Below are 288,358 nucleotides of genomic sequence, written 5' to 3' on the forward strand. Positions count from 1 at the left end.
GGAGGTGAATATTAATGAGATCATTTTCAGAGGAGTTCCAGATGACAGCCTTTCATGGCGACATACATTTTTAATCATTGTGAAAAAAACAGAACGAAAAAGGCAGCAATTTGGTATGATGTAGCACTTGTGTACCTAACTCTGGTCTCAGCTCTGTGAGAGAGAAAGACATGGAAATAAATAGGATTGATTTTCAATTTATTAATTACAAGATTACATTTAAATATCAACCTGTGATTGCTTCCAGACTAACATTTACAACTCTCACTGTATTGGGACGGAGATATTGATCATTTCCAATGCTATATAGTGAATTTTTTTGAAAACAATCTTGCATTACAAATCTAGTTTCAACATACCAAAGACATTAACATTAGGTTAACTGTAAACTGTCAATCAGCCTGGGGAGTGTAAGTGTGCTCACTAATTAAATGACATCCCATTCAGGGCTCTCTCTACTACAAATAAATATAAGGATGGCATGGTGGCACAGTCGCTGGATTCATGAAAAAAATTATACGTTCAAGACTAATGTGAATAAGTGCATATTATTTCCTATAAATAGACTTACAAATCATCTAAAATCAACAGTTTTCTGTAGCTGTCTCAGTACAGTTCTCATACCATTCATCCATCCATTTTCCAACCCGTTGAATCCGAACACAGGGTCACGGGGGTTTGCTGGAGCCAATCCCAGCCAACACAGGGCGCAAGGCAGGAACCAATTCCAGGCAGGGCGCCAACCCACCACAGGACAAACACACAAGAGCAAACCCAGGTCAGTTCTCATACCCAAAAATCTAAATTATCACGATGATTTAAAGATTTATACAAGGTTAACTTTTACAAATTGACCTTATATCACATTACCTTGTGAAAACTAATATTAATTAAATGAATATCCAGCCAAAACCCTTTTATATTTCAGGCATTCCAAAGTACATGTATAACAAAAATCTTTTAAATTCAACACAATTACAACTTAATTAATTTGGAATACAAAAAAAAAAAAAAAAAATTCTTCACAAATCTAAAGGATATCTATCTATCTATCTATCTATCTATCTATCTATCTATCTATCTATCTATCTATCTATCTATCTATCTATCTATCTATCTATCTCTGCATTTCTTACTATTAACTACAAATTACTACCAAACAAGTAGAAATCTGGTATTCAGCTCTCACCTAGAATATATCAAAGCAGAAGTGACATTAAGGCTGAGATGCTACTATAAGTTAAAACCTTATGAAAGACAATCACGTATTACCACCAGCTCCAAAAGTACTCATTGTTGAGTAAGTGAAACATTCTTTATATATTTGTACATTGACAAATTTTTGAATCTTCTGAACAACTACTGTATATCTCAAATATATACTGTAATCTTTTGCCACAGTATTACTTTTACTGCAGTACATGCACTGTGGAAACTTTACTAAAACAAACCTGAACAACTCACTTTCTATTATAGAAGCAATCATTTTTAGCAATACTAAAGATACAGGTGGCACTTCTAGACTACAGTATATCAGTACTTTTGGAAAAGTACTGTTTAGATAATCTGAGACACCACTAAGAACAAGACTTTTGAATTAAATTTTGAGTTAAGTTAATGTAGGCTAGCAACTGATATACAGTCATAATCTAAGTAAACAATGGTCTAGCTCAACTAAGAATTACTCATTACACACACCTCTTTTGACTCAGTCTGTTCAAAATCTATCCTGGTCAAGGTTCTACATGTGAGAGAAGTCATCAAAAACTTGCTTCCCTGAGTTAAATGTTTTTGTAACGTTCCTTGTTTTCACATATTGGAACAAAATCTTTGTAAAATCAGATAGTTATAGGTTCACAATATGACCATCTCCTCTAACATCTCTATTTGGTGGTAATATTACTACTTAATGAACAATCTATTCAGTGACTTGGAAATTGTTGAGAGAGAGGTTTTGCTTGGAATTAAATGACTGAAATCAATTAAATTAACAGGACTATACAAGATTTGTTCTGGAGTCCTTAAAGAAGCTAGTAAGTATATCTATAAATCCTTGATGCATATTATTCAAAATTATTTCATGCTAGGCAACCTGCTTTAGGTTGGTAAGTGGCACATGTTGACCCATTACATAAAAATGGTGATCAGGCTGATCCAAGTAATTATAGGACAAGTAAGCTTAAAATGTATCAAGTGTAAACTAATGGGGAAATTATTAAAGAAAAGATCAAGCAAGACTTGGAAACAGTCAAAATGGGTTTATATTATATTAGAACATATTGTGATTATTGTGAGGATTATTGTCAGGATCAAAACAATCAAGAGGTGATTGAGAAACGAGAACTCTTGGTGAAAAGACACAAGGGTCAGAACACTAGGGAAGCCAAAACAAGAACAAGAATTAAAACTTAGTACCAAAAATGGACTGTAACCAGAGCACACTACTTGAAAATAAAGTTAACTTTCACAATGAAGACCAAGAGTGAGATTGCTGTGCTATTTATATTGTAACTTCCATCACATTACAGGCGCAATGATTGATGCCATGTGATTTTCAAGACAGCTTTGCACAAATAAAGAATTAGAATACTGACGTGTTACAAAAAGTCAACTTTTAAATTACAAGGCAAAATGTGAAAATAATATCAGAAATGTAATCCAATACCCCCAGGCTGCCAGATGGAGCCCTCCCTGCAGTATGGAGGTGCCCCGAAGACCAGCAGGGAGTCATGGACTTTGTAGTTTTTATCCTCAGCCCTGCTGGGTACCACAGGGGTTGCAAGAGGGAGCTGCAGGGAGGACCGAAGACTTCTTTGTGCCCTATAACCCGGAAGTGCGTCAGAAGAAGAGCGAAGTGCTTCCGGGGTGAAGAAAAAGAACTTGTGCCTGACCTGGAAGTGATAGTGAATCACGTGGACTGGGGATTGGGAACAATTCCGGGTCAGGGAGAATAAAAGGACTGTGAGAGCGCCCATACGACGAGCTGAGCTGGGTGGAAGGGTGGCAACGCGTCTGGGAGTTGGAGGATTATATTGATTAGTAATTGTGTTTATTTATGAGTATAGTGGAGGAGAGGGTGCTTTGTGCACTGTGGCATAAAAATAAAGTCATTATTGGACTTTTACCTGGTGTCTGTAGTCTTGGACAGGTGTTCAATCTGTCACAGTGGCGTAGTCGGTAGGATCTTCTAGCGTCGATTGCAGAGGACCTGTTTTCAAATTTTCTGTGGACAGAGTACCCCGAGAAGACAACAGCGTCAGGACTCACCACAACATCGCCAAAACCTGAATTTTCCAAGTCCGGAATGGGGAAGAAGAAGGGCAAACAGAGCAACAACACCAGCGGGAGAGCCATGTTTGCTCAGGAGGAGTCACGGAGCGGCCTTACAAGTCCGGAGAAACCTCCAGGGACCAACGATCACTCTGAGGTACGTGCCGGTAACGTTATCAAAAACCCGTTTATAATAACACACTTTGTACCGTGCATGTACCTCGGAGATGATCACCTGGAGGCTCCGCGGGAGAAAGAATTCTGTCCCAAAGTCAATGGCACGCTCCTGTTCAAGCCAAGGCACATGGAAGACGACTTCCGCATGATGGCAGCCGACGAGGGACACGGCAGCAAACCCAGTGCTTTCTGGGAAGGAGGAGGTCCACGTCCCGCTGTTTGTGCCTTCGAATCCGAAGAAACGGAGTTGGACTTTCTGAAGGGGAAGGGGGAGGCGAGTGGAGCACCGCTCACCCCGCGAAAAGGTGAGGGTCGGGAAATGGCAAGTCGGGATGTCGATAAATTAAATAAGACAGACCACAGTCCGCCGAAGGAGGCGACCCGGCCCTCAAAGAACTCCAAATCCCAGCAGCCTCCGCGAGACACGTCAGAGCACATGCCAGAAGCGGGCGTAAGACAAACGAGGAAGTGAGTCTTCTGCCGGCTGAAGTAAATAAAATTATTGATTTGCGGGAACACGAAAGACTTATCGAGCCCGTAGTAAGTTTTTAACAGATCCTGACGACCACAGAAAAGATCGTCGGAAAATTGGGAGCCGCAGCCAAAGCACTGTTGGAGAAGGTGAGGAGTTACATGCGGCGATTTGGGGAACAGCCTCCCGTATTTCATGATGCGACGGTACAGGTAAGTGAAACCCACACTGTATATAAAGTAATAGGGACGCAGTGTAATCCGGGCCCGCTTTTAATAAATAGCGAGTGCCAGTACACGGTGTGCCCTACAAGAGAGGCCGAATCGCTAACTGAGTGGTCGGGGGAAGGGCCGATTGATCCGGGGCAGCGGGACAGTGCTGACTCCTGGAGCGAGGCGGTCCTAAAGATGCCACCACCGGTAGTTTATAAAACAAAAGGGGTGCAGACAGTAAAAGGGCTCTCTTTATTCAGTAGAGAGACCCAGACTTTGGACAAGCCCCAGATGAAACAGTAGACCTCTGAAATAAAACAGGGGTCTCCTGACAAGTCAGAAAAGGGCCATAAGAACATAAAGGCGGCCGGAGAATTCTCCTCAGCGGAGAAAGCGGCAGAGCCAGAAGTACCCAGGTGTCAAGAGAGACTACCAAGGGGACTGCGGCTATGCTATGAATGCCGTAGGCCGGGCCACGAGTGGAGAGGTTGTCCTAGGAGGGCAGGAGATCAAACTAATTATGCTTACACTATTCCTCCTAGGTTCGCATGGGAGTGTCAACTGCATTGCAGGGGTCCGGCCTTTGGATCACCTTGGGGGAAGATGTCCCTCGGGGGACAAAACGCACAAAGCCATGGTTTTCCACTGGGGGAGGAGTACTGTGGTATTTGGCCGGCTTGTCATCCTGGCCAATACCCCAGGTCGCCAGATGGAGCCCTCCCTGCAGTATGGAAGTGCCCCGAAGACCAGCAGGGAGTCATGGATTTTGTAGTTTTTATCCTCAGCCCTGCTGGGTACCACAGGGGCTGCAAGAGGGAGCTGCCGAAGACTTCTTTGTGCCCTATAACCCAGAAGTGCATCAGAGGAAGAGTGACATGCTTCTGGGGTGAAGAAAAAGGACTTGTGCCTGACCTGGAAGTGATAGTGAATCACGTGGACTGGGGATTGGGAACACTTCCGGGTCAGGGAGAATAAAAGGACTGTGAGAGCTCCCAGACGACGAGCTGAGCTGGGTGGAAGGGTGACAACGCGTCTGGGAGTTGGAGGATTGTATTGATTAGTAATTGTGTTTATTTATGAGTATAGTGGAGGAGAGGGTGCTTTGTGCACTGTGGCATAAAAATAAAGTCGATTATTCGACTTTTAAATGGTGCCTGGAGTCTACAGCCCTAATCTGTCACACCTCATACTTAAAAACCCCAGACAAAAATATGCATAATAATACAAACATTATTATTATCATGTGCTGCCAGTTTAGACCAGAGAGATTGTCAGTCAGTCATTCTCCAACCCACTATATCCTAACACAGGGTCACGGGGGTATGCTGAAGCCAATCCCAGCCAACACAGGGTGCAAGGCAGGAACAAACACCAGGCCGGTCACCAGCCCACTGAAGGGCACACACACACCAAGCACACACTATGGACAATTTAGGATCGCCAATGCACCTAACCTGCATGTCTTTGGACTGTGGGAGGAAACCGGAGCACCCAGAGGAAACCCACGCCGACACAGGGAGAAGATGCAAACTCCACGAAGGGAGGACCCGGAAACCGAGCCCAGGTCTCCTTACTGCGAGGCATCATCGCTACCACTGCACCACCGTACCGCCCCAGAGAGATTGTGTTTCATTAATATACTGCAATTCTTTGAGGAAATGCCAAATGCAATGGCCTAAATGGAGGAAATAAAGGATGTGGTGCAAGGAACCTTTTCAGAATTACATGATGTTGAAAGTGGTATCCCTCAGGGATCAGTGTTGGGGTAATTGATTAATTCTGCAGATGATAGCAAAATAGGTGGATTGACAGATAATGCAAAATCAGCAGAATCATTACAGAATATGGATCTGGAAAGAATATAGGCTTGGGCAGATGAAATTCAATGTATATAAATATTAAGCATAACACATAGGAAGTGAAAGTTTTACGTCTTGTGGTAGATAGGGGGCGCTCTCGCTCCCTTGAACCCCTGTCCACGACTCCAGACACCAGATAAAAGTCCAAATGTTGACTTTATTAAATCTCCACAGTGCACAAAACACCCTCTCCTCCACTATACTCATTAAATACAAACACTAATCACAATAAACCAATCCTCCACTCCCAGATGACGCGTTGCCACCCTTCCACCCAGCTCAGCTTGCTGTCTGGGAGCTCCCATTGTCCTTTTATATCTCCTGACCCGGAAGTGTTCTCCATCCCCAGTCCATGTGACTCTCAATCACTTCCGGGTCAGGTACAAGTTCTTTTCTTCACACCGTCAGCACGTCATTCCTCCTGTCCATGTGTGCTTCCGGGGTGTAGGGAAAATACTCATTATTCCTCCCTGCAGCATCTCCTAGTGGCCCCCACGGCATCCAGTAGGGCTGCGTATAAAAACAACATTGTCCATGATGCCCTGCTGGTCTTCTGGGGACCTCCATACTGCAAGGAGGGCTCCACCTGGTGGCTTGGGGGTATTGGCCGGGATAAATGGCCGGCCATCCACCACAGTATTCCCCTCCCAGCGACGAATTATCATTCAGAGCAGCCTGCCCCGAGAGGGAAGTCTTTCTCCAAGAGGACATTCCAGTTGAGCCTTGACTAATCTTTGTATCTTGATTCCTGGAGAATCTAGGAGGAATATTAGTCCAATTCGACATCTTGTCCCCCTCTCTCCAAGGACAGTTTCGCCAAATGTGGCCCAACCTTCAGCACCCGTAGCACTGCCTCTGTCCTCCTGGTATTCTCCCCCTGTGGAATTGAAAGCAAGGGGGAAACGTTAAGGCCGCCCCTTCTCTTGCTGGGAAAGAAACCCCTGCCGCCTCTAACGGTGTTCTCTCTCCTTTTCCTTTCTTGTCAGGAGACCCCCGTTTTATTTTCGGGATCTCCTGTATGATCTGGGGCTTGTCCACATGTGGTGTTATGGGTCCACAGCTCGTTGAGCAAAGGCCATTCATTTTAAATAATCACCGCACCCGAGGCGGCTTCGTGAGGGGAGCGTTGTTGTAGCGAGCCGCGGGGAAGTCGTCGATGTGGGCGTTTCTCACCGTGTGCACAGGTGAGGAACTGCCCACATTCGTGATTGCTCCCGTGGCTAATGCTACAGCTGTGATGGCCCCTCACGTTTTAAAAAGAAGCGCGAGTCGGTTGTGTGGAAGAAGGAAAAAAATGGAGAGAGAAAGGAAAGGAGAGGACGGAGGTTACCGGGAGCAGGAGAGGAAGCAGGTCGGTGATAGAGAGAGCGAGCCGCGAAGAGCGAGCGGACGGGCGAGCGAATGAGCGCTCATGGACAGCTGCGTGGAAGCTGGGTGTTAGGCTGACACCCAGGTGTTGGTGTTGATGTCACTCCCGCTGAGCGATCAGGTAGCGGGAGTGACCAAGGGAAGGCGACTGGCGCAGAGAGGCCATGGAAAGGCAGCGGAAGTCGGGAGACTTGGTGCTGGAATCCCCAACGTGGGCGACCTGGCCGTTGTGGGAAACCAAGTTCTCGGGGACTGGGATGAGTGCCATACCAGAGCCAGGGTTCGGGAGGTCTCCAGTCTCGTGTGTGTGTGTAGAGGAGGGCAGCTGCAGAGAGCGTCTTGCCTGCTGCTTGGCCCAAACGGGATAAGCAGGTGAGACGCTACCAGAAAAGCACCGGATTTGTTATTGTTTTAAAGACTGCTTCCTAAAGAAGATTTTAACCTCTCGTTTTAAAGGATTGTTTTTTTCTATTTATTGTTATATTAACCTCCACGTTCTTATATTGGATTATTTAATGAAGAATTTTGGAGCACTGCACTTTACATGAACACTGTTTATTTTGTTGACTGTTTTTAATAAAAGCACTGTTTTGCACTTTTAACCATCCCCTTGTTCAGATGCTCAATTATTGCCTTCACTGACTAGCTCACTCGGTTTCATTATCGACGGTGTTGGGTTCAAGGGTTCCCAAAATCAGATGGGAGCGTGGAGCCAGAACCCACATCGTCACACCACAGTCTGAGTCTCTCTCTTTTAGATAAACAGAGACCCTTTACTGTCTGCACCCCTTTAGTTTTACAAAAGACCGGTGGCGGCGTCTTTAGGACCGCCTCGCTCCGGGAGCCAGCACTATCCAGCTGCCCCAGCTCGATCGTTCCTTCCTCCGACCGGTCAGTCATCGTTGCAATCTCCTTTGTAGGGTACGCAGTGTATTGGCACCCGCTACTCATTACAAAGCGGGCCCAGATTACACTGCGTCCCTATTACTTGTTTTACGGTACCGGCTTGGCTCACCTGTACCACTGCATTCGTCATTTTGGGAGGCTCCCCACCAAATCGCCGCACGTATGCCCTCACCTTCTCTAACGGCTCTCTGGCTGCTGCTCCCAATTCCTCGATTATCTTTTCGATTGTCTTCAGGACCTGTAAGAAACTATTTACGGGTTCGACTAACCGTTCGAGTTCCTGCAAGTCCAAATTAATGTTTACTTCGGCTGGCAGAAGACTTACTTCCTTGTTCGTCTTACCTGCCGACCAGGAGCCAATGAGCACATCCGCTTCTGGCACGTGCTCTGGAGTGTCTCGCGGAGGCTTCTGGGACTTGGAGTTTTCTGAGGATCGGGTTGCCTCCTTCGGCGAACTGCGGTCTGTCTTTATTAATACTTTTTTGACATCCCGATCAGCCATTTCCCGACCCTCCTTACCTTCTCGCAGGGTGAGCGGTGTCTCGCTCGCCTCCCCCTTCCCCTTCAGAATGTCCAAGTCCGTTACTTTGAGCTCGAAGGCGCAAATAGTGGGACGTTGACCTCCTCCTTCCCAGAAAACACCGGGATCGTTGCCGTGTCCCTCGTCGGTTACCGTCATGCGGAAGTCATCTCCTAGGTGCTCTGGCTTCGACAGGAGCAGGCCGTCGTCTTCGGGGCAGTCTCCTTTTTCATGCACGGAACAAAGTGAGTAATAATAAACGGGTTATCATTAACGTTCCCGGCACGTACCTTAGAGTGATCGTTGATTCCTGGAGGTTTCTCCTGTCTTGTAAGGCCGCTCCTTGACTCCTCCCGAGTGTCGGCCATTGCACCTAAGGCTCTCCCGCTGGCGTTGTCGCTCTGCTTGCCCTTCTTCTTTCCCATACGGACTTGGATTTATTTTTGGGTTCTGGCGATGCTGTGATGATTCCTGATGCAGGTCCTCTACAATAGACGCTGGAGTATCCTGCCGACTACGCCACTGTGGTAGTAAGGGGGCGCTCTCGCTCCCTTGAACCCCTGTCGACAACTCCAGACACCAGATAAAAATCCAAATGTTGACTTTATTAAATCTCCACAGTGCACAAAACACCCTCTCCTCCACTATACTCATTAAATACAAACACTAATCACAATAAACCAATCCTCCACTCCCAGATGCTTTCCCACCCTTCCACCCAGCTCAGCTCGCCGTCTGGGAGCTCCCATAGTCCTTTTTTATATCTCCTGACCTGGAAGTGTTCTCCATCCCCAGTCCATGTGACTCTCAATCACTTTTGGGTTAGGTACAAGTTCTTTTCTTCACCCCGGAAGCACGTCATTCCTCCTGTCCACGTGTGATTCCGGGGCGTAGGGAAAATACTAATTTTTCCTCCCTGCAGAATCCCCTAGTGGCCCCCACGGTATCCAGCAGGGCTGCGTATAAAAACAACATTGTCCATGATGCCCTGCTGGTCTTCTGGGGACCTCCATACTGCAAGGAGGGCTCCACCTGGCGGCATGGGGGTATTGGCCGGGATAAACGGCCAGCCATCCACCACAGTCTGAATACAGAAATACTTGAAAATACACTTTATGAGAAGAATATAGGAGTCATAGTGGTCTCACTACCTACATCCTGAAAGTGTAAAGAAGTAATCAAGAAAGCTAATAGGATGTTAGGATCTATAGCATGATGTATGGAGTATAAATCAAAGCAGATTATGCCTAAAAAATATAAAGCACTAGTAAGGTCTAACCTACAGTACAGTGTACAGTCAGTCTCCATATAACAAAAAAGGTATGGCATTGCTAAGGAGAGTCCATAAAAGAATAACTGGGCTGATTCTGGGACTGTGAAATATAGAGGATACCATCTGTTACTTTAAAATGAGTTCTTTAACAAGAGCACAGAGACACAAATGGAAACTGGTTTAGAGTAACGTTTGTGCAAACATTAGAGCAGTTTACTTCAGATGGAGAAATACAGACAGTGAGTTATCAAGGAGTGTGGTGGAGAGTAATACTTTGGGGACATTCAAAACTCAACCTAATGTAATTTTTGGAGAAAGTAGATGTAAAGGACTAATGAAGTTGGGCTGAATGGCCTGTTCTCGCCAAGATTATTTTAATGTTCTAATCTATTGTGATAACACACAGTACACTTCATGTGCTTTGTCTTACACATCACACAATGGGAAAGGATGTTATGTTTTACTTACAGTCATTCAAGTTCAATTCACTTTATGAGGAGCAAATCTAATGTTTTTTACAATCAGGCAGGCATTTACTAATGGTGCCCTCAGTTTAACTGAACATACTTAACCATTACAGACTTTTTGGATATTTCTGTATGTTTAAGTGATTATTTCATAATAAATAATTTTTTATCTTGATGGTGGGAGACTTAATATTAAATTTGGATTGAATAATAATAAAATATAAAATATTTTTAAATCTGTTGTTAAAATTAAATCCTATATATATATATATATATATAATTTGATACTATCCGTATGTATGGTGTTCGCGTCAATACCCCTTATGTATGGTGTTCGCGTCAATACCTCGACTCAATACAAGTTAGAACGATGCAATGGGACTCTGCCTCTGTAGTTAGAACATAACGTGGCAAACGTGGATGCAGTATTGCATGATTGGCTAAGAATGTTCGAATGCTTCAGTGATGCCACTGGACGGCCGAGTATAGTAAGTCGGTGTTGGTTCGAGCAAATAACAGTAAGTTCAGTTGGTTTTTGGAACATTGGTTTGGTAGGGCATACTTATCAGGACTAACATCGTCGACTGACTTAAACTCTTTGACAGCTCCGGAACCGTAAGTAATTTAGATCGTATCGCCATTTGCTTGGTACATCGAAATCTATCTTTGGGCCGTTCGGTTTTGGCAACTGTCCTTCTGACATCTACAGTATTGGCAAACTGAGTAATAACGGCAGGGTATTAACAACGGTCATTGTTTAAATTTTAGCTGATCTCAGATTTAAAATGACCACGCCAACATAATTTATGTCCTCAGACTCTGATTAGAGTCGTAAAATATGGTTTGTTTGGAAAACTTTTTTGCTGGAAAAAATCAAATGAGGTGTGCCGAAGAGCTGAGTTCATGTCTCGCAGCCCTGTTTAAACATTCATTCATTACATTGGCCGAAAAGGTCTATTTTAAGCACAAATCAGTGCCACGATAACAAAATCATTTCAAAACAAATAACTCTTTGCAGAGAAAGTATGGATTTCACAAACGTAGAATTTGTAGCCTGATTCGATCGGGCTCCCAGTCACTAGTCCATAATAAGTCTGTATTGAGATTATACATTCTTTACATATCTGTGCTGATTTGTCCCAGGTACTCTGTTTACTCCTACTATGACAATGACGCTATACCAGCGCTCAGCCTGACACAGACAGACGCAGGAGGCACACTGATAAAAAAAAATAAATGTTTTTATTTCTTTTTTTCGCCTGTGGGCAATGCCTTCCCTGTTCCCCACAGGCACAACACAACCCTACAAGCACAGTACAACACTTTTCTTTCTCGTTATTCTTTCTCCTCCACTCCTCCTCGGCAAGCTTTGTCTCCCTCCTCCTGACTCTAGTTTCAGGAGTGGTGACTGCTGGCTCCTTTTATAACACCCCTGGAAGTGCTTCAAGTGCTTGTTGACCTACTTCTGGGTGTGGTGGAAAACCCGCCCAAGAGGGCTCAGCAGCTGTTGAAGCTCTCCCTGACCACACCCCCTGGATCCCAACAGGGCTGTAGATAACTCCAACTCCCATGAAGCCCTGCAGGAATCTGAGGCATCACTGCAACACATGGGTTTTTTTTTGTTTTTTTTTAACCAAAGTCTAATATTATTGGCAGGCATTGTGATGTAGTGGGTAGTGCTTTGGACATAGTAATTCAAACCCTTAGGTTGTGGGTTCATATCCTGCTACTGATGCTATGTAACCATGAGCATGTCACTTCATCTGCTTATGCTCCAAATGGAAACACAAAAGAAATGTAACCAATTGTGTCTCAAATGTAAATTGCTTTAGATAAATTTAACAGCCAAACAAGTAATAATATTAAAGCAGTCACTGGAGCTTCTTATTCTTGAATGTGGTATATAGAATTACACATGAGTAAAGCATTCCTGTATTAGATCAATTTCCACTTTTCTAGTGATTTAGTGGATAATAAAGTGCTAGCACTTAGTTGTGTTTTATTTTAACTGATTACAAACAGCAATGATGTGTAAAGACTGCACATTTAGGCTGCCCATTGAATGAATTTAATGTTTTACTTTTGGGGTTGTTTTCTCAAGTGCTTGAAGTGGAAGAAAATAACTGACAGTATTATGTTTTGAAATTTTTTTAAATGATTGAGGGGCTCTCGTTAAAGTCTGCAGATTAGAATGTATGTTGTTGTGTTTGGGCTCCTGAGTTGCTCAAAAAGAAAGCCAGGAGAGAACTAGACAAAGAGACATTTATTCTGTCACTTCAAAAAATAGTATTGTAGCTTTATTCATTGAGTTGAGGTGAGGTTAGGAGCATGCGCTGATACAGCGCATTGCCGCATTGGAGATTTATTCAAACATACAGCAAACAACATCTTTTTAGGTGTTTTGCTCCATCGGTGGTACCTTCAGATTAAAAGAACATGAAGGTGTCTTCCTCTGGAGCGTTTATGTGAAGGGAGGCAGAAGCAGAGCTGCAGTTGGTGAGCACTGAACAGAGAACAAAAGTTTTAAGTTAGTAGGATATTAATAAATATTGACTAATAAAATACGTATAGACAAATAAAAAAACGTGTCTGCTAATTTTCTTTTTTCTATAACATCACCAAATTTCAATTAAATCTGCCAATGCTTTTTTGAGGTTTGGGGTATTCAGTTTATCCATTGTGGGAGCAGGGACGGGGGTCTCATCATAACATTGATATACCGAAAAGTCCTTTTTTAGCAGATGCCTACTGGCCTTGATGTACAATTCTGCCAAATTTCAGCTTTTTAAATAAAATGGGAAAACATGTTTTTTGTTGATAAGTGTGTAAGTGAGTGAGTCAGTCAAATTTTATATATATAAATTTGTGCTCTCATTAAATGTCAACTCAACAAAATTTTGTGTTGAAAATCTTTCATAGCCATTGCTTTTTAATTTTTTTTCCTGTGGTCATGAACATATTGTTTACCGATGCCATGCCAGCTACCTGTTGCATGATATGGAGATCATAGGATAAATTGAGCCATGTTGTCATGCATGACCTGACATCCTCATTTTGGGTCAAAATAGATCATGCTAGTGATAGTTCTGGAGCATCAGAATTCTTTGGTTCTCAAGTTTTATAGTGAGCAACTTTTGTGTTTTTGTGTCATTTAGTTTGGTGAAGTCATTGTCATATGGTTCTCTAACCTTTTCCTGATATCTATCCATTCACATTTTTTGCATCTCTGTTTTTTCATTTTCCACTCTTTTTTTCTCTTTTCCCTTCCCTTTTGATACTTACCATCCAACAGTATCATTAACAGCCAGAGATACTGTACTATAACACTTCAGTACAGGTTACTACTACAGATTGCTCAGGCCTCCTTTGTAACAATTGCCCAATAAGGGGTGCGATCACTACACTTCACCACCCGAGAGGGAAGTGGACAATGTTTGAAGGATATATTAGCTTTACAAAATAGTCGGTCCTTGACCCCTCTTCCTCCCTCTATAAGCCCGCCAATACTTGAAGGAAACCCAGATGGTAGTTAGATTGGTTAAATAAGAAAGTGCATTGTAATTGAGGAAAAAAAGTTTATGCATTTACATGAAAGGTGACTGGGTTCTCGTTAGTGATCCCTTTTTCACTGGATGCCCTCAACAGCAGTCAAATCTTAATCCACTGTACGAAACACAAAAGGAAAAGGATTAAACATAGTCTGTGTGAAACAATGATGAACCTGGTCGTATAGTTCTCATTGCAGGATGTAGGAAAACAACGGACCTCAGGCAAATATGGCTGCCTTCTTGCTGTTCTGAAGAATTTAAAAACATGAATCCAACTCATCAACGGGAGCACCTTGAGAACTACAGGTCCATATACCGAAACCCTTGCCTCTTCTCAGGGACTCACCTCATCACAAATAGCAGACGTCCCTGGGTGAAGTCTGATTGCGCTGTATTCTTAGGCATATATAGCTGAGCTCATTGCCTCCTGCCTCTTTTTTTTCCCCCCTTTTCCTCGGTCAGCCAGTAACCTTAAAAAGAAAAGTTTCCTGTGGAAACGTCCATTTCCTGCTTTGGTCATCATAGAAACATAACGCCTGCTCTAGGCAGCTGGAATCCTTACCTGGCAGGGTTCTTCCAATCTTAGTCATCAACAATAACGCCTGAAGGGATATTTCTTTATCAACCTCCAGACCCTATAATATAGTGAAGACCAGTCAAGAAAGCAAACTCGGTTGTAGTACTATGTAGGCTTGCTATACTTTAGTGGAGATGCCCATTAGCTGCCAATGCTGAGGGAAATTCTGTCATAATTTATCAATCTTAATCAAAGCCCATAGCTCCAGAGATTGAAATCTAAACCAAGCAATTTCAATTTTAATGGGCATTTTTTTAAATTCTTGCTATCCAATAAGAAGTACAGTAAAAGCCTATAGAATGTTAAGCTGTGATAAATGTTTTTATTTCTAAATTTGATTTATAAGTTCTCAAGCAAGTGGTCTGCAGACAGCACAGGTGACAAATCCCTACCATGAGAAATGGGATGGTGGAAGGCTCTGACTGCCAGGTGCTCACTAGTTTTAACTGGCTTTTAGTAAAATTCCAAATTACTTTCAATATTACAATGTAGCTGAAAATTGTAATTATAAGTGATATTAAATAATTTGTCAGATAAAAGGGTTGATTGATTCTTTCAATCTTGCTTTCTCTCTTTCTCTTTGTCTTAGGTTTTACATTTGCCATCTAAAGCACTGTAGAATATTTGGCTAAGACACTGCCCTTTAAACCTCTAAGGTGCCAGTTCAATTCCCATTTCTTTACTCACTCTGTGACCCTGAGCAAATTTTTAAACCTGCCTGTGCTCTAACTGTAAAAATATATATGTAAAGTAATTGTGCTATAGATCTGGATTCGTAAAGTCCCATGGGACTATGTGTGCTTTTAGATAGATAGATAGATAGATAGATAGATAGATAGATAGATAGATAGATAGATAGATAGATAGATAGATAGACAGACAGATAGACAGATACTTTATTAATCCCAAGGGGATACACTTTTAAGTGGTGTGTATGAAATATGGGTTGCTTGTTGGTACAGGGCCTCTTGATCCCCATTTAAATATACTCCCACTATACACCCACCATCTTTACACCTTTCAACAGTTCAATATACCGCATTTCTTAGGGGGCACTCTTCCAAATGCTTTCATTTAAACAGAATCAAATGGAACAATGGACCAAAGAATATAAATAATTTTTTTGCAATTGGAATAAGTATTTCTTACTGTTAGGAGCAGGTAAATAAAATTCTACAAATAAATAAATTATGATTTACTGTATTATGAATACAATCAAAAGGAATAGTGCAAAACTATGGTACCAACCAGTATATTATAAACAAATTACTCTTTAATACAATACGACATACGGTATAAACAAAAACCTACAAGAGTATACATCATGGTGCAGGATGCACTTCAAAAATACAGTACTTGCGCGTCATGGTGATTAAGGAAAGAAATCACTCAATAGATACACTTACAGCTGTTTTCTAGTTACAGTAGAATAAGCTCAGCTGACATACTAATCCAGAAATCAAAGTGTTGCATACTAAAAACAGATGAAAGTGTTCAGAAATTATGTTTTCACATTGAATTTGACAGCAGAGTCAAAAAGAGCATGGGCAGATGAATGGGAAGTATCGACATGATTAATAACTCTACATTGATCCTGCAAGACTGAGCCTGAGCTTGTTTGGGAGTGTGTCCTGCAATGGAGTAGTGTTTTATCCAGCAAATATTCTGGCTTAACTCCCTGTGCCGTTTCTTGCTAAGCAGGTTAAAAAAATGAAGAAATTGATAAAGAAAGAGCTTCACAATAGATATGGACTTGATTGCTCAAGGTGCTCTAATCTAGACATAAATGTAAGTATCAACAAGTAGTCTTCAGTCTTCACTTACGTTGCATTTATATTATCATATAGTCGACTTTGTTTGTTTTCTCAATCATGTTGTAATTGCATTATTTGTGTAAAGTGGTATCGAAAAAAATAATATACATAGACTGGTACACAACACAAAGGTGCATTGTATAGTACTGGTGGCTAACTACTTTAGTGACCCAGGGTTAACTCTTAGCCAAGTCATTGAGTAAACTTAGAACTTTCCTTTCATCCCAAAAATAGACATGCTAAGTGTGTTGGTAACACTACTATATTACCCATTCAGGACTCATTTTGCCTTCAATTCAGAGTTGGTGAAATACAGTATGCTTCTATTTCCTATGACCATTCAATCAAAAATGTAGGTTCAGTAAACAGATAGATGATTGAGTCAATCTCAATGTCAAATCTCCAGTATCACTGCCTACAATATTCAAATGCTTTCTTGATGCAAAGGGCAAAAATGTAAGCTCCTTTCAAAACAATTTCCTCTGTGCTACCAAAGCAAATGACCCACAAAACAACCTTACCTTAAACAGAGCTTATAATTTTGTCTTGAATTGGGATGTCCATACTATTTGTGGTGTTCTCACTATGTCTGCACAAGATTTTCATCAGAAAATTCAGTATCCTAAAAATACACAGGCTAAGCTAACTGGCTTCTCTAGATTGATCCAGTGTGGGACAGCATGGGTGTGTGTGTACATGTGTACTAGAAAGATACTTAGCTGGCTTTTAATTTGTACCTAGGATACTGGCCCTTGTGAACTTGTAGTGGAATGAACAGCTTTGGAATATTAATGATTTAATTAAAATAATGTGTGTGAGGTTAGTATTTGATGTGCTAAAATGGAGAAGTTAGCATTTGTGTAGTAGTTCACTTTTTGATCTGTATTTTATACTGTTTTAGCTAGCCTCTTACATATGGAGTGATTCAACACATTCAAAAATGTATTATTTTGTAACTAAGTGTCACATGAACATGTAGTGTACATTAATTTGCTAAAGGTTTCTCACAGTTTCTTCTTAATCTTGCAAATGTTCAATATGTGCTCCCTTTTTCACAAGTCAACCTTGTAGTCTAATTTATCACAGACCCTTTGTAACATATTGCTGTTAATAGTTGACAAGGGAGCCATGATGTGTTACTGCGTAACAGATTTTTAGGTGTTCAATTCTTTTTGTATACTTATTAGTTCTTAGTCTATTTCCTATTATTAATCTACTCATTACATTAGTCAGTGGTGACTACTTTCAAGATTTACTTTGGTTTTGAATCCTGACCTTGTTATTCAGTCTGCGTGGAATTAACGTTTGTTTTTCCTCACACATTGCAAAGCCATGTGTTTTATTTCAATTGGCAACTCAAAATTCATACAGTATGAGTAATTGTTGGTAATGTGCACGAGTGCGTCCTGGAATGCCGTCCAGGGTTGGCTCCTACTTTGCACCAAAAGCAGCCAGGATATACACCAACATTCTGTGGATTAAATTAGGAAATGGATCAACTGAGATATTGTTTACTTTGTAATCTTATGGTGGCCACATTTGGAAAGATTTCCTTTCTCATTTCCAGCTGATTACACAATCTTCCTTGTCAAAGAATCTTCATGTTATTATTATTATTATTTATTTAGCCGACTCCTTTATTCATGGTGATTTACAAGAACAAACCCTTTAGAATATAATATCAGCGAATCATAAGTCAATTTTACATATCATCTTTTATGATGATCGCTGTAACTAATTTTTCTTACATGAATTTGGTAACACAATTTACATATCCTTGCAAATTGCAAAGGGTCACACAACAATCCAATGGCAGGATTTGAATCTGTAGCTTTGTTCATTGCCTGCCCTGTTAGCTTCTTTGGTAACCTAAACTTCTTGGGTAGCATAATAAAGACCACAGAGTGGCTAGTCTTGGCTCACCTTAGACCACTGGCCAGATCACTGATCACTGCTGGACCCTATGCAGTTTACCTACCAGTGTCACACTGGAGTAGGAAACACTACCTACCGGCTAAATAAAGCCTTCTCCTACATTTGGATACAACAGAAATGGTATAAAGATCTTGTTTTTTGATTCTTCCAGGGTGGTCAACACCATACTGCCTGGACTGTTGTGGCAAAAACTATTGTCGATGCCGCTAGATGAATCCATAGGATCTTGGATTTTAAGCTAAGTGACTGGCAGACCACAGTTTATATGGTTACTGGTCTTATTAATTTACTGCTTTTGTCAATTGTTACTGGTAATCTTTGAGTGTGTACACAGAGAGAGAGAGACTTTCAACTTCAAGTAAAGTTCCAAAAAAATAACAAAAGCCCTGAAAAAACAAAAAGTCCCCTCTAGCTCAGAGGTGCTCAAGTAGCCCTTCTAAGAATTTTATCCAAGCCTTAGGATTAGGAATCAGCCTGGCAAAATGAAACAAGCAATTACTTAGTCCTTGTGACCAGAAGAGCCTTTTGGACTTTGTCCTGGAAATTTGGCATGACAGTTGTCCTGCTCTCTCCTTCTCTGGTTTCATCCTGTACTATATATGCTTCTGTCGTGCACACCAGGGAATTTAACACCTTGCTACCGTTTCCATTCCCAACACATGACAGTAAAGTCTGGAGGCTGTAGTTTTGAATTTTTTTCTAAAGCCAGGATCCAAGTCCAAGTTCCTAGGGGACATGCAGTGCTGGTAAAAGCAAACTGTTTTATTTATCTATGATATTATGCAGCTGCCGCCCCCACTCTTCTTTTTGTGTGACTACTTGTTCATTTCCATTCTCTGCCTGTTCAAAAGTCATTCAATGTAAGATAAAGGTGTTTTTTGGAGATCGCCTCAGGGGTGTCTTCGTGCTGATTGCATTAAATTCACAGTAATTCTCTCCTCATTAGTGATTGCCATGTTTAAACTCATTGCTGGAGAGGTTTGATCTGAGACGTAAGAGCTTCCTCCCTCTCCATCTGCCCCTCCGAGACTATATCTCAGAATGAAATATTCGGTGGTTGTCTTAGTGGAGTGTGGTGAGTGAAAGAAAGGGGGGCTAGTGGTGCCTATTAACTAAAGAATGACTCTACCAATCTTGCCTGGCCTGTCCTTTGGCTCCATTGTGAGATGCTTAGATCACCCTGCACTTGTTTCTCCACCACTCAAATTGCTGTGTCAGGCAGTTGCATGTTCTAGCTATTAATTTAACAGACATGCTGTGCTTATTGTAAGATATTTGTCAGAATGCTAAATGCTGAAAAATAAAGTCAAGCAGCACCCAGTCAGTAAGTGGCATCTGACAGCATGCTGAAGCTTAAGCTGTCATTATTAAACTTAAGCAACAAAGGAAGACTGAAAAAGTTGCTGTTGTAGCATAGCCAAACCTGGGCCACAGAATGGATACAATAAGCATGAGAAAATAAATATACTTTATATAAGCAATTCAGTTGGAGTGGCTAGTATTTTTGATTAGACCTGAATTCTCATTGATTATATCTGGTAAGGGTAGGATCAGAGGATGCATTGTGGTCACAAGCTCAAGACCTGTCTGATAGTATATTAGTATTATCTTGTATATAAACTTCTACGTGTGGAAGTGTGTGTGTCTGTCCGGCCCAAAAGTGAGAGGTGGTGTCAGGGAAAGTGCTCCACCTCCGAGGATACGCAAGCAAGGCCAGCATGTCAGCAAAGTGAAACCTCTGAAGAAAGTCACTCGCTTAGCTGCCAATTCAGAAACAAAGGTGAGCACATCGGCAAACCAGTATCCCTTTTACTTTTTCTCCCGCCATTAATACAGACGTGAGGGGAGCACGTCAACAAAACAAAACCTCCTAGGAGAGAGTTGCCCAGAGTAGTTCCTTTCAATTACCTGACATCTCTACATTTCAATTTTTTTTCTGACAATTTCAATAGTTTCTAGGACCCTGGGCTTTTTACAGCACGGGATTACACAACTAGTATTATTATAATTCCATAATCATATAAATAGTTCTTTACCTTACTACAGATGCATTTAAAAGGAAGTAGGAAACGCTGTAAGATGTCAATGGATCTGATTATAAGTCAAAATGTTGCCAACAAGCCGGAATTATGAGTAAGGGATTTGAAGCTGTGCTTCCAAAGAGCCACAAATTCAGTTCCAGCCCAAATTCTTCTTGTGTATCTCTAGCAATTGTGACTGGTAGCATTAAGCTGTGTTGTTCACATTACCATAACTTAATTGCAGGATACTTGTAAGTATTTTATAGTTTTCATTTTTTAACGACAGTACAAAATATGCAGCATTATTTTTTTTTTATATATTTTTAGATATATGTTAGTGTTTGTTTATTGTTCAATTGCTGCAGTGTGTTTTTGCTGAAACTGGGAATTGTTTGTGCAGTGTTTGTCATATACTGTGTTCAGTTCTTTGTTGTTAAATGTATTATTTTTGAGCTGTTGTAATGAGTTTGGGGTGTAAAAGAGTTTAGTGTTAGACTTTCCTTTGGACTTTTTAACTGCATCTTGGATCTATGCCATTCAAAGGAGCATTTGCAGAAATCAGAAGTGAACCCTAAAATATCTTTAAAAAGTTGATTGCTACAGATTTATGAGTGATAAAAGTAGCAAACACAGGAACACAGCAACACAGGACCACTAAAAGAGGCTCTTGTGGCATAGCTATACTTGGGCCACTGAATGGACACAATAACCACTAGAAAATAAACATACAACAGAATACACACCCAACAATTGCTGTGGCTCATTTGTCAGCTTTCACACTCAGAAGAGGACAGGAAAAGTGGAGATTTTGATAATTTGATTAGTGCAGACCTGGTTTCATGCCTTGTGTCAGACTACATTCCGTTGAAACATGAAAAACTATAGTGGACCTGTGGATATCTTCAAAACAGTTAGGAAACTGACATCTCTAGCAAAGAAAACAAGTGTTTTATAAACATGGGTGGAAGGGCAGGTCTTAATTTTATCACATCATAAGTAGAAGCCTAGAAATGGTAGTGTCAGCATCTTCCAAAACCTATGCTTTACTTGTTTTGTGGATTTTGATTTTGGATTCTTTGAATTGTATTTTTATTTGTTTTTCATTTTTATTAAATCATTTTTGCACTGCGGTGGGCTGGCGCCCTGCCCGGGTTTTGTTCCTTGCCTTGCGCCCTGTGTTGGCTGGGATTGGCTCCAGCAGACCCACGTGACCCTGTAGTTAGGATATAGCGGGATGGATAATGAATGGATGGATAAATAATTTTTCTCATTATTTATATGTTTTCTCATTATTACAATACGTTTTTCAGTGCCTTCTAGAATTGCTATTTATTGTGAGCACTGTCATTTTGCACTTGTCTTGCATGGCCTTTGCCATACTGTTTATAACAATGAAACTTTGCTGCCAGTCACATGATTGCTGGCATCATAATATATGCTTTTTAAAACAGTGGCACTATAACACAGACATCACATCTTTGGATTAACTATATTTAAATTACATTTATAAAGGGGTGACTAGGGGCAAAAAAATTATGAATATCTTGACTTTTATTTTCTGACTACAGTATTGGTTTGTGTTCCTAGCTTTGATGCTTGTGTTCTTTCTGCTCTCCTGATTTTCTGACATTTAGTTTTCTTCTAGTTCCCATGACATTTCTCTTTACCTGGTGATTAAAACAACTTGTCTGACATGACATGACTCAGATTTCTAATGAACAGAGCAGTACTCTTGTTTGTGAATTTCTAATATTTCTAATTTTCTATATATAAGCCTGGATCTCTAATAACTAAAAAACAGGATATCACCTGACCCAAGATATGCAGTACAAACAGCTTGGCTGGTGGTACAGATCTCTTTGCAGAACAGTTCAATACTTACTGTGAGGAAAAGGTACAGTAGGTATAGATGAAGCTTGCAACTTAATTATGATCACAAACTTGATTCTTATCTGTATTCATTCAATGTGGCATCAACCACTATCTATTGCAGTTGCCTATCAAGCCAACATTGGATATGCTTGCTACCTTTTCTTATTGATAACATTTGCAACAAATTACACATTATCTATAGTTTAGGATTTTAATAACAAGACTAGCACCTCTTGATTATATGAAGTTACAGAAAACAGTATAACTGATATGGTTTGTGTCCAACCAGATACTTAGCCACATCTCCCATGTTTCCTAGGTGTCCTTGCCTAAACATTTTAAGTGTCATCAGGTAAAATTATAGGGTCTACCAGTGACATGGAGGTGGCCCCTTCTACTGCACTGGCAAGGTGATATGGATTGTCACTTCCAACACATACTTTTCTTTCTCTTTTCTAGGGTTCCTAGATGCCTAAAACTGTTCTGTGCCTCCCTTTCCTGTTTGTCATCACCTTGTCCACCAGGCCACCTATCAAAATGCTTATCATTGGACTTCATTTCAAAGGTGGATAGTACAAGTGGTTGCTAACAAAGAATAGTTTATTGACAATCTGTAAAAATCAAAAAATCAATCTGTCTGTCTCTCTGTCTAAAAGAAATATAAATAACTGTTTCTAACTCAAGACATTAAACAGTCCTGTATATAAAGGTCACCCGGTAACCCAAAAGGGAGAAATAAGAAATGGGAGAGTCTTCTCTTGTGATATGTGGCAAGCTTGGCCAAAAACACAGACAAAACAGATCAATACAAAAAAGATTTCCTGGAGCTTTTTTTTTTAAATTATACATATAAATATATATATTTTTTTGTTACGAGGTCACCAGAGGGGTCAACTAGGTAGCGATAGGGGTGGGATTCTACTCCTTTATCAATCAGGATTTTAATTACACGCGTCTAGGGCGACAGCTAGATTAGAAACCAATTGACGCTATCGGCACCAAAATCTAATTACTGTTTATTGACAGATAAGGACAGGGCCTCACTACTTTCCAACAACAAGATAAACTCTCTTCTTCCCCATTTTTTTAAACAGGTAAGGAAAAGCACAAGTCCTATACAACAGAAATTACTTTATGTGTGTTAGAGTAAGTAAGCCAATGTGCTTTCTAGTATTTCTTAGTAAATTTGTCTTACAGTGCTTGGCATCTTTTATAGTTTAATATTAAACATTTAGCAGAATATAATAACTCATTCTGTTAATCAAACAGAATGGCCAATGTCAAAGCAGATCAATTTACTTTGACAGCTCCTTGAACTTGTATCCATCCATTCATCCAAAGTTATGAAAAACTTTGGATCTGTTAATTTGCTACACAATGTATTACTCAGAATAGCTCTACAGTTCATGCTAATTAACTACTGAACTGCTACATCAGCAGCAGTGACAGAACAAGCAACTCCAATCTAACTCTTTGAATATGAGAGGGGGACCTCATGCAAAATTCTAAATGACATGAGCACAGTAGCTGAATAGACCCACCCAATGTTATTGTGATCTATAAATTGTACTGCCTTCTCACAAGAATCAAGCAAAAAAAAAAAAAAAAAAACAGTGAATCTTCTGAGAGACCAAGATTAATAGATCATTTGTCCCTTGGGTTTGGCATGAACCACAAGCCTAGTCTATTCATAAATAATGTGTCCCAGCAGGCTATTCTAGACATTAACAGCCATCTGTGTGAACAGCTTTGGCTTGTTCTCTGTCCTTACTTTCATTCCATTACTCCTTGAGAAGTCCCCATTTTCCTGAAAAAAAAAACTTCATTTCACATTCCAATTTTACAAATGTATTTTTTCATCAGACCAAATGTTTTAGACCTTTTGTTGTAATGTCGCAGGATCATACAATGATCAGTGACTCTAGAATGACATTTAAAACATTTTTAGATAGCCGTTTCATTGTGTGCTGTACCAGTTGTGATAGATGGCCAGGAACTTTGCCCAGCTGGGACACCCGTTTGAGGAGAGGACCGCAGGAGTGGACATATCACTAGCAGAACCTCCCCCGGGACACGAGAGGGCAGTCCTCCTAGTTAACATCAGGGCCACACGACTGGAGCTTGGAAGCTCCACCCTGCACAGGCCCTTTGCCACAACCAGGGGGTGCCTGGACAGTTCTGGAGCTGTGGTCTACAGCACTTCCGCCACACCAGGAAGTGCTACCAGTAGAGGGGACAGATTCTCTTGCAGCACTTCCATCACACCCGGAGGTGCTGCCGGAACGTGATCAAGAAGCAGTATAAAAGAGGCTGCCTCACTCCAGCAAGGAAGCCAGAGTGGGGTGGAGGAGGACAAGGTTGCGAGTGAGGAGTTAAGGTGGCAGAAGAAAGGATTAAGTTAGGTATATTGGAGCATGGTGTTGTGTGCAGGACTTTTACATAAATAAAACATGTGTGTTCTGGACATTCTGGGTCTGTGTGTCTGTCTTTAGCCGGGCGGATCTTCTACACAGTGCATGTTCTCCAACCCGACCTGACCTAGGTATCTACCTATCAGTAGTGTTCCTGCATTAAAGGTCAGTGGGGTTCAGAGCCACCAGATGTACAAAACAAGTAATAAGCTTTCCACAATAATTTAACTTATTATTAAAACTCTCAACTCTCTCTTCTTAAACTTTTTTTCAGTTTTCTATGATATGCTCAATGTAATTTCCTCTTCAGAAAATTACTGCTGTTTGTATTATGTGAGTTTGTCTCTGTGCTAGGTGGGATAGGTCCATTTCTGGCTGAGTGGTTAGCTCTATTAGCTCTGCATTGCTGTAGATTTGCCTTTGGATGTGCATGTGCATGAGTCTGAAGGCTACAGCCTTTTGGTCTTGTCATTAAAATGAGGAGTGCGCTTTATTTGTTTTAATTGCATGTTTGCACTTCCAGCTGGAGCGTTTCCCAGTCAAGGTTATGCAGCACAAGCCAGCAAATACTGTAGGTATGAAATATGTAGTACCATTTTCTCTTTTGAAAGCAGCAACATTAATTTGAAGTAAATGAAGGCAGATCAGAATGGGGCTATGCAGTATCTTGAACTTCATCTGCCACTGAGGAGGGCCATCTGATAGCACTAAATTAGAAAAGATCATAAAGGATGCCTATGCACTTCTTCCACTTTGTGGAAAAGAAGCAAACAGTATGATGGCTCTGGCTGTTTCAAAGAAACGTAGAGTCTAGAATAAAAAAAAAAAGATATTGTATTTAAATTTTTTTTTCAGTTCTTAGCTGGCATTGTGTTATCCACATAGTGGTTAGCGCTGCTACCAGACAGTCCACAAGTCTTGTGTGCGAGTTGTCCAGTGTGTGTTGTCTGTGTGTTCTGTTCATTTTATTGTGATTTGTCAGTTTCCACCTCAAAGTCATTCACTTCTAAATGTGAGGTGTCCCGTGTTCAATTTAGACAGTTCATACCCAATAGATAGTCCAGGGAGGTGGGTGATTGTTAAGCTCTGTGACAGATAGAGGGCGCTGTTGTCCCCTTGAACCCTCAGATCATACGCCAGACACCAGATAAAAGTCCAAATGTTGACTTTATTATAATTATAATGTGCACAAAACACCCTCCACTCCACTATACTTATAAATATAACAATAATCAACCACAATCCTCCACTCCCAGACGTGTTATTCCCTTCCTCCCAACTCAGCTCGCCCGTCTGGGATCTCGCACAGTCCTTTATAGTCCTTGACCCGGAAGTGCTTCTGATCCCTCAGTCCATGTGATTATCCAGCACTTCCAGGTCAGGTGAAAACTCCTTTTATTCAACCCGGAAGTACATTGTTTCTTCTGTCCCCGTGACTGTGACGTACTTCTGGGCTGTATTGAAAATATAAGTCTCTGGGCCTCCCTGCAGCGTTCCCAGACGTTATCCATCAGGGCTGTGTATTAAAACTCCACATACCATGATGCCCTGCTGGAATTCGGGGCATCTCCACATTGCAGGGAGGGCTCCATCTGGCGGCTTGGGGTATTGGCATGGATGGACTGCCGGCCATATATCACAGCTCTCAGTTTACTTACATTTAAATACTCATGCTGATGGCATCAGAAGATACTATAATACTTGGATGCCAATCAAGACAGAACAGACAGAAGCATTGCATTGGTTGATTGATTTTATGTAACATGACTGGTGCATGAACCTGCAGGTCTCATTAGTCATTAGCAAAGGAGGACATATATTGTTAACTAGGCAGTTAATGTTAATGAAAAAGTCTGCACACATAAAAGAAAAATCTGTTATGGCCTCTCCAGAATTATCATGGTAAAAACACCATTGTTGTCTATACTCAAGGCATGTCATTGTTATCTGCATCAATTAATATAAAATACTTACATGCTAAAAGCCTCTAACATGCCATCCATCAATCCATCCATCCATCCTCTTCCGCTTATCCGAGAACAGGTCGCGGGGGCAGCAGCTTGAGCAGAAATGCCCAGACTTCCCTCTCCCCAGCCACTTCTACTAGTTCTTCCAGGGGAATCCCGAGGCATTCCCAGGCCAGCTGAGAGACATAGTCTGAGCCACCTCATCTGACTCCTCTTGATGCGGAGGAGCAGCGGCTCTACTTTGAGCTCCTCCCGGATGACTGAGCTTCTCACCGCATCTTTAAGGGAAAGACCTAACAACCTGCGGAGGAAACTCATTTTCCTTGTATTCGCGATCTCAGTTTTTCGGTCACTACCCATACCTCATGACCATAGGTGAGGGTAAGAACATAGATCGACCGGTAAATTAAGAGCTTTGCCTTATGGCTCAGCTCCTTTTTTGCCATGACAGACCGATGCAGAGCCCACATCATTGCGGACACTGCACTGATCCGCCTATCAATCTCTCGCTCCATTCTTCCCTCACTCGTAAACAAGACTCAGCGATACTTGAACTCCTCCACTTGGGGCAGGTTCTCGCTCCCAACCCTGAGAGGACACTCCACCCTTTTCCTCTAACATACCACAAGGATTAAAGGGTGTATCAATGCCTCATTTGTTTCATTTGATATTGGCAAATGAATTAAGTTTTTTGTTTGCTTTCATCACTTATTATTCTTAATTTAGTGGATGGGTCTATTCAAGGCAATTTACTAATTCTGATGGAATATTATACGATAGGTTGGTTAAAATGTAATCTAGTGATTTCATCCATTAGAACTTCTTCAGCCTTTACCACCACTTAGTACACACATTATCATGGATTTTATTACTGATTTTCCAACCCTCTCAGAGTTATATAAAAATTGTAATGGTGGCTTACTAGTTCTTTTAGGCAGTTTACTTTCTTCCAAAGAAAACACTCCCTAGTGCTGAAAAGTTATTATTGAAATATTCCATTAACTTGGTTTTCTAACATCAGTCGTGCCATATTAGGATCTCCAATTTGTTGCATGCTTTTAAGTGTAATTTAGTTGGGTATCTATATATATAATTCACTAAGGCAAGACAACCATGGAAAGCACGCCGGAAGGGGTGTGGATTCACTAAGCCGCCGACAACTAAGACACCTATGGCGCACGCAGGAAGGAGCCACACCGGAGGTGGATCGCCATATGCAGGGTGTAAAACGGTTTGCAAGGGGTATCCCATGGGATCCTTAAAACAATCCTTTACAACTGAGGTTAAAACACAATGAAGTACGCAGTCTTTAAAAAACAAGTTTTTGGTTACAATGCACGACCGCGTGCACCATAGCAAACTGTTTTACACGCTACATACAGCAATTTCTATCCGCGACAAACATGCGTCTTCTTAGATGCTCCTGCAGGAACACGGAAAGTCTACGTCAGTCACAGGTGCATCTGGACTGTGCAAAGACGACAATGACTCAAGTGACGAGTTGGAGGTGGGCACATGAGCAATGGCGGTCCGCCAGTTTTCAGTCACAGACGATTGTGTGTTGGTTCATTCCGTGCATTGTTACAATGTTGCATTTCTTGCTGATTTATTACATTACCGATTTTTCAAATGTTAATTTTCTCCCTGTGCTTAAAAATCATTAAAAAACCGGCCTGATTATGCGGTGTATGGTACACCGTGGGTTGGCTAGTAAAAGATAATTTACCATCAGAGTCTGAATATGAGTCTAATGGGGTACCCTCCACTCTCAAGTTCACAAAAATTTTACAAAATAAAGAAAAGATGAAAATAAATTAATAATAGGTCTGAAACAAGCAAATGTCTTACATAAAAAGTTGTTTGACTCAAAAAAATACTTAAACCAAAATTCTTAGTCTAAAAGATTCAGACTTCTGATTCCCTAAATGTTTTCTTTAGAATATCTAAACCCACAAAAAGTTTTCCAAAAACAATCCAAAATCTTGGACATTTGAACTACTACTGTAACACCATCTTATACAGGTGTAGCACAATGATGTTATATGTCACATAACATCCTGGTGAACTGACCAGCAATAGTGCCATGCCACCAACAAAGAGACAAAAATTATAGAAAATGGCAGCATGAAAATAACAGAGTGTGACAATAAAAATGAATATCATGTTCAGAATTTACAGACACAAATGCAAAATAAAAATTAATTTTGAGCAGTTTAAAACTCTTAAATCACACCACTACCAAAAGGGTAGAGATCAGGAATTGAAAAAAAATATTGGGTCTCAGGTTTAAGAGATTACTTTTTTTTTTATTTTGTAAATTACAGCAGAGTCCCAAATACTGAGTTGGGACAGAAGTGAGACTATCAACAAAAGACCTCTGGTTGAAAAGTTCTGTCATTGGTCAAGATGGTCACTATGACACTGTGTGTTGCCCTGGCACACATTTTACGTATTGTGTGACATTATGACCGTGATCTTACATAAAACTGATTCAATGTTTGGAAAGTGTCTGAAATTAAAAAAATAAAGGAAAGACTCTACAAAAGATGCAATAAATCTTTGAGAAAAACATAGACAAGTTATTAGAGTCACCCCCAAAAATACCTCTTATTTGGAAGCTCCTTTACCTAAGACTGTATACACACTTGAAAAAGTCTTGTTGGAGCTGGATTTTCTTTTTGTTGCAAATGCTGATTGTTAATTAAGATCTTGCATAGATTATCAGGAATTACATAAGACAATCACCAAGAAATCTATCAACTGCTTTTGATAAAATTTATCCTAAATCAAATCAGTAATTTAAAAATACCACAAAACTTGATCTATAAAATGCCTATAACTTAATCTGCATAAGAAATAGTGAAGAATGGACAACTGAATTTAACAATTTCATCAGACATTACAAGTTTTTAGTGATGGCATATGTGTTAACTAATGTTCTACCAGTTTTCAAGATTTTTTAATGTAACTTTTGTGACCTACTCTATTTGGAATTGCTGTGTTGGTTTACATGGACGAAATACTCATTTATCAGATATCAAAACACATATAATTCATGTATATGAGATATTGGTCAAACTAAGGAGAGATTATTTGTATGTTAATGTGGAAAAGTTTGAGTTTTATCAACCTTCTGTTCAAAGTAAATGAAATCTAAAATTATAGTGAAACAGAAATTTTACTGATGAAGACCTCAGTATGTGGCACTAGGAAGACAATATATTCATAGCATTGTATGCTCTGTTGGGGTAAGGTGTGACATACAGTAAATTACTTTTAGCTTCCAGCAAGGTTTGTGCCATTCACACAAGAAGAAAGGTACAGTATTTACTGTAGTTCTGGACTGGAAGCATTTTCAGGCATACATTTTACATGCGTCTGCCTGCCATTTAGTATTAGAAAACAGAAGTGTATATATCCTCAACTAGGTTTCTAGGTAATGGCATTAATGGTAATGGGGGAAGTGGGGTTTGACAGCATACAGCTACAGAAAAGGACACAGGTAAACAGGGAACTGTGTGGATGAGGCTTTGATAAGCAGTTCCTTGGTTTCCCCCAAGAAAAGAACCTTTAAAACCCTAAAAACACATCAGTGAGTTTTGCATTTTACAACTGTGAAATCTCCTTGGAAACAAATTTTAGTGTCAGTGTCGCAAAACTGTACTCAAATTGAAACTTGGCTCTTTCACTCATCACAAATAACTGATTTTTAGGAAGTAACTAAAAAATTTAAATGCTCCAACTTTCAATTCATTTACCTAACATGCTCTATGCCCCTGAATGTTACACCATACATATATTTTCTAAATTCTTTTCAGTCTTCTCATGGTGCAACAAAGTCCTACTGTACCTGTAGTGTGAATAACACATGGCAACCTTATTAAGCTCTTGTGAGGAGACATAACTCTTATGCTTCAGAGTAATGTATACAGCAATATGACCTGTCAGAAATATGTCTTTGTTTACTGTTTATTAAATTATTATTTTGTATTAATTCATTTTATAAACATATATGTATAATGTAATGTTGCCTCACTCACTCATCAAAAAACGCTATTCCCTGTATATTTAAAAAGTTGAAATTTGACAGGTTGGTACTTTTAGTGCTGTAGGTATTCACAATATATTAATATTTAGGGTTAACCCCTACCCCACACATACACACGCACAATAGAAAATTTAATTCCCAAAAATCTCTAATGTTTTGACTCCAAAGAAAACAGAATATTAGTTGACCACCGTCTTTTAATTTGTCAATATATGTTGGTAATAGAGCTTTAAGATTGGGGTATTCTGAGTGAGTCCTTTTTTCAGCTCAAAGCCAATAAGTGATCATGCAGAAAAATTGGGCTTACAATTCACACAAATGAATATTTAGGGAGTAAAAAAAAACCTACAGTAGGAAAACTAAATACTCTAAAATTTTAATCTCAAAAATGCTTTGACTGATTTCATTGAAATTTGGTTACATTATAGAAAAACTAAATAAGCTAAATATTTTTTTATTTGTTGGTACATTTTTTATTTGTTAATATCTATATATATAATTCACTAAGGCAAGACACCCATCCGGCGTGGATTCACTATGCCGCCGACAAGTAAGACACCTATGGCGCACGCAGGAAGGAGCCATGCCCACCAACTCCAAGACCATTGGATACGACAACAACTTGACTGTGTGTTCATAGAGGCATGTTTCTCGCAGAGGTGAATCGCCATATGCAGCATGTAAAACGGTTTGCGAGGGGTATCCCATGGGATCCTTAAAACAATCCTTTACAACTGAGGTTAAAACACAATGAAGTAAGCAGTCTTTAAAAACCGAGTTATCGGTTACGACGCACGACCGCGTGCACCATAGCAAACTGTTTTACACCATGAACCGCCTTTTTAAGGTCATGCCATAGCATCTCAATTGGATTCAGATCAGGACTTTGACTAGGCCACTCCAAAGTCTTCATTTTGTTTTTCTTCAGCCATTCAGAGGTGGATTTGCTGGTATGTTTTGGGTCAGCTTGAGCTTGAGCAACTCAGCTTGAGTTGACGAACAGATGGCCAGACATTCTCCTTCAGGATTTTTTGGTAGACAGTAGAATTCATGGTTCCATCTATCACAGCAAGCCTTCCAGGTCCTGAAGCAGCAAAACAACCCCAGACCATCACACTACCACCACCATATTTTACTGTTGGTATGATGTTCTTTTTCTGAAATGCTGTGTTCCTTTTACGCCAGATGTAATGGGACATTTGCCTTCCAAAAAGTTCAACTTTTGTCTCAGCAGTCCACAAGGTATTTTCCCAAAAGTCTTGGCAATCATTGAGATGTTTCTTAGCAAAATTGAGACGAGCCCTAATGTTCTTTTTGCTGAAACAGTGGTTTGCGTCTTGGAAATCTGCCATGCAGGCCGTTTTTGCCCAGTCTCTTCCAGTTCTTTAGACGTTGTCCTGGGGTCTTTTGTGACCTCTCGGATGAGTCGTCTCTGCGCTCTTGGGGTAATTTTGGTCGGCCGGCCTCTCCTGGGAAGGTTCACCACTGTTCCATGTTTTTGCCATTTGTGGATAATGGCTCTCACTGTGGTTCGCTGGAGTCCCAAAGCTTTAGAAATGGCTTTATAACCTTTACCAGACTGATAGATCTCAATTACTTCTGTTCTCATTTGTTCCTGAATTTCTTTGGATCTTGGCATGATGTATAGCTTTTGAGCTGCTTTTGGTCTACTTCTCTGTGTCAGGCAGCTCCTATTTAAGTGATTTCTTGATTGAAACAGGTGTGGCAGTAATCAGGCCTGGGGGTGGCAACGGAAATTGAACTCAGTTGTGATACACCACAGTTAGGTTATTTTTTAACATGGGGGCAATTACTTTTTCACATAGGGCCATGTAGGTTTGGATTTTTTTTCTCCCTAAATAATAAAAACCATCATTTAAAAACTGTATTTTGTGTTTACTTGTGTTATATTTGACTAATGGTTAAATGTGTTTGATGATCAGAAACATTTTGTGTGACAAACATGCAAAAGAATAAGAAATCAGGAAGGGGGCAAATAGTTTTTCACACCACTGTACCTAGTTATCAGCATATTGAGAAAACACAAGATTGCAAGAAGGTTCCAGAGAAAAAGGGGGAAACAACACAAGAAGCCAGACCAAACTCTTTCGGGATAAGAGCCCATATTGGTGTTAGGAAAGTTACTTTACATAAAATGTGAATAAACAGCTGTTGGGCTACAGCATACCCTGCATTCTGAATGTAAGTATGCAAAGTTTTCCATGATGCTAAAAAGTGGAACTTCTAGCAGTTGTCAGGAATATCTGTCCCTCAAATCAAAATGAGGTCACTGCAATAGGTAGAGGAATATGTCAATTCAACCAAGTGATTAGGTGGCAGTGCACGGTGTTCACAAGACACAGGAAAACCTCTGTGATTTGTCATGAAGAACAAGGGATTGTCAGAATGCCATGGCCATTCATCTTCCAAACCCACTTATTTAGAGCAGGGTTGTGGGGAAGCTGAAGCCTATCCCAATTAGCAAGGGACAAAGGCAGGAATACACATCAGGAACCAAATACCATTACCAATCCACCTAAACTACATGTCTTTGGACTATGAGAGGAAACCAGATGACTCATGGGGACAAAGTGGCAGCATTATACAGGAAGTACCCAGCACTTGGTGTGAGGCTACCACTGCACCACCAAGCTACCCAATTTCCTGGAACTTTATGTGTACAGGGTGGGCCATTTATATGAATACACCTTAATAAAATGGGAATGGTTGGTGATATTAACTTCCTGTTTGTGGCACATTAGTATATGTGAGGGGGAAAACTTTTCAAGATGGGTGGTGACCATGGTGGCCATTTTGAAGTCGGCCATTTTGGATCCAACTTTTGTTTTTTCAATAGGAAGAGGGTCATGTGACACAGACTTATTGGGAATTTCACAAGAAAAACAATGGTGTGCTTGGTTTTAACGTAACTTTATTACGCCCTCTGGGCATTCTAACTCACATAAACGAAACAGCCCTCTTTGTATTTAGGGTTCTCACGGAAGGATTTGATGATGATGGTCACGTAGACTTCTGGCTTTTGATCCATCCATCATTGTTGGAACATCATGATGCTTTGAGTAGGTGGTGGTGGCGCAAAGAAACAGAAGAGAGAGTAGGGGTCAGTACGGATTTTAGAGCCACCATGAATAGTTATTATGATGAATTGAACATACAGAGTATCAGGATTAAGTTAAAGTGAAGTTATAAAAAGGCCAAAGAAGAAGAAAGGCTTGGAGTGGATAAAGAGTTTCATATTTTTGGTCTAAATATCTGTTACTTTTGTGTTATGCATTGCTCAACCCTCCCTTCATTATATTATTAACAAATCCACCATTTTTTCTGTCCAAGCTGGGCCTTATTCTTGGATATTCTACCTTATCATAGTGAATTCTATACCATGATACCATAGTTCCTGAAATTACTGATCATCATGTTTTTAATTAGTTCAAAATTTTCTGCTCTGTTGGTAAACATTTTTAAAAATGTTTTCTGTAAAAAAATACTGTGCTGTAAATTTATCTGTGTACACTATTACATTTGAATACAAGATGGGAGGTCTGAGAATTGAAAGTACAAATTATGAGAAGGATTTAGGAGTCATAGTCGATTTATCACTATCAGCTTCCAGACGGTATTCAGAAGCCACAAAGAAGGCTAACAGAATGTTAGGTTATATAGCACAATGTGTAAAGTACAAGTCAAAGGAGGTTATTCTCAAGCTTTATGATGCACTGCTGAGACCTTTCGTGAAGTACTGTGTACAGTTTCCATCTGTGGACTACAAAAAATAACCCTGCTAGGGTGCTGCAAGACTAAACTTTATTTGTCTCATAAAACATAAACTGAGTCTATGTCTAGGGATGCCTAAAATTCTATGACCAGTCATTTGTTTAAAATAAAAGAGAAGCCTTTTAAAAACTTGGCATTTACAGTTCACAGTTACTAAAGTAAAATATGTAAATTCCATGCACTTCAGGTATTGTTTTGAAACTCACTGACATTGTTAAGTTGCTGCAGGCTAATGTAGAAGAGGAAATGCACACTTACACTATTCATATTATTATTGTGATTATTACCACAAAATAAAATGGAAGGATACTAAGGTGAAATAAATCTTACAGCTGTATATAAAAGCCTATGATATTTGGGTGAGCAGGGCTTTATGGATGCATCTCAGAAAAAGGCCGCTTCACATGATGAGCCTTTTGTCTTTTACTCATATTGTAATCATTTGAAGCTTTTATGATCTTCTGTTACTTTGCATTTGCTCTTTGAATCATTTTGTTATGGTGATAAAGCTAAAGCTGCTAAATAAAAATAAACTTGCCAAGTTTTTAAACTTATAGCCACTCTGTTGTCTTATGAGCAGAACCTCTTTTCAATTATAATTAACATTTACTTTCTGGGCATGAACATCTGTATATGTGTCTTTCTTGCCGTTTGAAATGATCAAGTTTTCTTTGCACCTCACAGATGTTTTTGTAAAGTTTGCAGATTCCTCCAGACACTCAAGTTTTCCTCCCTCATTTTCTTAGATAGGCTGGTTAGGTTGCTGGTGATTCCTAATTGGCCCTATGTGGGTGTAAAGTGTGGATGTGTACATGAATGTGTCCTGCAATAGTCTGGTGCTCTTTCCTATCTGACTTCCATTACTCCAGGGATGAGGTTACAACTTCCAGTGAGTTTGAAACTATTGGATTAAGTGAGTTTGAAACTATTATGTTACTGTAAATTTATTGTGATGGTGACAATAAATTGAATGGTTACATTGAGTCATTTATTTATTTGTATGTACAGTATGTGTACTTTATGTATGTTTTTGCATTTCTTTTTCACCAGAGTGTTATTGGTTAGTGTTGTTTATTCTTAGTTATTGTTGTACATATATTCTTGTTTATTGCTAGAGGACTTGCAGTATAAGATTTTCATTGTACTAAGTACAAATGACAATAAAGTTGAAGTTAAGTTAAAAACAAACTCTTTTATCAAAATATGCATTGTGCAAATCTTATTACATAGAGAATAAAATAACAAAAAAAATAAACAGAAATGCCACATGCCTGTGTCTGTGATTTTAAAGGTATACTGCCCCAGTTTATAAGGTGGGTGGCTTGTCCACTAGCCTACCATTTTAACAGTGTCCCACAAGTATTTAAATAGTTCTTCCACTTACCTTCAAAAGTTTCTGCCAATTTCTTCTGGATATCAACTTTACAATTACAGTAACTCTCAAACTTGTAGAAATAAGCATAAAGATTACATTGGGTAAACTTGATTTGTGTTTTTTATTAAATTGAATGAAATTATGTTGTTTAAAACATTCCTCTCTATGGTGCCAGGGAGTGGAATGCCCACAGAAAGTTCCATGCCTTTTCGTTGAATTCTAATATACAGTAGTTTCTGCACATTTTTTGTTTTCTGTTTGGCTCTTTATCTCACTTTTCTTTATCTTGTGTTTGTCTACTTTGGACAATCTTTAATATTCTCAGTCTATAGTAATGCTTTCGCCTGGTTTCTCTCTCTTTTTCTCAGCCTTTGAATTTTTAAGATGGTCTGCATCTGTGCCAGTACATAAAGTATTTGCCTTAACAATGTCTTTTGACTCCATGCTCAATGAATTTTGGCAGGCCTGCTTATTTCTGGAGTCATTTCTAAGGACATGGTTGGGCTTACAGAAGTCTTAGAGGCACCAGGCTTCGGTGCTTTCTGATTAAACGGTACTTTACAGTATTCATAGTGAAGTAAACTATGAAATGAAAGAATATATTCTGTGCTTAAGGCAGGAAAAGTTATCTGGAATACAAGTTAAAAACAGGATTATTGTAGAGGGAGTCTCATAAAGAAATGTCATAGTAGAGTTTCAAACTAAAGGAGTCCCAAAAAGGAGAGCTTTTTAATTATTAACTAAGAAGAAGAAACTAATTCCTTTTGATCTTTAGTGCACCTGAGACTTGAGAATATGTGTAAATATTCTTGTGTATGAAATATGTGCAAATAGCTAAGCATTTGAGAACAATGGTGAAGAACTCCGAAGATGCATTCTCCTTTCTAAAAGAACCACCAATTACCTCAACCATCAGGAGTTAAGACAATTGAGACAACCTATAAAATATGGTTGGACATTTCAGTTTAAATGTATTTTTGTTAGCACTTTTTCAGAGTGATGTAACAAGTTTACACATATACCATTGTAATAAGCATGCACATACAGGCTTTACCCTATGCCAGATCTAGTGTAGTCACAATCTGTCAACTATTCTTTAATTGTACCAAGAAAAATATGTTACTTGAGGTTGATTTGCCATTCTTAATCCTTTTCCATCTACAGTTTACAAATAATCAGGATTCTCACCATTATATTGTAAATAATTTAAACAGAACTATAAAAAACAAAAAGCACCTTCATTATCCAAGCTCATACACACACCAACCAGTCTATAAACATATAATAACCACATTGATCCAATCTATCCTAATGTCTTGAACTATTCATAGAAGACAGAAGGAAAACAGTCTTGAGTTAAATCTGGTGAATTTACTGAATTTATACAGAAGGTTACTCTCAGATGAGCCACTGGAATATTCCTGGAATGTGCTGTTTTCACTTTTAACTGGATCACTTTACTAAGGAACGTTGGAGGCATTCCTCTTCTCAGTAACATGAATTAGAGAATTTTTGTCAAACATAGGATTTTTCTTGGGTTTGTCGTAACATGAACTTCCTCTATATAAGTCAATTACAATACTATACATTAAGAAAAATATCACCTAAATAAGACATCTGAATGTAACCAGTGCTACAATGCAAATTACAAATTCTACAAAGTATACAGACACATAAATGTATGGATTAGGTTAAATGCACAAAAAAAAAAAAAAAATGGATATTAACAATACATGTCCATTATTGCTGTTGCTGAGATGCTGTATGGACAGTGAGCAATGGAGCAGAGGAGAGCAAAAAACAAGAACTGAGAATTGGAAGCAGATACCAGCAGAAAAACAGCATAGTCATAAAGGCAGAGCTCAGCCATCAAGATGAGCCATGAATACTAAGGCAAAGACGACGGCAACATTAGTGGCAAGAAAGCAACCACAAAGGTCAGAAAAGCAAGGGACATGAGAAATGCCGAGAATGCTTTACAGGTGTGGAATAGGATTTGTAAAAACACAAAGATGGAGTAACAGGATTAAATGCTCTTTTTTATTAGCAAGTGGCTTCATGCACTTTGCTCACATCACAAGAAATGTGGACCAACAGGTTCCAAAACAAGTTCATTGCTTTTCCATTATTAAATATAATACCCAATTTGGCTTTGGACACTTTTGTTTGCTGTCTAGCATTGTCCCTGCTGTTTTTGTGTTTACAGTACTCAGACATTCATGTAAGAATTTCACTGTACTGCACACATAATAATGTGAATACTCTTACTACTACTACATGGTTGTGACCGCACTGTGGTATCAGTGTGTTAGTATGCAATGTGGAGCACAGGCTTGCATGACTCTAGCTGGGTGCAATGTGTATAAGGTGGCATTTGACTTCAGGACTGCTATTTTCAAATAAAGGAGTCACAACATGTAAGATAAGGTGTCAGCTTGACTGATCTTATTAGGAGAGGTAGACACCATCTTTAAGGTGTTATCCTGCTGTTTGCTCCATTTGTTTGAACTGTAAACACATTATTTTTTTGCTCACACTCCTTTTCAGTGATCTGTTTAATGTGCTGTGTGTGTTTTTATCCATTCCTTGGATTCATTATTGTGCACCTTGGGCTAGTTAGTGTGCAGAGTCTTAATGTGACTTTCTGGTGTTTAAATGCGGATACATCTTACACTGTTGCTCAGATTTATTTTATTTCAGCTTAGTTTAGTTGCATTTCCTGCTGCTTTTAAGTCTCCCTTTTTCTGTAGCATATGCTGACTCAGTGGCACATCTAGAGTGATAACAAGAATTTATTTTTTGTGCCTGCTGAATCATGACATATGGCAGTTTGTGTACTATTTTGTGTCATAGTTATCTTTTTTTTTTTGTTTTTGTTTGCTAATGATCTACCATTGTTTTCAGGGATCCATGGTAGCAATAATGTCATTAGTCTATAGTAAAAATCTCTAGCCTCCCTTGAGCCAATGATTGGATAAAGCAGTTTTGAAAATGTATGTCTTATATAATCTGTCCGTCCATGTGCTGACTTAACTATTTCACCCTTTCCCAAGTTCACCACAACAGCACACTCCTTGTTATATTCACACTGCTAGCCTATGCCCAAAACTTATCCCTCAAATGTAGGCTCGCAGGTTTCTAGACATATTTCAGCCTTTCATATTACTCTGGACAATCTTGTCATGCTTATGTGCATGCTGACCTACTATGAAATTTATTACATGAAGTACAACAAAGGGACTTAACTCTAACAGCAGAATGTTATTTCTGTTTCCTTGTGAACTTACAGTAACCACAAATTGGTTCTAGTTGATTTTTGGGTGTTATACATTTTTGTGAGCTTTATAATCTTAATTCTGAGATCACATATTTTTTCCTGTAGTTTAGAATTACACAGAATAACTTGCATTTTTGGTTTTAATTTGTAGTTTTGTTTAAGACTTTAACTCAATTTTTCATTATATTTTGATTTATAATGTCATGCCTTTTTTTTTTTGATGAGTGCCATTATTTGAAGAACTGCTTCCGTGATGCAACATCCTGTTGCTAGTGGGCATGTTCTAGAAGTTGAATCACATGACTTTATTAGTACAACTCTAAATAAGTCACATGTGACTCATTGTCCAAGACTGTGATACTCTCTTGAGTCTTGTACAAAGTATAATGTTAGGTTTTCTGGCAAATCGTTTTAGTTTTGTTTTTTCATATAGCACAATTTAAAAAAAAAAAAGGGGTAGACCAAAGTGCTTTACAATCTTAACAATAAATAAATGAATAAAAATAAATGAATTAAACGTACAACAACATATGGAGGAGGAGGGGGCGGTTGGGAAAATGCGCTGATACTGCATTGCTGCACCCACCACACGATAAACCACCTTGATTGGAAATTAAAAAATTGAGGCCTTAACAAAAGCATTTATTTGCCTGTTAAATTTAAAATCAGGATCAATAAAATGCCGGAGAGTGGCCCTAGATCGCAGGTTACATTATTAACAAGTTTTGGAGGCTCAAAAATAAAAATTTCCACCTTGCTCTAATTTATTTTAAAAAATTACTAGCCATCTGTTGCTTAATGTTGTTTAAGCAGTCAAACAGGCATTTCAGTGCATATGAGCTGCCAGGTCTCAAAGGTAGGTACAACTGTGTATCATCAGCATAACAGTGATAGGACACTCCATGCTTTTTTTATAATGTGACCGAGGGGTAATATGTACAATAAAAATAAAAAACAGCTAAGCACTGATCCTTGTGGTACATCATAGAGAACGGGGGGCAAGTCAGACGATAATCCATTAAAAGAAACTGAAAACATTCTCTTTTCCAAAAAAGAAGCAAAAAGAAGTTTTCCAAAATCTTAGATAGGAACTGAAGTTTCAAAATTGGCTTATAGTTACTCGGATCACTGGGGTCCAGATCAGCTTTTTTGCAGAGAGTCTGCACCACTGCTGCTTAAAAAAAACTGCTGCTGGTACTTGTCTGGAAGTTAGGAAACTATTTATAATTGACAGAACAGAAGGACCTACGCAGTCAAATAACTCTTTCAGGACCCAAGGAGGAATAGGATCTAATGGGTATATGGAAGATTTGAAATCTGAGATAACTTTACACAAGTGAGCATGCTGGAGTAGCTACTACTAGTACACCCCTGGAACATACATGATATTAGATATCTTATTAACAAAGAAATTCAAGAAAATATCACAACTCAATGAGGATATACTACCATTGCCACTGACAGGGGGTTTTATTAACATGCTAAATGTACTGAACAGGACTTTTGGTTGGTACTTGTGTTTTGCTACAAAGTCTGAAAAATATCTTCTCTAGCTAACTTAAAGGCCTCTTGGAAAATAGTTAAGTAATATTTTAGGATTTCATAAGAGATCTGTAGCCTATCTTTTTTTCCATTTTCTTTCTGCCCTTCTACAGGCTTGTTTGAGCACTCTGGTGTTTTTATTGAGCCATGGCTGAGGCTTTGCTCTTGATCACCTAAGCTTAAAAGGGGCCACAGAGTCCAGGATGGTTTCACAGGACAAATGACAAATTCTAACCAAGTGGCCTGGAGTAAAATTTTTAAATAGATTTACTACAGTGCGCTAGCAAAGCAGGTTAGTCAAATTATTGATAGCACATAAGTAGCAGGATGGAAAAAAACACTTCATAACAAAACCCGTGCAAATGAACTAGAGTTTGTATTTCTGATTACGACTTTGGTTTATGTTACAGTTTAGTACAAGAATAAGTTTGACTTATTGGAACAAATGTGCCACATTTCCAGCTTAAGGTTCATCTTGCAACCCTTTTTATCTCTGCCTTTGCGGTGTGCCACTTTTCCATCTCTTGCATCACAAAACAAAATATGTGAGCTCAGAAATAAGTTTATAAAGTTTAACAATAAATCTATAAAACTCTAGAATCATAACAGGTAGATACTATTGGCTTTCTTTAAATACCTATTATGGATTCTTTGGATTTTAAGAATGCACAGAAGGGTTGTACCCCACCCCACTAGGAATGAGATTGTTAAGGAACAAACCCTAGATACCCGTGCCCCGGCACATTTAAAAAGTATTCCTCACATTAATAAGGGTGGCTGATGACCAGTGGAAAAGAAGAAATAATTTGCATGGCAGCACAGGACAGTGAAAAATTGTTATTGATTTTTTGGAAATCAGCAACTATTAGTCCTTAATAAATGAAGAGGTGAACAGGGCCCCAGTACCTTTTTTTTATTTATTGGCTTCCTTTTATTTTTCACCCTTCACAGCACAATATGAAACTAAGATGGAATAGTTCACCTCTTTTGTACTCTTCCTGTTTTTCCAATTGATTGTGATGAGAAACTGACAGTTATGGGGCACCACACAAAAGTCAAATAGTTTCTGTAGAAAACCAAATGTCAGACTTTTTTTTTCTAAAAAAATATTAGTGTTTCTTCCCTGTCTGTTAAGTGCAAAGGTGTGTTTTGCACCTCCCTGTTTTTAACTGGCAGTCAGCTTTCCAGAAGTACTAGGTGGTTGGTTTGGACTTTCTATTGTGACTCCTTTGGGTGTTGGCCTTTTCTCTCCTGTGTCCTTCAACTGTGGACTCATTAGCGTAATGCTTTGATGGCTCCCACTAAGGCCACATGCAGTACAGTCAAAACATGTGCCACAACTTATTCAGTTCATACAGTGATGTAGTGCGCTATGAGACTAGGGGTGAAAGAGGGCAGGAAAAAACTCTTAAATGATTGATTTCAGCAAAAAAAATGTATTTTTCAGGTGAATGTATTGATGTATGGATTTCTTTTAGTTTAAAAACACAAAAATACAAGGCTCAAAATAAACATGATGGCAACAACACTGGAAAGCCTTTAAAAACCCAAGGGATTTCCACTGATGACAGCTGTGAAATACATTTTATACCTCCAACATTTCACTATTATTTGCTTTCAACACAGAAATAACTTACAGATAAATAATAAGTAAATATGAAAGACAAGTTTAAAATTGGGTGGAAATTTTGCAAAGGACAAATTAAAAATTAAGATTTATGTGTTTGAGTCAACTCCCATTTTCCAAACTGAAGTACAATTCAGGATAAATGAAGGTCTCAAATTTGATTCTGGGACCTACTATTGCTACAAATTTTGATTTCATGCCAATTATTTCTTTTAAATGGACTCCTATCCTAACTAATCATGCTATTATTTCCAGTTTCTACCTTAATGTTGTCAGTTCAGAGACTACCACCCATTTTTATTTACCTTGTATTATAATGAATAAGCATTTTGTCTTTTATGCAATTGGGTCATAACAATCCCATGTAATACCAAGATAGATGGTCATCTCCGGAGGGTGGGACTGGACCGCGTGTTTGCCTGGGGGTTTGTCAACTGGGATCCAGAGATTTTTTATCATGTGGTGGTGCAGCAATGTGTATGTACCAGTACATGCTTCCCAACATGACCTGACCTGACCTGACCTGACCTGACCTGTGGGTAATATGTTTTACCTGCTAAGAGTGAATTTGTTCTGGGTTTAAATGCTGCTCTTATTAACATGGGGAGTTAGTAAATTCACCCTGACTCATTGTCAGCTTTTCCTCCTTCCACATCTCAAAGACACATCCCTTATGTTCACTGGTTATTCTAATTATACAGAATGTCTATGAGTCTGTTTGGCATTGGACTAGCCCAGCAGCCAAGCCATGATTGTTTTGTTTCGTGTTTTGTGGGGATGAGCCCTGACAATTACCTTCTCCCATAATCCCAGCCTTGGACTGAGTAGGTTTGTGAAACGGATTGATGGATGAATGACTGGATTTATTTTGGACTAATTTGTTTATTTAATCAGTTGCTCTCTAAAGAACAAGTAGTGTCATTTTCATTTTTGTAAATTGCATATAGTTAAAAGAAAAAACCTAAAAAACAATAAATTGAAAAAGAAATGTCTTCAAATAATTCTATACGTTTGCAAAAGTAAATCACACACTGTATAGTCTTTTGACACAGAATAAGAACAGAAAAAGGATGGCTTATTACACAAACAATTCATTTAAGCATAAGTATGAGTCATTTATTTTGAAATTAAATCAAAATTAAATTAAATGGGCTGCATCAGGAGTGGGCAGGAGGAGGAGTACAGGAAGCTAATCAAAGATTTTGTTAAATGGTGCGACTCAAACCACTTACATCTTAACCCCAGCAAACCAAGGAGCTGGTGGTGGATTTTAGGAAGCCCAGGCCCCTCATGGACCCTGTGATCAACAGAGGTGACTGTGTGCTGAGGGTGCAGACCTATAAATATCTGGGAGTGCAGCTGGATGACAAATTGGACTGGACTGCCAATACTGATGCTCTATGTAAGAAACGTCAGAGCAGACTATACTTCTGAGAAGGTTGGCATCCTTCAACATCTGAAGTAAGATGCTGCAGATGTTCTACCAGACGGTTGTGGCAAGTGCCCTCTTCTACGCGGTGGTGTGCTGGGGTGGCAGCATAAAGATGAAAGACGCCTCACGCCTGGACAAACTTGCTAAGAAGGCAGGCTGTATTGTAGGAGTAAAGTTGGACAGTTTAACATCTGTGGCAGAGCAACGGGCATTAAGCAAACTCCTGTCAATCATGAATAATCCACTGCATCCACTGAACAGTGTCATCTCCAGGCAGAGGAGTAGCTTCAGTGACAGACTTTTGTCACTGTCCTGCTCCACTGACAGACTGAGGAGATCGTTCCTCCCCACACTATGCGACTCTTCAATTCCACCCGGGGGAGTAAATGCTAACATTACTCAAAGTTATTGTCTGCTTTTTTTATTTTGATTTTTTTCATTTTGTTTTTTCATTTTTATTACTATTTAATTTAATATTTTTTAATATTGTTTCTTTGTATCAGTATACTGCTGCTGGATTATGTGAATTTCCCCTTGGGATTAATAAAGTATCTATTTATCTATCTATCTGTAGACTCTGTGGTCCCTAAGACTAAAATTGAGATGCTCTGCAATGTAACAATTAAACTCATTTACAGCCACAATGATGGAGCCAAATATTGCACAATGATTATCTTATGACATTTATCTTTTTAGATGGGCAAAGTGATGAGTGTATTGTTTGCATGTTTTTGAACAACAGTGACAGGTTAAGTCTCTCTCTCTCAGGGTCATACAGTTAAGCCATGGAGGAAGTTCAACTGGTAAACTTCACATCTATTGAACATCACCTAACTGATATGTGTTTATTTAATTCATACATCCATCTTTTGTTTGCGGCGGCACGGTGGCAGCACTGCTGCCTTGCAGTTAGGAGACTCAGGTTCACTTCCCAGGTCCTCCCTGCGTGGAGGTTGCATGTTCTCCCCGTGTCTGCGTGGGTTTCCTCCGGGCACTCTGGTTTCCTCCCACAACACAAAAGCATGCAAGTTATGTGGGTTGGCAATTCTAAATTGGCCCATGTGGGTGTGTTTGTGTGTGTCCTTTGGTGGGTTGGCACCCTGCCCGGGATTGGTTCCTGCCCTGTGTTGGCAGGGATTGGCTCCAGCAGACCCCCGTGACCCTGTGTTTGGATTCAGCAGGTTGGAAAATGGATGGATGGATCTTTTGTTTGCAGTTACAGATGGCATCCCACAGGTTCAGGGCTTGAACCAATTCTCTTTTCTGTATTTAGCTCAAATCCCATTATAGAGAATACCAAAGTAACGAAATTACAAGAATAACAAATGCTGGACACACATTCATACAACATCATGTTTAACGGTCTTTGTTTTAACGAAGTGTAAATTTCAGTATAACAAACATTTTATCAACCAAAAATGACCATAATAATAATGAGATACAAAAATGACTTACTGCCGTGCCTACACTTTTGTCAAGTCTCTGGAAACCTGCAACTGGTTAGAGCAAAGAAAGTGGCAGTCTGTTGCGAAATTTCCAGTCTTCAGCAGTCTCGGCAAGAGTGTAGACATGACATCGCATAGCTGAATTCTGAGTTAGTGCTCTATCAAGCGTCCATGTGGGTAGTTGTGTTGTGTAAAGATACTGTACTGTTCGAGTTTTATAGCATTTCTCAAAGTTTCATGACCAATGAACAAAAAAGGGAGAAACGATGTTGGTTTCTGCTGAAAGAAAGATTAACACTCCTTGAAAAAGCTGATTCTGGAATGATGAAAAATGACATGGTAAAAGCAATCAGAATTGCACCTTCATCACTGTCAACAATTTTGAAAGATCGAAAAAGAAATAGAAGACAAAGTTAAAGATAAGGTTTTGGGACACGAACAAAGAGTATGTTCTATGAAAAAAGTTACATCTAACGTCTCATTCTCAAATGAGACTTTTCTTGTAGTTTAAGAGGCATTGTTTTTGTATACACTTATTGTCAAACATGGGCCACAGAGTTGCACGAGAGACAGGAAGATGAATCCAGGTTTCCAAGGAAAACACAGGTACTTTATTACTGTATAGAGAAGATAGGTGCAGTCTCAAGACTTCATTCAAAATAGGAGCTGTTATTTCAGCGCTCAAGCACACGAGACAGAAGCCGCGACACGTGTTTTAGCTCCCATCTTCAGATTAGTAGAACACCAGCAGCTTAGGATCACCACTGTGGCAGGCCAGCTGCCTCATGCATAACGCCGTGCTAAGAATTCACACTACAATATGATGTAAGCACTAAAGCCGAAATGTGCAGAAAATTCCAGATGCAGGAATCTGTGCGTACTCCAACTTCTGCATTCTTCCGCTACATAAATCCTGGTCAGCGTGGAAACTAACGCACATGCACATGCCTTCTGTCCTGCCCCGTCTCCTCCCAGAATTACGCCTCTTTGAATATGGAAATCAATATAAATAGATCTTAAGCTCCGTTTTCTATGAAAAGGCAATGGGAAAAGCATGGGGGAAAATAGAAGAATTTCAGCGAATACCAAGTGCTATAAAACTGTACAATTTGTTGGTTTATACAGTGAAATAAACAAGAAAAGGACGTTGATCGAGTGACATAGCATGTCAGGAGAAACAAGCTCAAGTTCACAATGTCGCACAGTGCTCGACATAAAAAAGAAGTTGTCAGATATCAAAGTCGCCGTGAAAAGGTGAGACGTGGCCCACCGTCTGAGTGTCATATGGAAGCTTATTATGGTACAGTGTGAAAAAAAGGCACAGAGTAGGAAAAAAGCACAAAATATTAACTTTAGTCTCGAAATATCCACTTTAATCACGTAGTTTATTTTGTCATTAAAGTAGAACATCATAAACTTCATCTTAAAATCATTTAATTTACTAGTTTCTCAAATCCCATCGTAACTAAAGTAACACGTTAAATGCTTTGTTTTGTATTTGATCTTCTATGTGCTCTGTGTGTGAATCACCACGTGCTTCTTAAACGGGCTTTCTCTTTCTCCAACAAACACAGAATCCATTACATTCGTGATATTAAAGCTCTCTGAATAATTAAAATACTGAGATGTATACGTGATATCATTTTCATGATGATTGGAATGAAAGCATATTATTAGGAACACGGTGGCGCAGTGATTGTTCATGTCTCACACAAGATGTTGCTGCGCCATGCGCAACCTTCGATGAAATACTTTATTGTAGCAGTCCTGTCTCTTTCAAATGCACTAACCTCCAATTCCTGTTCTTACTTTTCTTTCCCCAAATACCCAATCGCCACACAGTCAGCTCTGTAATAGACATTAAGCCATCTGTAAGCTTTCAACGACGATTCTTAAAAAATTTTAAGGAACACTGAAATATCTTCATAGTACGTGTTTAATTATTCTATCCGTCTATCCTTGCAGTGTTGCGCCAGTCTCAGCAAATATACAGCGCAAGGCAGGAACAATATATGAACTTGCTAGCGCTGTGGCACCATGTCCTCACATGTTTAATTATTAACAATACAGATTATTTAAATGAAGTTAAAGTTTTATCTGTATAACATAATAAACATTTTGCTGCATTTCATCTTACAAATGATATCATCATCATATGTAAATACGTGCTTTATAAAGTGGCGCAGGTTGTGCAATATTATAGCTGTAGTGTAAGTTTACAGTGAGATAATTGTACTTATAAGTACAAACAGTTCTACAAGGAGCAATTGATTGAGTGTGTTTATAGTTCTTGGGATGAAACTGTTTCTGAACTGCGAGGTCCGTACAGGAAAGGCTTTGAAACGTTTTGCTGTGGCTTTGGCAGCGTGGGCTTGATGCTGTAATACCGATAATTCTCTTTCCGATCAGCTGCTGCTGTGATTCCCTACTCAGATACAGTGATATAAATACTCTGAGTGGTGCAGTGAGAGTAATATGGAAAAAAATGATCCGCTGTGGCAATCCTTAAAGGGAGCAGCTAAACGAAGAAAAAGAAGAAGGTGCAGTGAAAGTAACAATGCTAAAGCAGTTATGGTATTTGGAATACTATGGCTATTCCCTGGATCATTATATTGTTACAAGTTAATTACAATCAGATGCATTACACTAATAAACAATATGCGGTTAGTTTCAGTGTATTTATAAAGCTGCATTAGGAAAATAAAGAGTAACCACACAGGAACAGTAGCACTGCTTTGACACTGGGTGCCGCCAGTCTGCAAAACTGAGCGGAGAACTTGCGTATGACAAGGTATGAGGTACCGTGGAAAAGTGCGTGGCTTTACGCCAAGTTTAGGTTTTATACATCACGATTTGAACGTGGAAAAGTTCTTACGCAACATTTCTGTCCGTACGCACCGTTTATACATGACGCCCCAGGAGAGTGCGAGGAAGAGCAGGTCAAAGCCTGGTGTTAATTGTTCTAAACATTGTGTGACAAGCATGTTATGCGGTAAGACTGATCCTGTAGGGGACAACCAATTACTTTGTCCTTGGCTTACTATTGTGACAGATAGGGGGCGCTGTCGTCCCCTTGAACCCTCAGATCAGACGCAAGACACCAGATAAAAGTTCAGATAATTAATTTATTTGTACAATACAGTGCACAAAGCACCCTCCACTCCACTATACTCATAAACAATAAATCAATAATCAGTACAATAATCCTCCACTCCCAGATGTGTTGTCACCCTTCCTCCCAACTCAGCTCCACGCTCTGGGGTTTCCTACAATCCTTTATAGTCCTTGACCTGGAAGTGCTTCTGATCCCTCAGTCCATGTGATTACCCAGCACTTCCGGGTCAGGTGAAAACTCCTCTTTTTTTCTTCAGCCCGGAAGTACTTTATTTCTTCCGTCCTTGTGACAGGGAAGTACTTCCGGGCTATAGGGAGAATATAAGTTCTAGAGCCTTCCTGCAGCGTCCTCTGGTGCCCCCCATGGTATCCAGCAGGGCTCTGAAGGGAAACTCCAAGGTCTATGACGCCCTGCTGGAATACGGGGCATCTCCACATTGCAGGGAGGGCTCCACCTGGCGGCTTGGGGGTATTGGCCGGGATAAGCTACCGGCCATAGTCCACACTATTTACTAGATGCAGCAGAGCAGCTACAGAGCTGTTCTTACGCCACAGCTGTTTGAAATGGCAAATCGCTGGTGACCTCAGTCACAATAGTATACGTGTTTTCCCCATATTCGTTATAACAAAATTTCTGTTATAATGATATATTTTTATGGTCCCATGAATTTCATTACAATGGGATTCCACCTCTATATGTCACTACTGGGATACAAAATATTTTCTTTCATTCACATGTTAAGCTGAACTGTACTTATCATTTAACTCTAATAATATGCCTTCAGAAAAAAAGATTTCTTTTATGGCAACTCTGTGAATTGTAAGACAATACTAAACGCATACAATAGCATTCTCAAACCCACTCTAATGCAGGGATATCTAGTACCTATCCCAGTAGCACTGGGCACAAGGCAGTAACCAACAGTGAACAGGGTACCAGTCAATTACAGGCCTTACTCAAACAAAGTCAGTTTGGAATTACCAATTAGTCCAATACATACATGCCTTTGGAGATGCGGGAAGAAAACCCACACATACATGGGGAGAATGTACAAGCTGCGCTGCAATAATGATCATGCATGGATTCAAATTCAGAACCCTAGAACTGGGAGGTAGAAGGACTAACTGCTATTCCACCCTGCAGCCCTGTACTAAGTAATCTCAACCTGAAAGGCTTGATTTTTACTTTGTCTGAATCAATTTGAAATCTAGGTATTACCTTTAACAAGAACTTAAAATTTTATTATCATATTTCAGTGCTTTCTAAAACCAGCTTCCCCCAATTTAAAAGTATTGTGAAACTGAAGTGGTTTGTGAAGCTAGGGGATCTTGAGAAGCTAGTTCATTTATCTCAAGAAATGTTGACTACTGCATTGCTTTATGTTCAGGCAGTTTGAATGTTCCACTTACTACTCTACAGATACAGTATCATAAAACGGATGCAAGGATCATACCTAGAACAAAGAAATGATTATATAGCTCCAATTCTTAAGTCATTTCACTAGCTCATGATTAGATTTACAGATGATTAAAACAAAAAAAACTTCTTTCATATATAAAGACTTAAGATGTTTAGCTCCTCTCTTCCTTCCTGAAGTATATTTTAAGATGTCTTTAATCTAATTAAACTTTTTTGTAATTTGCTGATGGAATGAACCTTTTCAGAATGTGGCTCACCCATGCAATTACAATCTGAAGTCAAACCCACCAATAGATATGTATTTTTATGTATATTACATTTCTCTGTTTATGTTTAAACATTAGTTTTTGCATTTACTCTGTAGATCATTTCTCATGTTATATTTATAATTATTGCATATTTCCTTGGCTAATAAGAGAAAATCCACCTAAGCATTGTTAAGAATAAGAATAAACCTGATTGAATTTTTTGATACCGTTTATTCAAATATAGATGACAAAGGGTAGGGATCTATCTTTGTAGCACTGGGTGCAACATAGGAAGCAGCACTAGACAGAACACAGTTGTTTTGTAAGGGACACAAATTTACTCATACAAAGCCAGCTACATTTGATTAAATTTGTTCTTATATATGGGTAGCAATGTGACTTTTGTATTATGTATATGTGTATGAGTAAGAAGAATGCCATCATTCTCTCTAACAGTACAGTCACCTACCCTACTTTCATTATTGGTGACTTATGCCTCTGCTTCCTGACACAGTGGATTGGATTTACCCAAGGAAAAGTGATTTATATAAATTTATAAGTGAGCATTATTACATATCAGGGTGAGTAAAGTATTGAGTAATTAACACGTTAATTGCAAGGCAAAATACTTATTCCTTACTCACAATTCTTCAGTGCAGCACAAAATAATGGAAAGAAATCACTTCACTCCTAATGACACCATCAAAATGCCTGCTAACATTTACACTTACAACAGGAAGAGTAACATCTTTAGTATAAAAAAATAGAATTTAAATATATTAAAAAGAATTTCTGAAAAAAGGTAGCAAAGTGACACATCACTGGTAAGTGATATAAATGAAGTGACTGAGGTAACTGAAGAAAACTGAACACTTAATCCAAACATCAGATAGATAATAATGATGGCTCTAGAAAGCCACTGACTGTATAGGGGGTTGTGTCATGAAGAACAATGTGACAACAAAGGATGGAAGGGCTGGGTGTGTGAGTGATGTTCTGCTTCAGCATTCATTTCTGGCATGACATTCTGCTAATTTTAATCTGAATATTTCTGATATATAATTAATTATGTTATATCATAAAGAGGCAAATGGCCCTCTTGAATGTTTTGATGGAAAACATGTTGTTAGGAGCATGCGCTGATACAACGCATTGCTGCACCCCATGTTAGTGATAAAATTATATTTGTATGTTTGTCAATGATCTTTTTTGCACTTACAGAGATGATCTATTTGTTAACAGTGCTTAAGTAATAGGTGATAACAGCCTGGTGCACATTAATAGACAACACTGTGACATTCATTGTTACCCAAAGAATGAGATACACAGTGGAACAATACACCATCCAAAGTCTAACCCAACTAAACGTAATAGTATTAATAAATATTTAGAAAGAGTATTTAAACATGGAAAGCCATAAACTGTGCTTTATAGGTCTGAAATTTAAACCTGTACCTACAGCACTGGACTTTAAATTACAAGGACAGCTATTAGACTGTGCCAGCACCACACCACATGCAATTGTCCAAACCTACCAGTCTTCATGTTATCAAGCAAATAAAAGCAATTGTACTGTGGAAAGGCTCAGTGCAAAATAAAAATTATTTGATTTCACAAAAGTATAAAACACTGCATTGCATTTTTCAGCACTGTACTTAGAGAATAAACTATGATGAAAATTTAAAACTCTAACAAGAACCTAGTTTTAACCACTATAGAAAAAGTTTAACCATACCAGATTTAAGAAAAGCATATTTCTCATAAACAAAAAGCTGTGCATTTTAGCAGTTTGATTTTTGTAAACATACCATTCTTTTGAGTACTGAATTAATTATCACTTTATTGTGCACACATTGCAGACGTTGAAGCTCTTGAAGTTAAAGTGCATTAGCACCATTATCAGTCATTAAATCTCTGATTGTAAACTGCTAAAACCTTCTAGTTGGCTCAATAGGATCCTATTTTCCCAAACATATGGAACTAATGAACTGTTGAATACTGGTTATGGCTCATTCAGTGGACGGATTATAAAGCAATTGACTGCATTTTTAAAAATAGTTTTTGGCTGGTTTGAATGTAAAGAAAGAGAAAGGTTTCAGGTAATAAAAATCAAAGAATCGGGATACACAGCAAACTGTAGAAAACAATTTATTCACAAAATAATTAACAAAATCTCACAATGTTTTGAAGATAACATAGAAATGTTTTTATCCTTTGACAACAGGACCTCTGAAATAGCTTGTTCAAGGTCACACTGGATTAGTTGTGTAGACTAGCACAACATCTAACAACAAACTTTATGATATATAATTAATTTCCATAGTGAACACCATACAAGGTACCATAGTATATACTTATAGTATGCAGTTAAACCTCAATTATCCATCACTCATTTAACTGTCAGTCTCCATTAATCGTCAAGTAAAAAAAAAACATCACACATGGCAGTGCCTATTGAAATCACAGTGTCAGTTATGTAGCTTCAGATTTAATAGCATTTTGTAGCTTTTCTCTTTTGTTAACATTAAACTACTATACATTCTTATGGCTGATAAAACATATGCGTGTGGTGCTGGAATTGTCACAAAAAATTGAAATTATTAAATGTTTATGAAACTGCATTAGCACTTCAAGAATTGTTTGGAGTAGGAAGAATAACAGTGAACAATATAAAGCGTGATACCAACAACATTAAAAAACGTGTTGAAAATGGAAAAAAATGATGGTAAACGGTAATGTTATTCTTTATTCATGTTAATGTTCTTCAGCATTGTAATTTTCTTTTTAAATTCTATTTTATTAAGTTTTGTTAATATATTGTGACGTGTAGCCAGCTTGTGATGCGCTGTGCAGGAGCAGAAAGGGCAGAATGCTGTGTAAGTGATAGTACTGGGGGAAGGGCTTCTGTTCTGTGTGGGGCAGACATGCCTTTTAGGAGATGATTGACAGGAGAAGTTAGGAGAAAAAGGAAGGTGTGGCAGAAGGAAGTTTTGAGTAGAGAGTCAGGAGATAGCAAGCAAGAGTGTTTGCAGTTTAGAAATAGACAGAACATGAGTGGCAGGAGATAATTATTGGTAGGGAAAGTTTTCTTTTATTGTTTTAGAGATGTGCTCCGTAACCCAGATAACGGTGTATAAGACAGGGCGCCGTTTGTTATGGAATGAAAAATCCAAGTAAAATGTAGAAACTCCAGTACCGCTGTGTTGCATTTGCTTATTATGCTGGTCATTACAATATTATATAAATTAATTAATTTTGTTAATATAGTCCTGTTATCCCTCTTTTCTCTTATCCGTCACAACCTTGGTCCAGACTCCTGATGGATAATCAAGATTTTACTGTAATTGTTTTTCATATCACCTATCCTCAACTTAAACTCCCATGAGACCTTCTTAAACATGCTAACTGTAACCTACATGCAATGCAGTGAAGCTTAATTTAGTCAGAGCTGCATCACAAATTATTTCTCTGTGGGTGTGAATCATTGCATCCTTAAGGCAGCAATCTCTAAAATAAAGGTGCCACTGCTCCGTTGGTATTGTGGGTTAGCTTCACTGGCCCAGTAGTGTCCCATGCTCAACAATCTTTCAAACTCTGAACTGCTAACCATGAAAAAGCATCACAAAATTAAGACAGGATTGACTAATCTACAGTAGTATATCTTCATTTTTTCTTTCCTTTTTTTTAATTATGCAAATATACTACAGCACAACAATTTAGACTGCTGATTCACTGATATAAAACAATGTGCTTTCACCTGGCTTTAAACCATATAAATCCATGGTACCAGAACCCTGTGTCTTCAAACAGCTGCAACCCCATGTAGTCCATTGCACTTCGGCCCATTAAGTGTTCACGTTTGAGTCATTTAGTCCACTGCGTTAGCTTGGCACATTAGCTTTACAGCCACAATAGATGTACTTCACCTTTAAAGCTGAAAATGTGCCTCAGGTAAATATGGAGTAAATTATTGGATTGTTGTTCTTTCATTTGGCTGTGTAGTAATGGCTGGATTATAAACATTGCAGTGTATAGATTTCCTGTCAGTTCCTATGAATCAGACATCCTTATCTTATTTACTGCTTGCATTCCCACCAATGCTACGAGCTCTAAGGTAAAATGAAAAAGAGAGCACAGGCACTCCAAAGTCCATTCAAAGATTTCAAAAAGCACTTAGTTCTCCTGTCCACATTTGTTAAGTAAGTAAATATCCAAAGTGAGATGTGCTGACTTCAGAGCCGGGCAGAAATGTATTCTGGATGAAAATTGGGTTAAATAAAAACACGCAATCTGTACGGCAGGCTGCAGCCGGTTGAACTTTAAATGCGGTTTTTACAATCAATTTACTCAAGAAAAGAAAAAATTATTTCTTTGTCTTGGTTTAAAACTCTTTGTCATTCATTTTTAGTTTTCAAGAAAAAACCTGGGATTTTAGAAGTCATTTTCCAGTTTTTTTAACAAAGGAAAAATGAAGGTCTTGGTTTTAAAAAACATTTTTTTAAGATTAAAATAAGCTGAGTACCTTAACATCATACAAACCTTTTTTTGTAAAATGTATATTCTGTGTAATATCTAGACTTTACATATGAACCCTAGAAACAGTGTACATCATTTTAAAAATGCATATATGGTATGTACAGTATGTTTCTCGCGGAGGTGAATCACCATATGCAGCGTGTGAAACGGTTTGCGAGGGGTATCCCATGGGATCCTTAAAACAATCCTTTACAACTGAGTTGAAAGCACAATGAAGTAAGCAGTCTTTAAAAAACGACTTTTCAGTTACGACGCATGACCGCGTGCACCATAGCAAACTGTTTTACATGCTACATACAGCTATTCGCATCCGTGACAAACATGTCTCTTCTTAGATGCTCCTGCTGGAACACGGAAGTTTTCCTGCCCACCAACACTCCTTTTTCACCGGCCGGTTTCTACCCTCGCTCTCTAGGCATTCACACTGCTTGCCCATTTGCCCGGACGCAAAAACTCACCGACCACCCAGTTAGTCCCTTTCGTCTGCAGTAAGAGTCCACATGCACGTCTGAGCCACGCAGCGTTTGTTATGCCGCGGGTTCACTATTGTGTTGTATTTTGCTCTCTCCAGAGTTCCATCTTTTCATTCACTTACCGTTGTATTCTCACACCAACCCGTTTTAGACATCCGTGTCTTTCCACAAGTGTTTAGCATTCAATAAATAATTATGCATGAGATTGACCATGTGTCTACCCAGCGCAGAGAGGTGTGGGTAAGCCAATGAACCCCATTTGGGCTGCAAGCGGTGGAATTCCCACTAAGTGTGACTCATACGCTCCCACTCATTACGTCCCTACCCTTTGCGCACACCCTGCTCCTACCGTGGTCGGGTATCTTGGTGGATTATATATAGAAAAGCAGCCAAAACCGAGGGGTATCCCATGGGGTCCTTAAAACATTCCTTTACAACTGAGGTTAAAACACAATGAAGTAAGCAGTCTTTAAAAAACGAGTTTTCGGTTACGACGCACGACCGCGTGCACCATAGCAAACTGTTTTACACGCTACATAAAGCAGTTCACATCCGCGACAAACATGCGTCTTCTTAGATGCTCTTGCACTTTGTACACACCCCCCTCCCACCTCGCTGCTACCGTGGTCGGTATCTTGATGGATTATATATAGAAAGGCAGCCAAAACCGCACAGAGCAATGAAAAGTCTAGAGTTCCATCTTTTCATTCACTTTCTGTTGTATCCTCAAACCCTCCCTTTTTAGACAACTGTGTCTTTCCAGAAGTGTTCAACCATCAATCAATAATTATGCGGCATTTGTTATGCCGCGGGTTCACTATTGTGTTGTATTTTGCTCTCTCCAGAGTTTCATCTTTTCATTCACTTACTGTTGTATTCTCACACCAAACCGTTTTAGACAACCGTGTCTTTCCAGAAGTGTTTAGCATTCAATAAATAATTATGCATGACATTGAGCGTGTGTCTACCCGGCGTGGGTAAGCCATTGAACCCCATTCGGGCTGCAAACTGTGGAATTCCCACTAAGTGCGACTCATACGCTCCCACTGGTTGCGTCCCAATCCTTTGTACACACCCCTTTCCCACCTCGCTACTACCGTGGTCGGGTGTCTTGGTGGATTATATATAGAAAAGCAGCCAAAACCGCACAGAGCAATGAAAAGTCTACGTCAGTCACAGGTACATCTGGACTGTGTAAAGACGACGACTAAAGTGATGAGTTGGAGATGGGCACATGAGCGGGCAGTGCATACTGAATAAGAAATCAGCAGACTAGCATGACGGACGGAGCTGAATGGACGTCCTTCTCCTCTCCTCCCGTTCCACACTCCGCACCGTGCACCCCCATCCCTCCGTCTGGCAGGAGAAGGCGCGAGGACGGTCCGCCAGTTTTCAGTCACAGACGATTGTGTGTTGGTTCGTTCCGTGCATTGTTACAATGTTGCTTTTCTTGCTGATTTATTACATTACCGATTTTTCAAATGTTAATTTCCTCCCTGTGCTTAAAAATCATTAAAAAACCGGCCTGATTATGCGGTGTATGGTACGCCGTGGGTTGGCTAGTTTTCAATAATTAGATTGATATTCCGTTTACCCATGAAACTTTGCCCACCAAGATTAAGGGATCCTAATCCAGGTTTTTCAAATTGATTTTAAAATATGACATGCTGATAACATTTAAGTGGTGATTCACTTTAAAGTATATTAAACCAGGCAATTAACCTTGGTGTCTTAAATTATGTGAAAACTGATTTGTTAAAGAAAACAACAATGTGGTGAACTCAAGGTGTTTATATATGATCCATTAATTGCCATCATATGGCCTTGTGTCAGCATGCAGTAACATACAAGCAACAGTCATCCCAATCACAAATAGCAGAGCCTTATATTGTCTTTCTTAGTTCATAATATTTTAATCCACATTTGTCTGCTTTTAGCATATACAGACATTTATTGTTATGTTCTCCACCTGTTAGATGCTACAGTATTCTTCTGTTCTTTCTTAACAATCATAGACTTCATAGCTATGAAGTACCGCTTTAATAAAAAATAATGACTGTTGTCTAAAGCAAAACATTTCTCAGTAGACAGCATTTGGGTACATCTCTGGCTCCCTGACTGTGTTAACTTTGACCATTTTCTAAAAAGAAGCTCTGTTTTTAATCTCTTTAATTATGGGACTTCACTTCTATATGACAAAAAAAATAGTGTAATAAGAAAATAGTCTTCCTCACAAAGTGTAATTTGTGCTATTTCTGCACCTACAGATATTTTTTAATTTTCAATTGGGTAGAATCTGGCTGGTATTTAGTATACAAAGGTTGTAGTTTTTTGCCTGGATGAATGAGTGTTGCTACTGATAATGGAGTATTGTCTAAACTTCTTCTAACTTGTTTTATATTCAAACAATCAGTCATTGCACTAAGTCAACTATTGTTCAATCAATGCATTTATCAATAAATCACTTAATGTTCATAGAGAATTGTTGCAGTATGTTACATTTTTAATTTATCCACTGCATTCATTATAACTGCATTTCATTTTGTATTGCACTTATTTCTTCATACTGCTACTACTTGGGCACTTTGAAGAATTCTATAAGTATCTTCTCAGTATACTAGATCCACTGTATCCAGTCAAATGTTGACTTCCTTATGTTCCACATATGACAACTCAACCACCAGATTTCAAAACTAGTCTATAAGTCCTCCTCATCTGTACTATTTTATAAATTTGCATTTCTATTATCTATGCCTGTACATTGGGGTGCATTGTACTTTTTACCATGTAGACTCAATCAGAGTGATACATCTTGAATTATGGGCCAGCAATGTATTGTAGAAGTCTTTGTTCTTGGTCTGGAGTTTATATTGGTTTCCCAAGGTCTGCACAGATTTCCCCACCTAATTCTCCAGTTTTTTTCCCTATATCTCAAACCCAGCCCATGAGTGTGCATCTCTGTCCATGCGAAGATCCTTGCCCTGTACCCAATGATGATGCTGGACTTGGTCTCTATGACCAGGAAACAGGTTAAGCACGATCTTGAACAGTGCTTTAATATATGGCATGCTCAGAAAATTGCTAAATAAATCAGTAACACTAGATAGATAGATAGATAGATAGATAGATAGATAGATAGATAGATAGATAGATAGATAGATAGATAGATAGATAGATAGATAGATAGATAGATAGATAGATAGATAGATAGATAGAAAATTTACTACACAATACTAAAATTGCCATAGATAGATATGAAAGACACAAAGTAAAATAAAACTTTGGCTTCATATACTGGACATAAAGTAACATTTCTTAATCAGCAGAAAGTATATTTAAAATTCATACACACTTTCTTGCAATCACAACTTGTGTTTTTCAAACTCAAATTATATTATTCATTAAAATACAGCATAGTCTCCAACAGTACACTAATGTTGAGTGTAGTACAAATACTGTATACATATAAGGAAAATGTTGGATTCTCTTTTTTTTATGAACTAAGGGAGTCACTTTGCTTTAGCATGTAGTGTTTCCGCACTTGAGTCCAGTTTTACTCTTGGGTAGGGAAGTTTCTGTGTGCAGCTTGCTTATTTATTTCATCCCACAGTACAAAGTCATACATTCATGGTCTTATAAATAGTGTGCCCCATGTTGGACTGACCTCCTCTTATGTTGCTTCCAGCATTATACTATTTACTGCAGAAGAGTGCCTTTGCTTTCACACATCACCACTCTGACCAGGAGAAAGTGGGTATAGAAATGGGATAAATGAATGGACAACATATAAATTTAAAAAATGTCTTTTACTTGATCACAAAAACTTTACAACTTCACTAATTTTTATATAAAGCATAAAAAAGGTCTCAGTCATAGACTGCAAAATAAATAGGGAATGTCCCAAAAATCCATTTCCATTTTTACCAAAAAATGTATATATGTATGTGTGTATGTGTATATATATAGGTAAACATTTAGCAGCTGCTTAGACTGTAGAAAGTTGCCTTCAATGACGTGTCTTCCTTTTATCTCTAATGTATTTTCTACCTATTGCGCCTGCATTTTCAACATCTAATGGCTTCATGATCCCAGCTGAGGCTGCCACATAATCTCATTTTGAAAGGAGGTCTTTTCATTTAAAGCCTTACACATTGACTGCAGTTAAGAAAGCCGAGGCAGAGAGGTTTTGCACCTTTAACAAATTACGTTTATGGATTTTTCCTTTGTGCAGATAATCTGATCTCTTAATTTATATTCTCTCCCCCCTTCCCTCCTGCAAGATTCCAACAAGTAAATCTGAGTGCCTCTTGCCTCACTGCCCTTCTTTTTTATTGTAAACTTGTAAAATAACCCAAAATAAATAAATTACACAGAATGTGTAAACTGGTGCTTCTTCTGTATCAAGCTTTCACCATACTCAAACAGTCTACAGTTAAATCTATGTTTCAAACAAATATCATTGTTATACTGTTTCTACATCAATAAATGTCAGGTAAAAGAATCAAGTCTTGTTTCTGAGACTAAATAATGATTAAACTTGCCTACATCAAACAGGAAGCAATTTTTGACAACTGCATACAAGTATGGTAGGGTGGCAACATGAAGAATTACCATGGAGAATAGACACATAAATGTGTGTGTTAAGGACCAATCAATCAATTAATTTACTGGACATATCACTCTAAAATTTGATTAAACCAGTTCATTGTCACTGGGAAGGTAAGGCCTATCTCAGTTGCACTAAGTGTACGGGAGGGTCCAACCCTGGAAGGGGCACTAGCCACTGCAGAGCCCAAACATGCAAACCTAAACGCACACTGTGCTAATTTAGTTTATCCAATTCACCTAGTTGGCATGTCTTTGGGAAAACTGCATTCCTAGAAAAACTCAAGAGAGTCCGGCAAAATATGAACTACCACTGCAATTTCACAATTGTTTATGCATTAACTTTGTTCTGTTAAGATATGGGGTATTATTTCAGATTAAATAAAATTCATACAAGTTTGCATTGGTATTATCAGAAGGCAGGTCCAGGGATGAAACCTGAATGACACAGCTGATAAAGTGCATACTGGTACATTTTATGGATTACTTCATACTGTAGTATGTGTACCACTCATTTAGCCATCTCTTATCAAACCAGCTTAACAGTTTAGGGTTGTACGGCTCAAAACCTATCCTGTCACCATCAATTGCAAGGCAGGACCCAGACCTAGAGCAGTCACCCAGTTGAATTGTGCTAATTATAATACTTTTATCAATTTTTATTGGTTAACTATGTTGCATTACAAAAATCTACACAGAATCTACACAGAATTTTATTTGCTTAGGATCTGGATTCAATCACCATTTAAAATTTTTAAAAGCAGCAACTGTGATTTGTTTGCTTCTTTTATGAAATTCACTGGATGAATTTATCTTTGTTGTGAAATTTGTGTAATTTAGCGACATACAGTAAGCTAACAGAATTTTAAAATAAATTTACCTTTATGCACCTATCAGGTAAGATTAATAGGCAATAACATGAAGAAGAATAAGAAGACAAAGAAAAAATTCAAGATACAAAAATAAAGATTCAGAAAACACATTAATGCATGAAATGAGTAACCCCCTTCTGCATTTAAAAATCTTTGTTGAAACATGTCAGTAGAAAGTTTTAACACCAGACACACGTGGACACCTGGCTTTCTTCCATTGGCATCTAAAAAAGAAAACGTTTTTGCATATTTGTGGTGCTTCTGTTGTAATTATGCTATTAATTTGCTCAATCAGGACAATGTTAATCGAAGATGAATGGGATGAATCGTAATCTCTTGTCTTCTTCTTAATTTTGTATTAATTTGTAAACATGCTCTGCATTCATTAGTGGCAGTGTAGCTCGGATTAGTTAATTATTTTTAAATATTCCCACATAAGGCTTGCTTGATGACAACACTACATCATAATCAGAGGCAGTAGATATAGCGCCTTCACCGCGTACACGAGCGAATTATGCGTCTCGAGTTGAATTAAGCGTATAAGAAAGACAGCACAATGAATTTCCCTGCTGTTAACACGCGGAAGTCGAACAAAAAAGAAGTCTCAGTTGTCTTTAATATCAACTAATGCTTAAAACAAATCCCGCGCTCACCTGGACAGACTGATAGAACAGTAATCGCCAAGCGCAGGCGGGCGCCCTCTAGTGAACACTGCCTAACAATAAAGTCAACCCGATCGTAGTCTAGTGTTAAAATTAACGTCTGTTGACAGTCCCAGCTGGGCCCGTTACAAATATATTTATAACATAAAGTGGAAACACTGTGCGGAGTAAGATGTCTTAACAAAAACATAAAGGAAAACACATGTATCCTGGTGTAAACGTTGATTTTAACGTCACGGTACAAAATGTGTATGATAAGTGTCATCGTGGTACTGTCAAGCATACGCAGGGCATCACAGCCCTTTTTTTCTAACATGTTCAGCAACTAAGAACATACAGATGCCTTTACTAAATATTTGAACACTAAAATGCCGAGAGTCGTCTTTTTCTGAATAAGAAAGCGCCGTCATTCTTAGGGTTATCTTAATTGTAAAACTCCGATCATTTCTTTTCTCAATCAACATGCCTCCCACTGGAACAGAGGTGTCGAGTGACTTTATAGATTTGCCAGTTGATGCAGTAAACATATCTGACCGCTTCTTTCTTTTTTCCAGCCTGCATAAACAGTTAAATGCCAGCACACCTGGTGTCGTCTTTTATACCCTTGTTGTCACTGACCCATTCCGAACGCAGGAATCTCGAGTATTGGGCCTGAACTGCCGTTTCTTCTACTTTCAATTCATTCAAGAGCTTCCTCTGAAGGTTGCGACAACAACGCACAAGAATTACTGCACCTGTAGCAAACTCATCACCTACACCAAGACCCTTGTGTAGGACTGCTCATTACTAAATTCAGCAATATTTATTTCAATGGCTCGGCGACGCATTCTTGTTACTTTGTCTTAAATATTTAACCTGCGATGGGTTTGCGCCAAGAACAGAGGTGCCTTCCTGCCTTGCGCTTGATACTGCCTCTAGCCTCGCGCAACACCACGCTGCATGGATTACATTTTTATTCACTGTCCTATGCTTCTTAACGTTTCCATAATTATGCGCATACCACTTTATGGCCATCATAAATTAATATTGCAGATATTCTGTGATGTGATTCTTGTGCTATTTTGCGCGCGCTATTAAAAATACTAACTGACATAAAAGTCCGGGGGCTCATATGAGTCGTTTAGCTACTGTTTTGTCTGTCAGTTGTTTGCAGTAGGTGTAAAACTATTTCTCGCTATTGGGCATGAATTTGCACTATAATGCAGTGTTTAGTCATTACTTATTTCTTTTGTAAAAAAAAAATCTTCAAATGACAATGAAAAGGTGTGACGCTTACAGTTTCTAGCGCCTAAGTTTTATTTTTCTTTCCGCTAAAAATGCGTCCCTCAGCGTACCGCATTTTAAAAGTTAACATAAGGAATTTCCCTTTTTGACAATAAAATGTTAAAAGGACTGAAATCACTGGCTTTGTCGGCAAGCACTTTGGCATATTGCTTCTAATGTAAGTATCGCAGGGAGGCCTTTAAATTGACTACGTTTATAAGTAACCGTTAATCTTGCGCCTTTCCCATTATGGGACTGCTAAAGTTTTCACATATCACTTCCTGTGTTCGCGCAACCTCTCTGCGGTGTCTTCTCCTGGGTGACAGGATGCCAGCTCTTATGTTACCTGTCCGAAATGGGCAGGTGCTCTGGCACTTTTTTCAGATCTTTTAATCCCTTCCTGTGACGGGGGAGGTAGGGCTGGAGTAGGTGGGGTGTAGAAAGTAAAGTGCAAGTCTGCCAAGTCAGAGGTTGGACCGTGTACGGCCCGGGGGAGGGGTCCGATCGTAGCACTTTTTATTACAGAACAATGCGCGAGCGAGGCGCACAGTTTAGCGGGAGCGCCGCTCTAAAGTGCACTCTGCGACGATGAGCTGCGGGCGCGGTAAGGCACCGCCGCGGAGACGCGCGCTCTCGGTCCGGCTCGGGCTCATACATCACACTCCATTAAAAGGCGTTTTCAAAGATATAGTTACTTAGAAGTCAGCCGATTAAAAGGAACCTCAGTTTGAAACGCCCCGGTCCGTTACATGTTGTATTCTAGAATATTTTGTTGACGTCTGTCTTATGCATCCAGTGCCGTTATTGATCATTTTTCTTTTAAGATAAATTAACTTTAATGAGGGTCGGAGAAAAATTGTCAATAACATCCTGAATGACATTTCTTCATACGTAATGGATTTGCAATGTAAAAATCACACTCAAACTTCGAAGATACCGGCTCAAGATAGTATATTCGAATGCATGTTAAGGGAGTGTTGTTATAAATGTTGCTAATACGCGTTTAAAAAAATAAACGACAAAAGTGGATGTTACAGGGTACACGTAGTCAAATATTTACGTATCTCATGTCGCTTAAACATCATATTACGTTGATGTACGCGTGAATGCCGAAAAGATTAAAGCTAGAGAAATATTTTCACTCAGTTTTGTAAGACTGAAATACACCATCATGAAAGTTTGCGCGTGGATTATTCTACTGCTCGTATTATCATGGGACAAACATTCTACATACAGGAATTGTAACGGTTAAACCTGTCAGGATTGGAATGAGAATTCTTTAAGACACCTGTTATCAAAACCTTCGGTTACTTCAGTAAAGCCTAAAATATTTCAATAGCAGACACCGGAAAAGTGAGCTGTGTATTTGATATGCAATGAAATAACCAACCAAAGATTTATCTAACCCGTTTTAAAGGGTTACGGCAATACAGCAACGTGCGTTTAAGACAGGAACCAACGCTGGACAGGATGCCACTCCATCGTAGGTCACAATCACGCGCATGCTCACCCGCTTAGCTTTGTGGGTATTATGGAAACACAAGTACACTAATGATTATCAAAACTTAATATATAAAATTTAGATATAATAATTTTTAAAAGTAATTTAGAAGAGTATAGGTGAAATCGTACGACGGATATGTATATGAAGGTACAACTGAAATTTAAGTAGCAGATCAGATAGTTAAATACATCAACCAGTGTTCCCCAAAATATTGAAAAAGTTCATATTAATTGTACAATTTGCAAAGAGAATTGTAAAATATCATTAGAAAAGTATTTACTGGAATCTTTTAAAGTGATCATTAATTCTTTAGTAATTTGAAAGTTTAGAACTCTATAAATTACTTAAAACTAAAATAATGAAAATTAATTTATCCTCAAATGTGTATGCAAGTAACTCACAACAAAAATTATTATATAATTCAAAATTATTATTTTTTGCAATCTAAAAATTCAGCAGTAAAACATATATATTGAAATTAATTTTAAGAAAACAAATAAATCATTACAAATTTTGTAGAAAACTTTATTTACTTGCCACAGTTTCTCCTTTTAGTAATATGTAAAAGGTTTCAAGAAATATCAGCTACATTTTTAGTACATTTAGATTGGAACTGTTCACATATATTTTAAAATAAAAGAAAGATTGATTATGTATTATTCTGTTTATACTGCTATTTATTCCACTTTGGGTTATTCTTTTCATTTTTCTAAATTATAAGTTTTAGTCTACTTTGATTTCAAATTAGTACACTAGGATGACAGCATCATTTTGCTTAGCAAAGTGAGAACAAAAGATATTTTCTTTCAGGGCCTGCACCAGGTCAGAACATAACCCTTTACACAATCTCTCTTCTTTTCCAGCACCTTGGTATTTTTAAACAGAACAGGCAACAGAGTGCCAGTAGCACAGCTAGACACATGTTCTTGAAGGTGCTACAACTGACATGACTTGACCATCAGCGGAGCACTTGCTTATCATGTGTTTTTGTGGTGCAACAGTAATTTTTCCCCTTAATAAGCATTTCTGTAACTACACAAGTACAGTATATTGCGTTTGTTCTTGAAGCCCAGTTGAAAATACTATATATATAATATATATAAATACTATAATATATTTCTGAAATATTCTGCATAAATTCAAAATCCTCTAGTAATGCTCTCCAATGTGTCAATATAATTTAATGAGAAAAAATAAATTCCACCAAAATTCTTTTATTTGACAAAACTGTTTTTCTGAAGAATTTTTGACACTTTTTAATGATTTATACAAATTTGACAATGCTCTTTAAAATTTGTATCTAAATGTCAAGAACATAGTAGTTGCTTAATTTATAAACATCTATAGACATGCAAGTGAATACATTTTAAAAGCTGAGATGAGATGTTGCTATTCAAAATTACTATTTTTTCAGTGCTTTAAGGTATTGTATCAAATGATGAGTAATAGTATTTTGATATATTGTGATTTCTTTTTTGATTTAAAGAAATTAATTATTGTGCTACTAATAAACATAAACAACAAATCCCTCAAAAGAAAAAATATTGCATCCCTTTTTAAAATACTATTTTTAGAGTAAGATCACCACAATCTGTTGTAAATGAAGTTAGGCTGGAATGAGTCTACTCGCCGTAAACACTTTGCCTTTATGACTTTAGGGTTCTTGTAGCAGGTGCAACTTTCAGTGCTATTTTTAAATTGTACGGTGTAGCATTTGCCTGCATTGTATGCTATAATCTATCAAATCATTGATTTTTTTTCTTTTGTGAAAAGCACATTTAAAATTACATGGTGTGACACAGTTGACAAAATAATCAATGCAAATTCGCTGACTTTAGTCTCTTAAAAGTACATTTAATTTGTATTTACATGCATTCCATTTACTGAAATACACTGTATACATTGGAGAAGAGCAGTTTATGAAGGAAAAAGATTTTGATTCACTCCAGCTAATAGTTTGTTAACTGGTTTGCTTAGGTGTTTTGCATTTTATGAATTGAGAAATTCTGAGATATTTAGTATTTGGTCTTAAATATCCAGTTTACTTTAGGGAATAATATCTAAACAATCATATTCATAAATGTAACTCTAGCTACATACTATGTTTCTTTTTTCAGGTGCAGCGTAAAATCATACATATGCAAACTCATTATGAAATGAGAAATCAGCTTTATTTTTTGTTTTTAATAAATTGTTAGACATACCACTGAAATAAAATGAAAAGTTATTGTAATGTGTTTGAGTTCTGAAAGTTGTGAGGTAGTACTATCTCCTGTTAGCATGAGGAAGAGTGTCATTTCTCCTTGATTATCCTAGAGAGAGGTCAGTTTGTATCTCACTAATAAAATTTCAATATAGTTTTACTTTCCAGTGAGTGGTATGGATTTTTAAATGGATTCAGCTTTTGATAACTGTCAAAAAGATGTGTACATTCTTTGTAGAAAAAACAATAAAAATACACACTCTCTAAAATGTATTTGACGTTAAAGTTTGATAGTGGTTTATAATAAATTAGTTGAACTTTTCAAATAATGTTTTCAGTTGAGTTTAAGAGTAAGAATATATTCAGTGTTCAAACGTAAAAATAAGTTAAACATCTGATGTAGAGTTTTTTTAAAATAAATGTCAAATCTTCATAGTCTTTCAGCATCCTCAAACAGATGTTGAGTCTGTTATCATTGTTGAATTTGTAGAGAACATCACATGTGGCTTAAGTTCAGACACTTCTTACCACAATTATGTGATTATAGCCATTTCATTACATCACTGTTTGGAAATAAAATTCAAACCATGTCTTAACTGATCTAAGGGTGTTTGTCCTATCTCACCTGCAACAAATATAAACTTTGTTTTCATCTAAATAATCAAAAACATGTCACTTTGTTTGCATTATTTTGGCAATGTCTGCTAATACTGAGGGAGAAGGACAGAGAGAGAAACTGTAGTTGTTTTTAATGTGCTTAGTTTTCTTCCATTGTATATTTGTAATTAATAACTGTTTATGATGGTGTTACATGCTTTGTACATTCAAAATATTTTACAAACTTTTTTTAAGCCTTAACTTTGATGAATCAACATCTCATCAAAGACATTATCACAATTTGTCACCACTAGTATTGTGATATATAGATGTAATTTCTCTGCACATTTCACTTAGTGTATTGCAGATGGATAGATTGATTTTTTCATATGTAAAATTAGCATTTTATCTTAAGCATTTGAAAGAGAATCAGTGCTAGGGGCAAAAAAATTCATAACAGCCTGCATTAGACAGAAAGATAGGTGTGAAACACATTATGTAAGATACAAATTTAACTAAATATGAAATGTACAATTTAAAATAAAGATTTTAATAGATGGCTGTAAAGTATACTACATATTTAATATATATGAAAGACACTATATAAATAAATAACATTTCCTTTTTCTCATTTATGTATATCTTCCTTTGTGCTTCCCTTAAAAGAAGTCAATCAATGGAGCATATATTATGATTTCATGGCATCTTCTTCTACAATCTGGCAATAAACCTTTTTCTTTCACATTACAGGCACTCAAATCAGTTCTCTGTAATGTCCTATCTTTTCAGCCACACTCTTGTTGAAAAGTGATGAAATACCAAAGTTCCCTATAAACACATGGCACAAGTGTAGTTTCACTGTTTGTGTTTTCTGCTTATAACCTCCTTAAATATCAAAATACAAATAACCAAAGTAAAATGGCCATATTATGACATCTAACATATGTGGTTTCAGTTCTTTAACAAGCAGTGTTACTGGTCTCTATTTTACCTTTTTATCTGGCATTATCTAAAACTCACACTGTATCTGTTTGCACTTTAAATAACCTAATGGAAAAAGGAGCATTGTGGTGCTTGTTATACTGTGCTTAGACTAATAGAAAAGAAAGATACTTCAGGGAAATTGTAAACTGAAGTGAGATCTGTTCTGTTCTGTTTTATTATTAAAAAAAACTGATCTGGTCCTCAATGCATTAAAGTGCATCTTTAAAGTTTACCCTTTTTTCTGGTGTAGTGAAAAATGTGCACGTCTTATAGTCTAAGATACAGGAAATATCACAATGAACAATAGATAATATCATAACCTTATTATAGCATAAATGTTTAGGTTTTAGTCTTCAATTTTGTAGTTGAGGATTTAGTAGTTTAAGATGTAATTTGTCACTTTTATCAACTGTCATTTAAGTGTTTGCATTTAATAAAAAGGTTCGGAATAAAAGCAGGTCAAATATTAGGATGTCTGAAAGAACATGGAATGCTGCAACATTTGTGTTTATTTTGGACTGTTTTTACTTTCTTTTTGCATTAATATATTTTAATTTTCAATACAAAGATTAATCAATTTTACAAAGCAACAAAAAGCAGATATTTTAATAATTCATTTTCATAATCTAAATTAATTAATTATAGATCCATATTGACAAAAGCTAAAAAGTGTATCAGAACTTTATAGTTTTAAATATACAGTCGCAAAAGTCAAATCACGTGAAAGCATGAATCTGGGTATTATTTTATTGTTATGATAAAAATATTTTTCCGATAAATGTACAAAAATACAACTATTTGATATGAATTAAACATTATCCTTTATAGTAATATGTATACAAAAACTATACCATTTATACAAATGATTTCATTCAGATATTTTGACACATTCACTTGTAGAAATAACCTGTTCATGATACATTTTTAGCAAAGAAGCTTCAAAATAGTTTATATAGATTTCTTCATTAAATAACATTCATATAGCTACTTCCTCTTGTATTTGGGGGGTATATTAGCATATAGGCAGTATGTGAAAAGGAATGTGGCAACTTTGTTGCTTATCAGCTGCATAAAGGAAGCTGCAACCTTTTTAGTGCTGATAATAATCCACAGCTTCTTCAAAATTAAATATTTCCTTGTTAAAAAGGTTGATGATTACACATGATAACAGAGTACCAAGTGTAATTCTGATTGATTGCCTTTTCTTACATTTGACTGAAAACAGTTAATGATCCAATTCATATTTACAAAAATGTCCTAAATGGCCTTTTGCTGCTTCCCATCTTCATCATTTTTTTACCCGCTAGAGGTGTGAGCTAACAGGCCTCTGCGTGTACTGTGTAACTAGAAAGGCTATGCATGTACTATCTTGGATCTTTTTGTTTCTGTAGCCTACTGGCTGCTTTTACTCTTCCTGACACCCTTCCCCTGCCCAGCCCAGCCCAGCCCAGCTCGGCCAGCCTGCACTGTCGCTTTAAGTCCAGCCCCTTAGAGCCAGCGAGCAGCAGCTGTTCCATATTCATCAGACTCCTCTGTCTTAAAGAGCCTTGTGCTGTCCATGGCCAGCCTCATTCCTCTCACTCTGTCTCTCACTGTCTCTCGTGTTTAGCTCTCCTGCTTTCTCCCTCCCTCTCCCTCTCTCTCTCTCTCTCTTTTTTCTCACACACACACACACACACACATACACACACACCCCTCCCATTTCATACATATACACACACACAAACACACACTGAAACACAAACACGCACATGCACACACCCACCCACACACACACACCTATAGACACAATACACACGTGCGCTGGAGTCTGGGCTTTGCTCAAGGAGCGCTATCTGCTGCTGTCCTCTCGCTTTGGGTGAATTGGTGTCAGTTCTCACTTTTGCTCTTGCTCTGATTCCTGGAATGCTAAATCTGGACTGATGGACATTTCAGAACTTTGTATTTCAGACTCAATCAGCTATCACAACCAGTAGGTGTACTTTTTTGTTGTGTGTCTATTCTCTTTTGTCTGTCTTTGATCTATTTCATTACAACTGCTATTTGTTTCATCCTGTTCAACTCTGCGGAGAGGCTAGGACCACTACCTTAGGTTTCACAACAGTAGCTCTTCTAGAGACTGCTAAATCTAAAAGACACTTTTAAGTCAAGTTATATAATTTGTCTAGCATTTCACAACTATCAGCATACTTTTTTGTATTTTAGTGGTTTTGCTATAAAAAAGGTCAGTAGATACTTTTTCAAATATTAGGCTATAGTGATGTTATGGAATTTTGGAGTGAAGTTTTGCAGTTCGTGCTAATGCTAAGATATTTGTTTGACACAGCATCAAATGAAGCAGGTTAGGCAAAGTGATCAGACTGAATAATTAGAAGAGGATTATATTTTACAGTATTTCCCATAGTCAGGCAAATAAATGCGTACCTCTTCCTTGTTCTTTGTGAGTGCCAGCAAATTTTGGAGAGGCGGAGGTGTTTCTGTGCTATTGGCTTAATGGGAAGTCAGGCAATGTGTCTTCGCTGCCCTTTGATCCACTACTGTAAGAGCGAGTTTTGTAACAGCCCTTATTTTTTTTTTTTACTAATTTTAAAATATCTAATTTTTGGTCATTTTTATTTGTGTTATGCATTCTGTAGTGTATAGATTATTAATTGGTTTTCAATTTTAAAATGCAAACTCCGCTTGCTACAGATAGTTTATATGGATTTTGTAGATGGTATGGTTTAAACATAGATGTGTTATCAGAATGACCAACTGTTTAATATAAGTGGCAGTTAATGAAAGGAGATACTAAGAAGTGAGCAGCAGAGTAAGGATACATTGGTTTTAAAATATACCGAAAAAAAAGTGCTTTAGAGAGTGAGTAAGAAGACTACCATCTGTCTCTGGACACCAGCTACTGCAATTTAAATGGTGATAGATTTTCTCTCCCTTTATTAACCCTAATAAAGACACATTGGCAGGGATCTCATTTAACCCACAAACTTGCTGCCACTTAAAATTAATCCAGTTTTAATCTGCTTTGCATTTAATGCTGATCTGGATTAGAAAGCTCTTTAGGCAGCATTGCACTTTGCATGCAGGTTTCAGTTAAAATCACTTGCCTTAAACCTTTTCAAAGTCTAGATGTTACATAGTTCTTTTTATTTACATGGTTCAGATATTTTACCCAACATTTGGTTACAAACACAAATAAAATCGTAACTTTCTATATCAAAATAAACATTTAATTTTGTCTAATGTAAATTTAACACAATATATACACATAGTCCCATAAAAGTTAGAATTTATTGCTTTAATATCTATTTTATTTTACTCAGTATACTGTTCATGTATCATGTGAAAGAGTTTTACAAAGTATTTGCATACTAAAACATACAGTATTTTAAAATTCACGTATAATGGTTATTCATGATGAATATATACACTTTACATTACAAAGCACATAAATACAAAAATAACAGTATGTGTGGCTTTACTTTACATTTTGGCTGCTTTTCTTTTTCTGTTAGCGCTGATTTATGCTAAATGAGACAGAGTGAGTAAAAATTTTTAAATGTATCATTTCTGGATGACATTTCAGTTTGTTTCAAGCACTGCCATATAAAGTGCATTTTGCATTTTGATTTGTTATGTAAAAGATATGAAAAATTTGCAGTTCCCCCAGTCAAATCAATTTTATGTGCACAATTTGTTTCACGTATTATTAAATTCATTTTGTTGACTTGATACGTAACTCAATTTTCCATTATATATTTTGTTACGAAGTATAGTAGCTTAAACTAAATTCATCAGATTTAGTTTCTTTAAATCTAACCTTTACCGTTTTAAGAGGCACATTCCACATGGTATTAAATTTAAACATATATTTTGTTTTTTATATGTTTCTTTAATTTCATGAACTAGTGTCGATAATTAAACAAGAAAGGGCATTAGAGATGTATGAATATACCAGACACCAATGTAACCTTTATATTATGCTGGTACTTAAAATTAAATTATCTATCTATCACAAAGTTTGTTTTAAACCTCATTGATTTAACTGCTTTATTTAATAATAAAAGTTTCTCAATGTGCATTATCATTCTTACAGTATCTTTCCAAGCACTGTACAGAATTTTAAATAAACCACATACAGTGTAATATAAAAGCAGTCATATACTTACAGCCAGGCTGATTTCAATATGATTAATTATATAAAAAAAATAACATGTACAATGCACTTTAGAGTATTTTCAGACAATATTAAAAAGTGTGAACTAAAATATTATACATTTTTCAATTAATAAGGAGAGCTGTGAAGTGAGTCAAAAATGAGTTTAATTTACTATATATTTTTGGCTGAGACTAAAAAGAAAGGTGTACTTTTTAATAGCACAAATGCTTTAAATGTTTATGCTTAATACTACCATTTGAAAATTTGTAATGTTTAATTTTGCTTACGGAATATATATTTAAACTTTTGTTTGTTGAGTATCATTTAGTATACTACATTGTTATTAATATTAAAGTGGTAATTTTTATACAATCATCCTCATAATATATTTCCAAATGTTAATAAATATTACAAGTTAGTATATTTTTATTTAAATGTTTGAATTTTCCCTGAACATGCTAGGCAGAGAAAGGTGATGTCTTATTCAAAATAACAAACAGCTGTTTATTGAAATAATTGGTATTTGAATAAAGTTGCACCATATGCCAATATGAAATTTGAGTTTGATCCAAAAATACATATTATACTAATGACATGTTAGAGAAATAGCATTAAAGAATAAGAAATATACTCAGTGTTATCAAAAACAAAATAGTATATAGCAGGTTTTAAAAGTACATTAGTTTATGTATAATTATGCATTTCATGTGAATAAAATTTTCCACATTTGTTTATTGATCCTCACAAAAGTGTAAAATGCAGCAATGAAGATTTCTTATTTTCCTTACAAGGTATTCATCAAATAACTAAAATGTGAATGATTTCTAGAATGTGTATATCATACAAGTACAACTGTAGCATAATAAAAATAAATGTGAAAATGTAAGTAGTAAATAAACAAACACTCTAACCTCTGAATAAGATATCTTACCAATAATCCTCAGTTTATTGGTAAACGTTTTGGTATAGATTTAAGAGTCAAAGATTTTTAAGGAAGCTAGAAGACTTTATATTACAAATTATATACAGTAAAATGTAAATTACATAATAGTTATAACTATTACTTAGTTTACACACCTCATTACTATAATGTATATAAGCATTTGTGAAGCACAAAGCGATACATTTAAAGTTGCACCCTGTTGAAATAAGAAACCAAACTGTGAATATACATTTTCAGTCAACTGATAAGTCAGTATCGCCGTTAATTTTAAATTTATTCTCCCAAATATGTGCATTAATATAGGCTATTAAACTATTCTGCCTAAATTATTATAAACAGTTACATCTTGAAAAACAATTTCTTCGACTTTTAATATCTGACAGTGTAAATCTACCTTGGATTAGGCATGCAATATATTTGATGACTGGTAGAGATTGACAGGTATATCATTTTCTAAAAACAAAAACTAAGAAGAAAAATATTATTTCCTTTTGAGATTTAAACTTTGTGTGTTATTCATTATCCATCCATTCATTTTTAAATCTTTTAAATTCACCTTAGTATCAGTTTCTTTATATTCAGTATTTTACACTCAACATAACATACATTATTTCTGTATTAAATTATGGGGATTTTAAACCACCAAGTTTATCAGTTATTGTAGAGTAAAAGCTCTTTTAGGCTTCTTTCGTCTGGATTTGGTGTTTCTTGTATATCCAGTTTGGTTAGTTCTTAATGTCTTAATTTATGTAAAAAGTAGCATTACGGTGGAGTATTTAACTACACTGCCCCAGGGAACTGAATTCAATTTGTGCTCTGGTCACTGTCTGTTTAGAATTTGCAAATTCTCCTCATTCCTGTGTGAATTTAGTCTGTGCACTTCCACGTCACAAAGCATCTAGTAGTTTGAGCAACTGAGGGTGTGTACATGAGTGCTCCTTGTAGTTGACTACCATTTCATGCGAGACAGATCCTGCCTTGTGCCCAATGAGATCAGGAAAGGCTCCTGCACTTCCAAATCTTGTAATATCCTTTTTCGAGCATGAATAATTTTCTCTAATGGAAAATGGACCCTGTGCCAAAATAATAACCGACAGAAAACATAACTGAGGTAAATGTTTTATGCCATTATTCTAAATTGTAGTCAAGATGATTATGACAGTGTACAGTTTTAAAAAATTATTAAAATTGTTAGAGCCTGTTGCTTTAATAAGAATAATCTAAAGATAATGCTGCTATGGAAAAAATTGCTTTAGTAGTCTGAGAATTTTGGAGAAAACATGCGTTATCAAATTCAAAATTATTGATATTAAAGTCTATTGTTTTACAGTATATAATTCATAGTCTTCAAGGAGAAACTAATCAAGATCAAAAAATTGTAAAAGCCATTCACTAGAGTATGGAACTGAGAAATGTTTTTTAGTTTTGATTAATTAATTTTTTTGCAAAATTTTCAGGTAACATAAAATCGGATAATAGTAAATGTGATGGGATAAACATACGTGTACAACATAGTTTATGGCAAGTTTATAATGTATTGATTAAGAAACACGTTGTTTTTCAGTTTGCCAAAGTTGAATTGCCATATTTTAAAAGAACCTACATTTACCATTATCCATCACTGTACTGTTCAGACTGCTTTATCATGAGAATGTATCCTGTACTTCCATACAAGCATGAGGGATAATATGTCAAAAGAGTGTTTTAGGAAGAACCTACACTATGAATATAGCTATGACTGAGGGGGGACAAATATGTTTTATGAGTATTAGAGTCTCACTTTGAATTGAATCTTAAAGAGGAATCTCTCATATAGCCCAGTTTGAGAGACAGCATCTGCTGGAATGGCAACTTAAAATTAGATGTTTGTGGTGCAAGGAGATGGAAATTATGAGAAAGGAAAGAATGTCCATTATGTTGAAATGAAAGAGGGTAATAAGGGTCCCAGTTCAATTTAAGCCAATGGCTAGACTGGATCGTAAAAGATTAATTTAAAACTGAGCTAAAATGTGTGCAATTCATTGTCAATGTGTGGCCAAAGTAGGCATACTATTTAAAAGTTTCAACTGATTTTGTTGCATGTTTATGCAAAATAATAGAGAACAGTCATTCATTTGGTAACTAATTTAAAAAACACTGAAAAAAAAGATTTTTTTTAACCTAAAAAGGTTTTCTGAAATTCCTAGTTCTGAAAAAGCATAGTGACTGACTTTAATTCTATGCTACATGAACAATCCCCATAAATGATGATTTAGGACAACCAACTACAGGAAATGCTGAAGGTGATTTAATGCATGATCACACATTTTGTATGCATCACAATGGTTTCCACCAGCTTAGAGTAACATATCCAAAATGGGACATTGCTCTAAATAAGACTAGATCAATATGTCAATTATCTAGAATAAGGTTTCGCTTAATTTCTCTCATTGAATCCAGAAAGCATAAAGTTACTTTAAGTGAATTCCTAGGATTCAGGAAGACTTAAAAATAAATGAAAACTGTTTCAGATAAAATATACTTTTTCAACACAATACTAGTCCCAGTGAATACAGAATACACTTTTTCATTACAATATACAGTGGATTACCTCTATACACTGATGCCTCATTAATTAATAAATAGCCATAATGTAGTTTCACTCCTTTGCTCAAACAATATTATTAATGTGGTTGATTTTACATTTTCTTACATCAAAATCAAAATTTTTACATCATAATAATGAAAAATACACCAGTATGAATCGACTTCAGTCTGTTTTACCGAGACAAATAAAAGATGTAGTCATTTCATTCTCTTTGAGCCCAGAATTAATACAGCGACAACAAATTTTATTTTTTTACTTTTAAAATTACTATAAAACTTCATTGCAAATTAATTGTATATTTTATTTCTTTTTTGTTTTGACCATTTACATATTTTACTTTAATGAAATATAGTTTTTATTTGAATATTGTTATTTTATATACATATTAGGAATTCCAACATGTATTTCTATAATAATCAAAAATGTTATACGGCATTTTCACAATTTTGTTTATTATGTACTACTATGTACTTGTGCAATAAGCTCTATAAAATAAAATACTGTAGCTCTAACAATCTATGATTTGTATAAAATATGAAATAATAAAAAATGAAACCTAGATATGATTGATGATAATGAATTATTGAATGGTGTCCCGTATGCTGTGATATAACCACGTGAAGGGCTTATAAATTAAGCATTAAATACCAACTATGTTAAAATTTAAGATGAACTGCATAATTTTCTCTGTAATTTTTAAAAGTTTATATATTTTTTTAATTTTATTAAGACTTACGAAACATCACAGTCATTTTAGTGTAACATGTATATTCACTTTTGTCATGTGATTTTGTTATTGTGCACAAAAAGGAAAACATATCCACCTAACTAAAAGCAGATCTATTGAAGCAAATTATGGGACGACTAATTGGGCATGACTGTTTCACTCTTTGGTTGAAGGGTGCTTAAAATAACGATTAACTGGAAATCTCTTAATTAAAAATGTAAATATTTTTGCTGTAAATGTTTATAATTGCTGATTTGTACTTTATATATGATTGTTACATTGATGTTTCTAAATAAATCAAATGTATTTCTAGTTAAGTAGTCAAGAAATGCATGAACCTCAAGGTTCGGTTCCTTTACAAGGGAGCTGAAAACAGAGAAAGAGCCAATTCCATTAGTGTATCTCAAGTTAAAAGCTCTTTGTGAAATTAGAAAGTGTTCTTGTTTACAGAGGTAATCAGATTTTTGTAGTCTTCCTCAAGATGGTATCAAGAGTTCAGGCAGGGGAGAGTAGCTGATGCTGTCTTAAAAGATGCAATCCAGATGGGATCAGCTGACAGTAATTTAGTTTAGGAATACATTAGTGAAACAAGCATTTGTGCATGATCAGAGATCCCAGAATTAGCAAGTCTTTACAACGCAAGCTTTACTCTTAAGTGGCATTTCTAAATTTGTTACCATCTTAAATTTTATGAATCTAAGCACAGAAAGCAAATATTGCAAAGTGCAAATGAACCCGAAAGAAAGCAAAGCAGGTATCTAAAAAATGGTGCACCAAAAACCCAAGAGATGAAGCTGCTATATTTTATAACAAATAAATATTCTATTAGCTAAAGACAATTTTATTTTAACAGCTGTGCACTCTGTGTCACATATCCTGAATATTTAACAAGGCAATTCTCTTTTCTTCTTGCTAGTCTGCTCTAAGCGTCCTGGGGAGGTTGTTCTCATGAATTCTAGGTGCTTGAGTAAGTTGGGTAGAGCTCTCTTCTGTCAGATGTCTTTTTTATTTATGACAGGCAAACATGTGGGAAAGGCATTTTCTGTGATGGACACAATAATGTTTTGTGCAGTCTCTTCTGCACAGTTACATTGTCAAAGGTATATTCTGATTGGTAGGTGTTCAGTTTTCGTTGTCAATGAAAGTGCTTATATTCTGTTAACCATAGCTACAAATAACATCAGATATTTACTCAGCTAACAAGTTTTTACATTTTCTTTGTGCAAGTGAAAAATCCATTTAAAAATTAACAGCTGTTTTGGAAAACCAAGGCTGCAATATCCCACACTATCTCTATGAAAGCTGCTTAACCCCACAACACTAGCAAAAGGGCTTCCACAGATTGCTGTCATCTAGACTCTACAAAATTATAATAAAATTTCTAGTGTTTAGAACATAATGAAAAGTTTAATTACACCACATAAAGAACAGAGATGATAACAATAGCAGACACCTCGCTTGGCTTTATAGTTTTTTTTTTAATTACTTGCTGTTTTTCTTGAAAAATGTTTTTCTGACAATAAAAAATTATGTTTTGGATGATTATATGATTGTTTCTAGGTCATATGGTCTCCTAATCACCTCCACCTACCCTTAACTTGCAGTTTCTATTCATACAAGTGCGAAACTGTATACTGCTATTTTATTTGCTTTTGTTTAGTCAGTAACTGAACACTGTTTATTAGAAGCACTTGAATAAAGGTAAATTATAAATTTGGTTGTTATGTTACAGAATTAACTAGAATAAAGCATTGTTTTAGGAATCAGATTGCTATTTTCAAATAAATGATGATACAGAGAAATGTGGGACAGCAGAAAGGACACAGCAGCAAAAAAAGTCTTACACAACTAATCTTATAAAGAAGGCAATATATATTTAATATGCACTTACATTGTACCTTTACCAAAATTAAACATTACTTTACATTTTTTGAGGTCACCTATTGTAGACAAAATTCAAAATGGTAGATTGCTTTTTCTAAAAAGCATTAAGTGTTCGAACAACACTGAAACAGAGAAGCAGTCATATTAAGTGCTTTATTACAGAGCATCTGACAAGACACAGGGAATAAGCATAACAACTTTTGTCTGGGTTTTTCTTTTTGCACCCTTGATTTAGAGTGGATAGGTAGAAATGGTATATTTTGTAGTATTTGCGAGGGCCATAATGGACAGGAATGATGGGGCACCAATGGAAATGCTTAAAAATGTTCATAATTAAATTGTGCATGTTCAAAAATTCAATGTATTTTAATTTTATTAAGCACTATTAACAGGCTGGCAAGGTAACTGACTCAGAGACTGAGCATCCTTAGTTTGAATCCAATGCCTGTTCATTCACAAAAACATGCAGTTTAAGTTAACTGGCAGTTTCAAACTGGCCCGGTGTGAGCGTGAGTATGTGCACACGAGGTGGCCTGTCTTGTGATCATTGCTGGTGGTATAGGCTGTGGCCCCATGATACTAAATTGGATGAAGTGGGCCTGATAATGTTATGTTCGTTTCACTTTTAAAAGAGATGTTGCACGCTGCTGCCTTATAGCTCCATGAGATTGTGCTTGAATGCTGGCTCAGTCACTGATGGTGTATAGTTTGCAAGTAATCCTCCTGTCTATGTGGGTTTTTATCTTATCCCTAGATAATTTACTTTTTCCCACTCAGAAACATGCATGTTAGGTCAGTTGGTCCTATGTGAGTGGGTTGGTTTGTGCGTTAATACCCTCTCTGAGGTGCTGCCTTGTACCTGGTGATTAAGGTTTAGAAATTGGCGGGAGAGTAGTAGAAACTTCAGCATTTTAAAGCAGACAGAAATACAGTGCATTCTAAACATCTATGCCAGAGTACTAACAGGAATGTCTGTAAGACTTGTTAAAGGTGGTGTCAGAAGTAACTGGAAGAATATGAAATTCAAGGCGAAATAAGCAGGCTTTGACATTTACTGTATACTTTAAGCAAGATGAAACTAGTTATCCATGCTAAGTTGGGCAGTTATGTTGGCAAAATCTGAACACCCAGCATAATCACAGTGATTCTGAAGCCATACAGGCTGAGGGCAAAAAATATGATTAAATCAGTTACAGTTGCACAATACAGAAGTACCATACAATCACTTCTAGAAAATGCAGACTGTGTAAAGACACAGAATCATGAACATGTCAGGCAGTAACATTATTAAGTTAAATCGGCAAAATGTGTACTTTTAGTGAAGAATTTAAAATTTAAATTGGACTGAATTATCATCCAGTTTTTAGGCTATTGTGACAATTATAAACATAAAGCCAAATGGTGTTTTAAAGAAAACATAGCAGTTAAACAAAAATAGGACATCTTCTCTTATCTTGTCTTGTCTTTTGTTAGTGTCACAGTGGTTAATACTTTTCACAGATCCAGCATCCCAATTCAAATCCCAAGTCTGCTCACTGAGTCTCTGGGTTTTTCTCTGGGTAATCCAGGTCTCTTCCCATGTGCCAAAGATGTGCATGTTAGGTTGATGACTGACTTTAACCTGACAGGGTGTCAATGAGCATGAATGAGCATGGTCTATGAATGTGTGTGCCGTACAAAGAATGACTTTCGTTGTTGGATAGGTTCGTGTATTGTGTTGAAACAGTTTTTCTTTAGAGTAATCCTTTGATACTCTTAATGCTATCCTTCTAGTACAGCAATTCTGTCTATTTTTGAGATTCTTCCATATTTTGCGTCATATTTAAACAAATGATGTACTTGTTCTCTAGTGTTTCTTAACATTTTGTTCTTCAGTTCATCTGTTGGATTAGATTTTTTAACTTTAATTGTACTGTTCTTTTTACCTATTTCAATATGTTGACAACCTCTGTGGTAGTATGCCACACAAACAATATGTACTGTTTTGTATTCGAAAGTCGGTAGTCCTGAGTCCTGAGTGGTTTCATTTTTCACACATTTTTCTTATATTTTTGTTATATTCCTTAATGCATACGTATGTGTAGAAATGCACATACCATACTGTAAACAACAATGCAACTTTGCAAATAATGTTGGAGATTTCAGGTGATTAACTGATTCTTTGGGACTAGAATACTCTTTGTGCCCCAGAGTTCTACTAGTACTGGAACAAGCTAACCTCACTTAACAAAGAAAATTTATTTTAATGTTTTGTATTATTTTCTGAAAGCTTTTGGTTAGTTGTATCTATGGCAGGCTTAAAGAGTGACAGATATTTATGTTAATAATCTAATAACACTAATCTGAAATTACAGTACAGCAAAAGATTAAATAAAGGAAAAGGGGGTGCATTGAATCAGTGGTTCTAATACTGATTAGAACAGGTTTTATAAAGCAGATGTGAGGTAACATAATCAAACATAACAACATAATCATAACATAACAATCAAATGCATACTTTTTTGCCTGTACCATCATGCCATTTATAGAACAGTTTGAGTTTGTTCAAACAGTGTGAGTTCAATGTAATAGTGTCTTAAATTATTTTGCAGCTGATACACTCTTTACATTTCAGTATTACAGTATTACTTCAGATGTCAAGTTAAACATTTTATTAGATTGCTCTATTCATTATCCATTATCAAAGAATACGGTAAATGCATGAAGAACAGCAAAATCAGCATTACCATCATAATTAACATTGTTATAAACTATTAACAATTATGAGCATCTTTTCAAATCATAGAAATGCATGGAAAGAGAGCAGTGGAAAGTTTTGAAGCTGCGATAAAAAGAAATTAAGTCAATTTTGCATTTATAATATCTGTCACTTTGGCTAGTACAAAGATTGTAAATCATGGACGCATATAGATCAACGAGTAACTACTAAGGTAATATGTAATAATAACAATAAATATAAGAGTTCATTTTAATACTTGTCTGTTTTAGATTAACCTGGTTTTCAACATTCAGTACATTTCATAATTACACAGTGCATACAGTACGGTATGAGAGTAGAACTGCTCTTTTTATTAGTGTGTCCAGGTCTCGAAATAAAGGTGTCAATGGACCTCAGCTCTTGACACCAAGGATTGCTATTTTGATTTAGTAACACGGTTATTTGTAACCATTTTCAGGGACTTGGTTGGAAGGCTTGAGTGTTCAGCACAATAATGATAGCATATGTCCTCATAAATTAAGAGTTGAAGGATGCAACATCCTTCTTTTTCATAACAGAAGAATGTCAATGAGCCTGTTTTTATTTATACCGTAAACATAAATGGGAAACTTCAATGTGAGTTGCTTTTCGGATGTGTACGCCTAATTCTCAGTTTTACCCACTGCACTTTTCCCCCTGTTATTCTAAATGTTACACAACAATGAACAAAAATTTAATGTAGCATACTGTGATGAGAGTGCTAGAGACCCTGCTTGGATACCCCACAAAAGCATTAATACACAGTAGGATGTGCTGGTCAGGTGAAAGTGAAAGTAACATATGAAGGGCACAATCTAGGGATTACTGTCTATAACCTATAATAGAGTTGCACCTTGAATTAAAAAGCAAAGGATAAGAAAAGGGCAAAATGCGTATTCTTCATTTTTTAGCAGTAGACATCTAAATCATGTAATAAAAAGCAAGAAACCATATCATGGAATAACCGACTGCATTCTTGTGAATTATCAGGTAAAGCATGAAGGACAAAAATTCTTGTATACATGCCTGCACCCTGATGACAACAGACCTTGTGTTCTTAGATACCACGGGTTGTGAGACATGAAGGGCAATATCCATGAGCGCACATGTTTATTTGTGAATTTCCCCTTGGGATTAATAAAGTATCTATCTATCTATCTATCTATCTATCTTGTTACCAGCAGATTGTAGCATAAGGCAGAAAGAGTTCCACCACTGAAAATGGAATATACCTATAAAATAGGAAAGACAAAATTTATATTCTCACATGTTCATCCAAACCTTGGAACCCTACATAATTTTATCAAAAGTGAAGATAAAATATTTCATGACAAAATATATACATACTTTTTTTCAAATTTGTTAAGTCTAACCATAGTAGTTCTTAGAATCTTCTGAAAACAGGACTGTAAAGACTTGTATTAAGTGTAAAATTTTAACTATTTCCAATTATGACAACAGCATTCAAGGTTTGGGCATTAACTTGGTAAATGTGGACTACTTGTTTGCATTGCAAAACAAGAATAAGGGCTTAAATTCACAGATCGTCCGCACTGAAAAACAAGAATGAGTAAAACTCACGGTCTGTGACATAATATATGCAAGTATTACTTTTACAATAAAACACAACTAACTGCATAGTTAGAGCACAATTAAAATTAATACTTTCCTTCCTATATCTTATTTTCAAATCTTTCTACCTTTTCTTGATTGTGATTAGACATGATGTATTTTTCTTTCTCTAAATAACTGTTTAATTTCCACTATCGTGAGCAACTGATGTCTGCAGTTGGCAAAGGAATGTGTTTGTATGTGTGTTACTTTGCGGCACTGGAGCATTTTACTCTGCTCTCTTTTTGTAGCACTAGATAGAATACTGTCCTGAACCCCCACCCCACACCCACTCACAACCACATTGGTTTGTTAGTTGGTTTGTTCATTTTAGTGAAAAGTAGCTGATTGGGAACAAGAAATTTACACCTTAAAGGAGGGCAGCTTGCTCCAGCAGGACTTGCTGTGTTTATCAGGGAATGTTATTGGTATTGAGCGTGCAGTCGTTTGAAGGTTATGTTTCTGAACAGTAATTGAAATGCAAAATAACATTAGGATCAATGGTTAGTTCTGTTTATTTATTAAATCAATATCGAAACTGTCCATCATGAGACTCCCTCTGATTCTAACTGACAGCTTATCCAAGTACACAATGTATGGAGCCATACAGAATGACCTCTGATAGGTATTCTTTGTTTCATATGAGGACTTTTCTTGATCCCTCTTAGTCAGAAATGTGAAAGTTGACATTGCAGTAGACGCCAAAGCAGACTCTGCACCGAGGGAGGAACAAGTGAAGGGCAGAGTTAATAGGGAAACAATATTGCCTATTGTGTGATGTCACAATCCTTACCTTATGATGTCAGTCCAACACTACAGTTACACTGGAAAGTGTGACAGAAGTACTTTGGTTCCAAAAATATAATATTAAAGTTTCCTTTAATATGAAGTATAAAGTACTCTTTTATGTTAAATTAATTAAAACTGGGAATGTGCTGAAGTAAGGATTATTTAATTATTGTTATTATTCTTTATTATCTCTATATGTATGCAGGTCCAACAGGTAATAGAGTCCATCATAGAATAAAGAGAAATCAAGACCCACAAGTGTGTGTATGAACAATATAAATGTCAGTTAAATTAACATTTTTGAATCAAATACATTTCAAACTGTTTTGTACATCTTGTCATTTAAAATATTTAATTTTTTTTATTAAGTAAAATTGAAACTGTTTTTGCACACTTTGCAATATAAACACTTAAAACAATGATAAAATACATATTTATTTTCATCAAACATGTACTGTATTAAGTAGGTTTAAGAATATTATGTTATATTGTGTTTTTCACCTGGACACATAGTTAAAGGTATTATTTGTGATTACATCATTTCCAAAAAACTGGCAGTCTTGAGTAATCTGCAAGTGTCTCTGATAAAGTGAATTACATTTGCTTCAGTTCAGTTTTTTTAGTAAAACTCTTTTTTGTGATTACCAATGGTGGTATGAATTGTTTCATTTTTTAGAACCTAAGGTTAAGCTTGTCAAACGATGTGAGACAGGAGAGTCGGCTGAAGATCAAGTGGATATTTTAAACAAGGAAGACAACATGACTGAATTAATGAAAGCTTTATGAGTTAAAAAAACCCTACTGATGAACTTCAGCTGTATTCACACATTTGCATGTGATAACTTGCTCTCCAAAACGCTAAATAAATAAATGCACATATTACTATATGTGTGCATTTTGAAATGTATTATAATTCTGGATTGGGTTGCTTTGACCTTGAACTGAAATTAGCAGGTCGTAAAATGGATAGATGGATGTAATGATGGAATGTTTTATTTTTATTTAAGGGCAGTACATGAAAACTGCTACTGTAAGTAGTACTATACCTACTACCTTATAAATGGGAATTAATAGTTTCTTATTATAAACAGAAAAAGAGAGAAAGGCTAAGCAAAAACAGTGATTTTCCTGTAAATGGGTAAATTAAACACTAGATTATAATCTAAATTAGCAGGATTGAAAACTGATTGATATATAGATGGTAGGGTCTTTGTAATGCTGATTACACTGTACTAGGAACTAAATTCAGTTCTTAGCCTGGTCACTCTCTACAGTTTACATGTATATCAATGAGTTTTCAAAGGGTTGTCCAGTTTTTTGTAATTTCCCAACAATGTTAAGGTGTTGTCTATAAATGGAGCTCTTCTACATGAGTAATAGGGTGGCAACAAGTGTGCCTTGCAATCGACTAGGGTCCTTTCGATTCTGCTCCTTGTTTGGCTCCTTTCTATTCTGTTAGTGAAAGCAGGTTCTAATCATTGATGGATTAAAGGAGGATGTTTCATAATACTAAAACACACAATTTAAATAAATCTAAGGGAATAAAGTTTTAAAGTTCAAATGCATATACCTAGTTTTTTAAATAACAATTTGTCTAGTACAAATGGACCAAGCAGTATTGAATTTCATGTGGCAAGCATGACTATTTTTTCTTTATTTAGCAGAATCCTTTACTCAAACAGAATAACAAATGAACATAATATTCTGCATTTCATTACTTGTAAAGGCAGTCAAAAATTAAAAGGCAACTGAAAATAAAATCTTATGTAGAACTCAAAATGATTAGTACAGCAGTTAATGTCAGAACATTTTTACTTGCATGTCTGAACAACGGTAGATATAAAAACTGCACATTAAATTGAAGTCTGAGAGAGAAAACAAACTTAGATTTCAAGAGATAAGATGAATGATAAAAAGTTGAAGCAGCCCAGAGTAGTTTTGTGAAAATGTAGGCATTTAATAAGCACACATATCAACAACAGTAGACTGGGAGGAATCAGGATGGTTATAGGTAGTTGGGAGCAACAACTGAAAAACAGCATGACATTTTAGGGAAGATACAAGAAATAAATTGGACATTTAAAAGGCAGTTAAAAGTAGAATTGACACTTTTCAGAGAAACATACAAAGAAACCAGAGAATGGGAGGACTGAAGATAAGGGCTGGGAAGTAAACTATAATGTCTAAGACATACTGTATAACATCACAGCTTTTTATCCCTTTAAAAATTTATAAAGGACATCAATCTTCAGTAAGCTCAGTCTCATCAACTAGATTTATTCAAAAATATAACTCTTACAACACATAATTTTAAAACAGGAAAAAAATAATAAAATTATTTAAGAACACTTAAGTATTTATAAAACTGAGTTTATGTTAATATACAGTCCTTTTTGTACACATTTCTGCTAAAATGACAAAAAGAATCTGTTCACTGCTACATTCAGTTATCGTTTATTGTGGTGTTGACCTGCATGCATGTTTAGTTCTCCAAAGGTGCGAAAGCAGAGATTGCTTACACAACAGACCAAATGCAAGGAAACATGTGAACATTCAAATGTAAAATTACACAGCACCCCACTCATCTTCATTTTGCACTTCTTCAGTAGGGGAACAAGCACTTACATACAAACATTTGCAATCAGGTCAACATGTCTGAATTTGCAATTTGCACAGAATATTTCACAATACAGTAATATAAATAAGCAATTCCATGTGGCAAAAACACATGTATTGCTTGAGATATTATATAGAAAGTAGAGTACAATACTAATGACATTAATAAATTGTGTACAGTTTGTTGAGTTTCCTGTTTTTACGGCAAGTATTACAGTCTTACTTTTAGAGAAAACTTCGAGTTTAAGCCTAAAGGTTCTGTCAAAATCTACAAACCTTCACTGTAACTTCCAAAAAGATGCCATTCTGAAGGTGTGTCCTATGCATGTTTTCCTATGTAAACTTGTCATCATATTACTAATAACCCCATCATCATATCTATTATAAAGTAAGAGAATTTTTTTGATGATACAGTAGTAATAATAATAGGGAATAAAATTTTGTGGCATATGGAATTTGAAACAGAATTTATAAAATTTCACATTCATCTTGAAGAAACAGTGTTTATTTTGCACAGAAGCCTAAAGTTTGAAATATTGAACTGTTAGTAAAATCTTGCACAAAGTATTTATGTTTCTTTATAATTTAAAAACTACTACATAGGATTTTGCTATTACAGTTCAGATTTTATAGAAATAAACTGTGGTGCAGATCAACAGTTATTAAACTGTTATCAGTTCGCTGCAAAGCTTTCACACATAATTCAAAGGCCATTAGACAATGTCTTACTGATGCTTCAACATTGCCACTGTGCGTCAGCTGTTATACTTTTCCTGCAAGGCTGAAAAAAACATGTATTTGGTATCTTTCAAGCTTTGTTTGAAAGCCCAGTGGAACTTATCATGAGTGTCAGAGAAGCACAGCTACATGGAGAGTAATTTGTGTTTACAGTGGTTGGATTATCACATCTTGAAAGTAAAAAGAAAAAACTTGTAACAGAAACACTTTGTTATGACTGCAGTATCCCTGAAAATAAAACAATAAAGGGGAAATAGCTAAACATATAGTATAGTACAAGGCCTTTTCAAGATATAGAAAACCATGCTTATTCTGAAGCAATCAACTTTGTCAGCTTTGGAGGTACTGTACAACTCACTGCTTGGCTAGGAAGACAAGCAGGTTTTTCTGTGCCCCTTGTACTGTGACCAAACTACTGTAAATGTTTCTCTTCTCTTGACTGGAGCTCTGTCTAACAGGTCACCACCATGTGGCCTCTAGAGACACTAGTACTGAAATTCTGCTGAAATTAACTCAGGGCCATCAAGCTATGTGTTAACTTCATTTAACTCAGTATTTGCTAAAGTGGTTTCCTACCTCCCTGAGAAAACTATGACACATTAATAACAGAACAAGGTTCCTAAAAGTGCAGGTAAAGCTGGTTCATAATACAAATTTATTACATTACATCTATCCAACTGATTTCTAATATATATATATATATATTTCCAGTATTTATGTCAGTAATTACCTTCATGGTTGATGTGATCCAATATTCTTGATACAAATCAAAATTATTATAGTTATATGAAATACAACTAAAATGTTTTTTTATATTGAAAATACATAGAAAAATGCTAAACATGTAGAATCTTCTGCACCTTGAGAAATACACTAAAATAGTGTTCACTATTGTAAGAAAGGCACTATAAAAGGACAATGACATTCTTTGTTCATTTCACTCAAAGGTTGATGTTATTGCCTTCACAATTACAAGTTTACTAAATTATGGTTTGCAGCATATATTTCATTTGATTAGTCCATCCAATTTATAAACATCGTGTTTTAGTACAAGGGCATTAATAGTTAGAGTATATCAGCATGGCAGGAATCAGCCCTAGGATAGAAGGCTAGCCCTGGACAAAACACAACACACTCAAACAAATCATCTAAACTTCCTTACACACATATTAGTTCAACAATTATTATTTTTTTTTTAACTTCTGTTCACCTAACTTTAGCAAGAAAGAGTCTACAAGACTCTACTTACTTTATCTCTATATTGTAAAAGTTTACTTGACTTCTTGTAGTAATTCTTGTGATGCTTAAGAATTTTTATAATTGATTAACATTTTTGTTTCATTACAAATAACACAAATAATAATAAAACAAATTATTTAAAAAATTATTATTGTCTTCCAATGATATTTAACTATTTTTATTATAGATACAGTGGGCTTTTATCATTTTAGAAAATGTATTTACTTTAGACATGTAAAGTCTCTCAAAAGTTTATAAAATGAAAATACTTCTCTTACTACAGTGATGGGAAAACTCTGTAGCACTGAGACATTATAAATCAATTGTCCTTTTTTGTATAAAATCTTTTAATTAGAAAAGTAACTCTTTAGCTGGCCATACACAATTCCAGACCTTTAATAAATAAATATATAAAAAAGGCAAATCTCACAAGTCAAACAGATGCCAGAAGTGAGATGTATGGGTGTATTGCCCCTGAAGGAAATCCATTAATTCCAGCAATTCCCCCATAGCTGAATTATTCCTGAATCGAGTAGTGCTGGGCGCTGTGAAATAAATCACTCAGGGCCACTGGAGTTTTTATTACGATCGCTATTTATGGGAGGGTACAGGAGACGAAGGAGGATTTGAAAAAAAATCAGTAGTAGCCCACCACTGTTGAAGGGGAGGAGAAGGGAGCGGTGTATCCTTGAGGCTGACAGCCAGAAATGTCCTCAGCAGCCAAAGGGGGTGGCGTGTGGGGGACATATGGGCTCAGCTCCCCGACCCATAAGCTGAGCGCTGAGTCGAGGGCTTTTTAGTCTTGCGCAATGATAAATGCAACTTCACTCTTCTTGCCTTTATTATTAATCATCAGATAATGTCTTTTGTGTCCTTGATGTCACTTTGTATTGTAGATTTTCAAGCATTTCTGCACCTGATTTATTTATTTATGTTCATATTATATATTTTTTTGTATTTGTACTATAGACATATGCAAGAAATTGAATGCTGACAGGCATAGCATTTGGGTCGAAAATTATGGATTCCAGCATACTCTTGAAGTCTTTTTTGGATATGAGTAGTGTCAGATCATTTTAGATCATTTTTTATGTTTAAAAAAACAATAAAACATATTATTAAATTAAATATAATATGTAAAACATTTTTACAGACTTCCTTTCTGAATTAGTAAAAAACATAAGCTAAGAATATGTGTTGATTCTACATTTCTGTTTTCAAGAGATGAACAGTTTCAAACAGTAAAATTAGTACCTTTATTCTTATTAGTAAACAATCTTCAATGTTTGTCAAGTGAGAGTTTCCAACTCATTCTGTACGTGATAGCTAATGTACTTTTTTTAGTTTAAAATAGAAAATACATTGTTGTGTCACATTGATTTTGTATTCTGTTGCTGTTAACAAATATATTTTAAACAGTAAGCTTTCATAAAATACTTTAAAAAGAGATCATACACTTTTATTCCTTTACTTTTAAAAAAAATTTAAAACAAGAACAAATAATTCAGATTTACGTATATAAAAATGCAACAACTTCACAAATTGTAAAACATTTTGCAAAATGAAACACAAATAAAATGAATGGTTTTAGTGAATTCAAGATTTGTTTTTATTGCTTTTCTTACAATAATCTTATTAGTTAAAAATGGAGCAGTGAACAGACAAGGACTTAATTTCTACTTTAGAAACTTTAGTTTAGTTAGGCTGAGAGCTACCTTCCCACTATAAAGGTAGTCAGTATATAAATTTGATTTTCTTTGGGCAAAATAATTTAGACATTTTAGGACCAATGTGTCTGGTCTTAGCAGTATTGTATCTTTTGGCTTTAATGGTATTGGGCCTGGTACTCCTCAGTAGAGATTAAGGGATGAAAACATCTTTAGAGCCTTTGGATGTTTACAGACATCAGAAATAAATTCTCCTTATATATAATTACTTTATAACTAGGAGAAAGGCATTACTTCCCTAATGCATGCAGATTGAAGCACTGCTTTTATTCCATTCAAAAACAGATGTGTGTATTTAGGAGAATATAAGCGTTGGTGCAGTGGTGCCAATCCTGTACAGAGAATTCTAAAATTAATGTCATATTATTGTGATTTTATCATTTGATCAGGTGTGTGCTAGTTAAATACTTGATATTATGTAAATACAACTTATTTGGATTGCTTCATAACAATATAATGATATGAGTAACAGGTTTCTTTTGAAAATATGAAATAACTATAGTTAGATGATCCAGTTTTTTCTTATGGGGGAAAAAGGTTTAATAAGTTTGAAAAGATTACCAAAGATTATTTCATATTGATATTTTAGGAAACATAGCTTTGAGTTCATATGCAACATTACTTTTTATTATTTTGGATAGAAATGATTGAAAATAAACATTAAAAATGTTATATTAATGTTAATGTAAATATATTAACATTATACTAACTTGACATGCATGTCTTTATTTTGTATTTATTTTTTACTTTATTTGAGTAATATAAAACTGCATATAATCAAGTTGAACATATACATAAACATAAATGCCTTCATAGTCAAACTAGGAAAAAAACAAAGAAGAAAAAGGAAAAAAGCATCAGAAAGTTTAAAAAAGAAAGCAGGAACAAAGAGACAAAAACTAACAAAACAGAATTCAACCCCACCAGAAGTATACATTTTTTAAGGACGTTGGAGGAAAATTTCTGTCTATAGAAAAAAAAACTAAACAAACATGGGTTAAATGTACAATCTCTACACAAACTGCAACCAGATAAATAAATCATATTATGGACCACCAAATGTTCACATCATGTTGGTTGAATTCCATTATATTACATTTTTTGACGTACGTGTTTGCTTAATGGACATGTATTTAAAAAGCAGAATGATAGCAACTATTGGTTTATGTTTACAATTTAAGATTTTGTCTTTTACTGTATATGAGATTTTTTTTACAAAGCTACACCACCAATTTGTTAATTTTGACAATGTGCTGATAAACACTGCTAATGAAATGTAACAGTGCTATATAATAAATATTAACTGAATAACTTGAGGTTTCAAATATCTCAAACTATAAAATATCTCTAGTGAAATTTTGATTAGTGTCTGTCTTTTGATAGTATGTTTTAGTATTTGTATACTTGATAATAGTTCATATTCCCATAACTTCCTTAACCATTGCTAATTTTGCATACTATTAAAATAGTTTATTTTTTAATTTATTTAGCAATCTTCTTAGTTAAGATGAATTGCAACAATCAGAATAAGTTTTACAAGTGATGTTTTACTGACTTTTTTTACTTATCCAATATTTTAGTGTGTATGGTGCAATATGTTAAATAAAATTGTTTCAATGACTGACTAACTGGTGCAATTATGTTTAAACAGCGATAATGCAATAGCTCAATTCCTAAAATTAAATTTCAAAGTATTCAAAGATATGCGTCATATAGCCTTCTAATTTTAAAATTTATTAGAGGACTCAAGTATCTTCACAATTTGGATAAGATGAGGAGAAACATTTTTTTTCTAATATTGGTTAGATTAAATGTGATCTCTTTCACACAAGAAGCATACCAACACACTCAGTCTCAGCACAATTTAATTAACTTTTTATAAGCTGTTTATCATTTCTTAGCACTGCTATGTGATTACATTAATAACCAAATTTAACCTCTAATGCCACATTCATTACATATGGGACACATAACCAAACCCTTTAATGCTGTAACGAGGTACTGTATGCTTATCAACTATAAACAGAGCTTTACAAAATAGAATTATGCGTTTATTTGCTTATCCATTGAGATGCATCAAAAATATGTTGTTTTAAATTTTACCTAAAAATGTAGTGTGAAAGAGAAATCATAAACATGCAACATCAAAATGGAACCAGGCGTGTATAATACTTACTACAAACAAATAATGTTTCTTCAGTAATTTGTGCAGACATGAACAAACTTAAGCAATGCAATAAGGTTGTTTTGCTAAAATAAGCAGCAGGACATTAATCTTTTTCACTGCTGTTTTTAAGAAGTCCAAATTAAACTTAAAACTTTGATTTCAATGTGTTTTTTTACTCTTTTGAGAATTTCAGTTTTCAATGTGTTTTTTTTTTACTCTTTTGAGAATTTCAGTTTAATCAAAAAATTTCATATTTCACCTTTAGGGTAAACATGACACGCTCTCTATATTTCATTTTTAGTTACTTTCAACTTACTTGCTGAAATTTGGAATACTGGCTGTTAAATTATTGTTTTTCATCCTTACAAACATAAGTCATAGATCCTTTTTTTAAAGCTAAACTTCGGTGCCTTTGCCAAACTGTAAATAGTTTTAATCTATTTTATTTATTTGCATTCTTTGATTTAAGCCTAGTGCAAGAGTGTAACTTTTCATTAATTTCATACATTCACTTAACAAAATTTATTAATAAATATTTATTTTAGCATATGCAACACAGTACTGTATATGCATATTTTACTCAATATTTATGTTTACATATTTTAAGTTTTTTATTCATTTTACTGTAATTAATGATAAAAAATATATATTATTATTGCTCCTGCACAGTTGTAGGTCATGTATTTGATCTGCATTATTCTTATTTGTTGAATGTTTAGGTTATTACACTATTAGTGTATCAAATATGTGTCAAAATATTAATTTATTTTTGTTCTTTGCCTTTAATTACTGCTCTCTAATTTAGTTAATACTGTTTATAAAATTTGTATTTGCTTAGAGTATTTGGGTTTCCCTGTCAAGTAATTCTTATGCAGACATCTTTATTTTAACTTTTTAACTGCATTTTTTTTTTTATTGTTTCTGCTGCACATTTCAAAACTGTCCCTTTCAGCTTACTGTAGTTAACTTATAATTATCCGTCTGACTTTTATTTTATATTACAATTAATTTTACTATTTACCTATTGTGTTTTTTTGTTTTTCCTAACATAATTAATGTACTTTTTGCTTAACAATTACATTGCAGTCTTTATGAATGAAAATGTCAAATGTTAATTACTCATATTTGAAACATTCCTGTTACTTTTGATTTTGCTATTATGTGAGCATTTACTGCATATACATCTGAGGCGCTGCAATCAGTAAAGATAGTACAAAACCTACTAGGCTATGAAGTTGGCTTTTTACGTCAAAATATTTGTCATTGCATGGCTGAAAGATGAGTGTATTCACTGTCATGGGTTCATGTACTGGTCAAGGCCAACAGTCAATGAATGTCCACTCACGTTGTGGTTGCACATTTGCATTTTGCTTACAATCACATCATTTATACCTTTTGCTTTTCTTTAAAACACAGTTGTTGTTAATGTACTTATTAATTTTTTAATTTATTTATATTATTTTCTGGTGTACATGTCAAATTGTATTAATCAGCACAACCCTGCAAGAGTTTTTGGTTGACCTTGCATGTTACACTGTGACAGCGTAATTTGCAATAAAACCAACCTAATCATAATTCTGAGATACGTGTGTACAGTTGGGATTGCAAATGATGTACCTATATACATTCGGACAAACATCTCTTTGTGTGCCAAGCTATTCCAGGCAGCCAATCCACACTCTTTTTCAGTGTTCAACTGTATTGTTTTCAGTATATGTTGACACAGGTCATTTATACCTGCAAAAGGCATGACTTGAGATAAGAGATTATGATTAGCTATTAATGTAATCCGGGAAGCTGTCTACTGAAGGCAGAAACCAACATTTTATTACCCAACCTAAACACTACACAAAACAACCAATTCTTATGCAAATAGTTTTTGATAGCCACCGTTTATCTCCTTAAAGTATTAAGCATGTCCATTCAAAGTGGATGTTTTAATGGAGTTCTACAATAAGTAGTGTTAGCAACAGTAGCCCAGAAATGTCTTCCTGCCATCTGGTTCCATGACAGAGTACCATTGGGACTCTGCATATGAAACAAAGTCAGTGCCAAGTTTTGCAGCCTTTCCTTGGACTGAAAATGTTTCAGATATAACTCGGCCAAAACTCCTTGTGGTCCCCTTTGAATGACTGAAATCCTTCAGTAACCGAATACTTTATGACAACATATTGATGTCATATACTTAATTTTTAGCTGTTGTGTTTTTTAACTTACTAATAATATTGCTTTGTTATAGTTCTAACTTATTTCGTATTTTACACTTGGTAATTAAATAGTGTGTGCCATATGCATTGTCATTATACTGTAGTGAGCATTTATTTAAAACTTTTTGCTAACAATTTTAAATTATATATATATATATATATATACAGTATATATATATATATATATATATATATATATATATATATATATATATATATATATATATATATAGCGAGAGAGAGTATGTTTCAGCTGTTTATTTATAGATTATGAAGTAATCTGCCACAATTAATGGTTATTATTCACAGCTTTATTATTTTACACTTATCATTTACTGTCATAAAGATATGTACTATATCCATTCTCTTTTTCTATTGTTTACATCCATGTCTTCCTAAAACATTTCTACTTTCTGTGCTTTGTATTAAGTGCAACTGGCAGTTCATATCTATTGCATTTCTTTTTAACTAAATTTGCTTTTCACTTTTTTATTAATTTACAGCTATTTTACAGTTATGTATCTACAGTTTACACTTTAAGGGATTTATGAATGCTTGGTACTTTTCATCTAAAATCCCCCAATCTACTTTTTTTTGTTTGATGAACAGTATAATTTATGAGTGGTGCAGAATGGACCGTTTCTTTAAAGGAGATAGAGTCTCCCTAAACAAGGACAGCCTCTCAGAGGAAGATTAATGAAGTAATTTCATGCCTGGCTCCATGCTTGTCTCTGTCCCCTTGTACAGCAAGTCAACGTGTGTCTAAACCTGCAGTTTATGGCACACCTCATATAATGGACTTAACCCCTAAAAATAACAGTTCTTACACAACAGAGAACATCTTGTAACTGCTTTATAGCACACCTCTTTCACAGATCGCTTTCTTTAAGGCACTGCATAATTATTTTAGTGTCAAACTGAAAGAAAAATATCAACATATAAAATGTCAAAAATCATAATTACTAATAGATATACATTTTGCAAACAAATCTGACTTCACCAGTTTGAAAATTAAAGTGTGCCATGGTTGTTCTATAATATAACAGTACTGCCATCTCTTTGCTTTGAAGTTCCATAACAGTTTCAAACGTGAAATGAATGCCCTAGAACAAAATGAAACAATTTCTCCAGGTGGACATATGCAATTTTGCATATAAAGCAACCACAATAAATGATAAAAAAACACTTGTGTTACACAAAAAACTATGTCCCACAGTACAGGTTTATTGATTTCAAAATGAAGTATCTTCTTAAGTAGTAATCTTTTTTGTACCATGAAATATCACGTGCTTGTAGTCCATCTCAGTTTTTTTGAGCAGGAATGGGTGACATACTAACATTACCTGATTACCTATGTCACGGAACTCAAAGCCCTGGCCTCTGTGCCAATAAATATCTATTTCTTAAGAAATAGTTGATGGTAGGTTGCAGTGCCATGATAGTAGCTGGCATTCTGGACAGGTGCATATTAACTATGTTTGCTGATCAAGTGGAGTTGAGCCTACTTTTGAGTATGCTGAGCTCTGTGGAGATATGAGTGGCAATTTGAATGGTGAAATTTAATTTCTTGTTTGAATAATCTATAGACAGCAAGTTGGTCTCGGAATCATCTTCAGGAAAATAAGCACAAGTCTTTTTCTGGAGTGGAAAAACTTTTTTGAGAGTTTAGAAATAAATCTTGGGCATACTTATCTTGCCCCTTAATGTCTGCAACACTTCATCACATCATATGTTTGGGAATGAAAAAAAACAAATCTCTGAATACCAATGCTTAAAAGTCAGAATAAAAAATACTAATGCATGGCTTAAATGTAGGTTTGCAGTATGTTACATGGTGTATCATGGTTTCACTTGATAAGTAATACATCATCTTTTTATCTAGTTAAAAGTATAGATGTGTCACTGGCATGGAAAATGTATGTATGCCTTGACCTCCAAAAAAGCTTAGAAGAGTTTGTCAAATGCACTAGAAATTATAGCATATACCGCATACCATAAACCAATGATGACATATGAAAAGAATCAGAGGTGTAACTTTTAGAATGATTTGCATCTTTTGCAACCATTCATCTCAATGAGAATGCTTTAGAAACAAGGAAAAAGAAGTTCCAGTTTTTAATTTTTTTTAATTTATTTACATAGATATTACTGTTGCTTACACAGTCTCATTCTGTTACTTATAAAAGCTATGTTAAACTAAACTAAAAAGTTATTTTTTCCAAATGCTGATTTTATTGTTTTTGAGACCTAAGACTTTTCGATAACAGCTCAGCAGTTTCCAATATTATGATGAGATCTAGAATATTTTAAGACAGTATGCACTGAACTCTGATGTCTCTTTGAAAGAAAAAATCAATCGATCAGATTTCTGGCAACAACAGCACTATCTTGCAGGCAGTTTGAAGCTGGGTCTCAAGTTGTATTGCTGAATGATATCATCCCTTTATAAAGACTAAGTGACGTAGCGGCAAGAGCTAAATTTACTTTGGTTGGAGACAGAATAGCTTAATTGTCAGTGATTTTCAGAGCCTGGTTCCCTTGTGGTAATCCAGCACCACCTCGGCAAACCAATGCATCGATCCAGTCACATACTGGATCAGCTTGCGCAAACATCATGCGGCCTCTCTCTTAGGCTGCAACTTATTTCTTTTTGCATCCTAAACCTAAACTATATATATATATATATTTACTACATTTACACGAGAGTGCTTTATAGTAGAAAATGTCATTCTGTTTTTACCAAGTCTAATTAGCATGGTTTGTACTGCAACTCAGTGCATTGGTTATTCTGAAGTTATGAAGGCTGCCTTTCTGCGGCCACATTCAAAGTTGTAGTATTAAAAGGTGCCAGTTATTACTTCATTCAAATTATTTTATTACTTTCTGTGATTCACAGTAAACTCATAAATCATCTGATAATGATGTACTGAGCATTTCACTATCTGTTACTTTGATATTTTATTCACAGTTTAGGGGGTTAGTGTGCATTTCAAAAGTTTAATATATCATTAAGATGACAACTTGGCATATTCCCAAAATAATTTTTTCAATAAAATGTGAATTTTATTGCAGAGTGGCCCAGTTTTAATGCTGCTGTCTCACAGCTACAAGAACCAGTCCTCAACCCTCAAACTGCTAATGGTCAGCGCCTATGTTTTCTCTAAGTATTTTGTGTTTCTGCCACATCCCAAAGAAGTGTATTTTGAATTTATATGGGACATTAAGTTGGCCCAGGATGAGTGATTCTGTGAGTGGACGTGTGAGTGCGTCCTGTGCTGAATGTGTGTCCCAGCTAGGTTAGTCTCTGGCCCTCAAAACCCAATATTTACAAGGACAAGTTTGCAAAATGTGTAAAATGAATTTTATTTTCAATTTCTTTCTTTCTATCCCACAAAAGCATGTGGATGATGCTATTTTATTATAACAAAAACAAGCATATGCTTCTTGTTTTCTTTTCTGCGTCGGCCATGGTATACCCAAAATCACATATCAAGAAAGTTAGATCTTATTTGCTGCTCAATTTTATGTTACAATATCTTATAATTGAAAATACAATTGATATCCGTGCAGATGACTGGGGTTCATGCAGTATGCAGCACCATTAAGGAACCCGGTCACACATTCAGATGCTTTTAAATGTGGCAGCATTATGCAGCATTTCATAAAAGGAAAGTCATGCAGCTTCAGGTTGCCATTAAAAAATTCTGCTTAATCCTCAGCTGTCCATTTCCGTTACACAGGTGCACTACAGTGTCTAAGTGTGTGATCCACTGAGTCGCTTCAGCTGGTGGGTCACGAGTTTGTGCAAATGACTAACCCTTACCAGTGGATTAGAAATATCATATTATTAGACACGTGCAATTGCTCTATAACTAAGTTAACACAATTGTTTCCAATCACATGCTTTACTTTGCAATGAAACAAAAATGACATTTCTTTCAGAAGAACTCACTTTAATGCCCCACTGCAATGTTCAGGTTTTCAAGCAGGCTTGTCTAATAAAAACAAAAATGTAAAAATTGTTTACAAAATTAATTACACCAACCCAACATGTTTTATTTTTACTTTTATCTTTCATTTAAACTGCTGGATTACAACTGTTGGATATTCACATTTTTACAGGCTGCTGTCTACCCAAAAATAAAAAATCTTGCTAAGCGTCAGACTAATGCTGCATGATCTGCAGCATTCTGAACATTAGTTAAAAGAAAACAAGAAATGCATCTAACGAGAAACTGTCATCTTTGTTTCACAAACAAGAAACTGATAAACACTATAATAGAATTTAACAGCTCTTGAAAAAAGGCTCAACCAATGGAATGGTGACAATTGAAAACTGCTCGTGATTAAATGCTTGCCGGAAAGAATCAGGAAAACATACTGTACAAGTAGGTCAGAGTGTTTCATTCTCAGCCTTTTAGAATTCATTGTATGGAACAGAGAAAACCTATTATAATAATACTGGAGGTTGACGGCAAACATGGCAGGAGAGAGAAAAGAAGACAGCTTACTTTGATTTATAGCGAATATAGACATCATCAAAAATTGATTTTGGGTAGCCTGTGCAAATTCAAAGATATATGAGTGAATACAAAGTTGTAAAGATTGTCTAGACTGCTTTAACACCTTGAACAAAAATACTTGTAAGATGTCATAATGTAGATGTTACTTATCTATAATATACAGTATATATTGTAATAAAATCTTGGAGTGAATGAAAATACAAGTAACATTTAACTTTAAATAGACATGGAAAAATGAAGCATATGGCCATTATCAAGAAACTACCAAAATGTCAAAAAGAAAAAAAAAAACACCATGAAGAATGTGGAAAATTACTCTGCATAGGTCTAATTTCAGTTTAAGCTAATTATCACAACCATCTTTACATAAACTACATCTCACAAGCACAATTTAATTAAAAGTTACCAACATCATCTTGGAATGAATAAATTGGCAAAAATTCATCAAATTTTTTAAATTAGTGGCTAAATTTATGAATGCCACAAAATCTCTATGGTAGAATATTAAAAGATATACAAAATTGTGAGGGAGTATGAATGGACAATAAAAACAGTTACAATGAATACTTTTTTTCTGAAAAATTGTAATTATATTATTATTAGAAGAATAGAATGACAAAATGTTGTGTAACGTGTAGTGTACCAATAAAGTTACAATACTCAATAAAGAATGTTAAATTGTTAAATCTCAGTTAAAAAAATCACAAAGGATATCTAAAGCCTGTGGATACAGTTTTCTGTAAAGCTAAAATCTGTACAAATATTAACTTGAAATTCAGAAATATGCAAACTATTCCCCTGAGCTTTAATTATGTATTCAGTTATTTGCAGTGTTCGTTTAATTCTTTAAAGTGCATCTTTCTTGTGCAAATGCAGATACAGTACAATAGATCCAGTATTATATGCAAACATTTTAAGTGCTAACCATTGTCCTTAAACCAAGGCAGTCTTAAGAGATCTACAGTATGTTATTTTTTCAAATAGCAGCTTTGATTATGTGCACATGCTATATTTTTGCAGCTTCCTTTTATTTTGAGGCAAGAATTCTTGTACGAAAATAGTGTCTGAAGATAGCACACTGCACATTGGCACTGTTATAGAACAGTTATCATCTTTGCACACTCAGTTGGCTGTGTAACTATTTGATAAACTTACTAAGGTATAAATACTAATAAGTAAGATTATTGACCTATGCATCATTATGGTTATCATTATTCCCATTCATAAATTCATTATAAAGTGGCAATTGTTGATCCTTATTCCATGGAAGACATACAAATTCAAATATAATTTTGAACAATTCCCCTGTGTAACTTAATATGACTTTGCATTTCTGACCTCTAAGGATTTCACCATCTCTGATGTATATGAAGCCACTTCGTATTTACCTCTTTGACAGCAAACAGGATTGTGTGAACAAGAGTAACTGTGCTGCAGGTTCTCTAGACAATTTCCCTCCCTTTTAGTACATTCTCTAGTTCTCCTGAAGACATACTTGTTTTACTATTTCCTCCTAATCTGAAGTCATAATGAACATAGAGCGAGTTATCATTACACAAGGGTCTATTCTTTGAAAATCTGGTAATGTGTGAAAATAACATTTGCCTGTTGACCCTACAGTATGTGGTTGTGTTTTTCACAAACATACTGTATAACTAAATCTGAAACACCAGTCAACAAGAGATAACCAGCTCAGTAACACGAATGGAGATTCAGTCTTTATTTTACCCTGTGTTTTACATTAAAATATGTCAAGATACTGTTCCACTAGTCTGCAAACCCCAGAGCTGTCAGAGACCACAGACTGGTTGTCATAACATATTATAAATGATCATTTCTATTCAGTTTGATATGAAACTTTGCAATATGTCTGCATGGTACACCTGTTTTATCTCCCATTTGAGCAATGATGGTAAAAGTAATATTGAAATGGAAATGCTTATATACAGTATATACATACACATATATATTAAAGTATGTTCTTGCTGTGCAAATGAAATATTATATTTCTTGTTGTCAGTCTGTTAAATAAAATTTGATATACATCTTAAAAAAATGAATAGAAAAAAATACTTCAAACTAACAACTAATTCATTATGTGTGCATCAAAGACCTGTTAGTGTATTTATATAGTCAAAAAAGCAGTCATAATTTTCTTTCACTAAATTCTATGCTGAACTACTAAACCATTAATTAAATCCCAGTGTTTTTATTAAATGTTAATATGGGTTCATTCAATTTTCAGAAAGAGTAACTGAACATTTATTGTCACTGAAAGCTGTCACTCAAAATAAAGTGTTACAACAATAATCATATTGTTTTGAATTGTCATGTCATATCATACTGTATAGATGTCCACATAATAATAAATTTCTTATTAATAAATAGCCAGTGAAGTTTTGATTTAAACATTTTGTTTCTGTGTAAGTTAACCAATAATATTCTTTATACAAGAAACAAATTATCCTGATCCATATCAACAAGTGAAAATGAGTGTAATTCTAAACAGTTAACAGCAATCATCAAACCTGCTGAATGTTTATTAAATGAAATTAGATTCTGGAAGAACCAAAACAAAAGACTTAATCCATTAGTTTATAAGATTAGTTTAAATGTTGTACTGGTTAATTTTTAATTAAACAACACTATCTGATATAATATGTAATGTGACTTGATAAAATGTTCACTAAATATCTATTTTATGCATGCATAACAGATACCTAATAAGAAGCCTGTCACCCAAATTTACACAGTTTAATTATAATAAGGAACAAATGAAGTAAGATATTCTGTTTAGCACAAATGTCAAAATAATGAGAGTAGTGTAAAGTCTTATCTTATACAGTGACCATTTTTTTACACTGCCCCATACTTTGAGAGACATAGCATCTACAAAGTGTGATAACACTGTGCAGATACAGAAAAAAGAAGTTTCAACACTAGTCTTGTCTTTCATTGGATTGATCAGTAAATTGTATGCACTGAAGAGCTAGAAAGTTGAGGAATTCAAGTGAATATCCTCTGCTTAACTGCATGTTGACAGATGCAGATCTATCTTAGGGAATTTTTCCAAAGGACACTGCAAATTACAGCCTGTGTTTTTTGGCCAAATTCAAACACTGGTTATACTGATTGCTCCACTTTCGAAATGTAATTCATAGTTAAAATAAGCAGATTTTTTTAATAGATGAGAAAGATGTTTCTCTGCTCTCCCTTACTATAGCTTGTAAAACTGAATTTTTCAATATAGTGCTGCACCTTCAAAGGGACAGCAATGATGGATGGGTGATGTGACTACCCATCACCTGCCACCCGACATGCACAGACACTAGACACTTGTCCTGATATCCAACAAAATCTTGCCGTTGATAGCAGTTTAGGTTTTTTACCACTACTGCTCTGCAGCATTATCATATCTAGTTAAACTGTAGAGAGATTTAACAGCATGATTACCAGTATTGTAGAAAAGAGTATTATCCATTTGCAAAAGTTCATTTATAAGTGTTCTTTTATTAAAGAAAAACAACAACTAGTAATTAATGAACTAATTAAATGAATAAAATACAAGTTAATTTCTTCCTTAATATATTGGTACATTTAAATGGGGAAAAATTTGATAAAATATAACAAAATATGCAGCATTACATCCATCATTACAGAGCTTCGTCTGGTGACAGTTGTAGTGAGTGCTACTGTCCATTATTTCATTTACTCACTTGATTATTCAAAGCAGTGTCATAAGGAGCTGGGAACTATCTCAGCAGCAGTGATAGCAAGGCTGGAGTCATCCCAGGACGGGAGGGTGTAGTCCACTACAGGGTACATTCAGATGCAATATCACTTTCACTTGGACATAATGTCTGTCAACTGTGGAAAGAAAGAAGAGTCTTTATAGGAAATCAGATTGAACAAAATCAGACTATTCAAATGCCACAAGAAAGGGCTGGGTACAAAATAAATTCTGTGTTGTAATGATGATTCAAATAATAAATGTAAACATATTTTGAAATAACCATTAATAAGGAACGTTAATGCAAATATACTGCTGTTCAGAATGCCTTGAAAACAATTATAAAGAAAAAGAATCTTTGTAGTTATGAACAGCACTGAAATGAACAGATCTTTACAGGCAAACATCACTTTGAATACCTTCATTTTAAGTATATGACCAAAGTGAGAAAAAGTGTATTTTAGTACAAAATTAAGATACTTGTTGTATAGGAGCAAGTCTGCCATAAATATCAAAGAGAAAAGATGCATTGTAAAGTAAGGGTAATTTGTAATTAAATGGTTGCAGCAGCAGATGACAAAATAGTGGTTAGCTGAAAGGTTTATAGTGTCTTCTTTGCAGGGCTGGACTAACCATTAAGCAAAATAAGCATGTGCTTAGGGTATCAAGGAAAGGGGGGCAACACTGAAATTTTCCACTGCTGGATTTACAATTGACCATATGGTGTAAAACTGCAAATGGTGCAGCTGAACCAGGTTCCACAAAGAGGGACTCCCATATTAAATGAAAAAATTACATACATTTATATATATAATAATAAAAATAATAATAGTAATAATAAAAGCAGGCTGGAGGACTGATCTGTACCAAGTATAGAAGCAGATGTGTTATGTAAGATTAGTTTTGAGGATCTGATCAAAGACTTTGCAATTAGAAAAACCAAGAGAAAACTTTTCAAATGTAAATAGAATGGAAGTATACAAAAGTAAATATTATTTTCAATCTTACTGTAATTTTGTTTCATTTCGAAAAATAAAATTGTATTTTACGGTTCATTATTGCTTATATTTTGAATTAGAAATATAAATGAGAGCAGCAGTCTTTTAAGTGTTTAGGGCCTCCAAAGGCCTTAATCGGACGGTGCTATTTTGTCACGTGTACAGAACAGGCCTACAGTGAAATCCGTACTTGCAGGCGCAACTCGACGTGCAACGTGTCGCCGCTCTCCAGTTATGTAAATAATGAGTATAAAAACTGCACCTCTTTCTTTCCTAAAAGTGGTTACAGCTGACGCCTGGCAGCTGCTCGAGGCTCCAGTCCCGCCTCATCTGCTATCTACGTAGATTCTGCATGACTTTTTCTCAGTTCTCTCACATCTTCAGTGATGTAGCAGCATTAAGGTCCTCATTGATGACATATGTGCACTTAACGGCTCCCATCCCACTTCTCATTCACGCACAGCCCCACTATCGACTGCAACCAATAGTTTGTTTTTATATTGGTCCGATGTTTTTGCGTTTCCAAAAGCACGAGATGCCACATGACAGCTTTTCCTGTTGCCGAACGCATATTGTGTGAATGTCAGGAACTAGCACTATATAAATGCAAAGAATTATTATTATTATTATCAAGCCATACACACATGTACGGTCATACATTGCCAAGTTTGGGCAAAATTGTTGTTCGCCAAATCAAACAATAAACGTCTCAACACGCCTTCCATCCCCTTTTTAATAACATTTACCCAGGACACTGTCACGTCTTAATTAGCAGATTTAATGCTGCACGAACCGAAAACGCGCCTACTTTCCTTGGCGCCTTTTTTGGCCCGAAACAGACTCCTTTTCCCTCCAGTTGATACATCAAAAAACGATTGGACAAAGGTTATGCCGATCAAGTATGCATAACCAATCAAAGTCCATCTTATTCGGTAAGTGAGATGACTATCTGTTCAGTACATCCGCTTGTTCCGGATGGCGTTTCATTAATCTGGTGAATGGCGCTACTGCATCGAAGAAGAAATAACCATTTGTTTACTTCAAAGAGTTTTATGCAAAATAGTGCGTTAAAGGATTGGGCTTTGTACCGTTAAATAACCAATGCAGATTGAAGTATTTTGTTTTACATGGTTTTACATTTTAAAGTATTGATAATATATTTAAAACGTTTTTAAGTCATTAGTTTAATATTAATGTCAGCAATATAATGCAGCATATATTTTTCATAAACATTTCATTTTATGTGTATGCTTATGTGTAATGTGTGAAAGATGATCAACAAATACCACAGTCATGTATCGCCATCTTTCTGTGACATTTTTTTACATTTGATGTTTCTTTTTAGCATAGAGTGCAAAGCAGGGTCCAGTCGCATTATAGGGCGTACTCACAAGCATAACCACAGACTCGTGCAGAGTAAATCTTGAGACCCCTCTTTGAAATTTAAGAAGGAATCGGAGTACCAAGAGAAAACCAAAGTAAACACAGGGAAAACACGAATGTTTTGATACTGGTAGTGTTTGGTCAGTCAATCAAATGGATGTCAAAGAAGTTTTGAAGCAGTAGAATTAACTCTTTAACTTTGTGACAATCATCAAGGCATATTTGCTAATAAAAGTGGCATATCAGTACAAAAAGATATGTTTATTTTTCATGTATATAGTTCACTGTACACTGAACAGATCAGAAAACTGAACACATATACAAATAAAACGATTAATTATTTAATCTATTTTCTAATGCAATTATCCACTTTAGGGATAACTTTGTGTAAAGGTAAATTCGAAATAAACCAATATAAAACGTCAAGCACCCATGCAGTAGGTTCAGTAAATTGTAAACATAGTAAAAATGCTTTCCTTAAATAAGGCTTGTACAGCTGCTTACAGTAATTATATGCAGCAATTAGAAAGTTTTGTGATTTGACCCAAGGTAAGGTTGTTTTAGGTGATTATACAATTAAATGAAAATCCTTAACTGATTCTTAAACAGTGCACAGCACGTACATAATTTTAAAATGTATCTGTAGTAGATGGTATATTTCTGGACTTAAACTAACAGATGCCGATTCACTATCCATTTTCACAACCATGCTTTCATTTAACCTTCCGTATTCCAACTGGAAAAATAATATATTGTATCATGATGCTGTCAGTTGCTTAGGGTAAAGGCATCAACCATATACAGTGCATCCGGAAAGTATTCACAGCGCATCACTTTTTCCACATTTTGTTATGTTACAGCCTTATTCCAAAATGGATTAAATTCATTTCTTTCCTCAGAATTCTACACACAACACCCCATAATGACAACGTGAAAAAAGTTTACTTGAGGTTTTTGCAAATTTATTAAAAATAAAAAAACTGAGAAATCACATGTACATAAGTATTCAAAGCCTTTGCCATGAAGCTCAAAATTGAGCTCAGGTGCATCCTGTTTCCCCTGATCATCCTTGAGATGTTTCTGCAGCTTAATTGGAGTCCACCTGTGGTAAATTCAGTTGATTGGACATGATTTGGAAAGGCACACTTCTGTCTATATAAGGTTCCACAGTTGACAGTTCATGTCAGAGCACAAACCAAGCGTGAAGTCAAAGGAATTGTCTGTAGACCTCCGAGACAGGATTGTCTCGAGGCACAAATCTGGGGAAGGTTACAGAAAAATTGCTGCTGCTTTGAAGGTCCCAATGAGCACAGTGGCCTCCATCATCCGTAAGTGGAAGAAGTTCGAAACCACCAGGACTCTTCCTAGAGCTGGCCGGCCATCTAAACTGAACGATCGGGGGAGAAGGGCCTTAATCAGGAAGGTGACCAAGAACCCGATGGTCACAATGTCAGAGCTCCAGAGGTCTTCTGTGAAGAGAGGAGAACCTTCCAGAAGGACAACCATCTCTGCAGCAATCCACCAATCAGGCCTGTATGGTAGAGTGGCCAGACAGAAGCCACTCCTTAGTAAAAGGCACATGGCAGCCCGCCTGGAGTTTGCCAAAAGGCACCTGAAGGACTCTCAGACCATGAGAAACAAAATTCTCTGGTCTGATGAGACAAAGATTGAGCTCTTTGGTGTGAATGCCAGGCGTCACGTTTGGAGGAAACCAGGCACCACTCATCACCAGGCCAATACCATCCCTACAGTGAAGCATGGTGGTGGCAGCAGCATGCTGTGGGGATGTTTTTCAGCGGCAGGAACTGGGAGACTAGTCAGAATAAAGGGAAAGATGACTGCAGCAATGTACAGAGACATCCTGGATGAAAACCTGCTCCAGAGCGCTCTTGACCTCAGACTGGGGCGACGGTTCATCTTTCAACAACCCTAAGCACACAGCCAAGATATCAAAGGAGTGGCTTCAGGACGACTCTGTAAATGTCCTTGAGTGGCCCCTCCAGAGCCCAGACTTGAATCCGATTGAACATCTCTGAAGAGATCTTAAAATGGCTGTGCACTGATTCTTCCCATCCAACCTGATGGGGCTTGAGAGGTGATGCAAAGAGGAATGGGCGAAACTGGCCAAGGATAGGTGTGCCAAGCTTGTGGCATCATATTCAAAAAGACTTGAGGCTGTAATTGCTGCCAATGGTGCATCGACAAAGTATTGAGCAAAGGCTGTGAATACTCATGTACATGTGATTTCTCAGTTTTTTTATTTGTAATAAATTTGCAAAAACCTCAAGTAAACTTTTTTCATGTTGTCATTATGGTTTGTTGTGTGTAGAATTCTGAGGAAAAAAATGAATTTAATCCATTTTGGAATAAGGCTGTAACATAACAAAATGTGGAAAAAGTGATGCGCTTTGAATACTTTCCGGATGCGCTGTATAAAGTCAAAATTTAGAGAGATGATTATTACAAAAGAAACAATTATGTATATTTTAAAAGCAGTACTTGTATATGGTCCAGCTTCCTTGCAACCCTGCTCCAGATAAGAAAGTTCAGAAGATGGAGGAATGGATATTTTACTCATTAACACAAATTTAAATGGCATTATTGTAAACAATATTTTCCTTTACTGTATGTTAAATACTGACAAATGGATTTGCTAGTAAAACCTTCTTATTTATATTGTTCTTTTTTATAAAATTGCAGTTAAAGATACACATTCCATTTACCTTTAGATAACACGTAATTCAGAGATGCAGTAGTCTTTATTTGTGAAGGTTGTTCATGGCCTTTCAGTAACTGTACAACATTGTTTTTAATGTTATCAAATACTATGCCATATTAATTTGGTAAAACAAGTACATTACACTGTATCAAGTTAAACATTAAAATTTACAATACATAATTGACCCTCATGATTCCTGAGCGGAGTAATTTATTCATCAGTATTTTTTCATACCAATACCAATTCTCCATTGAAAAACTTTTCTTTTTTTGTCTTTTGTTCTGTGAGAAAAAAATAGGAATTTTATTAAACTACTTACACAATGATTTGGGGACTGTTGGTGATGTTTTTATACATTAACATTGGCAGTCCTTCTAAGCTTATATATAGCAATAAACCTCTGCCATTATCTGCAACTACTCGTCCATCTGCAGTAACTGTATTTCTTTTTTATTGGTGCACATCTTTCCAGAATTTTCCTTGACATATGAAATATATCAATTGAACAAGATGACTATTCAAAAATCCAAACAATTGCTTAAAGCTATGTGGAATAATGAAATGATGCTTCAGATACTGCTATTTGTTTTGGAACTATTTCTCTTAACATGTTTTTTTTTATACTGTACAATGAAGGCATGGGAATTAGAAATAATGAAAGTAGTTGTAATTTACCATACATTGTTATTTGTTTCTGCTGTTTCTTTTTGAATTATCCTTTTGGTATTAAAATTGCTACCATAAATTCTTCCAGGAGACACACATACTTTGAATACTCAAAAAATCAGAAACCGAAGCATTAACTCTACACCTTCTAAAATTATTTATGGCTGAGTTTAGTGAGAGCCTGGTATTAGACCAGAGTTCTGGAATCCGAAGAGCTTTTGAGGAATCAAACAAAAGGCATACATGACTGATCACAAGAATAGAACAGCTACACACAGCAATTAGAATGAGAGCAAGAGTGAGACCTAAAAGTGCTTTTCAAGTGCTATGAGACTTGATTACTTCAGTTTGCAAGTGAGAGACAAGTACTACAGGTTCCTCTTGTCCAGCTGCCCTTTTATGAATGGCAGATGGCATTCTACCATAGACCAATTGTAACCAATTTTTTGATTAATAGGAAATGCATTGCAAGTATTAGACCCAATTTTGATAAAATTGTTTTCCTTCCTTTGCTACTTCCATTTTGATTGATGACTTATAGGTCTATTGATCTGTCGTACTCAAACTTAGCAGCTATATTATGTGATTCACATTTGTTTTTTTGATGTATGGATTGTGTTAATTTATCATATGGCATAGTTGAAATTTGTGTATTTATGTACTGGTGTTGAAATCATTATCTGGATTGTGAGATTATCCCTAAAACAAAGTTATGCCTTACCTTCTGTATACTTCACAGTTAGTCAGACCAGTCTATTTACTATGCGTGCTACTAGGAGTGTGTGATACGTATCATCTGCAGTAATTATCTTAATTGCTGTTTTAACAATGTGTGAGCTGAAATTGTCAAGTATGCCACTCCCTTTGCAAAAAATAATCAAAAACACGCATTGAAAGTCCTCAATTCACTGTCTCGTGTAACGTAACAGAGTAGACCGTTGTTCATGCGTGGTCAACGCATCACAAGTTAAGCTAGCATATGAAATGAATAAACAAACAGTGCCAGGGGATAAAACAGCCTTGTAAGCTACATTGTTGGATTTAATTGCAAGAGTTGGATTATCGTCACTCGCGTGGAGGTGGTTTGGAAATTTGACTTTGAAAAGAGTGATGTTGCCTAAAAGACGACAAAAAAAAATCCATTTGAACGAATTATTAACCCTTCAATCTGATTATTTTTATTTCTGTAAGATGCATATGCCTATCAGCTGCATTTGATTTCACAAGCCATCGTGGTTGGCAGTCTGCAATCCCAAGCCAAATTTTTTTCTTTCATTATTTAACATACACAGATCCCTGCCTCACTCCTTCCTGCCACTATGGCTGAAGAAGGTGGAGCAGGTGATGACATGAGGGAAGGAGCAAAACTCTTTTAGCAGCTATTTCAAAAATAGGAAACACAGGAATTCAGAGAAGGTGAGTCTCTGCACTCTGCCATTGAAAAAGAGTTCAAGAGCTACTTAAGTTATGCAAATCCTACTTAAGTGGTGGAAAATACAGGAAGTACATTTCCCCAAATTGGGGAAACTTGCAAAAACTACCTGTGCATCCCTGCTTTCAGCAGCCCTTCTGAGAGGGCTTTCAGCCGCAGAGGAATTTGTTGTAACGTGTAACTTTGCTGCTCTGAAGCCAGCCAGATTCTGTGGACAGACTGGTGTTTCTGTCACACAACTTGAAGTTTCCACAATAAAATTTTAAAATTATTTTAATTAGGGTTAGGGTTAGGGTTATTGGACAGAACGTGAAGTTAGTAACTCCTTTAAAAATGTATAGTTATTTGTTTGTATCTTTGTTCAATATATGACATAACCTATTTACGAATGCTAGGGTTTTTTCTTGTGCGATATTTTTACACTATAGTACTGTATGTTACATTTTTGTTCTTACCTGTATGCTGTACAACTCATCTTACAGCAGACCAGTTTATGTTTATCCACAATTTAATTATGATTAGTTTTTTATATCGTTTGGATACATATCTTGTTTCCATTAAGGGTAAGTGTCTGTTTAAAATACTCTCATTATAACAGTTTTGTTGCTCTTAGTGCAGTATTTTATGTAAATCCATTAGGCCACTTTGAAATGGTTTACTCATAATTGCATGGTTTGATCTCAGTAATACTTTGACTGGTGATTGTAATGGTTTTGTGGTATTTTACTTCAATTTTAAGTAAATAAATAAGACCTGTTTTCCTTAACTGTTGTTTCCATTAATCTCATTAGTAAGCTTCAATTAATATCATAATAACAAGACCATGCTAGATCAATAAGACTTTTACAAACACGTTTTTAAAGCATGCAAAATATTGTCTAATTATCTTTACTGTCAAAGTTCCAGAAATATCAAGATATAATTTATTGCCAATATTGCACACCCCTACATGTTATACCCCAAAAGTAAGTCACCCAGACCATGTAGTTGGTCTTTCTGCAACTTTAATTAAGTAGATCTTTGATTTGTACTGAACAAATCTATCAAAATAAACATGATGATTACCATAATGCACCCTCTGTGGTAATTATAGGTTTCACTTCCGCAGCTTGTTGTACATTTAACTTAATAATTTTGGGGGCCTATCAAATTATGTCAGTTAAACCTAACAAACTCAACCACTCATATGTCATATTAAACTTTTAATATGCATTATTTCCAGTGCCTAACAAGGAACATATACTCATTGTGCTATGTTAACATTTCTTAGACCATCAAAGGCTGAAGCATTTAATGCCAGGATCATGGTAAGACACATTCTATAAAATATACAGTACTTGTTTACTGATTGTGCTTACAGCTGTAGGCATCACAAGTGGGTATACGAGCCAAATGCAGTATAGATGTTTTTCTGCAAGCATACCTTATTCTAAGTCGGGTGGGCAGTGTCTATCCTGGAGGGCCACAGTAGCTGCAGGTTTTTTGTTCCAACCCAGTTTCTTAATGAGAAGTCAGTTACTGCTGATGAAGCGCCTTGAGCATGGGAAAGACTCTTTATAAATAAAATGTATTATTATTTATTATCACACACTTAATGCTCAATTGACATTTTCATGCTTCGTTTTAGTGGTCTTGCATGTTAAGGTTTCCTACTCTTAATTGTTTATTTCAGTCTTAAACAGCTGCATTCACTGTTTCCAATGGCTGCTTATTACCAATAAAATGCAAATGACAAAGGAGCCAGCAGTTCTCCATCTCACTTGTTTTCATTGACACCTGTATGGATTCATCATGTGCTATTTGGTTTAATAAAACACTTAAGACAAAAATGTGACAGACTGAAAATTATTCATTTTAGGCTTTAAATCATTTGGATGATATCCTTGTAAAGGAAAAAAATCCACAATATAAGAACCTAACATTGCAGACTAACAAGTCATAAAATTAAATAAGGTCTGAGATTGACAAGGATTGGTTTCTAATTAAGCAATTGGGTTGGAATGAAAACCTGTTACCACTGTGGCCCTCCAGGACCAACGTTGCCCACTCATGTAAGTACTATCATGCTGCCACACAGGCTTATTTAATTAAACTTTCTTCATGCAATCAAGCACAAAATACTAGTTATTTTTTTTTTTATTTTAAAGTAATGATATTGAACATGTTACTGTTATGAAATTATTGTTCCAAGCCAGTCTACTTCTGTGTTATCAACTAGTCAATCATCAAGTCTTTTCTATAATTAAAAACTACCACCTGTATTTTAAAATCTAACAGTAATTAAATGTACAAAAGAGGTATATGTACTGTAGTCTTTATTTTCGGCTTTTATTCTGCATCCAGTAAGCTGTTCTGAATATTTTAAGAAATAATGCTTTCTTAAGGCTCATGGCCCTGTCTAAGATAATTTCTTACTTTTAATTTTTTTTCAACTCTTCTGCATCATGTTGTTTTACATTAATATTTATTTCTGAAATATTTCCAAGGCTTAAAACAACATTATGTGATAGGGGTGCCTATCATGATAAAGTGCATGGCAAAAATGTGTATAATTAAATTTTGATTCCAGTAGTAGTATTTAGTATAGGGCTAAATTTTTCCTATATTCATTTATCTTTTTTTTTCCAGGCTGCTTAATAGAATGGCTGCTGATGACAGACACCTGACATCGAGCTGCGGATCCTACATCAAGACAGAACCTTCCAGTCCATCATCAGTTATTGACACTGTGAGTCATCACAGCCCCAGCGCCAGCTCTGATGCCAGTGGCGGGTATGGCATTACCATGAATGGGCACTCCAATGGCCTAGACTCACCGCCTATGTTCACTGCTGCCAGCCTGGGCGGTGGAGCATGCCGTAAACGTTATGATGACTGCTCAAGCTCCATTATGGAGGACTCTCCCACCAAGTGCGAGTACATGTTGAATTCCATTCCCAAAAGACTCTGCCTCGTCTGTGGAGATATTGCTTCTGGCTATCATTATGGTGTGGCCTCTTGTGAGGCTTGCAAAGCCTTTTTTAAAAGGACAATACAAGGTATTTCAACTTTTGTTCTAGAATATAGTCACTGTGCAGTAGAAAGCTAGATTGCATTTTAATCTCCAGTTTTACAGATGAAATACAGATTATTGCTTTCTTATGTCAATAAGAGGTGTTTAACTCTTTAAAAATCAAACAGCAGGGGTTCTGTTTCAGTGTTTTACAGTATTGACTCTGTTAAATGATTGTTAGGAAAGCCTTTCACAACTTCTGAATGTCAAATACTGCAATATTTGTTGAAAAAGTTATTTTACGTTCATATTTTTTAGTTGGTGGTCTAACTTCTAGACTGTAAACATTTCTAATATGATGTATCTTTTAAGTTAAGGGTACATGGTCATTGATTTTTGATATTTCCTGTGCTCAGTGACTGTCTTTCACAGAATGTCATCCCATATAAACTATAGCTATACTAGCATACAGTATTTGTTACTTTTGAAATTAATACAAGTATTTATTGTGTCTTATGATGTGATAAATATCTGTAAGAGTCTCCTTAAAAAAATCACCAAAATCTATAATCTGTATCTGTTTTTTTAGTAAGAGCAAAGCCCACTATAATCTTTTCAGATGTCATCACTGTGCACAGTATAACGTCCCATTTTATGCAATTCAGATTAAGTACACTGTAAAACAAAATTGTATAAGTATATTTAGGTGGAGGTAACAAGTTATGAACCCAAGTGCTTTAATCATTTTAAATAAACATTTACTTTTATTCATTCTGGACCTACTCTACAGTCTAGTCTACATTATGTTTAAGAAACTAATTGTGGGTACTGGGGTCCAGTTATTACATGTTGTTCAAGAACAATCATAAGTCTAAACAGCTAAATCAATCATTATGTTTAGGACAATTCCCTGATTTATATGGCATATAGAGATGCACAATACTGTTGAAATAATTAAAATGTTAACTTTATTTATGGGTTATAGCAAAATGCTGCCAGGATACAGATTAATGTAACTGATACTACAGGAAAACATTCTATTTACAGTATTTTGTCATCTTTAGGCATTTACAAAATCTCCAGAGTTCTATGTATGCAGTATAAATAACATACAAACACAATACATAACTGTAGGGATATATATATATATATATATTCCAGAAATTCCTAGTTTCTACACTTTTGGTAGTTTTAGAATTGTTTACCGCCCTTAACAATTTAAAGCTATCTACATTTTTATTTATTTGTCAAAGAAATTTTTTTTGCTTGCAAAATTGAGTCCATTTAATGTAGTAAAGTTACACATGCAGTAAATTCTTCTTTGTGTCTTAGGCCTCTGAAGACTATCCTTGTCATGCTTCTTCATATTGGTGCTTTTTATCATAAGGAGGAATATATAATATCTGGACTTAACAGGCAGATTGTTGTGATATATACAGGAAGATTTCCTGGACATTCATCCTGACAATGTGATACTCATTAAGGGGTTCCCCAGACATCTTGACATCTTGAGTAATAATTGTGGCACCTGTTGAGTAGTTTTTTAAGAACATATTCTTGTGATGTTCCTAAAAATTGACATGGCATAGTCGCATAGCACATGTACTGATTTTGGATTGCATCGAAGAACACCTTCACTGCAAGTTCTCGTGATTTGTTAGCGAGCTGAAGTTTTTTTCCTCATTCCATACATACGGTATTTGTATTAGAGTTATCGTTGCCTCCAGCGTTTTTCTTGTATATATGTTCTGGGATGGTACTCCAACTTATCAAGATTGTTGTTTGAAAAAACTTTGACTATCTTCTGCCTTTGATTAGATAAGCAGCTGATGCTGAGCTAATGGGCTTTTGCATCAATATTTGTTAGAATCATCCAATGAATACTAGTACCACAATTACAGCATGGTCTGAATATTAAAGTTATACATGTTTTATGGGATTATTGTATATATTCTACATTTTAGTTAATACAGGTCAATACAGAAAACCAGTAATTTAACAACATTTAACAGTCAGTAAATGCTGTCAAATCTTCAACAAAACCACAATGTTAGATCAAAGGACACTTAATGTATAAATACCATGAAAGATCAGCACATCTAAATTAAATGATGTTTTGTAACACATAATGTACAACAATTTGCCTTTTGGACTGTATATATGGCCTTGCATTCCCTTTAAAAATCCTCTGATCCAGACCATAATTCTTCTTTTCTCCACTAATGACAGGGACTAATCTTAAAGGACTCAGAACAGTAAGTCATCACCAAACCATGACATTACAAGTATCGCGATTGACTAATAGCATGTGATTGTTTCTGTTTGGATGCAGTGTTAGCTTTTATGGAGACATAACAGGGTCCCGTATTAGCTAGAAAATTTCACATTTGACTCATCTAAACTATTAAACACTATTTCTGTATTTCTGTATTTCACATACATCGTCCAGGTACTTCAAACTCAATGTGAGTTCTCAGGTTCTAATTATTAAACAGTGTTTTTTTAGATTCTGATTATTTTCAGTTCACTGCGATATTATATTATATTATTTTCAGTTCCCTCCGATATTATATTATATTATATTATATTATATTATATTATATTATATTATATTATATTATATTATATATGGTTCTGCCTGGCACAATAGGTAGCCCTGCCATATCACTAATCCATCATCATGTAGCTGAATCTTGCACCCAGTGGTGAAATGTGTGGAGTTTGCACATTCCCTGAGTGGGCTTTGTTCTGTGTATTCTGTTTTTTCTTTCACACTCTCAATAATGTATATGTGCTAGATTAAATGATAGTTCCAAACTGGCCCTGCATGACTGTGGGTATGTGTATATGAGTGGGCTTCATGATGAACAAGCAACCTGACCAGGGATGTTTCCTACCTTGCGCCCAGTGCTGCTAAGAGAGTCTCCCTATCCCACATCCCCATTCATACCTCGTTTGAATTAAGTACAATTTTTGAACATTATGTTTCAGCTTTGTATTTGTACAAATTTCCTTGAACCCACAGATTTCTAGGTTATTGTTTTTTTTATTCTTTGATAGTGACTGAGAAGTGTGTGCCACGTCTTTAGAGAGATTATGGCAGGAAGGTCACTTCAGAAAGTAATTACTTCTGTACCAATCATCCTCTATTTAGACAGACTCTGTTTAGGGCGGTGTGGTGGCTCTGAGGCTAAGGATCTGTGCTGGTATCCCGAAGGTTGCTGGTTCAAATCCCGTCACTGCCAAAAAGAGATTCTACTCTGCTCCCTTGAGCAAGGCCCTTAACCTTCAATTGCTTCAGGGGTGCTTTATAATGGCTGACCCTGTGCTCTGAGCCCAAGGGATATGCGAAAATTAACAAATTACTAACACGAGAAATTGTATAAGGCAAAATAAAGAACAAAAAAAAAGCCTAAAATTGTGCTCTATGGTGATACAGGGACTTTGAAACCTTTCCTTGACTAGAGGTTTTTTGGTTATTGTAAACCTTTCTGGCATGGACGACTGTGGGTTTATACAAAGCTGTGGTCTTGTATGGACTAAATATATGCCGAGGTTTAATTGTTGTGTTTTTTTTTGTTTTTTTTTAGTTAAGCTCTGCATTAAATGCCACTGTGGATAGGCTTTTTTACAAACTTGTATGTTCAAAGAGGATTTGAAAAAATATATGAACTGTTGGGTTTCATATTTAAATAAAAAAAAATGAAATTACATTATAAAGTTATACCACCTGAAACCTAAATTTGTAATCGATACAAGCTAAAGTGGAATTCACTTTAGAATACATAAGTAAGATGCACAATTAATGCAGCAAAGCAGTTTACATTTAAGCAACTGGCACTCAAATGAACACACTGACCTTCAATATTAATTGTATCACAGATATTCTGGTACTTTTTCAAAATCAGCTTGTTAACTGATCATGAGAAAAGCAATTTTACTTTAAATGGAAACAGAATTTCAACCTTATGCTACTTCACTAAATTGTAATGCAATTTCAAAGAGAGTTTTGTACAAGGGAAAACTAAGCAAAGGACTTTTTCTTTCTTTTCACTTTTCACTGTCGATTTCCATATCCTTCTTCTCCTTTTTTTCCTTCTTTCTGAAAGAGCTGCCTGTAATGAGACTAATCTTCCATCGTTTGTCCGAGCCACTAGAGTTTTGTCAATAACAATCAGTGTTTTGAAAGTGTAATTAAGGACGAGGCTTTTCATTAGAGGGGGGTAGAGTGATGTCTCAAGGGAGGGGATGAGGCTTGCCAATTAGAAACTGAGGCACGTGCCCTGGGATAATTTCAGAAAGAGGAGTCACATATAAATTGGAGAAATGGCAAGGCTGAGCTTTGCGGATGAATATTAATCAACCTTTAGGGCTCAACCCAGAACAATATGTTTTATGCATCTTCACAATGCAAAATATATGGGAAGTAAAGATAAATAAACATTGTTTAAGCCTGTGATTCTGCAAATTTATCAAAGATGTTCAGTTGTCTAAATTGTATATACCGTTGCAGAGGAACAGAGAAAAACTACAGTACAGTAGGCTTCCTGTAAATTTTAACTGTTGCAGTATTTTCCAAGGTGTGATCTTTATTCCTGAATGTGAAATTTACATAACTGTTTTTCTTCACACTGATTACCTACGTAAATAGTTTGGGCTGTAGCATTTACTTGCCAGTGCAGTGTGATGTTTTTTCATTGCCACTTCACAGTGCGAGGAACAGAATTTGAATCTCAGTACTGTCCCTGCCATTGAGGGATTTGCTTGTTCTCCTTATGTGTGTATGGGTTTGTTTCCTCCAGGTACTCCACTTTTCCTATCTCATCCTCAAAATGTGCGTGTTTGTCTAGTTTAACAGAGTGTGAGAGTTTCCACCTGTTTCCTGTGACAGCTCCATGTCTGTTGTCGCTAGAAAAAGCTCTACAAGAAATCCAGAAATTGGATACACAGGTATTCTTAAATAATTAAATGAAAGCAATTACCTTTCTTTTGATAAATACAGGTATTTATCTAAATATTTTGGTATGGAACATGATTTAAATATTATTAAAAAATACATTACTGTAATAAATATTGTGGTAAATAAATAATTATATTGTACTTCATTCTAAAGCAGCATTTGTAATTTCAGTAAGGTCTGATAAACCTTGGAAGAAAACTAGCAAGCCTATGTATGTATTCAAGTTTTAATTTTTATAGTCCATCTTCCTCTTCCCAAACCTGCTTAATAAAATGCAGTGTTGTGGGAGATGAAGGCCTGTTTTGACACCATCAGGAACAAGTCAAGAACCAGACACCCATCGACTTATAAGAGACCAGTTTACTGTCAATGAATATAACGCATCATTAGGGTTTTGGAGAGGAGAACCCACACTGGCACAGGGTGAGAGTACAAATTGGAACATGAGTCACTAAATGTTGATTTAGTTAATGTTTACTCAGCATTCCATGGAAACTTCCTCCAGCTTATTTAATTCATTGAAATATTGAGTAGTACACAGGAAGCTTTGTATAGATATGTATAGGCACAAAGGAGAACTTTCTCAGATTTTTTTTCATATCTGTGTAGCAAAATCTTAATATTCTGCTGAAATTTGCAAATACTCATAGAAATTGTAGAAGTGCTGAGACCAGCTGTCTGTCGGAAGCTTGGAATCTATGACTAAAAATATGCACTAGTGCTTTTGGCTGAAATACATTCTCTAAAATTATTTGGACTATACAGTATGAGGTGTTCAGTAACCATAGTTTAAATCTGTGAAGGTCATAGTTGTCAGTCATTTTTTTTCATGGGATTGTTTAATATTTCAGTTTTTTGTTAGTCCACGTAAAATATTTCAGTTTCAGGATAGTTTTATGTTTTTTTTTAAACTAACTAATATTTGCACACTGTAAAAGTGTCTGAATTATTAATTTAGTGTATATCATAATATATAAGAGATACAGGTGCCGGTCATAAAATTAGAATATCATGACAAAGTTGATTTATTTCAGTAATTCCATTCAAAAAGTGAAACTTGTATATTAGATTCATTCATTAGACACAGACTGATGTATTTCAAATGTTTATTTCTTTTAATTTTGATGATTATAACTGACAACTAATGAAAGTCCCAAATTCAGTATCTTGGAAAATTAGAATATTGTGAAAAGGTTCAATATTGAAGATACCTGGTGCCACACTTTTATCAGCTAATTAACTCAAAACACCTGCAAAATCCTTTAAATGGTCTCTCAGTCTAGTTCTGTAGGCTACACAATCATGGGGAAGACTGCTGACTTGACAGCTGTCCAAAAGACGACCATTGACACCTTGCACAAGGAGGGCAAGACACAAAAGGTCATTGCTAAAGAGGCTGGCTGTTCACAGAGCTCTGTGTCCAAGGACATTAATAGAGAGGCGAAGGGAAGGACAAGATGTGGTAGAAAAAAGTGTACAAGCAATAAGGATAACCGCACCCTGGAGAGGATTATGAAACAAAACTCATTCAAAACTGTGGGGGAGATTCACAAAGAGTGGAGTGCAGCTGGAGTCAGTGCTTCAAGAACCACCACACACAGACGTATGCAAGACTTGGGTTTCAGCTGTCGCGTTCCTTGTGTCAAGCCACTCTTGAACAAGAGACAGCTTCTGAAGCGTCTCGCCTGGGCTAAAGACAAAACGGATTGGACTGCTGCTGAGTGGTCCAAAGTTATGTTCTCTGATGAAAGTAAATTTTGCATTTCCTTTGGAAATCAAGGTCCCAGAGTCTGGAGGAAGAGAGGAGAGGCACAGAATCCACGTTGCTTGAGGTCCAGTGTAAAGTTTCCACAGTCAGTGATGGTTTGGGGTGCCATGTCATCTGCTGGTGTTGGTCCATTGTGTTTTCTGAGGTCCGAGGTCAACGCAGCCATCTGCCAGGAAGTTTTAGAGCACTTCATGCTTCCTGCTGCTGACGAACTTTATGGAGATGCAGATTTCATTTTCCAACAGGACCTGGCACCTGCACACAGTGCCAAAACTACCAGTACCTGGTTTAAGGACCATGGTATCCCTGTTCTTGATTGGCCAGCAAACTCGCCTGACCTTAACCCCATAGAAAATCTATGGGGTATTGTGAAGAGGAAGATTCAATACGCCAGACCCAATAATTCAGAAGAGCTGAAGGCCACTATCAGAGCAACATGGGCTCTCATAACACCTGAGCAGTGCCACAGACTGATCGACTCCATGCCAACGCCGCATTGCTGCAGTAATCCAGGCCAAAGGAGCCCCAACTAAATATTGAGTGCTGTACATGCTCATACTTTTCATGTTCATACCTTTCAGTTGGCCAACATTTCTAAAAATCCTTTTTTTGCATTGGTCTTAATTGTAATTTTCCGAGATACTGAATTTGGGACTTTCATTAGTTGTCAGTTATAATCATCAAAATTAAAATAAATAAACATTTGAAATACATCAGTCTGTGTGCAATGAATGAATCTAATATACAAGTTTCACTTTTTGAATGGAATTACTGAAATAAATCAACTTTGTCATGATATTCTAATTTTATGACCGGCACCTGTATTTTGGAGGAGAGTTTTAATCATCATTAAATGAAATAATATTATACTGTATCTTGAAAGCCTTAAGTATTTGTTTGCCAAATACTTACAAATTATACTTTGAAGATTTATTGTAATAAAGTGTGCATTGTGTGACTTAACATTATAAGACCATTATAATCAAAGTACCACATAATCATATACTGTTTACAGTAAATTTAAACATTTTAACAGTGTTATAGAAATTAGAGCCAAGTAAAGTATCATAAAGTAAGGTTAACTTTATTTACTTCTTCATTATTTGTAAATGTATGAAAAAGAATGTTTAAAATATGATTGTTTGAAATTCTCATAATGATATCTATAGTATTTTTTGAAGAATGCAAATCACAATTTATATTGTCTTACTGAACATTCTTCAGATTTATTTAGATGGACTTAAAACCATGTTTCAAACATTCATTTTTAATGTTGACAGTAAGTTAAAAAACACAAAAGTACTATATAGTATTTTAATATTTCTGCAACAGAAGCTGGCTATTTAAATGACTTACTCAGAGTGTCACACAGGAAGTCAATAGTCAGGATGGAGCAATGTTTTGGTTTACAGTGTTTAACTATCATGCCCATTGCAGTCCTTTCTTTAAAGTTAAGGTAAGCACATGTAAAGATTTAATGTGATATCCTCAGAATGTAATTCTCTGTATAAATAAGATATTAATGATAGACCTTGTATATTGAATATTACAATGTACATTTTAGTTTTTAAACTGAGCAAAAACATTTATCTATTGCTTAAAATTATACCCTTAGGAATCAGTTTTATTTACAACAGTATGTTAAAGGAAGCCGAGAGTACCTGTGCTGGTTGAAGGGTTTTTTTCTCTTTGTTAATTTTCTAACAGTATTATCAAGATATTTTAAAACACTCAAAAATAATAAACAATGCTTTGATATACTTCTGCACACAACCCTCTAATTATCTCTGATCTACATTTTTGTTGATGCAAAACCCAATTGGTATATTGAGTATCTTTAATAATATAATAAATAGCATTGGAAATAAAGCAAGTACTTGTGTTTGCCAAAAATTTAATTTTGAACAGTGTCATTAAATTATATGTGCAAATTACTGTAAATATGGTCATAAAATGTCCCTGCTTAATCCAGTTGAGGGACATGGCACCCTGAGTTTTTATCAGCAGCATCAGATACAATGCAGAAACCAAACCTGGAAAGGCTTCTAATATACCACAGGACATGTTCACATTTTACTGTGTTGATATATCTGTTTGTTTGCATTTATCTGTATTACTGTATTTATGTTACATTTTGTAGTACTATTAGAGTTGATGTTATGCATTAAGATAGATAGACAGATACTTTATTAATCCCAAGGAGAAATTCACAAATTGATAATATTATAAAAGTGTGTCTCAAGTAATTCATGCACCCATTTTCTTAAAGCACTTTTGCATTTCAGCATGACAGACAGCCAAAACCAATCTTGGAAGCATATTGCAAAAGTTAGTGATTTCTCTGGTTTTAGCAACTAGTTTAAAATAAGTATCTTCTGCTGCTAACTGTTTTAAGTTTTAGCATTTTAAGTTTTTTGTTTGACTTCTCTACACATCTGTAAATGTAACTTATAATTAATACTGTCCTCTACCACATATTGATGATACTATAATTTTAATATAGAATTAAAATCAAATATTATGTTTTATGTTTTGTGTCTTCTTATACTATTTTACACATCACTATCATTAAATACATTTTTATATTTGTTATACCTTTTTCATTACATCTATGAGTCTACTGGTTTTGATATGATTAGAGTAAAGATTAGCATTTATTTTACACTTCGGAAAACATAAAAAAATCTGCTTGAAGCCACACTTCTTGGTTCCCATTTGTAAAGACATCAGAATAATATCCACATCCATTTATTTGGCCCACTTAATCCAATTGTAGAGTGAAGGGATGTGCCGTTTCTACATGGCCACACTAATTCATACAGAGCCACTTTAGAATAATCACTTAACCTGATCTGTGCATCTTTGAAATGTGGAAGGAAAACCAGAGAGGAGAAAGAGAGGTTGGGAGCATGCAGTGATACAGCGCATTGCTGCACCCACCACATAATGAAGCACCTCAAAATCAAGTGCAGCCATGCAACAAGTAACACCTTAGCACCACACACTAGCTGAAATGGAATGGAGAAGTATGAAGTTTTTTTACAGTGGCTGGAGTGCCAATCCTGTCACCAACACCCCAGTTTTCCCTGCAAGTTGGAGGACCTAATTACAGGGCTGTATGCAAGTTAACATCATACCCAGGAAGGAGCAATTGCAGGGTAAGGGCCTTGCTCATGGGTCCAACTGAGTTTAAGCAGAATTTACAGGACTTGAACTGGCAACTTTCCGATTGCCAGTGCAGATCCCTAGCCTCAGAGCCACCACTCCAGAAGGAAAACCAGGATACCCAGAAAAAAAAAAAACATATACATTCATTGGCCTAACATATAAACTCCGGACAGTGACCAGGCATGAGTTGGAATTCAGCCTCCTGGAACTGTCACACAACTGCACCAACCACTATGTAGCACGCTTATGTCTATTTAAAATGCATTGCAGTGACTTATGGTTTACTCATCAAAGTTCATTTAATGCTAATGAGCAACTGATTTAAACTACTAAAACCTGGAGCACTGAAGTCTAGCAATTGGTTCTGGACAACTGTGAGAATCCAGCTTCCATGTAGCTATCCCTGAGTGATACAGACTAAATATGGTATATGGTTAATTGTACATGCAGTTTTAAAATATTAATATGCTTATTTTTACTCAGTAATTATATTTCTAAAATGTTTAAAAGTTAATTTAATGCTAATGAGCAACTGATTTAAACTACTAAAACCTGGAGCACTGAAGTCTAGCAATTGGTTCTGGACAACTGTGAGAATCCAGCTTCCATGTAGCTATCCCTGAGTGATACAGACTAAATATGGTATATGGTTAATTGTACATGCAGTTTTAAAATATTAATATGCTTATTTTTACTCAGTAATTATATTTCTAAAATGTTTAAATTAAGTGTGTTTTGAAGGAGGCCCTTAAGAAAATTTGCCAGTCTAAAAGTAATTCGAGTGTAATGTGTATGAATGGAAAACACCACTTTCATATAGCTTTAGGGATTTCTCAACCAGTTTTTCCATTACTTTAATATACTGGACATTTGTTATTCTATCATTTTAAACATAATTTCAAATCTGTCATCTATATTAATTGAAATAGTCATGAAAGAAAGACAGAGCTGATGCCAAAGTACATTCACCCATGATAAAAGCTGTAGTTGAATGTTATATACTACGGTGGGCTGGCTCCCTGCCCGGGGTTTGTTTCCTGCCTTGCGCCCTGTGTTGGCTGGGACTGGCTCCAGCAGACCCCCGTGACCCTGTAGTTAGGATATAGCAGGTTGGATAATGGATGGATGGATGAATGTTAGATAGCCTTTACTCGGTAAAGCAGCTGGTTTAAAAGCTTACATAAACTTTCACTTTTAACTTTAGTTAATAAAATTTATTTTTGCTCTGACAATAAAAGGACACACAAATCAGGGTTATTTTTACATGATCTTAATTGGATCTACTCTGATACTCTGTTACTTTTGTACCGTATATTTTAAAATGTCTCCTTTTAATATGATAAGCTTTGTTTAATTTAGGAAGCTTAAACTAGTAATATAAATTAAAGTAAAGTATGTACAGAATACAAAATATGTACGTACGTACATACATATATACGTAGATAGTCAAACCAACTTAGGATCACAGTGGCAAATGCACATTGTGAAATTGGTAAATTTTAAGGGAAAAGTATTTTCTAAAAATTTGCTAATTTTACAATGAGCATTTTCATTCTTTATTCTTGTAACTGATGGAATTAAAATATTCTGTTTATTGTAAAACAAACTAACTTTAGGAATAAAAGGAAAACTCTGGTATATACAAGCATATTTAGTCAAAATGGTAATTCTCAAACATTATTTGGGAGGTATGCTTGTTATTTAAAGTATTTGTCAATGTTAAGAACTTTAATATCACTGTCACATTATGAATTAGCTATTGATTTTTGTTAATAAGTTAAAAATCACATATTAAAACAAATTTTTACATTAACAAAAATAAATCAGTTAATATACTGTATTACAATGCTTATGAAAACAAACAATATTTCAAAGCACTTTACTAATCTGAATATAAAATCTCGCAGTACATGGAGAATACTCATAAAATGTAAGTAGTAAACAAAAAAAAATGAATTTGAAATATATTATAGTACTAGGGTGTTGTACCGTGTTGGCAATTATGAATGTAGAGAAAAATCAAGCAAAATGACACTTTATTTATTTATTTAGCCAATATAAGTTGTCATTTTGCTTGATTTTTCTCTACAAATATATAAATTGTATCAGAGATTTTTTATTACCAATTAACATCAATTATAGTTAGCTTTCTAAAAATACCGGAATATTCAGTCTTTTATTAATACAGTGTGTGTCATGCAAACAGCTGCAATAAAACAGTAAAAAGATGATAATGCTATTCAAAACATTTATATGATAAAATTTGCATTTAGTTGTACATGTTTTAACGGCTGGAAATATGTCAGAATGTGTTTAAATAAATCATAGTGAAAAAAATCAGCTGCTTCCTAATTTTCAAAAGAAATATGGCATTGGGTAACAACACATGCCTAAACCTGTAACAGGAAAAACATACAAAACTATTCATTACTTCTATAACTTAATGAATGTTTATATGCCTTGCAAATTCTGGAATTAAGATTGTTAAATTAATGCTAAATAAATATAGTTTATTCTTTTCTTATTTAAAATGCAGCATTATATGTATTCATAAACTGAACATACTGGCTGAAATGATGACATGCCCTTAAAATATACTTTTATACATGTATTTATACTTGTTCTTTGATATTTAAATTAAATGCATAAATTAGAATATAAACATATTATTCAGCATATTTTTATTTACAAAGTCACAATAAAGTAAGTTCCGGTACTCTATTTGGAAGTTTCAGTATTAATTATGACTACTACAAATGTTTCTACCATTACTTGACCTCCAGAAATATTATATAAATACAGTTATACTTTACAATGTATAATCAAAGGCAGATTTAAATGTATGGAATGTATTGACAGGAAATTTGCACTCTTGATAAAAGCAGTAGAATAACTAGCTTTAATGAAGTTTTACAATTTATAATTGATTAGGACTGGGTGCATTGTCATTTAGGACAAAGTAATTGATTTTCTAAAAGAGGTGTGACACTGTATTGCAGTAGTTAGAGCTGCTTCACCTTTGATTCAGTATCCTGGATTTGAATCACACTTGGATCATTGTCCATATGGAGCATGCTCTCCTCATGTTTAAATGGGTTTTCTTCTGGGACTCCAGTTTATATCCTATGTTCCCAAAGATGTGCAGGTTAGGTGAAATGGTAATTCTGGGCAGGCCCCATGTGAATGTGGGAATGTGTGTGAATATGCCTCGAAATGGAATGGCATCATATTCAGAGTCTTTTACTGCGTTGTGCCAGATTCTGCTAGAACAGACTCCAGCCTGCTGCAAAGTATTAAGCAGTTATTGAGACCATTATTTTAGAGTTAGAATTTTTAAATTCAAATTATGAAGAATTTATTGGTCCAGTTTAATGTAGTATACTTAGCTGATTTTAAAATACTGCAGGATTATCCTTTTGTGTGAATATCAACTAACGACTTTAAGCAAACTAAGAAAATATTCAAAAAGTACAAAATGAAGTGTGTCAAGGAATAAAAGATAACAAGCTATGTCTAATAGGAATACAATTATTATATTACATATATGCAGTATATGGTGTGTGTGTGTATATATACAGTATATATTATTTATATATACAGTATTTTATTTGGAATTTAGTACACTAGAATATATATATTAATTATTAAACGGTGCTTATCTGTCTCTGTATGTGTATTTTTGTAATACGTTATTACTATCTTCACTTTTAAAAGCGCTTCGGAAGCTATTGTATATCTTATTTTTATCCTCAGTATTAGATTAAAAAAGTAACCTTCACATTATGCATTCCATTAAAGAATGAATTTACATTTCCAGTCTGTCAACTAGATTTGAACTTTCTGGCGTGGATCTCAATAGTTATATTAGTCAAGTCAAGTCACAAATTAATATCATACTTTGCCATCAGCCTTCCTTAAAATAACTCTGTTTCATTTCCATGAACCTGATACCTTCATTCTTCACCTGATCTGCAGTAACAGCCATAAACATAAATCTGTTATTGAGCCTCCTTTTTGCCCTTTCTGTATATGCTGTTTCCTTTAAGTTTTAATGCAGGTGTACAACTGTATATATTGAGTTCTTTTCCATGTAAAGTAATAGACCTTGACGGTAAGCCTGTAAAAGTGGGTTTACATTTTAAAGAGAGATATCTTTTATTTTATAATAATTTACTTACAAGTACTGACTCCCTATGACTGTCCTCAGGGCTGCTTGGCACAGGTCCTGAAAACCCATATCATAAATTGAGAAGGATAGAAATCAGCAAGAAAATCATTTTTTCCTTTAATTCTTTTATTGGTTTAAAATGTACATTTGCTATCTTTTGAACAAAAAGTATGGAATTTTGTTTTCAAGAGACATTTTGCTTTATACAGTTTGTTTGATAAAAACTAAACCCATACACTTAAGATGTATTAAGGCCAAATGCAAATATCTCTAGACAATTCACCAGGATTTTAACAATAATGTATAACGTTAAATTCCAAGATGGCACTGCGGATTACATCCGGAGCCTCTGCCAACCCAGTAAAATCAAGAGAAGGACAAACAACCTCTATTTTATATAACACATTTCTAAACTGAATATCTTGTGCAATTGGTTATGTGTGTTTTGTTCCACAGTAACACAAGTAGGTTAAATGATTTGCTCAGGGTCACACAGTGAGTCAGAGGATTGAACCTGTAATCTTGTGGTTTAAAGCACAGTGCCTTAGACATTAGGCCTTATTACCTGCAAAAGCTCAACTAAGAGCCACTTTGTTGATTTATAAGATTTGCTAAAGGTTTGAAATTTGTTTCTGCTGCAGAAAGCAAACTTTAACTGGTGATTATCATTTTTTAGATACAGAAGGCATATTCCAGAAGTATTTCTACATAATATACATGTATTTTTCTGCAAGGCTTATTTCATAGTCAGACTTTTCTAACAGATAATTTAGGTTTGAGGTATTAAAGGAGCAGTTCATATTTGCAGCTTAATAAACAAATTATTTGATCTACATACCTATTAAAGCCTGAATTTAGAGACTGTTAATTGTGACTGTAACAAAATGTACTTGTACTTATCTGTTCTTTTTATTTGTTCACATTATGTTTGATGAATATGCATATCATTGAGGTATGATCAGTTTTCATTTAAAAATTACTTGCCAAAGCCCCAATTATTGCATCATAAGCAGTGTTGTTTCATTAAAAAGTCAAATATTATTTTTAACATTTGGAAAAGGTTGCATATATCTATAAGCATAATACAATTACTTTTAATAAGTATAATAATAATTCCTTTTGACTTGCACATTCATCCTTTCATTTGGACCCATTCTGTGCTTGCCATTATTAAGTCACAATGAGCAAGAACTGGACCTGACAGAATTAAGTGAAACACAGGAATCACACTTCAGTTGCATGTGAATCCACTGAAGGCCACATTAGTTCCAGATTAGAAATAATCAATCAACTTGAGATTCAATGTTTTGGATACAGGGAAAAGCTGGTAGGCCTTCCAAAAATACACACTTTTAGAACATACAAACGCCACAAAGACAGAATATCAAATCTAAGTCCATAGATCAATTAAGCCATATACAGTTATGTAACTAATGGACACATTTCCATTTATAGTTGGCTTATGTTTGCATAAAAATATTCCTAACAGGTAATATTTAAGTTATAATTTTGAGAACTGAAAAGGATCAACAAGCATTTGCTTATTACGGTTACATTCAAAATATCATGTTTTTAAAAAAAGTTTGACAGTGATTTCTGATCAAAACCATTGATTATACAGTTTTTGTTTTTGCAATTTTATGGTTTTCATTTTTTTGTAAGTAAGAAAAAATATTTCTGTAATTTACAGTGGGGCTTTTTTTGCAGCTTTCACTTAGAAAATCACATGAAGTGTCACCACTAATTATATCATGACAATTTCAGGTGTTTCTGCTGTGTCTTTCTCAACACTGAAATTAAAACAGTTTTTTGAGTATTTTTATTTTTATTAGCCAGAATAAGTCTAGTTATTCCATCTGCACTGCTGAAGTAATTTATTTAATTATGCTGTATATCCAGTTATGTTTTATAAGCTCTTTTCAAATCTGTGTATAACATTTTACATAGAATTAGGTCCATAAATATTTGGACAGAGACAACTTTTTTCTAATTTTGGTTCTGTACATTACCACAATGAATTTTAAATAAAACAACTCAGATGCAGTTGAAGTGGAGACTTTCAGCTTTAATTCTGTGGGTTGAACAAAAAGATTGCATAAAAATGTGAGGCAACTAAAGCATTTTTTTAATTCAGTCCCTTCATTTCAGGGGCTCAAAAGTAATTGGACAATTGACTCAAAGGCTACTTCATGGGCAGGTGTGGGCGAGTCCGTCGTTATGTCATTATCAATTAAGCAGATAAAAGGCCTGGAGTTGATTTGAGGTGTGGTGCTGGCATGTGGAAGATTTTTCTATGAACAGACAACATGCGGTCAAAGGAGCTCTCCATGCAGGTGAAAGAAGCCGTCCTTAAGCTGCGAAAACAGAAAAAACCCATCCAAGAAATTGCTACAATATTATGAGTGGCAAAATCTACAGTTTAGTACATCCTGAGAAAAAAAGCAAGCACTGGTGAACTCAGCAATGCAAAAAGACCTGGACATCCACGGAAGACAACAGTGGTGGATGATCGCAGAATCATTTCCATGGTGAAGAGAAACCCCTTCACAACAGCCAACCAAGTGAACAACACTCTCCAGGGGTAGGCGTATCGATATCCAAGTCTACCATAAAGAGAAGACTGCATGAAAGTAAATACAGAGGGTGCACTGCAAGGTGCAAGCCACTCATAAGCCTCAAGAATAGAAAGGCTAGATTGGACTTTGCTAAAGAACATCTAAAAAAGCCAGCACAGTTCTGGAAAAACATTCTTTGGACAGATGAAACCAAGATCAACCTCTACCAGAATGATGGCAAGAAAAAAGTGTGGAGAAGGCGTGGAACAGCTCATTATCCAAAGCATACCACATCATCTGTAAAACACGGTGGAGGCAGTGTGATGGCTTGGGCGTGCATGGCTGCCAGTGGCACTGGGACACTAGTGTTTATTGATGATGTGACACAGGACAGAAGCAGCCGAATGAATTCTGAGGTGTTCAGAGACATACTGTCTGCTCAAATCCAGCTAAATGCAGTCAAATTGATTGGGCAGCGTTTCATGATACAGATGGACAATGACCCAAAACATACAGCCAAAGCAACCCAGGAGTTTATTAAAGCAAAGAAGTGGAAAATTCTTGAATGGTCAAGTCAGTCACCTGATCTTACCCCAATTGAGCATGCATTTCACTTGTTGAAGACTTAACTTCGAACAGAAAGGCCCACAAACAAACAGCAACTGAAAGCCGCTGCTGCTAAGGACTGGCAGAGCATTATAAAGGAAGAAACCCAGCTTCTGGTGATGTCCATTAGTTCAAGACTTCAGGCTGTCATTGCCAGCAAAGGGTTTTCAACCAAGTATTAGAAATGAACATTTTATTTCCAGTTATTTAATATTGTCCAGTTACTTTTGAGCCCTGAAATAAAGGGATTGTGTTAAAAAAATGCTTTAGTTGCCTCACATTTTTATGCAATCTTTTTGTTCAACCCACTGAATTAAAGCTGAAAGTCTGCACTTCAACTGCATCTGAGTTGTTTCATTTAAAATTCATTGTGGTAATATACAGTACCAAAATTAGAAAAAAGTTGTCTCTGTCCAAATATTTATGGACCTAACTGTATGTATACTTTAGTTAAACAAATAACATTTTTCAGGAGTTTTCAGTTTTGCTCAAGGGCGCCGATAATTGAAGAACTCCTTTTTATGTCATTTTTTTATCAGGTGCTCATTAGTGTTCAATATTTAAGCCCAGATTTAACTCAACTACTCTTTTTTTTTTTGCATTTCTGTGTTGAATTAATACATCCCTATAGCGTATGTTTTAGTTTCTCACAAATACAGTATATTTGCGAATTGCACAAATAGTGTAGATAACAAACTACTTCTGTATAGCTAAAGATAAAGCTGTAATAGTGTACATGCAGTATTTGTAAATTAAAAAAAAATTATCCCTCTACACACTTAAGTTCAAATTCTGGGTTATACAGGGTGAGGCAGAAAGGACGGACATCTTTGAAATGGCTAGAACTCACCACTAGGTGGAGTGACAGATGTGAGGTAGGTGGCGTTAGGTTCACGAAGTCTTGGCATTTGTTTACTGTATTTTCTTTTTAGTTGAGGCCAATGGAGCTGTGGATGATAGAACACCGCGTTTTTGCGTATGACTGTTTTGTCAAGAACAACCAATCTATTACTGCAGTTCAGCGTGAGCTTCGTTGCCATTTCAATATCCACAGAAATAAAGCTGTTCCCGCTCGTAACACTATCCTACGTTGGGTTAAAACACTTTGTACACGAGGTACACTAATGAACAAAAGACCGCCGGGGTCTACACGAACGGCACGTACCCCTGAAAATGTGGAAAGCTTACGACTAGCCCTACTGCGCAGTCCAAGTCGATCTGCTCGGTAGCATTCTTCTGAACTTGGCCTCAGTAATCGTTCGGTAAGGCGTATTTTGCATTTAGACGTGCATTTCCATCCCTACAACTTGTCAAATGCTATTTCAATATGAACTCAAATCATTCAATATATTTATTTGTAAGAAAAAAATTAACAATTTTGTGATTTTGTAAAAAACGTCCGTCCTTTCTGCCTCACCATGTATTCCTATGAATACAGTGAAATGTCTTGCTTGCATGTCTCGCACAGATATACTGTACAGTATAAGAATACATGAAAGGTAATCTAATGTAGTAGTAGGTGGCTGTTGACTAGTTTTATGACCTGAGAATAAAAACTGTCCTTGAATCCAGAGTCTTAAGTGAAAATGGTCATGTATCTGCGGTCATAATGGAGGAGAAAAGAAAGTAACTGGACAGGATGGCTGAAGCCTATAATAATATTGTTTACCTTTCTAAGACAGTATGAAGGCTAGTCTGATAGGATAGTTTCACTTATACATTTGTTACATTTTAAACTGTTTCACCTTTTATGTTTATTTTTGATTTAATTGTTTTCTGCATATACCAAGTGGAACTGATTAAGATCCATGGGACCGTGCAATTAACCCATCAATAAAACACCAGGTCATATATCTCAGCTTCTATCATCATTAAGGTGCTTAGGATCCTAAAATAATAAAAACAGCCCAAAAGTGTCAGATTAAAAGTGTTTTGCAATATAAACAAAATATTTGTCTCTCTTTCTCTTCCAATATTTACAAGATGTGAGGCACATGTCCATTGTCCCCGAACTAAGAGCAATTTTCTGAAAACTTGTAGTATATTTGCAAAACTAAGACTCATATCAGAATATCAAGATTATATGTTTCTTTGCATTGTTTGATTAATTATTTAGGAACATTGATAATGTAAATCTAGCAACATTCTTTCGTTTTAAGGCTAAATGACATACTCAAGGACATCAGTGGAAATTAAGGAGAAGTGCATTTAAAACAGAGGTCAGGAAGAACTTCTTTATGCATGTAGTTATGGGACTCTGAAACAAACTACTAAGACATGTAAAGCAGAAGCCTTGACAACCTTTAAAAAAAAAATCTGGATGAGATATTGGATAGCTTAGCTATTACCTAAACAAACAGAATTGATGGATTGAATAATTTCCTCTCGTTTGTCAAATTTCTTATATTATTTATTTTGCATACATAAACACTTTTTAGTATTTTCAACTTATCAGAAAGAAGTGTACACCCTGTATGTTTCATCTACTAGAAGAATATCACCTAACTACATCCCAAAAGCCAGTACAGAATATCTAGGTCTCTCTCGTCTCACCTGATACCTAATTGACATTGCACCCAAGCCTAATCCTTCACCTGGAAAAGTCTATACACAGGTAGTGAGGCTCATTCTGATCCTGATTCTGTCCATACCAGGAACAGTAGACCCACAAAGAATCACGGGAATTGTTAAAGTACATCAGAGGAATGGGGAGTATTCGGTCTGAGAAAAGAAGGATTGTAACTGTCCTGTTTGCAAAAAGTGTTATTCTCTGGGCCTCAACAAACCATGATCTGCCACAGATATTGAATGGTTCTGAGTTTGATGCAGTTGAGAACAGAATCGACATCTCCAATTTAGAGATCATTGTGCTCTCCCTGTAAGTAATGGCTTCTGTAGGTAAGGGGTGATCAGGTGTTCCAAGTAACTCTTTATCTGAATTAATAGTTTGATAATGATGATGGAGACAATGTCCTATCCAATCATTTTCCTAGCCTTGGTTGGCTGAAACGGCAAAGAGACAAAAGGATAAATAAGTAGAACATACTGTATGTAGGAAGTGGTTTAAGGAAACAGGTGCCAGTATGATTAAATACTTGCCCTTTAAGTCACTTTAAACGTACATAGAGTACATATGAACTCTGCTCTGGGAGTGACCACACCAGAATTGTAAACCAGTCTCCTGAGAGACACTCCATCACCTCAGTACTCCCACTGCTGTTTTAACTCTATTTATGATAACCTGTAGTAGAAATTATTTAAGAAAAAATGTTAACAAAACTTATAAATTAGCTCACCAGAATCTTTTAGCTATAAAACCAACACAAGCAAATGTAATATTGAACATATTTGTGTTAAATACTGCCTAGAAAATATAGCTAAAGCTAACTAATTTTATGCTAAACTAGATATCAAATGAGGGTCTGAAGAATATATTAAACCATGAAGTCTGACAGAAGAACATCACTGAATAGCTTTCGTTCCCAGTGATTGAAGCTTGAATGCAGTTCCAACTGTCATGCAAAATGCATATACATATATGCACACCTTCTTATCAATGTGTTCCCACAGCCACCATGATCTGTGTCATTTGATATTTCCATTTGTTAAGTTTACTATATGCAGTGAAACATGTTATTAAGCTGAATCCAGTCTTTGACCATTGATAGCCAAAGACTGGATTCAGTCAATAATAACTGAAAAGGATCAATTAGGCACTTGTTGGTGCAGAATATACTGTATAATAAACTTATAATATAAAAATATAAACATTAAATCTGCACTTAAATGTTATATACTACACTAATGCTTATAAGGCTGTAAGCATTTTTTTCACATACAAGTACATCTACTTGAAATTAATAAGCACTTCTTTCTATACATGGGGCCACAGAGCGAATTCTCCATGGTAGAAATCCACACTGGAATGATCTCAGTTAGTTTTTATTTAAGTGAGTTTCAGTTGAATTTGTATAAACCTATTCTTGCAGTAAACATTTTGTGTTCCATTAACACAAATCAAAATGAAAACCTGTTCTGTGTTCAAAATAAATTAAACAATAGTAATATAATAATATACATCTGAAAGAATGCTGATTTTTGTTCAGTCAAATTAAACATCATACCATAATACCACAAGCTCAACAAAAGAAAAGAATGTAAACTGTAAAAGCACGTAGACTGAAAAAGTCCAATCACATGCTAAAACATTTCAGCTGTGTGGTGACCACTGTCATTGTCACGGTAGCTTGATCTTTACATGAGAGAAACACAAAAAATTCAAAATGTTGGCTGTCATTATTCTCCTTGCCATTGGCATCAGAAAGAGCTATCTATAATGTAAAACCTGGTCATCTCAACTACTAAATTGCAATTGCAGCAGTTTTAAGAACCTAATGAAGAAAACGAAAATACAGTAGAGGGCATTTTTTAGAATGACTTTTCCTCAGGCAACCTCAACAGTGTTTTGTTTCTGCTAATGTCATCCCTTTTTCACATTTTAAAAATGTCCTTGGGCCCTTAACCTCATGAAAATACGGTTTATACTTATTGTAACCAGCACTGCTCTCTTGAGATAATATTTCTTCCTACAGAATTACTCCTTGTTTTGTTGTTTATTTCTTACAATTGTATCTTTTTTCAGATTATGTCTTTGCAATGCAGATATTCTGTTTCCCCTTCGAAAGTGATAATGAAGGATATTGCTGTGATGTGTGTAACAAAAAACAACATAAAATTATTTTATGCATTCCTTTTAATATTTTTTTATTATTTTTTAAATATTTTTTATTTTGTTCCATGTATGGACAAGGTCATATATATTTACTGTATATGCAAACAACTGTAGCATGCTGATTTTTTTCCAAATGCAACTTAAAATTTTCAAAAGAGCTAAACAATTATATTTAAAATAATGTTCGTAAAGCCTTACAATTGACATTATAAATTAAATTCTGCTCTCCTTTTGATAATTCTAAATCTTTCCAAGATCTTAGGTACCAACATTTTTGTTTCTAATTTCACTTCCAATTTCAAACTTTATTATGTAAGAAAAACACAGATCAATGTGTAATACAATTGACTTTTCATTTTTATAAATTTTATTTGTTGAGGACAAATAACTTGCTTTAACCATATGTCCATTGATTTCTTGTTCACTCTCAGTATTCTCTTCCACTCTAGTGTTTGTTCCTCCCTCTAGTGAACCGTTGTCAGTTCATCCAGCTAACAACTTGTTTATATTTTTAAATGCATACATGCATTTGCATTTTGAGTCTAGATGCTTGTAAACTTGTAAAGATGAGTAGTGACAAAAACACTTGCTTCCTGATGTTCCCTTTCCATATAATGTACATGTAGCACACTGATTCTGGATATGTTTCAATACACTTCAAAGTCAGGCATTTGTTGGAACTGTTAGATGCATCCCGTTTATAACAGAATTTTAGAAAACCCATTGAAGCTTCCCTGGGTTTATATTATAAGGTTAGATAGGTATAATTCATCAATGGATTCAAATAGACATCTGACTAGTAGCTCAATCTCAGATGTGTTTCAGTAATGAAGAACTCTTAACCAGCTCAATCCCTCTAAATCATTCTTCTCTTCTGATTCATTGTGAATTTTCCAGAGGTTCTGTCTCCATCTCATTATTCTGTGACTTTCTAAGTATATCACCACCAGTTAAGCCATGCATGTACTCTTTTACCTAGCTTAAAATATACCAAAGTGTCTTGCTGATGCTCCCTACAGATGCAATTCTAACACGAATTCATATATTGTGTAGTCCCTGTCCTTTTGCATTGTCATTAATGCACCTACTTGCTTTAACCAGTGAAATTAATATAGGGTGAACATAAGGACTTCCAGTAGACAGAAAAATCTACATGAAAGAAAGAGGCAATTTCTTGGCTTGCTAGTCAGCTCAGCATAATGGATTATATGAGAAGTGATATGAACCCCCTCAGTTACATCAAGGTCAGAATTTCAAATATCACTCAGAAATACTTAAGAAAAAGTTGGCTGATACAGGGAGTAATTTCTAGCCACTAAGGCTCAAAAACTAAGAAAACTTAGAGATTAGAAGTAAACATCTCCTGACTTCAGTTACTTTCTAATCAACTTGTAAATGGCAAGGTGTACAGTAATTTGCCTTTGCAATAGTGATCAGCATTCTGTAACTGTTTATTGTGTGTTATATTTTACAGAATTGTACTTTGTTATGTTACACATTTTACGAATATTGTTTTCTTTTTTTAGGAAATATTGAATATAGCTGTCCAGCCACAAATGAGTGTGAGATAACAAAACGTAGACGCAAATCCTGCCAGGCCTGCCGTTTCATGAAGTGTCTCAAGGTTGGAATGCTTAAAGAAGGTAAGCGACATTCCTCCATTTTTCAAGTTAGGAAGGAGTCTTTGTTTGTAGAAACAACTAGATGTCAGAAAATGAATGCTTAAATTTTAAAGGCTTAAGCAAGCTTCCTTCTATTTGAACATTTCTGGAAATTCATCTGTCATAGAAATCCCTTTTTATCTGCCATGGTAGGCTTGCTTTTTGTTTGAGTGAAGTCATTAAAATGTTACAATATATTTTTCTGAATGTCCTTTCCTTATTGGTCCAGCACTAAAAGTATTTTAATAGAAACTAATAGCAGTATAAATGATGACTGATGAATTCCACAGGTACAAGAATGATAAGGCAATGTAGTAACGGTAATAGATAGGAAGATCTATTTTACTTTTTTGCCTTTGTTCTAATTAGATATTTTTTCTAATGTATTCTGTCAATGACATTGGATTAAGAAGATTTAATCTGCAAGAAGTTCAGTATTTTATATACAATTAATAATGGATAGCACAGTCAGCATTGTATTGAGCCCTACATACTCACACTGGTTTAGAGTTGGTCCATTTCAGGACAAAAATGTTCTTACATAGTCTGACAATGTAAGAAAGCATTTTGAAGAAAACAGGCCATTCAGCTTTATATTACTGTAGTCTCTCAGTTCACTTCACGATATATTATTTAAAACCTCATTAAGCTGAGATCAGAAGTAAAGTGTATTGTCAGATATATGCATTGATAAAATATCCTAAGAGTGATTTGTTTAAAGAAACATTTTATAAGATCTGTACGAAATGTACTCTTAACCAGTTTCCATCTGTGCTACAATGTTCTTTTTGAAGAACACATTCGTAAGTAACCTCATGTATCTGCCTCACTTTTCCCCTTCTTCATTAAATATGTTTGCCACTTAATCTCCGCTTTTTGGGCTAAAAAGATGCACTACAGATAAAAGAGTAATTTTGAAATGTTATCAGTATTTAAAAAATTACTGCCCCTTACACATTGATTTTATGATCACCTTTTGTTGTAATAAATAGAATAACAATTACAAACCATACTGTGCATTAAATAGTAAAGAAACAGTAAAACTCTTACAGCAGCACTCTAGAATACTCTCTTCCTTGAAGGACTACTCCACCCAAAAATGTTTTTAGATGTTAATTACCCCATGTGTTTTGTAGTGATGACTGAGAAAAAATTTTAATCTCATGCTTTTATAGAGAACAGAGATAAAAAAAATTAAAATACAGGCGAATGGTGCCCAGTGTTGTATAGCAACGAATGATATTTGCCCGTAAAATGCAAAACACATGTGGTAAAATACTGTTAAATAGATACTTTCAGCACACATCATAAATAGGAACTCATTCGTATAAGACTGAACTTTTAAACTGAAGACAAGTCTCTTAACAAGTGAATGAATGGAAGAGGCAGATCTTCAGTTCAAAAGCTAAATTTTGTAATTGTGAATGCAAGGAGTGTGGTGTAGTGGTTAAGACTTTGGACTTCAGAGTCTGTGGGTGTGGGTTAAAAACCCTGCTACTAACAGTGAATGAGTATTAGGAAGTTGCTTCACCTGCCTGTGCTCCAATTGGAAAAACAAAAGAAATGGTAACCAATTGTAACTCATATTAAAATAATGGCATCAGTCAAATAGGTAAATGTAAGTTCAGCCTTATCTACTGATTGTGTTTGTCGTTTATGCTATACACTGATTTTTCAAGAAGTATCTATTTAACAATATGTTAACAAAAATGCATTTGTTTCACATGTTATGAGCAGACAACAGGATAATTGACATATGCAATATGAATATTCTTGTTTTTTTTCCATGGATGTTTTTCTTTTCATTTGCCATTGTACAGCATTGGTCACCATTTGCTTGTATTATATTATAAACTTTTTTATCTCCATTTTCAATGAAAAAGTGAGATTAAATATTTTCCTCAGTCATCACTATAAACTACATGGGGTAAGTAACATAAAAATATTTTGGTGGGGTATTCCTTTAATCTATGATAGAATCAGACTAATGCAATTTAAAATTGTGCACTGTTCTTATTTTTCCTACATCAGATTATATTCAACCTGTGAGAGATGCTATAAAGCAGAGTACTGTTACTAGATCTATTAGTCATCTATTTTTAATTTGTTGTCAGACTGCCCTAGTGCTTGAGTATATTCTCATCTACTTACTTCTGTTTTTGGAGTTATCCTGGATGCAATCCCTGCTCTTAATGATCAGTCTAATTCTACAGTGCATTGTTTATTTACTAGTGTATGGCCTTAATTTGGCTCAGGGAAAATCTTGCATAGCATGGTGATTAGAACTTCTGCCTGATAATTCCATGAGGCTGATTTTGAATAATGGCCCAGTCACTTTTTTAAAATTCACACACGTTCCTAGTGTCTGTATGTTTTTTTTTGTTGTTTTTTTTTTTGTGTAGTCCAAAAAGACATACATGTGTGGTGGTCGCCAGCTTGGATAGAGGGAACAATCCAGTATCACCATTCATTTCTCATTGACTCATTGATGTAAGACAGAAAATTAACATTTAACCAACAAAAATTAACCTAAAAATTATGTCAGTCTTCCCTGGACACAGCACTTCTTTTTCTATTCCCAGAGCATTTTAGACCTTACACCCTCTTCCTTCTGGTCTCGGCTTTCTAATTTCTCTTGTTCAGTGCTGGGGGAAAGAGAGTGGGGGTATGATTATTGGGGAAATTGCATATATAAGAGACAGAAATGTATTGTTGTATTATACATTTTTTCAAAACTTCAAGAAAAAATGGATCCACTGTGAATATCTGCTGCTCTATTTAATCATATCCTTCATTTTGATAAAATATCATGAAGAACTTTGTGAAATGTGCAGATATGCAGCAACTTACGTATGTAAGCAGATACAGAATAAATCCAAACAGATTTACTGAAATAGGATTCAAATTAGGGGCTACATTGGATTCAGGGACTATTCAGACCCTTTTACTTTCTGCACACTTTATTGTGTTGTAGATTTAGTTCTAAATGAATAAAATTGCCATATTTGTCCTTCAGTCTAACTCAATAACCATAATGACAATGTGAAAACGTTTTCAGAAAGGGTTACAAATTTATTAAAAACATATCAGTCAGTCAGTAATTTTCCAACCCACTATATCCTAACACAGGGTCACGGGGGTCCGCTGGAGCCAATCCCAACCAGCACAGTGTGCAAGGCAGGAGCAAATCCCCGGGCAGGGCACACACACACCAAGCACACAGTAGGGACAATTTAGGATCGCTAATGCACCTAACCTGCATGTCTTTGGACTGTGAGAGGAAACCGGAGCACCCGGTGGAAACCCACACAGACACGGGGAGAACTTGCAAACTCCCTGCAGGGAGGACTTGGGAAGCAAACTCGGGTCTCCTAACTGCGAGGCAGCAGCGCTACCACTGTGCCACCCTAAAACATATAGTATTAAATAATAATAATAATAATAATATATGGTTATGTTATATATTATAAATTATATAAAATAATTTTAGCGAAACACTACTATGGTGTAGTTTTTCCAATTACATGTTGCCTTGATTCTATGCTCATGCTAGGACATAAGTAACAGCCTCCAAATGAATAAACACTTCTACCAGGCAAATGTAAAATAAGAGCAGTTAGTATGAACAAAAATGCTGAATAGTATGATCCCTTCTTCTGACTAATAGAACTGTAACAGTATTCCGACTGGAAAAAATAACCTCGTCCCTTAGCACACACTCGAGTGGGTCTCAGCTCTCTATGTGTATTGATCCAGTAAATGTTTTCCGAACATCTCAGCTCTCTTCCTGCGGATGTTTTTTTTTTTCCTTTTTCTTAAAAGTCAGGCTACAGGGAATTCAGTGACAATTAAACATGCTGCCAATAGATTTTTTCAGCTCAGTTTCTCTTGTGTGACCCCACGAGAGCATTGCACCAACTTGGGGAATTATTTTACCCGGGTCTGCACAATAATGGGATTTATATTTAACTGTTTATGCTTTGCTAGCCCAGACACATACAAGTGAAATTATGAACCTGGCTGTTTTGAGGGAAATCTTTAATTCAAATCTATATACTGATACTCCAAAGCAACCCCAGTTGAATTTAAAATAAATTGACTTTGTTTCTATTCAAGCACCAATTTAGTGCAAATTTACAAATCAGAAGTTACCATAAATTCTGATTTCAAAGTAATCTTTACAGAAATAACCACATGCCATTTAAACACAAATGAAATACAATTTTAGATTTTCAGGTTAAACTTCAGATGATAATACATTCTGATCTTTGTTATGTGTTTACATGTTTGTGCATCGTGTGAGAAAGGCTGCTTATTTCAGATTGGCAGGTGCTTCTAATATAAGGTGTTTTGCACCCATTGCTGGTAACATTCACTACTGCTTCTTCACAGTCACAAATATGTGAGTTTGGAAAGGTAAAGCTTACATTGATATAATCTATCACTAAATTTAAAACATGCTTCATTATAGTTTATTAAAAGTATGCAAAATAATAATAGGAAAGAAATGATTAGCCTTTGTTTTTAATTAATGTTAAGTTCATTGTTATACAGTATGAATAGTCATCAAGACTATTTTCCATATGATTAAATGAAAGACATTTAAAAATACATGTTTGTAACATTATAAATAATTCATAAGAGATTGTTTTTGTGAATATTTTATGCAGAATCCACTCATTTCTTAAAGACAATAGAGCACTGGTCATACTTAAATACTGTATCTGTCACTTCATCATGATCACTCTTTAAAGCTCACTGTGACACTGTTTGGTAGAACTGAGAAATATAACCTTCATTATATTTATCTTTTGAAATCATTTTAAAAAGGAAGCTTGCAAATCCTTTTGCAAATAGAGGTATGGTGAAGTGCAGTTTCATCTGCCAAGTTATGGTGAGTCAAACATGGATAATACAATAGCAATAAAATAAGAATGGGTAGGTAGTAAATAATGGCATACATGGTGCCCCAGAAATTAAACCTCCATAAATAGCAGATATAGATTGTAATTGTCATCATGAATAGGAATGGAAAGTATTCTGTTAAGAAGCCAGAGATTCTCAGTTATTTAGTTGAAGAAAGTTGAGAAAATGAGGGGCTAGCAAAAATGAAGATGATCTTCTGGTACATGATGTTTAGTTAAGGAAAATGTAATGGTGTTAAAGCTATGAGATTGAAAGAGATAGCCTAGTGGTGAAAAACAGATGCTTTTTGTGATACTAGTGGGCAAATGGGTTAGCCATCTCTCCATGTCAGCATAGTAAATACTTTTGAAGGTAAGGCTAGAGGAGCTTTAATTTTTATTTTTGATGTTTTAACTTCTCCTATTATGTGATCTACTGTTTGTTTTGTAAAAGAACCATAACAAAAACACAAAGTATATATGTATAATAATAGGCTCTAAAGATTATTTTCATTTTTTTCTTTTAGATTTCTGAGTGTTATGTATTAGTTTAATGGTACATACTGTAACAGTATGGCTTGTATTTCCTCCATATATGAAATATGGATAATGTAAAAATAGATTAAATAAGTTTAATTAGATAGACGGATTTTTAGCACCTCACTGAATTGCCACCTCAGTTTTAGGCCAATCTATGTTATGAAATATTCAAAAGTCACTCTGCAGAGGGTTCTGTGTATATATAGTTGTTTATTCAATAAATCTGTTGGACAGCATCAAGCGAACGTTGCATGCCACAAGAGCCAGTCTGACTAGAGAGAAACATACCTAAGCCTATATAGATAAAGAAAACAAAGACAGCTAACAAGCAGATAATCATCCTGTAGACTATAGAAATTAGAAACTTAAAATACACAGCTTTCATATGATCAAATTTATTCCATGTTTTAAGTAAGGCTAATGAAAATCCTTTGTTCTATAATTCCAATGTATATGTGTATACATATGTATAAAACTAATTTTAAATATATATATAAATACATAAATTATTTCATTTACAGTTGCATTATAAATAACTATATTTTTAATTTCACCAAATTTATAACATATAGGTTTGAGCTAAAGTTGTATTCAGTGCTTAAATACTCTCTTCATGTTTTCATGGATTTATTCTATGAACTGTAGGCATCCCCACAGTCCAAATATATTCTTTCATATCCATTATTCTCTGTGAATTACCTGGATTTGATTGAGAGTGCTTAGATAGGATCGGCAACATATCTAGGACAAGTTTCTATTTTGCTTAATGGCTGCCATTCTGGTTACAATAAGTGAGTTTAGTAAGTAGCTTTGTGGATTAAAATGATTTTTTATAATTATATTATCAGATCACATTTTGTGAAAAAAAAAAAATATATACACACACATAGTATATTCATTCATTTATTTAATAGTCTCGACAAATTGGTTCTCTTTTGCTGTTTTAATTTAAGCAATTTTTATATAAATGTTTCAGTATGTAATATAGTCAAAAATTAATTAATAGCTTAAAATAATTAAATTCTCAACAAGAACTTGTTCCATTTGAATCTTTACCCTACTCTTAACTTGTTTAGATGGGCTTTCTGCTATACTAAAAACTATACAACCCAATGACCAAAAAAAAAAAAACAGCAAAAAGATGACATCAGCGACATATTTCTGTTTGAAAATGAAACCCTCTTCCAGACAGGATTTCCCCCACTAGACTGCTGATATAAGGTGTAAACAAACTCACATATGATGTCTCCTTTTTTTGCTTAGAGATCAAAACACATTAGTTTTAAGTAGATATATTGATTTACATAAAAAAGAAATAAAAAAGAACACCCAATAGCACTAAAGAAGAACAGAGAATAATTGCCATATAAATAAAAGAAAAATCTTTTTCACAGTGACCAGGAATTTTCCCATTTTCAAAGATATAGCATTTTTAATATAAAGCAAAAAGGCAAACAGTTTTAAAAGTGTTATCACAAAAATGTAAATCATTTTAAAGGTGCTGTCACAAAATGTTATAACAGAGATACCACCTTCTGCAGAAATGTTGAAAAACATACAAATTGACCAAAGTTGTTGATGTTGTATATGACACTCCAATGGCATAGGACGTTTTTGCCTATTAGTCTTAGACAGAAGATCTGAAGAGTTACCCTTAGGTATATTGCATTCAAGTTTTAAAAAAAATTTAAAAAGATGAATATGTATTTGGACAAGCACCACTTGGTGAATATCTGTAAATGACTGAGGGTGACCTTCATCAAACTAAAACCTATTAATTGGAAAGAATAAAAGTGCACATTTCAGCCAATTTAGTTTTTTCTTGTCTTTTTCTGAATGTCCATTAAGTCATAGTTCAGAGCAAGGACAACTAAACACTATAAAATCTAGGGGTGAAGCAGAGTTTAGAATTTTTCTTCATTATACTGAAATCTGGAATTTAATTACCTAACTTTTTAACTTTTGCATTATTTCCTAAAGATATGTATACATTTGTTTGCTATTTTTTAATCATTGAACAACACAGCATAACATAACATTCTCAAAGCATATAATCCAATCAGCAATGAAACTGACTGACCCAGGGTCAGATATTTATTATACTTCATTACTGTTATCAACATTAGTCTTCACTGTGCTGTATTATCAAGTGCCAGAGGAATGTGCTTTGTACTGTAGTTGTTTAGCAAAACCCAAGTAAGAAAAATCAAAGCTGCAATCTTAGGAGTTTAGAGTAAGAACTTTGTCTTTCTGGTCTCTGTTGCTAATTATTTATTGACATTTGAATGCTGTAAAGAACTAAATTCATATTTTAAAAAATGAGTACTTATGCAGTACATATTTTTATGTATCTTGCAGGGTGATTTTGCGATGAAAATATGTTCTTGTTGCTTGAAATTTTGTTTCTTATTTTTGTGCTTTTGCTTTACTTGATGATTTCTGGAGGAAGCTCACTCTTTACTTTGAGGCACCTGCACCTTTTCCTTTGAGGTGTATTGCATTTGCTATAAGACTCACATTATTGTTTCTTGCCAAATGTTTTCTTTAGCACTCAGTACTTTCTGTTATGATGCACCGGTTATATAGCAATTATTAGCAACAGTTTGGACACTGACTAAAATATACACTGTGCATACACAGTTATTCTCAAACATTTTAAGGAATATTTTCTCCTTAGATTGACTATAGACTTGAAATGTGCCACCTCTGAGTGGATGTGTAGGATGTGCTCAGTGATGAACTGGTAACCTTTTCAAGTTTTAGTTTCTGTCTTGCACCCACTATAGCTGCAATAGAGTATTGCTTCCCATAACCTTGAACTGAATAAATAAGTTAAAAAATGAATGGGTGGATGGAATTTTAAATATAAACACTTCAATAGAATTTGGAACTAAGCACCAGTCTTTTCAAACTTTACTGTTAAATCATTCTCCATGTTTATTATTTTCTTTTTTTTATATCTACTCAATAGCACAAATATTTATAGTAACAGATCTTTAAATTACAACCATTTATAGCACATTAACACATTATACAATGTGAGGAGGCACTGATTTTCCATACTGTGCTGTAACTCTTAGCAAATACAATTCTTCATCAAGCATCATTCTCTTTTAGGTCAGGTTTTTGTAGATTCTGAAGAAGCTGCAGCATGTTGCTGACTTTTGTAGAATTTCACATTGATCATCACAGGACATTCTATTCTACCAATGTAGAACGGGCTACAAAGTTTGTTGGTATGGAAGGCACTACTTCTACAGTATGTGTGGGGGTAATGCTTCCAAAATATACCTTGAATCATTTTGTGTTTTAGGTTACTTTTATTTACTGCTCATGTGGAAAAACTTATTTTACTAGCTTCCATGTCATATATATCATTAAAAGAAATAATTATATTTAGATTAAATGTTTGCAAACCTGGTTATGGTATAAATGATCACATCACTGTACATTAAAAGCAATTTCCAAAAACTATGCATTGCATTAAATTCTTCTGTGACTTAAGAAATTGTAATGATATGTCTTATTTGCTTCTCTGGATGTTAGCTGAACCCTATTTAGAGTAAAAAGATGAGATTGGCAACACTTGCTGAATTATACATCAGAACCACTGAGATCTGACAAGAAAGTTATTGAACTTCAAAAAGTGGGCCCAGTATAAACTACAAAATGCAGCCAACATCCTACTAGTTTAATGTAAGGTTGTTCAGATTGATCTCTTCCTTCATGAGCAGTGAAGTGATCTAGAGTAAGGCATGTTTAAGCACTAAATTCTACACTATGAATAAAAGGTCAGCTTTTTGTAATTGTCATAATTTTTTTTTATTCATGAACAAAAAGGTTTGTGTTTTAATTTTTTTTGTACTGCCTTATTAAGGAAAATAATTGAATTCATGCTACAAATGTCCAAAATATGGTATGTCTTGGAAATTAAAATCTATCTCTTTATATGAATCAAGTTTGTTTTAAGTAACCTTGTCTTGTTTTTTTATGGATTACATAGCAAATAGCAAAACATTGTGCATTGCATATAATACAAATAATGATTTAAGTATGCAGTAATTTTCATTTGTAAATGCAGCAAAAAGATCATCAACAATATGATCCCTATGATTTTCAACAAAATTTCCAAGAAAACAGATTAGTTTATTTTGAAGATGATTTTAAACAAAGGTTCTTTGATCTGACTGTTTATTACATTTCTGGTCATCTGCAGAAAGCCACCTTGAAGTTAAAATGTAACATTAGCTAGTATACCTGTATTTCGATTTTTCCAATGTGTTTATTTATTTACAGTAGACGTGATTATTATGGAATGCCCTTTAAAAACTCTAATGACATTTCACTGTTCAGAAAAATGTTAGCTTTCATTTGTTCACACAGAGAAACAGGATAATTTAAATTAGATTTATCTACTGTATAGTCTTGCAATAATCTCATAAAGTAAATATTACTAAAATTCTTCAAATGTTGAAAATGTCAGGACCTATTTGTCAGTTTACATTTTCTGAGTTTATTTTGAAAGACAAAGTGTTATATTTGTCACAACTCTGGTATAAACTCCACCATAAATTATATATACATTGATTGAAGAAAATTTAAGCATTTCATGAAGCTTTTATAAGTCGCCAATATTTGTAGCTCTAAGCAAACTGCTATCAAGATACATCCATCCATCCATTATCCAACCCGCTATATATCCTAACTACAGGGTCACGGGGGTCGGCTGGAGCCAATCCCAGCCAACACAGGGTGCAAGGCAGGAAACAAACCCTGGGCAGGGCACCAGCCCACACACCAAGCACACGCTAGAGACAATTTAGAATCGCCAATGCACCTAACCTGCATGTATTTGGACTGTGGGAGGAAAGCGGAGCACAAACACTGGGAGAACATGCAAACTCCACGCAGGGAGGACCCAGGAAGCGAACCCAGGTCTCCTAACTGCGAGGCAGCAGCACTACCCACTGCGCCACCTATCAAGATACAGTTTATGCTAAATGCAATCACATTTTAAATATCACCAGGCCTCTGAGAGGTTCAGGTGATTATATTAGTCACATGTAAGTTCCGTTTTCTGTTTTTGCACTGTTCAAAAGCTTCTGGTCAAAAAGTGTCATTGCTACATTGGATCAAGTGATGACCTATGATGGGTTAAAATGTAATAAATTTTTCCACCTCTGTGGTATAATTATTGCATTTAATGTACTTAGTTTAGTAGATATAATTTAATGATAATAAAGTATTTTTCATTTTAACTTTACTTAAGCCCTCAAACACTGTATTTGGTACCCTAGTTAAGTCAGCTTGTCCCAAAATCTCTCAGAAGGCCAAATGTTAACAATTTAATTTCTAAAAGCTGGCAGTGATTTCACCTCTAGCTAATCCAGAGGCAATGGACCCAAAAATCTTTGCCTTAACACAGAGAAAACTTTATTCTAACTTTAGAAAAAGCTGTAAGAATAAAGTTATATGTTGTAAAACACTCCCTTTGGTAAAAAATTTAAAAAATGTACCTTTAGCTTACAGAGATTACATTGTATAAGGGTGTTTGGAAGATGTTCTCCCTAAAAATATTTTCAGGTACTCTTGAGTTATAATATAATTCTACATTATGATCATTTTATTTATATTACTTTTAGTGTTTGTGGCAGCGCTCATAATAAAGAACATTATAAAAAGTTAAGAGCAATGTACCATTTTACAGTTGTATAGTATAACGTAGATTTTTAATACATTAAGAATGCTTGTTTACAAGCTTGGTATGAAACTCTGAAGGACATGGTGTTTGAGATACATTGTTTTAGACACACAACCATACTGTTTGTCAATGAACACAATGCATGGATTTTTAACAGTGACTTGTTCAAGTTTTGTTTTCACAAAACTGGCAATTCCCAAACTCAGTGTATTTGAAATATTCTCTTCATCAAAAATAAATGGAAATAAACTTACATAATTTAATAAAATAGACATCGTTTTACATTTCTGTGAAAAGTAAAGTGTAATCATAACTATTTTGCCTGTTTGCAAGTAGACAAAAGTGGCAGAATTAAACATGGAATTTGGTTAATTATCTCCTCTGATACTAAATTGGATTTGGGTGAAAGATATTATGTCAGTTAATTCCATGACTGATTTTCAGAGCCAGTTTACCAATCACAGGACGCTGCAGTGACATACAATGTATTATTTCACCTCTCAGTGCTTAGACCCCAGTTAACTTATTGACATGTGAAGCTTCTGTGTGGAGTTACTATGTTCTGTTATTGTTTAGAATTATTTGGCTCCTAGTCAAATGAAATGCTATTAGAAAGTTTGCATTGGTGATTCTAAGTTTGTACATTGTGGTGGTATGCATGAGTGTGCCAGATGGTCGACTTGTATGCTATCCCAGGTTGGTTCCATTGCTACCAGGATAGACTTTACCTTTAGCCATGCATCAATTTTGCTGCCCACAAGTTAAAGTTCTGGATCCCTGAATCCAGCATTTATATGAAATGCTGAGACTAGTATTAGAAAAAAAATAATATCTCGTTGAAGAGAATTATTTGAATATTTGTTGGAAATTAACCACAATATAAATTCAATATTGTTTTAATTTCTAAAACACTACTTTTCTTGCATACATTTCTTTTATTATTTTGGACCTAAAATATTGAATATTACAAAAAAAATAATAATTAATTTTCTGTATTCAGTGCAGGGTGCAGTTAATCATGAACATTAAAGATTTCCAATCTGCACACTTACTACATTTAATAAGATTACACTTCAGAGAAGCTCTCTTTGACAGTGTCCTTTCTGTGATGTCCCTCATGACTTTGCATTTGTCACCTTGTTATGTGGTGTAGTGTAACATCAGTATAAACTCGCCTTGATGGAAAACATTAAGAAAAGTCAAGTCTGTGACTGACTGGAGGAGAATAATAAATGAAGAAAGCACAACTGGAGAAAGTTAGAAATTGTATATTATTTAAGAATAAGTCCTGACATGGCAGAGTGTCTTCTGTGATTATTACTTAAAGCAAAAGGTCACCCTACCCTCCTGGCGCACCAAATCCTTAATCCATTATTTTCTAAGGAGAGTAGCTATTTGCACACTTAAACAAATATAGTATGTTCCATTTTATGTATGTCTCTTAGACATTTATGTTTCTAAGACTGTAAACAGTTCATAATAAACAGGCTTTTAAAGTATCTTGTGAGCTGAAAACCTCTGAGCTCCTGTGCAAGACTAGAAAGGAGAAGCAATCAAGAAAAGAATCTGATTCATGTCAAAAGGTTGTATGCCTGTTCTCTGATCTATTGACTGGGATCAAAGCAAAGTCCTGGGATTTTGTCAGAGGCAAGATTTCCAGAGCTAATGTGCACACCTTAGAGGAGATTCTCATGGAAAAGCTGCAGTGAGAGTGTGTGTGTGTGTTTATGTCTGTTTCTTACTTTTGTTTAACATTTTGATAAAAAGGTACATAATTACAGTATTTACAACTTTCAAAGTTCAACATATACTGAAATGGGTCAACATATTAGAATAAACTGCAGAAAGAAGAAACTAATTGCTCATTAGGCAATATGAACAGACAAATTTTGATTTCTTGGTACAGAAATATATTTTATAGGTAGTGCAGGGTAGAGGTTTGGGATATCAAGGACTTTAAACTCTTTTTTGTATATTGTGAATGAGGCTGGCATGAAAAGATTATTTGCAATAGTAAAGTATTTCAGATTATTGAGCATGTGTAATATGATGAATTAGAGAGTGGGCCATAATACAGAACATAAAGTGTAAATTGATAATAACTATTTTATTCTGTGTAATTTAAACAGGCTTAGTCCATCAACTTAATTTTGTATTATGTAGGAGAGTTTTGTTCAACAAGTATGTACAATATGATAACAGAAAACCCCACTAATGATACAGTAGTTAGTAATTTATTAATTTAGAAACAGTTTAAATTAAGATTTCTCACAAGCATAATCAGATGTTCCCAACCCCCAAGAAAGGCTTTTAAGCAGGCGCCTGCGTCTGTTCTATGGTCAGACAGGTGAGGGAATTGCAACAGGCGTTAACACATGTTTTGATGAACAGGGGGATTAGCTGAGCTGTTGCATTACAACCCCTTACTTCAACAATAAATCACTCCTAATGGGAGACAGAGGCAAGACAGTGACAGCAATCACAGGCTCCACACTTGACAAGCAACACAGTACTATTTACTGAATATACTTCTATTGAAGGAAAATAAACATGGAAAAAAATCCTTCTACTGGAAAATCCCTCAGACAAATCTGAAAAGTTTAAAAAATTTTCACAGTCCATTTGAGTTTTACTAATTATTTACTTTTTCAGTCATGTAATCTGCTTATACTATACCTTAGGTGGTAAGCATGACTCAGAGAAGCTCTTGTCCACAGAAGTACTGTATGTGGCACAAAAATACTAACATATATTTCCTATTTGTGTTAATTGTGACTGCATACTGATTGAATATTTTATTAATGCCCAGATTCTCCTAGAGTCTGTAGTAAGAATGTTTGCAAGTAAGCTCACAGCTGATTTAACGTTTTACACCAATCTATGGTATTTAGGCTATTGATATAAGACTAGGAATATGCCACCTGAAAATTCAGAAGGTATTTTAAAAGATACTCTTGTAATATTTTAAATCAGGACCTAATCCCTGATTTCACAGTTCACAGAACTCCTCAGATACAAGGTACTCAACCAAGTTACACAAAGGTTACAGGCATCAGCAATAATAAAAAATCAGCTTTCAGTTTCCAGCCTGTAAGGACCTACAGTATATTACTATAGGGTAGTTTGAGAATTGAAAGAAGTCTTTTGTATTTTTGCATATTTACAATAACTGCATTCCATTAGTAAACCATGCATGCATTAATTCTCAAACCTGATCTGTCCAGTACAGGGTCGCAGTGGGCTGGAACTCATCTTGGGCTGCTGTGTGTGCAAAGAAGGAAGCTACTCTTGTTAAGATGTCAGGTTATCACAAGATACACTCATCCTGTAATGACCTGACACAATTCATTTAAAACATGTTGTCCTCTTATAGGACATTTAGAGTTACAGCTAACCTTGGTTTCATGGGTTTGGACTGTTCGAGCAATACTGGAGTGATCTGAAAAAAACACACTCAGGTATGGGAAGAACATGCTGACTTCATAAGGACAACAAAATTTAGCAGAGGCAGGAGAGGTGACCACTGTTCAAGCATAAGTCCCATTAATAAACCTTACTTAAAATGTTTGTTTTTAATACATTTCAGTGTATCAATATAATATGCATTTAGCAATGTGGTGCACAGTGCACAGCCAATATTTTTACCATCTGAAGATGGGATAGAGGGATGGTACTGTTGGGGTTTCTATTTAATGATGATTGTGCTTTTGGTAAATTGCCAGATTGACTTACTAAGATTTTTTTCTAACTGTCTGACTAGATATAAAATTATTCTTTTTCATGAACTGTCATAGTCAGTTCCATCTCCAGCAGATGGATTTCCTTTTATCTATACCTCATATAAGAAAATTAAAAAGCTTTGATAATAAAAGGACACAATAGGTCATCTTTGCCTATATACCTGATATTTATAACATTATGGCAAATTTAAAGATCCCTATGGTGGTACACTGCAAATGACTGTGCTACTTATATCTGTATTTCTTTTCACAAGCAAATGTTTTCTAATATTTGTGTAAAATTTAAATCTTAGCCAACCTACAATTGTGTCCCCCTGACCTTTTGGAACAAGTTCTTTTAAAGTAAAAGCATTCATTCATCATGCCTTTTCTCTTCATAAATTACTTCTTCAGTGTCACCATTTTATCTTCCAATGTCTAGAGCTGGATAATCTGACGGTTAACAATTCAGCACTATTTTGTGTACAATTAATTTAAATTTGATACCAAGTTAGTTAACTCACTGCTAATTGGTTGATATGACCTGTTTTCCAGTAACAGTAAATGTTTACTAGCATTCCGTCTTTAGGGATTTGCCCAGGGTATAGTGCCTTCTGTAAAATTGTCGTTAATAATTTTTGTAAATTATCTATTGAGTCTGTTTGAACTTGAGAGTAAATATTTTCTAGTTATGATATTTTTAGTCATTATTCTTTATAGAGTATTACCCTCAATATTCTCTAAATTATTTGATCAGAATTATTCCCAGCAGCTTCTTAAAAAAGTAGGGCAGTTCCTTATTTGTATATTTTACTTTTCTGAAACTGTCGTTTATAAAGACTGGCGTACTGGTGCAGTGGTTAGTGCTGCTAGCTGTGTTTGCATCCTGGTCTGGTCACTCTCTGTTTAGAGTGCTCATATACTCTCCGTGTCTTTGTGGATTTTTTCCTGGGTACTATGTTTCCACCTCCCATATTCCAAAGATGAGTATGTAAAATTAACTGGTAACTGTAAATTTATTTAGTTTGGGCATATGCAGGAATGTTCCCTGTGATGGTCTTGCTCCCATTCAGGATTGCTACTTTCTTTGCGCTCAGTGCAGATGGATTAAGCATTGGCCCCAGCTCAAAACTTAGTGCTAAATTAATGAAGGAAATTTGCTGTTGTACTGTATGTTCTTAAGCTTACAGATAACATTGTTTCTGTCTTCAATAAATATGTTTAAAAATATATATTGTTTATTTGGAAATAATCCACTTATCCAGTAAACATTTAATTTAATTATCCATCTACTTATCTTCTAGATAGATAGATAGATAGATAGATAGATAGATAGATAGATAGATAGATAGTGTCAGGGATGCCAGGGGCGACGACCCGGCCGGGACGCCCTGAAGGACTGGAAGAGGGTCTACGTCCGCCCTGGATCACTTGGGGGCCACCACCCTGGTTGCTTTGGGGGCCACGGGTAGAGGGTTTGGAAGCCCAAACCTGTAGGGTCCCATGGTCACCACCAGGGGGAGCCCCGATGCCTTGGGAACCCTGGACCTCAGCACTTCCGACACACCAGGAAGTGCTGGGGGGAAGAGAAGAAGGGACACCCGGAGAGCTTCCGGGAGTACACCCAGCACTTCCGCCACATCGGGGGTGTGTCGGTGGGTGATTGCCAGGGAACACCTGGAACACATCCGGGTGTGGATTAAAGGGGCCGCCTCCCTTCATTCGAGGCTGGAGTCGGGTGGAGGCAGGACAAGGCAGGAGAAGAGAGTAGAAGCGGCCCGAAGAAAGGTGTTGTTTGGCCAGGACTTTGGGGGGTTTTGTGTGTGCACAGAAGACTTGTAAATATTTGTAAATAAACGTGTTTGTGGGTGAAACAACATGTCCGCCTGTATGTGTGAGGGCCACGTCGACAATAGATAGATAGATAGATAGATAGATTGCAAAGGCAGTATGTACTGATAGATTTCAAAGTAAAATCCTGTGCAATTAAATGTTTTAAAATTCAAGGACATACAGTATGCTGAGCACAATTCTGATCTGGAATGTTGAAATTGTTATTGCATATGTGTTACTTAAAGCAGCTTACAAGAGTGGAATATGTAACAGATACAAATATATAAAGATTGAAGGTTTAACTGATAAACCAAGATATTTCATTTGTATTAAAATAAATCGGCCATGCACTAAATGTGCACCACAGGTTGACTAAGTTGTCATGAGGAGTGGAAAATGTGAGAAATTCCTTTTGTTAACCAGAAGCTCAGCCATCCTTTTACTGTTGCTACTTCCAGAACATCCACTTCAGTTTCATCTTCCCAGAAGGAGGAATACAACCTTTATTTTTTTGGTTTTAGGAATGCTGAGCTGCATATGATTCAACCTAATAGTTATCCTAAAGTATTATGTATCCCTCTTCCTCATCATTCCCAGCGAATTTCATCAGGTGGTATTTCTCAGAATTGTACATTATTTCTGATGTGTACAGGGTAAACAGGAAGTCCAGTTTTTTAAAGGCCAGTAGCTCAAGACAGTAAGAGGGCATCAGCTCATGCCCCAGTTAAAGACACTAGCTTCTTGCTCTATCCTTTTAGGTGTAGGCCAGGTGGCATCATCCAGCCCATTGTGTGTCTAAAAGGCTAAGTGCAAGGGGTCCAGTTCTGTTTTCTTCTGGAATCTGAAGTGGTTGAGTACCAGCCTTCATGGTGCTTTCTTGAGAGCAAATGTTAAGGCTGGAGGCATATAGATTTTTGATGGGTTAGGATTATGATAGTAGGACGTTTTCCAAGCCAACACAATTATAATAATTTTTGATACATAATTATGCTGACCTATTGCTTTTCTACATCTCACTATTTTTCCAGTTTATTGCATTAAACTTTTTCTCATCTGTTCAAAATTTGCCTTTTTTGAAATTAACTTTAATAGACTCAGTATCCTACGGTGGGCTGGTGCCCTGCCTGGGGTTTGTTTCCTGCCTTGCACCCTGTGTTGGCTGGGATTGGCTCCAACAGACCCCTGGGACCCTGTAGTTAGGATATAGCAGGTTAGATAATGGATGGATGAATGGATAGACTGAGTGTCTTGCAAAATACTGTAAAACTTAATAGTTCATGATTATTGTTTAATAACACTCAATAATGTCTATATTCTAAATCATGTGTTTTTAATTTTAAAGAACAAAATTTCAATACAGGAGTTTTGTTGGTACCTTATCAGAAAATGTGTATTGTTATCTACACTTTATATAAAACAATTTGATTTAATTTTACTCACTCCTTCACTTTCTTATTAGTTCATTGTTGAGCTTTGGTTGCATAGACGGCAACAGTTTGTTTTTATTTTACCACAATACAATATTAAAAGTCAAAAAGAACTGGTCCAATTGTAAGTACCTAGTGAGACACACATATATAGTATTCCTTCCATATCTTTGGTGTCATTTTCCACTCTGTCTTGATAGTATACTGTACGATAGACATGGATATACTATAAATGCTTTCCTGAGGCCTGGGTTCATCCAGAGCCTGTTACACAGCTGCACTATAAATCTAGCACAAAGAGTTGGGATAGTAACTTGGAAGAGTTTTGTTGGTGGTATAGACAGGCTACAGTAATCCTTGAATTGGCTCTTAGTATAAAAGAATTTAGCTGGTTGGACTGTTTATGGTAAACTTATTACAGTATAAAAATGTGGTGTTTTTGGAAATACATATTCTACTCACAGTATATCAGTGTACACCCCAAAATAGAAGAAATAAATTAAGGTCTTATTTAGTTGAGTCAGGGCTTGCAGTAGAGTTGGTGCCCTGTCTAGAGTTGCTTTCAACTTTATACCCATTGTTTCTGGAATAGACTCCTAAATAAATAAACCCTGAACAGCATTGAGGAGGCTTCAGAATCTGTGAATAATTGATTTAAATAAAAACACAAAATGAGGTTAACATAGCATTTCTGTCCTCTAGTAAGTGTTTATTCCCATATCCTTTGTGTTTTATCAGATAACGTTTACCTATTCTAAGTAAGTTTACTAACCATGATAATCTAAGTACATTCTTTTCAAATAATACTTTGTCTTTATTTTCATGTGAACAAGTAACATTGCTTTTGAGATTGGCAGAACCCTACTTGTGAAAAATGCAGTTATATGTAGAGCATTGTGCTATATATAAGAAGATGTACACATTTCTGACTCATATGAATTTTCACTTGATAAATTAGCATGTTGTTCTAATGAAAGAAATGATCCAACTAAGTACTGCTTTATGAAGAGCGCAGCTAAAGTCAAGACTCCTCATAAACATTCATTTTGTTAGGCAGATAACCCAGTAAGTACAGCCTGCACAGCAATGGGATGACCTCACTCAACTTTTCCAGCACCTTGTACTGTAAGAATGGAGGGTGAGCGGCAATGGCCATATTTTCTTCACACCCCGTGATTAAACAAATGGTGTCACAAGCTTAGAACCCTGGCTCTGGAAGCTAGTACTCTTTAAAAAATTGCTGACTGTGTTCTGCAGCGGCAGCCTTGAAAGGAGAGCAGAGCCATGCCTCGGGATGCAGTCTTCTGATTTTCCTAACTAAAATAGGGTCCCCTTAAGCTCCCCCTGGCACTGCCAGCCATCCCAGTCATTCTGACACATTCCCTAGAAAGAGACACCCTGAACAGGTGAGGGGGACCAAAATAGCTGCCTGGCCGAGTCACAAAGTGAGTGAAGACAGGCCCTTTTGTAGGAGTTTGCTCCAGAGGGGATTATTATTGTTTTTGGATAGAAAGCACAGCCCAGGGTCAGCTGGCAGAACCCGGAGGACCGCGCTAATCCCTGCGCAAACGTTTCCCGCTTCTGCTCAAATCCTTCCTCAAACAGGGTTGCTTTGAAGGCTGACATTTGATAACATGGCTAGTGCTTTCTCAGTACTGTCACAGCACGGGCTCTAAAAAAGAAAAATGTTTGTTGATTAGGCTGAGAGCCCTCTGTTCTGTCATTTTACTGCTAGATACGATTCATGGGGACAACTGAACATTAGAGTGGCTTCTGTCTTCCTTGGAGGATGAGCAAAGGATCGGTTTACAAAATCAACTGAGCTGAAGATGAAGCTCTACTGACCTATCTGTCTAATGCTATTTATTTGAAAGGAATACATGACTTTCCATAACGCCACATGGCAATCTGTGTTCACAGTAATAGTAGCTGAAAATGATAAAATTAAAAAAAATTATATATTTATATATATATATATATATATATATATACATATGTGTGTATGTATATAAATGTAGAATAATGCCTGTCTTCACTCACCACTGGGTAGAATTTCGCAGTCCTTAAGGGAGTATCAGTGTTTGGAGGACTCAGCTTGAGTCTTCAGTGCCGTGGGAAATTCTATGATCAGTTTCACCTACTTTTCTAAGCCTACTTCAGCTGTCTTTCTGTTTTAGGATGCTTGCCTACTTTTTATCCCACCAAATGTTGGGAGAATACTTAACAGGATCAGGCCTAAGCCACTTTTATGTGGCTGTTTGAGCTTTTTTTAAAGTAATTTTCTTGGTGTGTAAAAAATTGAAAGGATTAAAATGATTAGTCCAGTAAACTTCTTTAGTAATACTGTAAATTCCATGCAGAATCTGTCAGAGCAGACATTCCACACCCACAGGCATTATAAAAAAAAAGAAAATTGGCTAGACATCTGCCAGAGCTTTTAAACTCCTTTTAAAACTACATTTTATGTCATTTCCTGTGAATGCACTTTTAACACGTGCCATTGTCGTGTGAAAGCAAGCATGCAGTGTTTTGGCCATCTGGAATAACTGGTCACACACATAAACTCTGTTCATCAGATCAGTGTTTTCTCTGTGGCCTGCTCAGTCAGCTGGCATTCATTGTAACTAAGCTGTTATTAATTAAATGTTTGCTGTAATTGTTAAAGGTGTTCTTGTTATAGCTTTTCTTGCCCAGAATCACACCAAGGAAGCCAAAGTAAACAAAAGTAATATATTTATTACAAAATAACCATAAGGATGGGATGAACAAAAAGAGACATACAACGCACCACACAATGGAAAATTCTGCTGCCTCTCTGGGCCTGCCTATAGAGACCACTGTTTAAGTTTTTGTTAACTTGATAAGGTGACTTGTCCGGCATAGTACTGCATCCAAGCCTTTTGTTTCACCATTTTTCTCTCTTGTTCAGTCCTTGGCATCTTCTTCTTTTGTCTGTTCAGCGGTTGCAACATCTCATATTTCAAAGCAAAACGCAATATGCCTTTGTCCTTGATGCATCTTTAAACCTTTTTGCAGAGTCAATTTAAGCCACTTCCAGGGACATCAGGTTAGCACCTTTTCATGGTTCTTGGTGTCACTGTACTGCTGAGCCTTAGAGATCTGGGACTCCAAGACAGCTTCCCAGCTACCTTTCAGGTCATAAGTACAGGATACGGTCCTATCTGGGACCTTATGTTCATTAGCACCAAGCAATGGTGCCATCTCTATATAAGAGATGTCACTCCCAAATGCTTAGCATCCCAGTTAAGTGTTGCATGCTTCTACAAAGGCTTCAACTGTCTTTATTTTGTGCAGATCCCTAGTCTAGTTTCCCTTTTGTGGCATCTATTATACAGAGAGTATTGACCTTTATTCATACTCATCTATTTATACTAGCAAAACAACATAAGATGTCACTGCCAGCTCTTGCTTCTTTTCTTGCAATGTCTTCATGATGCCTTAACATTTTGTGCTGTAAACTTCCTGCCTGTAGTTCTCCTGACTACCAGGAAACCCATCACATTCTATTACACAATATAGCAATTTCTTTGGGTTGGAGTCTATTCATGCATCAATTAACCCATTCATTTTTTGAAGTCACGTCTTCCAGTATACAATATGAAAAGTGCAGGTACAAACTCGGGAAAGCAACTAAAGTTGGTAATAGTCAGTACAGAGATAAGATGGGAACAGTCATTATATGTATATGTAAACTTTGGCAGGATTTAGTGATACTTACAAGTTAACTAAAGCCTCATCCAGTCTCATCCACATTTTCTCTCCCAGATAAATTTAATGCTTTCTACATCTACTTTTGACTACAGTAACAAAGTACCACACAAGTGATTGCTTGCAGCACCACAAAATTTATCCTTTTGTGTTTCTGTGGAGGTTTTAAGTAAGATTATTAAATGAGTAGAGCGTCTAGTCCAGAAGGAATTTCAGAACATGTTTTAAAAACCTGTAGCAACCAATTAGCTGTCATTTTCAATACCATCTTTAGTATGTAAGTGAGAAAGTTTGTGGCACAACCTGCTTCAAAAAGACAATTATTTTTGTGTCAAAGAATATATAAGCACTCACCCTCCATTGTCACTTCTGGTCAGCAGATTATCCCATATACCAAACAATTACAACAATTCTGGCATCTGTTGATAATACAAACTGCTGGGCAAGAGTACTGTTTATAAACTACAGCTCAGAATTTAACACTGTTGTACCATCAACCCTAATCAGAAACTCCTAGGCTTGGAATTTAGTATTATACTCTGTAAGTGTATTTTGGACTTTGTAACAAGCAGACTGCAACATGTACAAATTGTAAGCATCTCTTCCTCAATGCAGATCCTCAGCACAGGCACCCAGTAGGGTGTGCTGACTCTCTTATTGTACTCCTTGATCATCTATATTTGCATGTCCAAATACTGCTCCTAGTGTGTCATTAAATTTTCTGATTACACCACAGTCTTAGGCCTGATTACGATATGATGTTGTACAAAGAGATTTGCCTTCTGACACAGTAATTCCAGAAGAATTATATCTCCTAAATGTCACCAGTACCAACCAGTTGGTCATAGACATGAAGGATCAGAAGGCAGACCACACTGCCTCCTGTACTGGATAAGATGCACCTGAGTGGGTCAACAGCTTTAATTTTCTTGACGTAACCATCACTGTTGACCCGAAGTAGTGCAACTCATCTCAATTGTAGTCAAGAAGGTAACCAGTGCCTTTACTTCCTTAAGCATCTAAGGATAATCTAAATGTCATAATCTATGTTTACTCACTTCTATAGGTGCACAGTGGAGTCCAAGGTCAGTGGCTGCATAACATCCTGTTCTGGCATCTGGTCAGTTCAGGACTGTAAAGCATGACAGAGTGTGGTAAGGACAACATAGAACATTACTGGTTCACAGCTGCCTTCTGTTCAAGACATATGGCATATGCAACACATGCTGTCTAAGAAAAGCAAACAGTATTATTAAAGACCTTAGCTTTCCTGTAGTGTCAGATATGGTTACTCATAGCAATGAATAAATCTTGTACTCTACATGGTATACTGTATAGGTATGTTGCATTCTGTGCATGTTGTTGACATTTTTTTTGGCTGTTATTGGTATTGTATCACTTCCAGTTGTCTGAGGAGGGCATGCAAATAAGAAATTCATTGTAAATATGACAGTAAACGTCAACATGAACTTGAATTTGAAATATGAAACATGATTTCTCCACTGTCAGTAGCTGAAGTAGACTTTAGTTTTCCCTAGCTTCCTAACGGTTAAGTAGGCTTGGATGTTTTGGCATTTGCGTAACTGAAATAAATATATTTTATATAGTGTAATTCCAGTTGATAATTGATAGTGTTGTAGCTAGCCCTAAAGTCCTATTGCAGGTTGGAATTTTAGGCCAGTCACTGCCAGCTTGGAATTTGCATATGAATTTTATTACTATGTACCAAACACATGCATGTTATCTTAATTGATGGCATTAAAATGGCACAGTGTGAGCGAATGTGTACCCTTTAAAGGCCTGGCACCCAATCCAAGATTGGTTTCTCACTTTGCCAGCCCAAACGTCATTAATTCACTTCAGAAGTGGATGAATGAATTTTTTGGTGATTGTCAAATAAAGCACAAAAAATAATTTATTATAATTTAAATTGTCACAAATCTTAAAATGATAATTTAAATAAATGGTAATGTAGATAGCACATTAAGCAAAGGTCATTTGGTGATACAGGTAAAGAAAATAGTATTCTGAGCTTTACAATTCCAGGATAAAAATAAATCCTTAGGATATAAGTCTTTAGACAAAGGCAACAACAAAATCTGTCTAATCTAGGTTAATTTGGTATTTTATTCCTCTTTCCACTGTATAATACACTACGTGCTAGATCATTTATACGTTTTTAGAATATGTTATAGATCTAATGCTGGGTCTGTCATAAACAATGTCAGCCTTTTCTTATTTATTCTGAAGCCATCTTTCAGTGCCGGTAATATTAACTTTGTCATAGTATTAGTGGTACCACATCTAAGAGCAAGATGCTGAAAAAGGAAGGAGAATGGAAAAGATTACAGTATTTGTCAACATTTTAAAAAACAATATGAACATCAGCAACAGCAGCTCTACCATGTGTAGACTATGCTAAAGTCTTTCAGCCTTAATGTAAATGCATCACACTAATAAGTCATCATTTGTTTTGGCAGTTAGATGATTCATCAGTTTGGATTCAATGTAACTAGAAATTATGGTATTTTTCCTTGGAATTTTAAGAATAAAACAAAAAGGATAATTAATAAATAATCTCTAAATCATACTTAACTGGAAGACAATGTAGAGATTTACTGTAAAATGTTTAAAATAAGCATTAAAGTTAACTGAATGTCAATAAAGAGCTCTAAGAACTATGAGATATAGGATGATACCTCCCAAATCTAGAGATGAACTTTGCTAAAATGTTATGAAATAACTGTAGAAAAGTAATTAAATAATTTGCATACCCTTAAGAAATTACAGTAGTCTAGTCACCTATACAAATTAATTGGGTTTTTTTGAAATCTACATACACTCCCTGGCCACCTTTCTAGTACCGGGTTGGACCCTCTTTTTTCCTTCAGAACTGCCATAATTCTTTGTGGCTTGGATTAAACAAGGTGCTGGAAACATTTCTTAGGAATTTGGTCCATATTGATAAGATTGCATAACACTGTGACTGCAGATTTGTTGGCTGCACATCCATAATGTGAATCTCTCGTTCTGCAACATCCCAAATGTGCTTTACTGGATTGAGATCTGGTGGCTGGAGATCATTTGAGTACAGGGAACTCCTTGTAATGTTCAAGAAACCAGTTTGAGATGATTTGAGCTTTGTGTGTTATCCTTCTGGAAGTAGCCATCAAAAGATGGGTACACAGCTGATATATAGGGATAGGCATAGTCAGCAACAGTACTCAGGTAGGCCGTGGCATTTAAATGATGCTCTCTTGGCACCAAGGGGCCCAAAGTGTGCCAAGATAATATCCCCCACCAGCCTGAGCATTGATAGAAGGCAGGTTGGATCCATTCTTTCATGTTGTTGATCCCAAATTCTGACCCTACCACCAGAATATTGTAGCGGAAATCGAGACTCATCACATTTTTATAATCTGTTGTCCAATTTTAGTGAGCCTGTACAAATTAGTAGATCAGCAATTCATGAAATACTCAGACTAGCTGTTCTGGCACAAACAACTATGAAATGTTCAAAGTCACTTAAATCATCTTTCATTCCCATTCTATTGCTTGGTTTGAACTTCAACAGGTTGTCTTAACAATGTCTACATGCCAAAATGTATTGAACTTCTTCCATGTGATTGGCTGATTAGATATTTGTGTTAACAAGCAGTCGAACAGGTGTAACTAATAAAGTGGCTGGTGAGTGTATGACACCATAATGTCAAGGTTCAAGATAGATAATACAAAAATCAGGTGGAAAATTAATTCCATGATTAAAGTACAATTCATTTGGTTTCAAAGCAATTAAGTGTTGTGTCTTAGTTGTGAAAATATTGTGTTTCTAGATTTCTTTTGTTTGCTTTTCCGCTTGGAATTAACTTTCATTTTCTTTTATATTATTACTACCTCACAGTAAGGAGACCTGGGTTCGCTTCCCGGGTCCTCCCTGCGTGGAGTTTGCATGTTCTCCCTGTGTCTGCATGGGTTTCCTCCAGGTGCTCCGGTTTCCTCCCACAGTCCAAAGACATGCAGGTTAGGTGCATTGGCGATCTTAAATTGTCCCTAGTGTGCCCTGCGGTGGGCTGGTGCCCTATTCTGGCTGGGATTGGCTCCAGCGAACCCCGTGACCCTATGTTAGGATATAGCGGGTTGGAAAATGACTGACCGATGACTGAACTTTCTATGCTGCTAACTTGAATAGTCTTATCTATATACTTTAGTAAATAATACTATACAATGTAGGTCCCTGTTTAAAATGGTGTGTTTTTACATCAGGAATGTTCACTGTATTTTTTGCATTGGTATTCAAGTATGCTCTGTTTAGATTTTCACTGGTTTTAAAGAACTAGTAATTATAACACAACTCAGAATAGCAGCTATGTCAGCATATATAAGAAACATGTTTTTTTTTTTTTTCAAATACTGACATTTTTTATTCAGAAAATATTTACAGTATTTGCCATTTGGGGTAAGTTTCCCACAAACACTGAAAGCTAAAAACATCATAAAGTCCATTAATTTACTTGTGTTTTTCAAAACCCGTTGCAACTAATAGCACTTTAAATCCTTTGTAATCTGCATCCTCTGTGACCCACTGATCCATCAGTAAGTACTTATTAAACTGGGTAAATCTTGCAGTATTGTAAATTGTTACAATTTCAGTTTTTTTAAAGTTTTGCAGAATCTGTGTTCTAAGGTTACAGCTAGGGAAAGACAGTTATAGGTTGTTTACACAGTTTGGAGAGAGATAGTATGGCTACAATAATGAACACCACCACAGAGAATTATCCATTGAATTCAGTCTATGTATCCAGATACCGCCTCAAAAATTCAACACTTTTATATTATTTAAAGTTAGCTGTTGGGCTGTAAGTGATACCAGTTTATACTCCTAGTGTCTAGCAGCCTAGTCATACCTGCTGTAAACACTATCAGCATTGAACAGTGCGGTGATTTGCAATTGCCCAGAACATTATATGTATGTTAATGCAACGAGGCTTGCAGGGCTGGATCTCTGATTGACAGCAACCTGTATCACAGATTGCACCAATTGATGCATTCCACAGTTTCATGAAGGTTCAGATTTTCACAATACATTAACCTGGGCATCTTTGTCATGTTTGCCATGAGGCCAGGTTATTACAATGAGTTTGTTAGTGGATGACTATTGGGTGATAGCAGGTATCCTGTGAACAGCTGTAACCAACCCCTGAACAGAGGCCAAAGAGCAACAAATCCCAGAACATCAGGAAACATGCAGCATGGCAGAACACAAAATGGACAAATGGAAAATTCACATCTGCTTTCCTCATAAATTAACATATAGAATCAGATTTCACTTGTAGCACTGTTATTGTGGGTACTGTTGTAGTACAAAATTTGTAGGTCCCCTACTCCCTAAAAAAATAATTAATTTAAACCCATCTGCCTCTCAGTTGAAGTCAGAAACTATTCAAATATACAGTTTTTCTGAGACAAAATTAAATGAAACGCATGCGGTGGAGGGCCAGTTTATTTTAACTTAGGCATTAAATAGTGTAGCAGTCAGTAGATTATCTAGAAGATGACCAGGGCTGGATCTCTGATTGCTCTAATTGCATTCCTCAGTTTCAGGAAGGTTCAAGATACATTCTTCAAGCCAAGATTCAAGAATACAGGTGGAGACTTTCGGGGGACAGGATAAATAGCATGCAAAAGATAGCAGCTGGTCTTTGGTGGATTACAGAGAAAGAAATAGCACAAGAGTGACAATGATGATCAGACATCTTGGCCATGCTACGCAATGGGGGAACAGCATGAGCGTAGCTATGTCAAGTACATTTTGTTATTTCATGAGGCATTTTCCATGGCTGCTAACAGCAGAAAGTGTGACTAAGGCCATTAAGGGTCACAAAGGTATGATTTGTCATTATTCAATAAACACACCTGTCATTGGGTTTAAAAGGTGTCCTGTGTATGCCTCAGTCCCTCCTTCTCATTGTTTGTTATACTAATAATAATGAAACATTTTGAGAGTCCAGTGCTTTTATTTATCTATCCATCCATCCATCTTCTTCCGCTTATCCGAGGTTGGGTCGCGGGGGCAGCAGCTTAAGCAGAGAGGCCCAGACTTCCCTCTCCCTGGCCACTTCTTCCAGCTCTTCCGGGAGAATCCCAAGGCGTTCCCAGGCCAGCCGGGAGACATAGTCCCTTCAGCGTGTCCTGGGTCTTCCCGGGGCCTCTTCCTGATCAGATGCCTGAGCCACCTCATCTGACTCCTGACTCCCTGCGGAGGAAACTCATTTCAGCCGCTTGAATTCGCGATCTCGTTCTTTCGGTCACTACCCATAGCTCATGACCATAGGTGAGGGTAGGAGCGTAGATCGACTGGTAAATTGAGAGCTTTGCCTTACGGCTCAGCCCCTTTTTCACCACGACAGGCCGATGCAGAGCCCGCATCACTGCGGATGCCGCACCGATCCGCCTGTCGATCTCACGCTCCATTCTTCCCTCACTCGTGAACAAGACCCCGAGATACTTGAACTCCTCCACTTGGGGCAGGATCTCTCCCCCAACCCTGAGAGGGCACTCCACCCTTCTCCGGCTGAGGACCATGGTCTCGGATTTGGAGGTGCTGATTCTCATCCCAGCCGCTTCACACTCAGCTGCGAACCGATCCAGAGAGAGCTGAAGATCACGGCCTGATGAAGCAAACAGGACAACATCATCTGCAAAAAGCAGTGACCCAATCGTGAGTCCACCAAACAGGACCCCTTCAACAACCTGGCTGCGCCTAGAAATTCTGTCCATAAAAGTTATGAACAGAATTGGTGACAAAGGGCAGCCCTGGCGGAGTCCAACTCTCACTGGAAACGGGCTTGACTTACTGCCGGCAATGCGGACCAGGCTCTGACACCTTTATTTATTTTATTTATTTATTTATTTATTTTATTTATTTATTTTTGTTCAAATACTGAAATCATTGTATCTGCCTGGGTGTGGGATTGGCAGGTCTTTCTGCACATACTCATTAATAAGCTTATGGTCATCTGCAATGGCAGGACGTGGGCAAAGATGACAAAGAGAGTAAACCTTTTCTTTTGAGCTTGCAGTGATGATAGATTCCCCTGAATTTGTCTGCTCTGTTTATGACACTAGGAGCATTTCACCAGCTCCCTCTTACAAAGACGGTTTAACCAAAGATGTTACTTTTTGTGAGAATTGCTGTATAGCATGTTTTCTACTTGTCTTGATGGAGCTCTTCTTTGTATACCAGCTATCTTATACTGATTTCAGGTATTGTCATGCCCATTGGTCAGTTGCCTTTGATATCACATGATGTGACACACGAGTTTCTCACTATATTGTTTAGTCTACAAATGCACATATATTTATTTCTATTTTAAAATATTAGATATATGTTTTTCTGTCAGGCTTTGTGGAGGTCTGATGAGGGGGCCCATTGGGTTCAGAGGTGTGTCGTTGAGGCATCCTTTATGCCAATGGTTGTGTAGAATGCTGCACACCATTGTGAGAACTAGTGTACATCTGCAAATTGAGGACAGGGAGGTTAGATATATCTACATTCACAGTCTTTGAGGTGATGGTCTATATCGGGCTGGTGTAGCCATAATCACTACTATTTTATATACAGTAATCACTCCTCGATCGGGGGGGTTGCGTTCCAGAACCCCCCGCGATAGGTGAAAATCCGCGAAGTAGAAACCATATGTTTGTATGGTTATTTTTATATATTTTAAGCCCTTATAAACTCTCCCACACTGTTAACATTATTAGAGCCCTCTAGACATGAAATAACACCCTTTAGTCAAAAGTTTAAACTGTGCTCCATGACAAGACAGAGATGACAGTTCTTTCTCACAATTAAAAGAATGCAAACATATCTTCCTCTTCAAAGAATGCGTGTCAGGAGCAGAGAATGTCAGAGAGAAAGAGCGAGAAAAAAGCAAACAATCAAAAAATAAATACGTGCTTTTGGGCTTTTAAGTATGCCGAAGCACCGCGATAAAGTGGCATTTTTTAGAGGAGCGTCCGTATCCTCTAGACAAACAGCCTCTGTGCAAACAGCCCCTCTGCTCACATCCCCTCCGTTAGGCAGAGAGAGTGAGAGAGATAGAGAAAAGCAAACAATCAAGCACTGCACGGGAAGCATATCGTATATCATTGAGGAGTTTTATTTAATATGTAATACATGCTCTGATTGGGTAGCTTCTAAGCCATCCGCCAATAGCGTCCCTTGTATGAAATCAACTGGGCAAACAAACTGAGGAAGCATGTAGCATAAATTAAAAGACCCATTGTCCGCAGAAATCTGTGAACCAGTGAAAAATCCGTGAAATATATTTAGATATGCTTACATTTAAAATCCGCGATGGAGTGAAGCCGTGAAAGTCGAAGCGCGATATAGCGAGGGATCACTGTAATTATTTTGTTTTGTTCATCTGTCTCTAATTACAAAGACTTGTTCTTTTCATTGTATGTGAGTTATTTCATATTTGAGAAATAAAAACAGCCCACATGAGAATGGGAATTTCTTAATACATAGTGGAATTTATCTCATCATCATTTAAGAATTATTGAAAAATGACAAATTATATATAAAAAAATGTACAAATTCACTCCAGGTAACTTAAAAGAGAGTAATAGTGAATTGTGATGAGCAGGCACCTGTTTGCTATCTAATCCCACATTTGTTTCTTTTTGTCTTTGGAAAGGCTTGACATAAACACACCAAGTATGTTTAAAACTTTGTATAAATCCATGTGTTAAAAAATCATTTACATACAGTGTCTTCGTGTGATCCATCAGCTTTGTAATGTCCTGAATTTAACTGTGTATCTTTATTTTATATTGCATATTCCATAAATTGTATGATCACAAGGTGCTTTACTACACAAAGATAACATTATTAAATACAAATATGAAAAGTTCAACACAAATTATTTTTTATTGTACAGTGTCAACTTCAGAGAAATGAATGCTGACTAGAACCAATAAATGTCCTATATTGGGAACCCCTTCCATACTGCTTTTGCTATAGATACTTCAGACATGTTGTATTATCTGTATGCTAGAATTACTTCTGCCCGTGCCTTACCATGCTTTGTTGCCTCTGTGCTAACAATGAAAGCATTCTTTCTCTACATTTAAATCTTATGCATTCCTTCTTGCTGAATAGTTTCCTTTAAAAATATTAATAACAGTATAAAAACCTGTACTTGAAAATGCCCACAATTCCATGTGATTATATGGCTCTGAAATAGTCAGACCTATGATAAAGTAAATTCATTATTGAAAGTACTTTATTCCATGAATGAGCTGAACCAAAAATATAAAAATGCATTGATCTCTTCATCCAGACTTACTTATTACACGTACCTGTATATTTTGCCTTTTGGTAATTATCAATGCGGATTGAAAAATGCCATTTAAAGAAATTAGATTTTATTTTGACCTGGCAACCATATAATGATCTCCCAATGTTTGCTGGGATGGATAAGCTCCCACTGGGAATCATGGGTAATTAGGTTAGTGGGCTGCCTGTGTCAGGAAATTGAAAGACAGCTCTAATCAGATTCTTCTTTCAAGGGAATTAAAGAATTCATATATGTGACAGAAATATCAGGCTTCCACTTACAGAGAGCACCATTGTTTGAGATATATATTCTGAGTCGCCAACCGCATCATGTAACAGAATAGCAACTGCTGTACTTGTTTACTTGTAGTTTTTTTTCTTTTAAAGAGTATTTACCAGAAAGTGTTTAGCAAAAAAAAAAAAGAATCTTTACATCTTCCAGTGTGCTTTTGAAGCTATGTCTGTGCAAACCGATACAGGTAATTAGGTGGATAATGGTATAACATTTTTGGTCCAGACCTGAGAAAAGCATGGTTCTCCAGTGATTGTGGACCATGAGCCTGAGATGGGTGGGGGGCTTTGAGACAGATAGAGCACTTAAGAATAGCACTTAAAGAAAATAGTATTTTCACTGCTAATGTCCTTTCACCTAGGTGTGTGGCCGCTGGCAAGACTCAGGTAGGATCCTGGCTTTGCTTCAGCTTACAGAGCTGGGTAAAATGTGGCAGATGAATTGTCAACTGCTCATAGTTCAATAATTAATTAATGGACAGATATAGGTGGGCTCCATTTATTGTAAACAGTTTCAAACTACATTGTTTTCCTGTCTGTTTAAACAAATCTGTCTCTTTATTTGTACTCATTATGTTATTAGTAATTTGTAATGTTTATATTTGCATATTACCTGAGAACTTGTCACAGCACCCTATGCCTGCACACAGTAAAGAGCGCTATTGCTATATGAAAATAAGCTGAATTGAATTGAATTGAGATGGTGATGCTACTGGCCCCAGGTGAGCAGTGTGAGGCGGTGATGTCTATTCACAGTCTCAGGGCGAGGCAGCCAGGAGTACATGGAGCCACAAAACATCAGAGTTACATTGCAGAGCGGCCAAAGAAGATGATAGCGGGTTTGACTGCAAAGGCACCCAGATCTTTACAATATTAAACAATAAATACAGAGTTTTGTTTTTAATAAAATTTCAAGTGTTTTTTTTTGAGTTAGTCAATTGTTTTTTTCCCATTAGAAATCTGTTTGTTTTGATCTGTTAAATTGTACTTTTTTGGGTAAATATAAAAAACACAAAACAAAACACCATAAAAAGCAAAAATACCATATAGCATGTACAATAAACACATACTAGTGTGACCACAGTAATTGGTTAGTGCCTTTTAATGTGTTAAAAATGTGTGAATTGCATTCAGACCAAAGCGTTTACCTATTCCTACATCAATTGTCTACTAAGTCTTGTTAATTACAGATTTGGTTGATTTTTTTAAGAACATTTCACATTTCAAAGAGTTTCTTGTATTTAATATTATCATATTATTGCAGAATTATGTGTCCATGTTGTTTTTGACCTTTATGATAAAGATGTTTACAAGCACTGCTCCTACTAAAGGTGTGCTCAGCAGCACTACTTTGAATGTCTCAATAGCTTTATCTTCAATAGGTGTATGGTACATTTTCCCCTAACCGAACAAAAAATATTAGAACATTACAATATAAGAACAATTGTCACAAGAACAGGCCATTTAGCCCAACAAGCTCTAATTCAGCACAAGCCTACTTGACCTTTTCTCATTAATGCTAATCTATAGTCCTTTTATATGTAAATGAGAACATAATTTTAGAACAAAATATTTTAAATTTTCAATATTTTCATTGCATTTTGCCTTTTCAAAATTTTACTGCTGACCCAAAGAAATATATTCTGTTTAAAGCCTGAACCCACCTCAGAACATATCAACCATTAACTTTGCAAATACTAATGAATTTGAATGCTAATATTGTTTTGCCATTTTTTATTCTATACCTTTCAAAAAGTCCACATATGTGACTTACTCCATAGCTGGACTGGTTACAGTCTTTACTGGTAAAATAGTATACCTTAGGAGTGTGTGTGTGTGTGTATATATATATATATATATATATATATATATATATATATATATATATATATATATATATATATATATATATATATATATTAGTACTGTTCATTAAGATTAACACACAGCTTTATAATCATTTAAAAGAACATTTGCCTTTCTCACTGTGGATGGCAGACTTCATAAAATAAAGTATTGCAGTTTGCAGTATGTTGAAAAGCTTTTATAGTAAACATGTTTTTCTTTAGAAATCATTGCTTTTACACATCTTTGGCTAGCTGCAGCATCTGTGTTTAAAGAACACTTACAAGTGTCTTTGTTTGAAGTAATATAAAACTGAGGTTTTGAAAGACAGTGGTCCTTCACCAAAACACTAGTCTTGAGGATGTCAGGTTGTGCTTGGTCTGCCACGTCACTGCCAAGACCTTCATGGGTTGTTAATATTTAATGATTCACTCCCATTAGCGAATCATTTCAAATGAATGATCCTCTCTCTAATAACCTAACATTTTGAAATCTGAAAAGATCACCTTTTAAACAGTACCTTATCTAAATGAGACTGCGTGAATAAAATAAAAATGGGTATCTTCACTATAATAATTGAAGCTGGACAAGCTGGACAAGCTTGAGAAACTTTGCTCACATCTGAAATATAAACTCTGCCCCCGTTCTTGCCATGAGATGAAAAATCACGAGAGTAAATATATGACAAATACACAGTCATGTACATTAAGTCCCATTCTTTTATTGGTAATAAGTGTACCCTTTTTTCTTGTTCTAAAATTGTATCTTTTTAACTGTGTATTTATTTGAACCTTTCTGAAAGTATTGAGTGGTTTTGACTGTTGTAGATATTTATTACTTAATCAGTGTGTATTTTACATGTAAATGCTTTTAATATCAGTTGCATTAATGTGGTGTTTACTGTTCAAAGTAGACTGAAGTAAGAAGTGAATGACAAGATCTGAAATGATTACAAATCCAAGTCATTCAGTAATGTGCAATGTAACAAATTAGGCAATTTTTAGGCCAGTTATGTTTTATCTGATAATATCTAACATTTTTATAGGTTTAGTATTAGTGATCCTGATAACTAATCTGGGTTGGCATGGTGTCGCAATGATTAGCTTACAGCTCCAGAGTCTTGGGTTCAAATCCCATTCTCCACTGATCATTGCTTGAGTGTTTATGTGTGGTTTTGTCCTAGTTTCTTCAAGTACAGGTATGTGTTAGATTCATTGCCAGTTCTGTATTGGCCTCATAAAGGTGTCTGCAAGTGGATTGGCACCCTTTCCAGAGATGGTTCCTGCCATGTACCTTGCTCCTTAAATAAGTCCCAGCTGCCATGAATATGAACTGGATTAAAAGAATGTAATAATGAATGGATGGATTGGAAAATGCAGTTATTTTACAGTGTGCTTCTGAGGTGTGATTGCAACTCTTTAAGTCAAAATTTGAAATTAGGTTAATGTATTATTAATTACTAAACATCTTTTGGAAAAAAAAGTGTCATATTCTTTTCAAAATGATTCCGGTTTATGTAAATGGCACAGGCAGTATGTCAAGAGTGAAAAAGGAGTTTATGCATAAAGATTTACAGCTCTTTGTACTTTGTACACAATATTAATAAATAATAACTTTGTGATGCCTATTTTGTTTCATATAGCAAATGTGTCTGTAAAATAATCGGTATAATGACAGCACAGTGGTCAATACTGCTGCCTCTATGCACTGGTTGTTTATTCAAGTCAATCACTATCAGCATGAAGTTTGTGTGTTCACCCTATGTACATGGGTGTTTGTCTGGCTAATATTTTTTTTCTTTCAAATAGCCAAGAATTGCCATGTTAAATTCATTGCAGAACTTTAATTAATTGGCATTGTGATGTTGTATGAAGGACTGTTTCTCAGAATGGATTAGCCTGCTATCAAGAGCTTGCTCCTTTTTTGCATCCTTTGCCACTCAGGAAGTTCTAGACATTTATAACAATGAACTGAATTAAGCAAGTTTGGTAATTGAAGGATGGGTAAGAAAGTCGGGCTATATCCTGAGACTTAAAAGAAGTCCTCAGATACCTAAATCACCAATAGCTTATTAATATTTTTCTTAATTTCACGTGTGTGTAAAGACCTGATGTCAAGAAAATTTACACATTGGGTTTTGTGATGTCATATTTACATACTGTGACCTTTAACAGATTTCACTTCATGCAATAGCATATTTTTATCTTTTCATTAGGTGTTCGCCTAGATCGTGTTCGAGGAGGCAGACAAAAATACAAGAGGAGAATGGATACAGAAAACAGTGCTTACCTGGGACTAACACTGCCACCCCCAGCAAAAAAACCACGTAATATTCTTACTTTATTCCTTTGTTCAAAAAACTTTGGTCAATTTACTGGCACATTTAATGGTCATAAATTAGTAACATTAAATGCATATTACATTTAAGCTATAATTACTGTTAGACTTTACAGAATTTTTGTACATTTAAACAAACTTATTAAATGTTGCTGTTTTTATCACTTGTATTATTTTATGTTTTTTTCTTTAAGCAAATCTGTTTTTAAAACTTTACCTGATTTCTTTTTGTTAGTTAAATTTTGATGGTGGCGCACGTGTCTAATCAAATCCTCACTGCAGATAGGTGACTTTCTAAACAACTATATCTTTAAAGATGCCACTAATAAGGAGTGGTGTGACAATTTCACATATTTATTTATGAAAAAGATTATATACTAAAAACAGTTAAATAAAGCCTAAGATGATTCAGCATTATTGATGTATAGAATCATGATTTGGCATCACAGTAGTTACAGCTGCTGCCTCACAACTCCAATAAATTATCTTTGAATGCCTGCATGATCACAGCCTGTGTGGTGTTCACAGGTTATCCCTGCATATGCATATGTTTCTTTCTACTTTCTTCCCTCATCCCAAAGAAAAGCAGGTTAACATGATTTAATACCCTAAATTGGCCCTGTGTGTGTGACTGCTTATACGTCTCTGTATGAAGGTGCCTTGTGATGGCATGTCTTCCCATGTAGAGCAGTTTTGTTCCTTGCACTAAATGCAAGCCTTAAGTGTTGTCCAAACAGATTTTTGGAACAACAACAGTAAGTGTAGTGCGTGTCTCCTGCCTGCAATCATATATTTTTTACAGTTTCAACATCTCTGTAAACCTTTTACTGTAATTTGCTAAATTTTATTTTTTAGTGACTACAAGTTACTGCATTTATTTTTAAAAATAACATCAATGTAATCTAACCATTAATTATCATATATAGCCTCTATACTTTTTTGACATATTGTTAATGCAATATGGAAATGTTCAACAGTTGTGTTAATAGCCTTTTTGAAAGAAGGGAAATGTAAATAGAGAAGCAGAAAACATTTTATATTAATCAAATTTCAGAAGTGTCTCCATGCTTGAAAACTGGCTTTGTGTATTTTTTCACTAGTGACTAAGATTATCTCTCATCTATTGGTGGCTGAACCAGAAAAAATCTACGCAATGCCTGACCCCACAGTACCAGAGAGCGATATAAAGGCATTAACCACCCTGTGTGATTTGGCAGACAGAGAGCTGGTAGTTATCATTGGATGGGCCAAACATATCCCGGGTAAGAGTTTTGCCTATTATTTTGTATTTATTTATATTTTTATTTGTAATGGCTGAAAGTGGATGTTCTTATAAAGCCAATAAAGCCTGTTAACTGTTGCAAGAAGTATTTTTTTCACCTTTGTGAGTATCATTTATTAATGTGTAGAATTATTGGCGAGTGACATTTGTGTGCAACCTCACATTATGTCTTCTGGTAAGCTACTATCTATTCTGTAAATTGTTCTAGAAGCGTGCCTTTATGACATTAGTGCAGTGATACCTTGTCTAAAAGAAACATATACTGTACTGTATAAAGATACTGTATAAATTGCTTTACTAATTTTGTAAAGATAATGAAAGTAGAAGCATGGCTTAGGGATAAAGCAGTAAGCATTAATTCATTCACAAAGGAAAATACAACAAGTAAACTATTGTAGTGAGGTTTAAATGGAGAGCCTTCTGCGTAAAGATGATTCCCTCAAAGTCAGAAGTCTGACCAGTCACTGTGAGAAGGGGCTGGGGGTTTTGTTGCCCTTTAGTTGGACTGACTAAGATGGCTGTACTCTGCACACTGAATCTAGCAACCTGATTTCGCTTCCAATGGCTCTGAAGAGAGGATGTGCAAGTGAAGGGGAGGTCTCCTCTCTGCGCGAATTTCACACCAGTGACAACTACTGAATATTTTCTCCTTCTCTCCATCACTTTACTATTACAATATAATCATGTAGCTCATTCTCTTAAGTATGCTCTTGTCAGAATGTTACCGATGCATTGTGGTTTCATGAAGTAAGACACAGCAGTATAAAGAATAATAGTGATGAATATATGCTTAACAAACATATTTCTAAATATTTATTAATATATACATATATGCATATGCATGGGAATATAGAAACTTCAAAAATATTTCTGTAGTGTTTGAAAATGAGCAGAGTGTATGTTTTCAATATTATCTAGTGTGACATGTATCAGACCTATACAAGATTTTTTGAAACACCAACCTCTTTTCTCCAAATAAACCAGAAGTAGTATTAATGTGTTCTTGACAGGCTTAAAGTCTTCAGGATAGGCACAACCGAATCCCACCTTCAAAGTCCTGCAGTAACTTACTATAATAAAAACACATGCAAAAACGTAAAATAAGAGAGGCATGCCAATCTCCAAAGTTTTGAAGAGCAAAATAGCACAGTAACTTGATAAAATACATCATGAGTACTTTTTATAATAATACTCTAGTCATTAAGCTTCCCCCAAACCAGCTTAGATTAACTTTTGAGCTCTACATTTTTTAAACTGACACAATAATGTAAGATTCTCCTCTTTCATTTCACCATTAAATAATGTTGACATACATGGGCATTCACTAAACATTTTAGGGTTAATTCTCTGAAACTGTGGTCCAGCATATATTCACCAGGTTCTTTGAACTCCACATTTAAATCCTGAATAATGTCCTTCCTTTTCTTTTTGCATATTATAATTATAGATTTTCAGTAGTTATATATAAAGCAGATATTGTCAAGTTCTAAATTAATTTAGTTTTAAAAGGCAGTTGTTTTTTTAAGTACTTATCATTTTACAGTGCAGTTCATTCTCTTTGAAGCATTTGAATGCATTTTATTCATCTTAAGATGTATTATTGTTTATTTTATTTTAAAACCTTTTATCCAAATAATTGCAAAGCAGTACACCACCTAGTATGTAAATTACCACTAAACTTTAGATTAATTTAACATATTGTTTAGATTTCCAGGTCAGATTGACATCCTCTGACGCAAAAAAACTTTCATTTTTCAATGCAGTTTTATTATTCAGCCCAATTAAGTCAATATTTAATCTCTGATTTATGACATTAAAAGAAGATTACTGTATAATAGACTACAATAATCAATCATTTTGTATTTAATCAGTTAAACTTCCATTAAAAAAGAAAAGAATTATGCCATCTGAGCCATTTCTCCTAAAAACATCTTTTACATACTCATATAATGGTATTAATTCAAAATTAAGTGCAAAATACTGTAGAATGAATCCTAAAGATGTCTGATAGATCCTTCAAGGGTTATACGCATGCTTAGACAACATGTTCATTTATAACACATTTCTGCATTTGCTAATTAATACTACTTATATTGATAATTTTTTGGAAAGGTAAGATATTTTAATATGCCAAGTATAATAAACAAATATGTATTGTAAAATGCGACTAGAGCCCAGTACTCTTCATGAAGTAGGAGGAAAAACATTAATGTTTCTCTTCAAATCCTCTTTTTTACTTCGAGATTCTGCCAGTGAATATGTGCAGATGCAGAACAGAATTGTAATTATCAAAAGACACAAATAGGCATGCAGTGGAGAATCTAATTCACTCAAAATAAAGACGATGAATTTTGGCATCACAGGGAGGATAATATTGATTTAATAATGTTACATGATTTTGTTTGAATGTGATATATTTCATAGAATGTTTGCAAAAGATTGTATGCTAGTGACAGAAATAAGCACAGTCTTTTATATGTGATTGCAGCATAATTGACTTCAGGATAATGAAATAATTGAAAAAATAAACTTTCACCATAAATACATTTTCTTTGCTTTCCTGAGTAGGTTTTAGATCTACAGTGTAATATACTGGGCATCTATAGCATGCATATATACCGTATACTGTATATATGTGTTTAATAAATGTTAACAAATTTAGCTTCTTTTTAATCTTACTGTGAAATTAGCTTCTTTTTAATCTTACTATAATACACCTTCATCTGTGTTTTTTTTTTTGTTCAGGATGCCAAGAAATTATGACTTTACACCTTCAAAAGTTTGTTTATCTACATAAAATCAAACTATAAGTGTTTTTTTTTTTATTTGTATCATGAGATGTCAACTGCTGTAGCATGTTCCACACAGTGTGGAATTATTAGTTTTGAGATGCTATAAATTTAAAAGTTAGCTAACTACATAGTAGAGCGAAAATTCAATATAGAAAATGTTACACTAGTTACACTTCTACTACAGGGTTATATAGTTAGTTCTAGATCTGCCCACCTCTTAGTGTAACAAGTTCCTTTCAATGTACATCCTTTTAATTCCAACAATGTTAACAAGTCAATTATTTGTATATACCTTACCAATGCCTTTGTCAATTTTGAAAACTTGGATTAAGATTTCTTATATAACTATGTCATAAACAAAACCTTAAAATATCTGCAATTTCTTAAATTGTTGTAAGCATACAGCATTAACTAGACTGAATAAATTATTTATGAAAGGCAGAAACAAAAATTATCTAATTCATACAGTATGTTCATTGGATTTTGGCTTATAAACACTAAATTTGCATCTAGTACACCTGCGAAAACTTATCTTTCCTTTATATTTGCTTTAAACAACATTTTTTAGAGAATGGGCAACAGAGTTATAGAATTGGTGCCTGCCAGCTTTGATAAAACCAGGACAGGCTGCAAACAGATGCAAGGGGATGTCTTATCCCATAAGGAGATTACAGTGATAAAATCAGTGTAACCCCCTCATACCAAGAAATTCTACTGAGCTACATCAGCAAAGACAGGTTTAGAGACCTGATTATTAAGAAGTAGATCACCACTGACCCAAAAACATAAACAGAAGGACAAATTGTGAAGTGAGAATCCCTAGGGCACACACATCTATGACATTTCTCTAAGCTTCAGTTGAGAAAACACAACAGGCTGTATGCTTCTCTTGTTAATTACTACTCATGCACAGATTTTGCCAAGCACCTCAGAATTTATTTGAGACAATCTGCTAAATGAGCCATTTGTCACTTTGCAAGATTCATATGTAAAAGCACACAGAATATTTATATGTGTAAATTCTGTACGTAGGCATACTGTATATCAGTTGAGTCAGGCTGCATAAGTATACAAGTATAAAATAAAAACATAAAAGTTAAGCACTCTGAAAAGTAAGTTGTTACTCATTATGTCACAACTCACAGTGGAGTAATCTTCTGAAAGGAGGCACATAATGTTTAGAGCAACTATAGATTCACAAATGCTGCAGTTTTGATTGTTGTCACTAGATGGTACCTCTGTGTGTGACCTCATTGCCAAAGCAGTGAAATGTGTAATACTGCTACTGAACCATCTGTTGGCAAAGTAATGCTATTATGTCTGGATTAAAAAAGAGAGCACATTGTTCACTTGTGAGTGTTATTATGTGTCATGCATGTGACTTTTTGCACACGTCATCAAAACATATTTTATATACAGTTAACTAAATAAACAACTATACCATGAAATGTGCAGATTAAACATCAAAATGGGCTACACGCAATATAGATTTTAAGAAATGTTTATTATTGCCAGCCTCTTTAGATGGCAAATAACTCCTTTATGCTATCACATAAAATATACATTTAGACCACTCTGAAGCATTCTGATTACATGAGTCATATGTATTATCCATATATCTTTACATTTAATAATATATATGGGAGAAATAAGTTTTTATGCACAGCTGTGTTAAACACATCTACTGTTGTAAACTATCCCCGTTACCCAAAAATACCTTGTTTCACATACATGCAGTATCTTCTTGGTCTGTGAATTTTACATTTTTATCAATACATGTTCAGCTCTTGGTAAAAACATTATAGAGATTAACTTATTTATTGGAAATGGGGAGATAACGGTGTTGTATATAAAAAACAATATATAGCATAGTTTGTATGTTATACATTCAGGTTACTGCAATTGTGATTGGGCAATGTGACCACCCCCCAAAGGCTGTGAACTTTAAACCAAAAGGCTGAAAATGTAGTCCCTGTCTGTTATTTCTATAGTGAGTCACTTAATCCTTCTTTCTTCAATAAAGTAATAATTTTCTACAAGCAAAGTGCCATTGAATTAGTTCTATAAAGTTCCATACTGTTTAAAACAAATGACTACTATAAAGTACAAAATATCTGTGTATTTTGCAGCTTTCAAACAGTATTTATATTTGTTTGCTTCTTTAATGTATTTAATGTTAAAATCAGTTGTCAAAGAAGAGGTATTTTAGTGTTAGTAATTTAGGGATCATAAAAGGTGAAAGCAAAGACTTGCCTACTTGTTTCTTTGTAAGCTTGTTTTTCTGTAACATTGTCTAACCATACATGGTTAAGTTTGGATGTTGTAAGAGTGAATGGAACAGAAGTCACTAAATTTTAATAGTGAAAAATCTAATTCTGACACTACATACTACTACTATTGTTTTTACTGCCAATCTGAGCTCAGTAATAAATTCTGAATTTTCTTTATTTTGCATTGAAGTTCGTTTGTTTGAAATTAGGATAGCAACAAAATGATTATTTTTATATTTACAGTAAGTTGAGTCCTCACTATGTGGCAGTTATTCAAGTCATTAGAGCAGACCAGTGATATATGGAATATACTTAACAGAGTCATTTAAAAGCTTTGATAACTCTCCACCTATTTCTGGTGAGCAACGAATTGTGTCAGAAACTTCAGTAAAACATCAAGATTACTTTATTCAGTAAATGTAGACCATTCTGTAGCTTCTCTGAAGGCAGTAAGAGATGGGCAGTATTAGGCTTGAGGGATTTAATGTGTTTGATTTAACTGTGCACACGAAGAATACCCAAATTATTTTGACAAGCATAGCATTACAGACTACTTGTTTCATGATGATTCTTTACCAATTAACTAGCTGCATAATAAATACTTGAGATACTTCATATAGGAGCTTTGTTGTTTCACAGAAAGTGATTAGTCATCTAGGTCAATAAAGTGGGCCAGCCTTCTATCAAGGTGCTATCCGGGTTCAGGAAAAATTCAGTTCATGTTAAATAAAAATGATATGTGAAATTGTAGAAGTAAACTGACAATAATATCATTTCATTGCATACTGTACAATTTGTTTTTAGAAATCCTTTAATGTTATGATTTTCCAATACCCAGCAATATTATAATTACTATACAGTTTGCATTACTGAATTTGCACATTCTTCCATAAGAAATTTAACATAGAAGAGGAAACCATTAAATTCATCAAGCTCATTTGTTTACCTAATACCTAACCTGTTCCAGTATCTCATCTCGATTCTTCTTAGAGATTGTCAAGGCTTCTGTGAACTGTATGTCTCACTAGTTTGCTACAGATTCCCACAAGTCTATGAGTAGAGAAGTGCTTCCTGGCTTCATTCCTAAATGCACTTTCCCATAATTTCCACTGGAGTCCTTGAGTACATTATTTACTGTTATGTTGAAAGAATTCTTCTCAATCTACTTTACCAATGCTTTTTAGAATTTTGAAGATCAGGATTAGGTTCCCATATAGTCTTTTCCGCTCGAGACTAAACAGGTTTCATTCTCTGTCAGAGTAGTACATTAAGAATAATGCACCTTGTTTCTCTCCACTGCACAACTTCAACTGCTGCTATGTCTTTCTTGCAGTGTGGTGACCAAAGCTGCACACAATACTCCAGATATGGTCTCATGGAGCATAACATCCCTTGATTTATATTTAACAGATTTTACGATATAACCAAACATTTTATTTGCCTTTTTAATAACTTTTGCACATTGCTTAGATGATTAAAACAGTGTGCCAGTATAAATCCCTAAATCTTTGCACTTTTCACTTTTCAATGATAAACATCATTTCCCAGGTGTTCGCCCAGTTTTGAAACTTGTCCAAGTCTGCTTGAATTGTTTTTGCTTTCTCCTCAGTATCTGCCAAACCACCAATTTTGTTATCATCTGCAAATTTCACAAGTTTGCTAACTATACCAAAATCTATGTCATTAATCGGAAAAAGTAATGGTCCCAAGACAGACCCCTGAGGGACTTCACTGATGACTTCACTTGACTGGAGCATTCTCCTGCTGGTTACAGCACAGTTTAAGTGCAGTTTAATGAGTGCAGTTTAGGCTGATTCATGAGTCTAATTTGGCTTGATGATAGTGAATATGGGCTTGTGAATATGACTTACAGTGGACTGGTGCATTGTCCAGGGTTTATTGCTGCCTACAAGCAAGAAACTATTGAACTAAGCAGGTTTGGAAAATTAATGATTGCACTGAATTTGCCAAAAATATAAGTATATATTTCTAATGTTAAAGAAAATAAGTTTTTTTCTTATGTGCAGTTTATTTTTTAGATGTGCAGTAACATGGCATAGTTTGACTAATTATTTATTTTGGCTGTCTATTATTTTAAAAGGATAAAATGTAGGAACTACTTGCATAGACAAGTTGAGTGTTTTAAAATAAAGTCTATAGTACTAAAATGGATGTATTTGTGTCTATAAAAATTAAGTAATATTTGAATTAGCATAGCATTCTAATGCACAATCATGCACATTTTTCTTAGGCACCTGCATCTTTCTTCCATATTAAATTCTGTACTGTTTTTATTTGCTGCTGAGCTACCCCCACACAAGCTTTGTAATCTCCTTGTAATAGAGTGTGAATACAACAGGAGACCAGCCAACCAATAAATCAGCACCTCATCAAGGCACTTTATTAAATATAGAGACCAACAGACAGCTTTTAGTAGATTCAATTTACTGGCTGACGTAGACTTATAAAGATAGATTGAGTAATCAAGGAGATGCTGCTACAAATCCTCTATCAGCAGCTCTTGAGATTGAGAACAAAAAGCTGTGCTGGAGCTGGGGAACTTCCTGGAACATAATAGTGAGGGCCAATGTAGCTTTTTGGGAGAAAGAGTATGCTTAGATGAGTTGAGATCTTTGTGTCATTTACAGTTTAATTTATTGAGAAATAGAACTGTATAACTAATTTTCTTTTAGTTACAGTATGTATCCAGGGAGCTGAGTCTCAAAGATTGCAGTAATGCAGAAATGAATGTAAAAATAATTATTGTGTGTGTTTGGGAATTCATCCTGAATATTCATATGCAAGTAAAAGCTAGCCTTAAAATAAACATTGCCTATATTTTGTTGCTTTCAAACAGTATTCTGTATTGTGATTTAAATCATTTGCTGTCTGTCTTATTTTATCATCTGTGATTTCACATACTTTCCATATAGTTATTACAATAGCCTACAATTTGTTGAGTATGATTTCAGCAAATGCTTTCAAAAGCACAAATGAAATGTTTAAAATGTCAGGACCTCAAATTCAAAAGTATTTGCATCTACTTTTATTCATAAGTATTTTAACGAGTTAACTTAAATTACATAATAATATTTATTGCTATACTGTTTTTGAGAATTATTATGTTTGTACATAACACCACATTTACACCCAATTAAGAGGTAACCTTCTTGAATTTGTTTTACTAGAATTCTTTGACATTTTGACTGTAGTTTTGTACGCTAGAAATGCTATTTGAGATTTTATTTGAAAGCTGCACCCTCAGTTGGTTGCATATATTAAGTTTTAACTTCAAAAACATATGCATTGAGATTAAGGTTTATCAGTTAAATAACACAGAATCAAATACAATGAAATAGAAAGTACACTGTTCACTGGTTTATTATTACAAATTAATAACTTTTTGAATAAAATTTTAACTAAAACACCTATTTACGTATATTTCTAAATAGAAATCAGTACTGTATATTTTTAATTTCTGTTTCAAATTCATTGGATCTTTGTTTTAAGACTATGCAAAGTAAGCTTTATTCTTAGATGTAATTCTCAAGTAAACAATTTCCTTAAAAAGTTAAAAGAACCTTGCAAGAAGTCTTTAAGAATTATAGAATCCAGTGATAATCCCGAAGTTACTTACTTATCAAAGAAGTACAGGGTTCACAGATATAACCACTGTATGTTTGGACAAATTTTCAGCATATGCAACAAAATCCCCACATGAGAGCTACGTCCATCTCTGACCCTTGAGCACTAAGGTAATTCATTGAATGGTCAGAAACAAGTATACTTTGGGAGAGGATAAACATGAATAACATACAGCAGAAATTATGTTTATGCAGTTAAGACACATAAAAAGAGGGTGAGAATGATCATTGTCGTACATAATAGATAAGGGGATATTTTTAGTAAATATCTTATATGAAGTATCAGATTGAAACTTCATGGACAGATATTGAGGGGTTCAAAAACCACAATGCTGAATGTGCATTATGTCAGAATATTGAAGAAAGAACTTGGCATAGTTAGAAATTAGACCAAATTAAGATACTTTCTTTGGTCTCATAGATTCATATGTTGTCAAGTATGATGAACAAAAATCTGGGGATATTACATTTCATAACTACTTTTAGTAAGTAGCACAGTCCTAAAGAAGACTGCAAGTCACTGTCACATTACAAATGCAATATTTTAGACGCTGTTTAGAAATAATGAGATATGTGTAAGCAGAAAATAATAGAGAGGCTAGTCAATAGGGTAATAATTACATAGATCAGTATTAATTTTAAGTCTAAATAGGTTTTTGAAATTGTTATATCTGTTTCAAGAGTCAATTAATACAAATGACAATAACAGAAATACTTATTAGTCAACATCCTGTGGGCATATGTTTTTTGATACTTATGTCTGCATTTTTTTCATTTGTAGACAATAATGTAAGACCCACAAATAAAATTTGATTCAAGCTTTTTTTTTCCAAATATGATCAAATTAAGGCAGAAAAATATGAAATACATTCTTGAAAATGAAGAAAAATTCAGATTTGTCTAATAATGTGATGAAAATAAAAATAAGGAATTACAGACATCAAGTATCATAAGTATCATATACCATGCAGAATTCTCCATCCATTATTTGTTACTTGGTCTGAAATGTACAGTAATAATTAAATGGATTACTAGGATGAAGAATTTGTGATTAGATTTTGACCAGACAAAATGTGCATAGATGCCGAACGTCTGCTCTGTTGCTTTGTGTTTGCACCAGCTGCTTAAGTGCCACTTCTCTGTCTGAAAGGTAGCAGTGATAGATCTACTCCTGTCCAGTAAGAATCACTAGAATCACTCTCACTAAAAAAGGCCAAGAGCTCTGATTGAGGATGAAATACGAGGGGGCTGCATCTGGAGGGTCCGCAGAGTCTCGTAATTACATCTCCTTTTATTACAGTACTAATGGTCCATAGGGAGATGGAAACAATAATAAATTAATAGAATATGAACTCCGCTCAGCAGAAATTAGAAGATTTTAATTCTGGTTTTGGCTCTGAAAAATTAACTGGTCGCTGATTGGTGATAGAGAATACCATTGCTGACTTAATGATATGAAAGGCCACAAAACATAAAATCTTTTGAGCAGGGAGTAGGAAACTTTTTAAAGAGAGATTAGGCAGTCCTCCTGTTTACATCGCCTGATTTTCAACAGCTTTGTGATAACATGAAAATGAATCAATTGATAAGGAGAAATTGTCAGTTCTAGACCATTTTTCTCCTTTTGCTAGAAGCTAAATAACTTATATTCATTCAAGGGAGCTGGAGCTAATATACTAGGTAGGCTGATTATACAGATGTGTCCAATTTTAATCATGAAGAAAAATCAATTTATCTTTTTACTGCCACTTTCAGTGTTTAATCTTTCTTAGCAGTTTATTTACATCCTCCTATCATTGTAGCTCCCCAGTCCCCCGCCATGTATTTGTTGCCTTCATAGAAAATATGTGCAGACTGACCATTTTAAATGTTAGGGCTTTTGAGCGAGGGTCTTCTACAGCATAAAAATAATTTTCCCAATTTCAGACGAAAATCAATTTTAACATAAAATATCTGTTTAACTTGGAGTATAGGCTGAAATTTTATTAACACAGGCTGTTTCAGGCAACTTTTGAATGATTTAGTAGGTATTCATGTAAATGTTAATTAAGTTAACTAGAGATATGGATGTATGAAAATGACTAAGCTCAGATTCATCAGACAAAATGGTAGAATTTGGAAACAACTAAAGTTGCTATAGTACAATAATGAATGAATTTACTTCTTTTTCAAAGAGACTTTACCCAGATTAGGTTTCTTAAGTTTTTTCTAAAGACATGCAAAGTCAGTTTCCAGTTTGTTTTTATATTATAAAAATTCAGAGTGGACTTAGTGACCCAAAACATCCCTAACTCTGGCTAATAATGTATGCATGTGTCTTTGCTAACAGTTCATTGAAATATTCAGCATCATCATTTTAAAACAAAGTTATTTGTTTACACGTGGGAGAGTAAAGAGGATATTTGTGTTTTTCTTTATACTTCACTATCAACATATCACCTTGATTCAAGTAGCCTGCAAAGACTGACCATTTTTATTTTTCAATAAAGTACTTGAATGTGATAGAGATTTTAGCAGCTTTGGAGCATTTTAAATGCTTTTCCTTAAACTGCACATTATAAACCACTGGCCTAAGGGGAGTCATTATTTAAGAATGCTGTCATAGATTTACAGTATCTCTGATTGTGCACTGCTGAATGTGTTCTTCACCCCATACAGATAAGAACCTGGAGGCAGTTCTAGCACTACAGATCCAACCAAATGCGCAGACTATTTATAGAGACAGAAAACCACACACCTACAGATGGAAAATGATAAATAGTTCTATGACTCTTGAAATGTAAAGGCACTTAGGACTGGTTTGATGACCACTTATTTTCTGTGCCTTGTTTATTGTCGTCATGATTAAGTTATATCCAATCAGTTAAAAATGAAGTACAGTTTATAATGTGAAGATTTTTTTTATTATTTTTTTATAGAATATGTGTATATTAAAGATACACAGGTTGATAAGCAGTTAATGACCTATTAGTTCATAATTGGCAGGTTGTGTTCTGGTTTTACTTAGAAAATGTAAGCCAAGACTATTAACAGCACTAATATTTCACCACTTTAATAAGTGAAAACAAGCTAAGAAAATGTTCATTCTTTTCCATCTTTGATGTAAAAGAAACACAGTAATTTTCCATTTACGTCTCCATTACCCATGTTAGGTTCCCTTTCCTTGAACCTTTTCTGTTATTCTACTCATTTTTCCATTCCCATTCTTTACTAATTAGTTTTTAAGCACCTCCTCAAAATTATGGGGCCACTCAAATATGTTCTAATAACATATTGAAGCTGTAAAAAATTAACATTGACATCAAATAGTTATTAGTAATATATATTTAAAAGGTTAAGTGTGATTTTAGTGTGCCATTTATATTTTCAAAAATCAGTATATTATTTCTGACTTTACAATATCTCATTTGTCTTGCAAAGTTTCTGTGTACCAGTAAAAGTAGCATTTGATGAAATGTTTTAAAACATTTAGGGTCTCAAGTGTGTACCACTGTAGTTTTATTCTAGCTTACAGTAAAGCTATACCATATATTTTAGGACAGTAAAAAGAGACAGGACAAAATGGCTAAACCTGTCATCTTCTGCCTAAATCACTATGCGTCAAAAATATACTACATAAACTAGTCATAGGAGACTGTTCTATTGTCTTTGTTTATTCTGAGCCGATCTCCTAATTTAATAAATTTGTAAGTTGTATTTTTCAGAAATGGCATGATTAATTATTTACTCTATGCACAGTTTTCTTCAGTATTGTAAATAAAGTACATTGAACATCAGACAGTATTAAACTGTCTAACAAAACTCCCTTAAAAATGTAGTAGCTGGAGAATCGGTGGTGAGTGAAGGACTATCAAGATACAGTATGTCCTTAGGATACAAAACACAAGTCTAAACCATATTAAAAATAGAACGAGCAATTAACCTCTTAGTAGTGCAGTTATGCAGTGTGTCAGTTTTGCTGTAGCGGTGGGACTAACATGTCACTTCCTGTGTGACAATGCAAAGAAGTTGCTTTGATAACTGGCTAATATATCTTTAGAGAGGCAGAGATGCATGACACTCTGTAATAATTCCTGACCACACTCATTCGTTGAATCTTTAATCCAGTTTAATCAGTAGCTGTAGAAAACTAGATATCGCCGACAGTGTTATATCACACAGAGCTTTTTAAAACAGTGTTGTGAAAGATTGCACTAATTGACTTGTCTGTAGTCAATCAAAGGTTCACTATAGTGCTTTGTACAAAATATGTTTTCCTTCTTGTAAATAGATTATTTTAGTTTTTCTAAAGTATAATACAAGAGAAATAGACATGCAAATGTAATACAAAATATTATTATTATTTGTTGACCTTCTATATTTCAGGAAAGAAGTGCTGATTTGGGAAATTTATTTTATAAATTATTATCTAGTTACCATTTGATAGTTAAATACAAGTATAAAATAAGAATAAAATAAGCAATGAATACAAATAATAGGGTATGTGATAATGTAAACAATAAAAATCATAACTTGAAATTGACTCAATTTCTCATGTTAAAGGAGTATATTTTTTCCAAATTCAATTCTGGTGGGTGCGGCAATGCGCTGTATCAATGCATGCTCCTAACCTCCTCCTCCTCCTCTTTCTTCAATACTTCTGTTTTTGAAAAACAATTCTTTGTAGCTTACCTTCTCCACAAACTCACACAAAGTCATAAAGGACACATTTAGAATCAAAATAACCTAACTCTGAATGGGGAATGAGGCACTGGGAGAAAATACAAATTTCATACAGTGATCAAGCAGGTATTTAGACTAGGTCTATAGAGAGATGAGGAAATTGCATGCAGAAGCTAGAGTTTACGCTAGCATAGGGAGCTTAAAGAATGAGACCAGCAATAGATAGATAGATAGATAGATAGATAGATAGATAGATAGATAGATAGATAGATAGATAGATAGATAGATAGATAGATAGATATTTTATTCATCCCCAAGGGATAATATTTCACTCCATTCGGTGTCTTACTTACCAGCAAAATTTTGTGAGGAAAACTCAGAAAGACATAAGAAAAATATGGAGTCCCTGTATCTTTGAAGTAGTAGTGCCACCCTAGACCTAATCTGCAACCTCATATTCTTTTATTACTGTCATTTTTTACCACTTTAGTTTTTGAATGAAATACCCACTCTCCAACTATTCATCATTAAACATTATATTATATATACAGAGAGTGACAAATAAGGTATTGTTAAATGTGTAAAGTATTTCTTAGTTATTCCATAAAATGATTACATGTATTCTATTCATGATTACAGTGCATGTAGCATACTGTATCACTGTATATTTACACTAATGCTGTGCAGATAATTGCTGAATATGGTTACATTTTGTTAAGGTAGGCCAGTGATAATTATCTCTTTTCTGTTTTACAAGCCATGTGATCAGCGGTGTAGTTTCCATTATATCATATAGTACTTCCAATATGACTTGGAGTCCTGCCACGTGCAAAAGTTCGCTGATGACACTGCTATTGTGGGCTGCATCAGGAGTGGGCAGGAGGAGGAGTACAGGAAGCTAATCAAAGACTTTGTTAAATGGTGCGACTCAAACCACTTACACCTTAACACCAGCAAGACCAAGGAGCTGGTGGTGGATTTTAGGAGGCCTAGGCCCCTCATGGACCCTGTGATCATCAGAGGTGACTGTGTGCAGAGGGTGCAGACCTTTAAATATCTGGGAGTGCAGCTGGATGACAAATTGGACTGGTCTGCCAATACTGATGCTCTATGTAAGAAAGGTCAGAGCAGACTATACTTTCTGAGAAGGTTGGCATCCTTCAACATCTGCAGTAAGATGCTGCAGATGTTCTACCAGACGGTTGTGGCGAGTGCCCTCTTCTACGCGGTGGTGTGCTGGGGTGGCAGCATAAAGATGAAAGGTGCCTCACGCCTGGACAAACTTGTTAAGAAGGCAGGCTCTATTGTAGGATTAAAGTTGGACAGTTTAACATCTGTGGCAGAGCGACGGGCACTAAGCAAACTCCTGTCAATCATGAAGAATCCACTGCATCCACTTAACAGTGTCATCTCCAGACAGAGGAGTAGCTTCAGTGACAGACTTTTGTCACTATCCTGCTCCACTGACAGACTGAGGAGATCGTTCCTCCCCCACACTATGCGACTCTTCAATTCCACCCGGGGGAGTAAATGCTAACATTAATTTTATTTTCATTTTTTTCATTTTTATTACTATTTAATTTAATATTGTTTCTTTGTATCAGTATACTGCTGCTGGATTATGTGAATTTCCCCTTGGGATTAATAAAGTATCTATCTGTCTATCTAGTACTTGTTCCAGTTTTCAAAGCAAATGTGGGATGGAAGATAATAAAGTAAATTTGCAAATAAAACATTGTCAAAGTCAAGAGAAATTAAAGGTAGCCAAAAGCAAATATATAATATTTCTACATCAGTATACATATAGTTTTAATAAAACAGAACTGATCACATTCCATTTAACATACTGCCACATTCTAGAACTCACTTAATCCAGTCTAGATTGTGAGGAATCAGAGCCTATTCAGGCAGCATCAGGCACAAGGCTTTGGAAGAAGCACTTATATACATAATCCACATTCATACATGTCCAGTTCAGAATCACTGGTCAATCAAACCTGCACATCTTTGAAGCATGGGAGATAAAGCAGAATATTATCAGTATATTTTATTTTCTTATTTGTGAATTTTTGTTGCTAGGTAACTTAATTGTTCATAGCATATATTATGACTATGTGAAAAGTAATCTGGTTGCAAATGTTCAAATATCTCAGTTAGTGACACTTCAGAAATGTAACAAAACACTGATTTTGCATTTTATTCAGATTCTTACTTTGCTCTGGTTGGTTCAATATTGTGTCATGTTTGTCAACTGAAAACCTGTGAATAAAGATGTAAATATTGATAATTCATTAAAGGAAATCTGTCTGTTTAATTCTTGAGTAATGCTGGCAATCCTAGTTTGATGTTCAGGGCTGGGAGGATCATATTAATCAAGGGTTTTAACTCAGTGTAAAATGCATTCAGTTTGAACATTTAGGAAACATCAGCTGCACAAAATATAATAAAGTATGTCAGTATACTGTAACACTTAAAATTATTAGATGTAAGACTGTTTAACCCTTCTTTTTCTGTAAAAGTAGGAACTGTTTGTTAACATGTTGGGCTTGTGCTGAATCTTTTTGTCTTACTTACTATCATATTCTGTATAAGGAACCATTTTAGATGGGACTCTGTAACCATATAGCGCTTTTTATTACACAAAGCATAGTTTTGTATTTGATGTGTTGTTTTCTGTTGATTTGGTTGTGTTTTGTTACTATGGTGGCTTCTTAAATAAAAGAAAAGCTTAAATTCCCTACTGCAGTGTGTATATATACTGTAACTATTGTTTGTGGTAATCGTGTTAAATTAGGTTTTATAGTATAAACTGTTGGTGTAATATTTCTTCCAGTTTTTTACTTAGTGATATTGAGTTAATATTACCATACCATACCATACCATATTTATTTGTTGAGCGCTTAAAAACACAGCATTACAACTGACCAAAGCGCTGTACAGTTACAACAAGCAGGACTAAAAGCAAAATATTAAAAATAACTCAAATATTGACTAAAGTAATATATTAAATACTAATTATACATATTAACAAACACTGCCAAAATGCCTAATAATAATATGAAATTTAATAGTGTAAAAAGTATGCATTGCTTGCTACTTTTTCACATATGTAGTATGCAAGTGCACAATGTAGTGTTCATGATTCTGGCCCACTATTTAAAATACTACAAAGTGTATTTCAGTGCTACTGTGCTTGAACTAATGTTGTCAATAAAGAGTTAGATATACAGGCCTCAGATGTGCACCTTGCGTGTCCCTTCATGTTGCTGTCCTACCTTTACCATCACACAGTCTCCATTTGATCAGATTTCTCTATTCTTCTGTGTATTGATTCCTTTTCACATTGTAAAAGCAGATTACAATCTGTTAATTAATGTATCCTAAAGCACTTTTTTGTGCTCATCAGACTGATAAGAGAAATTGGACAATGCAAGTAACCCCTTTCTCAAGTGCAGGTCCAGTACTAAAAAGCTTTCGGCTGATATACATCACTACCACATTTCACTTGAATGAATAATAAATAAAAAATAAATAAATAAATTTTAAAAACTGAAAGCCCTTTCCCAGGTCAACACAATAATCAGAAGTCTTTTAATTATAAAGAAGCAATTGCAACCTAACAGTAAACTTGTAAGAGCAATCATTTTAATCAGTCACCAGTTCATGGGGGCAAGCAAATAGGCTGCTGAAATTAGATGCCCTCTGGCAAAAATGGTGAATGTTTAGAACCCATTAAATGCTGGTGAAAATGAAAGGCATTTTTTAGGAATGTACTGGAACATCAGTAATGAGAAAACAAGTATTCATAGAAATTGCATCTTATTTGGGTTTAGTTCTATTTAAAAATATTCTAATACTGAATGCTAAAAAGTGGCAACATTTGGCTTCCCAACAATTAAGTCAAGTAATATTCTGCTTCCAGGGTCTGCTGTTTGTCTGTGTCTAATACCATCACTTTCAAAAATTTGGAAAGCTTGTGTTTCAATCTCAGTTTTGGCAGTCTTTTGCCAAAACCTTAAATTAAAACATGTAAATATACTATATAAAATAAATTTTAAAAACTTGGAAATTTTCATTTTCAACTGAATGATTTCATAAAAAATCTATGGGCACAGGAATTGTTTTCAATAAGGAAGGTTCAGTAGAGTCAATTTGCCTATTTGGGTTGAATTAGCCAGGATTGAACCATTTTAGATTCTGCTCATAGAAAACAACGTTCAGCTAAGTGATAAAGATTAATGCAGTTTGGTTTCCAGACTATTACTCATACCATATTCTATATTTTCATTACTTTGATTATATTAAAAAAGGGAAATAAGTTTTCATTTCTACTTTAGAGTTAATTTAAACCTATGTTTTCACTATGGATACCCAAATACAGAGTGACACAGAAAAATGGAAACTTTTGGAAAACCCAATAAAAATAGAAGAAATCCAACAAAAAAAATTATTGACAGCAATTGAACCACTACAACTTGCCTTTTAAGAGACAGTAATCCAAATTATCAATGTCTGAATATTACGTCCTGTAGATGGCATCCTCCTGTACGTATGCATTCTTCCAATCTGCTGTTGAGGTTCCCCATTGATCACTGTAACATCTCAGCTGGGATACCACAAATTTCATCTTGAATTCTTTGTTTCAATTCATTCAGTGTCCTTGGCCGAGTCGTGTAGACCTGACTCTTAAGGTAGCCCCACAAGAAAAAATCACAAACGGACAAATCCGGTGATCTTGAGGGCCAGGGAATGTCACCGAATCTTGAAATGACACGGTTACTGAACAATTCTCGCACAGCTGCCATTGATTGCCTGGCAGTGTGCAATGTCGCACCGTCCTGTTGAATCCAGGTTTCGTGAAGTTGTGGAAAATTGTTCAATGCAGGTGCAACAAAAGATTGCAACATCTCAACATACCGATCTGAAGTAACAGTCACTGTGACCCACTCTTCATTTTCGAAAAAGCAAGGTCCGATGACCAAGTGTGACGAAACTGCACACCATACTGTCACGTTGCTAACGTGTAAAGGGCGTTCATGAACTTCATTAGGGTTGCTGTCTGCCCAGTAACGATAGTTCTGCTTATTCACGTAATCTGTGAGATGAAAATGGGCCTCATCTGACATCCACAGCTTGTCCAGAAATTCATTGTCCTCGTTTATGTTTGTCATAATTAATGGCGAAAGCACGCTGTTGACCGTTCCACTGATCCATGATTACTAAATGGCGAGATTGTTTACAGCTCAAGGTCCCTGTTTCGCAGTGCTGTCAACTGTACTTGGCTGCCACTATGCATTTCAAAAGTTCCCATTTTTCTGTGTCACCCTGTATTTACAAGCATTTGTTGACTGGTACATTGTTGCTGTATTCCTTACATGGAATGTATAATCTTGTTGTGCCAATAACAATGTTCTTGTCATGATTGTTTTTGCAGGTTTTTCAAACCTCTCACTGGGTGACCAGATGAGCTTGCTGCAGAGTGCCTGGATGGAAATTTTGATTTTGGGTATTGTGTTTCGCTCTTTGCCCTATGAAGATGAGCTGGTCTATGCTGAGGACTATATCATGGATGAGGAACACTCCCGTCTCACAGGTCTTCTAGACCTATATGTCTCCATCCTGCAGTTAGTCCGCAGATATAAAAAACTGAAGGTGGAGAAGGAAGAATTTGTCACTCTCAAAGCAATAGCTCTTGCCAATTCTGGTAATATTCTGATTTTATTTCTTTATGATTTTTTAAGTCATTGCAGAATCATTTATAATCGTATCATGAGTCTTTTCACTTATTGAACACTAGTAGCATGTGATTACAAAGTTAGTCTAGGTTACTGATTGCATTTTCACAAAATTAATTCTGGCACAATTTATTTTAATTAATAATTAATTTTAATTTAACTTTTCATATCTGAAAAAAGTCCACTATTTCTGTTTTTTTTTATCTTCACTTTGTTTATACTGTCAATTTATGGTGAGACAAAGTGATCTGTCTGTTCTTGTGGATAGTATAAGGCATCCTTCCATCTGTTTATATTACAAACATGTTTTCCTTCAGCAATTAGTTGGATTGTAAAAGCATACATTCTCAGAATGACAAATGCTTATTGTATGAAAAAGCAGCTATTCCTTCATGTAAATGCTGTTTATTGCTGTTCTACATTACAGGATCTCATGGTAATCCAAATTTAATGTGTCTATTTACTTAACTTACATAATTAAAGTTTAGGGATGCAAGAAGGATGAACTTACAATGCAGTACTTATTAGAAACTATGGATATGTCACTGGGCATGGTCTTGTTCACATCTACTCTCTCTCATAGCAGGACATTTCAAAATTACTTTAGTCTTCTACTACTACTATTAGTATTAGAACTAGTGTTTCTTTGTGATGGTAACTGAGCTGAACATCTAGATAATACAATTTTTTTTACAAGTAGCACAACTATGATACTTTTACAAATGCATACCTTAATCTGATCATCTGTGGTTGCAAATAACATACAAGGGCCACTCTCATCACTTTGTCAATTATCAATACAAACATGGTGAGAAAGATTACAGTAGGGCTTATGAGAGTAGTGGTTAAAAAGAATATTGGGAGAGCTAAAAGTCATTGGGGATAAAATATTGTAGAGAAGGCAAAAGATTTTAGTAGTAAAATAATGATCAAGGAGGAAGTAAAATGTATTAGGAACATTGAGGTTGAATTAAAATATCCAGACAGTGAAAGTAAATGCTTTAAGCTTTTCTTTAAGGTTTACACATGTGAAGAAATTGATAACCACCCAACAGTAACAGGAACTGAGCACTTAGTGATTTGGAAATTGTAGAGAGAGAGGTGCTGCCTAGGTTAAATTGGCTGAAATCTAACAAATCACCATGACCATATTAACAGTTATCTTTGAGTGGCTAAAGGAGTTAATGAGTACATACTTTGATGCATATTTTTCAAAAATCTCAGCACATTGGGGACATTCCTAAGGACTGGAAGCAGGAAAATATTATTGCATTATATAAAATGTGTAACCGGCTAATCCAAGTATCTACGTATATTCCAGTAAGCTTAAATTGCTTTGAGGTAAAGTAATGGAAACAATTATTAAGGAAAAGATCGAGCAGTAGATGTCTAGAATAGCTGTATTAACAAATAATCTACATGAGTTCACAGTTATCCTGGAATGCTATGAAGATCCAATAAAAGCATATGATCAGAGAGGTACATATGGTTATTTTGATCCTCAGGAGGCTTTTGATAATGTACCACAAGAGACTTCAGTAAAAATACTTAGAGAAGACATTCAGGGTACTATGTGTAGGTGGGAACAAAGTTGTCTTAAACACCAGGAACAAAGGATTATGGTAAGCAGAACCTTATTAGAAGCAGGTGATGTTAAACATGGTAGATCAGTGCTGGGACAATACTCTTTTTATAAACATAAACATTCTGGATAAGAATATAAACAACAAGCTGGTCAAGTCTGCTAATGATACTAAATTAGGAGGAGGGAAAAACAATGTAGAATCAGGTGACTTGTTACAAAGGGGCCTGGACAACATACAGGCATCAGAAGATTTGTGGCAGATGAAATTTAATGTAAGCAAATTTAAGATAGTACACAAGTGAAAATGTTAGACTTGACAACACAATGGGAGGTTTGAAATGTAAAAGTACATCAGTACACCTGATGAAATTTTATATAGATCCAGTTTACAGAAGGAATTACAAAGGCTAATAGAGTGTTACATTAGATATCACAAACTATGTGGAATACAAGTTAAAGGAGTTTATGATTAAGCTGTGTAACTCATTGATGAGACCTAATCTAAATTACTCTGCACAGACATAGAAGAGCTAGATAAAGTTCAGGATAGTGAAATACTAGGTCAATTCTAGAAGCGGGAGGTATGAGCTGTGAGGAAAGATTAAAGGAGTTAAATCTTTTCAGTTTAATCAAACAGAGGTTAAGAAGTGAAATGATTGAAGTGTTTAAAATTATGAAGGGAATTAGCACATTGAATTCCTGTTCTCAGTTTAAAATTCATTCTTCAACAAGAACACAGGGACACACAAGGAAACTTGTTAATGGTAAATTTTGAACAAATGTTAGAAACTTTTCCTTCACACAAGAACCATAGACACATGAAATAAATTATCCAAGGAGGATTTTAGGGACTTAAAAAATCTCTATTTAGTGTTATTTTGGAGAAATTACAGTAGATGAATAAGATAGATGAGCTTGTTGGGATGAATGGCCTGTTCTTGTCAAAACTGTTCTAATACTGTAAAATTTAAGAATGTCTAAAATGTAATTTTTGTTACACACCAACAAAATTATCCAGGATTAAAGAGAGGCAACAAATGCACACTGACAAAAGGCTGGAGTGAAAAATGTATGGAGGAAAAATGAGCACATAACAAATGTGCACAGCTAGTAAAGGATCAGTGTACTTTGCAGTTTATAGCAACAAGAACAAAACCTGGAAATATACAAATGCTGCCAGAGCACAAAACTATATAAATTAACAAGTATTCATATTGTGCCATTTATAGCTCCGTGTTACACGCAGTCTTTTTCAAAAAATGTAAATGATATTAGGTTTAAATGGTTTGTCTTGGGATGACCTGCCACAATTACCTCTTGCATGTAGGAGGCAAGTGTGAGAAGCAGCATGCATGAGGATTACCTCTTCTTGGTGGCTGAATGGAGTTGGATTGAGTAGCCAAAGTACCGCTTTGATGATCCAGGAACAGTTAAACAGCTTAGAGTCAATTAAGAGGAACTGCAAACAGTGTAGTTGTCTTTAAGGAAGTAGCATGTAACCCCAATTGCACTGCATTCAAATGCAGGATAGAGTATCAGAAAATGTTGGTCACATGTTGCTAGATGTGTGACAGATAACTGTTCATTATTACCCTGAGTGCATGTGGAGATTGGACAAGGAAAGGTGAGACATTAATTGTTCCAGTTCTCATGTGCATATTTTGTGTTTTGGTAGTGTTCCCCATCAAGCAGCGGGGTAGTTTATATAAACGCACTAGGGTTTAATAGCTTGCCTTTTGTTTTGTGAAGTAAAACAATAAATACACCCATTTGTCTGGGGGCTGAAACTGGTCACACTAAGTGGTGACTGTCTCCCTTAATGGCTGTTACAATATTTTCCCTCCAGATCCAGAGGTGTCCAAATCGAGATTTGCCCAGCTTAACCACCACCTACAACAATATTTTCACACAGACAGGGGCAGCATTACACTTGCAAGAGACTGCGTATAATATGGAGATATACATTGCACTGTTATTGTGTTGTCCCTCCCTTTGTGTATGGTGTTTTGTTTTGCAGGTTTCTCAGTGCCACTATAAATTGTACAGTAGAGTGACTTGTTGTGACTAGTTGTGTGCATTTTTCCTCTGTGTATTTGTCCCTATACCCATTTGTTGGAAATTTTTGGTCCCATGCTCTTTCCTAATGCTAGAAATTTTTGTACTTGGAACTAATTTCATAGTACCTGAACAGACAGTTTCATTGAATTTACAATCTCTCTTTCTGCTTTTTTTATGCAACTTAAAAAATAACAGCAGTATCAATTATCACAAGATACTAAATATATTAAATATAGAAATGAATATCTGAAGATTAAACAACATAAGAAAGTATACAGTTCAAAAAGACTAGAAGACAGCCTCACAAAATCAAATTGCCACTAATGTAAACCAAAAATCCTTTCTCTGAGTCAGAAGATTGGTCTTCAATACTAGGTAGCACAGCTTGAAAAAAAAGAAACTCAGTTTTTAATTTAATACATTTTGTCTGTTGTGGTATTTTTCTATTCTTTCACTCTCCCTGTAACAGGTGCTCCAGGGCACAACAGCCATGAAAGATAAATTTAGCATTTCATTAGGCACACAGTGGCTGTCAATAAAATGTGTTAAGTCGAATGGAATGAGCATCAGGAAGCGACGGGCCTCGTTTGTTCCAATGAGAAGATGCTGCACCGGTATTGACAGTTTGCTTTTCAGAAGGCAGATTCGTCTCACACTGATCAATGCCTGCCTGCTTTTTTTGTCTCACAGAAAAATGAAACTGCTGATCAGGAGCTTTCAGATGACAAACCTTTGTAAGGCAGGGAGTCCTCTGAACATTTAAACAAGGACCTGGAGAGATTGTTCCCTTGGGAGGTCTTCATTTTGACAGCTGTGAAAATTCATAGATATTGATTTTGTAATTAGCAGTTTATCAGTCCTATTGACAAAGGTCTTCTGATGGGTTTGCAAGAAATTAGTTCTTCATAGTTTTTTTGAGTTTCTATATCCTGTTTTGTCTTTAATCTATGTAGTCACTCCACTCTACATATATCCGTGTCCATCCTAGAGTGTGTGTACTAGCTTTTTAAAAGAACTACTCTTTTTTCTTGCCACTGCTACCTTTTTTACTATAGTATGTCTCTCTCCAGCCTTATTTTGACTTTCACACCAAGTAATCACAAAGTGGTGAATAGTTCTGCTTTACTCAGATTCTATTCACATTTTCAATCTGACTTTATTATCAAGTTATCTACATTGCCTGTAGCTCATCTGCTGTCATACTGCACTCTTGAAGCCTAGTGATGCTCATCCCAATTTTATGGGGAGTTTTATTGTCTTCTGTAGTATAGCTTTACCAGGCAGTAGGAACCACTGCTACACTGGGTCAAAAGAAGTAAATTCCTAGTAAAAGCTATCAAATGCTGTATTAACTATGTTTTGTTATTCTTTGTATTACATTTGCCTATTTCCTTCCAATGCTAACTCATCCTACATGTGAATTGTTTTGTTGTTTAATAAGATTACAATAAATTATGCTTTGTGCTGTTTATTGTTTTAAACTGAATGACATCACCCAGCATGTTGTATTTGCAGATTCCATGCACATAGAAGACTTGGAAGCTGTTCAGAAACTGCAAGATGCACTCCATGAGGCTCTGCAAGACTATGAGGCTAGCCAACATCAAGATGACCCTCGACGGGCTGGCAAACTTCTAATGACCCTCCCTCTGCTTCGCCAGACAGCTACCAAAGCTGTGCAGCACTTTTACAGCATTAAACTCCAGGGCAAAGTGCCTATGCACAAACTCTTCCTGGAAATGTTAGAAGCAAAAGTCTGATGGGTGAAATCTTATCCTGGAAATAGAGGGTTTAAACAGAGACAATGAACTTTGAATATAAGAGACTTCTGCAGATTCCTGGGGGAAAAAATGAAGAAAAATTCATTGGGGGGAAAGTATGATGCAGATTAATTTAAAGATATATATATAATATTATGTACAGTGGCAAACTTTTTCCTTCTCAAGGTCTGTGGTCATGAAAGGAATAAAGCAGCATAGGCTGTATTCACAATGGAACCACCTCTCCTCTTCCACAAAGAGGCTACTTCCTCGTGACTCACTTGATGGATTACTCAGAAAAGACAAATACTGTAAGTGCCCTCAGGTATAGCTGGGGCGAATTGTTCCATGAGCATATTACAAAACTTACTACTGAAATGCCTGCAGACCTGGATTAATATGTAACATTAACCCATGGTTTGATGAGCTGATTTATTGAGCAAATGTTGTTTAATTGGACACTCTGACCTGTATGGCTGCCTTCAATAAGCAGGGTGTGTCTTTCCACCATTTAGTCTATAGTAGTTGTCTGTCTTCCACATGTGCAGTTGACTGGCACTAAAACCATGATGCAACTACAATAAACATGCTTAGAAATTCAGAATCTTCCCAAATCAAATCTTGCACTATTACATTTCAGGAAGTGTTTTTTGCTTACTGAATGTAGCCAATGGGTCAGTTTCAAAAGAATTCAGAGTCTAATTTAAATTTTCAATGGCAGTGCTCCACTGAATCACATGCTACCTTTTTGTTTTACTGTCTACTGAGTCAGCACTGTACATTACTGTATATTGTTAAGTTCTTCTCAATTATAGTTTTATTGCAGGAGACTTTAAATGGCTAAAATGAGCACGCTGCCTGTTAAAAATGGTTTTTTCTATTGGAAATCAAAGGTTCTTAATGTGGTATGTTGGGAATACCTGCAGCTTAACAACATGCAGGAATAACAGTTCCTTTACTGACAAATATGGTCAAAATATAAACAAATATGAATTGCAAGTTGCAGGTGCACTTATACATTTATGGAAGTCTCAAATATTGAGAGGAAGAAGTTTAAAAATAAGAGTCAACTGTCCAGTCCAGATGGGCCCAATAGGGACTTCAGTGTAGAGGTTATTCAGCGCCTGCAAAAAGAAAAATTAACAAGTGTCTTCTAATATATATATATATATATATATCATCCTTGACATTATGAACTGGTGAACAAACTGTTTTATCTATTTATTTATTTATTTATTAATTTATTTATCTTGTCTATTTAAAAAAATATATTTATATATATATATATATATATATTCAGTATATATATATATATATAAAACTGTTTCAAAATGGAATCTGACTCCATGGCAGAAACCAGCTTTGCATTTCTGTGGTCAGCTAGAATGTTAATTTAGAATTGAAAAGAAATTCTTAAAACTAAACATTGGGTGATATACCAATTTATTTCCCTCTCCTCTAATATCATCCAAGTGTGAACAGTTAATACCACTGCAGACCAGAAGCATTTCAGGTATATATAGTCTTCCTGACTGCAGGCCTATCTTAAAACCTGGAAGTAACAATGCAAGTGGCGCTATTTTATTGGAGAAAAAAGGTGTAGAATAAGGGTCTTTAATCCTAGAGAAATGTGATTTTTTTTCATCTCTAAATATTTATTCTGTACTGTCTTCTTTTTGGCCACAGTGTAAATAGACATCACAAGATATACATTGCAAACAAAAGAACAATTAATTTTAAAAATCTAATTCCATTTTGTTGGTGAAAAGAAAAGCAGTGCAATCATTCTTTCCTGTATAGGTTTTCTAGTTCACCCCAAAAACATAAACAGAAACTATTATTCACAAACACATGCCAACATCATCTTTCCAAGTGTAATACTGAATAAATCAAACAATTTGTGCATTTGCTGTACACCTCTTCTGTACTGAGAATTCTTTGGGTTTACCTTGTGGATTTACTATCATTTTATAAACTGCATTATAGAACTGCTTGCAACTAAATGATTTTTTTTTCTCCTTCACTTTTTGTTTTGTTTTCATGCTCCCATAGCTGCCAGTTTTCACGATTCTCATAAAGTTTTCAGTTCTTATCCAAAGCTAGTGGTGAACTTCAAATGGAGATGAGGTTTGCCTGACCTCAGAAAACAAAAAGGTACCATCATGGAGAAAACAAACGAGTAGACAGTTTGTGTACATGGTTTGTATACTGCGGTGTCTGCCTTCCTAAGGGACAAATTTGCTGTAGATATCCTTAGTAAAACATTGGTGGCAATTGTGCTTATTTAGCTGTTCCTTTTGAATGGGGAGATAATTTCCAAACTGGGACCCCAAGCTCTGGCAGCATTTGGTTCCAGTTCAATGATTAGAGAATGTCAACAAACCTCAAAGCATCAATGAAACCTCATAAATGTTTAATATTTATGTTCTTTGCAGTACTTTGTGTTCAGTGAATTAAACGGTTCTTTAAGATGGCAATTAAATATTGCCATATAGTCCTAAATATATATATTTTTAATAAAAATGTCTTTACTTTCAGTTTGACACAGTTATGCAGTTGTTAATACTGCCTAAAGGCTCAAAGTTCGTAAGTGCAATTTCTTGCACCAACACTGTCTATGTGCACTTTGCACTTTCTCCCAGCTTCTTTGTTTTTTCTGGGTACTTCAGCTTCCTCCCATATCCCAACGACCCACATTTTAGGGCTATTGGTGTCTCTTAATGGGCCAGGTATAGTTGTGTGTGCAGGTGTGTCCAGTGGATTGGCAACCCATCTAGGGATGGTTGATGCCATGAATAACAGTGGGTACTCACAATACTGTAATTGATAAAGCAGATTAAGAAACTGGATGGTGAGATATTGATTTTAAGAATTTGCCAGGGTAATTAACAGATTTCTGTGTGGTCACAATTTATGTCTCTCCATGCTGTTATAGGGTGTTTTAAATTGATACAGGCAAAATCATAAAAGTGTGCAAAGTTTCAAGCTCAAATCCAACCATGTTTGCTGCAGTTCATCTCCATGTAAAGTATGTATAGGGCCCAGAGTCTTGGGTTTATTAGGAAATGTTATTTGCAGGATGTTTCTTGATGCCAATCTACAGAACACAGTGGCAACAAAGTGGTGTTCCCAGGATCATTGTAATCATTCTTAGGTGTTCTTTAGTTTTTACTGACTTTTACAATAATATAAAGAGAGTGTGAAAACCAGTGGAGACCTTATCCCACAACGGGAATTAATGCAACAACTCTAATTCTGTTTAAATGAGTAATGAGTGTCTATTCAGTACCCATACACTATATTTATTGATAAAGGGTCAGTTTCACAACTATAAAAGGTCTGTGACTGTGATTCCTAATTTGATATCTGATTTACTTTCATGTCCAAACTCTGCCGATCTTGTCAAATATAATAATAGAATTATAATAAATGCAATTATTGCAAAATCAAGAATTTCATTCAAGAGATCAAAATTTCTCACATTTTCTAAGCTGTCCTTGGAGAGAGAGGCTGTGCCAACAGTATTTAGAAGTCCATAGCTGGAGCCCATTTGCAAAGTGAACATTGTTTGGCAGAAGTTAATTGAATTGAATTGAATGTTATTATAAAGTTGTTAATATGAAAACCAGCAAAAAAACAACATCAACAAAAAATAACCCCGGTGATAGAGCAGCATGCCACAGAGCATTCTAGGCCTGACAATTCCCAATCCATCTCAGTTATGAGGGCAAGTTAAGATAATTATTTTGCAGGAAAAAGGAAAATTAGAACAGGAAAAGAAAATATCTAAATGATATTAAGCAGCTGAAAGAGTATGTAACCAGTTCATTTTAATTGTTTTCTAAAGCGAAATTCTCAAAAGAACTGAAATAATTAAAGCATTAACTGACGTGAACTGAGCTGTCATGATGGGCTTATATATTGAGTATGTCTTTAGATTATTTTATCAATCAGGTTTTTGTTTGTTTGTTTTTTGTTTCTTTTGTTTGTGGTGCTTTTTCCCAATTAATACTGTTACTAAGCACTTTACATAAAATGAGTATTGCAGTATAATGCTTTAATGGTGCTCTAGTAGGTGGAAATGGTTTGAATTTTAGGAGAAATCGACAAAGACCCAGAAACACCATCACTTAAATGGCAGCATTTTCTATTGTGATACTTTATTATTATACAGCAGTAGATTTTTCTTAATGCATTTCTTAATTTTCTTTAAATCAATTTGGACTGTGAATTGATTTTTACTAGGGTGTTCAACACACACAAAGTGGAGAGCGCTATGAAATGAGATGCCAGATATTTGTGTAACTCCACCTGGGCAATTCTCAGTCTTTAAAACCCATGTTACTCTGTCCTTCCTTACCGTCTCTGACTTTGTTAGTGGTGGCAGGGGTGGGGTGGTGGTTGGGACCCTTACATAGTATTTGGTTTGGACAGCAATGTCATTTTTTTCAGAACGAGTTTAATTAAGAAAAGGGTCAAAAATGTGGGCCTTGTGTCTACTGATTTTCATTCCGACCAATTTCACTTTCAGAAGCTTTAGTCATAACCTGTTTCTTGCTCACTCCTGTCTGTATTGTCTGTAACACACTAGGCCACATTGCCTGATCAAGGTACATTTATAACAGTGAATATTGGTATCCCACTGCCCTAAGATATGCAAGTATGCAGGGATCAATGTCAAAAACTATTTGGCTGTTTATTAGTTTTTTGTTTTTCATTTTAAAGATAATGCTTTTTGGCAGATTGCTCCTCTAATTACACTTTAGAATGAAAGTTAAATAGCAGGTGTCAATGCACAAAACATTATGACATTATCTGCACATGATAAAACACCTTAAATGAAGAAAGTCAAAATGTTAACAAGTAAGCTCAGAAAAATCAGTCAATTGCTTTCAAGAAAGCAACCATATCTTTGGTGTAATTGAGTACTAGTTTAACAACCAGCAGCCACATGGACTGCAACTTTATTTTTTTTTTTTTTATTTGAGAAAAGCTTCTTCTGTTGTAAAGAACCTCTAAGTTAGGATCTTTGGACTGACGTGAGCACAACCTTAAAATATTCTTTTAAATGCTACCTTGTAATATGGTTAAGTAACTGTGAAATGGGCTATGTGACAAATGAAGAGCAAATATGACTCCTTTCCAGTCCTCTATTTGCATAAGTGCAAGCAGAAGTCAATGTACTGTATAGAAAATGTCTTACAAACGCTCCCTCCCCAAATAAAACCTGCAAAATGAATAACAAAATAAAGGCCGCAGCATATGCCAAAGGTCTTTCTTTGAAAGTGAAGTCACATGCCACAGATTTTAAAAAAATGATCTGTGTACAAAGAAAATAGTTTGAGTGGCCACTTAGATTAACACTTTAGAACAGGGGTGGGAAAAGTTGTTCCTGGAGGGCTGCAGGTTTTTGTTCCAAACCAGTTGCTTAATAAGAAGCCCTTATTGCTCAAGTAACATTTTTGCTTCATTTTAGTTGTGTCGCTCGTTAAAATTTTGAACCCGTATTGCTTATGTTAGTGTTAAACCAGTTGCATTCTCATTTTTTAATTGCTCCTTATAAGTAGTAAGATGCAAATGATAAAAGAAACCATCATTAATAAATTTAGCTTGATTCCATTTACACATGTGTGTATTTATCGTGCACTATTTGGTTTAATTAACTACAAGGAAGGAAAGAGAAGAGAAAAAGTGAAGGACTGAGAATTACTCATCTGTTTTAGACTTTGGATGATATCCTTAGACAGGAAGAAAAAATCTAGGATATGAGAATGCTCTGACATGACAGAGTTACAGCATTAACAAGCCATGAAATTAAATTATTGTTTTCTAATTAAGTAACTGGGTTGGAACAAAAACCTGCAGCCACTGCGGCCCTCCAGGACTGATTTGCCCACCGCTGCTTTAGAAGTAACAGACAGTGGTGGCTTTCTGCCTGCTGAAAATATAAGACAGGGAGGCCTACAGGCTAAACAACAGGTCCCCAGCCCACTGGGGTCTTGTGCAGTGAAAAAGATGAATCTGAATGTCAGAAGTACCTTTTTTTTAGTTTCTGCAATGTCCAGTCTGAGAGTTCTGATGAAAATGTAGCATTTTTGTTTCTGCTTTTGCTCCATAAAGTTTTGTTGTAATGCTACTGATCAGAATCTATATAATGACACTACACCAGACTGAAGGCCAGTTTAAGGAAAAGGAGCTGTACAAGGTGGACATCCTGTGTCGAAGGAAGTGCTCTTTGTACATTAACACATTAGCTTCAGACCCTCATCAAACTTCACATCCAAAAAGCAATATTATAAACAAGAAAAGCCAATGCTTGCCTTGAAATAAAAACCCAACCTGCTTATGTAATCTGCACATTTTATCACTTCATGTGGTCTTTACATTACTGAGTAACTGTACATTGCTGTATAATGCATACAAGTGACGTTGTGACTCCTGATTCACTGTCCTCCCCGAAATCATGCTAGACCTTTACTGGCTTTTTTCTTATTTGAATGAACTCCTTTTTTTGAGAGTTGCAGCTTGACTGTGGGAAACAGTGTTTAAAATTCCAATAAGCCAGGACTGACACCATTAGACTGTTGTTCTTGTTTCATCTTCTGAAACGGACCCCTGCAGCGCCTCCTGCTCCCCCGCTGACACTGGCCCGGTGTGTTATACTCAAGCAACCCTCCAGATCTGTTAGCGTAGAGATTCATGGCAGTGTCTTGTGCTGTATCTGTTGTGTGCTGTGCACTTGAAATCATGTGTAACTGTGAAAATTATTTATTTATCTTCTGTAAATATGTTTAATAAAAATGCCTTTTGTTCTACAAAGCTGGCTTCTGCATATTAAATAGTCAAATCTGCACAGTCGCAGTCTGCCTGCTCCATAATAAACGCTTGATGTGGGTCAGAGGTTTGGGGCCACCATAATGCTAGTGTTATTTTGTTCTCTTTCAAGTGTACACCCTGCTCTGGGAATTTTGAATTTCTCTACTTATGCCTCATCAACATTAAAAACTGCTTGGCATGTTAATGTAATCCTCAAGTCAATTCAGATCACGGCTGCTTCCTGTGGATACTCAGTATGAAATGCACTGGTGTGTGTGAGTGTTGTTAGCATTCGGTGGCAATTTGTATGTTTACTCAGAATCTCACATTGGTTCTGGTTTACCATCACCCAGCTGGGCCTGCCTCTGCTCCACATTTCACAATGGTTCATAAATCTAGTAAGTGAGCCTGCTCTGTGTTACACAGTGACTTTAGTAATGCATAGCTTCAGTGTTTGGCTCATGAACTGGTGGAGCATTAATAATGTATTTTAAACGTATTCAGTTTTAGCTGCTGGGTTACATGGCTGGCATTTAGCATTGGGCCTGGTGTGCATTCAGTCCTCCTGTTGCTACACCTTTCTGCCCCTGTTTAGCCGTGATTTGTATTAAGTATCTCTTTTACTGTCAGTTCAGTGTTATGTACATTTTTTTATGTCTGCACATTATTTGTCACTGACTTTTGGTGCTTTTTTGGTATAAAGCAGTTCCATTCTTTATTGGAACTGGTTCCATTGCTGGTTTGCATTTCCGGTTGATGTATGACACACTAATTGTCCATGTCTATTTATGATCATGCACCTCTTTCTTTATGTGCTCATAGTTTGCTTCTGGAATCTTCACAGTATTCAAATCGGCACAGTTTTTTGCTTGGTCAGCACCTGGCACTGGTTCCAGTTTCCATTCAATATTATTTCTAGGGTTCCTTTTTCTAATCGATTCATGGCACTGCCTGTGCTGTGTGTGCAGTCTCCAGTGTTTGCTTCTTTATCATTCTTATTACCCACAGGTTTCAGAGGCTGCTTATAATTTGCCACTGGCTTTAGAATCCTTTCAGTTCTGTGCTGATTTCTTCTGAGCCTGATCAGCACTTAACATTTGTTACAATGCCTATTCAGTGCTACGTCTGGTCACTTTATACAGCATTAGGCATTGCTCCGAGTGTCAGTCTATGATTATATGCAGATTTTGGTGTAAGTGGTAGTGGCTCTAGGGATGTTTGACTGTTACATATTGATCCAGATTCTGCCTGGTCAGCTCCTGGCATTGGATTCAGGATCTGTTCCATAATATGTACTGGTGTCCATTTCTAGTCAGTGTATGGCGTCATTTCCACAGTCTATGCCGTGTGCAGGCCTCTTTTTATGACCATGCCCATATTGTTTGTTGTGAAGGCTAGAGAGGTAGTGATGTGAACTTCACTTAGCAGACGAGCATAGGAGTTTACAACATCTTGTGATCTTGAATTAAATAGGTCCAGGTATTGCAAAGGATCATCATCATAATTACTGATAAGGGTCTTGGCACTGGTTAAGAGCTGCCTATTTGACAGTATCAATCTGTGCCAAAGCAATGGGAGCTTCTGTTTGATTATCTATGTGCCCAGGTTGGCTAGTGTGAAAAACAGACATCCTACTGTAGGTGGCCACCTGCCCCTTTAACCAGGGCTCTCTTAATATATGGACACAATGGGTACTGGTTGGGGGTCCAAGGATGATGCTTATGTATGTTTCTGTTTTGCTCTCAAAACAGGGACTGATGATGCTGTTAAAATATCCCTGCCTTTAACAACAATAAAAATGGCAATACAGAGTTACTAAAGTAAGGAAAAACTATAGCACAGTTATGTATAATTAACAAGCTGTGTAAAACAGTCCATCTTAATAAAAAAAATGATGTTGAGATACAGAGTAGATTAGATTAGATTAGATCTTTATCGTTGTGTTCACTATAGTACAGGGAAACTCATGTGTCTCAGTTGTGGGATGGATGAGGGGCAGATATATGGAGACAGTGAGACAATAAGATGATTTATAAATAAATAAAATAAGAACGAGTAGTAGAAGAATGGCCTAATGTACAAAGTGACAAACAGATCTGTCCAGATCAAAAGAATGTAGAAGGGTAAATCAAAAAGTCAAGACAATTTGAAGACTACGTGGTAACCACAACAGATAAGACACTGACGCAATACAACACGTTCGTGAAGGCTTATGGGTAGTTTGAAAACGTACAGCACAGCGCTAGTTGAAGCCAAGGTCACATGAACATTGCACCATTGTTGAACAACACGCCATATTCAGATTTCTTTGGGCAGAGGGAGAGCAACCTGCTGAAGAGAGGCCAGTATATGCAGAAGAGTGTGGTTGATAAAGGGAAGGTTGCCGTATCCTGAATATTTAGGAAGTGGACCATCTACTTTTTATGAGGGTCATGCGGGCCCTTAGGTTTTGGTGTTTTGTTTTTTTTTCTTTTTGTTGATCCTTTTCCTTTAAAATAAATCATGTTTTGATTTTGCTTTGGGCTGCTAGTTGTTCATAACCAGACACTGGCTCCAGACTTAGTTTAACCGCCTGTCCTGTCTTCTATAGCTGTTCAGCGTTTGGTACTGTATCCGCTATCCACTTCAGATTATATACATACTGTATATGCTATTTTTTCATAGACTTATACAGAAGTTTATCTTTGTGTCTCAAACTCCTTTAATTAAGGAGCACAAACAATTATCATAAAACCCACTCTGTATCAAAAAGAAGCACACATTGCAGCATCTCTGCCATGGCTGCTGGTCCCTGATGCTGCACATTTGTAGCCATTCACAGCAACAAGAACAAGCAATAACCTAGGCAAGCATACGCACAAACAAGGAGAGCGTGAGGACCCTTTGGTACATGGACATTGTCATGCCGCGTTTTACCAGGTCAGAGTAATTAACATTAGAAGGGCAAATCCCTAACAGAACTGAGAGAAAGGGAGATGTAGCCGGAGAGCAGCTTCATTCAGGCTCACGTTTTTCCACATCTGCTTCAGCACGGCTAATCATCCAGTGAAGCTTACCAGCTGAATGAAAGTCAGAGGACATTATGGGATATAAAGAAGCTGCTAATTAGGCCCACATTCTAGAAATTGAAGGATCAAAAGGTGAGAAAATATGCAAGGGCATCGATAACCAACATCTTCCTTCAGTCAGAGTGAGAGGGACAATGAAAGTTTTTGGCCTTCATTTTGTTGGTGTGTCCCACAATAATAACACATGGCACTGGAGTGCTGTGGCAAGCAGCATCTGTGTGAGTGCAGACTGAAGCAATCACTGCCTTCAAAGCCTGACCAATTATTTAGTAAATAAGGCATGTGATTAAGCTGCACAGTATAATATAAACCAGCGGAATCTATTCTATCCCCGATAATAGCCTCTGGAGAGCAAACTGGATACGGCATTATAGCAAAATAGTCAATCTGTGAAGGGCATAAATAATTTGAAAACGTGGCTCTTAACGTGCTCAAAAAGGAGATAGCAGCAGCCTCTTAGGCGGTGTGTGCGCGGCACTCACAACTAATCAATAGTGGACCTAGAAGAAAGAAACGCAGCGAGAAAGTCCTCCCTCCCCCATCCCACATGGCCATACACACAATTGTACAAGTTGACTAATGCCGATATCGCATGTCCTCTTATTTCCTCTTTGTTAACCCTGCCACAGACAGGGAGTCAGCTGCTCCAGAGACAGTGGCGAGGCTTTGAGAAGAGCCGGCCACGGCGGGACGTTTAAATTACAGATCCCTCATTCCATCGCTATAAACACTTCATGGAGGCCACATAGGAGGGTCTCACAAACCAATTGGTTGACATTCTGAAGCTACGCTGGACTTCATACTTTTAAGACTCATTTTTCAGGAACGATCCCATGTCTGTTTTGACTTGAAGTCATTTTTCAGGAATGATCCCATGTTCTGTATGATTTAAAATCATTTTTCTGGAATGATATTACATGTAGTTTGATCTAAAATCATTTTTCTGGACTGACCCCAGGTCTAGTTTGATACTGTTTCCATTTATTGTGATTGGCAGACCACAATATGATTCAAAATGGCCTAAATTAGCCAGTTAAATGGCACATGATCAAATCCGATTGGGTAAGCGAGGATTATCAGGGGCTGATTGATCTCATGGGAAGAGTAAACCGTCAAAGAAATTGAATAAATCCATTACATTAATATTGCGCTTTTCTAACCTACCAGTGGGGAACAACCAACCACCACCAATGTGTAGCATCCACCTGGATGATGGGGTGGCAGCCATTATTGTGCCGGAATGCTCACCGCATATTAGCTATTAGTTGGTGAAGGGGTGATGGAGACTGTTAGTCAACAAGGGAGAATTAAGGGGCCAGAATGACCAGGCCACGGTGGGCAATGTAGGAAGGACATCAGAGAAAAGCCTTCTCATTTTGAAAGATGCCCAGAGATCTTTTATGACCACAGAGAGTCAGGACCTCAAAAGAAGGACTGAAGGTTTAGTCCAAAAATGTAAGAGGCAGCTGGAGACCAAGAAGTCTTGATTGTTACATACTGTACGTATGAATCCATTTTTATTGTTTAATGCAGGGATGGGCAGTGTCCATCCTGAGGGCCGCAGTGGTCTCATTTTAGTGGTCTCGCTTGTTAAGGTTTCCCACCCTTAATTGCTTATTTCAGTCTTAAACAACTGCATTCACTGCTTTTAATGGCTCCTTATTAGCAATTAGATGCAATGACAAAGGAGCAAGCGGTTCTTCATCTAACTTGTTTCCATTTACACCTGTGTGGATTTATCATGTAATAATAATAATAACTGCAGTGGGCTGGCGCCCTGCCCAGGGTTTGTCTCCCGCCTTGCGCCCTGTGTTGGCTGGGATTGGCTCCAGCAGACCCTCGTGACCCTGTGTTCAGATATAGCAGGTTGGATAATGGATGGATGGATGATAATAATAAGTTGCATTTACAGAGCGCCTTTCACACACCCAAACCTATTTGGTTTAATAAAACACTTAAGAGAAGAATATGACAAACTGAAAATTATCCATTTTAGGCATCAAATCATTTGGGTGATATCTTGGAAAGCAATGTACAAATTTACAATTTAAGAACTTAACATTGCAGACTAACAAGCCATAAAATTAAATAATTTCTGACACTGGCAAGGATTGGTTTTATAATTAAGCAGTTGGGGTGGAATGAAAGCCTGCAGCCACTGAGGCCCTCTAGGACCGACGTTGCCCACCCCTGGTTTAATGTGTTCAGTTAGTTTGGGAGAAAGATGGATCCAAGTGGGTCTAAAAATGAATGTTAGCAACAGTGGAAAGACATCATTACATAGGAATACAGGGCCTATAAAAATTTGCACTCCATTAGAAGCATTCCCATTTTATTGTATTACAGCATTGAATTACAGAGGATTTCGTTTGGCTTTTTTGACAGTGATCAACAGGAAAAGAGTCCTTAATGTCAACGTGAAAACAGACTTGGTTTAAATTAATTACAAATATAAAACACAAAATAAGTGATTGCATAAGTGAACACCTCCTTGAATGTAACACACTTAAATCATCACTGGTGTGGCCCATTGGTGTTAGAAGTCACAGAATTACTGAAATGGAGACCACCAGGCTGGGTGTTCAGGTGGTTGTGGTCTCAATGGACCTCATCAGGAAGGTCCAACTTGGAGAGGTGAATCAGCATTGGCTACCATAAACATTAAAGAACTCTCCGCATGAAATGGGGATTGAAAAGCACAAGTCAGGGAAAGGAGGCAAAACAAATCTCCAGGTCACTGAATGCCCCTTGGAAGCAAGTTGTGAGGGACGGCCGGCATTTCAGTCCAGACAGGACGTCCTTCAACTGGAAAAAACAGCCTTTACAGGACACTACATCCCCCGGAACGCTAGATGGCAGCTCCCCGGATAGAAATGGCTCCAGCAGTGCCTTGAGCATGGGAAAGGCACTACCTAAGTATAATGTATTATTATTATTATTATTTTCAGGCGTTGCACGCCAGGATTTGGGCAGTTTATCTCATTCCTCTTGGCGGGTCCTCTCTAGCTCTGTTAGAATGGAAGGGACGTGTCTGTAAACTGCCATCTTCAGGTGTCTCCACAAGTGTTCTATGGAATTTAAGTCTGAACCACCCAAAGACAGTCAGAGGTTCATCCTGAAGCCACTCCAGCGTTGTCTTGGCTGTGTGCTTTGGGCCAGGCTGAAAGGTTAACTGTCATCCCAGTCTAAGGTGACGTGCAGCCTGGTGCAGGTTTTCTTCAAGAACCTCGTTGTATTCAGTTGTAGTCATCCTTCCATCAATTTTTGTGCTCCCACTAGTGCTCTCGTCTGTGCTGATGCTGCCGTGTCAGGTCCGTACCTTCACCCGACTGTTCCAGGTCCGTCTCTGGGAGGCCTTACTGTGAACGTCAGGCTGGTTTAGACTTTGATGGAGCTTTTGCTGACTTATCCTTTTCCCTTTCCTTCTGAGCCCTTTGTTTTCTGCTCATGCTTATTTGTACTCACATATAATATAATTACATCCTCTCAGGATGAGTAAATACAGGATACCTTGGAATGATAATAAAAAAAGGTAAAATAACACTGCTGCTAATGGAGCTCCCTCTATACATCCATCTCCTACAACAGATGAGACCAAAGATTCTTCCATCAATGCTGATCAGTCCCCCTGTCCCTCCAGCTGAGAGGCACCTCCACAGCATGATGCTGCCACCACCATACTTCACCGTAGGTGTGACATTAGGCAGGTGATGAGCAGTGCCCGTTCCTGGCCAGACATAGTGTTTGAAGTTCAACAACAACATTTATTTATATAGCACATTTTCATACAAAAAGTAGCTCAAAGTGCTTTACATAGTGAAGAATAGAAAATAAAAGACAAAATAAGAAATTAAAATAAGACATTAGTTAACATAGAAAAAGAGTAAGGTCTGATGGCCAGGGAGGACAGAAAAAACAAAAAAAAAAACTCCAGACGGCTGGAGGAAAAAATAAAATCTGCAGGGGTTCCAGGCCACGAGACCGTCCAGTCCCCTCTGGGCATTCTACCTAACATAAATGAAAACAGTCCTCTTTGTATTTAGGGTTCTCATGGAAGGACTTGATGATGATGGTCACGTAGACTTCTGGCTTTTAATCCAACACTGTTGAAACATCATGATGCTTCAACAAAGAAACCGGAAAAAGAAACAGAAGAGAGAGTAGAGGTGAGTACGGATTTTAGAGCCACTATGAATAGTTATTATGATGAATTGAACATACAGAGTATCAGGATTAAGTTAAAGTGAAGTTATGAGAAGGCCATGTTAAAGTAATGTGTTTTCAGCAGTTTTTTAAAGTGCTCCACTGTATTAGCCTGGCGAATTCCTATTGGCAGGCTATTCCAAATTTTAGGTGCATAACATCAGAAGGCCGCCTCACCACTTCTTTTAAGTTTTGCTCTGGGAATTCTAAGGAATCCAAAGAGTTCAGTTTTTGTCTCATCAGACCAGAGAATTCTTTTCTTATGCTCTTAGTGTCCTTTAAATGCCATTTAGGAAAACTCCAATCTGGCTATCCAATGTACCTGATTGATGGAGTGCTACGGACAGAGTCGTCCTTCTGACAGGTTCTCCCTTCTCTGCAGAGGACTTCTTAAGCTCTGTTAGAATGACCATTGGGTTCTTGGTCACCTCCCTGACCAAGGCTCTTCTTGTTGCTCTGTTTGGCCAACACTTGGAAGAGTCCTGGTGGTTCCAGACTTCTTCTGTATCAATATTATCGAGGCCACTAAGCTCCGGGGAACACTCACAGCTTACCCCCTTGTCCTGATCTATGCCTTATTACAATTTGACCACGGAGTTCTCCGCGGAGTTCCTTGGACTGCATGACTTGTTTTTTTTTCCTGACATGCAGTGTGAATTGTGGGTCGTTATATACACAGGTGTATGCCTTTCTCAATGATGTCCAATCAATTCAGTTTGCCACAAGTGGGCTCCAGTCATGTTCTAGACACATCTCAAGAAGAGTTAAAGCAAACAGCATACACCCGACCACACTTTGGAGTGCAACAGCAAAAGGTCTGAATACTTCAATGAATGAGAGATTTAAGTTTTTGATTTCTAAAAAATATTTAAACCTTTCTAAAAACAGGTTTCACGTTGTCTTTAGGGGTTACTGAGTGTAGATTGATGGATGAAGATGGCAAATTTATCCATTTAAAATGAAGTCTACAACCCAGTAAAGTGTGCAGAACGTTAAGGGGTCTGAATACTTTCTGAATTCACTGTACGTTTAAATATCTCCTAAATGAAAAGAGATGAAGCAAAAAGATGAAAAACTGGAGGCACATCATAAACACCTCCTTCTGTATATAAATTCTTGTTACTGGTGTAGTGTGCCACCAGCATGAGGACTCCATGTTAATGGATCCCAAGAATGGCTGCTGGTGACTCTACTCCTGCTTCAGTAGTGGATGACCTTTGAGAAACACCATGAAAGTCCCTTGGTAACGCTGCACCAGACCAGCAGGCTACTGGGCGGTTATCTAACTTGTAATGAAGGTGATGGCATTGACATGGGCTAATTCAGGCAGGGGACCTGGGCAGGCAGCGTGCTGGCATTAAGATTTAACACAGAAAGGTAGTTCATGAAGCATCGCTGGTGTCATGGATGACATCACTGAAGACTTTCTAGCAGGTCAGCACTCCTAATATTATCACAATATATTGGTAGCTACTGTATCACGGCCATCGTGAGGTTTGAAGTGAAATCCCCGACCTAACGCAAGGGTGTCATGAGACTTCTAATAAAAGATGAACGCTCACTCTATCATATGAGCAAAATGGGAAAGCCAATGTATATTCTCACGTTGAAGACTAACAAATTAATGGTCTGCAATTAGAGACAACACCACTTTTTTGGTGACTGTGCTCATTTTATTTTCATCAAAGCATAGATGTGAGGTTCAGGGCTGACGTCCTGTAAAAATCGCAGTACGCTGGCTATCAGTAATTCCACTCTTTATATTTTCGCAGTTATCATTATCATCCAATCAGGAAATGGTGACATTCATAGTAACAATGAGGCACTTGGAAGAATAAATGCGCTGTATAATCACAGAGGCTGCATCCCCGTAGCCACTACTTGGTTTATTAGAATGTGCGTATAAAGATATTTCATCCTTGCTGGTGAAAGACGGATTTTAACCCACCCCTGATATTTACAGAGGAAAAACTCATCCCTTGTCTCTTGTTCTTATTACATTTATCATTCAAAGACATTCATGCTTTCTCAGTATAAGATTGTGTTTTCCAATCTCCTCGCTGGCGTATAAATAACAAGCAGGAGATAAGGCAGCGCTTAGAGATAGCATTCAAAAGAGCTCTCAGAGCAACTGGAGTGAAATACTGAAGAGCGCCGCACATTCATGACAGAGAAATGGCTAACCATGACGCCCACCGGAGTCTGCACAGGCCTGCTGATCGATGGAAATACAAAGTTCTGAAAACAAGAGGAGACCATTGAGTCCATCATTTGCCTCGTTGTCTCAGTATCTTGATTTCTACTTTAACTACATGACTTGGTAGCGGGTTTCAGACTCCCATCACTCTGCTTGACATAAGCATCAGGCTGGCTCTGCTGGCAAGCGTCTGCTGGTGTGGACTGTTCTGATGCTTATGTCCTCGGTACAGTTTGGGTGGCAGAAAGCAAAAGCAGCTCACAAAAGATCTGCCAGCTTATTGAAGCCACTGAGGGCACATTGGCCAACCACAAGAGCAGCATAACAGTTTGAAAACATTAAAAAATTATGTTTTTTTAACACATAATAGTTTCCAAGCTATGGCCAGCAGCCATAGCACATGCACTTCAGAAGAGGTCATCCACCTGAAGCCAAACATGTTCAGGCCCAGCCAGTAGCTTGGGTTGCTGCTGGAAGAGGTGTTGGTGAGGCCAGCAGGGGGCACTTACCCGGTGGTCTGAATGCCCCAGTGCAGTGACTTGGACACTGTGCTGTAAAAATGCTGCCGTCCTTCGGATGAGATATAAAACCTGACTCTCTGTGCTCATTAAAGATCCTTGGGCATCATTAGTAAAGAGTAGGGCGTATTCCGATGTCCTGCCTAAATGTCCACTACGGCCTGGTCATTTTGGCCCCTAATCATCCCCTGTCTCTGACTGGCTAACTATCTTTCACCCCTTCACCAACTAACAGCTAATATGTGGTGAGCATAAAGGCGCAGAAATGGCTGCACATTAGTGGAGGTTAAAGTGCCCCCCCCATTCATTGTGTAAAGCACTTTGAGTAGTTTGAGAAGCGCTATATAAATATAAAGAAGTAGTATTATTATTATAAATTCCAGCACAATTATTAATAACCTGTGAATTTTGCAGTAAAGAGTTGGGGTCTTAGGTTTGATAACTCCATTTAATTGCAAGTAAGGGAGGATAGGTAGACAGAACTTTATTTGTCCTCAGACAGAAAATTTAGTTTTTACAGGAGCTCAAGAAATCTAAAAATACTTCTGTTAATAATTTGTTGGCTAATGGGGCAAAAAAAATGACATGAAGACAACACTGATGTCAGCGTCACTGTCTCTCTGCGATGCTCTTATCAGGTCTTCTGAAGTCAGAATGAGTGTCAGTGGGCCGGACAGAAAAGGCAGGCTGATGGGCGGAGCTTTGCTGGGGTTGGCCAGTTCTTAGTCCCTCAGGGCCAGACGTGATTCTCAAACCAGATGCACGTCATTAAAAGTTTGTAGCAAACAGCATCACAATCTGCAGTGGCCCGTCCCCAGTTTCTCCAGTCCTTGCACTTTAAATTACTGGTCTTTCCAGGGAAGGGGTGGAAAAGAAACTGAACCAGAAATTTGCTGCTAAGAGAAAAATAAAAAGCTAAACTTGGCTGTTATCAGTAGCACAAGGAAACTGAAGTGTATGCTGTGTTTCATTTGAAGTGGGAAGTCGAAATTTTTATCTGACATGCCCCGTTAAGTCAGATTTCCAACTCAAAAACTTGGAGCTGGTCTGTCAAGTATAAGTTTGTTCGACCATGACATCAGTTCAAAATGGAGACATACACAGTGAACTATAGCGAAAGCTGTAGTATTATGGTGTTTATTAGCACTTCTTTGTAATTGTGTCTCATTAAATCGGTCGTACACTCAGTACTGTCCAACGTCTATCTGTGGACATTTAGCTGCAGTGTTTGAATGCAGAAAATATCACATAATGTGTTATTTATTCTGAAAAAGCAAACACAAGAAGGGTTTTCCTGGACACATCGATATTGATTTTCCAAACGTTTTATTGGAATGCAATCACCTCAAGTATGACATCATTCCCAGATCCGACATCCAACATCCAAGGTAATTGGAAAGCAGCATAAATAGCAAATGTGTATGTTGTAACGAACACTGTGATAGTAGAGACAGACAGACAGACACACACACACACAGACCACGGCAGCTACTTGGCTTCGCGTTTGAGACGTACTTCTGTCTACTACGATATCTTTGTATTATTTTGACAATTGTATCACTATATGGCATGACAACAGCAAGTCGAGTTCAGATGAGCATTGTGGTCTATGGATGTACAACGTGCTAAACCGCTGCGGCTATTTTGGCATGGGATGTTCGCATTTACAATTAGATGGTAATGTTATTATCCTTTAATTATTCATTTAGATATGGATGCTGAACAGCCTTCTGCACTGGTATAGCTAGAGGGGGTGCAGAGGGGGTGGTCTGCCCTGGGTGGCACTTTTTTATAAACTTTAGTACTAGACGTTTTAGCCTTTTTTCACAATTTTGTCTGATGAGGCTTTGGCAAGCTAATGATAGATAGATAGATAGATAGATAGATAGATAGATAGATAGATAGATTATGAGGTACTATATGATAGATAGATAGATAGATAGATAGATAGATAGATAGATAGATAGATAGATAGATACTTTATTAATTCCAAAGGAAATTCACATACTCCAGCAGCAGCATACTGATAAAAAAACAATATTAAATTAAAGTAAAAAGTGAGATAAAAATGCAGGTAAAACAGACAATAACTTTGTATAGTGTTAACGTTTACCCCCCCAGGTGTAATTGAAGAGTCGCGTAGTGTGTTATCTATGTCAAACTACACCTTTTTTAATGTTTAAAAACTGTTCCAACTACATATGTTGCAAAGTTACATATTACACATGCAAATCTTGACCAGTTTGCCGACTTACTCTGACCAAAGACTCTCTCTGTCAAATTATTCCAACTGAAAGGGATGAACCCTTGAACCTCATCATTAATACTTTACTATTCTCTCAATCTCAAGATGAAGTGAACAAAAGGAAGCGGTGCTGGTTTTAGGAAAAAAAACAAGGCGAGGACAGAAGTATTATAAAAGAATGAAGGGGCATTATTGAAATACCATCCATCCATTTTCCAACCCACTGAATCCGAACAAAGGGGTCTGCTGGAGCCAATCCCAGCCAACACAGGGACCAATCCCAGGCAGGGTGCCGACCCACCTCAGGACACACACAAACGGGCCAATTTAGAATCGCCAATCCACCTAACCTGCATGTCTTTGGATTGTGAGAGGAAACCCACGCAGACACGGGGAGAACATGCAAACTCCACGCATGGAGGACCTGGGAAGCGAACCTGGGTCTCCTAACTGTGAGGCAGCAGCGCTACCACTGCGCCACTGTGCCGCCCATCACAATACCTGAATCGCAATTAATTATTAAAAATTTTGCTCAAATTTTAGTTTTTTCATTTACTGTATGATATGTATTATGTTTTATTTTTTAAGTGGGGTGGCAAACTCAAAGAGCGCCCCATTCGACAAAACCTCTTGCTAAGCCACTGCCCTTGTGCTTCTCCTGGTGTTGATTTGGGTGTTTTGTGCACTGAAATCTGCATTTCCTGTGGCTCTTCGTTATCAGCTCACTTAACGGTAGTCCTTTTGATGGGGTATGACACAACGTTTAACTCCAAAGTGTATTTTCACTTCATATTTTCAAGAACCATCCATCCATCCATTTTCCAACCCACTGAATGTGAACACAGGGTCACGGGGGTCTGCTGGAGCCAATCAGGGCCAACACAGGGCACAAGGCAGGAACCAATCCTGGGCAGGGTGCCAACCCACCACAGGACACACACAAACACACCCACACACGCTAGGGCCAATTTAGAATCACCTATCCGGCATGTCTTTGGACTGTGGGAGGAAAACCACGCAGACACGGGGAGAACATGCAAACTCCATGCAGGGAGGACCCGGGAAGCGAACCTGGGCCACCTAACTGCAAGGCATATTTTCAAGAACATAGCTGACAATTCTTTTAGGCGTTTTCATTGACTTCTACACTATTGATGTAACTGAACAACAGCGAGCACACACAGCACCTGTGACAACATAACGTTCATTTCTATCACTCGTCCATCGATGTCTTTGAATGCCAAAGTACGAGGGGAAGTTAAGGAAAAGTTCAAATATGGGATTTATCAGAAAATGCAATGAACTTTAACAAAACTGCTAATGTCATTTCTCAGTGCAGTCTCCACCCTTCTCAATGCACTTGTGCCACCTGCCTGGATTCCAGCAGAATAAAACTTTTGTCTTGTCCTCGCAAACCACTTGTGCACCTGAGTTATTGTCGAACACTACATGCCGAGGGGTAGTACAGTACAGTCACGAGTGCAAGTTACTGTGACTTGCTTGGGGACCGATGTGAAGCCTGCTATTCGATTCAAGTGGAAGGGACTGCTGTCTGAAGGAGGCCTTTTGCTGCAAGACAATGACACACACACTGCTAAGAACACCACGGCTTGTCTGGAGAAACTGAAGTTTGAGGTATTTCCACGCCCTCCTTATTCACCAGAATTGGCACAGTGTGATTTCCACCTTTTTGGGCAACTAAAAAACATCTGGGTGGTCATCGATTCAAGACAGATGATGACGTGAAGAAAGCGGTGCACGAGTGGTGGTGAGGAAAAGACAAAACTTTTTATTCTGCTGGAATCCAGGCACTTCCAGGCAGGTGGCGTAAGTGCATCGAGAAGGGTGGAGAATACAGAGAAATGACACTGTCAGTTTGTTAAGGTTTGTTTTATTTTCTGATAAATCCCATTTTCTAAATTTAACTTGACTCCCCCTTGTATAACAGGTTATATTGATTTTTAACAAGTACAATGTGCTTTCGGCACACATGACACACACTTATATGTTTAATCAGGGTCTTTTTAGGAGATTTTTCGTCTTAAGACCCTTTACGTGATTAGAAGACTGATCTCTTTTCGGCAAGGTTAACATGAGCACCATTACTCTGCAGTACAAAATCACAGCCCCTACTTTGAGCGTCACCTTCATGAGGGGTTGGATTGGTTTAGAATTGTGACATTCATTGAGCCATCTAATCGTTCTCACCCAGTTTTAAGCAGAATTCTCTCATGGTTCTCAAAATGTCTATATATACGAGAGAAAATCAAAAAGCAAAAGACCAGATGAAGATAAGAGTTCAATCACTTTTCCACCTGCTCTCCCTGCAGGTTGATGCACTTCTTGTATCGTTCTACTGACTTCTTCATTACATGTCTGCACTGCTTCCTTAACCTCATCTTCAAAGGTGAGATGGTGTAGAGTCTCTCTAAGTGGACCGAAGATGTGATAGTTGCATGGTGCCAGATCATAGCTTTAAGGGGGACATGGAAGATATTCAAAATGCAGCTGTGGCGTTGCCTTCCACCATTGCAGCCACTGCATGGAGAAGAGTGTTATCACGGAACAGCAAAACTGTTTTTGACAGCATTCCTCTTCTTCTGAAACCTTCTTATGGGTTTCTGTTTCTCCCTACCTTGATTGTCCGTATTCCTGAAGATTCACCAAAACTGGACTCTTCATAACCCAAATGAAGGTCATCATGACTTTCTTGGCAGAGGGCTGCCGTATGAACTACCCATAAGCCATCGTGAATGTGTTGTACTGAGTTAGTTTATATCTGTGACAGTTACCATGTACCTACATTGATCGGTTAAAGGCCAGAAGTCCATGTGACCATTATCATCAAGTCCTTCCACGAGAACCCTGAATCCAATGAGGACTGATCATTTATGTTAGGCAGAATGTCTAGAGGGGGCTGGACGGTCTCATGGCCTGGAACCCCTGCAGAATTTATTTTTTCTCCAGCCGTCTGGAGTTTTTTTTTTGTTTTTTCTGTCCTTCCTGGTCATTGGACCTTACTTTCAACCTATGTTAATTAGTGTTCTCTAATTTTAATTCTTATTTATTTTGTCTTTTTTCTCTTTCTTCATCATGTAAAACACTTTGAGCTACATTATTTGTATGAGAATGTGCTATAGAAATAAATGTTGTTGTTGTGTCATTTTCAAATTGCCTTTACTTTTTGATTTACATTTTACACAGTATGTCTGACTCGCAAGACTAACTAGTTCTAGACGGTGGTGCGAGGAACCTCATCAGAACTGGCCGATGTTAAGAGTGGTTTTACACAGGGGTCAGTGCTAGGGCTGCTGCTATGTTTAATATATATAAATGATTTAGATAGGAATATAAGTAACAAGCTGGTTAAGTTTTCAGATGATACCAAGATAGGTGGATTAGCAGATAATTTGGAATCCGTTATATCATTAGAGAAGGACTTGGATAGCATACAGAATTGGGCAGATTTGTGGCAGATGAAATTTAATGTCAGTAAATGTAAAGTATTACACATAGGAAGTAAAAATGTTAGGTTTGAATACACAATGGGCGGTCGGAAAATCGAGAGTACACCTTATGAGAAGGATTTAGGAGTCATAGTGGACTCTAAGCTATCGACTTCCCAACAGTGTTCAGAAGCCATTAAGAAGGCTAACAGAATGTTAGGTTATATAGCACGATCTGTGGAGTACAAGTCCAAGGAGGTTCTGCTCAACCTTTATAATGCACTGGTGAGGCCTCATCTTGAGTACTGGGTGCAGTTTTGGTCTCCAGGCTACAAAAGGACATAGCAGCACTAGAAAAGGTCCAGAGAAGAGTGACTAGGCTGATTCCAGGGCTACAGGGGTTGAATTAGGAGGAAAGATTAAAAGAGCTGAGCCTTTACAGTTTAAGCAAAAGAAGATTAGGAGGTGACATGATTGAAGTGTTTAAAATTATGAAGGGAATTAGTACAGTGGATCGAGACTTGTATTTTAAAATGAGTTCATCAAGAACAAAGAGACACAGAAACTTGTTAAGGGTAAATTTCGCACAAACATTAGGAAGTTTTTCTTTACACAAAGAACGATAGACACTTGGAATAAGCTACCAAGTAGTGTGGTAGGCAGTAAGACGTTAAGAACTTTTAAAACTTGACTTGATGTTTTCTTGAAGGAAATAAGTAGATAGGACTGGCGAGCTTTGTTGGGCTGAATGGCCTGTTCTCGTCTAGAGTGTTCTAATGTTCTAGACATGTGATTCTCTTTACAGCTACAAAGATGGCAGAACAATCAAATGTTGGACACTAGCTAATACAGGGGTGCTTCGTACGTAATACATAATTAATTTCAGGAGGCTGTTTGAACTCTGAATTTCTTGAAGTCTGAATCAGTTTTCTCCATTAGAAATAACTGAATCCATTCCCTGACACTAAACAATACCCATTTCGATAATCTTAAAGACAAAATACACATAATTGAAGTCAAAAATAACAAAATGAAATGCCCTAAAAATACTTTAAAACATGAAAACAATAACAAAAAAAATGTAAATACTGTATAATAACATGAAAATTGCGTTTATTGCACCTTAGTGAGGAGTGTTGATGCACCGTGTAGCTGGTGGAGAGGAAGAGAAAGGTTACTGTTTGGAAGGGGGGTCACCTCCCATAAACACACCAAGTAACTGTACTTCACGGTAAGTTAATTTTTCACCTCAATCGTCGATACTACAACCTTCCTCTTAGGATTTGTTGCTTCCATACTCTTCTTGGATGCCATGGTTAATAGATAGAAGTTTTATATATTGTACTGTATATAACCAAACATACCAAACATAAAATGAAAAAAGCAGTGAGAACACATGAGTGTAACGCAAGAGATGCTTTCACAGTGAGAGCGAGAGACGACTTGGGCACACAACAGGTGACATTTACACTCGCGGAGTAAGCGTTGCTGCTTTTTTCGCTGCGTGCACAGTCCGAACTTAGAAGTGTTTTTAGCGTTCTGGAATATTCAAAGTATGAGACATCACTGTATAAATGTATAGGTTTGTGTTAAAATGGGCAAGCAAAGAATCTTTACAAACTGAAAATGTATTAATCAAAAATAGAAAAATACAATGAAAAGCTGGCTAAAACATTGGCCTGGAGAGACAATCCACAGCAAACAAGTCTCAAAATGATATCCATAACAGAAAATATTCAGTATAATAAAAAGCTAATGTCCGTCTGTGTGTATGTGTGTGTTCAGTGCCTTCGAGCGATCTAATTGGTCAGTTTGGCTTTGGTCTGATTGGTCAGTTTCACTGTGATTACTCAAGAAAGGTCACATAGGGCAAGTCAGGGCTGACACACATCTACCACTGGTGACAGTTAAGAAGCAGACAGGAGCTGAAAAAAATACCTTGAAATGACCGAGTCTGAGAAGCAAGAAGACAATCGAGACAGAAAGCTCTGGGTAGGAGAGGCTGAAACACACGAGGATACTGAAGAAAGGCATAGGAGGAATGCTGAGGGTACACATAAGGCAAGAGATATCCAATCTCAAATATTTTTCAAATTTATTCGACAGGTAGCACAGCTAGTTCTTAATGCAGAGCAAGAAGTAATCAGAAGTTCAGAAATCCAGGTAACTCCAAGCAGCAAACAATACTTACTGAACTCCACCAAAAACAAATGATCTTCAACCCCCGGAGGTTCCTCAGCATACTTATATGAACTCCTTACTTCCAGTCCCTTAAAATCCCTGGAGTTGTAAAAGGCACTCCAAAGCAGTCAAGCGGCCTTCCAATTAGAAAGTGAGAAGTGTCAGGAAGGGGCATCCCTCTATTCTTAGAACCCCTAAATGTCCCCTCTGCTAAAATCCATCTCTCCGTTTTCTAAACCCGCTTATCCACAACGGACTTGGGGGGAAGCTGGAGTTGATCCCAGCAAACATCAGGTGCAAGGCAGGAACAATCGCTGGACAGGGTGCCAGTCCCTCACATGGTAAACACACACACATCTGGTCAATCTAGCATCACCAGTCCTCCTAACCTGCAGGTCTTTGGACTGTGGGAGGAATCCCACTCAGACACAAAGAAAATCCTCTGCTGACATTTTAATCTTAAACAGATTTCAACAAGTATCCTCAAGAGTGTCTTAACATTTGTGAACTGTGGGCTGTAGCAGTAGTTGCACATATACATGAATTTTACTTGTCTAAGCTTGTACGACACAGGTCTGCTCTGGTTAACTGTCGGTGTGTTATGCTGTTGTTAACGTGGCTGCACCCCTTGTCCCATGCACTAAAGACAAGCAGCAGGCTGTTAGCCATTTTGGTGGGCCGAAGGTGTAACAAGAATACAAACAATGGTTTGCCTCAGTGAAACTTCTGGGAGTGGATAATAAAGTTCCAGAATGGCCACACGAGTGTGGAGATGAAGAACAATCAGGCTGTCCATCTTCGTCCACTACTACTGGCAATAGTAAACATGGCAAACGTGTGTGTGTGACTGTTGGACCAAAAGTGTTAATAACTTCAAGTGACATCTCTATTATTTCTGTTTTGATGTTCATTCACATATAATATAAAAATCTATAAGAGAAAAGGATGAAGGGTAAGAGCAGATGAGCAAAGAGGAGACAACTGCAGAAGCTACACACAGGAAAGGCTGTGGTACCAGATTGAGTCAGGCTTCAAATTCTTAAGGTCTGTGCTGACCAACATTGTGATGTCCTCTGTCACCTGTTCAGTCCGTCACTAAAACTTTAGGAAGAGCCATAGCTGTGGCAAAGGCAGGCACCTCTTGACCTAATGACAACAGACCACTTACGTCTCACACCATAAAGACCATTAAGAGGCTGGTCATGAACTACAAGAGTTCTCTTGAGAAAGACAAAAGATTTAAATAAAAGATGCAATTATCTGTCTGCTCCACAAGACTTCTTCTCATCTGGACAAAGAAGGTTATGTTTTTGGATTTCTCCAGTGCCTTCAATACCATCCAGCCATCCCTGTTAAGGGGTAACCACAAAGGTATGCTGGTGGACGAGCCTATGGTGTCCAGCATAATGCAGACTCAAGGGCTGCATGAGCAACAGTGGAGCACCACCAGGAACAGCCCTGTCTACCTCTCTCTTCACTCTGCACACCTCCGACTACAAATATAACACAAGGTCATGTCACTTGCACAAATTCTCAAATGATTCTGCACTTATAGGGTGTATTGAGTGATGAGACACATTACAGAGTCAGGTGGAGAACTTTGTTTCTTGGTGCAAAGAGAATTATCTGCATCTTAACATCAAGAAAACCAAGGACACCACACCACACCAAATGGCCTCTTTGTCTGCTCACTATTCAAGGAGTAGAGGTGCTCCACTCCTACAAGTACTTGGGGGTCCACCTTAATGACAGGCTGGTCTGGTTTCATAACACAAAGGGGCTTTATACTGTAAGAAATGGCAGAGCAGACTCTGTTTTCTTACAAGACTGTATTTCTTCAATGTCGGTAGTGACATCCTTCACATCTTCTACAACTCTATGACGGCCAGAGCGATTTTCTTTCCTTTGGCACACGGAATCAACAAGCTAATTGAAGGGCAGGGTGAATTATGGGATGCACTCTGGACCCCCTGGAAGTCGTAGCAAAGGAGAGAACTAAGTCAAAACAGAGTGCCATTATGAACAATACTGCACATCATCTTACTGACACATTAATACTGAGGACTTCCAGCCAACGAATCATTCAGCAGAAGTGTGTCAAGAAAGGCTACTGGGGCTCCTTTATACCACCAGGAATACGCCTGGATAACGAACACCTCACTGGGACTGGGACTGCTCTTCTTATCTTGAGCCAAGTCAGAACTTTTTGTTTTGTTTAATAATTCTTGTGTTAGTTTGTTACAATATTTATCTATAGTATATATTTATGAAGCTTCTATGAAGAGCCAAATGTCTCCCTTTCTTTCTTTCTTTCTTTCTTTCTTTCTTTCTTTCTTTCTTTCTTTCTTTCTATACGCATCTACAGTTAGGTCCATAAACATTTGGACAGAGACAACTTTTTTCTAATTTTGGTACTGTATATTACCACAATGAATTTTAAATGAAACAATTTAGATGCAGTTGAAGTGGAGACTTTCAGCTTTAATTCAGTGGGTTGAACAAAAAGATTGCATACAAATGTGAGGCAACTAAAGCATTTTCTTAACACAATCCCTTCATTTCAGGGGCTCAAAAGTAATTGGACATATTAAATAATTGGAAATAAAATGTTCATTTCTAATACTTGGTTGAAAACCCTTTGCTGGCAATGACAGCCTGAAGTCTTGAACTCATGGACATCACCAGATGGTGAGTTTCCTCCTTTTTAATGCTCTGCCAGTCCTTTACAGCAGCGGCTTTCAGTTGCTGTTTGTTTGTGGGCCTTTCTGTTCGAAGTTTAGTCTTCAACAAGTGAAATGCATGCTCAATTGGGTTAAGATCAGGTGACTGACTTGGCCATTCAAGAATTTTCCACTTCTTTGCTTTAATAAACTCCTGGGTTGCTTTGGCTGTATGTTTTTGGGTCATTGTCCATCTGTATCATGAAACGCCGCCCAATCAATTTGACTGCATTTAGCTGGATTTGAGCAGACAGTATGTCTCTGAACACCTCAGAATTCATTCGGCTGCTTCTGTCCTGTGTCACATCATCAATAAACACTAGTGTCCCAGTGCCACTGGCAGCCATGCACGCCCAACCCATCACACTGCCTCCACCGTGTTTTACAGATGATGTGGTATGCTTTGGATAATGAGCTGTTCCATGCCTTCTCCATACTTTTTTCTTGCCATCATTCTGGTAGAGGTTGATCTTGGTTTCATCTGTCCAAAGAATGTTTTTCCAGAACTGTGCTGGCTTTTTTAGATGTTCTTTAGCAAAGTCCAATCTAGCCTTTCTATTCTTGAGGTTTATGAGTGGCTTGCACCTTGCAGTGCACCCTCTGTATTTACTTTCATGCAGTCTTCTCTTTATGGTAGACTTGGATATCGATACGCCTACCCCTGGAGAGTGTTGTTCACTTGGTTGGCTGTTGTGAAGGGGTTTCTCTTCACCATGGAAATGATTCTGCCATCATCCACCACTGTTGTCTTCCGTGGACGTCCAGGTCTTTTGCATTGCTGAGTTCACCAGTGCTTGCTTTCTTTCTCAGGATGTGCCAAACTGTAGATTTTGCCACTCGTAATATTGTAGCAATTTCTCGGATGGGTTTTTCTGTTTTCGCAGCTTAAGGATGGCTTCTTTCACCTGCATGGAGAGCTCTTTTGACCGCATGTTGTCTGTTCACAGCAAAATCTTCCACATGCAAGCACCACACCTCAAATCAACTCCAGGCCTTTTATCTGCTTAATTGATAATGACATAACGACGGACTTGCCCACACCTGCCCATGAAATAGCCTTTGAGTCAATTGTCCAATTACTTTTGAGCCCCTGAAATGAAGGGATTGTGTTAAAAATGCTTTAGTTGCCTCACATTTTTTGCAATCTTTTTGTTTAACCCATTGAATTAAAGCTGAAAGTCTCCACTTCAACTGCATCTAAATTGTTTCATTTAAAATTCATTGTGGTAATGTACAGAACCAAAATTAGAAAGAAGTTGTCTCTGTCCAAATATTTATGGACCTAACTGTAACGGGCTGTCCGTCTATCTATCAGCAATGACCCATTCAATAAATCCCCAACTTGGGTCTCAAAGTCAACTTCATGCACCATAAGATCAGAACCCTGTCACAAATGGACTTTTTTATACTTCTGAGAAAAGAAACCAAGCCACCAAAAGAAGATTGGAAAGGATTTGCGGCACTCTGGAAGGAAAGCTAAGCATTTGTCTTTTAAAAAATGTTGTTTTTCCCAAAAAAGAGCCCCTGCAGCCAGAGTAAATGACATGGCACTTGCCATTTGCTAATCTCCATATGGTCTCTGTATGCAGAATGAGCGTCCATGGGTCTCCGTGCCAACAATTACACTCGTCGATGCAAGCGACGCGGGTTCTGTGACTTGAGCACATTCAGTCAGCCTGCCCACATCTACAGCATGTCGACTGCACATCACTGAAACGTTTGACACACATGCAGACTGAGGAAAGATGAGCGTGAACCTTGCCATTAATTCATAATGCTCACTTAAAACTGGACAGGCAGCATTCAGCCCCCCACAGGCTCGGCCTTCCTCCTCAGCGGCCGCTGCTTACTGAAGCTTTCAGTTAACTTCAGAGCGCTGACCGTATATCTAGTCAGGTAGAAATAATAGTCCTACATGGCTGACAGGCTGTTGCTCCCTTTTGTTAGCTTGAGATAATCTTTATGGAAAGCATATTTTAGGTAAAAAAAGTCTAATTTTGTTGATTTGAGTAAAAAAAAAAACACAATTAAACAAAAGGAGAAAAAGTCAGGATACATCATAGGAAGAAAGTTAAACACACAAGTGATGCTCAATGGCTACTTTTTACAGTGAGCTCCATCTCAAAGCGCTTCACCAGGACAGGCCCACAAATATAACATTTATAGTTATTGAACAGGTGGGCTAAGAATTGGGCCAGCAGCCTCGTGGTTTAGCCACTGCGCTAGTTTAGTCAGTGTTGTGAATTGTGGCCAATGAAATTCAAAAAAGGATTTCAAGTGACAAAGTAGTCTGGCCCTGAAACTCAAAGTCACCCTCAAAAATCCAGGCCTGTTTATTCCTAAAAGGGATGAGAAGAACTGTAGAAACCCCAAGCCCAAATAAGCATCATAAACTAGGAGTCCCAAAAGCACTTCCAAAAGTGACTAGTAGAGGGGAAAATCCCATCAAAACCCTGGCTAGAGTCAAAAAGGGTCTCTTAGAAATAAAAGATTTATTCTTCACACAAACTGCTCTATAATGCTGTGAAGAGGACAAAGGCAAACAATGCGTGTTAAAGGCAAATCCAAAAGCAAACAAAGTCCCAAAACAGAATCCAATGAGAGCTCAAAAGAACAGAACAGGAAGTTGAATAATATCAAAAAGCGTTCAGCGCAACTGACAATGAACCGCCAAGGACTGTGGGAGACCCTGCACATTTACAGGGCAGAGGGTATTTCCTGATGACGTTGGGCAGGTGGTCCCACTCCCAACATACAAGGAACATCACCAAGGCATCCGAACAAACACAACCAATAGCAAATAGACACAATTAAAATGAAGATGTAGAAAAGAATCACAAAGTGAACAAACACAACATAAAACACAGATTTAAACCTCAGCAGGGGAGGAACCTTGGCTGATATGTAACAACAAAAACAGATTTTCTAAAAATAAAAAGAGACTCAATGGTTAAATAATAAGGAAATTCAAATACGAGGAGGAGGTCTGCAAAATGTCTGCAGGAGACAGCACAGAGCCAACTCTATAATATGAGAAGAAAATCCTTTAACAAGAGAGAAAAGTTGAAACATCAGTTACTCCATCCATTCATTACCCAACCCGCTATATCCTAACTACAGGGTCACAGGGATCTGCTGGAGCCAATCCCAGCCAACACAGGGCGCAAGGCAGGAAACAAACCTCGGGTAGGGCGCCAGCCCACCGCAGGGCACGCACACAAACACACCAAACACACACACTAGGGACAATTTAGAATCGCCAATGCACCTAACCTGCATGTCTTTGGACTGTGGGAGGAAACCGGAGTACCCAGAGAAAGCCCATGCAGGGAGGACCTAGGAAGTGAACCTGGGCTCCTAACTGTGAGGCAGCAGCGCTACCCACTTTCGCCACCGTGTTACCCTATCAGTTAATCAATACAAAAATAATAAAATAAAACCTTACAAGAACTTCACAAGGGATATTCAAAAGTGATACGAACAACACGAGCAGGAGCTACTGTCTCAGCAGAGAAGTGAGGTGAACAGGAGGAACACAAAGAGTACTTCAGGTGACAGTGCTGATCTCAAAGAGGTGAGGGAAAGGACTGGCACGAAACATTACAACGGAGCAACGGTAAAGGACAACAGTCTACAAAAAACAAAGGCCCAGTCGTAACAGTCAGAAGTGCTGCCTATCGTGAAACACTTTAAGACAAGATGCTCATGTAACAGAGAGCAGAAGCAACTCTTACTCAACTTTGGCTAACCAGAAAGGCAAAACCTTTGTTCCCCAAAACCAAAATCAAAAGTCCAAACAGTGTAGAAAACGTCAATAAACAAAACCAGAAACTAACCAGAGTTTTATTTTGGATGAGATGCTAAGTTTTAGTAAATATCCAAAGGCTTGAATTGCCAACCTTATCGTGGTCACGTGATGACATTACACATTGTGACTCCGCTTATAATGTGATTACCAATGGCTGTCTTAGTCAAAGGACGGCCAACCTGGAAAAAGACTGTGAAAAAAATGAAGCCTGTAATGAGAAAGGTCCTCTAAAATGGTACAGGATGACATCATTGTCATGACAATTGAAAGGGGTTGAGACAATAACCCCAAAAATGTAACAAAATGGTATTTTGATATCATACAGAAATTATTCGGCACAAAAGATCATTGAGCAGGGCATGGAGTGGCAGACACTGTCAGACAATTTCTGCTTTGCTCTTCAGGCTATTCATTGACCAGGTAAAAGCATTGCATCGTAGAGGGTGGACCAAGAAGAATCAGGTGGACATCCTCCTTGAAGGCCTTGTCTTTGTTGGTGACCTCGGCTTGCTGTCGAACAAGCCCCATCATATGCAAGAAAAAACAAATCATCTCAACACAAGATCAGAGGTCATGACACTTAATGTGTGCAGCAATGTTGATGGAGAAAACCTACTTATGGCTGACCCTTTCACTTATATGAGCAGCAGGTTGAGGTATGATGGAGGAGCTGGCAGTGACATCCAGAGTAGACTGTATATAGCAATGAATGCCTTCTGGACCCCCAACAATGTTGGGAAATCCTTGTAGTAGCATAGACACATTAGGCTGTACCAGTGATGGGTCTTATCAGCTCATCTATAGAAAAGGAATTCTAATGGTGTGCGTGGTTCAGAATTGTTTCTGTGTTGGCTATGTTGCATTGTCCAAGAGTTTGTATCATCATACTGGAATCAACACTGCAGTTTGTTTTTATGTTAAGTATTCTTGTTGTTTAATATGCCTATGATAAGGTGGGACGGTGGCCCACGGCCATTGGAGAGAGAAGTAATGTACAATGCTTAATGAGCTATTATATTTAACAAGCGGTTGATATTCAGTGTCATGCAGGTGTGAATTGGGGACAGCTGAAGTGCTTTAGTAACTGCAGTTTCACCGCCACACCAGGGGTTGGCACTGTGTCTTAATACCTTTCTCTCTTCTCCCTCTGCAGACTGGATGATTGAACACCTCTGATATCACTTCCAGTATGCCTCCACCTGGACCCGCCTCTTCCTGCCAGGGGGACTGAAGGTTGGCAATGATGCCATCTTTGGCAGTTCTTTTTGAACGCGTGTCCACAGACATGACACCGCAATAATTGCATGTTTTTCTTTGACTTTCACTGCATACAGTAATACGTGGATGCCGGTCTTGGCACCCCAACTCTTTTTCATTGTCCTCCTTTTCTTTGACAGTAGGCACTTAGAACTGATCAGCTCATTATGATTTAGTGAAGTACTCTTGAGAAAATCTGGGGATTCGTTGCCAACAACTGAGATGTGTGCTTTTAAATCACAACAGACAAAAGCAGTGCCAATAAAAAGCATCCAAGCCCCCGTCAAGCTGGAGTTTATCAAATTCTCTTATGACACAACAAGGAATTTAAACAGACATATTTGGGATGTGTTGCTCTTTATAAACATGCTTTCTGTTGATTAATGGATAACAAATATCAACTAAAGATTAAGATTCCAAATTGTTGCCTTGTCTGCTTTTTTTGCAGTGTAAGCCAAAGCTCAGTGAAGTCCAATATCTCTGCTAAAGAATGGTTTCAAACGATGGGGGCCAAATCACTGTAAAAAGAGTGGTGTCCCTTTCAGATTTTGCTGTGACTTGCTGGGAGTTGGGCCATGGAGAACATGAGCCGCGGTCTGAGTGACATCAGAGACATGACTGTACGGTCACTGTTAAAAAAAAAAAAGGCAGGACGCTTGTAGAAAGGAGAAGAGGGAGAGAGTGTCAAGAGTGCGCAGAGAAAACTGCATTTAAAAGCAGCAAGGGAGGCTTTTTACTATCAGACAATTGCTTTTAGAAAAGTGGTGGTGACCTGCTGGAAAGGGAGATGCTTTAATGAAAAACATGCAATATAACGGAGTATTTAGTTACATGGGTCTCGTTCTTCATTTCATCACTTAGGCTTAAGATGGAGTGAACAGAAACTCAGCCTGAGATACACACTGAATCAGGCGTAGTGTGGCAAAGGCTGGGAGGTGCCGTTTCACACTGGATGGGGAATCAGAACATAAATGGCTATGCTGCCAATTGGCACTGCCAGGTGTACTGTGATGGAAATTCAACCTCATCATATTGATTTTGTAACCTCACACCAATAACTAGACAACTAACATGTGTCTTTTATACTTTGGTAAGAAGAATTTTATATTCAAGGGCAGAACTAAACCCAGAACTAATAACGTATGTGATAACCTTGTTGCACCTCCTGAATTTTTTAAAATATTGTTTTCATTAGTCTTGAATTAAAATTAGTAAAGACTTCTAACTCATGCTATTGTGGTGTAGCCTGGTGTTGAAGCGCGTAGTGCTGCTACCTCCCAGTCCCAGGTACTGTTTGTGTAGAGGTTGCACATCCTGCTCACGTTTTCTCCAGTTCTTCTTCACGCTTATTCAGATGGACCCTTTGTGAGTATGTCTAGGAGTGTGCCCTGACCTGGACTGGCACACCACTCACAGTTGGGTCTTGCCGCTTCCTCAGTCCTACCAGAATAGGATCTATCCCACCACAACTGTAAACTGAAATAAAGAATAAATGTGATATTTTTCAAGTCCAAGTTCAATTTTCATACATCAAATTGACTCTGGATAAAGGATACAAAATACCAAAGATGTTTAAGGGTTTATCATATTGTCTAATGGACATCAGTGCAAAGATGTAAAACAAATGCCTTAAAACTTATCAGCTACATCCATTTTTAAGCCAAGAGCGTTCTTGAGTTTTGATCTGCGTCTTCAGATTGCACACACATACTGTACAATATAAACGCATTTCCATGTCATTTTTGGAAGACAACATACAGTTCATGTATTTTTTTGCAATTCTACCACTTTAAAAGAAGTCGGGCTGTGTTCTTCTCGTCATTGCCCACCTCTCTTCTTGACCACGCTATATTTACGGGGTGCAGTTTGTGGCTCATTTCCTTAGTGCTATGATGGCCATTTCTGCTGAAAGCGAGTACCAGATGTCCCTCCTCCAACTCATCACCCCAGTATTAACAGGCCAGCTGGGAGATAAAATCACTTTGGCAAGCCCGAGGTTTACCCCTCCCGGTTGGACAATCCTGAAACATCTTCACAGGGAGGTGTCCAGGACATATCCTAGTCAGATGTCGGAGTCACCTCAGTTAGGTCCTCTCGACACAGAGGAGCAGCAGCTGTAGTTTGAGCTCCTCACCCTATCTCTAAGGCTGAGCACTGACACCCTGTGACGTTGAAGCACATTTCCTCCTCTTATATCCATGATCTACTTTTTTTCACTCACTACCCAAAACTTGTGCTTTTTGGCACAGCTCTCTCATCGCCATGACTGATTGGTTCAACATCTGCATAACAGCTGACGCTTCTCCAATCCACCTGTCAATCTCTTGCTTCCTTTTTTCCTCACTCATAAAAAGACCCAGAGATACTTAAACTTCTCTGCTTGAGGTAGTACCTCCTCACCCACCTGGAGAGGGAACGCCACCCTTTTCCAGCTGAGAACCATGGCCTCATACTTAGAGATGCTGGTCTTCAGCCCAACCACCTCAGTGCCTTCACCTGATGAAGCCAACAAGACCCACAGGAAATTAGTTTCTGTACTGTGGTCCCCGGCCGGGGCTGGAGCCCGACCGGGACGCCCAGGAGGACCAGAGGAGGGCTTGTGCCTCCTCCAGACCGAGAGGGGGCGTCCGTCCTGGTTATGCTGGAGGCCTCGGGTAGAGGGCTTGAAAGCCCAGCCCTGTAGGGACCCGTGGCCACCGCCAGTGCCTGATTATCCCGGGAGCCCGGCACTTCCGCCACACCAGGAAGTGCCGGGGGGAAGACGATAGTGGACACCCAGACGGCTTCCGGGTGCGCAGCCGGCACTTCCGCCACACGGGGGTGTGACCACGGGAGATTGCCGGGAAGCAGCTGGAGCCCATCCAGGTTCCTATAAAAGGGGCCGCCTCCCTCCAGTCATTAGCGGAAGTCGGGTGGAAGAGGACGGAGCTGGAGTGAGGAGGCGGCCAGGAGAAAGAGAGGCACGGGACTGTGTGGCCTGGACATTGGGGGAATCGGTGCTGGAGGCACTGGGGTTTGTGAGTGCACTAATTGTAAATATTGTGAAAATAAACATGTGTTGGGTGGAACTATGTTGTCCGTCTGTGTGTGTCCGGGCCAGCGTTCACAGTACATATTGTCACAAGCCACCTACAGGAGTAGGTAACCTGCTAGTAGTTTGTGACCGACCAGGACCGGGAGTTGATACCATCAGAGTCAAAACCAAAGAATGACGGCAGGAAGAAAAAAAGTAAAACAGTAGTTTATTGTTTCAATCCATTGGCAAGTAAAGTTCTGGGGCAGGAATATATAAAGTGTCCATACTCACACACAAACATTTTACAAAGAAAAAATAAATAAATAAAATAACCCACAAACTTCTGCACCACAAACAATGTCTAAATTTAAGCTCCTCCAACTTCCACAAACCAGGAGCCACAACTGACTAATAGGAGACTTTCATTCTCCCCACAAGCAGCCCTTACACAACTCTATAATCCTCAATCAGGTAAGCGTTCTCCAACCCTAGCGGCCCATGTCCAACCCCTTATAAAGCTGCTGTAGGATGACACTAACCATATTCTGTTTCGGTTTAACCAACCTAAAGCTTCACGACCACACTAACCTAACCCTGCTCACAAGAAACAATAACAACAAACCAATAGCACTTTCCTATATCTGTGATCTCCGAAATAACAAACTAAAAAAAACCCACTAAACCAGCAAAATTCAATGACTTTAAAAAAATAACCTTACATCCCCACGGCCGTCTCTTCCCAGATTCCTAAGCACGGTGCAAGCGCCTGATCAAAGCGCCACGTTTAAAGTGGCATCTGGACTGGCACTTGTGTCTTTAGTTGTAAGGAGATAGCCGGAGAATAAGGAACTACAGTAACACCCTCTCTTCACACGCTACGAATGACGGTAAGTCCTCTTATTTAAAACCCTTTGTTCTCGGTATATATATATATATATATATATATATATATATATATATATATATATATATATATATATATATATATATATATATATATACAGTATATATGCAGGTTTTTTTTTCTCTCTGTGTTTGGTGCCGCTGGACATTCAAAGTAAAGTTATACAGGTGTAGGCAGCAAGTTACTATGAAGACGCGTTTCCGAGTCACACTACATATTTGTATTAAATATTTGAAACCATGTTCAGTTAGGACCACTAACCCTGTTTCATTCCCTAAATGGGCCCTCCTGGGTACTCTTACTGTTAGATTGGTGTCAGCAGTGGGATGTATTGGCAAGGCAGTACAAAATAAACTTGTTATTATATACCAGATCAGCTATGTAAAAGACTCAATCTTGTGGGCTCAATTTTTCAGTCATAGGTGAGCCAGTCTGTGTGAAAACTAAGACCACCGCCAAAGCACTGGAGGGCAACATATCACAAGACCCTAAGATGTGACTGAATGAAGATGGGGTACAGTGGGGCCAAGCTCAGCACTTGCTATGTGTTTCTTCAATGCAACACTGACATAGTGTAGTGATAGGACAAGCAAGGCAGGCAATTGTCTGGGACCCCCCCAACATCTATTGCAATGAAAAATCTGCAGGAACCCCCCCCCCTTGCAACATGGCAATGGCACACCACAGTAACACAGTCATATATCCTCCTAAGAGGGACCCCAGTTGCTATTGCATGAGTGTTTGTGATGAACATGACTGTTTTAGTAACATCAGCACCACTGCCACAAATCATGAAGAAGATTTACAGTACATGTCAGGAAGCAAAAGGTGAGAAAGAAAAACAAGAACAGGAGGAAAAGAAGAAGTAGGGCAGTGGTAGGTATTACAGAATCAATTAGAGTGATTCAATCAAGACGTCCATATTGACACAGGCCTAGTTAAGTGTTGGAACTAAACTGCAGACGTGGACTCTTGGAGCAGAAACAGGAACAAAGGAGCGTCCCACATACTCTGAATGAACGAATGAACAAAGTGTTATAAAGGAAAAGAGGAGAACAAATGAAATAAAGGGGGGAATAAACAATCAAACCTGCTAAGTAAAACAAAAATCACGTTTGGAATAAATATGTCGATCGCCCAGCCGTCGGTGAAAGCTTCTCGAGTGTCTCGCAGCCAATGAGGTAAACTCTGAAGGCACTATAACAACTGAAAACATCGAGAGAATGACGAACTCGGAGCTAAACGTCAATCTGACCTGCCCTCTGCCCGTCGAGGGTGCCTGTATTTGTTGTATGAGGTCTGCCATGTGCCAGGAGGGGCCTGCAGTGCCCCCCAATGGTCGGAGGTATTCAAACCTGAAGAACATAGCGGTGACAAAGCCCACAAATGGCCATTGTGAAAGTTTCAGTAATACCCTGGTGAGCCTTTTTTTGTGTTTTTTATTTTTTACTTTTTTATTATGTGTATTTTTATTAATGTTTTAATTATTATCATATGTAATGTGTGCTTATTTTTTTAATTATCCTGTACACCTTACATATATTTAGCATTTATTTACTTTTTTACTTATTTAGACTTTTTAAATGTACCTCATTCAATTATTGGTTTTCTATTTTGGTGGTATGGTGTTGCTTTAGTTATATAATTTTTTCACACAATTAAAGGATTCATATCTGTTTAATCGTCACTGTTGATTTTCTTACTGTACTAAAATAATGGCAAAAATATTTGACGTGGAGGGCCCCAGTGAGTTTTTCATGAAGGACCCCCCAGAGTCTCTAGAATCGCTTCTGGGTGGAGTGATGGCTTCCCACAATGTGAAAAAATGTCGGGAGGCTAAAGTGCAGGGATGCTGTTAACAATTTCAAACAATTACAGGGACAGGTGGAAACAGCCGCACCTCAAACCAATCCACTCGCCTGCTGGAACGGAGCACCGCCGGTCCCGAGCTGAATTCCTGTGGCATTATTTTTATTTTTCTTCTAATAGCATATCTCTGAAGTTCTTTGACAGCACTTCTGAGTCCTGTCTGGGCCTTCACATCAGCACCCAGCAGATCAATACCTTAGTTAAGTACCGGGGAGCCCGTCAGGACGGTGTAACGATCTGAGGATGCGCCTAGCAACCTTTAACGGCGCACAGTGTATAAATAAATAAATAAATAAATAAATAAATAAAAGATGCCAACACAACGTCTAGCAGGTTAAGCCAAATGGAAAAGGAACTCGGCAATTATTTCGCAGGGACGCCCTGCAGCGTACAAGGGAAAAAAATGAACTGATAAATAGTTGTCCTTGTTTTGTAAATAAAAAGGTAATAAATCGCAGGCCCCCTGTGTAGCAGAGCCGCACACAGTATGCTGAGTGTACTTATTTCTCTCCTCCAAGGACGCGGAAGGGTGTTTATACCTGTGTGTCATCCCCAGTGAAGGTCGGCCTCTCCTTCCTGCGCTCTAATGTATTCTAATGAGAAGAGCTCCATCTAAGGACTACCTGTTGAACTGCAGCTCATCGCGCCAGGACCTTCTCCGCGCGCCGCTTCCATTATTCCTGTTTGGGCTGCGTGAACGCTCCATGGAAAACTGCAACTCTGTCTTTAAAAAAAAAAAGCAAATACATAAAGAAGCCTGCGAATACCAAGGCCCCAGCGCTGGTTCTTGATTTTTCATGCTTCACTCTTGCATCCTTTGTGGTAGGGTTAGAGGGTCCACATTTATAAGCTTTGCCTTGGACGAACAGAAAAATCAGCAGTTTTGATGATATGTAGGAACATTACTGGTTTCAAGGCTGGTTGCAAGTTGGAAATGGTCTGGTCACATTTCCTTTTATTTATATCCGTAGACCTTGGTTGAAATAAATGGGTTGAGACAAGAGCTGGCGGACGGTGTTCCGAACAATTTCTTTTCCCCATCACGCTCTCATTGCAGAAGAAATGAGACTCCATCTGCTCCCGGCCGCCTCGCCTGCGCCTTTCATTGCAGGTCGGGCTGTTTGTTAGGGCTGTGCAAGTTTTATGAGGAAAAAAGGGTCGAAGAAATGAAAAACGAACTAGGATATATTTGGAAAAGAATAATAAAAAAATATAAATAATATATATATATATATATATATATCTGAGAGAAAGAGAGAGAGAGGCGCTATGCGCTGTGCCGAGGAGCGCTCAGGACAGGCAGGCGGGCGCGAGCGGATTTAAACGTTCTGTATGGGAGCCAGCGCGGCCACCCTTCTCGTTTTGTCATTCTCGTTACTTTTTGCAAACCTTAACTTTTGAACTTTACGGTTCCACCACTTTTCTGCTCACTTACAATCTTCTCAGTGTTTTAATTCTAAGCCAATCCGTTATTTCACGATCCGCTTTCTGGGCTCCAGGTCGATGTCCTCACTCACAAAGGACCACTTTGCATTGGCTTTTGACTCCCGTTTTATATATTGGTCACCTCTTCGCTCCGCTTTTTCACTTCCTTCGTACTTCCAAGCTGCTGATGATCCCCATTTAATTGGGCGGCCAGGTGCTACAGTCTGAATTCTCCCCAGAAAACGCCAGTTTCTCCCCATTTTGAGAATTTACCACATTTTGAAAAACTAAACTCCTCACTCCTAAAATAGCGGTTCTTCAATGGCACTTTCTGGCTCTTTTCTGGGCTGTGTGTTTCCTTGTTGAACTGTCGCTCCACAAAGCGCCATTTCACTCTGGGACGGGCACTGTGCATGTGAAGTTGGTTCTTTGAAAGACTTTGTAATATTGAAACCTGAACTCTTTAAAGTTTGACAGGCTAACTGATTAACCTGACCTTGGCCTGTGCTACTGTAGGCAGCCAGAGTCCATTGGGATTTCACAAATCTGTCACCATCTCTTCAAGGCTCTTTTACTGTAGGATCCTCCCGAGGATCCCAGATCAGGACCCGAGTGCAGCTGTGCAATGGCTGACACCTCAGCGGCATTGGAATGGAACAGAGTGAGGTTTTTTTTTTTTTTACAATGGCTGGAGTGCCAATCCTGCCACCAACCCGTGAGTTTTCCCTGCAAGTTTGAGGACCTGATCTCAACACACAGTTCTTTCCAGAACCTCCATGCCGATGGGTCTTTTGGGAACTTCTGGTTCCCCTATGGCATTGCTCTGAAGAAATTCTCTGACGCCTTTATTTTAAGAGTCTTTCAAGAAACAGAACACTTCCCTCTTGTAAAGGACGTTTTTGCTACTTGCAAGTCAGTTACCATGCCAGCTGCTAGTTAGTACCCAAGGTCTGACTCCAGCGCTAGTAAAATAGTTGAAATTATTCTCATGAAAAATCCTTGTGCATTCCTGTATATCATCTGTTAAAGAATTCAGGGTTTTTCTCACCGCATGGATAATATTAACAAATGATGAGCATCTTTTGTTATACCAAACAAGTTAAAATATTCGACTTGATAAACAATCATGCTAATGAAAAACTTGGTGAATATTTCCCTTAATAATATTACAGTTTAATGAATTACTACATGTGCACTCTCTGAGCAAATTATTAGGCACGTCAATCAGCCAATCGAGTGGCAGCAGCGTAATGCACACAATCCTGTAGAATCGGGTCAGGAGCTTCAGTTCATGTTCATGTCAAACACCAGAACGTGGAGAAAATGTGACCTCAGTGATTTCATCCGTGACATGATTGTTAGTGCCAACCAGGCTGATGTGAGTATTTCTGTCACTGCTGATCTCTTTGGATTTTCATGTACAGCAATCTCTAGACTTTACTGTGAAAAACAAAAACCTCCAGTGAGCTGCGGTTCTGCAGATACAAAACCTTGATGAGAGAGGTGAGTGGAGAATGGCCATACAGGGTTGAGCTGACAGTAAGGCCGATAACTACTCTGTACAACGGTGTTGAGCAGAAAAACATCTCAGAATGCACAATATGTCAAACCTTGAGGTGGAGGGGCTACAACCGTATAAGACCACATCGGGTTCCACTCCTATCAGCCAAGAACAGAAAGCTGAGGCTGCAGGGGGCACAGGCTCATCAAAACTGGACAGCAGAAGACTGAAAAACATACCCTGGTCTGATGAATGGGTGGCACAGTGGCGCAGTGGGTAGCGCTGCTGCCTCGCAGTTACGAGACCCCAGTTTGTTTTCCAGGTCCTTCCTGTGTGGAGTTTGCATGTTCTCCCCGTGTCTGCGGGGGGTTTTCTCCCACAGTCCAAAGACATGCAGGTTAGGTGGATTGGCAACAGTAAACTGGCCTTGGTGTGTGTTTGGTGTGTGTGTGTGTGCACCCTGCGGTGGGATGGTGCCCTGCCCAGTGTTTATTTCCTGCCTGCACTCTGTGTTGGCTGGGATTGGCTCCAGCAGACCCCCGTGACCCTGTATTTAGGATATAGCAGGTTGGATAATGGATGGATGGATGGTCTGATGAATCTCCATTTTTGCTGAGGCACACCGATGGGTAGGTCCGAATTTGACACAAGCAGCATGAATCCATGCACCCACCCTGCCTTGTGTCAAGAGTCCACACTGCTGCTGGTAGCGTAATGGCATGGGGAAGGTTTTCGTGGCACACTTTGCAGTCTGTTGATGCCTAGCAATCATCACTTGAAAGCCATGGCCTAATTGAGTATTGTTGCTGACCACATTCATGACCACAATATACTCATCTTCTAATGGTCACTTCCAGCGTGATATTACATCATGTCAGAAAGCAAAAGTCACTTCAAACTGGTTTCACGAACACGACTATGCGTTCAGTGTTCCTCTGTGGCTTTTTCAGCCACTGGCTCAGAATCGAACAGAACACCTTTGTGATGTGGCAAACAGGAGAGTCGCAGAATGAAAATCCAGCTGACAAATCTGACGAAATTGTGTAATCATGTCAACATGAACCAGAAATCTCAAAGAATCGTTTCCACCATCTTGTGGATCCTTTCCCCATGGTGCCCACCCAAACAGCTCAGTAGAAGAGCCCCCCGGTGCATCAAAAGTCCAACTCTGGAGTGGCGTCACCGTTTAGAAGGGGCGTCCTCTGTATGCTTTATGTCAGGTGAGTCTCTGTGCTCTGCGGTGTCGAAGTTAAAGAAGAGTCCTGGCTTCAAGTCCCAGCCCCGTCACTATCTGGTGTTTAGGTGGGATTCTTACTCAAGGTCCTTGGATCTCCTTCACTATCCCAAGCACAGGCCTGTAAGGTCCATTGGCAGCTCTAAGTTAGCTCAAAGTGCCCTGTGATGGACTGGCATTTCATTGAGGGTGTGTTCCTGCCTTGTTCCTAAATGCTTTTTGGGTGGGCAACGTCGCCTGCAAAGGGAAATGTAGTTTTGGAGTGAGCAGGAGCAGGCAGGAGGAGGGTGTCAGCTCTAGAAGGTGACATGAAGAGGGTTTTTCTAGATGAACTGCTGAGTGACAAGTCAGAACTGGCGCACATTTTGCCCTTAAATCCCACCGCTCAGGGTGAACTCTGCTACAGCCCACTTAGCGCTTACAGGACATCGAGGAGCATCCAGCCAGTAAATGTGTGCGGTGCTTGGAGTTGAGCGAGTGCCGTATGTGCTGCTCTTTTATTATGGCCCATTTCTCTTCTTTCCAGGATAGAGCCCACCAGGATACGGGGGTATGGAACGGCGATGAGCCGATGGATATATCAGCACTCATGCAGCATAGACATTTAACAGTAGGCACACACATAATCAGGCTCTTATTTTAGTTCACAGTGAAATTGACCCCTGTAGACTGGGGGGTGCTCTTGAGGTATCCCCTGATCCAGCATGACTCCAAGGTGCTTTATTAAATAAACAACAAATACAAAGAGAAAGAAGGATATCAGCAGAGGCCCTTACTCTCAGGCTGGATTAAGACCCCCACAGACGCCTGGCAGACTAAAGGTTGGCTTATACTTGATGTATCCGCACTGGGCATGAGGTGATGTCAGACTTGGAGATACTCTTGCGCTGCACTGCACAGAAATTTTGGAAGATGACGCGGTGTGGTGGATGCAGTGGCCGTGTGTTCAAAGCGGTGACTTTCCAGGAGAGGCTGCTTACGTGAGGGCCAGAATGATGAACAAAGGGCTGAATATGACGCCACAAGTCATCAAAATGCAAGGAAGACGTGCAAAAAACATTTGAAATTTGTCTGCTCATCATGCTGGTCCTCTACCCCCGAGAAAATTCCACTTTCCCGTTGTTCACTGCGTCTGGCCAATAGGTCCGACACGCCACCTTCTCCTTTTGTTCCTCTTGAAGTCAGTAACAGCAGACACAAGTCTTCTCACATCCTCTGTTGGGACTTTGTTAGCTACGGTATGTGACACCGACCAGACCCTGTCACTTGTTGACTGGATTAATATGATTGGGCCTCTCACTAGGCGTGCGCGCGCTTTGTGTTGCGGTCTGTGCGTCAGCTTCCTGCAGTTAAGTATAAACGCGCCCTCACAATGCAGCACTCTTGATTACAGGTGCAAGTCTCGGTCACTTCATTGAGCAGGCCCCCTTGGTCATTCCCACTCAGAGACACTCCATCGTTGCAGCCGGCCTGGAAAGACCCCTTGCCATCATAAGCCCCTGGCCGTGCACCCAGTATGCCCTGATGTTCGATCCGCCTCTGGCCCATCTTAAACACACTAAAGCACGCGCCCTTCTCACCTCCGCATCTTCCTCAAAATCTCGCAGGCCTCTCCTCCTCTCATCAGTTGATCCCTTGACAGACTGTCCTAAGGACCCCAAGTTCAACATCCCTCAGGCTAAAGGGGACTTTTCAGTCACAATTGGCCCTGATAGGTCAGAAGCTGGTGTCGACTTGGACTGAGAGCTCAGCTGTTTGGTGTCCACTTCAAGTGTGCGTTTGGCCCTGGCATTTGATGTGTGTGCCCACCTGACTCCCTGCCTAGGACATGACTGACATTTGGTACTCAAGCATTTACAGTGGCTCCTTTAAGGGACACAATATTGTTCTTGATAGTGTTCCAGCATCAACAATTCTCTGGATCTAGTTGTTGTAAAAGGCGCTATATACAGGGAATCAAACCTGATTGACTTTAACTTAAAAATGAGATTCATTGGGGTATTTGAGAAGTGAGGTGCACAGCCAGGGCACCTATGTGACGGAATGATCAGGAAAGAGAGCGGGCTCAGGACATTATGTCCCCTGGACACTAGAATGGCAGCCCCCCTGGATTGCTGTGGGGCTCCACGGATTTCCGCAGTGCACTCTGGGAGTTGGAGTTTGCGGTAGCTCTGTTGGGTTCCATGGATGCTACCTGGGGGAGCTGTGGGAGCGGCATGGCAGGAATACTGCCGCACCTGGAGGAGCTGTCGGAAGGAGATCACCAGACACCTGCAGCACTTCTGGGTGGTCCATAAAAGAAGCCCGCTGGCATTACTCTGGGAGCCAGAGTCGGGTAGAAGAGGATGAAGCTGTGTTCTTTGTGCAGTGTGTATTGTGCTTGGGACTGGGGTGAGTAGGAAGCGTTTCCCACGAAGACAACTTAAAAAACGTGTGTGCTAAACTTGTTGTCCTGCGTCTGTCTGTGTCGGGTTTAGGAGCTGTGCGCCCCCTGCAGGCCTCAGAGGTCTGTTGTCAAGATGAGCTCCAATGGGCTTATCATACTCTTATGACGGCACACTATATAGCTCGGCAATCATGCTTGTCTTCTTCACATCTCGTGAACCGGTGCTTAGGCTCATCTTCAAATGCTCCAAAGCATCACTGACCAGATGAGGGTGAGTCCCTCTACTTTCCCACCTTATCACGTCTTTGCACACTTCAGGTCCACCATCACATGCTCTGTGATTAAACAGCAGAACAGCGTTGCCCACCCACCTTTGAGCTTCTGTCCATAGGGTCTTTTGAAGTTGTAAAGATGTAGTCAACAGGGAAAAGGAGTTGAAAAGAAGCAGAAGCTTCTTGTCACTGATGGCGAGGTGATGGCTTCCTGCTCATTTAGTTCGGCTGACCAAATCTCTCCATTTGACCAAATCAGTCCTAGGGCCCTGAAAATCTCTCAGAAAGTGAGTGCCACCCATGAATGTTGCAGATGTCCTGTTGGGCTGGGCTGGAAGCGAAGCCTTCGGCCACACACACTCCATGTAAATTCAGTTTGATTTCACTGTTCATTGGCATTCTTGCCATTGGTCTTTAATCAGTGGCCCTTCTCTCACTGTCCCTTAGAGCACAAGTGGCCTGCTGGGCACTAAACACTTTAATCTGATTTTAGCATTACTGGGGATTGTTGCCTCTTTTCAGTCAATTGCCATGCCCACATTGGCACTATGAGTATCTGCCCAGCCTAGCGATGTGGTGAAAACTGCATCCACGTTCTTGGCTTGTACTCTTCTGACCAGCCATGTCGATTACTAACTGAAGCCCAGCACCTCTGCTGTGTTGATCTTCATAACCGCCTAACAGGTCATTTCTTTGATATGCCAGTGCATAGGCATTAGGCCAGTGGCCCCCAAGTTCTGCCCTGGGTGCCCAGTGTTGCCTGTGGCACTGAGACTCATTAACATGTTGGCCAACATGACAACAGGTACACGCAGATCCTTAGCGGAGTTCTGAATGGATTAAAGATTGAAGACAATTATGAACGTTAACCAGCTCCAAAATACATACACATTTATAACTCTTCAAATGGCAGGTCCCTCAAGACAAAAATGGAATTGCACAAATCTTAAAGTGCTTGGCTCATTAGGGACGCTATATGGTCGGCATGGGGCTCTCTTTCTTCTTTGCCTTACTGATGTTCTTGTCCTGGACGTACTGAACCCCGTATGCCAGGCCTGGAACAGCACCAACTGGCATAAGACCCCAAAAGTCAAGGTGGCACCATATGGCCCTGTGCAGCATACAACATTTGCCTGCTCTTTTTTCAAGATGTGTACGTTTGTCATCATTATAAAACAACGGTGGACATGTAACCAGTGCCATCCTTAGGCAGCCAGCCCCCAAAATCCCTTCTGAAATCGGGGGTCTGATTAGCGCTCTAGTGTTAGCTAAACACTGGAATCTTACTCTGGTACTGAGGAATACACAACAGCATACGCATGTCTTGCCAGAATACTCCCCCCACAAATCCCAGTTTACTTTATACATTACTTACCCTTTGTACCTTCTAGTGGTGGGCCACGATAAATGTAATCTCTGTTTTCATGCAGAATGGAAAGAAAACGGTTTATGACATAATAGAAGGAAATACAATGGCAAAAAGTGGGACAAACGTCCACGAAAGTTACAAAAATAAATCTCACTTTACTTCTGCCACGTAATCCACATATGTCAGTTAGCCAGCCGAATGCCCAAAAATGCAAAAAGTTGACTTTTCTACAAAATATTGTTAACTAGTAACTGCAGGAATAACCAGCACACATCATAAACACAAAAGTAAAGCTTTATGGCAAAGACTTTGTGAACTGAAGACCTGTCTATCCTCTTCTTTCATGTATCTCGAGAGCACAAACTCTCAGATCTTCCAAAAGTGCCCACTAGAGGGGGATATTCCCGTCAAACCCCAGATGGTAATAAAATCAAACACAAAAATCTAAATTTATTTTACAAAAAGGATTTGTTAGGCCAGCGGTTCTCAAACTTTTGTATTTCCCGCTTTTTCTACCTGGAATAATTCTGCGCCCCCTGCATAATATAAGATAGATGAGAATAACCCCTGATACAACTAACAAAGGTATGATACTGCGTGTGTCGCGTATCCTATCATTTTTACTTCCATAAGATTTGCATGTGCTCGGCTAACTTCGATGAAATATTTACAATTTATTTTTTTTTAAGTGCTTTAATAACTGATAAAATGCCTTGTGTGGTTTTTGGTTGTAATTCTAATCCCAAAAGCAAAGAATAAATAATGTATTCTTATTTAATTATTTTTTTATGTAAAGAAACGATTAAATATGTTTTAACATTTAAACATCTCGTAAACGAGTACACTGATGAAGTCAATCTGCGCGAGACAAACGTATTTTTGTCCAACAAATATTGTACCGCTGTTAGTTGTACAGTGTCATGAAAATAACCCAATATGCAGTAAATTATTTAACTCAATTTGGCAATATTGGCTACGCTGCCAATGTGGTGAAGTTGCGCCGCATTATCACCTGATCTACAGTTACCTGAATGTTCGTGACAAATACCGATACGTCTCGAACTTTCTGGATTGAAAATACACAACTATAAAAGCAGCAGCAGCGGCGCCACTCGTCAGTTAGTAGTCATTAGATCTATGCCTTAGAAATGTTTGATTTTAATTTTAGTTATAATGCATTTGTTGTGATTATATGCTTGCAAATTTAAATTTGAAATAAAAATGTAAAAAATTAATTTTGATGTCTTGTTCATTTATTCGACGCCCCCCTTGTACAGCTTCAGCGCCCCACAGTTTGAGAACCACTGTGTTAGGCCATGCAGTTCCGAAAAGCACAAAAGGCAAAGAGGCAATGCCAGCAAAAAGCAATTCCCAAAGCAAACAAATCTGAAACTCAAGAGGCAAAATCAAGCAAACAGCACAGGCTCAAAACTCCAGGTAATCACAAAAGCACTGAGGGACACACGAATAACTCGCCGGTTCCCAAGCGCATCTGAATGAACCACAAGGGACTGTTGGTTACCCCTGCCTTTGTAGGGCTGAGAGCGGCCCCTGGTGGTGATGGACAGGTGGGCCAGCCTTCTGGGGAACCTCTCACAAAACACACAGGACGCTACAGAGCATACACAGGCACAAAGAAATGAAAACTCAATACTGTTACCATAGACTGACCATAAAATGACATTTGAACGCAGGGCAGGGGAGGAACTCTGACAGGAACTCAACACCTAATATGTCATACATTTTCTTCTCTCCATTTTGCATTAAAACAAGAGATTAATGGTTTTTCTTGTCCGCCACTATAAAGTACATGCAGTAAATAACGTACAGGAGGTAAGCAGAAGCAGGCTTACAGTTGTGAGTACGCGAGCATGTACAGTACGAGATTGTACCTCGGTGCAAGTTTTTGCAAGTTAATAAAGCTATTGTCATAATCATAACCTGCATGTCTTTTCCCATACGAGTGACTATAAACCTAGTTTTTCTCACCCGTGTATATAATATCATTTTTGAGTGGAGTATTCTTTTAAGTAGAAGAAATCCATTAAACACAAACAACACAACCTGCAAACAAAGACCACCACACACAACAGCCACTTCTACGAGCCACACACACACCGGCATCCTGTGGGGGCTTCACTGCAATTTCATGATACAGATTAAGATAATGATAGCCTCCCCTCCGCCCCACGCCCTGCCCACCATGGCTGCTCTAGTTATTTAAGAGCTTGGGCGGCAGAACCACATCACGTTGGGGGTAAAGCAGTGCTCCCCTGTAATGTGAACGCTGTTGGTCTCTGACATCTCCCTCATGAATGACCTCCTTCAGCTCTTATTTCTGCTCTTTTTCTTAAAGTCTCTTACTTCTTTATGAAAACCACCCAAGGCTTGTCAGAGGACGTAGCTGACATTCTCATCCGACGGGCTGTTGGATCTCAGTCATCGAGCCCTGGCCAGTCAGTGAGGAGTGGTCTGCTGGTGACTCCATTATTGTTCTCTCCAACCTCAGTAATGGCACTAATAGATTTATAACATTGTTTAACATGTTTTTAAAAGGTATTTTCGGCGACCCTCTATTTGCTCTCCATGTTGGTTTTACATTTTCCACAGCTTTTCTTTTTTCCCTTTGCAGATTTTAAGGGATGGGAAAGTTCAATTCTTTAGTCATATTGAACATGCGAGGTTTGTTTTCTGTGTTTTCTGCCATTTTTGGATGGGATTTGAGTATGCAAATGTGCACAATGTCACCATTACAATCATATAAAGGTCACTGTTGTGTATTTCCTGGTTGCCCAAGATTGGATTCCAAACAACAAAAAAAAGTTCATGGTGGTAGTTAGTATGTGAAACAATTTCAAAAACTTTAAAACTTCTAGCATGTGTCCTGCCACGCCTGCACATCAACAGGTCACCTTCCGGGCCCATCACTACCACCCCAGGACACCAGAGGGCGCAGCCACTGACTCTTCGGTCTCTTTTTACACCCACAGCTCTGAGAAGATGCCCACTGAGCGCAACTGACTCAGCTCCTTCCTGTCCAAGAGCTTTAAAAGTGGGAGACCCTGAAACCTGACCCCTCTCTAGAGTTTTACAACTACAGCTAACGCTCAGCATAACTTTCTGTCCTTTATTGCACCATTGTGTGCTTATTACTTTGGTTCTCCTCATTGTTTTAAATAAACAGAGTGACCCCAACATTTCAATTGTTTTTATTACAGTCAACAACACTCCTCGATTTTGCTTTTTATCCTTACATGATAGGTTTAGTCATTTTGGGTGAATTTTGACTTATTAATGACCCATGTTGAACTTATGATTAAGATTTTTGTCACGGTCATCTCTCTGTCCTGTCTCTTCATCGTATCACTTTGAAAGACTTCCAGCATCCTTGAGGTGGAAGGACAGGGGGAGACAGTTCACACAGGGCTTTGTCTCCCTCAGGACACTAAATGGCAGCAAGCCCAGACTCAGATCTACACAAGGGTGTCCACAAGGCATGCTGGGTATTGTAGTCCTGGGGGATAGCCCTGTTGGGTTTGTCACGGGGAGCTGTGGGATTTGGGAGTCCCTATTCCATATTGCTTCAAAATCACCCAGAAGTGCTTCACAGCTTCTGCGTCAAATCACCAGAAGCACTCCCAGGTACTACAGTAGACAAAGGGAGCTGCCCCTCACATCAATGAGTCAGAGTTGGGAGGAGGAGGAGGAGGAGGAGGAGGAGAAGGATAACACTTATGTGGAGGAGGCATTGACAGAGTCAGAAGGAAGAGTGCTGGTGTATTACTTATACATGTGCCTGAGGTGGGAAATGCTTATAAGAAAGAGTTTCCCACAAATAAAAACTCTTCAGCCTTTTGACTTGTGTGTGTCCAAGCCTGCTTGTGTTGGGTGTTTGGGGAGCTGGAGCACCTCCTGGTGTCCACACTGACAAATCCTCCACCTTGGCAGAACCATACCACAAATTTGATTTTCAGGCTTTTAGGGGGTATAAAGGGTTAATTAATGGGAGTTCCCCCCATGTTTGACTTTCAAGCCCTTCCCTGATTTGATTAGCATTTTGTACCTCATTATGAGAGGCACTATATAATATACACATTTATAAACTTATGAAATTATCAGTCCCCTCGTTTTTGCTGACATCTCCACCCTGGTCATTTTTTTTTTTGCCAGTTCCACTCTTGTTAAAATCTGAAGTGAAGTGTGGAAGATTCATTTTACTTCCTTCTCACTCACGTTTATAATGTTACTTGGGGGCAGCAGAGTAAAATATAGCTCCCATGGTTTGATCTCATTTCTTGCTCAGATGCACAATAAAAGAAAAAAATATATATATATAGATTTATGACATTATATCCGTGAAGAGTTGGATAAGCCAGGAGCAGATCTGAGGATACATGGATGGGCGGCTTACGGGTGGCACAGCTGGCTCCCAGGCCACATAAGGTAGAGCCTGGTGCTAAGAGCTTGGCCTCTTCTCTTTTTCCACGGCCTGTTTTAACTTTTCATGTGTATAAATCCTCCAATTACGAGTGATCATGAAAGCAGTTCCTGGCAGCTGTTGCTAGTTACAAATCGTAAACAGAAGTGTACATCAGCTGCTAGGAATCCATGACATCACCTTACATTACACGCCCGCTGGAGGTCCGCTACCAGTGTTATCTCGCCGCCTTTGCTTTGGCTACATTAGAAGTGGGGGCCGCCCTGCCACCCATGTGGCATCCCAGTGATCTGCAGGCTCCCAGCATGCGGCCGCCACAACTTCTCAGGACGCGACTGTTTCCTTGAAACACGGGTGGGGTGCGGCGGAGGCGTGGAGTGGTACACTTGTGGCTGCCAGCACTTCTGGCTTTGGTTTATTATTAGATTCACATTTTCTCCTCAGAATTGGCTCGCTGTGCGGTCTGAAGACTAAAGAGATAGAAAAGAAAAGACACCGTACCCTTCTGGGATTTGAAGTCGGACTAGGCTGCGGTGCCCTAACAAATTATTTTGCCCTGGCAGCTGTTGAGGTCTCAGTTGAATGGAGCCCTCGGCCAAAAGCCGAAATGTTCAAAGCCGCGACAACAGCTGCAGAGAAGCCGCGAGCTAGGGGCAGCAGGACAAGCGTGTCGGACTGGAAGATAGCACCATCTCAAGGTGGCTGACGCGCTGGCAGGGAGATATGAGCCACTTTAGTGGTGACATCACAGCCATAGGTGTAAATAAAAACTGCTGCTTTGGCGCTATGGGTTTGGCCTTCAAAGCAGACATGGCCTCAGGCCTCCATCCTACAATCTGACCACCTCATCAAAGGTGTGACACGCTTTAGAAGTTCGGTGTGACACCAGGAAGGGCAGGGTCGGCTTGTCTTCTGGGTTAATCAGGTCACATCTGACCGAATTCTAAACATTCACATCACCTCCCAGTGGGAGATGGCTGCCATTCAGCTAACACGCAGGAACTATTTGGCCGCTGGTTGCATTTCAGTTGTTTCCCAGGGCTCTCTGATGCTGGCACAAAGAACCACACCGTGTTTCCATGATGTATTTTCTAAAGTTTTCATGCTTCGTATGAAGGGCCCAAGGTCATGGTGATGTGGCAAGCGCTGGTTGGCTTCACCTGCTGTCCATCTTTCTAGGTCAATAAGTAACAATTCTGAGGAACTATTTCTTCTTTAACGAATGCTGCTGTTCGGATGGCGTGGGAGATGCCAGGCTGTGTATTGCTGATCCAGTGTGTATTGACATTTTGTAACAGAAGTGGGAGACTGAGACACAGACAATGGCCCGGGTTCGTAACCCACAGTCTGTCTAAAGCTTTTGTGAAGCCCAAAGCACAAGTCAAAATTAGTGATGAGATCCACCAGGAATGAGACACTTAACGTAGCTCACAGTCGAACAGAGTTTTAGCTAAATCTCGAATAATGCGTAAATAGAAAGGACCAGTGGCGTAGCGAGAGTTTTTGTTGTCTGGGGCCTTCTTTGAGTTTGTTGCGCCCCCCCCATCTTACAAAATAAAACATAATACATAAAACAATGAAAATTTCAACAACATTTGTCATTATTAATTTTGATTGAGTTATTTCAGTAATTCCCGTTCATTCTTTTTGTAATACTTCTGTCCTCACTTTTTTCTTTTTCCTAAAAGCAGCACCACTCTCTTCTGTTTGCTTTGTCTTGAGATTGAGAGAATAATCAAATATTAATGAGGCGTTTCCCCCCACGGTCCAAAGACATGCAGGTTGTCCCTAGTGTGTGCTTGTTCTGTGTGTGGGTGTGCGTGCCCTGCAGTGGGCTGGCGCCCTGCCGGGATTTGTTCCTGCCTTGCGCCCTGTGTTGGCTGGGATTGGCTCCAGCAGACCCCCGTGACCCTGTAGTTAGGATATAGCGGGTTGGACAATGACTGACTGACTGACTGACTAATAAAGAGGTTGAAGGGTTCGTCCCTTTCGGTTGGAATAAGTCAGTGGAGAGTCTTTGCTCAGGGGAGTAAATCAGCCAACTGTTCAAGTTGGCATTTGTAAAATATATGTGATTGTAACAGTTTCTAAACATTACAAATGGTGTCATGTTAACATAGATAACACACATTAGCTTGTCTAAGTCTAAAAAGTCTGGTACTGAAGTTTATTAAAAAGCGCCACCAAGGGCGGACCCCGCAGCCACGCCAATGGAAAGGATGTCCTTCATACCGTCACTTGTAATCGTGTAGGAAGAGGCGCACGCCCGAGCGTCTCTGAGTAAGACACACACGCATTATTGGTATTGCAGCAAAGACACAAAAATATCGAAACTTTTAACGGGAATATTCTAGAGAAAAACGAATGGAAATCTGAGTTCTGATAAGGCGGACACTGAAATGCAACCAAAAGGAATTGGCCGACTAGTAGAAGAGCTGTAAAACAAACGAGCAATCGTAAACAGAAGACTATTAGAAAGACCGTCAAACACAAAAGTAACCCAAAAATCGTGATGGATCTGTAGAAGGTGTTTTTTTTTTGTAAGAAAGAAAATGTCCAAAGGTTTATTTGGTAATCCATCAAACTCGGAGAGTAGCGGTTCTGACATGCTGATCTTTAAAGTGTTGTGCTGATGACATAATTCACGACACTTTCAGGCCCAATCTCTGTGGCAGCCACAGACGGAATTCGACTACTGAATCACCAGAGAGCGGCCACAGGAAGTAAACAAGATCAATAAAGAACTGCTTAGAAAATAAATAATACACGTATTTAAACGAAACAAAAATGAAACACAAAATAACACAAGCCTGGGAGAGAATCATGACGGATACCTCCGTAAAAACCTAGAAACACACTTTGTCATGAAAAGGTCAAGAATTTGTACTAAAAAAATGAAAGAAAACAGTCAGTCACAACAATGAGGTCTCCGCAAGTGCTGTCAGGGGTCAATCAGCGGCATGCAGCCTTGTGACGTCAGCTTTGGGTCAAAGACCCTGTCAGACCATTTGTGTTTTGCATTTTGCTGTGTCAGAACAAGCACAGAAGATCAGAGAGGAGACTTTTTGGCATTCATTTTTGATCTTTGATCCCAGCCTGCTTTGCAGCTTCTCTCTTCTCTTTCCCCACCGTCTCCCGGTCCAGTGCCATTTCCTTTTGTCACCATCGTCCTGTACACGAGATGCAAGCTCTCCAAGTGTTACTGAGCTACTCACTGCGCTTGTTCTTTGGATTTGTTGTAATTGGAACAGCGCTTGTTTTTAAGGCAGAATGAAGTAGCGCCAAGTGTGCCCTACTGCAGATGAAGCACAAGTTGGAGTGGCACCTTTCAGGGCAACTGCAAAGCAGAATGAAGTTCAAACAGACAGACATATTGCAAATACAAAACCCTGAAAAGTTAAAAAATCTAAACCTTAATGAGTATAGAAAACAGCAAATGAACAAGGAACACTGCAGGGCCTTCTTTTTTATCTTCCATTAGATAGTGTAAAAGAATTCACTTAAACAGGTTTGGGGCAGCCACCCATATATTATTCCTGGCTGCAAAAGAGTCTTTGTTAAATACAGAGATGTTCTCTATATCGAGTCCAAAACAGAACTGAAGAAGGTTTGACAAGATGGCGGCTTTAAGGGATAGGACAGGAAGTGATGTAAGGGGACCGGAAGTGATGTTCTTCATTAGTCAGCCATAACTGGAAGTGATATCATCTGTTTTAAATCAGACAGGTTTTCCCGCGGCTGGTCTGTAGAGATAGAGGAGAAGGTTTAGTGCACCTCGCCACCCCCTGGCCTGGCATGGAATTACCTTTGCTTGGTCCATACAACATCTTCCTAGTCGCATGTGTGTGACAATAGATAGATAGATAGATAGATAGATAGATAGATAGATAGATAGATAGATAGATAGATAGATAGATAGATAGATAGATAGATAGAACTTTTATTTGTCCCCAGGATGAAATTTAGTGGCTTACAGAAATTCTTTAGATAAATAAATGCAGAAATAGGTAGATAAGTAAACAAATAAACACAAACACACACACACACACACACACACACACACACACTTTGGTCTGAACACACACCAGAATGAGCATAAAGCAAGAAAACTAAAAAGAAAGAAAATGACTGACTTGGCTCTCACAGTCCCAGTGAGATATTATTCAGACATATTGCTGTTGGTATAAAGGAGCCACAGTCTTGTTTCTTGACACACTTCTGCTGAATAATTTGTTGGCTGAAAGTCCTCAGTGTGTCAGAGAGAGGATGTGCAGCATTGTTCATAATGGCACTCAGTTGTGTTTTAATTCTCTCTGTTGCTACTGGGCGTCCAGAGTGAGTCCCATAACTCAGCCTGCCTTTTATAAGGATGTAAAGTGAGGATGCAGACGTGCGTCCCTCGTGTCACTGGTATTAGTGGAGGAGCTGCAGTGGTATTAAACACTCCATCTGTTGGCTCCATTTTCTCCATTTAGTCGGCTGTCATGCGTTTTTGTGTCTGCTCTGTATCTGCACAAAGCCCACGGACAAGCACACGACCAGCGAGTCCATCCTTTAGAACAAACTATCCAGTCTAGAATCTATCCGGTCTAGCAATGCAACACCACCCAAAATCCCGCTCTGCTCAGTCTGTCATGGCCAATGGCAGATCTTTCAGTTTCTTAGGACCGTTTTAAAATGCCCATTGCTTTCTGAATCAGCTAGGCACAAAATGCCTCATGGGTCAAACACGTCACCAAATTTCTTTCATTGTTGTCAGGAATGCTGAAGCTGCTGCTGGGAATGCGCTGGTGTGCACCAGTGCGGGGGGCTCAAGAGTGCCTTCTCACTTACTGGTGGTCTCACTGGCATCTTGTTCATTTCACTTTTCCTGTTGGTGGTCCTGTTGCTGACCTGGCAAGGCTACCCCAACCCCAGAAACATCCCATCTCTGCACATATCATCCCTTGGGTCTCATCTTGCTTTCCAAGTTGATTTTAATGAGCTGTTCATCTTACAACACTGCTTATTCCAATGAGTCAGTCCAGTCAAAAACAAACAACACATAAGATGGCAGTCAAATGAAGGGCACATGCCCCCCACTCTGGACCTGGTTAGCCACCCAGCACCCTAACCTGTGTGTAATCTGGCACATGAGATACAATACAATACAAGACGGATGTGGAGACAACTTGCTAAGTCTAGACTTATGGTGGCTGATAAGTGAACCTGGCAGAGCTGTAAAGTGGGCCGCTGCACCACCATATGTAGCATCACATTCTGTGCCCAGACGTGGTGCCAATCTGTTCAAATAACATTCTCAAAGTCGCTTAATCCAATTATCCTGGCAGGACCAACTCTGAATGGGGTGCTAGTCTACCTCACGGTACATGAGCACATATACAGTACCAATGCAGGGCAAAGTCGAAAACTCCTAAATGCACCTACACGTTAATGGGGTGGAGGTGTACTGGGAGGAAAAGAAAACCAGCAGACAGACGGGAACATGCAAACTGCACAGAGATGGAAGCAGGGCTTGGGGCTCGAGGTTGTCAACCAAACTAGTATGCATTTATTTCATCATTTAGTGATTCAATAATAGAAATTGAGTGTTTACAAATAAGGACATTGCATCCATGCCGCCTGTTGCCTCTGAACTGGATTAAGTGATTTGATGATCAATGGATTAATGGAAACAATTAGGAGATAAAAGCGGAAGAATGAAAAGTAAGAAGAAATGGGAATAAACAGAGCCTGATGGAATAAAGCAACGTCAGCGCTTATCTTTCTAATTTCACGCAAAATTAAATTATGGCAGCGTGTTTCAGATATTGATTGATGGACTGATTGATTACCTAAGCGATCCATAATTAATTAGTTGATGAATTTCCCAGGTTTATTTATCCATCCATCTTTTTTCGAAATCGTAATCCTTATTTAGACTTACAAGAACCCACAGATGCAAGGTAGGCATTGCAGAGCAAGAAGCACTGGGGACTTGAGAGGATAAGAGGACCACCCGGGGAACACTGGGAGAAAGTGCAAAGTGCACAGAGACCGGCGCTGGGCCTACACGGCCTCAAATCCGGACCCCTGGAGTGGAGAGGCAGCAGCACTAGCAACAGAGCTGTGTCAAGCCGTTTAATAATTAGTCATTCATTCTGAGCTCATTCGCTGATTAATTATGCATGGCATTGATGGATTAAAAATAAATATGTATTTAGAATAAGCAAGACATGTGTAAGAATTAAAAATTGCTTAACAGACTCAAAAACACAGAAAGTTGAGGCCTTGTTCATTTTCCTTAATTTCAACAATAAGCAATGAAATGCTGCACTATATTTTCTTGATAGGTTGATTCATCTATAATTGATCTTCTACACAATTGATTGCTCATTGTGATGCCCTGTGCCCTCGGCCGCATCACGCTTCAATCTCTGGGCATCTTGTAGTTTGTGACTAAGTGATCAGGGAACAGATAAAGAGACACAAACTAATATGGAAAAATATTCAAAACTGTTCATTCCAGATTGTGCAAAAAAATAAAATCACAATTCCGGTGTCAAATAGGAAAAACCGTAAACTCCACAAACAAAGGATCTAAAAACCATCTGATCACTTTCACCCTCGTCTCCAAAAGCTAACGAGGGTCAAGGATCAAAACAAAACAGCTGACAAGCCCACCGCTTGCTTAATGCGTCCACGCCATAGGGTCACTCAAAAGGCTCAGGCGATCTCACCACACCAGTCCCCGATTCCTGCCTCCACTTCATAGGGTCCACTGGAGGACCCCCGCATGAGGCTAAGCACCCAGCCTTCTCTCCAACATGGAGCAGTCAGAAGGTTCCTAGAAACAGCAGCACTGAACAGTCTGAAGACGAGATGATGAGAAGATGAGTATCATCATGGGGGTGTGGCCTAGGGGGTCACGACTTCAAGGGGTGAAAAGTCGAAAGGTCATCTCAATGGACATTTTGCATACAGGTGTGCAGAAAAATAACAAAAGCACAGCAGGTGTTCCCGTCGGTGATGCTCTTGGTAACAACTTCTGTTCTTTGTGTTTCTTGACAGCGATTTTGGGGTTTTGATTTTGGCTTGATTCATTGACTTCCTGGTTATGATTCTTTATTTGCTTTTCTGAATCCCCTCTTTTCTTTTGGTCCTTCATTTAAAAAAATTATCTGTCACCTTTTAGAAGGCAAGACATTAATGAATTTTGATGCAATTAATGGGCAAGAGGCATAGGAATGAAATGCAACCAATAATTTGAATCCTGAATAATGTTATTTTGTGTTATGGCTTCATTCTAACGTTTAGTTTTTGTTTTTCTGTAATTTCTGTAAATATATTTTTGTTGTATTATTATTGCTTTTTTCATTTTTGTGTTTAATAAGCTCTATTATTAAAACTAATTTAGTTCTGTTATTTAGTCTAGGTTCCCCTATTGTGATTTCTTGAGAGTGTAGGCCTCAGACCTTCATAAAACATTCCCTTCTCTCCAATTTTGAGCCCTGAATCACAACGTACTGAGACGATGCGCGCTGCCCTATAATCAACATGAAAGACGGGGTGGGGGGGCCGTGTTTCACTTGTTGACTGACTATTCCGAAATTAATTGTGCAATTAAAAAATCATCCTAGTGAGTCATTTGTTGTAATTCATTGTCATTCAAATATTCAAACAATTGATCGAATTGTGGCCTGCAGGGGGCAGACCTCAAAGTCAGATAACATCATGAAGTGCAAAGTAAATGACTGAACAGGGTGATAATGAATCCTAAAGGTACACTATAACAGAGAGTGGACTACCAAATAATAATGAAAATTAAATCCTCCTCAACTGCCCTGAGCCTAACTACATGCTTCTCTCTACTTTCTGGCCTGTCTTCCTCTTGTCCACATCAAACTTCATGTGTTCAAGTTCAACAGCCGAACAGCAAAAAGGAGCCTGTGAACGTGGGCCAGGAAACACTTGATGGACAAGCCTGTAGTCTACTTCAATGGTCTTGAGGACTACTGGGGGTTTTCACCTAGAAGTCCTCCTAATGGCCTTAGTTGTCTCTGCAATTCTGAGCACAACAAAGTCACTCGTCCATTGGGGGATTAAAGTCACCTATCAGATTGGGGTCCCCCCTTTCTACAATTATGCCACACAAGTTATTAACCTCCTGTTGTGGTGTGAAATTGTGCATATAAGTTGATAAATATTTTGTATTTCTTTATTTGTAACTTAGACAAAGCAGTGTAATATTAGTGTAAAATCATTGATAGGATCAGCGGTGGTTTGATATTTGGCTAATTTAGGGCTGTCTTTGTAATTTTATGACAGGGGTCGGGTGAAGTTTGACAAGTGATTCTCTGTAGGACTTTCTCAATCAACCCCCACAGGAAAGCCAAATTATCTACTGCAGCTGGCAAGCATCAGCTCAACAAATGGTACAGGGGGCAGGTGTGAAAGGTATTGTGTGCCCCCATTGGTCTGAATCAGAGGCCATTCTGTAGCACAACACCCTATGCATCAATTCGGTAGCTTTACTCCTCCCTATCTCTCTCTCTCACCATCACGATGAAGGAGCATCTCACATGCCATGAACTGAAATGAAGACCACACTGAGACGCACAACACAGCAACCATATTAAGACAGAATTGCGGCCTGTGCTGAAGAAAGCTGACTAGAAATGATGACTTAACTAGAGACATTTGGAGTAGCTACCAAGTCTGTGTGCTGCCTGAAACTGCACATCAGCATTTATCAAGTTGTATGGTTGCCAATATTCAAATGTACTTTGCCTATTGTTATTATTTTATGAATATTGTCAATAATACATTATTTAAGTTGTAACTTAACTCCTGCTTGTCTTTTACTTTATATAATTGCCTGAGATTATACAGTAGATGTAGAGGGGAAGGTGTGGAGAAGTTATAAAGTACAATATCTTATAAACAGTGGAAAGTCCATGGGATTTGAGGCTATACAATAAAGAATACAAAAGGGGAAAGCAGAGCAATAGAGAACTCTACCAAGACAAAACACCTCCAATCGTACTCCATGAAATGGGGCACAGTGCTCCCTGCTGGTGGTCAGTTAACCAGTCCAACTGTAAGACTGCAGCTGTGGTCCCCACTTGGCCTTAAGTTTCTAATATATATAAATTCCCTTTGGGATTAATTAAGTTTATCTGATCAAATTAAAGTATTTAGAAACAGGAACTACAAGCAAAGATTTAAAAGAAACAGGAGCACATGCTCTCAGGAGAGAAGGAACTGCTGCAATAACACAAACCGACTCCATGGTCCTGGGCATTCTGCTCTGCTTCAGGTTCTATAGATTGTGAAAGCACCTCCATGGGACAGGCCGACACTAAGGACAATGTGCGGTGACCCAGTGCCCCGCTCTGCCAGTAACTCCGGATACCACTGTGATCCGAAGGCTCTTCTTAAAATTAGGGCCTTGCCTGTCACTTAAGGCTCTGCAGATGACTCTTGGGCTAAAAGAAACAATCAGGCTTAGTGTATAGTACATTAAATTTAGTGGAAATTAAATTGGAAGCCTCTCTCAGCATCTTTCTTCCATATCATTTGGAAACCACGAAAGGGATCTGAAAAATCATTTGCACCAACATACTTTTGATGCAGCAAGGGGAGATGGACTCTATCAGGGTAAAAAAAAAAACAACCAAAAATGTCTTTTCCTGCACACAAAACAGGTCTGGTGGTTAATGTGACAGCCTGGCTGTGTCTGCACCATTGCAAACTGTTCAGTGCTGAAACCCTGGAATGAAGGAGGGTGCAGAATGTGGATGCAATTCATTCCTGACATGGTCAAAGGGGAAACGCCTGGCAGCATACACTACCATGAACAAACGGCTAAGCCTCCCTCTCCTCCTCAACTGGACACCATTGCTGACATGGCACTGGAACTGGAGGAAAGATGAGAGTATTCAGGCCAAGCTCGAGGAGCCTGTGCATTGTTTAAAGGACTGCTGCCTGCCCACCCACTTGAGCCTGCCTTTTCCAGAACATACAACCCTGATGACTGGTTGGTCTTCACACCTCCTGATCTGATTGCTAATTCTAACCCTCCTGTTGATTTGGTTCAATTGTCTTGAAGTCTTCATGAAACAACCCAAAGCTACAGGGTAGAGTTTAAAAGAACAACGTGGGAAGAGGAGACACTCGGCTTCTGCTTTGAGGCTGTCATTCTCATTAGGGTCCACTCGGTAGGTCTGTCACTGGTAAGAAACCTTTCAGAGCCCCGTCCTCCTCTGCTTCGTGTCGTTATGTGGAGAGGCTGGCCAAGAACCCAGAACCTTGGCATTGGAAAGCACCAGCTTACCCAGTTGAGCTAAGGGGTGCAAGCAGACATCTGACTTCAAACAACTCCTGTGTGGGTGCCAGATTATGTAGCAGTAGGCCCAATCCCTCTCTCTTCAGCTTCGTTACCCCTTTGCTTCAGGTACTCATCCTACTTGGGACTTATTCAAACATCAATTTTTAATTTATACAGGGTGGGGCATAAACATCTTCCACATTTTGAGGGAGAACTGTGTGGGCTGTAGTGGGGGCAGAGAGGTGGTGGAGGTTTCATTTGGTAGGTTAGGCTCTACCGTTTTCAGTACCCATCATGAGTTGGACCGGTAAACATTGGGGCTTTGTTGTTCAAGCGTATCATGAGAACAACCGTTCTGTGATAGTGACGCAGAGAGCGTTCAGTACACGCTTCACGCTCAGTCAAAATGCATCTGTACCAAATCGGAAAACAATTTTGCTATGGATTTCTAACCTTCGGGCAACTGGGTCCACACTGAAAAGAAAATCACCTGGCAGACCTAGGACATAACATGTGTGGTTTCAACAGGACGGGGCCACAGTTCACACAGCATGACGTTTGTTCAGAGTGTTGAGAGAAATGTTCTCTGAGCATTTGATCTCTTTAAGGGGAGACGTGGGATGGCCGGCAAGGTCACCAGATTTAAGCCCATGTGACTTTTTCCTTTGGGGATACCTAAAGGAAAATGTTTTCAAACATCGTCCTCGATATCTTGAGGATTTGAAGGAAACGTCCAGACAGGAAATCAATGCAATTCCACCTGAGATGACCCAGAGAGTGATGGAGAACTTCCAGGAACGTCTTCAGCAATGTATTGACAATGACAGCCACCATTTGTCTGATATAAAACCCATTATGTACTTTTCAGAAATATATACAATTTTTTTAGATAGATTTGTTCATTTTTTATACCCCTTCAAAATGTGGGAGATCTTTATGCCCCACCTTGTACTAGCGAAACTCAGACCGCCAGTCCTCAATGAAAGGAGGTGTACACTCTTGTTCCAAAACATGCCAGTCACTCTGTCAAGGTTGCTGCAGTGTTCTTCAGTGGCACTGGATGTCATTGCAGGCGTGTGCTCAGTAGACCTAAAACTCACTAATGTGGCGTTGAAAGCCCACATGTCCAGCTCTTTGGTCATGTTTGACTTTCAGTCGGCCAGAGCAATGTGTCTCACTGTCACACGTCTGCATCACAGCTTGCCGTGAGGTGTGTGCTTGGGGTGTTGCCCGAAACCAAATGTCATCGCTGAGGTAGCTCACACGATCAATTCATGGGTCTAGTTACATATATTATGGTGTCAACTGTTGATGGAGACCAAAATCAAGCCTGAAGTCCCAAGGGTTTCTGAGTTTTTGCATGACAGGCAAACAGCACATAGCGTTTTATACATACAGCACTACTACTATGACGGGTAGATTACAACTTCAAAACTGCAGAAAAACAAACTGCATTTCATTTCAACTCTGGAATAAGATAATACGTAATCCACTTTATAATGTGTATCAATGTTATAATGAACTAGCAAAATACCCGCGCTTCGCAGTGGCAAAGTAGTGCCTTAAAAGTTTTATTAAGAAGAAATTTAAATCTTTTTAAACTGAGGGAAAATATACCAATAATTATTTGTTAAGGATCTCTTTGTATACCACATTGTGAGTTCGGCCCTCCGGTTGTAATATGACCAAGGTGTGTGCTGAGCTTACTCTTGAGCATGCAACATACAGTTGGCCATGTGAACAGTAATCTGGTCTCAAATCTCACAGCTTGGATTGCTGCTGTCATAATCGGTTTGAGTTTCATGGTTTGTTTCAATTACGACATGTGTTGAAGAGACATTCAGCATCTGTCAAGTGTTGTAAGCATACAACCGGTTTCATCGATAACTTAGCATCCAGCCTTTGAGAGTTTAAACATTCATAAACATCAAAGTGTCCACTACTGAAATTGTCACCTGTGAATCTAAGATGTTTAAGAGGCATTGGCGGTTGTCCAAAGGTGTAAAATATTTGGCCATTTCGGTACACTTGAAAGTGATAACCGAACAATTCAGCGGCAGCCATCAACTCACCATAGGTGAAGGGCTTATGCATTTCACTCTTACAGTGCTCCTGTGTAGAATAATTATCTCCTGTACCGTCATCAGTCCACACCTTGAACCTGTCCCAGTCATTCAATACATAAGACACAATGTTCCTCTGGATATCAAGAGTGAGCCTGATATGGCCGTGCAATATGTAACAAAGAGAATGGAAAAGGCAGGTGCCATCTCCTGGCATGGAAACCACTCGTTAAGTGACAGTTCTTTGATCGGTGGTGATTACCTCGATAGACATGTTAATGCGGGTACGGTTGGAATGATAAAGGAAATGGGTACCTGAACAATGTAAAGTAAGTCTAAAATGCCTACACAATAACTATATTCGTAATAAATGAACAATAAAACAGCGGAGAAGCCGTGGATTAAATAAAAAGGCTGTAGTTATCAGCAGGGAGACGTGAATCCCGTGGCGAAGCAAGGAGGGAATGTAGAGACTGGAGCGACGGACGGCCTTATATAGGCAGGCAGCCAAAAACTTGGGAAGCGTTTGGATGGGGGACCCAACGCCACCTCACACGGTGACCGAGCTGCAGGCTATGGACGTATATATGTACGTAAGTAGGATTCAGTTAGCGTTGGAAACCCGCGTATCAAATTTCTTGAAGATGGGCCCATAAGTAACAAAGACTGTTGAAAAGTTCAATATGGTGGCTGACAGTGGTATCATACCACTGAAATAAGTACCAAATTTCAGCCTTCTACCTACACGGGAAGTTGGAGAATTAGTGACATTGGAAACTTCAATATGGCGGCTGACAGTGGCATCATACAACTGAAATAAGTACGTACATCGGTTTTGGTTAGCACAGGGAAGCCACCTACCAAATTTCGTGAAGATGAGGCCATGAATAAGAAAGTTCAACATGGCAGACATTGTTGACCGTTATGACCGTTACACGTAGAATTTCAAAATGAAACCTGCTTAACTTTTGTAAGTAAGGTGCAAGGAATGAGCCTGCCAAATTTCAGCCTTCTACCTACACGGGAAGTTGGAGAATTAGTGACGTTTGGAAAATTCAATATGGCGGCCGACAGTGGCGCCATACCACCGAAATAAGTATGTATATCGATTTTGGTTAGCGCAGGGAAGCCACCTACCAAATTTCGTGAAGATGGGGCCATGAATAAGAAAGATCAACATGGCGGACTTTGTTGACCGTTATGCGTAGAATTTCGAAAAGAAACCTGCTTAACTTTTGTAAGTAAGCTGTAAGGAATGAGCCTGCCAAATTTCAGCCTTCTACCTACACGGGAAGTTGGAAAATTAGTGACGTTGGAAAGTACAATATGGCGGCCGACAGTGGCGTCATACCATCGAAATAAGTACGTACATCAGTTTCGGTTAGCGCAGGGAAGCCGCCTACCAGATTTCGTGAAGATGGGGCCATAAATAAGAAAGTTCAACATGGCGGACGTTGTTGACCGTTATCGACCGTTATGACCATTACGTGTAGAATTTAGAAATGAAATCTGCTTAACTTTTGTAAGTAAGCTGTAAGGAATAAGCCTGCCTTCTACCTACACAGGAAGTTGAAGAATTAGTGATGAGTCAGTGAGTGAGTCAGTGTGTCAGTGAGGGCTTTGCCTTTAATTAGTATAGATTATGTGAATGGAAATAATACTGTTATTATTATAAAAGGCAGATGTCAACCAGTGGTTCTGGTAAATTTCATGGAACCATTTGGATGGGAAAGCATAATCACATAGAGGGTTAGAGTTAGTTGAATTTATCACTGCACTCTCTCAATGGTCCTTCATTACTTTACTTCACTACATATGAGGGGACTCGTCTTCTCTCACCTCCCTATGTCTCTGCCGATGAGTGTCCAGTCACTCTGAGTGTTCTTCCACTCTCTCGCCCAGCCAGGGTCCAGCCACTGCCAGTGTTCCTCTAGGCCAGTGATTCCCAATGGTTCGGATTTGGGTACTTTATAAAAGGGGTTCACGAAAAAAATGTTGTAATGGCAGAACTTTAAATCCCAAATGTAAAAAATATAATGAAATATTAAATGTAGGCAAATATATTCACAGTACTATTAATAATACAATAATAAAAATGGGTCAACAAATCAATTAAATGTTAAATTCATATTACCTCAGTCACTTACGCATTGTGATGGAAATTTCCGTAAAATTGTAGAGTTGCAACAGGTAACAATCTATAACGCGATGAGATGCTACGCTGCTGGTGATGCGTGTACATTCTCGTATGATCCAGAAACTTCCAATTCTGCGAACTGAGAACCCCAAATGTGCTCGAAATAATGAGAATAACGTCTGCCGATATAAAAACAGCACGATCAGACAAGGGAGAGTAGAGTCGAATCGAATCATATGAGGTGCTTAAGAACCATGAGTGATTTTAATAAGATAAATTGGTAGTGCATAGTGTGTGTAAATAAATTATGATGATTAAGACTTTTTACTTAAACGTGCGCACGTCGAACGTGAAAGTGAATAATTATTACTCCGTAATTTTATTATGGATCGATGGTTAAAAATGGGTAGTTTTATCAAGTCTGACAAAAAGCTGGACGAGCAATCAATTGCTTCTTCTTCTACTTCAGTTCCTGATTTGGTACAAACACAGGGTGATGATACTGAAAGTTGTAGTGAGCTACTGTCTCTCCAGACTGAAAGCAAGGAAAAAATAGATGAAAATAGTAAGACAAAAGAGAAGAAATGAAAAAATGACAGCGACTATTTACGAATGGGTTTTTATTTTACCGGGGATGAGTCAGAATCTAAACCGCTTTGTGTAATTTGTAATGAAATCCTGGCCAACAGCAGTTTAAAACCATCACTTCTTCGTAGACACATTGAAACAAAACATCGTACAAGGATAAACCTATCATAATGACTACACAGGGGATTAGCCAATTTATTCTGGTTTTTTGAAGGGGTTCACAAGGAGAAAAAGGTTGAGAATCGCTGCTCTAGGCTCTCTGCCTCTTTTGCCCGATTGTTCCTCTCACGGTCAGTTTCCAAGTGCTGTGGTCACCCCTGGCACAAGGGACAATCTGGATGTCGTCTGTGTATGTGAAGTTCTCTAACTGCTGCTCTGTGCTGTAATCGTTCCCCTTGGCCTTCTGCCTCTCCTTCTTGAGCAGTCCTCTGGTGGTTTGCAGCTGAATGGCTTTTATTATTTGTGGATTTCAGAATCCCACACCAAGCACTTTCTTGTAGCATCAACAGATTTCGGATTTAAAGTAGTTGTCTTACTAGAAGGTATATTGTTTGAGAATGAATAAAAAAAGGAAATAACAGCAACAAAATATGCTGACTTTATTGCACAGAGTGTCAATGGCTACACCTGACAGGGTGCACCCTCAACGAAAACGATGAAGTGTCGAAATCCGCGAGTTCACCCCAAGGTAGTGCTGAGGTGATGCTTTTTTAAGAAGGACTACCTTTAATTTATCCCTAAACTTTCACAACATTCTCTTTGCATGCATCCTTGAAGATGTAAGAAAATGATGTGTCACGTAGGAAGATTTCTTAAAGTAGCCTCTCTGACTGAAACCAAGATGAATATGTGAAGCGAATTTCATGTAAATCGGTTGAGCAAGTGATGCCCAGACAGACAGATTCTCTTAACTCATACCGATATAGATAACATCTTTCTCAGTGAGCATTACCATGAGGTGCTTAACAGTGCAAAAATTTGCAATATAAGATAACAAATCAGATGAGAAGGTGAATCAAATCTAAGAACAAAATTCAAACATTCTTGAGGATATTTCAAATATTTCCCAAAAACTGGCTCCATGCCAGTGGTCTGACCAGAAGAACCTTCACCAAAACATTTTGGAAAAAAAATGTAACAGATCTCGGCTTCTAGGCCCAGCTCAGCGGCTGACTCCATACTGGCCATCACCTGAAAGGTTTCAGAGAAGTCACAGCAGTCCATAACAGAAACTCTGGACCTACAGGGGGTAAAACATCCAAGTGTGTTTAAATACATCATTCAGTCAGGGTCATCACACCTCCTGAACAGGACACACACAACCATGCTGCGTTAAAATAAAGGAACATTTCATTTTGACAAAGCTTGCATGAAGATTCCATGACATTGAAATTCACTTCCATGCTGTGTCAAAAGCGTCTAACTGAGTGGGGTCTTTGCACTTTGCAGGTTTATGGGGTCATTACTGTCACGTGTACAGAGAATTGTAAAATTCTTGCTTGTGTCTGATAATCAGCATGCAGCACATCATGGAGTGTCTTGTGAAATTGTAATGCAGGGCAGCGTATAAGTAAAATGCTACTGTTCTCTGTCTGAGGATCACTATTCAGTCTGCTAGCTTACAGATCGGGGGGTCCTGACTGCGGAAATCCTACCAGACTAACCTTCACAGCTCCCTCTTGGACCTTACTGAGCCTTCCTTAAATTCATAAGTCCCCGGTCATCCTACAGGGATACGGCGGTTGGATACACTCCTCTGTTCAGAGGCTCACCATCACGCATGCTTCAGATGTGTCTGGTCTCACCTTGAAGGTCATCAGCTGAACAGCAAACAAAATTGAATCTCAACTCTAACCTTAAAGATCCGGAGGATAAAATACTTTATTCATCAAGAGCGTCTGTGACCTCTGCTTTGCACATTGCATACTAAGTAGCACCTGCCGTAATCCTGCCGTCAGAAGAACATTAGCAGTGGAGCTGTGCGGGATGGAAAGGCGGCTGAATCCAACGATCTCTTGCCCAGGATGAGTGGTGCAGCCTGCTCTCTTAACATGTATGTTAATGAACAGAGGAGAATTTATATTTTAATAAAAAAAAATAGTCCAAGATCTAAATCAGTACGGTGCCTATTGTGTCTTTGATTGTGCACAACCAACATTTAATTTGTCAGAATTTGCTTACACTGGGCAGTGCAGGGAGAGGTCTACTGTCTTACAAAGCCGGGATCCCAGGCTCAAGTTCTGCAACGTGTCATTAGGAGTCTGCACGCCCACTGTGTGTCTCCATGTGTCCCATCTGGGTGCTTTGGTTTTTCTCTCACATCTCCAAAGACACGTGAGTCGTGTTGACTGGCAGGTCCAAAGTGGCCCAGTTGTGAGTGTGGATGTGAGCACGAATGGGGCTGTAATGGACCACTGCCATGTTCTGCCAGGATAGGCTCCAGACCCCAGTGACTCAATTGGATTGAGTAGGCCTGAAATTATTATGTTGTGGTTGCACCAGTTCCAGGTCTCTAAAGAACTGGAGAATATCTGGTAACACGGGACATAAGACAGGAACCAACACCAGACATCCAGTCACAGAGTCACCCATCACCTTTACCTGCACGGTTTAGAAATGTGGAAGGAGAAACTGTGACCCACATGGGCAGTGACCAGCATGAGCACTGAACCACTTCAAAAAATGGAAAGCCATCAGTGCCACTCGGTCTCTGCTTCACTGGCACCAGTCACAATTTACACAAACAGTGAAATGTGAATGTGACATTTTCAAGGAGGATGTGTAGGGCCACCCACAGAAAGGAGAAAGTTAAAGAAAGACGGCATCTCTAAAACTAACTGGCCAAGCACATCTGGCACTCCCACCGTGAAAGACATGATATTTTAAAAAGTGTTTGAATTGAACTGAAATTAAAAAGCTGAAATGACATTTCTCACAGGTCCTAAGGAAAATGAAGCCTATCACGTTTTGGACCTTGTGAGAACATCCAGATATGTGTCATCAGCCAGGCTCTGGACCTCAATAAATTCAAAACATCTATAAGGCGGTTCACTTGGGCAGGAGAGCGATGATCGCCACACAGAGAGTGGAACTGCTCCCTCGTGTTAAAAAATGTAGATGGTTGCTGAAAGCGTGGGAGAACTTGGGTAAATGATGGAAACAAGTGTTTCTGTGCTCCTTCCATGTTGCTAAAGCTCTTCACATACCAGCATGCTCAGTGCTCTGGTTCATGGGTAACATGGCTGGACGACAACAGCACAGTGACACTGAAAGGCCCATTTAGCAGGATCTGTAAACAATGCAATCGAAACTGATGTTAAAACGGTGGAAACGGCAAGGCAGCATGAAATTGTTGTGGAATGGCGAATGAAGCTGGCTAGCCACATCCTGCATCTCCCTGAATACCGCCATTCAAAGACGGCCATGAAATGGATTCCACCAAAAGGGATACAGAAACGAGGAAGGCCAAAGCTCATGTGGTACAGAACATTCCATGATGACCTGAAACAAATCAACATCACCTGGCAAGATGCTGGAGGAGTAGCAGCTGATCAGAAAAGATGTCACCAACTTGCTGCCCAAAGTGCCCAAAGGCACGGGAGGACCCATGTACTAAGTATGTAAGTAAACCCTCGGTAGATGGTGTTCCTGAAACACAGGATCTCAGGCACCAGAGAACGGGGATGTTCTGCATGTTGATTAGCAGTAAGAATCTCACAATACATGTGAGAAATAATGAGTCTATAAGGGTGCTGTCTGCACAGAACTGAGAGAAAACGACTTCAGCTGCGACAAGGACACCCATTGGAAAGTACAGTATGTACCCTGTGGGGGGACATCCATCTGATAGTTTGAGTTGTATGGCTTTTGAGTTCTGATGTTCTCAAGTTTAATGGTAGAAGTCTTCTTTTTTGGAAGAAAAGGACGCCTTGTGCTGCAGACCAAAGACAAAAAGAACAATCCATCCAGACTGTTATTAGCAACAACTGCAACATCATTTGCAGTCTGTCATGGTATGGGGTTGTTTCAATGCCCATTGGCAAAAATTATGTATACTTTTATGATGACAGCATTAATGCACAAAAGTGCATTGAGATTTTAAGGCAACATATGCAGCCTTCAAGACGACATCTTCTCCCAGGATGTTCATGCATTTTTCAACAAGACAATGCCAAACCACATTCTCCACAAATTCCAAAGGTATGGTTCTGGAAGAAGAGGGTACTGGTGCTCGACTGGCCTGCCTGCGGTCCTGACCTGTCCACAATATGTGAAGAATTGTGAAACGATAAATGCAATGAAGACGGCCCCGTTCTGGTGCACACCTTAAGACGTGTTTGCAGGAAGGATAGGACCAAATAACACTTGAAATGCTTCATCACTTGGTATCCTCAGTGCAAAAACATCTTTCTTAACCAGCTGCCAATTAACAAAAGCATGCACGCGACAATAACAAACAGGCAGTTCACCATTTATCTGGTCCTGCTTAGCTCTGTGTGTGTTCAGCATGAAGAGAAAAGAAGTGAAGGATTGAGAACTCTTATTCTGCTGCAGGTCACCAATGATTTGGATATGCAGCCACACTCTGGTTTATGGCTGACCAAGTTGAGGCCATTCATACTTACAGACGAGGGTTATATGAAAACAACACTATAATAATGTTCTAGCATTTGCCCAAACCAAAGGCTGCAAAGGCTGTCCACCTGTTATTATTATTTACTTGCGGCAGCACTGCCTGCCACAGGATGATACACTCTAAATGGAAGCAGTGAGAGAAGCGGTGGTGGAGCTGCAGAGGTAGCAGCCTCTTAGCTGCCTTCTTTCTTTGCTGTACTGATGTAGTAATTTTAAGTTGATAACAGACATAATTAATTTCTAAAATGAAACCTATTAACTAACCCCTAGACCCAGTCCCATGAAATCCAGTGAAAGGCTCTGATGCTGTTGTGGCAGCATCTGTTCTTAGCATTATCAGTGGTTCATCACTGGCTGGCAGATTTCTTAATGCACTTAAAGTCAGGCCGTCACTGATACAAACATACAAACTTAACAATCTAATTTACCTTTTTTATTAAAAGTTCTTATAAAGGATCTCACCATGTATCTTCAGTCTTACCTTATTAATCACAATTTATTTGAGAAATCCCAGTCTGGCTTCCACACCAGTTACAGTACAGAAATGGTGCTAACCCATGTTCTAAATGACATTCTAATATCCATTAATAAATTAAATTCCACCGTAATGTTGCTAGATTTAAGTGCAGCTTTTGACATCATTGACCACTCTATTCTGTTACATGGATTGGAAATTCACATTGGACTCTTAGACGCTGTCCTTGCATGGTTTAGATAATAGTTATATTATTTTTATTTTCAGTACATACAGAAATGTGCTGACAGAACTCAGTCATTACATTCAGAAGTTAAATATGGTTTCCCGCAGGACTCAGTAGTTGGACCTTTACTATTTCACTTTACATGCTTTAATTGGGACGTACCATTATAAAAACATACCTCAGTTTTTATGATGCCCAGCTATAGTATACCTCTCTTTTATATAAAATGATGTTTCTCCAATAGCATCCTTAATCAATGATGTCAGTGAGTAAAAGGAGTTGAAGAAGAATAACTACTTGTCTTTAAATACAGAAAAACAGAAATGTAATTCATTGGGGGAGAGATGCAGACCACAATAATATTGTATCACATTTTAATTCAGTTGATCTAAGCATTAGATTTACTGAATTAACACACAGCTTAGGCATTTTCTTTGATAGCACAATGTCTTAAAACACACATTACAAATTTCTAAATATGGAGGATGTTGACGTATTAATTCATGCATTTAATTCTGCTAGGATTGACTGTTACAATGCCTTATTCACAGACTGTACAAGCTGCTCTACTGTATATGCAGCTTTCAGGTAACTCAAAATGCTGCTGCAAGAATCATTACAAGGAATAGAAAGTACAACCACACAACGCTAGTTCCATGATAAGCTTAGGGCTGATTTCAAAATCCTCATTTAACACAGAAAGTCTTAAATGTCAACCACCCATAGCTATATGAACTTATCATTAAGATTATAAAGATTCAATGGATTAACAAAATAAAAGCAAGAGGTTGTGCTTTTAGTTAGAGGGCCCCAAAGATGTAGAGTAATCTGTCTGCCTATTTAAGAGAAGCTCTCATTCTCATCTTTATATGTTCAGGCTGTAGATTCACAATGTTAGAATAGCATACCCTGACTAGAGCTGCTGGCTAGTTGTGCATACTGCATACTCCATTTGATAAATACGCTGGTCAAAAAATGAATGGAACACTTAATCATCACAGACTAACATCGAGTCTTTGAACCTTAATGATGTCAGTCTGTCCAGTCAGGAAGCATACGTGATTGTGAATCAACTTCACCTGCTTTGGTGTAAATTAAAGTGACAACAGGTGCACTGGAGACGCAACAGCAAGACAAAGGGAATGGTTTTGCAGGTGTTGGACACAGACAATTGTTCTCTCCTCATCTTTTCTCACTGATTCTTCTCTAGTTTTGTGTTTTGCTAGTGTCCTTGGTAGGATGAGGCATTACCTGCAGCAGATTCTGGTTGCACAGGGAGTTCAGCTCCTCCAGGATGGCACAGCCATACATGCTGCTGCAAGAAGGTTTGCTGTCCCTCCCAGCACCATCTCAAGAGCATGGAGGAGATATCAGGAAATGGGCCATTACACAAGGAGAGCTAGACAGGGGCGTAGAAAGGCATCAACCCAGCACTAGGAACAGTATCTACTCCTTTGTGTGAGAAAGAACAAAATGACCTCCAGCTGACCACTGGTATGCATGTTTCTGACCAAACTGTCAGAAACAGAATCCATGAAGGTTATAAGAGGACCCAAAATTCTCTAGTGGGACATGTGCTCATAGCCCATCACTGTGCAGCTCGATTGGCATTCATCAGAGAATACCACGGTTGGCATCTCTGCATTGGTGCCCCATTGTCTTCACAGGTGAGACCAGGTTCACATTGAGCATATGCGACAGACGTGAAAGAGTCTGGAGATGCCATGGTGAATGTTATGGAGCCTGTAACATCATAAAACATGACCGGTTTGGAGGTGGTTCAGGTACAGTCTGGGCAGGCATGCCTTGGAGGGATGCAAAGACCTCCACATGCTAGGCTATGGTACCCTGACAGCTGTTAGGTACTCAGAGCCATTATCAGACCTAACGCTTGTGCAGTGGGCCCTGGGTTCCCCCTGGTGCAGGACAGCAACTGGCCTCCTGAGGCCAGAGTATAGGGTAGGCAGTTCCTGGATGACGAAGGCATTGTTGCCATTGACTGGCCTGCATGTTCTCCAGACCTGAATCCATTTGAAAACCTCTGGAATTTTATGTATCAGTGCATCTAACGGTGCTAAGTGACTCCACAGACTGTCCAGGAGTTCACCGATGCCCTGATCCAAGTCTAGGAGGAGATCCCCCAGAACATCATCCGTCATCTTATCAGGAGCATGATCAGACACTGTTGGGAGTGCATCCAGGCAAGTGGGGGTCATAAACACTACTCAGTCACATTATGAATTGCCACGATGAAGTTCATGTAAATTGGATCAGCCTGTGATTTCAATTTATGACTTTGATTTTCATTGTGATGCTGAATCAGCCCTCAATGGGTTGGTGGTTTTGGTTTTCATTGACCAATGTTACATCATTTTGTTCTCAATGAATTACACAGTATTATAAAGTAACGTGTTTCCACTTGAATATTTCGTTCATCTTGATCCAATGCAGTGTTTCTCAAATAGTGGGGCACTCCGTCAAGGGGGGCGCGTTTGACCTCGGGGAACATGCTTTTTTATTTTTCTTTTAAATTTTTTTTGAATTTAAAATGCACTTTAAATCTTTTCTGTTACATTTAATAAAGCTATTCTTTGTTGTAAATTGGTCCATATTTCTTTCTTTTTTTATTCTCTTATACTTTAATAAGGATACAGTGTTATGCAGAGGTGTACTTATAACAATTTTATAGACAAATGGTACTATTTATAGTCGCACGGGGGGCGTGAGATGTTTTCTTCTTCCTAGGGGGGGCATGACAGAAAATAATTGAGAAGCACTGATCCAATGTGTGATTTATGCGTTCCCTTAATTTTTTGGAGCAGTGTACATGAAATATAATAATTATGAACTGTTTTCTTCTCTGTGTCCTGCTGTGGCATTTGGTGCCACTGCTCTACTTGCAAGCGACCATAGAAAAGACGACTGTAATACTGAGAATTAAAGGACAGGAAGATTCTGTCATCCCATGAGGTGCCCCAGTGCAGGATTTACTACAGAAAGAGCAGGTGGGGTGACCGGCCAGTTGGCTGAGGTGCACAGGACTGTGAGTAACTTTGTCATTTATAACTGACCGTGGACCAGCCGGGTTCGAATTGGACTGGGGCCACTTTGAGAGCTTCCTGTAGTTATCTACATGCTGTCTTTATTCTTTAATTTGTATTCTAAGATTGTTTCTTTTTAACATGCTTTTCAATGACATTTTATCCTTATTTGTATAAACCAGCTGCTGCGGCAGCAGCCCTCCACCCCAAATGTGTGATGATGGCTGCTGCCGCTGCTGATGTTGACCTTGAGCAAAGGGACAGAGCAGCATCTGGACTCCATTTACATCTCCTCCGCCCCCAAGCTCTGTCACACAGACCCTCCTTCACCATAACGCCTGCCTGCGACAGCTTAAGAAGTGGAAATGTACAAAAAAAAAAATCAAAAGCCATTGATGAACAAGCCCCCATAAGCGGGCTGATCAATCGCTCTCGTTTTAGCTGTCTCTTCTTCACACAATGTCATCGACCGCAGCATGGAAGGGATTACACAGCGGCGCTATCGACTGCCACACCCCTCCCCCCGCTCTTTTAGGGCAAGTTCACGGCCCTCCACGTGCACAGTCAATCAGGGGTCAATAATTTGGCGCTAGGCAGCAGACAATGAAAAGTAATCATGGCTGGCAGACTGACAGATATGTTCATTCTGCAATTAATAACTGTGGCGGATATCCGCTCCTCAGGCTCATCTGTCTGGATAACCAGGATTTGGTATTTGCACAAAATTGAATTTTTTTAAGTTTTTGCCGCACATAACAAAGAAAATAATAATAAAAATAATAATTTTAAAGAGAATTGTATTTTAAGGGAGCTGCCATTTGGCAAACATTTACGCACTTTCATTACAGTTTTATAAGGGCTTTCAGATTAAAGACAAGAACTATCCCTGGGTGGGACGCCAGTCCACCGTAGGGCACACTCACGTGCACACAGGTGGCCATTTCACCTACATGCTGGAGGAAACCTGGGAACACTAGGGCAACACTAGGGTGAGGAATAATACCCAGGTGCCCAACTGCTATGCCGTCCAGAAGCCATATAACAGGGCACCAGTCTGAGGCATCAGCCCACACTGCCGTCTTGTCTGCTGTGGACCCCCCTTTAAACACTTGTTGAAAACTGAAGCACTTAGGAGTGCCCTAATATTCTGCTGATCCAGTACAAGAAATCTGTGAAATGCCTGAGACATCAGCCTGTCTCCGCACTCTTCTACTGTAGGTGTTGGTGAAATGGGGGTCCTGCTCTCCACTCTCTACTCCAGTCTAGGTACCCTATGCTGGCCTGCCCTAAACTTTTATGCATGTTCAATTTGTTTTGTCAATTAAACATCTGATGTATATAGTGCCTTTTATCAATGAACCAGCTAGTACCACCTCTAGCTGGCAGCAAGGGACACTGTAAGATACTGTATATAGTCGAATGGACTTTAAAATCAAAGGCTGAGAGAGTGCAGAAGTTCCATGCAGTGATTAGGAAGTCACAATGTTTCTTCACCTTGCCTGGAGTCCACCGGCCCATTGACAGGTCTGGGAGGGCGGAAGAACCTGGCGTTGCAAGGGGGCACTCATCAGGATTGGCATCAGAGCTTCAACCAGAAGTGATTCCTGCACATACCCAAAAGTACTCTTGGCTCAGTTTAAAAATAAAGGGAGTATCTGAAAGTGGGTGCCATCTTGGACGAGAGCTATCCGAGCAGGAAGAAAGGAGGAAGGACCAACTAGGAGAGGAAAATCCATGTTTGTGAAGGTAACTGGGAGGTGGATAAGAGGATCAGCGGCCACATAACTACTAGGGGTTACGATGGTATAGAAGCTCCAAAAGCTGGAGAATGTATTACTTGTCCTTTTTGGTTCTTTTTCTGTTAGGTCTCTTGTGTATTTACTTAATATTGGAACAATAAAACTTTTTTCTGTCAGTACTGGCTTTTGGGCTAACAGGCCACTCACAAACAACCTCCAATATTTGAAACCATGCCACACTTGATGACTTTTCCAGCGTAGCCTTTATTTGCATAATCTTAGCAAGTCAGAGGAAGTTGGAACACATTTTCCTAGGACCTCAGAGAAGTCTGATGTCTCAAGTTTTACAAACCACAACCAAATGGGAAAAAGTTTAAAAAATAAAAGATCTGAGATTGTGGCTGAACCTGACGTACCTGTTAACCCTTTGTACAGCTCCGGCTCTGTCAGACTGCATGTTACTGGCTCTCGGAAAAAAGGCCGAGCACGACTGTGCTGTAAAGTCATCAAGCAGTTGCTAAATTTGACATACCCAGCAAACTGATTTGGTGCAGAGAGTCGGCATAACCTATAAGTGAAAGTCACCTGATGTGATATCTACTTTAGAAGGTCCATCACCTTAGCCAGTAGACCACAGTGACCAAACATCAAGTCCACTGCTTGGATTTTAGGCAGAGATCAGAGACGGGGACCGAATGGACAACCTTGGGGGCTTTGTCTTTGGCATCATGTGACACACAAGTCAAGACGCCAGGACTGTGGTGACAGCACACATGATAAACTACCGTATACACTCACATATAAGTCGGGTTATGAAACACAAAAAATCAATCTTAAAATCAGTCCCCTACTTATATGCCTGTTCAAAAATGCAACACTTAAATTTATTTCTATTTTTTTAAATATTTTCTAACCTCCTCCAATCTTGCACCAGTTTCTCAGACACATCGAATTTTGTTGAAGCAGCACAGTTACCAATTTCTTTTGCCACTTCAGCAACTTTTAATTTAGAACCAGCTTCATATTTTCTTCTGATCGAATGCTCCATTGTAGATAAGGGATGCTCTTACGATAAAGGTGTATAAGGGTGTGAGATACAATAGACACTAAACAGTGCAAACGTCACTTCGGAATTGTTCGGGTATTACCATGTGGTTATGTAGGCACAATACATAGAAAAGAAAGGCCGTGTGCTCCGTGGTTACTTTCTCAGGAGGGCGTTAGCATATCATAATCTCTTGGACCAACAGCGTGAGTTTTCCGCATTCGACTTATATGACAGACATTATAACATGCTAAAAATTATGCAGTAAAATCAAGCCCCGATTTATCAGCGGGAGAACTTATCCGTGAGTATATACGGTAAACATTGTTCACGTGTCTCACCAAGTGCTGTCTTCTGCTTCACGGGCATGTGAACAGTGCTCTATAAATTCAGTGTTGGTTGTTTGGAACCAAAAGTGATATTAGGAATGAAGTTAACTCAAAAGAAAATTAAATAAATGCCACTTTGAAGCTTCAGTAAATGAAGGGGACTTTATATGAACTCATTAAATGGGACCCCCTGGCCAAAATTAGCTTCGTTAGTGCAATAAAAGACACCTTGGGGATATAGTCCAACTATTCAAACCTTCATTCTGCTTTCCAGTGTTGCATGGGAGTATTTCCTACAATACCTTCCACGATGAACACCCCAAATATGACAGATGGCCTGCCCACACCCAAACATATAATGAACCTACCCAGATCTGGGGGCTATGTTAAGAAATGGAAGAGAACCCACACAGACACTGGGAAAGCGTGCAGCTCTGCATGGTGGCAGGCCAGGTGGTCTGCTCCAGTAATGTACCTCCTCCATGCTGTATATTAACGATGCCTCTGTCTGCTTCTGATAAGTGGCACTGTGGCTGGTGTGACTGTCTCACAGTCCTTAGATCCTCGGTCAGCTCCAGACTGGGATATGTGAACTTGCGTTACTCTCTTGTGGTGAGTTGTGGACTGTCATTAATTTGCTGGGTTTACCCATGGGATGGACTAGCACCTACTCTAAGTGATGCTCCTACCAGCATCGTGTAGCCAGTAATCAGGATGGGTGGCTGAACAATAGGCATCCTGACCTCCAGCACACCCTGCTTCAGTAACGTGAAGTGTCATTTAAGTGTAGACATTTTGGAAAGTCTCACTGATGTGGCCATACTGGCCAGACGCACACCTTTTATTTTTAGTTGGACTTTGTGCTGTTGTGAAATCTGGGAGTCCCGAAGGCACAGGTACAAAAAACTTTCAAAAGTTGACCACTAGTAGGCAGTGTGGTGTAGTGGCTGAGGCTGCGGGTTCAAATCCCACCACTGACACTGTGTGACCCTGAACAAGACACTTCACCTGCCTGTGCTCCAACTGGAAAACTAAAACAAATGCAACCAATTGTATCTGAAATGTTGCAAGTCGCCTTGGATAAAGGCGTCAGTCAAATAAGTAAATGCAGTGGGGGGCAAACACCATCAAAAATCCCAACTAGAAACCAAAAAAGGCCAAGACAAATCTTTATAAAATGAAAGGTTTATATTCAAAAGGCTCTGAAACGCATAGAGCTCTGTTAAGGTTTCTGCCTGAATACTTCAGGTGATCCACAGTGAACAAAGTCCTAATACAATAACCATAAAATGGAGCAAAAATAACAATAAACACACTCCCAATAAGAAATCCAGAGGCGAGGTTGAAAACAGAGCAAGGTTCAAAAATCCAGGGAATTACAAAACAATTGCAAAAGCAAAGAACAAAGGCACAGTAAGACTCCATTCGCAGCGCGCATAATGAACCGCTAGGCACTATGGGAGGATCCCCCTTAAATAGGGTGGAGGGCCATTCCTAACAGTAAAGGTAGGTGGCCCCGCCCCTTGGGGGCCCACCCACAAAACACAAGGGACGTTTAGCTAGGCCACACCTCTGTTCCAACAGACACACACAGAGAAAAAGGTAAAGAGGAGAAACATTAACACAAATACATAATACAAAGTTAAACCATATAGACACAAAACACAACCGTGAACACCGGGAAAATGCTGGCTGAAATGTGGCAGTGCTTCTGTTCACGGCAGGTGACCACACTAGACAAGAGGGAGTAAAGCTTTCAAGACACTTCCACTGTGGAGGGATTTGTGCCTGTTGCAATTCACTGATTTTTGAAGTTTATATGGCTAAATAAAATGAACGTATGCCTCTCATACATTGCTGATCCTGCTGCCAGAGAGTGGTGACATGCTGAATTTCTCTGAACTCTGTGCCCATGACAGTACCACTACCACTTATGGGATTGCGACTTGACAATATTAGAATGGCCTTTAATGAATTCAACATAGTGTGGGCAAATTCTCCTGTCAGACACTTATTTTTAAAGCCATGTGGTATTTCTTCTGGGTAGGCCTCATATTTGCAGTAAAAGTCCACAGTGCCGTTGCCGGAGCTCCTCTTTGCGGCGTTTCTGAATTTCAAATTGCCGGCTGTCTTACAAGTGCACATTTAATGTTCTGTTTTTCCGCCGTGTGCGAGTTATCGTGACCTCTTTAACTTTTTCCATTTCCTTCATATTTACAGGCAGACCTACTCCTGAGCGACGAGGCTTACTTGCTTGCTTCAGATGAAATGGGGTTTATGATGTGACAGTTGCTCTATGCCTCTGCAATTACTTTTCAATTAGTGCGATGAACATTTTCAACAGCACAGTGCAATTATTTTATAGCTCCATGTCTTACTCCATTAATGGCGCTACCAACAGCACGGGAGTGATAAACCATCTGGGCAGCATCCCAAAGAGATAGTGCTCACTTAATGAACTGAAAAAGTAAAAGCAATTAATGTCACATTAATATAACGATAATAATGCCATCCTCCCCTTGCAGCACCGAGAGCTCTTGCTAGCCAAGAATGAGGAGGACGAGCCTGCCTCACAGGCGTCAGATCTGTGTGAAAGAAAAAGGCCGCCGTCACCGCGGCGTGGAGAATGGTGGCAGGGGATTGTTCACTAAAGTGCTGGTGATAGAGCCAACATCATTATTTAAATGGCATTCAACTGTTCTGTTGGTCGCATCACTTGTGGCTTAGTGGTTAAGTGTCAGGATTGTAGACCACAAGGCCGTGGGTTTAGTGCTCACTACTGACACACTTCATGTGTCAAGGCTCTAAATGAAGTACCACTCATGCAACTCTCCTGTGCATGTGAAGATGTGCAAGTGGTCTGAATCTCAAGAGTTCACAAGCACAAGGTCTCTAAATTTCCCAAAAATGCCCACTGTGGGGGGGAACCATCAAACCTGGCTAGTAACAAGGGCAAACACACAATCTTTATAAATAAAAAGGTCCATACTTCACAAAAATGCTCTGTAATAATGAAAAGCTCCAAAAAAAAAAAAGCGCAAAAAGCAAAAAGGAATGGGCTGAAAAGGCAAAGGCAGTCCAAGATGACCAAAATTCCAATACAAAATCCAAAGAGTGGTCAAGAACAGAGGAAAGAAATCCAGTGACTCACAAAGCACAGAATAACAACAAACACTCCCAAGCACATTCGAATGAACCGCAAAGGACTATAGGTTGCTTCCACCTTTAAAGGGCTTAGGGCAGTCTCTCGCAGTGATCGGCAGGTGGCCCTGCCCCTTGGGGACCCACCCACAAAACACAAGGAACATAGCAGAAGAGTAAGAAATAAAGCAAATAATAAAGTAACATTTACAAAAATCAAAGACTTGACAATGAATACAAAAACAGCCAGTGGAGGAAACCTAACTGACCGACAACAGCAAGCTGATTTGGATAAAACACATCTGCTCAGAAACATTTGGGTTAGGTGAACTGGTGACGCTAAACTGGCCCTACTGTGTGTTTGTCCTGTGGTGGAGGGTTTGTTTAAATGGCTCCGGCCCAAGTGACCCTGAATTAAGCAGGTCAGGAAATGACATGATATGACGTGACAAGAGTCAGAACATTTGAACTTCTGCACCGAGTTCATTAAAGAGGTGGCCACCTGCACAAAGATTTGACTTTTTCTGCCCCTCTTAATAGAGATCACCACATTTTTTAAATATTTCACTCAGAACACAAGTTACATCGTTATGAAGTCTAAATAACCCAAACGCAGATTGAAAGTGCTGACACGATCGTGGTGGTTATTGTGACAGTTCATATTTTAATCAGCTGCTCGTGTTCTTTTCTGGTTTCATATGTTTTGGAGTTTCTTGGATCCTGCATGGAAAGCTGTGCAACAGAAAGTTCTTTATATTTCCATATTAGATAGATAGATAGATAGATAGATAGATAGATAGATAGATAGATAGATAGATAGATAGATAGATAGATAGATAGATAGATAGAAAAGGCACTATATGATAGATAGATAGATAGATAGATAGATAGATAGATAGATAGATAGATAGATAGATAGATAGAAAAGGCACTAGATGATAGATAGATAGATAGATAGATAGATAGATAGATAGATAGATAGATAGATAGATAGATAGATAGATAGATAGATGAGCCATTGTTGAGTGGGATTTCTGTTTTTGCTGTTGTATCAAATGGATGTCAAGGATCAGGACATTTCTAAGGTATTGATATGAGTACAAAAATGATGGTGTTGTAGCATCACTTGGGGCAATGACTGTTCTGCAAGGAGCAACATGAGAAGGAAAAACACATACAGTGACTGCAAGTCAACAACACAATCTAAAGAAGTGTACATCAGCATATTAAGAGCCAGTCTCAGCACCGGCCACGCAGCTTCTCTGCTCTGGCACTCCATGTCTCTCCTTCAGCTTCATATGTCCAAGGCCAGTGTAGTAACATCGCCATTAGAAATATAAGACAAGCCACTGTAGATGCAGTAGAGTTTGGCACTCTTAGTCACCCAGGATAGTAGCATGAGCAATAGAGGTGAGCACAGGGAGAGTTCAAGGCTACTCTGCTAAAGTGACATGGTATTATAAAAAAGTGAAAAAGTCTGCGTTCACTAGCTTAAATAAAATCTGGAGTGGTCTTCCCTCAACATTCTCGTATACTCGGATATGGGGATGGATATCTGAGGAGTAAACCGCAAGACAATAATTAGATTTTTATATTATGTACACTTAAAGAACCATCAACAACAAATCAAATCAAATGAATAATATATTGAACAATTATTATGAAAGTAAAGTTGAATAAATCGGATTCTACAGCTGCATGAATAAAAGGTAAAGTACCACTCCCGGTTAGTAGAAATAGCCCAAAAGTTGATAGAAATCTACGTTTTGTACCTAATACTTGTATGCATAATTTGGTTGACCTAAATGAAAGCGCTCTCAAATTATTGTGTTTACACACACACACACATACACAGACATAATTTCAAAAAGGGACTAAGGGAGGTCGAACACCTCTGAGATTCATCAAAATCTCAAAATGGAATTTTTGGAGGATTCGTAAACGAGATAGTAAAAAAGACAATTGAGTTTCTGTATTGATGACTTTATTTAATAATGTGATCATTTAAACCAAAGTGACTGGCACAGCTAGCAGGCTGGCGGACTCCCACCAAGCCTAACAGTGTGCCGGTGTTGCACTGGCAGCCTCGTGGTTTACAGCCTGGCACGTGAAGCACTGAGCCACTCAGTGAGCCCCCCATTGGTCGCCGTGTATACATATTCATTCAGACTCACTTTATGTAGATGAACTAGCACATCATCCATTTACATATAGATTATTTTTTGCTTGTTGCTGTTCATTTCCTTCCAAAATGGAGGGGCAGCATTTAAAGCTGTCAGATGTTATAAAGCAATCCTTAATACTAACTACGCGAGCCTCTATCACCTGACCTCTCCGTGTTTCTGTTGGCCCCGAGTGTTTGTGTTAATTCCCTTACATCTCCAGGGTGGCTTACATTAGAATATCTTAAGCAGCGGACAGTATTTGCACGCAGTGATGGATGCTGCTGAATCACAAAACAAGATAATGTCCACATTTTGCATTTTAAACTAAGGAAGATGTCGATGTGCTATCTATTTTCTTAGGAAATTAGGCCCTAAAACAAGCTTTTTGTTTTTTTCTTTAGAGTAATCAGAAGGTTCTGAAAACCGATGAGAAGATAAGGCAGCTTTGAGAAGGTTAATACACTTTTTCAATGAGAATTTGTCATTTTTTTAAAAAAAAAGCAATTTCATTATGTTTTTTCAATGTGTAGGGGCAGTAGAGGGTTTCATGTAGCCCACCGTGTTGGCTTTTAATGGCAGCCCAAATGCTGTGTGCAGTCTGCACATTCTCACCGGGTGTATGTGAGCTCCCTTCAGGTGCTCTTGTTCTCCTCCTGCTTTCTGAAGACATGCATGTCCGATGACTTGGTGACTCTACAAGGACCCAGTTCAGGGTTGGGCCAGTGCTGCTAGTGTAGGCCGAACCAGAAAATTCGGGTAGGAAATGGTGGGCTGGATCTTCAAGTTGTAATTTTATGACTTTAAGTATAGCAGAACTGTCTTTATTAATAGTCTTACTTTCAATTTAAACCACAGGGTAGCAAATGTTGACAGACTTTAATGAGGACCATGTCAAGGTGCTTTACAGATAAAGAGCTATGAAGATATACACAGCCACACTTACTTAGAGTTCAATAAAGTAAAACATCATCATCATCATTATAAAAATAATAATAACTAGTGACTGGGAGCCTGATCAAATCGGGCTACAAATTCTATGTTTGTGAAATCCATACTTTCTCTGCAAAGAATTATTTGTTTTTTTAAGTCCTTGAAATGATTTTGATATCATGGCACTGATTTGTGCTTAAAATAGACCTTTTAGGCCGATGTAATGAAGCTGCCTGTTTAAACGGGGCTGCGAGACGTGAACTCAGCTCTTCGGCGCACCTCATTTGATTTTTTGCGGCAAACAAATTTTCAAAACAAACCGTATTTTACGACTCTAATCAGAGTCGGAGTAATAACAATAGATGTCAGAAGGACGGATGCCAAAACCGAGCTGCCTAAAGATAGATTTCGACGGACCAAGCAAATAGCGATACGTTCTAAATTACTTACAGTTCTGGAGCTGTCTAAGGGTTTAAGTCAGTTGACGATGTTAGTCCTAGAAAGTACGCCCCACCAAACCAACGTTCCATAAACCAACCGAACTTACTGTTATCTGCTCGAACCAACACTGACTTACTTTACTCGGCCGTCCAGCGGCGTCACTGAAGCATTCGAACATTCTTAGCCAATCATGCAATACTGAGTCCGCGTTTGCCACGTTATGTTCTAACTACAGAGGCAGAGTCCCATTGCATGGTTCTAACTTGTATTGAGTCGAGGTATTGACGCAAACACCATACATACGGATAGCATCAAATTATATATAAGGATAATAATGGTGCTAGAGCCTTGCTCTTGGTCTTGATCAAAAGCTTATGGCCCAGGAAGGTAAAAAAATTTGTAGTGGTGGCAACCTCAGACACTGACCTGCACTTGTGAGTTTATTATAGCAAAGTGATCAGCAAACATTGTAGCATGGCAGGAAGAAAAAGAAAAAACACTAGAGATATCTGCTGACTGTCAAACACATGAAAACAAACCATGATAGGAAGCAGAAGTAGCTGAGCACCACCTACTGAACGTCAAATCTGGGATACAGAATGCAGGAATGACAAACACAGAGACATGCATGCAATCGTCAAATATGTCAAGCGTCAAGTGTAGAATACAAAAGAGGAAGATGATGAAGAAGAAGGAGCTCAGCCCTATATAATGAATGGCAAATGTGGGATACAGAATACAGAATGACAAATAAGAAGAAATGCATGTGAAATACATCAAGTGCAGAATACAGAATAGGAAGAAGAAGAAGAAGAAGAATTAGTACCTGAGCACCAAATGCTGAATGTCAAGTGTGGGATACAGAAGAAGAAGAAGACGTTGAAGAAGGAGGAGCTCAGCCCCACATTTTGAACAGCAAGTGTGAGAATGCAAAATATGTCAAATATGTCAAAAGTCAAGTGTAGAATACAGAAGAGGAAGAAAATGAAGAGGAAGAAGGGGCTCAGTCCCATATATTGAATGCCAAATGCAGCTCATCAAATACATCAAGCACAGAATACAGAATAGGAAGAAGAAGAAGAATTAGTATCTGAGCACCACATGCTGAACGTGAAGTGTGGGATACAGAATGCAGGAATGATGTGCACAGAGAAATGCAAGCGATCATCAAATATGTTAAGAGTCAAGTGCAAAATACAGAAGAAGAAGAAGGAGCTCAGCTCCATATATTGAACAGCAAGTGTGGGATACAGAATGCAGGAACAACAACAACAACAACATTTATTTCTATAGCACATTTTCATACAAATTATGCAGCTCAAAGTGCTTTACATGATGAAGAAAGAGAAAAAGACTAAATAAATAAAAATTTTAACAAGGGAACACTAATTAACATAGAAAAAAAGTAACGAAGCAAGGAATGACAAACACAGAGAAATGCATGTGAATCCAGAAGGTTGTGTGAGTTCGTGCTGATGTAAACAGTTGGTGAGGAGTTTACTGTTGTTTAGACGTATCTAAAACATGAAAGGCTCCTTACTTTACCACATTAAAACAATGTGCTCAGCTTTAACTTGGTTTTTACACACAGAAATGCAGAACAACAATCGAGAATATCATCCAATGGTTTGAACTTCCAACCAAATGCAGGCATTGCTTTTACAAACTTACATTGATGTTTCTGTGAAGAGCACTGCTTAGCAAAGTAACATCAGTTTTATGTTAAAAGCAAACGCTTGTGTTGCCAAAACAAAAAAGGTTTGATCGTCAAATACTTGAAACTTCCGACCGTATGCAGGCATTGCCTCTACGTCCTTAGACGAGTGTTTGTTTGAAGAGCACAGCACTGCCTAGGATTGTTCGATCACCAACGTGATGGCTGTGAAACAAAAAAAATGTGTTGCCAACATGGAATAGTTTGTCACGCTCTCGCTCTATATGAACCACCTGTAGGTCCACATTTTCACTAGTAAGAGTAACAATAATAGTAATAAATATAACTATATAAAGTCAAACATCCCACCCTAGGTGCTTCAGTCAGCTTATGACAAGACGTGACTCCTGTTTCTGAACCTGTGATTTTTTCACCTTTTTACCAACTGCGCTTCAATTGGGTTATCAAGCTGACACCCCAACATGTTCTCGGGTTTCCTTTACGATTTCGACACATACAGGCAGGTCGAGTGGCCTTGACAGGGTGCAGAAGTGGAGAGTGAACTCAGCCCATCACTGACACCATTAGTCTGCCCAGCCTGTAACACCCTTAGCCAGCAGGCCATGCAGTGACGGATGGACCAGGCCATGATGTTTGTAACGCTGATCTCCCTCATCACTAAATCGGGCCTTAACATTGCGTTTAGGCAGCAGAGCTCGGTAGGTAATTCACAAGGCTGCTGGCTCACTGTGTGCTCCCGACAGTGTCCCGTCATCGGCCTGCCAGCCAGTGGTCCGCACCACATGGACACAGAGGTTCTATAGCTCTGTACCTGTAAAGAACCTGATGATAACAACCACTGTATATAAAGTGACAACATTTCATTCAAATTGTCTAAGTGTCTTTACTCTGATTCAAGGTTGCAGTACTAGGGACATGGCAGGGGCAAATCCCGGGACAGATGCCAACCCATCACATGCCCCACTCTCACAATGTGCCAATTTGGGATCACCAATTTACCTGCCTGCACATCTTTGGGGATGTAAGTGTATCATCTGTGCCCAGTGGAGGGTGGGCAACCAACTGGCCAGGTCATTCTGACTTCTATGATGCAGAAACTGACTGTTTCTTTTCTTTGCCTGCCTATGGAAAAGCCATCTCTGATAGAGGAGCACTGAACTCATTGGGTAGAGGGGTCCTTTCATCAAACTGGCCGGCCCACCACTGACTCAGCCGAGGAATGGCCAGCAGCTTGATGGCCGAGGCCTCCAGGACTCTGAACAAATCGGAATCCTGTTATGTGTATTTTGCTCAGTTCTTGTACTATTACTATTGTACTATTGTATTGTATTGAGGATTACTTGTGTTCTGTTCTGCGTATTGTATTGTCTTTACTCCCAACCTACATGGAAAGGGGTCTCTTTCTGAATTACCTTTCCCGAAAATTCTTCCATTTTTTTTTCTTGTCTTTTTAGAGAGTCAAGGCTGTGGGTCTGTCAAAAACAAGGCCTGTTAAAGCCCATTGTGGCACTCCTTGTGTGATTTTAGGCTATACAAAAATAAATTATATTGTATTGCATTGTATTGTACCATCGGACTTAACTATTTGATTAAGTCGCTTCTGTCTTCCGACTGTGGCCCTCCAGAGGTTAATTTGTTTCCTACTGGATCACTCTTAGGAGTTTTTTGTTTTCCTCTCCTCCATGTCAGCTGGTCAACTAATCACATTCAAGAATCAAGAACTCCATCTACATCCTTAATCAACCAAAAATGCTATGGCCTGTTTTATTTTCTTTTGTATCTTTTCATTAGATGTAGTACCTTTAAATTCTCTCTACTTAATGTGTTGTCATGTACACATGTCCATTTCAAATGCAGATATATACTGTACATATGCTTATTTTCATATATGTAAATTAGATCCGGTTGTTCTCTGGCCACCTTTATGTATAAGGTGTTTAATTAGAAAGCAACTTGAACCTGTTTCTGATAAGAGTGAAGGTTTGTTTTGATCTTTAGTGGTTATGTTTTGTTTAACAATGCCCAGGTTGTTTTTCTATTTAGTATACTTACATCTATTAGGAACTGTCATAATATTAATTCATGATAATATCCAAGTAACTATGGTACATCTTTATTGTTTTTGTTTGTTAATCTGTGGAAAGAACCTTGAGTTACATGATAATGTATGATAAGGAGCTATAGAAATAAAGTTATTATTATTATTATTATTATTATTATTATTATTATTATTATGTGAGAAGCAAATCCACACAGACATGGGGAGCACATGCAAACTCCAGGTGGCCCATGGCAGGACTCGAAGCAGGACACTGGACACATGAGGGGGCAGCGCCAGCCTCTCAGTCTCTCTCTCCATGCTGTGATACAGTAAAGTGCAGGCAGAGTGGAGCTGGTGGACAGTCTTGTGGTCAACAGCCCTGGACAGTAAGCAGCAGTATGGTTGCTGTTTATTTAATACAGTGCAGCACTTGTTGGCAGAAGCAAAACTAGGATGGGACTGCAGTGCACCAAAGGAGACACACTGTTGTGGTGTGAAATTTTGTACATAAGTTGATAAATATTTTGTATATCTTTATTTGTGAGTTAGACAAAGCAAACATGGTATTCGTGCTTCAGGATTTCATTGATGAGATGAGCTGTGCTCAGCACCCACCAAGTCTTGGGGGCTAGCTCAGGTTGGGGGAGCGGGGAGGTGCCTCAAACTTTTTTGGCAAGTGATTCTCAAGAACCCACCCCTACAAGGAGCCCAGACTACCTAGCTGGCAAGTTTAAACTAAACAGATGGTTTTGGGGGCAGGTGTGAAAGGCATTGTGTGCCCCCATTAGTCTGAAGTATGGCTATTCTCTACTACAATACCCTCTTGGCCTTAGCATTTGGACAGAATCTATACTAATAAAAGGCAAAGCCCTCACTCACTCACTCACTGACTCATCACTCATCACTAATTCTCCAACTTCTCGTGTAGGTAGAAGACTGAAATTTGGCAGGCTCATTCCTTACAGCTTACTTACAAAAGTTGGGCAGGTTTCATTTCGATATTCTATGCGTATCGGTCATAACTGAACCCTACTTACGTACATATATACGTCCATAGCTTGCGGCTCGGTCACTGTGTGAGGCGACGTTACGTCCCCCATCCCCACGCCTCCCACGTAGTTGGCTGCCTGCCAATTTAAGGCTGTCCGTCACTCCAGTCTCTTCATTCCCTTCCTTGCTTCACCACGGTATTCCGTCTCCTTGCTGATAACTGCAGCCTTTTTATTTAATCCATGGCTTTCCCACTGTTTTATTGTTCGTTTATTATGATTATAGTTATTGTGTAGGTATTTTAGACTTAGTTTACTGTTCAGGTACCCATTTCCTTTACCGTTCCAACCGTACCTCCATTAACATGTCTATCGAGGTGATCACCATCGATCAAAGAACTGTCACTTACCAAAACTCAAACCGATGATGACAGCAGCAATCCAAGCTGTGAGAATAGAGTAAAAAGGAGGAGTGTCAGATGTGGTGGTACATTTTCTGATGCAGCTAGACGGAAACAACTTTGTGACGGTGCTGCCAAATACTCGCAGAAAAATCCACAAGTTAAAAGACACGCTGTCACTAAATACTTGCAGGCAAATCCACAAGTTCATAGAGACGCTGTCGCTAAATACTCGCAGGCAAATCCACAAGTTAATACCGGGAATGCCTGTTAAACATCTTAGATTCACGAGTAGCGATTTGGGTAGTGAACACTTCGATGAATGAAACCTGTTATCTTTACAACGGTTGACAAACACAGAATGTAACTTGAACACAACACGTCCTCCAAATACGAACCTGATTGAAAGAAATAATGACAATCAAATCCTTGATGACAGCAACACTCATAACAGTGACAAAACAATTACATTGACAATCAGGTTATGTTATTTTAAAAATGTTTCCTTTTCTTTTTCATAACTTCTTTAACACACTACTTCTCTGCTGCGAAGCGCGGGGATTTTGCTAGTATATATATATAAAGTTGGTCGCTTTACCCTTCCCTCTCACTCTCTCACACTATGGCCATGGAGAGAAAACAATGAGGAGTGCAACTTGGCAGCCATATTGAGACAGGCATGCGGCTTATCCAGAAGAAAGCTGACTAGAAATGAGGAGCTGACCAGAATCACTTAAGTAACTACAAGTCTGTGTGCCACCTAATCAGCATTTATCGGGTTGTTTAGTTACCAGTTTTCACATGTACTCTGCTTATTGTTATTATTTATGAATATTACCCATAATACATTATTTCAAATTGTAACTTAACTCCTGCCTATCTTTTACTCAATGTAATAGCCTGAGGTTATAGATGTAGAAGGAATGATGGAGAAAAGTTATAAAGTACAATACCTTGTAAACAGTGGTAAGCCTAGGGGATTTGAGGCATTCTTATAAAGTCCACACAATGAAGAATACAAAAGGGGAGAGCAGAGTAATATAAGAGGCAGAGGTGGGTAGAGTAGCCAAAAATTATACTCAAGTAAGAGTAGCGTTACTTCAAAATAATATTACTCAAGTAGAAGTAAAAAAGTATTTGATGAAAAGACTACTCAAGTACTGAGTAACTGTTTGATCATAATAAATGATTTATTTTTTTGGAAATGTTGTAATAAAACAGATAAAAATATAAAATAATGTGCAAATTCTGCTATTTCTAAATAATAAAATAAAAAATGAGTAAAAATAAATATAATCTTTACAAAATAAAGATGCACAAATAACACAAAGTTCCAAATCTCAGTTTTTCACAACAAAGCTTTTGAAGCCAATACCTACAGTAAGTAACATGTATGTTTGAGCGGTGCAAACTACTTACAATGACAAGATATCCTGTACACTGACAGTATAATACTGCATATTCACTTGCCCTCCAAATAGCACAGCTGATAGAAAATAACATCAGAACAAGGCAGCTTGTGCACGTCCAACAAGTCTCACTTTACCTTGACTGTCTGTGTCTGTGCATGTTCGGTTAAAACGTGCTTGTTCTTCACTCAGTGAAGTGATGGTTAAGTTTCAGCAGCAGTTGGCTCTCATTTTTCATGTATTCTTTCTTTCCCTGTCCGCTGTCTGTGAGGTGTTTGTGCCACTAGGACGCGACAGTTTGTGTGTGGTCATGTGACTGCATGGCTACGTCTGATTTGTGAAATAGAGCCATGTGATTATAGTTGCTAAGTC

The 288,358-nt window shown here is 37.6% G+C and overlaps 1 protein-coding gene across 2 annotated transcripts; it reads left to right on the forward strand.

Moving 5' to 3' along the window:
- The first annotated feature begins 62,933 nt into the window (after nucleotides 1–62,933).
- esrrb (estrogen-related receptor beta) lies at nucleotides 62,934–197,948 on the forward strand. 2 transcript variants are annotated; one of them, XM_039741456.1, is made up of 7 exons: nucleotides 62,934–63,004; nucleotides 111,896–112,305; nucleotides 135,743–135,859; nucleotides 171,425–171,535; nucleotides 172,647–172,808; nucleotides 191,631–191,900; nucleotides 197,090–197,948. In XM_039741456.1, exons 2-7 carry the CDS (start codon nucleotides 111,909–111,911, stop codon nucleotides 197,332–197,334), a joined length of 1,302 nt encoding a protein of 433 aa, XP_039597390.1. In that variant the 5' UTR covers nucleotides 62,934–63,004; nucleotides 111,896–111,908; the 3' UTR covers nucleotides 197,335–197,948. The 2 variants fall into 2 exon arrangements, with proteins under 2 accessions (XP_039597390.1, XP_039597389.1); XM_039741455.1 differs by lacking the exon at nucleotides 62,934–63,004 and adding an exon at nucleotides 69,415–69,660.
- Nucleotides 197,949–288,358: the final 90,410 nt, after the last annotated feature.

This window comes from Polypterus senegalus, chromosome 18 (assembly GCF_016835505.1).
Source record: "Polypterus senegalus isolate Bchr_013 chromosome 18, ASM1683550v1, whole genome shotgun sequence".
NCBI lineage: Eukaryota > Metazoa > Chordata > Cladistia > Polypteriformes > Polypteridae > Polypterus > Polypterus senegalus.

Excerpts from the sequence above, each read along its gene's own strand:
- esrrb (XM_039741455.1), top strand. The coding sequence starts at position 69,611 with ATGGACATTTCAGAACTTTGTATTTCAGACTCAATCAGCTATCACAAC. Across the intron at positions 69,661-111,895 it reads TCAATCAGCTATCACAACCA|GCTGCTTAATAGAATGGCTG; the intron begins GTAGGTGTACTT and ends TTTTTTTTCCAG. Across the intron at positions 172,809-191,630 it reads ATGGGCCAAACATATCCCGG|GTTTTTCAAACCTCTCACTG; the intron begins GTAAGAGTTTTG and ends TTGTTTTTGCAG.